This window comes from Camponotus vicinus, unplaced genomic scaffold (assembly GCF_025532165.1).
Source record: "Camponotus vicinus isolate PSW18456_S1 unplaced genomic scaffold, iyCamVici1.0 SCAF_1, whole genome shotgun sequence".
Taxonomy (NCBI): domain Eukaryota; kingdom Metazoa; phylum Arthropoda; class Insecta; order Hymenoptera; family Formicidae; genus Camponotus; species Camponotus vicinus.
The window spans coordinates 1-214,119 of record NW_028141945.1 but is presented as its reverse complement, the minus strand read 5'-3'; the positions used below and the strand labels follow the sequence as shown (position 1 = coordinate 214,119).

Sequence of the window (214,119 nt, the reverse complement as noted above, 5' to 3'; positions counted from 1 at the left end):
TGAGTTTGTCTTTATCCAAAAACGATGCCAATTTGTCGAGACTCGATGCGAGAAATTTGAATGAATCGATGAAACGTAATTTTACATGATTTTTTGATTCTTCATCCATACAAACATCTTTTGTGAATGAAATATATTTCTCTTTTGTTATCGGAAGTAACTCGATTTTCCCTTCGAACGATGTGGCTATTTCCTCGATAATAAAGTGTGAATCATAACCTGATAAATTATGAAAAACTATGGGAATACAAAAAGATTCTTTATAATTTAAATTGCAATTTGAGTGTGCTGGACCTCTGTACCGCCCGGTCAGATGGCAATGATCGCGAACGCGTGTATCGTCTTCCACGAACGGTTTTTCGCATATATGACATTGAGTGGCGCTATGGAATTTTTCCCACTCTTCGGACGTCAAATTTACCATGGGGACATTTGTTTTTAAAATATTTTTTACACGTAACGCTAAATTTTTGAGGTCTTCGGCGAACCAAGCTATACAATCGGCGCTACGACGCGAATGATATGTCGATAAAGATTCGTCATACGAACAATGTACATAGTGAGCTATACTAACTACTTGGTGATGTTGATATGCGTTTTTCTCTTCATCCATCTTGGCCAAAACGCATTCCAGGTCGGCGTAGACCACAAATGGAAGCCGCTCCTTCCGATTAAAGTTATTGAACTCGAGCCACTTGTCCTTATCGCTCGGCAATCGGACAGCGCAATCGTTCATCTTTCCACAGTCGACCGTATGCGACTGCAACTTGGCGTCCGAATCAAAGTAATGTAAGCATCTGTAAAAGAAAAATTTTTTAAAGATTTATATACAATTTGCTACATAACTTATAATTATTCAAATAATATAAATTAAACTTACCGGTCGCAGATATATTTCTTGTGCTCCTTTTTGCTCAATTGTGAGCTCACGAGCCGGGATAAATTCTTAATCCAAGTGAAATGTCCAACGCTGTTGTCGTCTTCAATGTACAGCAAGTTGATATGCTTATCCCGCTTCTGCTCCGTAAGACGCATCGGGACAATGCTGTTCTTGTCTTCGATGCTGTACACATTTATAGAAATGTCATTGGCAAGTTCAAAATTTTTTATTTGGTTCACAGTCATTGGAAACTCAATGTTCTGGAGATTCAGCACTGTCGTGTAATGCGGGTACGATGATTCCCGTTCCGCCTTTCTTTCGGCGGGGTATAGTGCGGCGACCACTGCCCACGCGAAACATGCATTGTCCTTTGATTGTACATTAATCACCGCTCTTTTCAACATAATCTCCCGCGGTAACTTAATGTGACATCCCGCACGCATAGGATTATACTTATTTATATTTACAGTTAAATTTAATATTCACGACAAAGCCCACCCGCTGTCGCGTTCCTGAAACTCTTCCAGAGACGCTAGGGTGGGTTCGATAACGCGCCGTTCGTACCACTCGCGTAAATCGGATGTGCGAAAGAGTTCATAGTTTTTCGTGTTTATACTTTTATTGGCGCGTTTATTCCCAGCCACAAATTCACCGTTAAATATTGTGTTCACTTTCACATTATAATGTTTTTTCATAACATCCTTCACATGTTCCAACACAATGTCTTTGGCATCATCGAGAAACTGGCGCGGTTCGATGTGATTATAATTTATCACTGCACCAGTCAATATACGACTCTCGAACGCCGCATCAATCTCGCGCCACGCAAGTCCATTTTGACGCGTGCTACATCCGGCACCCGTGTGTACGAAACGTCCACGTACCGAATTTTTCAACCCTTCGAGGCGCGCGATCCGAGCAATCAGCGATTGTCGATATCCGATCGATAATCGCGGTCGCTTGATGCGACTTTGCTCTTCCAACGACTCGATATACGTATCACATCGTTGCTCCCACACAATGTAATCTTCCAATGAATTCACCAAAGTGGATTGCTCTCGCAAACTTTGTTCCTCCATATTGTATCAGACTTGCGAAATGTGCTTCCCAATGATAGTTCCGGATGTACTTTAGCTACTGACGGGGTGTACCTCTTTATCATGATTTATATACTGTCTCGTGCATATCATTGAACATTCTAGAATGATTTCATCTTAAAAATTCCCTGGAGTAGCGTCTGCAATTTAACCTTGATAATTTCGCGTTTTGTCACATACATTTGAAAAATCTAACGTGGTTGCATCGGGAGCAGTCGTACATCGGTGCTTGATTTTAGCACATTCAGCTAAATCTTTGTCTAGGGGTGATGTGCGTTTTAACCTTGACGATTAATCTTTGTTCCGATGCGCATCTTAACCTTGAAAATTTCACGTTTTGTCACGTACATTTGAAAAATCTGACGTGATTGCATCAGGAGCAGCCGTACATCGGCGCTCCATTTTAGCGAATTCAGCTAAATCTTTGTTCTGGGGATGATGATGTCATCGCAGCCGTACATCGGCGCGACAAAATTTTAGAGGAAATTAAAATGTCGTGTCAGCAATAATCCCCTCTACATCGCAATTTGCGATACTATTTGAATTGATATTAATTCTAATACGATCAGTATTGCATCAATCGCGCGTGTGAAAGGTTCGCTGAAGAAATCGATATGAATTTTTACGTTCCGATTCGAAACGGTGAAACTCCACCGTGTAAGAAGCAAAAATGTGACACATAAGTTTCGATCGTTTAAAAATTTTATTTATTAATTTTTTAAATATTGATCTAATTTATATATTTTTATAGCATTCAGCCTCGTCGTGCGACTCGCATACTTGGAAGAAGATACGCTCTAACCCCAACGTCGTACAAGTATTTGGACATTGGAATAAGCGTTGGAGCTGTGTCGTACGTGGAACTGATTCTCGGTGATAATCGAGGTAATCAAATAGTGTTGCCTTTTTCAACATGGAATTTGTTGATGCAGAAGCAAGCAGACATTGAACAATTTCTACAATCGACTGCTCTCCCATTAAGGATTGGAGATTTATCGATTGAAATGTATCAATCGAAAATTGTAAAACTCACATTATGTGACAATTCTTTGTACATGAAACCACTGACATTATTACATTTATTTAATTTTGAAAATTGTATCGATCATATGCACAATTGGTTATGTGAGAATACGTATCTCGTAAATGAAAAATTTAAACAATTTGAAACTGTTTTACGACGTAACAATATTACTACTGTATGCGATGCTGTAAAAACGATACGTGATAGTGACGTCTTTAACAGTGAATCAATAATCGATTGCGAATTATTAACATGTGCTGTAAATGATATTCTTTACGATGCGTGCAATAAATAATTATTTTTATTCCATCTATGATTTTAATTCTTTCCTTCCATATGAATAAGAATAGTTATACTTTTCTCAACACGCTCCGCTAAAGATGTAGAGAAATGCTGAGGTAGATGAGACGTGATGCTCTAGTTGGAATGAGACAAAAGATATTAAAAGATATATAATGAAGAGGAGTCTGCGACATTAGAATATTATTTCTTTCGTTGTTCTGTGTTTCGTTAGTCTTGTGTTACGTTAGTGCAATGGCTGAAGACGATGTTATTATCATCGATGACGATACGGATGATGATGATTATTGGATGGAAAGAGAGAGAGAAATGGATGAGATGGAGAGAGAGAGAGAGAGGAGAGAGAAATGGAGGAGGGATCATCCGATGGGAAACCTGATTTCCGTTTTCGGACTAGTGATGATGAAGAATTACTTCAATACGAGCGGGAACAACTTTCAAAGAAGAATCTAGAAACTTCAATCGTTCAGTTTATAAGACATCAAGAGCTCGGCTTGGAAAAACTTCGCACAAATTCGTTGAGGACATTTCTTCTAGCTCGAGAAATATGTGCGCGAGATTTTGCAAAATATCATGGATGTAAATGTTTCAATATAGAACCTAATCATTCTAAAGTAAATTGTATTGGAAACAAACTGCGTGAAAATCTCGAATTAATAGAAGATTTTGAAAAATTGAAAGAAGATGATCATGAGAATATACTACGGCGGAAATTGGAAACGTTGAAGGTAAAATATTTTTGTCGATGTGTAATAAATTTAAAACATAAAATTAATATGTTTAATTTTAGAGTTTACGCGATGATATGAATGGTCGACGAGAGGATAAACAGATATGTGAATCCAAACCTGCATCAAAATATAAATTGTGTGTATTGTATAACGGTGAATGGAAAATGCCATGGAAAGTATTGTAAGTAACTTTCAATTTATAATATATCAAAAGTTCTAAAATAAATTATTGAAAACTATTCAAATGTCTTTTTCTGTTCCAGGAGCGGCTCCACTCAGCCCGGCACATCGACCCCTAGCATTCTAGGAGCGGCCTCCCCCTTAGCCCGGCGCATCGCCCCCTCCCCCTTATATATATTTTTTTATTTTATATTATATATTTTTATTATATTTTTTAAATTTTATATTTTATACTTTATATTATTATATATTAAGCGCACACATACACACACACACACACACACACACACACACAAAATTGTATAGTACACGCACACATTTAAATAAATTTTATATTTTAATTTAAAAAAAAAGAAATGTATTTATTTACGCGCCTCTCCTTGCGTTCCCATCCTTTGCGTCTCTCTTGCGCTAGTTGTAAGTATAGCGATATCGTTCTCTCTCGCGATATCTTCGTTCTCGCTCGCACGCGTTATCTTAGCTATTATCGTTCTCTTTCGTATGCGTTCTCTTCGCGATATTATCGTTCTCTCTCATTCATATGCTCATCGCTATCACTCACTTACCTTTGCGTCGTCCTTCTCCCACCTATGCAGCATCTTACAATGCGTCGTCCTTGTTCCACGTTGACGTCATCCTTGTCGTATGTTGATGTCGTCCTTGTCACACTTGATGCCATCCTTGTCGCACTATCCTCTTCACACACTTTACGCTATCCTTTTCAAACCAGTGCACCGTCCTTCTCACACGTGGACACATCGCGGGCCCGCCGCGGATGCCCCCTTCCCGCGCGGACCCCCTCGTCCATCGGTCGCGCCGCGGATCCCCCCTACCCGCGCGGACCCCCTCGTCCATCGCTCACGCCGCGGATCCCCCCTTCCCGCGCGGATCCCCTCGTCCATCGCTCGCGCCGCGGATCCCCCCCTTCCCCGCGCGGACCCCCTCGTCCACCGGTCGCGCCGTGGACCTCCCCCCTACCCGCACGTGACGTCATCACCCCCCGCATGACGTCATCATCCCCGCATGACGTCACCCCCCCGCGTGACGTCACCCCCCGCGTGACGTCACCCGCCCGCGTGACGTCACCCGCCCGCCGGTTCCCCCTCGCCCCTCACCCCCCCTCGGAGCCCCTGGGTTAGAACTGGCCTAGACTCACTACTATAGTAAATTTTATATATACACAAACACATGCATATATAAATTGTCAGTTCTCTTGTAATTAAAGATCTCTGTAAAAGTGTAAGATAGTTATAGAAGTGAAATTTTGAAAGTTATAAAAGTGTAATTTTATAAGTATAGAGTCTGCCTCTTTTTTTTCTTGTAATTTAGTAAATATATATTGCATCTCGGAAAATACAACATACACATAGTTCAGTTAAAGAGAACGGATTACACATAAGTGAACACAAAGTGTAAAAATATTTTTATATATTTATACATATCGCTAGTAAGTGTAATTAAAATAGATTTGTAATTGAGATATATTTTACATCTAATTTTATTCTCTGCTGTAAAGAGAGTCCTATAAATTTCTCCTTATTCATTATTAATTAATTTTATAATAGTAATTACCTATAATTAAGGATGATAGAGACAGATATTGTATGAAATGTGCGCATGAGAATTGACTAATTAGAATTTTCCCATTTTGAACGTTCAAACGTTCATTCGAAAATGGCCATGATAACACTATCGCAAATGGGAACACGATCGAATGCCAATCGATTGAAATGTGCGAGAAAAAAGCCGGCAAAGTGTCTTCAAGGCTGATTGCATTTGTCTCACCGCGAAACGGCCTCGATTCTTTAGATTTATCTTGTACTTTTCGTAGTTTCTCCCAAGAAAGATCTAATCCGCGACTCCAGATAACAAAGTATCTCGATTTGCGGCTGATGAAAGGAAAAATTAGAAATAAATCTGCCCTGCCAGACAACAACGATGACGATGATGACGAGGATGATGGCGAGGAGAGGGAGAAGAAACGGGACGGAAGAGGAAGGGGGGCGTAATATAAGTATCGTTACATGTGAGATTAAGATTTTAATGGAGTACGAAGAGAAGACGCGACGCGCGAAATGACGGCTGTCAAAAAAGACGACGCCGTTGACGTCATGGAAAAAACGTCACCGAAGATGTCCGCCGCCGTGTCTCCGATTCTACAACAGAACTGTAAGAGAATTGTCAATGTGATCGTGCGATAACTTCGAATTTCATATTTGAACGAGGATTTAATCGACGGAAGGATTTGTAATCAAGGAGTTTATTTTAAGAATTGTCGGATATTTTGAGAATTTTCGAATTTTACGCATTTTTCCTGCGATAAATTTGGGAAAAGTGGGAAAAATATGCACGTGTTTAGCTATAAGAGAGAATTTTCTTTAGGATATATATGAAAAACTAGAGTTTTTATAAAATATATAATTTATGACGTGGGAAAGAAATATATTTTCTTTTATTAAAACGTAAATGTCGAAAGAAATTTCAACGAAAGTTTGAATAAGAGCGATGCAGATTCATGATTTATTATTAAATAAGAATTCAAATTAAGTTATTAAGAGATTTACGGATTTAGACTATCTTCGATTTTTGAGTGGATTGGAAACTTCGATCAAAATTTTCGATTAAATATCAAACATTAATTTTCCATTAAGAATAATATTTTCAGCTTTGTGTCATTGATATTAATTCGGCGATTTTTAACGTTTCAGTTTTTTAACTTAATAACTGTATGGGACAAGCTTGCAAATTGTGATTTAACACAACAATATCAATAGTAATTGGAATTGATGAGAGTGCATCATTAAAAATGTTAGCGAATCGGTCGGTGAACATCGAAGATCGCGACTAGTGATCCATAGATCGAACGATTATAATTGCTAATGTCAAGTTAGTGAAGAGGTGAAGAATTGAAGTAAAAGAATATACGAAAATTATCTCTGTTTTTTTACGTAACATGTTCAAAGTGCATTAATAAAGGAATTTAGAAAGATTTAACCGGAGATATATCGCGTGTCGAGTTGTTTATAACGGAATTATTAAAGATACATTTATATGTGAAATAAACTTTACTGTAATTGTCGGAGAGAAAAAATTGAAAATTTATTCTTTTTGTAATTTTGTCTAGAATAGCTGTCACAGCTGTCACAGCTATGTGTTTTGCAAGGCACGGAAACATTTCGTCTATGACGCGGAATATATTATCGATAATCACCTTGGAGATAATGCGATCATGACATTTATGCTTGCTTTTGAAAAGTATAAAAGAATCGTACAAAAATACGTTTGGACAGGAAAAGATAGTTGAAATAAATCTATCATTTATCATGTAGTGTTTACAGTAAATAGTGCATTATAAAAAGCGATAAGGAAAAATAAATTAGTGATAATAAAATCATAACAATATTGCCTTATTAATAATAATCTCAAGAATAACGATTAAGATGTATAATTTAATGTATTATTTTTTTTAAATTAATTTTTTTAAATTAGACGAGAATTAAACGAGAAATGACATTTGATAAAATAAAGAAGAGCTAGGTTTGATTTTTTTCTCAACGTACAGTTTTCGAAGTTCTCTATAATTGATTCGATTGTTTCGAATAATCTGATCTGTAAGTTTTATAATCGTCGCATGATATTGACAAGCTATTCGATAACTTCTGTTTATCGTCAGTCATTTTATCTGAGATTTTATCGCGCGCGTAAATTGCAACTTCACTTCGTCTATTGTAATAAAAAACGACCGAATCACGATGCGCGGAGTGAGCTACCTCTCGCGATCGATGATTTAGAAGCGCGCGCGATCGCTATATATATATTATTTTATAAATATGCAAAAAAAATCTCATAATGTAATCATTAATAAATGATGGATGACATTGTATGAGATTTTCCTTGTATATATCTCATATCTTGTATAAATCTTTATTAATCGCATTGATCTCATCGCAGTTATCTCCATTCAATTATCTTTATATCTTATCGAATCACAATTTTTGAATACCTGAGCGTCAATGTATCAACATTATTTTTTTATCTAATTTCGTTGAAAATTCAACATCTATCGATCGAGTCTGAGATGCTTCACATATTTTATACGACATTATTTATGTAATAAATATAAAGCGATTATTTATATTGATAACGTCTTCTTTGCAATTGTTGGATACAGTTGTGCAACGTTTCTCTTAAGATTTTTTAATAAAATTCTTCGTATATTTATTTCTCAATATCCTTGTATTTGCGGCGTATGTCATTTGTTTCTAACAAATCTAAAGCAATTATTCATGTCGATAATATTTTCTTTGCAATTATTAGATACAGTTGTGAAACGTTTCTCTTAAGATTTTTTTATAAAACTTCGTATATTTATTTCTTTGTATTCTTCATACACTTGCTTAATATTTTATTTGAAATTTATAATGAGAGGTGAATAAACGCGAATTATATAATTAAATCAAATCTTTACAGTTGATAAAAATTACATAAGATTTATAATAAATCTTAAGACAATCTTTTTTCAAGAAAAATATTAATATATTTTTTCTTTCGCATTTTTTTCGCATTTTTTTTCGCTTTGCTATTTTATTATCACATGCCATCGGCATTCGCGTAATTATACGTATCCGGTGCAATTACACAACGATTAACAACTTGGTTACGATAAATTAGCATGTGAGAATTTTAATTTTAATCGAAGTGGTGACACTCATAAGAGAAGTCTGAAGATGATACAAAATAAAAATACTTATATTCTCCTTCTTTGATTAAAAAAAAATAAATTATACAGGTTGATACTTTTTTTATGATGTATTAAACAATTAATGTTGATAACACATTAATCTCTCGATATATATCTCTTCGATCGAGGAGATCAAGTGATATGCAACATTGTTAATTGTTTTTGTTTTATCAGAGAAAGTCTCTTCTAAATATATGTTAGCGATTTACGTCGAAAACATGATTCCCCTTCAACCTTAAAATTAATAATATAAACCCTCCCATCAATTTTAGAATTAATAATATAAACAGAGTCTTGTGTGTACAAAGAGTTATTACTTCTATCCATTCGATTTGACTCGGTATCATTTAGCTTAGAGTTATTTGTTTTTCTGTATATATAGTGTATCATAATATTGATAGTTATATGCACATATAGGAAAAAATAAATAGCTGCGAGCCGAGTGATACCATGTTAAACCGATCTATAATCCTTTTTTCGGTAATATCAGCATTCCTCTTGTCCTGACTTCCAATATACATATATCCTTTCCTATGTCTATATCTTCTTTTGTCAGCGAGACTTCCATGATTTAGAGTGAAACTCGCCTTTGAGATTCCATGATTTTTTAAATTACGCTAATCAAATTTCGTCAGTCTTACATAATCTCGCGCGAGATATAGATAACTGGACATGTAAAATGTGACTTATGTACCATAATTTAACGAGTGTTCTTCCTTTGAATATAAAAGCGTCTCTGGAAAAGTTCTAATCGATCCCTCGAAACGTTGAAAATTGGGAATTGTTTAACTCGAGAGAAATATGGGTAAATAGCTCTTAATTATTATTGTCATATTATTATCTCTTAACAATATATAAACAAAATATATTATGTTCACAAATTATTATCTTCACTCATTATTACAATTAACATTTATTGTGTTGCTTACAAATTTCCAAGGTCATAATTTTACATTCACTCATACTTCTTGTCGCTTATGCTTAACTCAGTTTCTCAACTATCTCTTGGTATTATTTAGGATCCCGATACACATATAAACACTATAGTTATCTTTATCTTGGTATAATATTATTGAACATGTTAACTTATATGAAACATTCGTTTTTTATTAGATTAATTCTCGTTCGATATTTTTTCATCGATATTTCATTTATACTCAAGCAATCAATAAAATTTATAAATAATAATTTTCGTGTATGTTTTTAAATTTAAGAAGTTAAACTTTAGAAATTTTATATAAATTTGTGAAATATAAATAGTTATATAAAAATATTTGTAAATTGTGGTACTCTATAATAATGTAATATATATGTCCTACGAATAATTTAAATGTCTTACGAATAATTAATATATTCTACTTTTTTTTATTTCTTAAATTAAAGTAGAAAGTTAAGTAAAGAGCTTAAACTTAATTGAGCTCTGTCGTAAGAATTATCTTTAAAGAAAATATGCATAACTTAATATAAAAAATATTAAAAATTGTAACGTTTTTGGATGACTAGTATACTATTTTATTTAATAAGATTTAGTTAGAAATCGTATGCAAATTGCATAGATTAGCGCGCAAAACTTTTTTATATGATTGAATAAACTTTATTGATTTCTTTACTTAAAATTTAAGAAATAAAAAAGAGAGTGATATTCTTAAGTCAGGGGACAGCCTACATGTATAATAAAAAGATTCTTCAATGTATTCTTACAACTTGTAATAATAATAATAATTTTAGCAAAAATGGATAATTAAAAAATACGATATTCTCAAGACGAATAATCGATGCGATTCATTTGCTACTGAGATAAAAGGACTATTTTTCCGCAGGTATCCTCGGGGACAGACACGTACAGGTGCTGTTAATGTTCCTGGGCATGTCTATTGGATACAGTCTCAGGATCGCGATGTCGGTGGCCATAGTGCCAATGGCAGACGCGAAAAAAGCAAACCCAGATATCGAGGTAAATTATATAATTCTTTTATTATGAGCATAGCTTAAATAATTATACGCTCAAACACCATTCTAAACACTCGAGACTATTTCTTGCTTAATTAAGCGTCAGATAAGCGTATCGAGTGTTCGTTATATAATAACAATATGTTGCATTCATCATTATTGGCCTTCCGTAAAAATAAAAATCTGCGCATGCAATATCATAATTTCTTTTGCATTTACGAAATATGGTTTATATGATATGGTATATATGATAAGAATTGCGATATTCTTGCCTTTGATATTCGGTCTTACATTATTGATTTATATTTTTGTGTATAGAAATTGTTCAGTTTTATTCAATCTCTATTAATTAATATTATTGTTTTGGTGTTATTCGAATTTTATGTGAATAAACGCACTTGTAACAATTGGTATAACACTTTCACATTTTTAACGATTAAATTATGTGAGATATTAAGTTATATTAAATTTAATATATGTCAAATTTAATATATGTCGAATTTCTTATATTTAACTTTATATATATTATTAATATTGTTGTAAAATTTTATATATTGTACATGATACAATATTGTATTGTACATTTGAGGATATTTAAAACCACTGAATTATCGATTAATTCGAGTAAAACTGCTTGCGAAACTCGTGTTGTCAAAAAATCTGGAATTTATGTCAGAAGAAAGGAATTTTCCTCGTGTTTGCGGAAGGAATCGGGGGAGTTATAGTGCGTAAGGTCGTGTTTCGACACTCGACGAGATTTCCTCATCGTGTGCCAGATAAATCAGCCAGCTGACGATTTGCGAGAGCATTTTTTCCATTGTCTTGCCTGAATCTAGCATAAAGCTAAAATATGTTAATTTAATCTGCGATTTTCTAAGCATAAATGTATAATGATCTTGAGTGTAGATAACTCTTATCGTTGTCTTTACAAGGTCATTAATGAAAATAAGTTAAACGATAAATAATGATTTATCAGATCGTCAAACATCAGATTGCGACGTCACAATAATCTCTTTATCAGTTCATGTTACAATATTATTACATAATTATAATTATATGTCATTATTTTAATTATATAGCTAGAAACATTTAAAGTAATTTTATAGCTAGAAACATTTAAAGTAATTTTATGCCTATTAAATTTTCATATTAAGGGATTTTGTGATTGTTAGAAAATCATATTGATTGCTGCCATCAGGATTTCGGTTGGAACCAAGCGCAGAAGAACTTGGTGCTCAGCTCGTTCTTCTGGGGCTACGTGGTAACGCAGGTGCCGAGCGGTTACATCGCCAACATCTGGAGCGGCCAAAAACTCCTCGCCATCGGGATGCTGCTGTGTGGCGTCTTAAATGTTGTGCTGCCAATTGTCGCTAGCCAGTGGGCTTTGCCGGCCGTGCTGGTTTGCAGGGTGGGCATGGGTCTTACACAAGCTTGCCTGTTACCTTGCATTCACACCCTTCTCTCCAAATGGGCGCCACCCTCTGAAAGAGCACGATTAGGTGAGAATATATATCCAAAACTTGCGTCTGAGATATTTCGAGCTAAAACAATTGCAGGTTTATATATAAGTTGTTTCTTGTAAAAAATGGTAAATATATATATATATATATATATATATATATATATATAAATTATTAAATGTCCTTTCTTTTAAATTTTAAAAACAATAAATACAATGATAAACGCAATATACGGTCCGGATGATAACAAATCAAGTAATAAGAAAGAAAGGCTGAAAGACCGTGGCACAAGATGTTAAAGTGTAAAAAATAATAACGACTCTAAGTAAGAGACATAATATATTAATAATCAGTTAAAATTAAAATTACATACGTACGTTTCGATCTTTTCAAGATCCTTTTCAATGTTCAAGAAGTCGTAGAAAATAAACAAAACATTAAAAATTTCAAAATCATAATAACAATAACGGAACGCGATTAAAACAAAGACAGGAGCGATGGGACACCAAATAGACATTGTGTACAGTAATAACGGACGCAGCTTAAAAAACGCTAATAATTGATGTAACGAATGAAAGCGCAAGACAGTTAATGAATTAAACGGCTAATAATGACTAGCTACTAGCCACATTTTCCAAAACAGGTAACGCACCCATCTTCGAGACGGTATAATAAATTTGCACACGTGAAATAATTCTTCGTAAAATATATTGTGTGACGATCCCCCGATGAAAAAGGCTCAAAATTTTCCAAATAGGTCATGGAGTCGTGACCAAGCTCATTTTTATCCTCACGACTCCATGACCTATTTGGAAAATTTTGAGCCTTTTTCAACGGGGGATCGTCACACAATATATTTTACGAAGAATTATTTCACGTATGCGAATTTATTATACCGTCTCGAAAATGGGTGCGTTACCTTTTTTGGAAAATGTGGCTAGTAGCTAGTCATTATTAGCCGTTTAATTCATTAACTGTCTTGCGCTTTCATTCGTTACATCAATTATTAGCGTTTTTTAAAAAAAGCTGCGTCCGTTATTACTGTACATAATGTCTATTTGGTGTCCCATCGCTCCTGTCTTTGTTTTAATCGCGTTCCGTTATTGTTATTATGATTTTGAAATTTTTAATGTTTTGTTTATTTTCTACGACTTCTTGAACATTGAAAAGGATCTTGAAAAGATCGAAACTTACGTATGTAATTTTAATTTTAACTGATTATTAATATATTATGTCTCTTACTTAGAGTCGTTATTATTTTTTACACTTTAACATCTTGTGCCACGGTCTTTCAGCCTTTCTTTCTTATTACTTGATTTAAAAACAATGATTGAGTAAAACAATACATAAAGAATTTTTTAAAAATTTAGAAAAGTTAGCCATTGTTCAGTGTAAGAAATGTTTTGAGGTGTTACAAATATATATAATATTTTTTTGAAAAATATAAAATTTATGTTATATAGTTCTATTTAGTTTATTAAAATTTATATTGAATTTTGTGTCTTTCTTTTTATATTATTAGAATTTTTAGAAAACCAATCAAAAAATGATTGACAAATTTGATAGAAAGTACACAATAATTAATTGTTTTGCTTACAGTAGATCGTAATTATATATTTTTACAATATACAATTATTATTTATTTTTTGATCGTTAGGAACTTTTGCTTATGCGGGCGCCCAGTTTGGTACATTGATCGCTATGCCAGTTTCTGGATTTCTCGCTGCATCGAGCCTAGGTTGGCCCAGCATCTTCTATATATTCGGTACATTAGCGATCGTGTGGAGTATGGTTTTCTTCTGTTTTGGAGCGAACTCACCAGCCGAACATCGTAGCATTTCTCCTAAAGAAAGGAAGTATATAGAGGACAGTTTGAAAACCATAGGAACGAATGATGAAAATAAATCCAAGGTAAAAAAGTAGTCTATTCTTATAATATAAATTTCAGTAACATAAGTAATTGAAATGCATCTTAATTGTTTTCCTTCTCAATTATTCTAAATATCGTGAAATAAAAAGAAATTTATTATTTAAAAATGTATTATTATTATTATATTATTATTATTATTATTATTATTATTATTATCATCATTGCATAGTAATAATTATTTTTGCGATAAATTTTTTAGATTTCGTAATGATTCATTAATAAGTCGCACATACAGGAAGCATAATATATAACATGTTTATGATGTGATTTCATGTCTTTTACTAGAAACTGCGTACACCATGGAAAGAGATGTTCACCTCATCACCCGTCCTGGCTCTTATAGTAACCCATTGCAGTCAAAATTGGGGGTATTGGACTCTACTGACCGAAATGCCTAGCTATATGGCGAGCGTAATGAAAAACATCGAGATGGTTAATAATAACATTTTATAAAACAAAGAAATTAAAAAAGAAGGAAAACACCTACCTTCTATTTTAAAAATCATGTATTGTATCATATATTTTAATTTTGTTAATTTTCGGAATTTATTTATCACGATTACATCATATATTTTAATATTAAATTAAATTTAATCGAATAAGCTGTATTTTGTCGAAGGCATAGTATTCCAATGCTAATTTTCGTATATATTAATTCAGCTAAATTTGATAAAAAGAATACTTGTGTCACTCTGTGAAACAATCACATGTAAAATAAAAATTTCTGTTAAAATTGCCGTCGTTTTACGTTAATTTCAAGTTTCGATGCGAGTTTTCTCACAAAAATTTTCGAGACGAGTTTTCTTTCAAAATCAGCTGATTTATATTTTAAGACATTTCGTTCTTAAAAATAATATTTATCTCATTTATTTACACATAAATAGAACAAGTTCTTCAATAATCATACGGAATACTGATTCTTTTAATTTCTTTTATTTAAAAAAGTTAATTAGTTTATTTATTTATTAATGCATACCTTTTCTTTCCCATAGAGCGGTGTATACTCCGCGCTGCCATACTTGGTCATGTGGCTCCTCAGCTTTCCCATGAGTTGGTTGTCCGACTACGCATTAAAGAAGGGTATGTCCAAGGGTACGGTCAGAAAGACCAGCAACACAGTGGCTTTTTGGGGTCCGGCTGTTGCCCTGGCGTTTATGAGCCTCGTACCCACTGATGATTACATTTGGGCTGTCGTCATTTTTACTATAGCGGTGGGTCTGAATGCCGGATCTCTTTGCGGCTATCAGATCAATCATATCGATCTCAGTCCGAACTTTGCTGGTACAATGATGTCCATCACCAATTGCGTCGCGACCATTACAGCCATTATCGCGCCATTGATTGTCGGTACTATCGTCACCGATGAGGTAATTTTTCATTTCTACATTCAAGATATGCAATAGCAAGTTTCGTACATAAATGTGAGCTTTCAGTCTTAAAACTTAGTTTGAGATACGTGCGCATCTCTGACAAAATCTTTCAATTCTTTTAATCAATATAAAATTAGATATAAAGAAATTAAATAATAAATTTTTTAAATTTATTTAGTTTAGTGTGTCTAATGTGAAAAGATTATATTTCGAAACATTCTACACACGTGTATAGAGAACAGATTCTACTTTTTTATTTATTTTTCGATATTTTCTTTTATTTTACAGTTTATAAGTTCAATCTTTTACCCTTTGTAATTTTGAATTTTTCTTAAAATGAAAATGAAAAACGACATTTAAGTTCTAAAATGAAATGCATTATTTACTTATTCCGGAAACGATGAGAATGTCGTTATCGAGAGATTTTTCGTTTTTCAGAGCAACGTGTATCAGTGGAATATCGTGTTTTATATCGCAGCGGCAGTCTTTTTTTTCGGCAATCTGATATTTGTGATATTCGGCAAGGGTGAAATACAATGGTGGAACAATTTTGAGGAAGTCCAAGCTCTACGGAAAAAAATAAATGAAGATGTAGAAGACTATATATAAGAGACTAACTTGAAATTTATGTTGATTGTGATACGCTTTTAGGATTTTTCAAACTTACCACCAAGATTAATTTATAACGTAAATCAGACTGTAAGTTTGAAGTTACATAGAACCAACGGAACTCAGTTATGTTCAATTTGACTTTAAATATGAATCTTCTGAGATAGATAGAGAGAGAGAAAGAGAAAAAGAGTGATCTCGAAATTGCGATTGATTACGCATCGAAATCGCAGTTTGTTGTTGTAAGAGAGTGTTGTTGTATACATCATTACTCAATCACATACATAAAATGTGATCATGACCTTTCGACTTTCTGTTGCTGGCGCACTCGTTATCTACTTTTTTTTATTTACAACGCTATAATCGTTAATCGCTCTAATCTGTAAGATTAAAATGCATTTTTAATTACATTATTATACAACAATGAATTTTTATTTTCTATTTAAGTCGGTTTTTTTAAATACCGTTGCATGCATGCTACATGTGCAACATGCATGTAATTTTGAACATTGTACATATATTTCTCCCATGTATAAATAAGATAAATTTGTCTTCAAATGAATCGAATAGAATTTTTTGAATCATTGTGTGTGTAAATATATTGCAAAAAGAAAAATGTCTACCAATTTATCGCGAAATAAATATCTATATTGAATATAATATTTATATTATTGAATATAATATTTATATTATTGAATATAATATTTATTATAAAATACAAATTTTTGACCTACATTTAATAGTAATTTAATGTACATTTAATATACATGATCAAAAAGTAATATGCATGTAAAATAGATATAAAGAATAACTAATCATTTACATCTTCATTTCGCAATTATTTAAATTTTATTGTCCACATTGACTCTTTTTCTTATCTCGTGTTGTTCATGATTAATAGATATATAACGATACTAGTACACGATAGTAGATAATAGATAATAGATAACAATAATAGATATAATTATTTTGACAAAGCTATTCGCTTCAAATATTTATATATATTATAAACGCGAATCCTTATCTAACAAAATGCGTACTCACGAATCGCAAATGTTCGCATTAAACGCGTTATCTTTGTAGCGCAAGAAATGATTATTTATCGAGGTACCATCTATTCCGATACTCATCAATTCTCATATAAACAAAAAAGTGTAATTAGGATACACAGTTGTAAATATTACTAAATCTTAAATCATCTTTCTTTTAACGAATCTTGAATTATTTTTAAAGAAATGTATTCACACTTTAAGATAATTTATATTGAGTGAATTCTTCAATGATATAATATTGTAGTATATCAATATACATATAGATAGTAATATATAATGTGCAGCCAAGTTATATCTTCTGAATAAAGAGAATTTTTTTTACCCTTTAAAATATTTTTTTTCTCTTTTTTGTTTTATATAATTAATATTATTTTTAATATTATATATATATATATATATATATATATATATATATATATATATATATATTGTATACAGGAATATGAAAGAGAGAGATCTCCATGTTCGGAAACGAACAAAAGGACTATGAAGAAGATATTTATATTGTATAAAGATAAATTAATTTGTAACTTGAAGTAATCAGTATATTGATTTCCTTCAATTATACAATAATTATGCCGTAATTAAATGTTAATTTCGTTCTATATGAGTCGAAGAAATATAGACTGAAGAAGAGAACATAGAGCAGACATATAATTAATAATGCAAATTGATTACATCCTGCTATATCGTAGTGATTCCAATGCTCGAGAATAATGCAACAGCGTGTTCAGTGCCGTTTAAGCGTGCGTTTGAACGCGCAAAAGAGTGGGAGAATCTGTTTTCGGTGGTACAGTATAAAACTAGGTGGGTACGATCGATGGATCGTAGTTCGTTTCTGTAATTTGTTCCCGTGTCTGCTTCACGACGAGAGATTCATCGCTATGGCGTCGTCTGTGCGAAAGAAGAGAGTCTCCATCGTCTCTCTCTCGGAAAAGATGAAGATTCCATCAAATAAACCTAAAGGTAATTTGTTGCATACATATAATTAATAATATATTCAGATTATTAATTATATTTATATTATAAAAATATATTTTTGGAAAAGACAAATAAATATTTCGCAAATAAATCTGTCAAAAAAATGGCTTTAATTGAACTCAGAGTTATAAAAGGAAATTCATTGATATTCGTATAATTAAAGATATTTTTCATGAGAGAATTTTTTATATAAAACATTATATAAAAAGTAAAAGTTATTGTTGTAAAATATAGATAGTAAATAAACTTGCTCCTTCAAATTTAACCAAATTTATAAACTTGGAAGATTTTTCTTGAAGAAGAATATAGAAGCATCAATAATTCTTGAGTTATAAAGCGAATATAGAAAAAAGAACCACTCAGTTTCACAAAAATGCACACAGATATCAAAATCATGTTTTTAGTTATAATTTCAAATATATTTTAGTGCAATTCTAATTTGAGTGTTAGTTACAAAAATTTGTAATATTAAATATTACAATAAGAAGATTGCAATAAATGCTGCCCTTTTCTCTCGATATTTTTTTTCGACTTTTAAATCTGTCACAATTAAAATTGTGTAGTAGATTTAAAATAAATCTTTTTTTTTCTTTCGATATGGAAAATGTAATCAACTATATCCGATCGATATGATTTATTTTGATTATCATAATCGATTTGTACAAATATGTAGCTGAGTATTGGATAATGATCGAATGAAATAGATTCGATAACGTTAGATAGGATTATCGAGAGAAGAAGTTCACAATCATCATTCGACACTCAAATTGCAAATAATATTCGATTACACATCATCGTTGAGTATGTTAAAGTACAATGCGTATCTCGTATTAACATTGAAGCACATGTTTTATCAGGGTATCACATTCATACAAATTACATCTCTATACAAAAAGTTTCAATATTTATTTAATATATTGATTTTCTTGGCACGAATATTTTGTATCAATATTTCAGATTTTTATAACATAATAATAAAGAATAATATATAAAAAATATTATCAATACATCATTAACGATTAGAAAAGAGCATAACAAATGATAAGAAGAGCAAACTTGATAATGACAATTGATTTACGATTATTAAATAAAATTAATCGAACTTAATGATAATAATGATAGTAATGATAATAGTAGTAGCACGTTGCATTCCATTGTTAAGCATTTGTATGATTTTACAAAATTTAATTCTAAAAAATCTTACTCTTTCTTGCATTATTAGAACAATTAGAATTTTCCGTGTATCATTTTCATTTCTTTCTTTTAATCCACCCTTCATCAGCTTTTTCCTAATCCATATTTCAAGATGACGGAGAAAAGACACATTTCACAAATGAAAGAAGTATATTATGCAATTAGAATTAATTCACATTCGATTAGAATTAATTCACATTCTGCGCGTTCTTATAAGCGATTAAACGCGAAATAAAATAGTAAAAAAATCGTCGGATAAATACGGTTTACTAAGATTTTATCGATCGCATTATATCTGACGTAATAGGTAATTGTTGCTGGATTCCATTATGTGAATCGTTACAAACACCGAGCGTGCGATCACTGACGCAACGCGATCTTAATGACAATGACATAATTTGTATTCAATTTTGCATTTATACGTGATGTTCATGTAAACATAATTATTGGCATTACAACAAACTGGTCATTAAACATTAAATTAAAAATCAAGAAAGAAATTACAATCACGTATAATTGACAAGTATAAATCTTATTTATACGTGTATTAAGTTAATTAGAAATTTTTAAAAATTCAAAAATTTTTACGTGTGCTATTACTATTATTATTAATTTTTAAATTTATTATTATTTTAAAAATGTAATATATTAAAATAAAATGCAACAAGAGTTTTAAAAAAACATTTTTTAAGTAAAATATATAGTGATTTTTAAGCGTTATAATATCAAGAGTATCATTAGATATATGGTATGTTATATTTTTCAAAAATATGATTTTTAGACAACAAATTAATAATTTATAAATACTTTTTAAAATAAATTAATGTTTTTCGGGTGCTCTGGTTCAAATAATTAGAATGTATAATTATTATCTATTATATACTATAATGTTAATGTTAATCCTCGCAGCGCAATTCGGATGCAGACACACGCAAGTGATGCTCATGGGCTTGAGCTTCTTTTGCTGTTACGCTGTCCGAGTGACGACCTCGGTGACCCTGGAGGCGATGACCAATGCAAACAGCGCTAATCCCGATTTCGAAGTACGTATAATAATTAAGATTGCCTTTTGCTCGGATTCTAAACGAAGCGAATCCCTCTTTTGCCGAAGGAATTTGACTGGAGCGAATCGGTCAAACACATGATCCTCAGTTCCTTCTTCTGGGGCTACACCTGCACGCAAATACCCGCGAGCATCGTCACCCAGCGATGGAGCGCCCAGGGACTGTTCTCGGTGACCCTTATCATCGCCGGTCTGCTGACCCTCGGCAGTCCGTTCGCCGCTCATTACGGTGGCTGGCAGGCGATGATCGCCGCCAGAATAATCTGCGGCCTCGCTCAAGGTGCCGCTCTACCGTGTCTTCATACCTTATTATCCAAGTGGTCGCCACCCGAGGAGCGTGGTAGACTATGTACGTGATCTTTTTACTTGATAATGCGTGACGAATGCGTATGTGTATTTTCATTCTAATTCAAGTTCAAGTATACAAGTATCCAATGTCAAATATTCTCAATATTTTTGGAGATCCACTAGAGCGTACTTGATTAATTTTATATATTTACATTTCTCAAAAAAATTCCATATTTTTAAAAATAAAATCCTTTAATAAAATATAATAGAAATTAGAAATTTCTTGGAATATTGCTGCACATTAAAGCAAGGATTCGGTGAATGGCATTCTAGCAAATTACTCGAATCCTACGATTTTGTTATATTTTTCTAATAATTTTTTGGTATTCTAAATTGCTTTATGCTAAGATTCATGAAAGTTGAAGGCTCTTAATTTTTTATTTTATTTTACTTCGTTGTGACACATTATGTTTTTTTTTTCATTCTTAATTTGTGATTCATTTCTTCTGAATTAATTTTTTTTAATCAGTTGTATGATGTAAAGAGTTAGTAATTTTGGTTTAACATTTTCGATTAACAATGCATTGTTTTTAATTGGCAGGCACGTTTGACGCAGATAAATAGAGAAACAATTCTTATCTGTCGAATCGATTAAGCACGTCAAGATTGCACGTTCAGTACAAAAGTTTTGCAAAAAAGAACTTTTTTTATAATTAATATATTCGCGTGGTAAAGATATTTTTCTAACTCAAGTAAATTTTATACGTTATTTTATAAGGTTTTCGATATATATTTTCTCTTTCTTAATTTTTTTCTATCAAAAAATTTTCACGACAAAGATAATTTTTGAAAATTTCAAAAGAAATGTACGCAAAATTTAAACGAGACTCGAAGAAAAAATTTAAAATCTGTTTTGAGAGATCATATTTGCAATATATTTTCTATACTTTTCTAGCAACATTCGTTTATTCCGGTGGCTGGATTGGAAACGTAATATGTTTGTTGAGTACTGGTTTCCTCTCAGCATCATCAATTGGCTGGCCCAGCTGTTTTTACGTTTGGGGAAGCTGCAGCATCTTGTGCGGTATCAGTTTTTTCATATTTGGCAAGGACTCACCCTCTGAACATCCCAGTATACCTTCCGATGAAAAGGAGTATATCGAGATGAGCCTGGGAGCAACAGAGGTCGATGAGGTAACATGTTCCTTCAATGTATTAATAAGAAATAAATTCACATCGGTTAAATTCATCACACTTTGAAAACCAATACAAACTTATTAATTTTTAATTTAGTTCAATTTTAAGAATTCTTATAATTAAAAGAAAAGTTTTAAATATATAAATTATATATAAATCATTGTTGCATATATTTATGAGTAACTTTACTTAAATTAATAAAAAAATACTAAGAATCTTTGATTTGATTTAAGGAGAAGCAAAAAATCTTAATTCTAAGTTTTTATTAAAATTTTCAAGCTCAGGAAAATTTTGCGGGATAAATATCGTCCTCTACAACTTTTTTCATTTTTAGAAACCTTCCACTCCATGGATATCCATATTGAAGAGTCTTCCAGTTTGGGCACTATTAGCGGCGCAAAGCGCTCAATCCTGGGGATTCTGGATGCTGCTGACGGAAATCCCGTCCTATATGGCTTCGATCATGCATTTCGACATCAAGAAAGTGAGTTACTTGTAATCTCAGATAGAATTTAAGTCTGTGTCTTCTGTTGTGCTTTTGCAAAATTTCGGAATAAACCTTGGACCTTGAAATTCAGTCGAGTCGCGCGCGTGTGTTTCGACTGCGAAAATCGCGAACGATGCATTTGGAATATTAATTAATAGTTCAATGTTTACGTCGACGATACAAGAATTATTAATGTACCTGACTCGAGGTTCTTTGTCAATGGATTGTCACGGACGTCATGGACATTAGCTTAGTGTTGTTGTCAATGAGCAAGTCAATGATGACTGCAAGAATGAGAAATAAAATTTAAAAAATTAAAGAATTAATCTACCTTTCGAATTCAGTGATATTAATTGCGCGTTCTTTGAGTATATAATTATATTTTTATGTATAAATTATCGTGAATATATATCTTTATACATAAATTTTCGTAAAGTAATATTTTTCAATTTCTCTTCAATTTTGATGTTGCAAAAAATCCTCTTTCGCTGTTAAAAAAAATAATATTAATATTTATCAATACAATTTAAATTAAATTAAAAAATAGAAACATTAAATAATACGATATTAAAAAATCAAAGCTAATGAAACTAGAGTTAATTGCTGTATTAATTCAATTTGTATAATATTAATTTTGATCAATATTCCTCTTTTTTCTTATGTGATAATTGCTTAGAACGGTTTGATGACTGCACTGCCATACTTGACAGCGTGGATCATCAGTTTCCCCATCAGTTACGTGTCCGATATATGCATCCGGAGGAACATCGTGTCGACGCAAAGGTCACGGAAGATCTGCAACACGCTCGGCCAGTGGACGCCGGCGATCGCGTTGATCGGACTGGGTTACACGAGACAAGATCAGCCGGAATTAGCCGTGGGCATCCTCGTCATCGCCGTGGCCAGCAATATCGCCACTTACTGCGGCCACAATGTCAACCATATGGATCTCAGTCCGAATTTTGCCGGTCCGCTTATGGGATTCACGAATGCCATAGCGGCCGCTTGCGGAATCCTCGCGCCGCTGATCGCCGGCGTGATTGTCACGGATCCGGTTCGTAAAATCTCTCATTCGTATTTTTATTTTTATGATTATATATTTAAAAAATTAAATAATATTAAACGGATGAACTCTCTCTTGGGAATTTAAAGTTGTTATAAATTTATCCTTTTTCTTAGAATTCATTATAGCTTATTATTATTATAAAAATATAAAAATTAATTTAATTATTTGCGATTACATTTTCAATCGATATTTTATATATTTCTGCATTTTATTACATTACTTCTGAAATGATTGACTCAAATGCAAATATGAAAATTATTTTGGCAATATATTCCGAATAATTTCTTTTATATTTTACATAATCTTTATTTATATATCAAAAATAAGTTTTATTTTATGTCGATTTCGTTGTTCGTTGCATTTTTCTGCTTCATGAAATCATAATGAATTTAATCATGTTTCCTCCTATTTAGACTAACATTTTGCAATGGCGAAGCGTGTTCTTCCTGTCGGCTGGAATATACATAGTGGGCAATTTAATCTTCATCCTTTTCGGCGCCAGCAAGGTGCAAAAGTGGAATGACAATATTAAAGGCAGACGAGATAGTATCGTGCATAAAGTATCGACGACACCAGTGACTGTCGCGACGATACAGGAGGAGAGAAATATCGAAAAAATTCCATGACAATCAAAATAGAAAAGCGTGAAATTACGCGACATACACGGCACTTGTTTTCCTTTTTATTTTTATTTTTTAAAAACTGTGTTCATGTTAAATGTGTGGATATGTGTGATTTGCGCGCTAACTTCTAAATGACTTAGAATATAATATCATCATGCATGGGATAGTCGATTATATCTTCTATCTTATTCATTATATCATTATGTCAAAGTTTGACTAGAGGCTGCGTATAAATGCTTTCATATTATGCTTCATATTAAGCTCAATATATAAATATATAAATATATAAAAATGTAGATATAAAGAGAATGTTGATCGAGACAAATGTATATAGGAAATCTTGCAGTAGACTTTGCAACAAAACTTTGCTGCAATTCAAATAGATTCAATTTAAATTGAATTTAGAATTTAATTTAGTTTAATTTAAATAAATTCAATCGATAATGACGAATTTAATCTCGAAATTATTTAATATCACGATTGAAAAATTTGTAAGACTATACAATATAAAAAGTCTTCTTAAATTTTCATACAAAAACGATGGATATTTAATTTATCTCGAACAAGCACTAGTAAAAAATTTCTAGAATTACAAAACTATTTATATATTAAATCTTAAATTATCTCACTCTTGTTTCTTTGAATGATTCTTTGATGCATTGGTCCGGATGGCACGTACGATAAATATCGCGCCGATAATCGTTGCGAATAATGTGACATAAGTGACGAACGTCGAGAGAGATGAATCTCCGACTGGTATCGGCCACACGTATGTACGATCGTTTAACATACGATACGGAATTTCACGCCATTTGATTGCCAGATTGACGCATGGCTCGCATAAATCCGTCTTAGACACTCTATGATCTCTGATCCTCTTCCGGCATCCCAGAAGCAGCTTTGGCTCGGGTACAATCGCGTCGACATAGCCACTGGACTCACGGGCGTATCGATAACGCTGATGAAGTGGAATCATTAAACTGGACGATGACGAACTTACGGATGAACAAGTCGTCACGTTTTGCTGACCAGCCTTCTCGGCGAATAATTCGACATCAGTCTCACCTATGGAACAGATTCTACTCTGGAATATTATCAATTAGTATCATTAATTAATTAGGCCATTAAATAGTATTCTCTAGTTTGTTAAATGTAAATAAAAGAAATATGTACAAAGGTAATTTTTAATATACATTGTAAAAAACTGTATAAAAAATTATAAATTGTAAAAAAAAATTGTCGAATTAATGTAACTAATATATAGTTTCCATAAGATTTACAATAATCAGAAACAATATTGTACATACTCTTTAATTTTATTAATAATCAGTGCAATCTCAAAGTATATTACTTAGCATTTAATGTGCAGCAATTTTAAATTTATGTAAATGAAATCAATATATTAAGATGTAAAATTATAATTTTTTTAAAATTATATCAATTATTTAGTATGATTAAGGTACATACCATGCCCCTTCTTCTCAATTCTGCTACTTCATCGACATTGACATACAATGCTGATGGTAATTCCATGTAAATGGCAGTGTGACAGTCGTCATTGATAAGATCCTTGAAATATACGTGATAAATTAATGTTCTGCAAAAAATCGAAAAATACTAGAATTCAACAATATTCTCAAGTATTGTTCACTTATACACCATCCAATCTTCCTAACCTATGAAATCCGCTTCCTTCCACATCGAGATCAATTTCGGCCTCGATTCCTCTGCAAATCTGCATACATCGCGTCCATAGGATCAATATCGCAATAATTTGCGAGAAATTTAATTTAGGAACGTGTATTGTCATTATTTACCGCCGATTGATCCTAACGTTACACATCCACGTGAAGTGTACGTATGATCAGTATGATCAGAAAGAAGTCTGAAAGGGACCTGCTCAAAGTTAGTCCCCCCACTTTGACTATTGAGAATTTTGTTTTCACCAATCGTTTGGTGATTGATTAGTAATATTTGGTATAATATTCAAAATTTTGGGTAATCTTCCGTTTTTTCAGAAAATCGTAAACAATTTTTAATCTTCACCAAACGATTGGTGAAAAAAGAATTCCTAATAGTCAAAGTGGGGGGGCTAACTTTGAGGAAGTCTGTGAGACAACTGGAGGAGCATTAGCTTCCCGCAGAAGAGACGATGATGCTATAGAAATGGATTTATTAGCAATTTGTAATGTGAAAGGTTAGTGTTCTAAAGCCGGCTTAAAAAAAAAATGTACCTGTTCAATACGAGATATAGTTAAGTTTATCTTATTTCTTTCTTTCTTTCTTTTTTTTTTTTTAGAAAAAGATCAGAAACTCAAATTTTTCAATTTGGATTTTCTATGCGTTTTCAAATGAGCTTACCTTTGCAAAATGAAAGTAACGGTGTCGCACACCACACATAATGAATTATGTGTTCATTTGCTCGAAAATTGATACCTTCCTCAAAGATTTTGCCGGTAATTTGTCGATGATTTGCGTTTTTTGATTTACTTTAATACGAAAATAACACGCACGACAATTAACGCAACACAAAGACGTGACGACACCTCGATGATGAATTCAAGAAAAGGTACCGATATATTGGCGCTAAATTCAAAACGATGCCAGCGCGCCAATTTTTGTATGATAGCGCCATCTCTATTGAGAAAACGTTTTCACATATTAAGAAATTGTCCAAGGGTACAGGAAGAAAGAGAGAGGTAGTAAACTGTTGATAACTGGGCGAAATATTACCGATAGTGATGATAAAAGTGCTTGTCAATAAGGTTAAGACGTACACTGCGCGTCAATGATCCTGTCCTATGCGGGGCAAGGAGAGCGTAGAACTGGCCAATCAGCCGCTGCTATGCTGCCAGTTGATTGGCCAGTTCTACGCTCCCCTTGTCCTGCGTAGGACAGGATCATTGTCGCGCAGTGTACAATGACTGATTAATTAACTGCTGTAATGTGAAAGTTTATTATAGCTAATTGTGAGACAATTGGAGGAGCATTAGCTTCCCGCAGAAGTGACGACGATGCTATGATCACTAGAAATGGATTTTTTAGCAATTAATAATGTGAAAAGTTAGTTTCTAGAAGCCGGCTTTTAAAAAAAAATGTACGTATTCAATACGAGATATAGTTAAGTTTATCTTATTTCTCTCTCTTTTTCTTTTAGAAAAAGCTCAGAGACTCAAACTTTTTAATTTGGATCATGTAACGTTTATGAAAGGAAAAAATATATCTCTTAGAAGATTGGATATACATTATCTTCAGCATGAAATATTCTACATGAAATCATCCTAGAAGTAACAGAAATTGATCTATATTCAAGAGTATTATTAGGATTTACATTTAAGATATGATGAATTTATACATACAAAAGATTATGAGTACTCTAGATATTAAATATAAATGTAAATATTTAAACAACTGAAAAAATCTTGATTTATAATTCTTATTTTAGAATCTTTATTTATTCCTAATCTTGATTTATAAACTTATTTTAGATTATAATATAGAATTATAGAAATATATATCTCGTAGAATATAACATATATAAAATTATAGAATTATATATTATCAGAGATATACATATATATTTCTATAATTTATTGCAAAAATAAACTAAATATTATTTGTATAATAATATAGTATTGAAAAATTTGTTGAAAATTATACATTCAAGACTAAAGAGACACTTGACCAAGTACTCTGGAAATTTTCTAATATAATTCCTATTTTATAATCACTATGGCATTGCTTGTTCTTTCTGCATTTGTTTAAATACTTTAGGGAAATCAATCTCAACAGCAACATTATCGACATTATCGACATTTCCAGTACTTGATGAAACACCAGGTGTGTTATTTGGCGTATATCGTGCTGGAGAATTTTCTCTCGACTCTTCTAGATCTGAAAACATAATTGAAAGATAACTATGTATAAGAAAATGTATCCTTCCTTTTCAGGTATATTGATATTTATAAAAAAATTTACCAAAGAATCTTTGACTTTTCTTTCTCTTAACAATAATAATTAAAAGTATGACAGCTATAGCAACCACCAATACCATAACAGCAGTCATTCCTCGTAACAGATTTGTCTAGACAAAATAAATTTAAATAAAATTTAAGTATAGAATTAGATAAAATTACTTGGCACTTTTACACATTTCATATTTTAAGGTACCTCAAAATCGTTTTCCCAAAGTTTCTCCCAATCATTTTTGACTATTAATTCAATAGAACCAACTTTGAATTTAGACTCATTAAGTAAACCTTTTGAAATACATTTATAAAAGCCAGATTCTGCTGTTGAAACACCCTATAAACATAATATAAAAATATTTTCGAAAAAAAGAAAATCTGAAATAACTGTGATAAAATATCTGAAAACTTACCCTTATCTGGAGTGTGCCAGTCAACACTTCATAATTATATTTCTTTTCATTGAAAGGATTTCCTGGACCAATGAACTGGTCATTATTTCCAAATTGCCACATCATAAAACGATGATATTCGTCAATACTTAAGCATGGAAGCTCAGCCAAGTGTCCAGCTGACACTTCTTTCACTTCTATCACATCACTTGCAGTTTCAGACTTTCGTAATATGAATGATAAATAAAAAAGTATAAAAAACCACATTGTTGTCTAGAAATTAATCAAAAAATAGTAGTTTATTCTATCAATTGCACACAAAATGATGCTGAGATTTTATAGATTAAAGATATATTTCTCCTTATAATAATGGCTATTTAATATACATATATCTTTATTTTATTTCGAGATTGATAGTTACAAAGCAGAATCATACAAAAAAAATATATTTTTATATAAATTATATATGCAAAAAAAAACAAAAAATGTCAAACTTATAGAAGTATATAAAATTGCTGTATTTTGCCACGACTAATATTAGCAGACTGTCAGATGTTGCTATTCTGTCTTTTTCTCATTCATTCCATAATTATAGTCTAATTACATTGAACATTTTTTTCTCCTACAGCTGTTAATACCGTGAAACCAGCTTATTCTTCACAGATGTTTGTCACAATGATCATTCAATACACAATTCAAGGGGCTTTTCTTAACGAAGTTAAGAAGTTAACGATGTTGCATAATCATAACAGCAACTCTTATGCGTACTTGTTTATTGCTCTTAATTTTTTTCTACGTAAATGGACTCAATAGCTACAGCACCAGCATAAATTTGTGATTTTGTAAATTTGTGTGTGTTAAAGATGCTTTTTCAGTTACTGATGAGAGGATTGCTACGGCAAGCACTGCCATAGAGTTGCTTATTTATAACTCTGTCCTATTTGGCCTTGTAATACTAAAGTATTTATAGTAGACTAGATTTCTACCCTGTGACTATTATATCTTGTTCATTGTGACTATTACATCTTGTTCTCAGATCTTGCTATAAAGGCTCTACTGATTCTTTGCAGAAAAAACTAGAATTAAATATTTTATAAATTAAATAGTTTATATATTTTGATATAATCAATATAAATTAATATTTGTGATAACACATAATGCTTTATTATCCAGTAAAGTGTTGGAATAAAAATTAAATCATTTATAAAAGCAATAAGCATATATATAATTATATATTTGATTTTATACAGCAAGTAATAATAATATTGATAAGATAATACTTTGTTAGTATAATCATATGTACAAGCCCTTGGATAACTTGAAGCAAGCTGGGATTTGTCCATTTTCAATATCTAGATTGATGTATCAAATGGATAAAAACATCGGTTGCTAGTGCTGGAAGGAGTAGCCAGAAGGGCGCCAATACTACTTTGGCTGGTAGAGACCAGTGAGGTGCCTCCAATTTCAAACAAATCAGAATCTGAGCACATAGTTTCAGAAGCACAGCTGTCATATACCATGCCTGAAACAATAATGTTACTGAGACATATTTTCTTTTTTTAAGTAAAACTAAATTTATTAAATTTCCGTTCTTTATAACATTATCATGTTTTATCACATCTTTATATTTCTGTAAAACAATCTAATGTTTTTGTAAACTGTATGTTAAAAACAAATTATAGTTTTGACAAGGAAAATGTACGTCTTGCTAAATTGCGACTTGAAAATTAGTATGAAAATACTTGCCTCTCTATGCAAACTATTGACACGTCTGTTCTTGCAGTGTGAGATCATGTTGAAAACGATGTAAATAAGAAGAATGTTGTCGTACAGCCACATTGGAATGAAAACAATAAACCAATTCCATTGTATTCTCTGATCAAGCCTCAGAACCAGCAGGATCAAAAATATCAGCAAATTGAACCACGTGAACAAGGCGCGATGCAAAACCGCCATGGAAGACAATTAATAATGCAAAATCCCGAAAAGATTATGCATTTGTGCATAATCGATATTTGACAGTTTTAATCTTTTACAGCCAACAAAGTGACAATAACATATTTACATGTATGGTAGACTATGTTATTTTCGATCACTCTCTATTTTATCGATATAGTTTTAGATTTTGTCTTTACGATGTTTTAGAAAACCGTAAGATGACGCTGCAGGTTCGATAATTTTGCGAGACTAAAATCATGTGTCCGTCTACAAAAAAAAAGAAAAATTAAATTTTTTATTTATATTGTTTACGTTTTGAATAAAAAATATGTATTGAAACTTTGAAGAGAAAAAGAAGGAATAGAGAACATCAGCATGAAAATGAAAAGTACAACGAGAAAAGACGAAAATATGGTTTAATATGTTATTAATCTTTGGAGAAGATTATTAAAGAATTTTCAAAAAGAAAACTAGTTTTTCTTTAATAGTGATGCTATATCTGATGTCCACTTTTTACAAGGTACGTGTTAAATAATACTGTAGCAATTAAAATAATTCTCCAATAAGGTATTTGATACTAAAAAAAGAACGTAAAAATTTTGTAATATTGCATTATTCAGCGATTTACAGTGACCTGTTACGTATTTCTCGTGTCATTGTGATAAAGATCGCGATATACGCCTCTTCCCGGGACATAATTATAAGTGATCCTTGACAGTGTGTTGGAAAAGAAGGCATCGAGCAGCGAAGGCGCCGATTATCAACGACCAATGAAATCTCGTGTATGACGAACGTCTGATGTTATCGGATGACAGTCTCGTATCTCGCAAACACCGCGCACGTGACATTGATTCTCTGGAAAAAAGAAATGGAATAACGAAAAAAGGAAAACATCAATATAAGGACAAAGGGCGTTTTTCAGCAAACGACACAGAGGACACAGTGTAACACAGTGAGTCATTTCATCCTTTACGTTCGGCAACCAACAAGGATGAAGTGATACACTGTGTCCCCTCTGTGTCACACTTGCTGAAAAAGGCCCAAAATAAGGGAAGAATAAAAAAAAAGGAAAGGAAGCATAGAATAAAGAAAATAGAATTTTTTTATTCGCATTATTATATCGTTCCTGCAATTTTTTTTTACATTTTTAGCGTATTGTCTTTTAATACAATTAATTTGATATTATTAAGATCACACGTACATATAACTATTTGTTCAATATAAGAGATAAAATAATTTGAGATGGAGATTGCATCTAAAAGAATTACTTTATTATTATTTCTTTTTTTTTTCAGAAAAAAGGCGGGCAAATTTAACGTGTTTACGCTACTGTCATGCAAAAATCAATCTATATATACGATGCCTCGTTCATCTCTCAACTTATTTGAGGATACATCGATTCTTTGTTTCTTCTCGATTACTTCTCATTTGTAAATCTGTAAGCGGTTTACTAATTAATTGAAACGAAACAACACATGAAGCAGCTGATCCACGTTTGTGGATTCAAAAGTTGTGCGCGTATTTTCGCATGTGTGAAGAAGAATTGTGATTGAGAATATAAACATGACAACAGATTCTGAAGTATGTATATATATTTTATATCTAATAGATAAGAATCACTCAAATGTGACTTTCAGTGATTTTCATTTTCAATGTCATAGAAACATGACAAAATAAATTTTAAATAAATAATCGCGTGTTGGATGTATGCAGTATATTTGAATGATACTTGAACAGAGAGAGTAACATCATTTGTTTAAATCTCGAAATTACTTGTCTTAGAAATTAAAATAGAGATTATCTTTTTTTACTTTAAAATTTTAATTCTTAATCTTCCTTTTATCTGGCAAGTAAGTTTTATATCAAAATTCTGTTAATCTCTTGAGATTAAGAAATAATTGAAGGATATAAAAAATATCGCGATATATTTGCATCTCTCTGAAACTTAATTCAAATTCTATAATAATCGCTTACTGCTCCAATTTTTGGATAATTATTAAAAATTAAGCAACAATTGTGTTTAAAGATGAAATCGATATTGGATATTCTATATATATTTTGCGTTCGCATATCGATAAATCTTAACGCACTGAAAAACATTTGAGATAAGTATATTGGTATGCATGACATAAAAAAATTAATGATGAATTAATTATGTTGGAGTAAAAATAAAAATTCTTGCTTCTATATATCCGTAGACAATATGCAAAAACACTTAAACGTATAATTGATATGCTAATCGAGATATCGTTCTTTACTAATACGAAATCAAAAGTCGTACTTTCTACATGATAATTATACGTTAATTATACCAAACTGTTATTTGTTTCGTGCCATTGAATTTGTTGTTTATTCATATGAAGAAATACATGTCGAAATAAGCATACAATCGGATTGGGAAAACAGAAAGAGAGGCGAAACGAGGCACGACTGTAAACGAGCAAAGGCCAAATTCCTTACGTTACTTCGCTGACTGCGCAAAAGTGCGAAAGATATGTCTGATATGCGACACGATCTGCCGGACTACGACGGATCGGTCGATGACAGAAAGACACGTCCCTTAACGTAATACATAATGCCTCTTGTGACGCGACTATAAATACACGTGCCTAATGATTCTATTCCGAAAACGCGAGAAGCCGAGTCTATTTTAACGGATTGGAGTGGGTCCGCGTGTCCCATTGACCCTATGGCCGCCTAAACCAGTCTTAGACGGCGAGACTAGCGTCGAGCATCGACTATCTATTCGCAAATAGCCGTAGGTTCTCCGATCTCGCGAGATCACCTCATCGCCGAAATTTTGTAATTCACGTCCTTGCGTCCCTTGCCCGCGTCCCTTGCTCTTTAACCTCTCTTTCTCTCGCGCGCTTCGGATCCACGTGGTTCACCGGGTCCATCACGATGCAAAACATACGAGCGTTGGTAAGTGGTCGATTTCGATCAAAACCGAGGAGTCGCTTGTGATCTCGCAAACATCCTAAAGATAACATCGAACGATTTTATTTATTTTATACTTTAGCGTGATATTCTTTTTTATGACGATAAGTTCGGATTTATAGCAATTTATTTGATATGTAAAAAGAGGCGATCTTTTTTATCTAGTTTATAGGTATTATATATCTGTGAAAATTTTATTTATATTGTTATTAATTCTAGAAAATATGTAAAGCGTTTATTCATTCACATTCTTGAAACTATTAATCTAAAAACTTTCAATAGAATCTGCATCTAAAATTTAAAGAAATATTTAAAGTAGACAAATTTATATTGTAAAAGTCACACACAAGTTCTATGAGTCAAAATTGTAAAGATATTGTATGTATATCAAATGAAAATTTATATTTCTAGGTGCTCCCAGTCTTGGCTACGGTAGGAACAATAATTGTTATAGGAGTCGCATTTAAAATATATAAATCTTGGAGTGAAAAAAGGAAAAAATCTCCAATACTGCTGGTTGATCCAGTAGTCAAATATAGTTTACCTTTAATCCAAAAAGATATAGTAAGTCATGATACAAGAAGGTTTAGATTCGAATTACCAACACCGGATCATGTTCTGGGTCTACCTATTGGTCAGCATGTACATTTAACAGCAAGAATCGGAGAAGAGGTTGTGATACGATCATACACACCTGTTTCAAGTGATGATGATCATGGCTATGTGGATCTTGTCATCAAAGTAAATAATTGAATTATTAAATTAGTTATAATCTAAAAAAATAATGGTAATATATTTTTATTCATACATTTAATCATATTTTTCAGGTATATTTTAAGAATGTGCATCCAAAATTCCCAGAAGGAGGAAAATTGTCTCAATATTTGGAAAACATGGAAATAGGAGACACCATTGATTTTAGAGGTCCATCTGGTAGACTGATTTACAAAGGAAATGGAAAGGTCTCTATAAAACTTCTTAGGAAAGAACCACCTGTGGAATATAATGTTAAGAAGGCAAATATATCTCTCATATATTAAACACGATTATTGCTACATAAATTTTTTCTTATCATTAAAAGCAATTTTATATATTTTTTAAAGGAATGTGTATAATAAATCTACATTTCTTTTTCTGTGTAGATTGTGATGATCGCTGGTGGTACAGGCATTACACCGATGTTACAGTTAATCCGTGCAATAATAAAGGACCTTACAGACGAAACTCAAACTTCCTTGTTGTTTGCCAATCAAACTGAGAAAGATATCTTGTTACGAGACGAATTAGACGATATCGCCAAAAAATACCCAAATAAATTGAAACTTTGGTACACATTAGACACAAGTAGCGAGGGATGGCCTTATAGCACAGGATATATCAGCGCTGATATGATAGAGAAACATATGTTTCCACCATCATCAGATACCATTGTACTGATGTGTGGCCCACCTCCGATGATCAATTTTGCTTGCACTCCGAATCTCGATAAACTTGGTTATGATAGTAAATTACGATTCGCATATTGATTGATTTGTCATGCAGATCATTGTAGAAAGCTTACATCTGGCAAAGATTTGCTTTGTTTTTAGTACCTCAATAAAGTCAGGGGTAAGTACATTTGGCTAAATGTATATAATCCGCTTTACATTAATTATGATAGATATTGAATGATTTGATGCCAATCAAAGATTTATCTGCTAACTTTCCATTAAAATTTATCTGTAAAGACAACTCAAACAGTATTGCATAACTAGTGTATAAGTGTTAAAAATATATCAAAATGTAACTGTGCTATATAAGGAGGAGATGTCTCTCCTTATAATTTTAGAAAAAAAAAACACCAAAAACTTTTTATTTTTTCTTTTTTATTCATAAAAGTGTTTGGCAAACCAAAATCCATACGATTTTAAAACAGTGAAAAATTAAATTTACATAGAATAAATAATTTTTTTATGACTAAAAAATAATTCATTTAATCCTATATTTTTTATTATAAAAAGATGTATAAAAATATGTGACTAAAGTATATCATTATAGTATATATTGATACAAAATATTATATAAATATTTTTTAATGTAAAGCATTTATTCATGTTGAATCTATTGTATTGTTATAAAAAGTCTTAATATAGAAAAGTTTTACTTATTGTATATCTTGTTTGAGAAATCGGGAGAAATAAAATATCATTGTTATAGAAATATAACACATATTTAAAGCAATGTGGATGATATATTCTGCTTACTGTGATAATTAGTACATTAGTATCAAATATCATATAGCATCATGGAAAGAGAAACTAATGTGCAATGAAATAATACTTTAATAATAGTAATTTAATAATATTAAAGATCTTTATTTAAACATGTTAATTTTAGAGGTTGCATGAAAAAGTAATGACAATGGTAATAGCATGTGAAAGTATCGCAAACCGAAGCAAAAAATAAAAATTCTTTATTTATATAACGATTAACAACGTCCTCTATCTTGAGTGCGTTTCCTAGGAGCAGCGCGCAAAATATTATCTACACGCAATATCATTTCCGCTGCTTCGGCTGCGCTCACGAGAACTTGTCTTTTTACTACCCAAGATTCGGTGATTCCTAGACGCTTCATGCAACCAATTTTACCCAATTCCATATCTGCAAGATGCAATAAATTCAATTTAGTCATGAAAATTATTCACACATACACACACATACGATATATTATATATCATAATTGATAAACATAGTAATGGAAATAGTTAAAAACTTGCCTAATCCCATGGTGTTGTTGCCGGAATTATGCGCAGCTCTCAATTCACTAATCAGTTGTGCAGAGTCATAGCCAGCATTGTCAGCGATAATGGTTGGCAATTGCTGCAACGCCCGTGCGAATGCTTCCATCGCAACCGCTTCCTTGCCTGGCGTGGAAGCGGCCGCGCGCATAACGGCACAAGCCATGATCATCTCGCTGCATCCGCCGCCGTAAACTATCCTCGACTCACGCACTGTAGCGGCCAAGACGCAGAGCGCGTCGTGTAACGACCTCTCAGCCTCATCGATGATCTGCTGGGTCGCGCCGCGAATAACAACGGTACATGCTTCACCTAATGAAACTCCAGAGAATCTCAGAAGTGTATCTTCTCCTATCATGACCTATGTAACATAAAGAATATATGTATCGATTAAATATATAATATATATAATTTGTATGTGTGTGTTTTGTGTTAATTTGTTAGTTATATAATGCTTATTAATGTAAATACATATCAGATATTGAATTGCAAGAAAAAAAGAAAAATAAGTGGACAGCTTACCTGCTCGATAAGATCGCACTTTCCAAGCTTGACTAAATCTGGATTGTCAAAAGTACTGACTATTTCGCCGCCGGTAACGAGTGCTAGTCTCTCGATACCGTCGAAATCTGCATGCTCGATAGCCATAATTCCAGCATCAGCAAACAATTGTTCTGGATAATTGTAAATCAATTGTCTATTGATGAAAACGTTGCATCCATGCTTCAAGATCTTGTCGACCTTATCCTAAAATCAAATATAGAGATTATTGATTATAAGTTTAGGAATGTGTATGAAAAAAATTTGGTGCAAATTTTACCTTCATCTTTTCTTTCTCCGCAGCTTCTAATTCTGCAATTTTTGCCATCGAATCCACGCGAACTCTGGAACCAAATACCTGCACAAACAAAAATGCATACAATGTTAGTCATTTAGGTAATTAAGTAAAAAAATATAGGAAAAAAATTTAATTTTAATTTAAATTTAATAATTTTAATTTAAATTAAATTTAAATGTTTAAATTTTTTTCCTTATTTTTTGAGTCCCGAATCACTTCCCGAAGTACCACGAGCGATTTTTCGAACACCTTGTATAATAGAAGTGTATACCTTAATTTTGTCCGTGTCCATAGGTGTATTAGCAATAAGTATTTTTGCGTCGCTAACTTTTTCTGGTTGGTGAACGCCAGGCTTCTTATCCAACAGGAAGCCTTCATCCAAGAACGAATCAGCGAGTGTCGCACCACGTTTCTTTATAATTTGAATAGCAGACAAATTACCGGAACCCTTAAGTCGTAATACCGCGTCAACTGACAGCTTGCTAAAATGTTCCTTATGTTGCGATAAGATCTTGGAGCTCAATGTTGTACGTGCGATGCTCAGTAAATCCTCACGGAAACGTTCAGGGTCCGCCGAATTGTTTGCTGATGCATTAGTTAGAGCTTCCATCGCTACATTGGTAGCGTTTCTCCACCCACTGATAATAGTCTGCGGGTGAATTTTTTGATTTTCAATCAATTTTTCTGCTTCTCGTAAGAGTTCAGCAGCTGCAAAAAGGTACAAAATCAAGCAATGTTTAAGATTAATACTAATAAATTCAAATAAATGATATTGTATATACCAAGAACAGTGACCGAAGTAGTGCCATCTCCTACTTCATCATCTTGGACACGAGATATGTCTACCAAAATCTTGGCAGCAGGATTATCAACACCGATACTCTTAAGGATGGTAGCACCATCGTTAGTAACTTGTACTTGCCCTGCGGATCTTCCATGAGATACAAGTATTTTATCCATACCCTTAGGACCGAGGGTGGATTTCACTAGATCTCCAATAGCTATGGCTCCAACAAACGAGCTCAATCTAGCAATCTCTGCCTTTTCTTCTCCAGCTTCATGTTTAAAGATCCGCACTGGATTCAAGGAGACCTTGGAACAAACAATTTGGTAAATAATTTATTTGTTGACAATTGATTAAAAAAAAAATTGAAAATCTTAATTCTTGAATATCACATCGTGAAGTGTTATAATGTAATTGAAATTATCGCACAAGTTTTCCTCCTACTATTTCGACGAAATACATGCGCCATTTGTCATGCTTTCAGGAGACCGGGTTCCTCCCCCATCGAGGCTATCGTTTACTCCAATTTTAAAGAGAGAAAGATTACAAGACCGCGCATGTTACTTACCATTGTAAATTAATATGAGGAACGTTTTATATTTTTCTGCAAGAGAATCACGCAAATTTCGTGGAGAAACGAAAACGATCGTCGTACGTTCCTCGAATGAACAGATGCAATGGCGACAAGACAAATGTAATCATTCACAATTCAGACAGCTACCGCCACGCGACCTGCACCTTCGACCCATTTCTATGAAACGTTCGATTTATTCTCCTTGCCGATGATTCGCTGGCACGTGGACGTCAAGACGTAAGAACGAATTAGAAACACGAATAAAATGACGGAGGGAGAAATAGACCAATCGGAAAGGATCTTGAGAGCTCTTGTGTATTCGATCGTATAAAGGCGTGATTTGCTTTTTAGCGCGTCACACACGATCAAATTCTGAATTTAATTCCTTTTATGGCCCGATTTGAACGCGGATAAATCAGGTGAATTGAAACGATATGCGTCTAACAGAAAGAGATAGTTAAGTGCAGGTAAGAAGGCAAATAAGAAACAGAAACTTGTATCTGTTAATAATAAAAATCATGTAGATAGAAATTTCGTATCTAAAAATTACTATAATTGATCAAGATATATTACTTGTAAAAGATCAGAAGAAAGGGAAAAATTTTATGTAATTACTACATCAAACTATATCAAAATTGTTTGCCATATATGAATACTAAATTTTAGTAACAATAATAAAAATTACAACTCAATTATAAATATATATTTATTAAGGGGGGGACATATATATAGAAAATAAAAAAAAATTAGAATATTTATGCAGCAGTACTCATTTTTTGTATCTTTTGAGTTGCATCACGAAGCCAAATGAATATAGAAATTTAAGGAATAGTTGTGTCCCGAACATTTTATAGAATTATACAAAGTTATTTATTATAGAGTATTCTCATATAATGCAGCTGTTTGTGTTTTCATTGCATTATTTTTTTAATATCTCTACAGGACATTATATAACACCCATTATTTCCAGCACTGACATATTGAATGATCTAAAAAAAAAACAAGTATATATTATATATCTCATCTTATTTATAACATATATATGATAGACTGAAAAATGCAAGTATACTTACTTAGAAGTTATTTGATCACCTGGAATGTAAAATGGGTTGCAAACAGCATTGGAATATGCAGCATGTAACTTCTTGAAAATCTGTTTATCAGAGGTTGTTAAGTAGATTACACAAATATGATTTATAAATTATCTTATTATATCTAAACTCATACATGGAATATGAAAGAAAGAAATGGAGCATTACCATTTTCACTTCATTATCCCTTAACGATACATTGGATGATTGTAATACTATGACAAATTTAATTTTTGTATTAGTCGCATAACCATATCTAAAAACAAATGTTAATACGCAATTATTAATATATAATTTGCATCTCTCATAAAGAATGATACTGTTTGTATGTGCGATATTACATACATTTTATATTCCTCAGTTGCAAACAACAAGCCCAAGTATAAGTCACGTATATCAACTGTCGTTTTATTTCCTACATTCAGTTTCTCTTCTATAATATCAATTGACGTGTGCACTTTATAATGAAATTGCAGGGCAGAGGCTTCATCCGCACACTTGATGTATTTTGGAGAGTTCTGCAAAATATTTATAAATAAATCGCAAATAATTTGTAAAGCTAGAAGAGGAACACACGATTATAAAGATATATTTGAATATGTACACATTTTACTAAATTGAAAAAGAAATTTTGCTCATCTTAATTAATCGTAACCTGTAAATTCGAGAAAAACGTATACTTGCATCTTTGCCAATTACAGCTACGCAAGCGGCCATTTTAGGAGATTCTAGGAAATTGCAATAAAAAAAATTTATTATAATATGTCACACATTTTTTGCCGAGTATATTTTTAGATGAAATTAATCGCGGGCATAAACATTCCGTAGATTGTAACGATACTAGGTTAGAGTGACTGCATTAATATATGCATGCAATCTTTTAAATAAATAAATGCTATTTTTTATGGAGAAATTATAGTAAAAAATATAAAAGGCAAATATTAAAGTTTATTTATATACATTACTGTAACATGGTATGCAAATATGTATATATAAAAAATTTGTATATGTATATACATATATTACAAATCAATAATTCTAATTTATAAAAATGATAACGCATTGATTAAGCATGTTTATACAATACAATATTTATACAATATTATCTAAGTTTCTTCTTTCTCTGTTATTAGTCATAATATCTTCTCTTCAAAGTTCTGTATTTGCGCAACATGTATAAAGCTTCTAATTCTTTTATCACAAAATTACCATGTCCTATCATTTTATCTATTTTTTCAGGATCAGTTTCTGTTTTGTTCTTATCAAAGGCTCTCCTCAATTTAGTCCTGAAATATTCATATCCCTTTGGATAATCTCGGCCCATATATAATAGCTGAAAAAAAAGAAAAAAATGCAATAAGAGAGGAAATTATGAACAAAACTAATAAAAAAATTAAGTTCTAAAATTTATTTGTTACAAAATTAATATTAAAATATATTGATAATTAAACTGAGGTATTATGTGTTGAACATATGTATTATTAAAATATATAATATACACAGTTATACAATTTAATAATACATATATGGTCAATATATCTCATTTAATACAGTATTAATTTTATAACAGAATATTATTTTATTACCGTTTTGTATAATTGAATAACTTTAATACGCTGTGACATGGCACATGATAAATCTCCAAGTTGAACTTAGATAAACACTCTAGGCAAAAATCAATTGTGACAACCGATTATTATAATTATTAATTTTGATTATTTCCATTGGAAACGTATGGCAAAAATTAGTTGATAGTGTATGAACTATGCTTTATACAAAATACAACATGCAATGCTAGTGGATACATATGGATGTCATTCATTCACGAATCACTAGTCTAGTAACAAATAGTCTCTCATGTTTATATACAAAGCGAGAGTTTTTTTTTAGATTTCTTCGAAGTCATTCGAAGTTCTGCGAACGCGAGCAGATGATAAGGCATCATATTCTATCGTATTTTTCCATTGTTCTTGTCTTCTCGACGAAAGACGAATCTTATTGCGTGGCAATTGAGGTAAATTTTATGACACATATGTTTATAATTCAAGTGACATTATTTTTTAATTGTATTATCATTTTTATCATTATGCTATGCATTTTTGAATGAGAAATATAATAAGTGTAATCTTTTCACTGATTTTTTTTTCTTTATTATTAACTGATCGCTAAACGTATTTCCAATTTTGCATATACATATTTAACGAAATGTATTCTAGTTTGAAATTTGGTTGAATATTTCTCAAGTGAAACAAATATTTATGAAAATCGAATTTGAAATTGCCTTTGGATATAAAGCTATTAAAATCTGATGAATAGAATATTAAAAAAATATAACTCGAGTAATACTATTATATTTAACAGTTATATCTCTTTAACAGTAATGATAATTTTAAAAAGAAAAAATAATTCCAACCTATGTAATTCTTTGATATTTTCATTTTTTTCTACTTTTACATTCACAATATAAATTTATTCCCAGATAGCCAATTGTCTAGAAGGCATAGCAATTGTCTAGAAAGTTGCTGTCATTACCAACAATTATTGACAATAATACAATTGTTGGCAATATGGCAACAATGGTCCATATTCTGAATTCTCTTTTATCTATAAAGATAAAAGTGCCTCTAAAAGAGGCTTATAAGCCTTCTGATTAGCTGTAAGCCACTTTTAGAGGTACTTTTATCGATAAAAGAGGATTTAGAACATGGACCAATGTAGTTAATTATATTAGTCACATGACAACAATATGATTAAACGCTTATCTGGATTCCACAAACTAACACATAATACATGTATACATATATATTTCAATTTTATATATTTATCTATGTACAATATAAACTTGTGGATTACAATTTTTTTTCCTGATAAATATTATCTGCTTTTGCGATAATATCCATTGTTGCAATAATGTGCCTTTTTTCTATTATCTCTTTTTATTACATAAGAAAAATGCAATAATATACATATTAATTTTATTAGCGTATACTATATATGTATCCATTCATCAATCAATGTCTTATTAATCTCAACTGTGTTATCAGAATGATAAATCCATAAATATATCTATAAATATATAAATGGATAAGAAAATATATTCATTGTGAATTTCAGAAATACAAGGAAAATGTCTAACTTTAGGAGTAGCATATTTTTAATATTTTGTGGTAGGTAATATATATCTAATATTCTTAATTTATTTTTTCAATTAATATATATTTTTTTTAAATATATTTTTAAATTTTATATAGGGATATGTTGTGCAGCAGCATTTTCCACAAAAACACCAATTTTAGCACCAACATTCAGTAGAACATACACGGTAAAAGGAACTTTGTATATACCATATGCAGAAATTCGAGAGCCTTTCTATGCATGGTATGATGGCAACAGTGGATCTAGTCGGATTGATTACTATGGAGGTATTTTGGAAAACAACTTACATATTTTTATTCATTATTTATCTATTTTTGATTTAGATATAGACTATATTTTATATGTATGTATGTATGTATATATATACACAAACATACAACATATATAATGTATGATGCATATAAACCTATTGTTCCTTATTTGACAGGAATGGTTAAGACTTTTCAATTGTCACATAAAGGGGAATATGGTGCCAGCATAAAAGTAGCACCTATTACCACTGAAACTGTTAGTAATAAAGAAACATGTCTTCAAGTAAATGGCACTGTCAATCTCAAGATACAGCCTCAATCTATTGTTCCAGATGCTTCTGAAATGGAGGTAAAAAACATACTTGTAAATTCAATTTTATAAATATATATATGAAAAATATATGTATTTAACATGTTTTTAATATAATTAATATAATGATAGTAGAACTTAATAAAATAAAATTTATATATAGTGCATTGGTGAAGAGATGATCAATGGATTGTCGTGCGAGAAATGGCGGCTTGTACAAGAAATTGAAGGGAAAACGAACAAATATACACTCTGGATTCGTTATAAGGTAGGAATTGAATTATTTGCATATCTATAAAATAATATCTGCAGTATATAAAAAGAAAAATGGCCTTTACAGAAATCACCATCTTTACCGCAAGTTAAAGAACCTATTCCTGTTAGATATGAAATGAGAGGATTTAATAGTCTCTTAGGCTCGCATTATGATCATTATTATTTGGAGTATGATTGGTATTCTTTTGATAAACCTTCTGATGACGTTTTTCAAATCACAGAAAGTATGTAAAATAATTTTTATATTAATTTTTACAGTTGTTTGCCTTGATATAAAAATATTTTTTCTAATATCAGTAATATTTTTTATATCAAATTTAATTATAATATATATGGATATTACTTATTATTTGCAGATGCAACATGCATTAGCTTCCCAGGACCAGGTGAAAAACACATATATACTTTTAATCCAATGCGTGAATTTGTTCATAACTATGAGGATCATTTGCATGAAGCTTTTGATACATTCAAAAAAACTCACAAGAAATATTACAAGAATGACTTGGATCACATGTATCGCAAAGAATTATTTAGACAAAATATAAGGTATAGTTCTGCCACATAGAGAATATACATATACATTGTATACAATTGTAAAAACTGTTATTTTAAATGCAAAAATTTTTAGATATATCTATTCTATAAATCGCGCCAATTTAGGCTATCAGTTAGAAGTAAATTATTTGGCAGATCGCAATGATCTTGAATTAAAAGCTTTACGAGGCAAGCAATACACTCCGGGTTACAATGGTGGTGCACCATTCCCACATGATATTGAAAAAGAAATCGCAGATGTTCCCGACAGTATAGATTGGCGATTGTATGGTGCTGTGACACCAGTCAAAGGTTTGTTCATGAACAATATTGCGCTTTGACATTATATGTACATGTCTAATGTATTTTATTTAAACAGATCAATCAGTTTGTGGTTCTTGTTGGAGTTTTGGTACCACTGGAACAATAGAAGGTGCATACTATATGAAGTATAATAAGTTAGTACGTCTGTCCCAACAGGTAAACAATTCATAATCATTATCAGAATTGAAAAATTTTTATTATTTTGTTGTGTGCGCGATTTTTATTTTATTTAGTAAACTTTTAATGCTAATATATGCTATATAGATAATAATATTGAAGTATAAATGTTAGGCTCTTATTGATTGTTCGTGGGGCTTTGGTAATAACGGATGCGACGGTGGAGAAGATTTCCGTTCATATCAATGGATCATGAAACATGGTGGTTTACCTACCGAAGACGATTATGGTGGTTACTTGGGACAGGTAAATTATTCGATTATATTTATTGTGTGCAGATTGAAATTTATCTGATTATAATTTGGACATACAAAACAGAAAATATTGTGAAAATGATTCTTTTTAGGATGGATTCTGTCATGCAAATAATGTAACATTGACTGCTAAGATCACGGGATTCGTCAATGTTACTCCACGTAACGTAGATGCTTTGAAGATCGCCATTGCTAAGCACGGTCCCATTTCCGTTGCTATTGATGCCTCTCACAAGACATTCTCTTTCTACTCTCACGGAGTGTATTACGACCCAACTTGTGGTATGAGATTTTTAACATTTGTATTACTTCTAAAAAATTTTTTACAACTTTACTAAATTATTATGTTTTTGGGTTCTCAAAAGGCAATACAGAAGATACATTAGATCACGCTGTTTTGGCCGTTGGATACGGCACTATGAACGGAAAGGGTTATTGGCTGATAAAGAACTCCTGGTCGAATTATTGGGGCAATGATGGATATATTCTAATGGCTCAGCAAGACGACAATTGCGGCGTTCTTCTTGCTCCTACATATGTTACTATGTAAAAATATCTATTTCTTTATAAAAAAAAAACGTCTCTATTTTTATTTTTAAGAATTGAAACATTATATAGAATGCTCTCTAGGGTCTTTAATGAGTAAAAACTTATACAAGTATAAGTAAGAGAAAAATTATGAGAGGCTACATAAAATATATTTAGTTGGTTAGCTACATGTTTCATAATGAACATAAGCTATAATAAATTGTTGAAAATTTCACTTATATATATTAGATGATATAAAAATTATATATAATATAGGGGGAATAAAATATTTTTGAAGAAAGAGCATCCACGGATTTTTTAAATCATATATATGCTTCAAGCAGAGAATCCTATATTCATCTCCAGAATAGAGAGTTGATATTATATTAATACCATGTAATTTAATATGGATTTACAAGATATATATAATTTTTCAAATTTACAAATAAGTAATTTTTTAATAAACTTTAATTTTTTGCATTTTTTGAAACACAAACGCTATATTTTTCAATTATATTTTTATTAATAGCTTTATTAACGAATAATACGATATATGTTCAGAAATTTTTATAAACTGTTTTTACACATAACGATGTCAACCATAATTAGCAACTATATTAATTCGTTTCTTCTTTTATTATATTAATTAATTTTTCTGTTTGTCAAATAGGCTTGTACAAGTTCAAAATACGCGATAATATAACTATATATTTTTACAAATATATAAATACTTTTCCTAGAGCATGTGTGCATTGTCCAGTAAGAGCATGTTGCATATGTCCAGTAAGAGCATGTAGTAATGTTTAATTGATATGGATACTTTCAAACTATACATAAATAATGTTGCCTATAGTTATATTTGTATACAGACTATATAAAGGAATGTAGAAATTATGAGCGTGATACAAAGAACACATTTATAAAGGTAAAAATGGAAATGTATCGAATGTTAAATTAACTCTTTGTAATAAGTTTATGTGTAAAAGTATCATAAGCAAATTACTAAAAAGTAATATAAGCAAATAACTAAAATATTAATCACATGAAAAATATCGGTGGCGAAATCCTAATGAAAATTCGTTGCTCTTTGATAAAACCTATCATTACATTAATAAAAACTGTTTGATTTCATCGTTACCGCAGAAGTGAAAGAATACAAATTAGTGTAATTAAGTACATGAAAGAAGGGTATATGTATACTTTTCGCAGATTTTGTTTTAGTTTATACAGTACATGTGCGACTACAGAATGGACGCTAAAGCTAAAAGTTCGAAAGAATCTTGTACATAAATTTTTATATATCCGAACTTTTCGCTCCGAAATTTTTCATTATCACTAAAAATCGTACTTTCATTCTATATCACTTGCGAACATGTCGACGTCCTATCGAGCTCATGAAATATTTCAATATCGGCGAATATAGCCATGACATGGAGGCGTAAAGCCTCCTTTTACGTATATATTACACACGATAAGTTATAGAAATGATAAGATCTGTTTCAGAGAAAATGGAGAAGGAGAAATACAATAAGCATGATTTTTTTCTGGTTTAGATGCAATCTTGATTGCACTCTTCCGTATAATCGAAATGCTTCCTGGTCTTATACTCTCTCTTTTCGTATATATGTATTTTTGTTTTGATTAAAGGAACCCCATTTTTAAGGCATTGTACAGGGCTTGAGTATCCGAATGGCTATTTATTCTCCAGAAAGGAAAGTTATGCGCGCGCGCTGCTGTCTCCTCATCTGAGTCGTCACCTATCACTACGTACGTACATCTACGTCCAAATCGGGCAACCACTCTACCGAAACAGCTCTCCTTTCCTAAAACGGTAAAAAATAACTTTGATATTATTCTACAAAAACATATAACGATGAAATTATAATAAAAAAACAAAATTACAATGAAAAAAATATATACATATAGTGAGTATTTAATTATTTCTTTGTTTGATATATATATATATATATATATATATATATATATATATAATTACCGATTTTAGAAGCTGAATATATATTTTCAACGGGGAATATCCCACCGATACCGAAGAGCAAGACCTTGGACAGCGCGGGCACTAGTTGCGTAGTCGTTACCAGGATGTTGATGCAGTGATCTCTCTTATTGATGATATTGAGACACTCGACTGCCGACGTCAACCATTTATCGGTCAGCACCTCGATCTCGGAACGCAGCTGCAGCCACTGTTCGCGCTTGGCTGTGCCCAATAAACCACCCACATTATTGCGATATTTGGAATAGATCTCTTTAATTACGCGATAACGAAATGCAAGCTTCCTCATCCAGTCAACGCCACCTCGTACACCGGACGCCAGGCATATCCCGTTGTTTGCGGTCGCGCACTGGAAGCCATCGGTCGCGAAGTTGTAAGACGACAAGTCCTGCCCGTTATCATCCGAGGAAACATCGTCTATGTGCACTTGATCGCAGTCCTATGACAAGAAAATATAAATGCTAGAGAGCTTTTATACTACATATCTCGAGAAAACATTTTTTAGGAAATGCATACACACACATTATATACAATTACAGTTATAAATACTCGTATTAATTAAATATTCATATGGAAGAATTTTTTATATATCTTCTTACATATATATCTAAAATTTCTCTAGTATTTTTTATTTTTCATAGATTATATATTATGTATATGTATATATAAAACTTATATTTGTTACAGAAAGATTTAATCACCTCGACATCATTGAAGAAAAAGTGCGTATCTGCCAAATTGAATATCATCTCCTCCATTCTGTATGCCACTTGGGCCAGAAGGGCCGGATCTTTACGATGCTTCGTGGCGAATTGCCCGGTTAGCAGAGAATGAAACACAACTATGGTTTCGTCCAAGTCCCAAATGAATATACGCTCGGGGCCGGCTTCCGTCGTGTCCGCGGAACCGATACTGTTCCCGCTTCCGCTCTGTCTCCTTCCGCGTCTGCACGGCTTCGTCGTCGCCACTGAAAAAGCGAGAATATTCGTCGAAAATGTCGTTCGTTCATCGATAAATATCCTTTAATCTGATTATACGAGAATAAAATATTATTTTCTTTCTCTAAATATAAACGCGAATGTCAAGCAAATGTCATCTCATACAGACATACACAATATTCTTTCAAAAATATTGTAGCAATTTTTTTTTTGTTTAGACAAAAATTCAAGCTCAGTTGAAATGGCTAAATCCGTGACTAAAATGTTTTGAAAACCTATACAAAATGCGTGTTACAACAAAGCAAGAGACACAAATCGGTGATGTTACCTTCGATGTTTGCTGTTTCCCGTGCGGTCAGATCACTCGCATCGTGCGTCGTCGGGTCTACCGTGAGCGCGGATTTTGTTGAATCTTCTTGCAAAATGATTATAGTTAATTGCAACTGTTCAACATAAGAAGTCGAACATACGCGGATAATTTTGCTTGTTTTAAAAATGTAATATACAGATTCGAAATATTACAGATCAGGCACGTTAACATGGATCTTCAAAAGCGTGAATTTATCTCTTGAGAATAAACAACTTAATTTTATTTTTACCGATTTATACAATTTTTCAATAATAATTTGTAAATATATCTCATTTATTCCTTACAGGAAATTCCATTTACGAGAGATAAAAAAAGAAAGTGCGTGAAGAAAAATTTAGTAAAAGAACTTACCAGCAAAGTTGATATTGCCGATGTTGAAGGAGGCCGGCGGCGCGTGATAACCGGGCACGGGATAATATCCGGAATACTGAAGCGGTACCCTGTCGTTTCCATATAAGCTACTACTGTAAGCGCTATAGTCTAATTTCTGAAAGAAAGAACATCTAATTTAGGAAAAAGAATGGAAGAAGAAAATGTTACATTTGCGTCGGAGAAAATAAAACGTCACCTGAGTAGCCGATGATATATTTTGTGCGACGTTCGGGAATGTCGTTGTTCCGCTATTATAACCAGCGTAAGGTGTATACTGCGACATTGAGCTCGACGATGTATAAGAGTTTAGGTACGTGCTCTGCAAGCTCGCATTTTTCGAAACTGTCGTCGATCCGTAAGGCGGCGGATTGTATAGACTACAAAATAAAAAAAAACAATAAAATGAGTAGAAAGATAAGTTTTCGGTTCGATGAAAAGTTATCTATGTGCGAATCAAATTAATTGCATAATAAATTGTAATTGCAGCCCAATGATTGAATAATGATACTAATTTTATTTGAAAAATTTCATGTTTTATCTAACGGTAAATTCCTTCAGCAAGTAAAATATCTTTTATCGTAATCATTTTTTTTTTAAATAAAATGATTAATTAGTAGATTATATATTTATCGCTCGAATTAAATACCTGTTGTAATATTGATTGGCATCATATAGGGATCCGTAATCCGCCTTTTCCATCGAATCCGGGTATTCCTGCTCCTTCTCCTCGGCATTCTCATCGATGTAGAGTTCACCACCAGGGACGCTGTCGTTTTCGGGACAGTCCTGCACCTCGTTTTTAACTTCGGTCTCTTATATGAAAATGAAGAAGTAAGTGTCATTTGATAATATTAATATTTCCTAAAATATCTATGCACTTAACGATGAAATTAATTATAACGTTAATTGCAATCTTTCCGAATTTTTGAAATTGTTTTCGAGAAGTAGAAATTTATAGTAAATGTCATGCAGAAAAATAACAAAGTACAAGTGCACCAATAAATGAACGATTATTTAGCATGAGCGATTATTAATTTCAATTCAATTTTTATTTCTAGATAAAACATATCTTCTCCTGCTTGTATAAAGATAAGCGTTCGATAATATTTAATTTCTCGGATCTGTCTGCTGAATGTATGCGGTCATTTGATCGATGCACGTTTATTTTACGTCAACGCAGTTAGAAATCTTCCTGTTTACCATTGTTTGCAGCACGAGGATGCTGTACCGAGGCTTCTGTCGAGGAAGACACGTTGCCAGCATTGTCTAAAACCCCTGCTGGTTTTGTCGGATCATTGTCCTCGGTTAACATATCACTCTATCTGTTTGACATAAATCACCTTTTCACTTTTACGCCTGAGAAAAAAAAAAGAAAAGATAATTTACGAAAATTTAGTGGAACAATAAGTTAAATCATGTTTCAAAAATTATTGACATCTTAGCACCTCAATATATCTTTGTTGCGGAAAGATTGAATTTGAAGTAATCAAAGTAATCCGTGAATAAAAAGAATCGTAGAAAAGTCACACAAAAATCCTATATAATAATAAATAATAATTTATATAAATATATATGGTATACATATATTTATTAATATTATTATATACATTATTATTTATTAATATTATTTATTATTTATTAATATTATTATATACATTATTATTTAATATTATTATATTAAATAATAATGTATAATATAATGCTTTTTATATAATTTATAATTAATAGTATATCTAAAACAATTGCACTTTAAAGCGATTCTACAGGTGAAAAACGTTTGCACCTGCGAGGTCGCAGGGGAACTTCGCTCGCGTGTGAACTTCATTATTGTCTGCCAATTGCGTGTCGAAGAGGAGTGACTGGTCGGGTAGGCGTACACCATGAGGCACCGAAAGCAACCAATGGAACCTCTCACAACGCTTTACATTATGTATTCTTTATGTTGCCAAGTCACTATCTATCTGCACTCCGCCCTGTTATGCGTGTGTATATGTTATATATCTTGTGCCATATATATGGAAAGCACCTTCTACACGAGAGCTCCTTTATGCCAAGGTGTAACCACGCAGATGTAATTTAAGAAGTTTTTTTAAAATAAGAATATAAGTGCATCTCATATATCTTGTCATAATTTTTTCGATATTTAGAATTGGATAAAAATCTCGATAAGAAATTTCTTCTAAATGATAGTTTATATATAAGTTTAACATTCTAGACGAGAGACAGAACGTAAATAGATATTGACTTGATCGTTTTTTTATTATTATTCTATTTTCAAGACTTTTAATTTTATTTCAAATGAAGAATCTTAATTATATCATTATATAACATTATCATTATGAACAATTTTTCTAGATTTTTCATTAGTACATATACACAATGCGCAAACTTTTGCAATCTCGTGAGTATCTCTTACTTGCGGAATCGTATTAAAGTGCAATCATTGAAATATTATTAAAATTGAAAAGAAATACTTTAATATAATATGTAATTTACTTATATTTGTTTTGAATCAAGGTGACAGTTTATATTGCTGAATAATACGCATAGAAATGTTAAAGCAAGATTTTTTTTTCATTAGATTGAATTTGAATATTCATTCTAAATCACAATTTTTCAGGTCGATATTTTCCATACGAAATTGCCTGCATATTAATCGAAGGATACATCATTATTATGTGCTACGATACGAATTTGTCGCTACTCTATATCGTCATTGCTCATCTTGCCGCTCATATAATGTACAATGAAGCGAGATGAAAGGCACTCTGCTTATCTAAACAAAAAGCTTGTGCCGAAGTGTTTATCGCGGACGAGTTGCTTAGCTTGCTGTCTAGCTGGCTGTCTGTCCGTCAACCGTCAGGGAAACGAAATGCAACGAAACGAGAGGAATGCCGGTTCGCTCTTTTTCTTTCTCGGCCGCAGGACTTTTCAGTCTCGGGTCGGTTTACGTCGACTATAGGAAAGAAAAGGAAAATAAAGCGTTACTATAAGGATGGCTACAGTTCGTAAGACAAAAGCTTTTTGTCTGGAGCCCACCTAGCCGCGTAGAAGAAACCAAAGTCTTTCGAAGAGTACACCTCTCAAAAATATATTGTTTTTCCCGCTGGGTTCCCATAATAGCTTGGGTTCATTATTAGTCGAACAAAGTTACGTTAACTATTAAACGCTTTCATAGTTTGAGATTTTCTCACGAGACACTTTAGACCATTGTTATAACTGAAAAAAATACTGCTTTTTCCACAATCGCATTTTTGTTTGCATGATAGGTTCGTGTCACTCAAATTATTCTAATGTTAAATTTTTAATTTACTAATACTAATTTTTTCATAATTTTAATTTCTAGTTACTAATAATTTTTTAATTGATATAATTAATTTATTATGAAGTAATTTTTTTAAACAATATATTTTATTCATATATTTATGTTATTGTATATACTTTAATTAAATTTGATTTTCTTTTAGATAATTTTCGAAGCGTAATCTTGATATTTTTCTACAATATCTGGATTGAATCTTTTTAATCATTTCTTTTGATTTCCAGTTTTTGCATTCTCTCTGTTATTACATAATACATGCAAGAATTAATATTGGAATGACAATTTATTACGTCAATGTTGCGAACGTATTTTAAAGAGAAACTGTCGTTAACCAGGCTTTTTGGAGAGAATGTATTGTCTGATATACTACGTAACGGCCAATTAAAATACATTATTGCCATAACGAGCCGAATGAGATGCATAAGTTACGCATGCTCAATTGATAATGACGTTTCACGCGTGTGTGCGAACAGCGGCTCTTGCTTCTAATACAGGAAAAACGTGCAAAACTTTATCACGCTAAGACAGACTGGCATTCAGTTTCTAATACTTATTTCTTATCGCTGTTATGTTATAAAATATCAAAGAAGAAAAAGGTATAAATCTTAAAAAGCTTTAATAAACAAAGTATATGTGTGTGTATATATATATATATATATATATATATATATATATATATATATATATATATATATATATAGGGTGTCCCATTTTAATCGATCACCCCGAATAACTTTTTTAATTTTGATTGTAGAAAAAAATGTTTCAGACAAAAGTTATATGGCTTGAAGGGGGCCATCAGATGGTGGCAATGATTTGACCTTGGAGAGTCATTTGAAGGTCACGTGAAGGTCACCGTCAATTTCTTAAATGGAACTCTCTATTTTTTATTGCATATTCTTGTAGCTTATCTCGAGGGCTTTCCAAAACACTATAATAAAATATTTTTCCCTCAAGTACTTTTCGAGTTATAAGGCTTGAAATCATTTCTTAATTTTACATAAACCGTAAAATATCTTGTAAAATATTCATTTTTCGATTATCTTACCTTAATACTTTTATGTACAAAATAATGAGAGGAATCAATTGGTGTAAAGAAAACACATAATTGTTTCGAAGAAAAAATATGTAATTTGCAATTAACAATTACATATTTTTTCTTAAAAATAACTATGTGTTTTCTTTACACCAATTGATTCCTCTCATTATTTTGTACATAAAAGTATTGAGGTAAGATAATCGAAAAATGAATATTTTACAAGATATTTTACGGTTTATGTAAAATTAAGAAATGATTTCAAGCCTTATAACTCAAAAAGTACTTGAGGGAAAAATATTTTATTATAGTGTTTTGGAAAGCTCTCGAGATAAACTGCAAGAATGTGTAATGAAAAATAAGGGGTTCCGTTTGAGAAATTAAAGGTAACTTTCGCGTGACCTTCAAAAGATCATCCAAGGTCAAATAATTGTCACCATCTTATATCCCCCTTGAAACTATATAACTTTTGTCTGAAACGTTTTTTTCTACAATCAAAATTAAAAAAGTTATTCGGGGTGATCGATTCAAATGGGACATCCTGTGTATATATATATATATATATATATATATATATATATATATATATATATATATATATATTTCTAGTTATATAAAATTATATAAATTATAAAATTTAAAATTTATTAATATAAAAGATAAATATTTTTGTTTTTTTTCCAGTTACATACGAATTACAATTCTGGAAATGTAAATATCGACGATGCTTATTATTGAGAATTTATCTAAACAAATCGATTCTTTGCTTTTTTATGCAGGAATAGATATCGCATCTTTCGGATTCAAAGTTAATAATTGACGGTTAATAACTGAGACTTATGTCTAGCTGAAAATATAGGTGAGATTATTATGTTATTTGAAAAAACGATTTATCTTGTACTTTTATTTCCTTTTTTTTTTACTAAATTCTATTTTCTTTTATCAGTAAATATGCAACATAATTCGCAAGGCACTACAAGAAATCCTGATTCAACTCTCGTCAAAACTCTTCTACAAGGAAAGAGAAAAGAAAAGAGAGAGAGAGAGAGAGAGAGAGAGAGAGAGAGAAAGCAAAACCACCTCTTCATGATAAGTCTAATTGAATAAAGTTGAGCGAACCTTGCGTGTCGTCGCAGATTCGAGATAGGATATCCTCCGATGCACGTTCAAGGAAGCCTTCGGCGATTCCCTCCCGAAAGCAGCATCGTTATCCCGGGGCTGCGTAATGCGTGCGTGTATGCATGCGTGTCTAGGTGCGCGTAAACGCGTTGTACGGGGATTTGTAATTTCGCCGACTCACTTTTCTCGCACTTTTCGCGACCACGGGAACATTGTGTTGTCGCTCGCCTACGATTCACCCTGTCTGTGCGTTACGTTTCGCGCACCGCCCGGCACATACGTGCGTACACGCACGCAGGAAACACAGAGGAACACCGTCGTCGAATCGCGATGATATCAGTCACCGTTTGCGTTCAAGATTGCGGGCGGATGTTGCGTGCCCGTGAAACGGCAGATCTCTCCTGCCGCAGGATCACCGTTCCGCCCGCTCGCGTCGAGGGTTGCACCCCCGGAGAATCCGCCACTTGTCACGATTGTGAAGATTGAAAGGATCTGTCCGCACTTACGATACTTTCTCGGATACGCTCTTTCGCGTTCGGTGGATTCTTCACGACGAACTCGCTACCATTGTTTCACCGGCGCCGTAGAATGCGTAGAGGTGTGCGTATATCGCGGGCACTGCCGTGTGCGATATGCCGCGGCCTGTGGAGTTCTGAGCATGCGAAATGTCGTCTGCCACCCCCGCCCGGATGATCACGTGGTTCGTTCGGCTCTTCTTCGTCGCACCTTTCCTTTCCCCCCTTCTCTCTCGCTCGCTCATTCGCTCGCTCGTTTGTTCATCTCGCTTCTTTCGTCTCTCCTTGTTCCGCGCTCTCGCGGTATTCCTTTTGTCCTTCAACCTCTACTTTTTAGACTCTTTTTTTCTCTTGCTATTTTTTTTCTTTATCTTTGTATTCTCCAAATTGCTGCAAGTGCTTGCCATGTGTATCTTGACGAAATATCTAAAATAATACACTGTATTGTATTTCTTTCTTGATCTCTTTCACACTCTCTTTCTCCTTCTTCCTCTTCTTCATTGTTCTTTCCTCTTATCATTTCTCCTCTATCCCCTTTCTCTTTCTTCTATATTTCTTATCTTTTATGTTCTAAACATATTTGTATGCAATGTGATTACTAGATAATGAATCTATTTTTTTTTGTTTCAGGATAGATGATAAAATCGTCCATCTGTTACTCAACCGTTCCTATTTCTTTCTTTATCTCTGTTTTTCTCGACATGCTCTCGCTAACGAACACACACAGATCGCTCATTAACCAGAATGAGAGGAGCTAACGAATCGCGCATGGTAGGTGATGGTGCGACAGATAAGGAAGGAGAAAGAGACGAAGAGGAGACAAAGATGAGAAAAGAAAGAGAGAAAGAAAAATCCTGAATTAACGAAGGAGAAGGATGGTCCTACTACATTCCCTCTACATAATTGTCACCTCTTGTCACCATTTATTTGTACGAATCGCTCGGCAATGACGCTTCTTTCTGGCGCGGGGCCGGTTTTCCAGAAAGAACAGCGATTAAAAGGATCTATATGGGCGATCTTAGATAAGAGTCGTAGAATACGTGTTTTAAAACCTCACGAATTAGCGTGTAAGATAAGAAAAAGAAGAAAGAAAGAGAAGCGTCACTCACATTTCCACATCGAATGTATACCATAGTTTTACATGTAAAATATGTATATACTTCTTTGATTTAATCTCGTACCTTTTTATTTTTTCTTGTGCTAGATATCAGAACCACTATCGGGCGTTCTTCAGTAAGAGACACAGGATACAGTGTAACACAGTGAATTATTTTATTCTTGTTTACATTCAGCAATCGACAAGGACGAAGTGATGCATTGTGTCCTCTGCTTGCTGAAAAATGCCCATCAATGGATTTTGGGCAATAAATTAGCACACAAACAATAATACCCTAACAACACACATGTCCAAAAGACAAAATATCCTTTGGCTGTCCTCTAGATATTCTATAGACGTCTTTTGGACATGTGTGTTGTTAGAGTATAATATAATGCTTATTATAAATTGGAAAAATAATTGTTCCAACATTGGTAAATATAGATTTTCGAAAATAAAATTTATTAATTAAAATTTATCAGTTTCTTTTTTTATATTCGCGAATCGTGACGCAATCTTTCTTCAGTCTTTTCTTCTTTTTCTCGACAGGCAAGAGCGGGAAAGATAAAAATTCTTGACGGGAGGTCCACGCCATCAAGGCAATACGTCATACTCGGTGGGTTCCTGGAAGAGGCGAGAATGTTCCTGTGTCCTTTTTTCTCACTTTATCGATTACGGCGCGATAAAAGCGCTGCGATATCTGCTTCCTCTGTCACTGTGTGACAAAACAAATTAAGGCTCGCATCGTGAGTGAAATAACGAAGGGCGAGTAACGGCCTGCGAGATATTAAAAGTATAGTTTCATTCTCAACCCATAAAATTAAAGAAAAGTCACGTTTGGCGGAAAAATAAATAAACTGATGAGAACTTGTATCAATCTTCAATCACAGATTATTTTTAGAATATTTTCGCATTTATTTTTTTCCTTTTTATTTTTTTTTATTTTATATTTATTCGCTTGTAAAATGCTTGTAAAACAAATTTTTTGTAACACATTTTGACTTTTTTTTATTAGAATCCTCATTAAAGGTACATTATCTAATTTTGTTATAAAATTTATGAATGAGAAAAATTTAAAGAACTGGAATTTTTAAAGTCAATTTTAGTTAAAAATGTGCAGAATATATTTTTATTACTTTTTTTAAAATTAGTTTTTAAAAAATTCATTATTTTTTCGAGATAAACTTCATTTCATTAATGTTTTAGACTAGAAACCTCTTTGTGGCTAATGTAACTGTAACGGCGAGGGTGAGTCTGCATTTTTCAAGGACGATATGATGAAGATGAGGAATAACACGGGCGGCAATATAATTTTCTACATCCTATATCAACATCCATTGTACGTTTTCCACCAGCTTGATGGACTCTCAAATTTCGTTAAAAGTCTCTTGCTAATGTTACCATAAAAGCATCTCAAGAAACTTTTAAGCTCCGTTCTGCTTTCGCACGCTTCGTTTGCAATTGTTCGAAGCTTTCTTATACCTACGATCGACAATATTTGATTGTTATAGTGCTGTTTGATATAGTGCAGATATCTCATGAGATTTCCTGGATACAATTCTTGACTGATATAATAATTTTCAGAAAAATCATCTTAACTAAAACCAGATGTGGAGCGGTAAAAATGTTTTCTGGAAATGTATGGCAATCGACATCTTGATCAGAGCTTTGTGATGAATAACAAAGGAGAATAATGCTTTTACATAACGGTGAGTAACCGTACGAGGGTCGGATGAGTACGGTTAATCCATCCTTCCAGTTTTGTATTTTCACAGTACATCAAACACAGGGATCTCCGCATTTCTGGGGGATTGACCATCTCTTTATTGAAATTGGCCGATCAATCCGCCTGCTGCAATACTATCGATTTGCTTCAAATAGATACAAATGCGATAATTGCATAAATAAAATCGTTCAAAGATATATCATTTTATATTGAACTATCTTAAAAAAGTTGTATACATAATTTTTATGTGTATAATATATTTATCTATATATAAGTTTCATATAAGAATTTGAATATCTTTTAGCAGCAATTCTCTAGCTCTATATTTTTGTTAGTGAAACTGTCAAGGAAATAATAATTTTTTTGGAAATGTATGTGTTTGTGTGAATGCATTTTTTTATCATATATTTTTATATCTAAAACTTAAGTTTCATTAAATTCTATTAATTAAAAAATATAGTTTTGTTACTCTTTTAATTTTACAAGTTTTGCAAAAATGTTTTCAGTTGCTTATAATTTATAAATTATTAATGTAATCGACATATTCATTAAAAAAGAAAAATCGCTCTTAAGAATATAATGATTTTAGGATGTTGTATAAGAAATAACGTTCCGTCGAAAAATTAATGCAAAAAATTAGCACAAAATACTTTTTCGATTATTCGATGCTTACAAGTTTTCTCGTGTGTATAAGAATATTTGTTTAAACTCGTTTTCTCTATTTTAGGAATAGTGATGGGATTAAATGCACGCTGGTTAAATAAATTTTCGTGACAAAGAGTCTCTTCATTTCATCATCTCTAGAATTCAACGCTTTTCACGTACGAATCAAATTTTCAATCTTTGTCCCGAGGGAACGCGCAACTCTCGCATCTCTGCTGTGCTCCTCGAGATAAGTGCGATACACCAGCTTCGTGAAAGAAATATCGATTCTAACATACGACGGACATTATCGCGTTTCCCAGGAGTCACCTAACGTAGAGACAGCGGGTAATAAAGGAAGACGCGTCAGAAAGATAGACATGGCGTCGACATCATCCTGCAGTGGGTTGGTCGCACGGCTGGTGGAGAAATGGCGGAATAATGGTTTTGGCGATATTTTTAATAAGGAATTTTTTTGCAAACTGTTAAAAAAAGAGAACATGTATATACATTTCTTTTGAAAAGTATCTCTATAAGGGGCTTATGGTCTTTATCTCCAAGATATATTAATGTAGTAAGTAAGTAAGTGTATGTATGTGACGACCACCCAGGTGTATGTATATACCTTATTGTGCGCTCCAAGAAAAATGCAGGGACATAGAGACGTATTCGGTGTCGTCGTGGGATCTGCGAGATAGATGCTGAGGTATTGTTAATACTAGTAAAGTGTTATTAGTTTAATTTTTAGAATATAATGTCGATCTCTCTCTTCAAGATCGTTATTCAAGTTCTATATATATTACTTTTTTATTCTTCGTATTTTAAAAACAATTTTCTTGTGGAAAAAATATATCTTTTCTTTTCTTTTTAATTTCCCTTTATTTATGTTCTTCCAAGAAAAAAAAGTTGTAATAATATGAAAAAATTAATAACTTGGACGATATGTGAAAATAAAGATTAATTCATAAATCAATTTGGAGATTTTAATAAATCAGGCATTTTATCTTCGTGTTAATGTATTGTCAGTATTATGTAATATATCAACGTTTGTTATTTGATGAGAATTTTATGGAAATTCCTAGAATGTGGCTTATCGATCATAATCATTCATTGCTTCGAGTGTTTGTTGTAGGCCCACGCGGAGGATTGTCATGAATCATGTCAAGTTCATCTTTAGATGGAGGATTACAAAGAGTTAATAGATATACATATATCGGTGCACTCATCATCAGAGAATCTGAAAAAGATTAACGAGCTGTTGCATATTCATATTAAACATATTGATTAAAGCCAGTAATCACGTCCCATCGGTGATTCCAGTTAGAAGCAGGTTTGCAAAGCGAACAGTTCCTTTTTTGAAAAATAATATCGTATTAACGCGCAAGGGAATCACGCAACACGTACTTAAAGTACGGTCCTGCAAAAGTGGACGCACACACATGTGGTCCTGCACAGAGATCCTGCGTGAGTTTCGGGCAAGAGCTAAGTAAGCGCGAGAGATATCTCTCTCCCCGTTTTACACGCGGGTGTGTGTAGGAGACGGATATACATCTACAACGAGGAAATATCTCTGTGTGTGTGAGTAGGTAGATAGGTATGTACCAACGAGCGTTCTCCCTTTGTTATACAGGGTGTTTCGCTGCGAAGAGCAAAGGCACATTCGTTACATATAATGGTCAGGAAAAGAGAATGCATGAGAAAATTAATTCTAGCAAAATTGTTGAAAAAGAACTTTGTTCAAGATGAACGAAGTCAATTATTTTCTTCTTATCTTATATGTCAAATATAGTTTAAAGAAATTGCACATATACGCTTATTCAATGTCATGAAACACCTTATGAAATTTGCTAGATAAAAAATATATAAGAATTCTCTTTTCGAGATCTAATTCACTATTATAATTTTGATACTAATATTATAATTTTCAGGGCACGCAAATTGAGCCTCATTCTCGTCGCGAAATCAACTTTGAATTCCGCAGAAGATAACGAACGAATGGTTTTCGGCAAGGACACCCTGTGTGTACATGCAACGCAGGCGCAGGCAGCTGTCACCTTACACCTATAGAGAAGGAGGAGGTGGTGGCGGCGGCGGCATGGGGCTGCGGCGGCCATTCTCAACTTATCTCTAGGATCTTTGTAAACATGTCGTGAAATCCGAGTATTCCGACAGTGGCGTAGATCACGGGGTGGAAAGGATCTATCGCGAGAGGCAAAGAATTAAAATTGAAAATCCGCCGTGTAATTTCGACCCCCAATTAAATGCCCCAAGATCTCATCTCTGTGCTTATTCGCACAGAGATCCAATTTTTTTTTCTAGAGCGGCGCGAAAAATTCGTTTTCACTACCGACATTTACGCGTAATTATCGCAATCGCGTAATCTTTGATGCCCGAAGATGAGGGTCCTCGTAGCGTCGCGACGACGCATGTGGTTCCCCTGACAACCGGGATCGCCAGTGGCAGCGTCACTAAATGGAGAGCGCATCTTTGTTCCGTGCTAATAAAAAGGACGCGTCTGTGGACATCTAATGTCCTAGCGGTCCTAGTTTAGAATATGCGCTCAACGATGTTAAAAACTAGACATAGTTAGAAATTGGAATATTACATATACTTGAAATTTTCTATTAAAAAATGAGATTAAAAAATTCCCTTAAATGTTACGCGCGCGGGATTATTAAGAGCGTCCGGTTTTTCACGTATTAATCCTTGTAAATGCAAATGAGGAACAAATTTGTACATTTATTTTCTTTGAAAACAAATTTTAATGTAACGTTTAATTATCAGTCATGAAAAACCTGAAAAATTAAGACATAAGAAAAAGAATGATATTTAATAAAATCTTTACTAGAAAAAATATTGTGATTTAAAGTCGATAAAATAAATTCATAGATAAAATTCATTTATGTATTTTTGACACACACACACACATCCCGTTTATTCATAGTGAAATTGATATTCCGAATCAATCAAATTTTAATATATCGGAAAATATAATCAATCGCCGATATCGTCTTTTTTAATCAGTTCATTTTTTTGTATTCTATTTATACTAGAGTTAATTCTTCGTAAATAATAAACGAATTAAAATCAAATATGTAGTAAGAGAAGACCTGCTAAGACATTGAAAATTAATGCTTAAATCTTCAAAATCGGAAAATGTTTTAAAATTTTGAAATTCTTTTTTACATCTCATCCTATTTTAAATAAATTTTAACTTCGGCAAAAAATGTACAGATTGAGACAAAAGCCTTCATAATTAAAAAGATCAAAAGACAATGCGTATATATGTGTGCGTGTATAAATAGATTATAAATTTATAATTTATAACCTATGTATAATTTATAAATATATAATTTATAACTATGTGTATATATCGCGTATAATCTCTTTATAATTTTATTACGTGACTATTTTTTTTATAAAATTCTTTATTTCATAAAATAGATGTTATATACAAATTGGTTTAATGTAAAGCACAATGCTTGTATAATTAAGTAATGCCCTTATTGTTATAAACAATTATAAATACTATATAGCTATGAGCATATGATATAATTGAGTTTTATTATACAAAGAGAAAAAGAGATTATTGTTAGCAAATAGTGGCAACATAAATTTTTATATGTCTAGTAAGTTTATATATAAAGTAAGCATTATGCGATATCGATTGATTAATAAGTGCACAGTTATTTTTTTAACATAACATACTCTTAAGATAAATAATATTTAATTTAACGCATGCATATTGAATTAATGAGAATACATATAAACGCATTATTACATGACATTTCGAGGCTATTGTAGATTCTGAGTTGCACTCAGAACTCGCTGGACAACAACCGCAGTAACGTGAAATATAATACAAGCTACACCAGCCAGTCCTAAGCTCAGCCATGCGAAGCGGGCAGCCAGCAGCTAAGGAACGCAACGTACGAATCAGATTACATCTTGCGTTGACTGCTTATCTTTATTCTTCACCTTACATCGCCTCGATTCACCTCATTTCGCTTCAGTGACCAACCTTTCGATTAGCGTCTTATAACATGACGTCCGAACATGATTATATGAATAAAAATTCTTGAAATTTTCGTATATATTGGCAAAATTTTTCAGAATTAAAATAATTTTAGGATAATTAGATTAATCACGAAAGATGGAAAGAAATTAATACATATAGTATATAATTTTCTATAAAATTTATATTAGGAATACACAATATATTCAGAATATATATAATATATATTCAAAATACACAAAACATGTGCAAGATTGAAGATTACTGACATACATAAAAAGTAAAAAAAACCTTAGCAAATAAAAATTTAATATTCTTTCAAATGCCTCTTGCATATTTCACTAAAATAAAATTATTATGGATTAATTACATCAATTATTCTAGATTAATTACAAACAATTTCTGTAATATTATTTTGCTTAAAAAGAAAAACAGATATATGTATATTCTAAGTATACATATATATGCATGTACCTAAAACTAAATATTAATCATCCAATCATTACAAATACAGAACAATATATATACACATACACACACATATATATATAATTTAAAATTTTTCTTATTTCTATTATTTATATCTTAATATCTTATTAATGTCAATATATTAATGCATTATTCAGTATCTGCACCAGAAGTTTGTAAGAAAACTGGAGTTTGGGCGCTCTGTGCAACTTGTATCAATTGCGGTTGAGTTTGTATAGGAGCCGTTTGTATTATAATTGGTTGGTTGCTCCCACCTTGTACTTGCATACGAATCATTTGTAATTGCTGGGGAGTCAACTGAATCTAAAAAGAAAGTGATGAAAAATATGTAGAACATGCAAAACATGAAATTAGGTAGATATTTTATAAAAAATTTATATTTACAGGTATTTGTTGAATTTCACCACTAGGAGTGACAATTTGCTGTACGATTTGTATCCCACCAGTCTGGGTAGTGGGTGTTTGCTGCGCTTGCTGCAATTGTATAATTTGTTGACCAGACGACTGCTGCGGACTTTGAACCGTAACTGTTTGAGCTGTACTTGTATTAGTAGTCTCCTAAAATTGATAAAATTATAAATACACATATCAATATAATATATATGAAATTTATATGAATTAATAAAAATAAGAAACAATATACCTGTTCTACTGGACTACCAATATTAATAGTCTGAATTTGTCCACTAGAAGGTTGTACAATCTGTATAGGTTGCGTAGTACCACTACTGCTCTGTACACCCTGATTTGCTGAAGCTTGTTGTTGCGCCAATTGAAAATAGTAATGAACCTGATCAGAGTTCATAGATGTACGTACAGTGGCCTCATTCTGTGCTTTGCTTTGTTTTATTTCATCTCTAGGCACTATATCTATGAGAAAATCAAACTGATCATATTTTGTAACTGCCATTGCAATGTCATTCCTCTGTAAAGTTCTTCTTTTGTTGTCCTCTGTATGCACCCAAGCTCTGAGAGTCAATTCGTGTATAAAAATCTCTGCTGCTTTAGCAAAAAGCATGGGAGCTTCTGCACTTATCATTTTAACATCTCCATCCAATTTCATAATCTTTTTTATCCTCGCCAGTGGTAAAGATTGTGTTTTAAGGTCCATCTAAAAATATTTATATGTTAAGTATTGAAAAGGATTGAACTTATTGGATTATTATAGTTTTGTTGTAGTTTACTATAGATTTACTTACAGTTGTAATATTTTTTATTTCTTCCATAACTTTTGGCCAGAAATGAGTCAATGCTTGTTGGGCTTCAGAATTGCCCGGCGAAGCAATTTGTAGATCTCCATTTGAATCACCTTCTATTTCACTATCTTGATTTCTGAAAACAACAATATATAAGATTTGCAAGTTTGTTTTGGCTCTATCATTTCAGAAACAAATAAGGAAAAATAGAGAAATATATGTAATTAAGTCAGAATTAGATTTATTAATCTATCAGATGTATTATCTTTTTTTTTGTACACATGGTATACATAACTGTTAATTTTAAGATATATCAAATGCAAAAACGTCTGACTTAAAAATGATAGAAGTTTACTTACGAATTGAGGAAAAACACAGACATTTTTGCAGCTGTTGCTTGTTTTTATACAAAAGTATTATTTGATTATATTGTTGCAAAAATTACAAAATATATCTCGTAGTCCATAACGTCGCCTTCTTCATCTTTCTTTGGTACAAGTATAATATAGAGTGGAAAATGAGTGAATGGTTTTCCGCGCATGCGCGATAGTGTGAAAGTGTGTTCAAAAATCCTATCCGTAAAGCCCGTATTACACTATAGGTTGAAGGTTATCGTTTGCGGTTGGGATTGACCAATCAGGGAAAAGCAATTTGCCGACCGGCTAATCTGATTGGACAAAATTCCAACCACAACCGAACCCGCAACATTAACCAATCACAGACATTTCTTCTGACAAATACAACAAAAACATCAGGGTGCCTATTACGGTTCTTGAAGCGAGGTGAAAATTACAAAAGTGAACAGATTTACTAGATTTCGACAAATGAAATTGTAGATACTCTAGTAAATTTCCTCACTTTTGTTATTTTCACTTCGTTTCAAAAACCGTAATAGGCCCCCAGAAATAGGCTGCGTTCAGCAGAAAAAGCTGCTTTACAACTGTTGTAAAATTTGTGAGCCTGATTGGTGTATGCTCTTAATTTTGGCTGAATCTAAGGCCCATATTCTGAATCCTCTTTTATCGATAAAAGTGCTTCTAAAAGTGGCCTGTAGCTAATGGTCCATATTCTGAATCCTCTTTTATCGATAAAAGTGCCTCTAAAAGTGGCTTATAGCCAATCAGAAGGCTTATAAGCCACTTTTAGAGGCACTTTTATCGATAAAAGAGGATTCAGAATATGGACCTAAGAGTATACACCAATCAGATTCACGAATTTTACAACAGTTGCAAAGCAGATTGTCCTGCTGAACGCAGCCATTGGGTCTGTTCTTTTCAGCTGCACTGCTGCACTAGTGCAATTAGTTAGAGTGAAAGAAAGTATGTTTGTCTCAGAGAGAAGAATGAGAGGTGTCATGGCCCGCTTTTAGGTGATCCCTGAAAGCGATACGCCCTCTGTGGACCTTAAAAACGTGCACCTAAACTACGAAGCCAAGGTGCACGAATGTTCTCAGAGGGTAACATATAAGGTGCACAATTTTTGGTTCTATTCCGTGCTATGTGCACAAAATGTCGGTAGCACCAGTGCTGTATAGCAAGGTGCTTACAATATCAAATAAATTTTAATATAAATGAGAAATGACGAATTTGCGATCCTCTCACACTCTCTCTCTCTCTCTCTCTCTCTCTATATATATATATATATATATATATATATATATATATATATATATATATAATTTTTTTTTTGATATATGAATTTGCAATGAGCAGCGACATATTTTTTCTTAAGAACAATTATATGTTTTTTTTACATTAACTGATTCCTCTTATTATTCTATGCATAAAATTATTAAAGTAAAATAATCGAAAAATGAACATTTTATCAGATATTTTATAATTTATATAAAATTATGTCAACTTAAAGAATCAAATATCTCGTTAACTGTTCAATTTTTGACTATACTATCTTTATAACTTTTTACACGGAATATTGCGAAGAATCGATTTATATAAAAAAATTAGGATGGTTCCATTAAAAAATATGAAGATAATCTTGAAATTTCTAAAACGCTTCCACTTACGAAAACAATATTACTAGCATATCATGGTCCTTTTAATCGTACAATTTTCGTAATTACAATTTTTTCATATCTGTAAAAATAGCGTAGATATTTCAAGTGAGCAAAGTTTTATATACATATGTGTGTGTGTGTGTGTGTGTGCGTGTATAGCGTATACGAGTTATGTGAGCAAGCGAGAAGGTAATAAGAGAGAGCGAAATGGCAATAAGAGCGAACGAGATAGCACGAGCAACGAAGACTTGGAAATAGAGTCTTTCTTGCAGCCTGGCATACTATTTCTCTCTCGCTCGCTCCTATTACTATCTCGCTCGCTTCTGTTATTGTTTCACTCGCTCTTACGTACTCATATACTGTCATGCTCATCTCGTTATCAAATCTGCCGCTGGCAAGCGGCCGATGACAAATTATGACAAATAAATAAGTTAATTATTTTAAGATATATTTATAAGGGTATAGAAATAATTTTAATGGAATAATGAAAATTTTGCGATTAAAATAACAAACACGGTATCAATCAGATAAACGTAGTTAAATATATAATCAAAATTTTTATTATCAGACCAATTAAAAATTATCCGATTTACGTCGTGTTTGATATCATTTTAATCGCAAAAATCTCAATAATTCATTAAAATTACTTTCAAATGGATAAAATAAAAATTAGGAGTTTCAGTTTTTATTTTATAAGATGTTTACATTCGCGAGGAAGCCGAGTCCGCTTATCTTTACGACCTGTCAAGTGCGAGAGCGACAGCGAAACCGCGAGTCGAGAGCGAGCGAGATGACCTATCATCAAAGAATTCCGAAGTCTCTTACAATCGGCTTCTTCACTTCCTCTATCCATTCGCAATTTACGAGATTATAAAGTAAAAACTGAAACTTTTATTTTTTATTTTATCGATATGAAAGTAATTTTAATGAATTATTGAGATTTTTGCGATTAAAATGATATCAAACACGACGTAAATCGGATAATTTTTAATTAGTCTGATAATAAACATTTTGATTATATATATTTAAATACATTTATCCGATTGATACCGTGTTTGATGTTATTTTAATCGCAAAATTTTCATTATTCCATTAAAATTACTTGCATACCCTTATAAATATATCTTAAAATGATTAACTTATTTATTTGTCACAATTTGCCATCGGCCGCTTGCCAGCGGCAGGCTTGATAACGAGATGAACATGACAGTATATGAGTACGTAAGAGCGAGTGAGACAATAACAGAAGCGAGCGAGATAGTAATAGGAGCGAGCGAGATAGTAATAGGAGCGAGCAAGATAGAAATAGTACGAGCAACGAGGACTCGAGCTCGAGAATCGGATTTTTCTTGCGCGCTATTATTTTCCTCTCGCTCGCTCCTATTACTGTCTCGCTCGTTCCTATTATTGTCTCGCTCGTTCTTGTTGCTGTTTCGCTCGCTCTCGATTCTTGGGTCCGCTTATCATTCCGGGCTATCTATCACGACTGCCAAGTGTGACAGAGAAAGCAAGACCATGAGTAGAGAGCGAGCGAGATGACCTATCATCAAAGAGTTCCGAAGTCTCTTACAATCGGTTTCTTCGCTTCCTCTATCCATTCGCAATTCACGAAAATGTAAACATCTTATAAAATAAAAATTGAAATTTTTATTTTTAATTTCATCGGTTTGAAAGTAATTTTAATGAATTAAAGAGATTTTTGCGATTAAAATGATATCAAACACGACGTAAATCGGGTAATTTTTAATTAGTCTGATAATAAAAATTTTATAATTATATTTAACTAAATTTATGCGATTTATATCGTGTTTGATATTATTTTAATCTCAAAATTCTCATTATTCCATTAAAATTACTTTCAAATGAATAAAAAATGCATTTAATTTTTTGACATATATTCGTGAATATTATAAATGAAGTCTCGTGTAAGAAACTTCGGAATCTGCGACATTGGGAATTTTTTCATTATTTATAATAATTTACGACTTTAAATTGCCATAAAATAAAAACTAAAGCTTTGATATTTTATTTGATCTTTTTGATTAAAAGGGATTAATGAAATTTTTGAAATTGAAAATTATTCTAATAAAATATTGAGTTTAATGTGATTTCAATCGTAAAAATCAAATTAATTCTAAAGTTATGTTCAGTAAGATAAATTAAGTAAAGTACAATGCAACATTTTATACAATGTAGTCTTATTTTCAAAATTATAGTTTAAATTAGACACTATTAATTTATTAAAATAAAACTATAATTATGAGAAATTAAGAGTTTTATTATATACATGTACACATTGATTTTTACGATTGAAATCACATTAAACCCAATATTTTATTAGAATAATTTTCAATTTTAAAAATTTCATTAATCCCTTTTAATCAAAAAGATCAAATAAAATATCAAAGCTTTAGTTTTTATTTTATGGCAATTTAAAGTCGTGTATTATTATAAATAATGAAAAAATTCCCGATGTCGCAGATTCCGAAGTTTCTTACATGAGACTTCATTTATAATATTCACGAATATATGTCAAAAAATTAAATGCATTTTTTATTCATTTGAAAGTAATTTTAATTGAATAATGAGAATTTTAAGATTAAAATAATATCAAACACGATATAAATCGCATAAATTTAGTTAAATATAATTATAAAATATAATTATAAAATTTTTATTATCAGACTAATTAAAAATTACCCGATTTACGTCGTGTTTGATATCATTTTAATCGCAAAAATCTCTTTAATTCATTAAAATTACTTTCAAACCGATGAAATTAAAAATAAAAGTTTCAATGTTTATTTTATAAGATGTTTACATTTTCGTGAATTGCGAATGGAGAGGAAGCGAAGAAACCGATTGTAAGAGACTTCGGAACTCTTTGATGATAGGTCATCTCGCTCGCTCTCTACTCATGGTCTTACTTTCTCTGTCACACTTGACAATCGTGATAGACAGCTCGGAAAGATAAGCGGACCCAAGAATCGAGAGCGAGCGAAACAGTAACAAGAACGAGCGAGACAATAATAGGAGTGAGCGAGACAGTAATAGGAGTGAGCGAGACAGTAATAGGAGCGAACGAGACAGTAATAGATGCGAGCGAGAGGAAAATAATAGCGCGCAAGAAAAATCTGATTCTCGAACTCGAGTCCTCGTTGCTCGTGCTATTTCTATCTCGTTCGCTCTTATTTCACTCGTCCTTCTCGCTTCCTCACGTAACTCTCGCATCGCTTTTATGCATATATACGTACATACATATGTACATACCACACATACCCCCACCCACATATATATATATATATATATATATATATATATATATATATACACACACATACATCTTTATTATTTAGAACTTTTATTCTTAAGAAATGTGTACGCGTTTTACATTAAAAATAATATCAAACTTTCTCTCTGTAAATATATAAATTATTTATTAATAGCCTAATAAAATATCTTATTTTCAAGTGTTGTAATCATATAATGAATAAATTTCTATATATATATATATATATATATATATATATATGAGAGAGAGAGAGAGAGTCATACAAAATTCATTAAAATTTATTTAATATACGTAAGCGCAGGCGGGCCATGACACCTCTCATTCTTCTCTCTGTTTGTCTCTTTCTAACTTATTGCACTAGTGCAGCAGTGCAGCTAAAAAGAACAGACCCATTGACTTGTAATGTAAGCAAAGTGAATACTTCTATCATACACGTGCTACATGTGTTTTAAATTCATTTATTAAAAGGAAACAGTTCTTTCGAGTCTCTTCTCTCCGCTAAAAATGAAGACCAAACCGACTCGTCATAAGAAAACGAACACTTTTCAGGTATTAAAATTGAAAAAAAGGAAACTAACCTAAATATTTATTGTACAAATATTTATTAAAATGGTTGAAGGCACATTAAATAAAAAAAAAAAAAATATTCATACAAATATTCATCTATTAAACATGATTTTTTTCTTTTGCACAGTTCAAACCGTTTTCCGAAAGAGTGGCGGAAATCAACATCGATATCTATGACTTCGTGCGGAATAAAAATAAAAATCGCGAGGAAACCATAACTTATTTTCATCAAACACTAGAGAAATGGAATTCTCTTAACTTAACTGATGGTTATAGCGCTTTTAGGAAGCAAGTGCGAGACATCATTACACTACCTCAATTAGTTTACAAAGAGCAATATGTAGTCGACACGCTCATGGAATATCTGAAGAAACGGGATCCCTTGTTTCTGCAACCTATTCTAGAGTAAGTATTAGTATAGAAGATTGCATAGATATATGTATCTATATATTTCATTGTTTTTACATTTGTACGATTTGTTGTTTCTCATAGATTAGTAGTAGCCATAGCAAGAGATCTTCAAGGAGATTTTTACGAACGGTATTTTTTGGCATTCTTCTCTGAAATAATCCATTTATTACAAACGAAAAATGCAGAACAGATAGAGTATGCATTTAATACTATGGTATATCTGTTTAGACAGTTGCGGCGATTTATAGTAAGAGACATAAAATCTGTGATCCCTCTATTATTGCCATTATTATCTGACACACAACCAGACTACATAAACAAACTTGCTGCAGAAAGTTTTGCATTTGTAGTTCGTAAAATCGCAGATAAAGATAAAGATGAATTTTTTAAAAAAATACTAGATATTTTGAAAGATAATCCAGATGATATATCGGGTTATGGAAAGTTATTTTTTGAGGTAGTGTTTGGTGTTGCAGGGCAATTCCACTCTTGTGCCGAGCAAGTGTTATTGATTTACTTTAATACTTTGCAAGACCAATCTGTTAATCAAAGGATCGCTTATGAAGTATTGAAAGAGATTGTAGTATGCATACTGCAAAATGTACTTCCTCAAAAATGTGATATTATGTTGGATGTTATTTTAAAAATGATAGATAATTTTATTGAAAGTTCAAAGCAACCGTTGGAGTCATCTGATAGAGAACACACATTAATTCTAGTCTTGCGTCTTATACATATCATTATCAGTTATAAAAATGGAAAGTTTATAACTGATTCTGTATCTCTGATAAAGAGATTCATTATTATAATGAATACATTAGACGAGGATAAGATCCTGCGAGAGGTTTTTAATGCATCTATTGCTATTCTCTTAGCACCCAGTGTAATATTAACGCACGAAAATTCGAGTCAACTGTTATTGAACATTATGGCAGTGGACAATACAGAATTACTGTACTCTGCTGTTGAAAAGTTAATGTATAATTTTTCATTTGAGATCTTAGTCTTACCTCGCGCATTGCGACGCAGTATCTCTATTGGATTTGACAGCGAGACGTTGCTTCTCTTTGCTAAAATAATTATTAAGAAAGCATCACCTTGTCTTAATGGCATAAATTTGCCCAAGTGGGAAAAATACGTTCTAGATGTGCGAAATATCAGAGCTGAGAATATCGATTATTTCTTATTGGAATTGAAAACATTGTCTACTAATAATGTTTCGCTCGATGCAATGAGGCTATTGATAATTTTACCACATTTAAAACCCTTGCATGAAGAATTTAAAACTGTATTAAAAAATGGATGGTTATTTACCTATCAAAAGATGTTGGAATACGATAGTACAGAAGATATTGCAAGTATCAATAGAACTAGTTTTATATTTTTATTAATACTAGAATCGATAATACATATATTAGAGCCAAGTGAGCTTCACGAGTTTTTTGTAAGCTCTAATATAACAATAATTGATCTCGTTAACAAATACGATAACAAATACATTTTGAATGCGATAGATCTCTGCTTAACATATTTCAGCACTTCAGAATATCATGCGAATTATATCAATTCCGCATTTTTCGACACATTAAATAACGCTGTAGTAAAGAAGCTGAATTCACCGTACAGCAGTGTTCGCTTGATTGTAGCACATCTGTATTCTTTATTTTCAAACGTTGAAGATTTGAGAAGATCTTCGATACAAGATAATAACAAAACTGCCATGGAACTTGTCTACTTGGCGGAATGTGAACCCACGACGGTAGACAACTATCGCACTAAATTGTTTCATTTACAAGCCTTAGAATTCCAGAATTACGCGATAGTTAATTTAAATCCAAAATATTACGAATTTCCATTACGTTGCTTGATTGGTAATCTGTACGTCAATTTCTCTCTACTCTGGGAACCTATAAGTATAGTTATAGCTAGTTACGGCAATAGAGAGTGTTCACAGTTTTGGCCAACGTTTCTGGCCGAATTAACGTCTAACAATGTGCCAAAAATTGAATGGAAATCATCGTTCGATTGCCACGTTATCTCCTCGTTGGAGAGCCGGATAGAGAAGCACGCCGACAAACCTGATTTTGAAAATTACAAGAAACTCCTCTGGAAATGTATAGCGCATTTCTCGCATTATGCCGAGATGAAGAATAGAGATTTAACCGGACTGTTTATCGATTTTGTAAATACAAATTTCTCTAAATCCAACTCCGAGGATGGCAAGTATTGTAATATCGAGAAGCGTAAGGATGTAATAAACGCGAATAACGACTCGAATGACGAGAACGAAGAAGAAGAAGAACGGATTGAAATGATAAAGACTGCTCATGCAGATATAAAGAGTAGAAGTGACAAGGTGAAATATTTGCTTGCTCAGCTAGAGGTATTTGAAAAAGTGCTAAATCCAAGAATGTTACATAGAGAAGCGGAGATGTACCAGATTTACTTGGACCTACTTTCTTCGAAAAATACCGACGTACAGAAAGCCGCCTTGAATTGTCTCTTTGCGTATAAGCACGAATATCTTTTGCCATACAAGGAATCGCTATACAGTCTGATAAGCGAGAAGAATCTGAAGAACGAGCTCGCGCGTTTTAAACTGGATCGAGAGAGCAACGTAATCAAAGAGACTCATCGCGAGAATCTCATGCCAATAATATTGAGAATTATTTATGCGAAAATGATTATGAAGACCGGCATGAGAACTGGTGGGAAGGCCAGTGGATTAGAACGGCGAAAGATGATATTGCGTTTCTTAAGCGGAACGCAGGAGGACGAAATGATCATATTCGTCCAAATGGCCTTTCGACCCTTCAAATCGTACATATCGCTAGAGATGGAGGACGAGGCGTTCGACTTGAAGCGGTACATCGAAAAAATCATGGACACAACCGACCTGAGTAACGTTATTCCACCTAAACGCATGCAAAGCACCGTGAAATTGTTAGCGATAATGATGGAAGAATTCGGCGGCAAGATGTCAACGAGATTATTGCCGTGTTTGCTCAGGATGTTAATCTGCATTTTGGCAGAGGTGACCGGAATTCTACATAAAACGGACGAGGTTTACCCGGGATACCTGCCAGCGGTTAAGAATGTGCGCACGAGTTGCATAGATATATTGACCAGATTTTTCAAGCATTTCGAGGATTACAATTGGAAGCGACACGAGATTGATGCAGTCTATCATGTCGCGATATTTCCTTGGCTACAAAAATTACCGGTCGAGGGTATACACAGTCCCACGGCTTTGTTGAAGCTGTTTATGGCATGGGGTGAAAATCCGCGATATCATCCGTTGTTTGCGAAGCATCGAGAAGACGACGAGTCGATCACTCCTCTCCCTTACATCGTGCAACTCCTCTTGAATCCCAAGTCGCATCAATCTGTCGTTAACGCTATTTTATTAATTATTGAAAATTTGCTGACGCTACAGGATTATGAACAATCCAACAAGGATAGCATGCAAGTGGACGTACCGCTTTTACCAATACTGACGAATCTTCTTGATGTGGAGAAAAAGGGTGTACTTCCGAATGGAATCAATTATGGTTCCGCTGTCCTTCTACCACACATTCCTCGCATTTTGGAATTTCTTAAAAATAAGCTTCAGAGATCCAATAGAGGTCTAAACAAGACCGAATTGCTCATATTATCGCGAATATCTGAATATGTCATGGATGCTGAGACTTGCGATACAGTGTTGAAACTGATACTGCCTATCCTAGTCAAGAAAGCATCTAACAACAACAAAGAAATCGTTATAGAGCTTTTGACGACGGTGATGAATCTTATAAAAATGGCAAACAAGCCAGAGATTTACCTGCGTGACCTCGCACCGCTAATGAGCGTTGTATCAGACGTGCCTACTCGCAAGCTTCTTCTGCAACTATACGGTGCTATCACCGAAAGATCCTCGGAAGAATATCGCGAGACGATGATGCATGATCGCGATGTTCTGATAGCGCTCAATGCGTGGGATAGAAAATGGATTGATCAACCGGACTTTGAGAGAAGATTGGATGCTTTTGACGAGATCAGCAAAATGACCGAGAGGAACGCCATCACCCTGGAATTCGGGGTGACTGTGATACACAATTGCTTCTTCTTCTTGAAGACTGCTTCGGATTTGGCGATAAGGGATTGCGCCGGTCAGTGCTTGAAGCTCGTGGGATGCAGATTAGCGAAGGAACACTGCAATAATTCCTCGAACAGACGTTATCTGATGGACGACACTATTCTGGCGCTTACGAGGAAAGGAATTATGAGCAAAAACGAGAATATTCGCCTTCAATCAATAGCGCTTTTAGGATGCATGGCTTTGGAATGCGCGGATGTGCATCCTATCTTGCGGGACATGTCACTGCTCGTCAATCCTACCGATCGCGAGGTCGATTTCTTCGAGAATATGCAGCATTTGCAGTTGTATAGAAGGGCTCGTGCCTTATTAAAGTTTTGTACACTAGCCAAGACACTACGGAAACCATTCAATTCTCGAACCTTGACGCAATTCATTCTTCCCCTCTGCTCGACGTATTTATGTAACGAGGCTTTCATTAATAAAAATAGCCTTATCGATGCCGCCATTGATACTGTAGGAATTGTGTGTAGATTTTTACCATGGCATCATTACGAGATTATCTTGAGGCATTATTTAAATAAACTAAAGAGATCCGTGGAGTTTCAAAAACAACTCATTAGGATAGTGGTAGCGATATTAGACTCGTTCCATTACGATCTTTCAAAGTATAAAGAAGTCCAACAAATTACACAGGTCGAAGTTACTTTGGAGAATAATGCCACTTTGATCGGTGAAGAGAAAGTTCATGAAGCGATCAGTGAAGATGTCGAGAATAAAGAAACTGAAGAAATACTGGAGGAAGCATTAAATGATGAGAACGTCGAGAATGTCGAAGAAGTAGAACAGGACAATGAAGCAGTTAAAGAAGATTTACCGATAATCGAAAAACAGACGTTACTTTCGCACAGCGGAGCGAAGAAAGTGATGTTCAGTATATCGAACAGTTTCTTGTCCCAGCTGAATCAAGTCATTATAGCCAGGACGCAGCAGGACAGCAGCCATAAGATTAACAAGAAGACAATCGCGTTCGAAACGGAGGAAGATGATTTACTGAGAGTTCCCATCGCTATCGCGCTTGTTAAATTATTACAGAAGATGCCCGGGAATCTTTTGGATGCCAACCTACCGGGGTAAGTGTTTACGATAATATGACTTTTGTCTAATTTAGAAACAGACAATACTTGTGTTCCATCTGTTCTCAGTTGTATAGAGATTCTTATATTCTTTTTTTTATTGTATTTCAAAATTACTTCTTTGAAATAGAATTTATTTGAGTATAAATCAATGTTTCTATAAATAGGACTAAAGTTTCATTGTTTAACTTTGATAATTATACATATACATACACTTTTTCTTTTTCAGAATTTTTATGAAACTGTGTACATTTCTTAAATCGCGCATGGAATCTATTCGACGTACGACTCGTAAGACACTTCAAGAAATTATGATAACATTAGGACCAAAATATCTTCATTACCTATTGAAAGAAATGAATACATTATTAACAAAAGGTTTCCAAGTGCATGTTCTCGCGTATACAGTACAGTCTGTATTAAATGCATTAAAGCCTTATTTCCAGAAGTTTGACATTGATCGCAATCTACAAAGTATTTTATCTGTAAGTACAATTATAATTACAAGTTGTAAATATTATGTGTTTTACATCTAAAATCTTGCATATGTATAATATTTCTAAAATATTTAATTATATAACATAAATTGTCAATATATTCTATTAATCATAAATTATATGACAAGATATATCGATGTAATATCGTTATTCAATATTCAACTCTTGATTCTTTTCATTCTCTATTATTATTATTCAAGCACGAAAAAATTTCGAATATTTTAATATTTTAATATTTATATTCTTAACAAAATTTATTTAATTATCAGAATTTTTGAAATATAAAACTATTTTTTGTCAATATAAAATTTTCAATTTTGAAGAAACATTTATAATCCTATATTTGTAATATATTTTTATCGATGCAATTAGTAGAATACACTTAAAATTTGATCGGATTTTTGTATCTTAAAATAATTATTTTTACATAGGTATGTAAAATCGATTTATTTGGATTAACTGCAGAAGAAAAGGAGATAGCTGGTATTGTTAAAAATGTATCAGAAGCAAAAAGTACCAAAAGCTTTGACATTTTGCATATATTAGCAGAATATATAACGGAAACTTGTTTACTGGATTTAATCATGCCATTGAATGAAATGTTGATGAAAACGCACTCCTACAAAACGATAAATAAAATTACGGAATGTCTCCAAAACGTAAGTTTAGGATTGGTGGATAACACTTACATACCACTGGAACAGATGCTCGTATTTCTCTATGGCATTACCTCACAAAGCTTACCAGACTCAACACTAGAAAAAGATAACAAAAATCTTGAGGAAGAAAAAAGTCCGAGATATCTCGAACAGCAGCAATCAGATTGTTTCATTATACCACCGGAACCCAAAAATAGGATGGGTATTAAAGCTACAGCGAAAATCACTAAACATGCCAATATTCATGTAATAAAAGAATTCGGTTTGACACTGTATCACATATTACTGAAACGAAACAAAATCTCCTGTATGGAATACAAATCTCACTTGGAAGATTTCGTGCCAGTTTTGAGCAATTGTCTAAATTTTGATCATGTTAAGCTATGTACTGTGGCTTTAAAGTGCTTAAGTTGGATGTTAAAGATGGACTTAACTTTGAAATCCGAGTTAATATCGGGAATTTGTACTTCCATGTTCAAAATCTTGCATACATATGCTACTGCGGAATTAAGCAAGGGAGACAACTTCGATCTCGTGAAGGCCACATTCAAATGCATGTCTGTGATTGTTGAGAAATACAGGCTCGATAAAGAACAATTGAATCGTCTTTTCTATTACGTGGAAAAAGATCTGAACAACAACGATAAACCTGCTACTGCGTTTGCATTACTCAAGATCATAATTAACCGGAAAATATTTTCGCCTATACTGCACACTATTATGAAAAAAGTCGTTGAACTGAGCATCCTTGCGCAATTGGAGGATGTTAGATCGCAATCACGTGCTTTATTCTTGTCGTACTTGATGAAATATCCGCATACAGAGAAGCATTTACACGCTCACATTGATTTGTATCTAGCACAATTCGAACATGAGGGTCAATCAGGCCGATTGAGCGCATTAAAAATGATTCACACTATCATCAGGAATTTTCCATCAAAACCTTTAAGTAAATTATGCGAAACGATATTTATGGACGCAAGCTTCTTAGTAGTAAATGACGATGATCCGAGCTGTCGAGAACTTTCTGCGAAATGTATAGAAGAATTGCTTATCCGGATACCCACCAAAAAAGATAAACTATTCAGGTGGACTATTGACTGGCTAAATGATTCTGACATAGAATATCGAGAAATGGGGGCAAGAATATGCGGTATATTTGTGACTACTGAAAAAAAAGAGTTTGATTCACGATTTGATCAATTTTTGCCGTTTTTATTGAAGCAGTTTCATGAAAATTTCCCCGTTTCCGATAATGAAGAACCTGGCAAATTGGTCAAGCTAAACAATGATAATTTAGAAGAAAATTCCAATATAGAGCCACATGTTATGGAAAGATTACGAGATTTACACATTATCCAAGTCACATTCTTGTTAGTAAGGATAGCAGAACACACGTCATTTTTGACGAATGAAAGATACAAAAATTCGGTCGATATTCTTACTGGTAAGAAACCTTTATTGAAATGAATAGATATTTTTTTTCAGCAAGTATACATATATATTTTATTTTATTTTACAGAACATTGTCAGTCTTTGTTGGGTCATCTACATTATTGGGTTCGATTAAATGCCACAAAATTTATTGGATATGTCTTGGAATCGACTTCTGATAATATTGTGGAAATTTTAAATAGTTCGAAGAATACATTACAAGGATATATGTATTCAAGTCCTCTATCTTTAAAGCGTTTAGTTTTAGATCTAATAGATCAACTTTATCCAGATATGACATTTGAACCTTTAGCGGATCAAGTTGTGAAATGTTTAATTATCATTGCAAAAATATTTACGTCGATTAAAACATCTGATGTGCAAGACAATGGTTTATCTCTATCTTGGCTTATCAGAAATGTGAGAAAAGCTATTAATGTAGAAATAACACAAGCTCCTAAATCAACATCAGTAGTAAGAATATATTTTTTTAATAGATATTACCTAAAAAAAATTTTTATACACAGTGTAAAAAAATTATGTGAATTATACTTTTCAGAGAAAGGCAGTGTTTAAATTTATTGCTGGTATAGTAATTAAAATTCCTATGGAATATTTACACGCGATACTTTTTAGTATCATGTCTCCATTGGTACGAGAGATAACTATAACAGGAGGAACTAATGTTGAATTATGTCAAGTTGCTAAAGAAGTAGTTTCTCTGATTAAAAAAGCTTTAGGAAATGAACAGTATATTAAATTATTAAATCGAGTGCAACAAAAACTCGATATTAAGAAAACAGAGAGGAAAAAAGCTCGTACACAACAGGTAAATTAACTTATTTATATTTTTATATTTGTGATTATTTTTGAAATATAGAGGATATTTATAAACATACTTTTTTTTTATAAAAATGTAATATACGTAATATTCATTACAGTGTATAGTGGCTCCTGATATAGCCGCCAAGCGCAAATTGGCCAAACAACAAAAAAAGAAGAAATCAAAGAAAAGGAAAATTGACAATATAAAAGAAAACAAAATAATTAGAAAACGCAGAAAAGTGGATGAACTAATATGAGTTGAAATGTCAATTAAAAATTTTTATTTACCAAATTTTCGGTTTGGGCAGCGTCGAGCCTCCTTCTAACATCCTCTAAATCTTTGCGTACTTGCGTCACTTTTTGTGCTTCCTGTTCTGCCGATTCTCGTCCCTCAAGTAATTCCTGCAATCGTTCTTCAGCCTTCAATGTCCGGTGTTCAGATTGTCCTCGTAATATCTTCAGTCCTCCCAATTCTTTGTCAAATTCAGCTTTCTTTATGTATAATAAATTATGTTATCAATAAGATAGATAATTTTTATTGTCATCATTGTGTTAGATACATATCTTCCGAATCAAACTAATACGTTCTTCTCTCAATTTTGAATAAACATCCTTTAGCTTTTTAAATTTTTCCTCTATTACTTCATTTTTTCCTTGAAAAGTTTGATATATGTAAATAGAAATATAGTATATAATTTTTTTAATAAACAAAAACAAATAATAATAATCATAAAGAATTAAATTAAAATTTTACCAACTTTCTATTTCTTGAAATTTTTCTAATATAATCGCTTTTTCCTTCATTAGCTTTTGACAAGCTTTTGAAAAAACCGCTTAATAACAATCGAACGTAATTGGTTCCTACTTTCAGATCCGACAAATCAGCGTCGAATGTTACAAGAATTTGACGCAACAGTTTTCTCTGCTAAATTAGTGTCTCCGCACATGCTATAACCTAAAAAAATTCAGTGTTGAATTAGGATGAGTAATATTTATATATGTATTACTCATGAAAAGTATTATAACAGCTACAGTTTTTAATTACAATATTTTACTCATTTATTTATCTCGTTAAAACTGACGAACATTTAGTTACAAATTTTAGATGATATGGTAATGAATCTGATAAATCTTTATATACACATATTTGTATTGTTATATGCAATTTAGTATTGATAATTTTATCTTTATGTGTGATTACAGATTTAGATATATTATTTAAATCTTTAAGATATTTGTACACAAATTTTTCCTTTACCTGTATTGGTGATTTTAACATTCAATATTTAATATACATCTGCTGAAAATGGTACAAGCGAGTGAGAGCGATATCTTAACTATAGGCGGAGTCTTGAATGATTCTGCCAGACCTTTAAAAGAAAGATTCCGAGCTCTATTCACCCTGAAAAACATTGGTAATGCAATGGCAATAAATCAGATCAGTACATGTTTTAAGGATCAGTCGGCGTTATTAAAGCACGAGCTTGCATATTGCCTGGGTCAGATGAGAAATCCTATAGCGATTAATATCTTGACAAGTGTTTTGGAGGATCTATCGCAAGAACCGATGGTACGTCATGAAGCAGGTATGTGTTTAGCTTACATGAATCTTTCATTTGATTTTTAGTGATTTGTTTTGGAACAAATAAAGAAAATATATATATGTGTACATCTCTATGTCTATAATTTGAACAGGAGAAGCACTGGGTGCTATTGGTGAGCCAAGTGTAATTCCATTATTGGAGAAGTATCGTAAGGATCCTGTATTGGAAGTAGCAGAAACCTGTGAGTTGGCCTTAGATCGGCTGAAATGGTTGGAATTTAACAATAATACAGAGAATTTGCAAAAAAATCCATATTCGACCATCGACCCTGCACCTCCAATGGAAATAACAAATGTGGATATTTTAAAGGAAATTTTACTGAATGAAAGCAAGTCACTATTTGATAGATATAGAGCAATGTTTTCACTGAGAGATTTAGGCACCAAGGAAAGCATCCTTGCACTTACTGAAGGTAACATTATTTTACATAGGCTTACATTATTTTAATAGGGAAGAAAATGGTAATATGGAGTAGTAATTAATTTATACGATGCAGGTTTGAAAGCTGGTAGTGCCCTGTTCAGGCACGAGATAGCGTTTGTACTGGGACAACTTCAAGAAGAGGTGTCTGTGCCAGGATTGCGAGCATCGTTAGAAAATACAGAGGAAAATGAGATGGTGAGGCACGAGTGCGCGGAAGCCTTGGGTTCCATCGCTACACCTGAGTGTTATGAGATATTGAACAAATACCTCAATGATAGTAAAAGAGTCGTTCGCGAAAGCTGTATTATCGCTTTGGACATGTGCGATTATGAGAACAGTTCGGAATTTCAATATGCAGATGCATTAATCAAGCTTCCCGCGTGAAAATATTCTTTCTCTCGTCTTTAAAATGTGTATAGTATTGCATATTTATTACATTTCGAATAAGAAATGAAATGTAAGTTATTCTTTTCAACAGCCGTATGTATATTTTCATTCAATCCGACTTTTTAAAGACATGGAAAGCTAACTAAAAAGATTTTCTATTATAAATGTACATATTCTTCTTATTTCCTCAGTCTTAATTTCCTAATATTAAGCTGTTTTTGTGCTTTTAATTTTTATAATCTGTTTTTATTTAACTCAAATTATGCGAAAACTCTAATTATAATCGTGAAAGAAATTTGCTGTTACATAAGATGATTTTTTCTCCAAGGAAACGGTAAAAATTGGCAGATTGAAATGCAGCGATGTATGCGGGTGTACCGCTAATAGTAAATGTCTGATAAGACGCGCACGATACGAACCGGGCATTTCAAGCGGAATCGATCAATCACGTCACGGTCCAATGTTTTTACATTCGCCGTAAACCTCATTTATGCGAATCATTTCTCTATAATCGCGTTTGTAAGAATGTGTGTATGCCTAACGTTAGCTATATTCCTCTAGCGGAATTTCGATATTGTCGGCGCTCAATTTCATGAATATCGCGTGCCGCCTCGGGTATTCATTGGCATACAGTCGTAGCTTTTATTACTGTAAACACATAGAAACCTTTACGACTCATATAGTCCGCCAAGATAAATATTTCTCAGTTCTGTTACGGCGTCAAGATGTCGTTTAAATTGCGTTATGTAGGGAGAAATTGTAGAAATAAAAGACATTTCTCCCTGATTCGCCGAAGGAAAGAAGCTTGACTTAAACTGAATAATGAAACGATTAATCAGAGTCTGTAAAGCAAGATTGACGCGTTGTAAATATTGGACAAGAAGGATATAGCTCGTCAAATCTTCACCATCGCGAGTATACTTGATTATGTACTTTATTTTCATTTACAGACGAAAGGATTTATAAAATAGACGCGATACACACATTCAAGCGTCATTTTATCAAATAACATCACAATAAAATATTATCGCTTCAATGTCGCGTGTACCTTTTTTTTCTTATCGATTTTAATATACTATTAATATATCCATTAACACGTATTAAAGTATAAAAATAATTAATCAATCGCGAAAGCACGCGCCAAATTTTCTCCCGCTACGAGACTTGTCCTGTCATTAAGAAGACAGTTTAGGATAATGATTTATTTTTGCGATATATATTTTGTGTCTCTCAAGGTGCTTGTTATATGCGACGCTATCGCTCGTTGTAAAGTATAAGACGATTCTCGCCAAAGTGGGGGATAGGGGGATGGACGGGGGTGGTCGATATTAACCGCGAAGCACCTTCCTTCGCGGAGAACGCGATGGCAATAGTCACATGCCGGCCGCGATCGAGTACACTCGCTGTGTATTGGCGTGTCCCTCCGCTGCTTCACCTAAAGTAAGCGCTTCCTTTCTTCCCACACATTAAAAATATTAATTACAATAATTCGCCAAAGATTCGACGATATCAAGAAAAAAAAAGTAATATTTCGGCAACATTTATAGATATTTTATCAGCTTGTTTTATCAGATATTTTTGTAAATATTTTTTACTTGTTATACAATTGCAAGTGATGTACGAAATATTGAAATATACTCGGTCCTATAATTTTTTACAGAGGTACATGTAATTTTCTTTAAATTAAAGTTACAATATTTTTCGTTGATGTCGTCGAATTAATGAAGAGCAAACATTTTAAAAATTCCATACAAAGTTTTTAAATGCATATTAGAAATTGTTATATTTTTGATTAATATCCTTCCCCTTCCCTCTTGATGTGTAATTATAAGAATTATAGATATAAGAATTATTTTGATTTTTTTTATTGTCCTGTTTCCTCATCATATAAAAAATTTTTTAAAACATAATTTAAAATATCATGAATATTGTATAATAAAGAAATATTTTGTTTCTGCAATGTTAAATATTTTGCGAAGATTATCTTTTTATATGTATGATATAAAAAGAGAAAATTAAAAAAAAAATCGTTTTTTAATTGAATACAAATTTTTGAAATTGAAGAATATTTAAGGCTTTAGACTTTTTCTCCCTTGTTTCTCTGAAATTATAATTCCTTAATTTAAATGATTAGGAATAGCGATAAAAAGAATAAAAAGAAAATGATTAATTATATAGTCGATCTGTAATCAAATGCACAAAGAGATAAAATTCAAAAAATTCGTAAAAATTTTTGCAAAATGAAGTTTTGTCGATTCTTGCGAATTTAAAATAGCAAGTTATATATCTCGATTAATATTAATAAGTCAAGAAATATTTCGTTATTTTTAAAATTATCGATTAAAGCTCGCATTACATTGAAATTTATAATTATCTTAATTATCAAGTGGGTCTCTTCTCATGGGTCTCAATTCTACAATTTCGATGACCGCATGTATAATACTTTAAGAAATACAAAATACGCACGTTCTTTCCCTGGATTATGCAATCGCTTTTCGTGTGTACTACTTTTTTACATGGAGTTCGTGTCGTGAGAGATTTAATGATAAACTTGGCGGTTTTCCTCTTGCGAGACCGCTGTTCGAAATACGTATACTTTCGTGGATATGAGTATACAATGAGTGCATAAGAAACGAATGACATCTCATGTGTTTGATATGTTTTGATCGGTCTTCCTTATTTATGAGATATTCATTCGTGAAATATGCATCTCGACTTTCGGATATACGAGATTGGCTGTCTTTGTAATGTCAATCGTGAGCATCGTACACCTCTCGATATGCCGGAAGCAAAACAAACGTCAATCATTCACCGATTCCGGAAGGAAATTGTCGCGAATAAGGAATCGTGCAACGTGCTTCGACGGACGTTTAGGAGGAAGGAGATTTGACATCTTACAGCCGAATAATATCGAGAGGGTATTGTAATATAAATTAAACGTAACGCGATTTGCGCGGCACAAGTTGCATGTTTCTCCGCCGACATGTGGTTTCCCGCTCTTTTGACGTCATAAGCTGATATATCTGCAAACACGAAGCCTTTAATTTCATTCGTTTAGCAAACATGGGTCATTTTTATATTTAGCAATTTTAAATTTTTTGCGGAATATATGTTCGAATCGTGAAAGCAAATCTCGTACAACGTTGGACAAAATTACATTTGCCGTAATTTTTTGAATCACGGTAGATTATAAGAACCAAACACGAAGCCTTTAATTTCATTCTTGTTTAGCAAACATGGGTCATTTTTATATTTAACAATTTTAAATTTTTTGCGGAATATATGTTTAAATCGTGAAAGCAAATCTCGTACAACGTTGAGCAAAATTACATTTGCCGTAATTTTTTGAATCACGATAGATTATAAGAAACAAACACGAAGCTTTTAATTTTATTCTTGTTTAGCAAACATGGATCATTTTTATATTTAGCAATTTTAAATTTTTTGCGGAATATATGTTTGAATCGTGAAAGCAAATCTCGTACAACGTTGAACAAAATTACATTTGCCGTAATTTTTTGAATCACGATAGATTATAAGAACCAAACACGAAGCTTTTAATTTCATTCTTGTTTAGCAAACATGGGTCATTTTTATATTTAGCAATTTTAAATTTTTTGCGGAACATATGTTTGAATCGTGAAAGCAAATCTCGTATAACGTTGAATGAAATTACATTTGCCGTAATTTTTTGAATCACGGTAGATTATAAGAACCAAACACGAAGCCTTTAATTTCATTCTTGTTTAGCAAACATGGGTCATTTTTATATTTAGCAATTTTAAATTTTTTGCGGAATATATGTTTGAATCGTGAAAGCAAATCTCGTACAACGTTGAGCAAAATTACATTTGCCGTAATTTTTTGAATCACGGTAGAGTATAAGAGTCATCGCTTCGATATTACGTGTCGATCGTTAAATTGCATACTCCTATGTTAGCATATCCGGTCTTTACAATCTTAGTTAATTAACTTTGTAGAGAAAATCGATCTATCCTTTCCTTCCTTGCATTACTGTTATCATCATTACTGCTATTCAGTTTTAAACCTTGGACTTTTTTTCGCAATATATTAATATTACACAAGTGTAAAAATTACCCATACATTTTAAGTCGAAAGTTCAAAGGTAAAAATTTATACAAATATATCAATAGAGTTTTATGCAACTTTATGCAATTTCCGGGAGTTTGTTTTTCATTTACATGTCGTTAGAACCATCGATGAGCGATCAGGCGTTGTCGGATTCGCGATCGCGGGAGATGATGAAGGATAATCGGTGGTTCCTGAGGGACGAGACGTAGGGGGATATGTCCGGTTGCTTGTCATCATCTATGACAGGATCGACAGATGCGGGGCCCCTGCAGCCCCAGGAAGACCCCGTGCCGCCGTCGACCTACGACCTCAGGCCGTTGTCAGAGGGCAATGGCTCGTCGGCTCGACGAGGCAGTCGTCATCGTCATCAACCGCGACGTAGGATGACGTCCGCCCCGCCGTCCGGACAGACGATACAGCTGACTCCACTTTGGGAACACGTAGTACGCGTTGACAGCGTAAAATCTAACGTTATACTTTATTTTGTCTGATACTTGTATCTCTATTTTTAAAAATTATAGCATTTTTTTCTCAATTTTACACTATTTTTTCTCGATTTTAATTCTACAAATCACGTCTATGACACGTGTTTCCTCCGGCCAGGTGCGTACGCGTAGGTTTCCATCCGAGGTTGACACGCAGGCCACCTTCGTTGAGATCTCCGAGAGACTTCGAGACCCGGAATGGGAGGTGCGCCAGCACGCTCTGCGGGTACTAATGGACGTTCTACCGACGTTGAATACCGATGCCGTTGACAAGGTCATGCAACCGGTGGTGCCGGAGCTGATCAATAATTTGGGGCATCCAGCGCCGGCGGTACGCAAGGGTGCCTTGGACGCGCTGCGGGTCTACCTCGTTCACACCCCCAACAGGGACAGCGTGGTCAAAAATGTAAACATCCGCAATGCGCTAAAACAGAAGTTTTTCTCACATTTTTCCAATATCCAATTAAATTAATATGTGCAATTATTATACATCTAAATTTCTCATCTTTTTTTATTTTATTTAAAATTTTATTCTATAAATCTTTTTTGTTAATCGAGGGAAAATGCTCGCCCAGATAATTTCTAGGAATATTATCACTGTAATTTTCTTTTCACTATAAATATGTAGATAGATTTTTAGAATAATCTATTTATGAATAAAAATTAAATTTGAAATTTTATTCTATAAATTTTATTTTGTTAATCGAGGGAAAATGCTCGCCCAGATAATTTTTACGAATATTATCACTGTAATTTTCTTTTTACTATAAATATGTAGATTTTTAGAATAATCTATTTCATGAATAAAAATTAAATTTGAAACACGCGAGTTTCTAGATCTCTTTCGCGATTTTTCACGAATTTTTTTTATAAATAATATGTTACATACCGAGAAGTATTTGTTACAGATCCTTCACGATGGCTTGAACCGACCAGATGCTCACAATCCATTTCAGACGAACGTGACGACGGGCGTAATTCTGAGCGCACCGTTGCTACTCTTTCCATCGTCTAATAGTCCTCCACCGACTACGCAGATCCTCAAAGACGCCACGATCGCCTTCGCCGCACGGTTGGTCCAGGTACCGCACCAGGAGGCCGTTCTCAAATCCCTCATGAAGATTCGCGATGAGGTCGGCGATGAAGAATTCGAGAGCTACCTGGCGGATTACGACGACAAGCTGAAGAAGAATATCGATGTTCTTTCCAAGATTTATAATATCAAGCCGAGCAAGAGGAAGCGAGAGAAAAATCGCGCGCAGGATATCGTAAAAGCTGACACGAAGGAACGTACCTTGAACAAGTCTTGGGATAGCGACAGCGACACTTCCGGTATCGCCGAAGAGGAGGACGAGACGTCGAATATACCACCAGCTAGAGTCGTTTTGGAAACCGAGATCAAGTTCAATGAAGAGACAGCCATCACGATGACGATTCTGGAGGAGAAGGATGAGGACGAGAGCGAGGCCGACGGAGCCGGCAAGGGCGAGAATCCGTCGTCTCCGGATAAACGGAAGACGCCCAGACGCGTCCGCTTTGGCGGTGAGATCGTCAAGCTGAGGACACCTGACAGCGACGAGACAGAATCGATCGACATAACGCCTAAGACGAGGATCCCGCTTCCCGTGTCGCCGGCCACCAAGATGCCGGAAACGACCCGGAGACGACCTTCGTCGCAACCGTGCAGTCCCCATGCGGGTGAAAAGCGGAGATCGAGGAGGGTTTCCAGATCGGCCTCCAGCAGTCCTAAGAGGGAATACACGCACAACGCGCAACTGAGTCCTAAGAAGAGTATCCTTACGCGGACGGATAGTCCCCTCATCATTATCGACCCTGTAACGGAAGAAGCTAAGAGAATAAAAAAAGATAGGAGAAGCGACGAAGTCTCAGAGGATAAAGATTCTTTTAAGGTAAACGGTAGTTCAAAAGAAATTAATGAGACACCGAAGAAGGAAGATATCACAGCTCAAACAACTTTGTGTTCGACAAATAAAGAAGAGAAACTGACAAAGAACAACGAAAATAATCGAATAAAGGATGAAAATAACTTATCCAAGGTAGCTCAAGTTGCAGCAGCATCCAAGAATGTGTCCTCGAAAGGAGAACAAGAAGATAATAATGCGGGCGCGATTGACGAGAACGTTTCCGAAACTACTTCGCGACGAGAAAAAAATTCATCTCCGACCAAGCTATCGGATCCAAGTGGTCAAAAGACGATTAAAGAGAGTAAGGACGAAGTGGAAAAAGGACGCTCGAACGAAGACGTGCGGAAAACATCGGAAATCAATTCTGATTGCGATTTTTCCAACAATCTCCCATTCGGATCGCCGATTAACAGTGAATGCGAGTCGCGAATAGATCGCCTGGTCGGCGGTGATTTTGTCGACGATGACGAACGGGAGGAGGGGGTGCGTATTTTCGGCTCGATTACGGACGATCGGACAAAGTACGACGACGGCGAGGTCTCCGTCAGAAATGACGACGAAGGACGAAGGAGACGCGGTCAATGCTTCGACAGGAAGAGCGCGTCGGAGGGAAACGGAAGTGTCACCTGCAGCAGCAGCGAAGGCGAGGGTAAACCGCGAGAACCCAGCTGGGAGGAATTGGGCTTGGTTGATCAAGAGGTGTTGGACGATCTGCACAATAAGGTGAGTGGATTCGAAAATATTATTTAATAAATTAATAAATACATCAAATATTTTATATATATGTATTGCAAATTTATTCTATATAATATATATTAGTTTCTCTTTTGTAAAAAATTCTTGATACATTTTTTATCGCTTGTGAAAGTTCAATCTTTTTAATATCGAGATGAACCTTTTATAATTATTGAGATCTTTTTATAACTGCCAAAAAAACTATATTTTTGAATCTTTAAAAAATTTTCCAAATAACATAAATATATATCCAACTAATTTAATTAGAGGAAGAAGGCGAAATATTTCATATTCGTGTGATTTATTTATGTAAATTAATTTTTAATCAAGTTATAAATTAATCGCACTAATTTCAAATGCGAATATAATTCAATATAACATAAAGTCGAAATAAAATATTTGCATATTCATTTATATCTCGTTAGAGATATTATATCTTTCTTATGCGAAAATATTTGACATTTCCGTCGAGGCAGAGTGACGCTTCGCTTGGACTCGCGGCGGGGATTAACATGCTCATTTGAGGACCCTTGACTTTAGGACAGGTCGCCGGTCCGATACATTAGTACACGGTGAGAAGTAGGTCGATCGATTCTCGTCGACAAAAGTTCGTCGCGTGACGTAACGTGATTTAAGCTCCATCAATTATCGGGGTTACGTGTGCGCGCGTACACAGGCGCTTAATGTATGTCTTTTTCTGCCCTTTTTTTCTTCAATCTCATGTACACGAAGTACTTATATTTTCTGTTCGATGTTTCCTATCGAACGTCATCACGATAGTGTCATTATTATAAAATCGCGTCTTGCAGATAAGCCGTTAGACGTAGAGCTTCACGCAGAGACCTCGATTACATTCGATCGACTTCAATTAATCCGCGGATGTGGCGTACTCGTAATAAATATCGGGCGAGTAATCAAATAGCTCAAAGTCCAGCCTCAGCTTCTCGTACAGCCTTTGCACCGTCGCTCTATTTAATTGACGGAAGTATATCCTGGAAGCGTTGATGTGACCGTTGCTATGCCTCCATCTAGGCTTGATCTTGTCCCGTAATCCTAACTTATTGATGGCGTACACTTGATCTCGCCACAGTGATTCCACCTGCGGAATTAATGATATATTCGCGGAAAGTTTAATACGAAGGGAGAAATTTTTTTATGAAAAAATTTATCACGAATTTAATCTTCTAAAAGATGCGTAAGACATTCGAGGATTGCGCGACAGATGACAAATGGCGATTCCGAGTGCAGGTCACGACATTACTTACATTCGCAATGATGTTGTACTTGACGAGGCACGGCGTGCAATAGAGATAATACGGCATCCAGTGATCATCGCTATAACTTCCGAGATCGGTGTCGATCACGTAATCGACAAACTCTCGAAAGGTCGGTTCCACACCAGCTGGAGAGGGTGTGTTATCGCGTCGGATCACCTGATCCGGTCGTGGTTCCGTGAAATTTTTCCCTGAAGATTTAAGTAAAAAAAAGAAATCATTGAATTTATACATCGCTCTCTGTATTCTTTATAAAGTTAAAGGAATCGGATATTTTTTTGTTTCTTAAAGTTACGAAAAAAAAAGAAATTGATTATGAGATATTAACCAGTTCACTGGTAATGGCCCATATATGGCCAAAAAAAAGTGCCACAACTGGTAATGGCCCATATATGTCCACTATGAATAACTTTGCCAATTTTCAACGGATTTGCATGAAACTTGATACACATTTTTCGGGTCGCTGATGACAAATTTGGGATCGAAATTTTAAAATTCAAAATGGCGGATTTAGTATGGTGAATTAATTTTGTTATTCTATTATTATATTTGTTATTCCATTAGAGAAGATTCAAATTCGATATGTTCAAGTTTGAATGTCTTGAACTAATCCGTTATCTGCGACCAAAAAACGTACCGAGTGTGATATATTTCCATAATGGAATATCAAAGTTAATCACTAGAAACCGCCATATTGGATCTGCCAGTTTAAATCTTGCAATTTTGTCTATAGATTCATCATAAGAGACTCGAAAAACGCGAACACATCGAATTTGATCTTCTCCATAATGAAATAAAATTAGTCCGCCATATTGGATTCGCCATTTTGAATTTTGAAATTTCGACCCTTGATTCGTCACCAGCGACGCAAAAAACCCCTTATAGATAAACTTTCATGTAAAATACGAATTTATTTGCTCTCACCAGTTTTGGCACAAAACGTTGATTTCGGGTGTACCAGTGAACTGGTTAAATATAAATCATTGAATTTTATTCTTATATGCGCGAAGAAAACATATAATGATCGATACTTTTTCCCTCTTTTACTTTCTCGTGACTTACTGCGATACTTCCTCACGATCTTGGCTCCGTACTTGCGATAAAAATGCAGTGTCCCGTGTTCCCGGCCAGCAACACAGTTCTCGAGTTTATCGCGATAGGCGCTCAACAGCCTCTCGAACGGATGTCGAACGACTAAAAGTCGTCTACTCGCGTTTAAGACTCGTTCTGCCTCGGGATACTCGAGTTCCGGTATCGCCCTCCTGGCGATGGTCGACAATTGTTGCTTGCCGTTACTCAACGTCTCCATAGACACATTCATCAATAGGCAGAGATTGTAGAGCCAGGTCGTAGTTCCAGCTTTGTACACCGGGCAATATGATATATTGTGTTCTCTGCGTGGCAAATTGATGTTATCAATAAATTGATATTAATTTAATCGATTTTTCATCATGTCAAAGTGTTCTCTTTTCTTAATGAACCTGTCCATGTAGAAGATGCTGTACTGCGGCGTGGGTGGATGTTTGAACAATGAATCTTCAGCGAGCTTTCGATAGATGCCTAAATTATACTTTTTACATACTCTCTCGACGTTCAACAATCGTCGTGTGTTATCCACTTCAGCTTCGACCTAAAATAAATCGCCAGATTTTTCTCTTAAAATTGGAGAGAATAGTAGATAAAAAGGATCAATTTCTATCTAAAAAAATGTAATATAAATTATACATATAATTTTATGTCTTTAAGATTTATTTTTGATATTTTCAAGATGAACACTAATATTTCCATTTAACTTTAAATTTAATTTAAATTTGAAAAATATTATTACAAGATTACATGTATAACTTGCGTTAACGCTTCTTAAGCAGAAATCGGTTTTGTTTATCTATTACTTTTTTTATTTCTTCATCATCGATATCATTAATAGAATGCACGTGACTCACCAATAGCTTTCTCAGTTCATCGGCGACGGGAAGAGGTTTATCCTCGTTTCCGACAATGATAATAGACAATTTTAACGTCAACAAGATAACACCGAGACAGACGACGATTCGAAGTAACCGAGAGAGCATACGCTTCTGTTGCCTCGACATGATCGAGACACGGTTTGCACTTATTCCGAATTCACAAATATATGATCATCTCGCTTATCCATCACTTAGAACTGTTAGAACACAACGGTAGATTCTCTCTAGAGTTTACAAGACAAATACATTCTCTGCATCTTTTACCAACGCGTCGACTGACCGGTTTCGTATTCACCAATTGTGATGGATCTAGAGTATCACCGGCCCCGAGCTGATCGTTGATACCATCGCGATTATAATTAAGTATCGCTTATAGAATATTTTGAAACTATCGGAACCTTTTAAATAACCGAGTTAATTTTGAGACGATGATTCTTGACGTGAAATGATTTAACAAGGTACAAAGAATGAATAAATTGGCCCGATGTCGATGAATGAAAGTCCACTCCTGAGATTTGAGTGGGGAACGTCATGGCCGAAGACGCCCAGATCGTTCTCCGCATATTAATTCCGTTAGTTCAGCTATTCGAACAAAATCAAATAAATCATATAATTCAAATAAAATCGACACCTATCGCTCTTTCGAGCGGTAACGAGCGATTTTAACGCCAGCGTAGACCAGTTTCGATTAAATCTCTATTATGCTCGCGATACTAATCTATATGTACGAGTATCGTACATCCCGACGACGGTCACGATTGTCACAGGTGCGCCTTATGTTCATTCGGCGAGTAACTTCAAGGTCACTGCACTAGACCTTTTTATGAATGCACGCGCGGCCTCGGCCTCGTCTGCGAGAGGTCTATGAAAATAAATACTGTTATCCCCCGCCCACGCGATCGATTTCTGTAAATCGTTTGTGTATCTGGGAAAACGAATTATGTATGTATCTCCCAACTTTGACTTTTTGCAACACACATCGCTCTGCATAATTGATCTACGATGTCACCTGTAGGTTCTTGGAAACGCGCTACTTTAGACTCAGTTCTCTGTACTAGATAAAAGTTTAATGGAAATCGCGCTATTTATCGTTCGATGTGAATCTTTTAATTTTCCGCATCGAGTATCTTATTTGAATGCTTATAGTCAATTTTTTATATCAAAGTAATATTTTTTTTTAAATTAAATCGGATAAATATCGCTTTATGATTATTGATACGTTATAATTGTGTTTTTTTAATTTCAAGTGAATGAAACCTCGATAATTCCCAAACATATACAAGAACTTTGTTTATTTTCTGAGACTGATTCATAAAAAAATGTATAAATTATTGCCCTTTTTATGCGCAGAATAAAGTCGAGTTTATGCGCGCCAAAGCAAAGTATGCACAGAAAAAGAATAAGTGTCAAATCAAAACTTATATGCTTAAACTAACGCGTTCATGTTTCGTATATACGCAACAATTTATAATCTTCTTAGAAGAATTTGATAATTTTAAATTTCAACAATATTATAATCTTATTTTAATATTGTACTTGTCACCTCAAGAATATATAATTATTTAATTCTACTTTAAGAAAATTATAATCTTTGATTTAAAAATGTTATTTTCTATCTAACATTGTTTCTTTTCCATTCAAGAAAATTAAATCTTAAATCATAAGAATATATTTTTCTCGATTGAACTATATAAAATGGCTTCATTCAAGTAAGCAATTATTCAAGCAATTATATTTTTCTTTAATTAACGCGATATAATCTCATTTCAAGATTTCCATGTTAAAACTAAATATATTTTCAAAACAAGAATGTCCTATTTTTCTGAATATTCCGCGACGAGCGAGGGAGAGGGAGGGTGAGAAACGACGAAAGAGATTTCCTCCCGAGAATTATATCGTGGCCGAGCGCATATAAGAGGGAGAAAAAGTGCAAGAAAATAATTAGACACGTATTGCGTGCCACGTCGCTCGGTCCAGGAAAGCGCCGTTCCCGTGTATATGCAAATCAGCGGCAATTGTACAGCCGCGTTTGCCACATCGCGGTCGAATGCAATTTTCAAGCCGTTCTCTGATTCATCATTAGCGAATTCCGCCAGTCGTTAATTCACCTTCCGCGTCTCGTGTCTCCGAGTGTCGAGAACGCGCGTCGGAGACGCGTTTGAGGCTATTAAAAATAAAAAGGGCGTCGGTTAAGGCTATTAAAAAAAATCTAGACGAAGGAATATTAAAGGAGGAAAAAAGATGCCAAGTCCGGTATCGATTCCGCGGTTATAGAGCTCGATAGAAACACGCGGTGAGAATGCAGATGCACCAACCGGTGCATTGCATTCGGTCTCGCTTTGACGATCAATAATGTCGACTCGTGAATTTCTAGCGACACCGCTCATTCGCTCTCGCGTAATTGAATTTCTTGAATAAAGAGTCTCCTTATATATACTGTAGTTTCATTTTTATTCTTTAACGTAATCAAATTGCGGGCAGGATAGAAATTATGCAAGCAAGATCAAGAGAAATCAATATGTTCGTGATTAAAGATGAATCACGCGAATACAATTCACCTAACTTTTTAATGATTCGAGTATTTGACTAGTTAATTCCAAGAATAACAAGCAAGGCAAATGTGATTTACATTCTTATTAGGAGTAATTAGGGGATTTGCGTGCGAGACGAGTGCAGATAGAAAATATAACGTTGATTATGTATGTAAAATAATCGGTTTTTTTTCGATAAGCCTCAAATATTTCTAAACTAAGAGCTTTTCTCTCTCACGATATCCTCTCATTATCCCTTGTCATTCTTCCAGGACGATTGGCGAGCGAGAGTGAGAGGCCTGGAGAGAGTCGCGTCTGCTTTGCGGACGTCCTCAGCGCTAATCGCGATAGAGTCGCGATTAGGATCGCTCTTGCATGCGGTGCTCGGCAGCGAAAGGAGCTGCCGGGTAGCCGCCGCCGGCTTCGCGGTGGCGAAGGTAAGCTCTCGTAACTTTCGTCAAGATCAACCCTTAATGCGCCGAGATCTCGGCTAATTTATTGCCGCAATTGTCAGCGGATAAGCGAGCCTTGTTATTATGTAATATATATATCGTGTAATAGAGGAGAAATATATCTCCGATAAAGAAGAATCTCGCAAGGATTTCGATATTTTTCAATATCGCTTTCTTCGAATATTTAAGATATTTTGAAAATTATTTTAGATATTTAAGATATTTTTAAAATTATTTTAAATATTTAGGATACTTTTAAAATTATTTTAAATATTTTTAGAATTATTTTAGATATTTAAGATATTTTTAAAATTATTTTTTAATTCAAAAATGTTTAAATTATTTAAATTAATTTTTTTAAATTAGTTAAACGTTTAAATTATTTAAATTAATTTTTTAAAATTAGTTAAAGGTTTTTTTAGTACCGCATATCTCTTTTACTTCCTAATTGGAGCTTATATTATCGATATCCGTATTCAATTGTAGAAACATTTACAATTCCTAAGCAAAGTTACAAGGATACCTATGTGACATGTACATTCTTCTATCTATAAGTTGTACAGGAAACACTTTTAATGCGTAGAAGTAGAATCTATTTTATAATTCTTTCGTAATGTCATAGGTTTATGACGCAGTATAGCGTCAAACATTAACTATATTTCATATTTATGGCACCAACATTCTTAGAGACCATTTTGTATTTCAGATTGTAGTTGCCGGTGTCTCGGAAGACGCGCTAAAAAAGAGATTGCCCCAGCTAGCTTGGGGCCTCGCCAGACAAGGCGGTCCAGCTGCGGCCCAACTTTCTAGGATTGCGATGCTTAGACTGAAACCCAGCCTCCTTCTGGAACAATTACTGCAGCCCCACTGTCTAAGTGCCAGAAACGCCAAAGTAAATCTATTTAACGTAATTTGCGTAATTTATATTTTATTTTTTTTTATTTATATTTATATTTACATTTATATTTATGTTTTTAATTTATATTTATATTTTAATTTATATTTATATTTTAATCTATATTTATATTTTAATTTATATTTATATTTTAATTTATATTTATATTTTAATTTATATTTATATTTTAATTTGTATTTATATTTTAATTTATATTTATATTTTAATTTATATTTATATTTTAATTTATATTTATATTTTAATTTATATTTATATTTTTCGCAATTTTATCTTGAAAACAAAAAATGTAAACTAATCGTTTCCTTCCTACCCGAGTTAAAATCATTTATATTTTTCGCAGACGAGAGAGAACGCGCTGCAGTTGCTGATCTTTTCATTAGTGACATTTCCGAGCACCGAATTCAAACTGGAGACCGTGATTAGTCGAGTGGCCATGATGGTCGCGGATCGTCGACGCAGAGTACGTCAAGCTGCTCTCGATGCACTAGCCGTTTTGGGGCAGATCTACGATTCTGAGGTATTATTTGAAAAACCAAAAAGCTTGCGAAATAAATTAAAATGTTGTAACTTAGCGTTGCACAAAAATATTTTTGGAACCAGCTTATATTTAAGAAAATAATATTTCTGTATCCTATAATATTAATATTTACTTGTCTTTATTTTTTTATATATTAGACAGTTCCGAATGATCTTATCATGTGCTGCATTTATTTCAATAGTTTCAGCTTTAAATTTAAATTTTACTTTTAAATTGTGGTTTTTGAAGTTTTGGTTTCAAGCACGCGAAATTAAATTTGGAGTGATTTCATTTGACAGCGGTCTATTGATGTTATAGGAGGTTCTTGAGGCAGGAAGACGAGCGGCTGAAGGACACGCCGATGCCGAGGCAATGCTGGCCGCCATCAGAGCACGACTAGCCAGGAAGTCGCTACCCCTGGTGTCGGCCGATGGTCTTGTGGTGTACGGTTTGCAAATTTCACCGAGTGTTCAGACCGCTACTGGTAATAATAACCGAGAACAAACGAGAAAAGCGTAATACGTGTAAAATAAAGTTATAGCGAATTACATAATAATGTATTTTAATTAGTATTTTATGTTGATTTTAACATTACAATCATGGAAAAACCATGTAGTACTTGAATTTTTAATGAACGTTTTGAAATTAAATTTGTAGTCTCATATTTAGTCGCGTGACGTTTCGATATAAAACGCAAAGTTTAATATCACTTGATTATCTGCACACTATCGTAGAGCTTATTTTTTAATTACATGTGTTGTATCAATTATCTTCTCCCTCTCTTTCTCTCTCTTTCTCTCTGTGAGGTGAGAATATAATTTATTAATTTTATTTGAAATGCAAAAATGTGTAAACGTTTGGGCGAGAGAACAGAATTATTAATTGACAATTTAAATGTGCATTTATCCTCGATTTTTTTACGATCAGGTCCTGATGTCGATTGGATCGTGGCGGGAAGCGGCTCGGTCTCACCTGGCACCGGTCGCACTAGAGGTCAGATCATCGCCACATCTAGATCAGCGCAAGGAAGAGCATCTCGGTAATTCGGAGAATTATTCATAAAGATCAATTAATGCAAAAGTATATATTTGTGTAAAATCATTAAAATATCGCATTGTTTCTTTTAGGAACGAAAGTATGAACAAACGCGAAGGTTCGTGGATAGAAAGGCCCAATCTCGTCGCTCTTGGTGTGGGTCTACAATCTAAGACCGAACAATCGACCGCCTGGCAGATGTTGCCTTCGCAAACTAACGTAAGATGACCTACATTTTCTATTCTATCTCTCTTTACATCTTCCATACATTATTTTATGGGTCTCATAAAATAACATATGCGTTTAAAGATGGATAAATACTGATAAAACAGAAAAAAAAAATGATATATGTTGCAACTACATTTTTAAAATATTTGTAATTTTATTAACTCTTCAAATAAAAACGATTAATGTGAGTTTAGAGATTTATGTGATATCAGAGAGTTGTACAATGCGCAGATATTTTTATGTATTTCCTAAACAATATGTATAATAGATTGATAGTAATAAATTATAATAGATTGCTGAAAATAGATTATTAATAACTTTTGCCATTAACGGTATTACTTTCATAAAGTGCTATCGATTTCTCGATGCATACAGTGTTTACATAAATATGCCAATTTTTTTCGTCATTATCATTATTCGTCGGGATATTAAGCTTTGCAATGCAAATGCTGAAATATCAAGTACTTAATAAAGCAAGAACGGGGAAAAATGAGATACGTCTTTTCCATAGAGTTTCATTTTGCATATCTTCGTCCGACTCTTTATAATTATTCCTCGTCGAGTGTGAATTGAGTAAAGAGCTTTAAACACGGAAGAGAAACATTGTACTCTTTGCGTGTGATTCAATAATATAATCTTTTCGCAATTTATATTTGCATATCAGTTGATGTTGTCGACGAACGTTTAATATAAATTATCAGGACTAAGATCGCTGATAAAAAATATTCTATGATAAAAATATAAAATGTTCAGCATTTTTAATATTTTACGGTGGTGCGTTCGTTTGTTTCTTGAATCAATTCCGATGGTATGTATGTATACGTCACGGCAGGAGATGGAAAATATTGTCATATATAATAATAGGTTATTGTATAAATTTTTTATTAATTTTTTTTATACGTAAGACTCCATATTTCAAGATATAAAATTTATAATAACGCAATTATGTTATTAAATTTGCGTTTAAATATCGGATCGTGGGAATGTGTCTGTTGCAATGTCGTTGAGGGTTAGAGTATCACCGCAATTTATCGCAAGCTGTATCGATGCCGTATTTAAGTATTTTCGGTTTTATTACAGGACGACAATGAAAATGAGATAAAAGGCTCGAACGGACGGAACATAAATGCAGGTAATGCGATCTTTCCCGAGAGAATCTGATTTAATTAATTAATTTGATTACTTTTAGATGAGTTTTGAAATTGAAGGATAACTTAATTTTCCAGCAACGTTTTCAAACATCACTTTAAGATTAGAAGAGCAATTGCGTTCATCTTACACGCCATTGAATCAGTACGATTTTGTCGAGACAGATGCTAAAAATCACTGGGAGATCTCTGACAATAATTTTGAACAAAAAGCGCGAAATCGTAAAAACGTTAATGAAGTTGCTAAAGAAAAGGTAGGATTCTTATAATAGTATAAAAAATACAAGAAATTTTAAAAAATTCGTTCATTTTAATTAATTTTTTTCATGTAAAATCACTACCTTCCTGTTTACATCACCGTTAGAAAGTATTTTGTTTATAATAAATTATATACAGCATAATATAAAAAAAATAAAAAATTACTTTTTATTATATTGTATTCGTGAAAATATAATATATGCAATATGTGCATATTGTTAATAATAATATACATTTATTAATCGTAAAATATGCAAAATGTGTGTTTATAGGAAAGTACTGCTCTCCGAGGAGAATCTAAGATTCCGATATTATTGTTGACTCGGTCTAAAATAACTTCGCAAAATCGTGAAAAATCCATCAATCTGGAACACATCAATTCTAATTCGCGAAAGCAAGCGAAGGATGCGTTGGATAGCAATAGCAATCGGATAAATTCGCGGCAGGAAAATATTAGGTGAGTATCATTATTGGCATCATTGCGGGAGAATTTATATTTTAAATTAAATTAACACTAGTACGTTAATTACACGCAGATCGTATGCAGCTGCATATCAACGACGGAAACGTCTCCAACAAGAAGGCAGTCAGATTTCGAATCAAACATTCGATTCGCATTGCGGCGGTTATCGTTCTTATGCGAAAGCTTCGGGAATAACAAATAAAGAATATAACGTAAGTTACTTAAAATTTTTTTTCCGTGTAAAAAAGATTACAATTCTAGTGAAAAATTTACAAAACGAGATACTTTTTTTATTAAATATACAATTTTAACTAAATTAAAAAGTGTCACGAATTAAATATTAAATTTTAATATAAAATTTAATGAAAAGATCTGAATGTTAAAAATAAAAAAACGCGTGTATTTTGTAAAAATATATTCAAACTACAATTACACTTATCTCTCTATGGCTTTGCAGAGCGTTTCGGGAAGCAGGGAAGAGATATTCTCAAATGATAGTCATAATTACGGCAGATTTGTGGCCGACGATTTTACGGATAAGAACGAAAACTTGGATCGCACAGGAAGATCTAAACGATTATCTAGAAATATGCAGCAACAGACGCTCGTCGAAATGTGAGTTTTTGACTCAACAATCTTTTCCGATCCGCGAGAATTTTTTCCAGTATAATTGATTTTCGTTTATACAGGTACAGCTCGATTCACGAGCAACAAAGAAAACTTATGGACAGAAACGTGTATCGACAATTACGAACTGCTCCGAATCCATTGACTTGCGTGTATCAGGAATCCGAGCACCTAGAATCACAAGTCCCCGCGGATAACGATAGAAACATGATATATCGGGTAAAATAAATTATTTTATCTTTACTAATTAAAGACAATCTAATTTTCTAATAATAATCTCTCGCTAAGAATTATCGAGGTTTAGACAATTTAATTTTAAATTAGTCTCTTTCGATTTTATAGATTTAAAAATTTTTAATATTTATAAATATTAAAAATTTTAAAACTAAAAATTTTTCATATTTACAAATATTAATTTTTATATGAATCGTGTTGCAGTTAAAAGATTGCAGGACGAAGGATGCGTCGGAGACGGCGGAGCAAAAGACCGAGATGGATCTAGTCTCGTCGGATTCGCAGGAAAACGAGCATTCTCCTGTGGAGAACGCCAGTCCTCATCGCCGGAGACTAAGATCGTTGTCACCTTCGCAGCTCCATCGATCGCGACAGTTTGTCAAGCTGGCCTCCAGCAGATTTCACGCCGCGTCGATGTACGACATGTGAGTCTCAAAATTAAAGTTTACGTTCTCTTGAAATAAAGTCGCGTCGATCGAAATAAACACGCCATCGGACGGGCCGGCTTGAATTTTTTTTTATTTTAAGCTCTCGAGAGCACACAATTCCAGACAGGATCGATTCTGTCCTAAAATAACTGCGAGCGAGATGCCCGGTTTATCGGTCACCGGCTGAAATGATATGCGTAATAATAAACGTTTCTCTCCGGACCTTCGTGTTTCAAATTCCATGTAGAAAAACGGACTAACATGCGATACAACTTTGCAACTTGCGATAATTTTTTTGCATCCGAATAAAAGAAATTGTCCTGATAGGAACAAGAGAATATTGTATTAATTACAGAGATATTACATACATGCTCGAGATAATAGGGAAGGCTGTAAGGGCTCTGCACAAGGTGCGCGACCTCGTATTTCGCTTAATCTCGATCTCGTCACGTGATATACATTATTTCTTAACACACTTAATGCGACACCTGGTAAGATCCAAATCGCCGATAGACGGTGAATTATTTCAGGTCGGCGAAAATCGCATGTCGACGATCTTTCAAATTGATAAACACTCCCGATCAAATTTTTAAATTTATAAATCCATCCTTCCGTCGAGATCGTGAACTAATATTTGATGAGCGAACAATTTTAACCATTCGAATTGGCCTTCGATTTTATATTGGCATTCGGTGGATAAAATTAAAGGAAAAAAAATGTCTGGCTCGCGCGCGAAGGAACGTGCGTGCGATATGACAGAAAAAAAAATTCGAGAGAGAGAGAAAGAAAGAGAGAAATTTTTCTTCGCACAGAAATGATATGACTGGAAATTTATAGTACCTGAATATACATAGCTTAACGACGAGTTATATGCGCAATGTGTACACATCATGCGGGACTGTTGTAGATTGTCAAAACGCCTTACAGCGCTATCGTCCGTTCTCCTTCTCGTTGAATATTTTATGTTTAGGCGAGCACGCAGCGATCGCTATTCAATATTGCCTATCCCGAGATATTTACATAAATGCGAATACGACAGAATAACAGAGAAGCTCATATTTTGTACGTATTGTGTGAAAAAGCAAAATTTTTTAAAATAGATTATCTTTAATTTTGCACACATATACAGGGTAGAGCAACAGTTTTGGAATAGCTAAATATCTCAGAAAATATTAATTTTTTGAAAAAATAGTTTAGACAGAAAAAAATGGATTAATAAAATCTATTAGCTGATGGTATTTATTTGACTTTGGGATGACCTTGAAAAGCGCGGTCAAGGTCACCATAAAAATCTTAAATGGCAATCCCTATTTTTTTATTACATATTCTTGTAGCTCATCTCGAGAGCTTTCCAAAACACTATAATTAAGTTAGTTTTTATTAAGTACTTTTCGAGTTATGAGGCTTGAAATCATTTCTTAATTTTACATAAATCATAAAATATCTTGTAAAATATTCATTTTTCGATTATCTTACCTTAATACTTTTATGTACAAAATAATGAGAGAAATCAATTGGTATAAAGAAAAAACATAGTTGTTTTTAAGAAAAAATATGGAATTGTTAATTGCAAATTACATATTTTTTCTTAAAAACAACTATATTTTTTCTTTACACCAATTGATTTCTCTCATTATTTTGTACATAAAAGTATTAAGGTAAGATAATCGAAAAATGAATATTTTACTAGATATTTTATGGTTTATGTAAAATTAAGAAATGATTTCAAGCCTCATAACTCGGAAAGTACTTAATGAAAACTAACTTAATTATAGTGTTTTGGAAAGCTCTCGACCTCAGCTATAAGAATATGTAAGAAAAAATAGGAGTTACCATTTAAGATTTTTATGATGACCTTGACCGCGCTTTTCGAGGTCATGCCAAGGTCAAATAAGTACCATCAGCTAATCGTCTTTTTTAAGCCATTTTTTTCTGTCTAAACCACTTTTTCAAAAAATTAATATTTTCTGAGATATTTAGCCGTTCCGGAACTTTTGCCCTTCTCTGTATATAAAGTTTATAAAATTTTCCAATATTAATTTCGTTAAACTTTTATCACATCTACAATATATTTATATAATTTCAATAAATATTTTTCTCTTAAATATTTTAATTAAAAAATACGAAAATTTCTTGGAATATGATTCTACACGTGAATCATTGTTTCTTCTAAAATAAGGCAAGAGGAATTGCACGATGACGTATGAGACAATCGAAAATTTCGTGTGCTAGCAATTAAAATTATTTTCACCGAAGAAAGGATGAATAATAATCTCGCTATCAGATTCGGATAAAATTTAAATTTAAATTAAAAGATAGGGATGTATGTGGGAGGAGGTCAGACGTGTCTATATATATAATATGGCAAAACGTACACTATGGAAGGTGAAACGACAGAACTGACCAAAGGCGTGATACCAAAAATATACATATTTTTATATACTTATATTATTTAAAATTATTAGACCATACTTTTTAATATATGTTTTTGTATTCTATTCATAATTATGTAATTTATATTTTTCATAAATAATTTGTGTGCAACTATGAGAATCAAACTCTTATTTGTATATATTTTAGGTACGTCATACATTTGAACAAAAAAAGGACTTGAAGTGGTTTGGCTGATAATATGCAATGAAAACGAACATATTAGTTATTATCTAATAAATGTTCATTGTCAAATTTCTAACATGTTCGTTTTCACTTTATACTTCCAATCAAACAGCTCCAGTCCTTTTTTTGTTCAAATGTATGACGTAAAGTACATAGTAAAGATAGAGATGTATGTGGGAGGAGGTCAGACGTGTCTATACGCCCATTTGGTCAACAAGCGACAGAATCCATCCGCGGTAACGGCATGGACGTATATCCTGTGAAGAGAGCATTCACACTTTTCAGCCCAACGAATAATTGCTGGAAGACAATATTCGGGGACTAGAAATATATGAGGTGCAAATGGCTGGAATCATCGGGAATCGAACAGAGAATCTTTCGCTTTCCGGGCAACTGCTCTAAACCACTGAGCTATCCAGACCTCACACCTAATGAGCTCTTTAACTTTTGCCCATATAACATAAGCCCTTTTACTCCTGTAGGGACATATATGTCCCGGTGATATCTCATAAGTAATTTTGTTCGTCTTGTACTTGTTGAACCTTTTTTCTCAATACCTAACCCATAGAATTATAAATTTCCAAAAATCAGGAGTGAAAGGGTTAACACAATGATATGCGACTCTAGAACGATGTTGGCATCTCGCTCAATGGATGCAATGCTGATTGTTGGAGGACCCCTGAAAGGTCGCTCGCTGACCAAATAAGTGCTGGTAGAAGTATTCGTTACTGGCTTTCCGTAAGAAACGACACCGACGAGCACAATGTCATAAAGTGACCACATTCCTCAAGATCCCTAGTAAATAACAATATCCCTACTGTGCCAATAACAACCCTAAATAAGGCCATGGCAAGCCTCCTTGCGAAATTATAAAAAATTTAATCTAAATTCCAAGACTTATAAAGAAAAGCGTCAAAATGCGGTTAACACCTGCCTCAATCTCCTTTAACCGCGTTTCACCCGGATCGCATGACTCAGTCTGACAGCTCTTTCTTCTCGTGACCGCGAGGGGAAAAGGGTAAGTTATGGTCAGCCTAGCTCGTAGTCTCGTAAAGGGGAAGGAAAAGGGCAATTTGTAAGAATGGTATTCGAGCATACACGTAAAACAAAAGAGAGAGAAAAATAATGTCACTATATTTATTGTCATTATATTTTATATTTTTTTTAATTCCCATAAAACTGGACGTTTAATTTCGAGTTACGTTGCATTTACATACGAGTCCGTCACATTTACATTTCACCGCTCTTGTTCTCTTATTCTCTATATTTAAGTATTTTTTTACACGGTTTGCTTTGATAAGAAAAGAAAACACATTTCAAATTCATAGCCCATACATTGTTATCTCTTCCTCCGCGGTTAAATAAACAGGACTGTATAGAGGGGGGAGGAATCGCCGGGGGGGGAGGCAAGAGGGGGCGAGCGGACACGGCGCCGGGGGCGACGTGGGGGTGGCGGTCAGCGTCGGGACGCTCGCCGTCTCTACTACGTGCCACAGTCGTGCGTACGTCGTCGATTGTCGAGCGTGTCGTGACCCTCGTACGCGATGCTACGCCTCCTCGGACACCACCTTCTCGTCGCTCGTCGGTTTCGATATTTTTTTTTCACCTTTCGCGAAATATTCGTACGCGCCACGCGAAATTGTTAGACCCGAAGATCATGTGCGCGCGCGTGTGTCGTCAACCTCTGTCATCTAAGTCGAGTTGCAACCGCATCCCCGAGTGCACCCGAGTGTGTGTATATTCGCGACGTACACGTGGATTCGTGGGGCGTATTATGCAAGCGGCTCGCCCTTGAAAAGTCGCCTCTTCTAGAGATGGTAGCGCGATGAGCATCGCAATCTCGATCGAATCGTCGCTAGTTCGTAGGATAATTGCGAATTTCGATCGTGCGAAAATACATGTCGCGATTTAATCGGATCGAACGACTCGGCAAAGTTAAGGCTGTGAAAAAATAAGTAGATGCAAAAACGCGAATAATAGGAGAGGGAAATTAAAATACGAGTAGTAACAATGAACATTAGAGAAATTAAAATACGATGAATAAAAATAATAATAATAATGAGGGACAAATAATGAAATGGACAGAGGCGAGAAGTGATAAGAGCATGTCAGTCGTTTGAACCTCGGAATGCGAGTTTCTTGGACATCTAATCGATAATTAATCGCTGTCACGATCTAACACGAGTTTCTGCGTCCTGTGGCTCGAATTATTTTGCACATTTCACGACACAGAGCTAGTGTTTGTCATTAGTATCGATTGATTCCTCGGAGCTCGCGCGCCCATTTCTCCTTTAAAAAGCGTCGAGGCGTCGTGATATTTAATGTTTTGCCATCGCATGTGCAACGCGCTACCATCTCATCATTATATTACACGATATTATAAAATTACAAAGTAAAAAAATGGCTCGGAGATTAAAAAATCGAATTAGAAAATTGGTAGAGCGAATAGAAATCATTAGAAGTCATTTAATTAATAACAGAAGCGACCTCTCTTCACGTACGAGGGTTCACACGACATGATCGACGAACGATGGATTGTCCTAAGTGAATGAATACAAATTAGTACGATGAAGATAGGACGACAAGTTGCCGAACCATGAAGCCGCGCTCGCTGAAAATCAGCTGATCGACTGCGATAAGAACCTTCGAACGGGACCGGTGACGGAGGAAGGATGATCCTCAAGTTTTGCGCGTGGCCGAGCGAGATGAAGGAGGAACGCAAGATCGCGGATGCTGTTCTCCGTTGTTGCCCGTGCGTTTTCCGATGCCGGAAATCGGTCGGCGTCGACAACAACGACGAGGATGATGGTGTCGCATCTGTCTCGACTGTCATCACCACGGTGACCACGCCGGTCATTGCCATGAGGCTGAACCGAAACAGCGACACGGTGTACGTTGTTTGTCTCGTCGACGAATTGAGATGACGTTTTTTTCAATAGTTTATGGGGGAGGGGGAATAAAAACATATATGTAGCGTAATTCGTAGAAAAATATAAAATAAATATAAAATAAAATAAATATATAATAAATATATAATAAAATAAAAGTAAATATAAAATAATAATTATTATTATTAAAAAACGATAAAAAAGACGCTCTTGGAAGAGATGACGCTTTTCGAATCTTTATTAAGAGAGAAATAAACTTGAGATGACATTTCTTCGATAAATTTATGGGGGAGGGGAAATAAAAACATACATGTAATTCGTAGAAAATATAAAATAATAATAATTAATATTAAAAAACGATAAAAAAGACGCTGTTGGAAGAGATGACGCTTTTCGAATCTTTATTAAGAGAGAAATAAACTTGAGATGATATTTCTTCGATAAATTTATGGGGGAGGGGGAATAAAGACATACATGTAATTCGTAGAAAATATAAAATAATAATAATTAATATTAAAAAACGATAAAAAAGACGCTGTTGGAAGAGATGACGCTTTTCGAATCTTTATTAAGAGAGAAATAAACTTGAGATGATATTTCTTCGATAAATTTATGGGGGAGGGGGAATAAAGACATACATGTAATTCGTAGAAAATATAAAATAATAATAATTAATATTTAAAAACGATAAAAAAGACGCTGTTGGAAGAGACGCTTTTCGAATCTTTGTTGAGAAAGGAATAAACTTGAGATCGATTAAAAGAAGAAAGGGAGAGGAAGAGAAATAACGTGATTCGCGAAAATAATTTTTAATATTGAGAAACCTTAAAAGCGCCTTAAATAATATCTCGTAATAATTTTTAAAAAATATCGATTCGATTAAAAAAGTCGCCATAGGTCAATAGGTGTGGAGAGAACGTCCGATAGAATTAATATATTCAAGTATAAAAGAACACACGTTGGCCTTTCTCGTCAATCGCGATACGTGTGCTATTTTATTTACCGCACCGCTGATTCGTAATTCCACGATACCGACGCGATTCAACTTGCAAGCATACATGTATATGCGGCTCGTGTAAAAATACTACTTTGCGCGAACGCGCGCGAGGCACCGCTACTAAAATATTAATATGTTCGTAGGACAAGCCATTGCGTAGAAACTTTCGAGTCGATTTCTATTTATGCATTTTTTTTGCAGCGATAAAGCGGTAAACGAGGAGGAGTACAATGCACGGAACAAACGTCACTTATCGTCCGAAGCGAATAACTACCACGTGCAAAGTTCGAACAAGGAGGAATCCCGGTACCAAGGTATATATTAGTAATTCTATTCTTCCCAAAAGCATCCACTGCGACCACGAAACACTCTGTTATTTTAACTTAATTTTTATTTCCATTTTTTAATTAAACAAATTAGACTTTCTTCTTCTTATTATGTTTGATTGCGATAAAAAAAATAATCACTGCTCTTTGGAGACTTTTAACTTCTGGATGTTGATTTTTTTTCGATATTTAATAAAAAATATGATACAATGGCGGATCGATTAAAAATTAGACTCTCTTCTTTTTATTATGTTTGATTGCGATAAAAAAAATAATCACTGCTCTTTGGAAACTTTTAACTCCTGGATGTTGATTTTTTTCAATATTTAATAAAAAATATGATATACTGGCGGATCGGTTAAAAGTTGCACTTGCGATTGTCCATCTTACTCGAGGGTGGATTAGGGGACTTCGACTTGACAGAGATGTTAAACGATAACGCGATGCCGAATAAACTGCTGAATGAAGCTTTTGGCACGCGCGCAGCTGAAATTACGATGGAAATGGAGCGAGAGGTTCTTCACCTCGTCGTGCATACATATAGAGAGCTTTCGTTAGACTTAGCCGGTAATCAATATTCCACTGGTCAAGTCTAACGTAGGGTCGAATCGCGCGCGTTGCATCCTACGAAAAGTCAGATCGATAGTTCATTTATCCAAATCATTTGGAAGATATTATCATATTTGGAAGTTAACTTTTGTTATCATTTATACGAATTTGTAAAGAGTATCTCACGGAAGAGAGAATCAAGTTTTTTTTTATAAAGAATAAGAATATAATTCAATTTTTTCTACTTAACAAAGTGTAACATAAATTATATGCATAGGAATTTTGATCATTTCTCCATGATTTTAGGAGGGCAAAAATGTTGCTACCATATCCAGCGACTCAGAAAACATGTATAATATTACGTGTATAATTTGCATCACATTTTTCAAGCAGAAATTAGCCCATTTTTTTCTCTCTTCAACTTTATGAACGAACCAAACGTTCGATCAATCTCTTCGACAAGTGAAAAAATTCGTAATGCCTCTGAATTGTCAGAGTTTCTGCGTTCCTTCTCAGTCGGCGAGCGTGTACACGATCGCCCCAAAAGCGCGAGCAGCTCGTCGTCGGACGTTTCCAGGAGTGATGGACGAGAAATCGACGAGAATCAGGATGCTGCGGCGCTACGGGATTACAACGATAACAGCGATAACAGCAGATCGTCGACTCCACGAAGCCAGGACGACGATCCAGCGTTCGACGTTATCACGACGAATCGTCAGAGCGTTCGCGACGACGTCGACTCCTTTTTCGTAAGAAATGTCTTTTCAGATTATTTACCTTTGTCAGTATTTTTTTGACTGACAGCGTGTCTCAATAAATCCCTAATAACGAATTTGCTACCAGCAAATACATAATTTTCACACATACAGGGTAACTCACCGTCGATGAAGATTAATAATTCGATGATAGATTTTTTCGCATATTTGGAGTCGTTACTTCCTCAGCGAAAATTTAACGATCGGCGTTTGTCACTTGACGCCACATTTTATTTTCCAACATTAAATATCATGGTAATTAAACGTTAAATTAGAAATTCGCTGAAAGTCTACTTGAGAAATTGACTGAAAGTTAACTGATTCTTATATATGTAATTAATATATCTAATTAATAGGCATTTCTTTTTTAAAATTGTTTTTTTATTTTTTTCTAATTTCTCTCTCTTTATTATACAGGGTGTCCCATTTTTAAAAAATTGTTAATTGCGAATTACATATTTTTTCTTAAAAACAACTATGCGTTTTTTTTTACACCAATCGATTTCTCACATTATTTTATGCGTAAAAGTATTAAGGTAAGATAATCGAAAAATGAATATTTTACAAGATATTTTACGGTTTATATAAAATTAAGAAATCATTTCAAGCCTCATAACTCGAAAAGTACTCAATGAAAAAATACTTTATTATAGTGTTTTGGAAAGCTCTCGAGATAAGCTACAAGAATATGTAATAAATAATATGAGGTTCCATTTAAAAAATTGAAGGTAACCTTCACGTGACCTTCAAGTAACTATTTAAGGTCAAATTAATGACACCATCTTATGTTCCCCTTGAAACCATACAACTTTTGTCTGAAATATTTTTGCTGAAAATGCTTCGTTGAAGAATTATCGAGGTGCGTTTTTTAAAATGGGACACCCTGTATAAGATTTTAAAGGCATCTAAAGAAAAAAATACTATCATTAAATATTAACATATATAAAATTTAATATGAGAAGATTTTTTTAGACTTTTTGCTTGTTGAATCAAATGATATTATTTACTGAATATTTTTTTCTTAAAATATTCCTATACAACGCAAATAATCCGGATAATCTCCTTGAATAATTTCAGACGCCGTTGGATACTAACAAAGTGGAATACCCGATTGACATGACAAACATACCGGACGAGACGTCGAAGGAATGGAACAACGAAGATGAGGCGAAGCCGATGAATCGAATCGGATCAATTTCGAGACATTCGACTCACGGGGAGCTAATCACCGTAAACGAGAATCGCAGCGGAAGCACGGAGAGCAGTTGCGACGCGCAGTCGGAAGATGTTAGATCGAGCGCGAGAAGAAGATCCATTGTATCCGTGATTCCGAACGAACGCCTCCTACCCTACGAGGATTCAAAGATAGTCAAGGAATCGCTGCAATCGAAAGTTGCGAGTCCTAAAAAGTCGGAATCGCTGTACCGGTCGCCTGAGAATCGCAGCATCAATAACTCACCGATCTCCAACTCGCCGACCAAACGGAATTCTCGTTGCAATTCGCGCAATTTGGTTAGTAGACTGTAGGTCAGTTTCACCATCTCCGGTTAACTTAATCGGCCGATTAAATTTGTTATCAGAATTGCCAACCACAAGATGTCAATTAATCTACTCTTGTATTTAATAATGCTTTTAATTAATTTTACATACTTATTTAATATTATATGCTCGTGGCAATAACAATATTACACACTCACTTCACAGCTGCTAATATGTATAATAAGATGTCTATGAGTAAAAATTAGTTTAAGTTTTGTAGTTGGCAATTCTTAAATTTAATCGGCCAATTAAGTTAACCGGAGATGGTGAAACTGACCCAGTGAATCATAGAAAAATTGATTATCATTATCGATCCATTTTCATCACGAATTTGAATAATAATTGTAAGTACAATTAAAAAATTAGTGCGTTTACAAATTATTAAATTTACTTTACTTTTATAAATTATTAAATATATTTTACACCAATTATTAAATTTACTTTAATTATTAATTTATCAAACTTTATTTTATAAATTACTAAATTTATTATATTTTATAAATTAATTTATTTGTGGTAAAAAATATATATCTGTACATATATGTTAATTTAATATTTAATCGTTTGGATATTAGGTCGAGAATTCCAGGGATTCCAGCGAGGAAAGAATAGTCGCTTCCACAGTACCTGACGAGGATGCTTCCATTCAATCGTTGGATACCATCGCTCGCCCACCCATAGACATCAGTATGACCGGTGATTCACCAGCGATTATCATCGCATCGAGGCCTCATTCTCATGAGACTGTCGAGGATCCCGAGAACTCGCGTAATAAGATTCACACACAGGAGGTAAGAAATCACACACATAGTTTCTTGTAAGAAGATATTAATCGACTAATTTACGTAATTATGATTTCAGTCTACGGAAGAAGAATCCAGCGTAAACGATACCTTGGAAGATAGGCAAAGTAAAGACAGCACGAGTGAAACGAACACCGAACCGGGAATATTGAAGATCGAGGTACAGCTTATAAAAAAAAATATACTTTCATACATATAATAAAATATTCTTATTTTTCGTAAATTTGTTATAATTCATACATGTTTCTCATTAACAAGTAAATCTTTGTTAATGACAGACGTGTATGAATTATAACAAATTTGCGAAAAAGCGATACAAGTCATCACAATATAACATTTGTTACATTTTTTGGACACAGTCTGAATCTGTGGAAGCTGTCGAGTCGCGTAGAAGAATCGCCTCGAAAGTACCGATACGCGGCATCGGTAGATATCGAGCTCCTTCCAATAAAAGAGCTTCTCCAATCGAGAAGCCCTCGGAAAAATCCAAGCGGATGGTACAACAGTGTTTCACGCAAATCGATAATAAAGACTGGTAAGCATCTTATAAAATCTAAATATCGGCTATTAAAATGCGCGATAAATATTCTCGCATTCTATATAAACATATATATGAGATTTTGAGTTTTTAAGTTTTTAGGTTTTTATGTTTTAGTTTTATGTTCTCAAATTTTAAAAGTTAAAGTTAAAGAAAATATATATTATAATATATATTATAAATATATATTTTAAAATATATATTATAATATAATATAGTATAATATATATTATAAAATATATATTATAAATATATATTATATTCTCAAATTTTAAAAGTTAAAGTTAAAGGAAAGTTAAAGTTTAAGTTTCAAGATTTCAAGATTTTAAAGATTTAAAGATTTAAAGATCCAAAGGAATAAAAACTGAATTTATAGTTTAATCACATGATAAAATGTGTATAAATATAAGTATAAATATTGTAAAGATTGATGTATTAAACAGGAAGTCTATCCTAAGCCGAAAGGCAAGGATTAGTGGATAATAATAATATAAACATATATATTTCAGGGAAATAACTATGAAGGGTTTGAAAAGCCTATCTCAGATCTCGAAGCAGCATCCGGAGTGTCTGGACGCGTGCGCGGCCGGAACAATAGGTAGACTTTTAGGGCGACATATAAAGAATCTTCGTTCGCAAGTGGCACGTGCCGCGTGTCTCGCTGCCAGCGATGTCTTCAGCTCGCAGATTCGGGGCATCGATCAGGTAGATATATCGTGATCGTCCACGAGAATAAATAATAGTGTCTTAATTAGTGATAAAGAATTCCATTACATTCCTAAACACATGTCGATCTATCAATCATTGACCATCGATCGACGAATCCGTTGCATGGATTAAATGTATATATAATTCTGATATCGCTTTTGTCTCTTATTTAACATTTATCATTTTTGTTGAACTTTCGATCCATCTTTTTCGCAGGATCTGGAAGATATAGCTGGACCGTTGCTTCAAAGGACGGCCGATACGAACCGATTTCTTCGAGCTGATAGCAACGCAGCCCTAGATCAGATGGTGCAACATCTTCCTCCTCATAAAACCATCAGTATCATATTTCGTGGGGCAAGGTAAATTTAAAATTTTATATTGTTAGAAAATATTTCTATTCTTTATAATTCTCCAATTATTTTCTAATTATTTTTCGCTTCTTAATTGTTCTGTTGCAGCCACCAAAACGCTATTGTACGCGCAGCAACCGCTCGACTGCTATCCAACATCACCGATCGCATCGGACCAGATCATGTTATGATCTTACCACGTGACATAAGAGATAAGCTGTTAAATACAGGCGCGAAATTGTTAATGGACGGAAATCTAGACGCCAGGTAAATCACTTTTATCATTCTTTTATTCTCACATCTAAAATTATTATTCCTAGCAATTAAAATTTTTATCAAAATAATAAATATTTAATAATGTTAAAATAATAAATAAATTTTTAGAAATCATGCAAAAAGGATGTTTCGATGCCTGACTCGCTGCGAGGGATTTCGAAAAGCGCTGACGGACGCGGTGCCCGAAACGACATTGAGACATATCGACAAAACCATGAAGACTCTGTAACTCCAATTGTTCCGTTCGACTAAATCTACATAATATTATTCAGCTTTTTTTGCCCAGTTGCCTCATCATTGAACAAACTATTCCAGAAGACTGCTTTATTATGCAGAAACATTTTAATGGTCCGTTTTGAAAACCGATTTAAGGCATAAACGAGAATTTTTTACAGCGTATACCGAGACAAGCAAGCAGCCGTTTCTCCCCTGCTCCCCTTTGTATATTTTCCTTTTGAAAATTAAATAGAACAAAGTGATGTGATTTTTAGTGATTGTAATGTCAGGAAAAACGAGAGAGAACTCGAGAGGAGAGAGCTCATCTCGTATCACAACTTTTGTCTCCTTTCTCTCATCAATGAACTCGGCGAAGTTTTGATACTTGTAATTTTAATATATACGCATATATATTAGTTTTTATATGATTGTATAAAGAATGTGCACTTTGGCATAAGTGCGTTTGAAGAACTGTAGTGCCTTCGTATTGGTGATTATTGAAATTTTGTGATCGCAATTTTAGCTCAATTCTAGCGCTCGTGACGTAAATTGTGTCGAAGAAAAGAAAGAAACATTTTTGTCTCACTGTTGTCTTCACCAACTCTACATTAACGAGTTGCAGGAAGAAAAAATATAAGATATATTTGAAGAAGAGAGATCATTGCCGACAGAGCAATAAATTTGTTTCGGAATCGACGATGCTTTCGACGTGAATCGAAAGTTTAAATTCGTTAGTTCGATACCATAATTGTTTGTAAATCCAATTGTAACTTTCTAATATATAATATACTCTAAACGCTACAAAGAAAAATATCGACGAATGTTGACTAATTCAATTTTTAATTCATGTGATGGATATCTTTAACAAGAAAAATAAATATATGATCATATCTATATATAATATTACGTAATTACTGTTTATACAATAAATCAATAACAATATATCGTTACTTACAAATTATTATTGTTAAGTTTCATTAAACCCGCGCAACAAATTCTTATAAGTTCTTGTCTAGTGGGCTGAACAATACCTAAATCTAAAATATTGATAAACAATGGATTTCTTTTAGACTCTTTTTCGTTTTCTTTAATCCAGGATCTAATCAAAACTTGAATTTCGATATATCTATAAACAACAATTATATTTTTATTTTTTAATTATGAGTAAGCAACGAGAAAGGGAAAATGAAATGGTCGAAACATTAGTGGTGTCACACACAATGAAAAGTAATATTTGGAAATTTTTCGGTTTTCCCACAACAACAAACGAGGCCGGCTATGTAAAAAATAAAATAATCTGTGTACTCTGCAATGGGCAATTTGCCTAGTCAAATATGTCTATATAATATATAATAGTCTACTTATTCGCAATAAACTTTTGAAGATATTCAATATCATGATTCAGAAAATTTACTTCTCTTTCAACTTGAAATCTCTTTCGAAACATAACAAATGATTAAAAGTATACTCGCAATTATATATCGTTTCTATCATTATCGAAGAGTAGGCTAAGGCTACGTAAAAGTTATTTTATTACATTTTTGTGAAAAAAATAAAAGTCAATTTTTTATCTTATTAGTTTTTTTTAAATATTTATTTAATATTTAATTGAAAGTTGGCAAATTAGCAATATATTTTCCAATGGAGCAATCTTCAGTTCAAGACGAGTCAATTGAAATATCAAAGGAAAGAACTATTAAAATTATTATAAAATCAATCGAAAATATTGTAAGTTGTTTCTAATTATTTTATAGTTATAAAAAAGTGTCTTATTTTTTATGGAAAATATATAGATCATGAAAGAAGAAGTTGGCGTATCTTTTGTCGTGATACATAAAGACATAATGCTGGGAGAAAGTATTCCCCTTTTTATCGATCTGGGTTTCAAGGAACCGCCGCAAGTTTACGATGTCAATTTCGCCGTTGAACTTTCATTTATAGTTGATGATCGCAATAGCATGAATTCAGTCGTATCGACGCCGATCTTAAGTAAAACATGCATTTTTATATGTATTTATTTATATGAATTGCGTAATCTATATATAATATATAGATAAAGTTTATAATATTCTTTCAGTATAAATATAATAATTTTTAAAATTATGATTAATACGTAACATTGTTATATTTTTTTATTCTTTCAAAAGTAAAGGTAATGTGCGAGACTCCAAATCAGCGCTCAACCAATTCCGTCAAGTCACATGCGGATTCAAGAGGAAAGACAACAATAACTACTCCGAAAGAAACGTCAACATCGTCAAATGTAATTGGTTTCTGCAATCTCGATATGATGCCGATATTATTAGGTAATGATTTCTATTGAAATTAGAAGAAATTAAAATAAAATATATTATTAAATATATTAATATATTATTAAAATATATTAATATATTAAAATAAAATTAAAATATATTAATATTATAACTTTATAACTTTATATGCCATCACAGGTGAAAAATCGCTCACTGAAAGATTAATAGTGCAAACAGCACATTTCTCCCTCGATGGTAATGCGATCTCGTGGCAAAATCTCCCTATAATTAATGCGATAATGATGTATGATGGTGAAGAGATATTTCCTTCGGAAGCAAAAATTAATTTCCTGAGTATAACAATAGAAAGTGTTTACAATCCACCAGTCTTCTTCACTGAAGATACAGAATACAAAGCGAGCACAATAGTATATATTGACGATGAGGTAATTAAAAAATAATTATACATCACTGGCAAAAATATTAAATACGCGAAAATATTAAAAACATATATAATAGGAAAAAAAGAAATCAAAATGTGTTAAAAATTAATCGATTTAAAAAATATATATATGTATTAAAAATATGTCAATTTTTTTCATTTTTATATCGATTATGTTAAATTGAGAAAAACACAATATTTTAGTAAAATGTTGTTCTTGCATTTCTCGTTTTTTTTAACTATAAATGATTTTACGAGTGTATGTATGTGCAAAAAAGTTTCATAAGAATTGCAATCAAGGACGAAAGAACAAACGCAATGAGGCGTATCAAAATGTAAACAGAAAAGATACGAGAGTATACGAGCGGATGATAGGCATGAATTATCGATTCTACGAATAAAATCAAGGAAACCAAAGTTTAATCTTAGATCGCATTCCAAACAAACAATGTTATCACATTCTCGCTTCCGCTCACTTCCATTTTAGATTCTAAATGTTCTAAATTCTATATGTTAATGTGCAGAAAAATAATATATAAATATCTCAATGCACAAAATTTTTTTACTGCACTTGATTGCATATAGATTAATATTATATTTCTCAACAGAAATATTCCTTTTCTTTGGCAAAATTTCAAAAATTACTTTTTATCATAGATCCCAGAAAATATAATATTCGAAGGCGGTAAATGGACAAAGTATCGCGATGTGGAAAGAACCAAACAATGGCAGAGCTTGTCGAAATTACAGAGTCGTGCCAGATTGTCGAAGTGGAAACTTAGTCGCGATTATGCAAATATAAAAAATACGCTCGACACAAAACTGGACTTACAGGTAGATTTGGAATATTTGGTATAATTTAGCAATTTAATCCAAATTAATGATAAAGTGTAGATTAATACGCAATTTACAGAAGAAAGTATGCCAAGACGAGCCTAGAATCGAGTGGAATTTTATGAGTCGTAGCATAATGTATGATGTAGGAATTGAAACAATGCAGAAACGTATTGTCAAGTATATAGTTCTTATAATCTTTTACATAAAAAACTTTAAAACACTTCACTGTTGAATATCAGAATAAATTTTATATTTGAAGATATAAGTATTGGCCATTTCAATTTATGATGACCGAGAAAAGTACGGAGAAGAATAATATTGGATCAAAGGAAGAGAGATCGATTAAATGTCAACTTTATCAGTGCTACGTTGACTTATCAGAACTTCTTTTTCCAGGAAGTAAGTGCAATATAAAAATTCATCCTCTAAATATTGATATAAAATATCTTTCGCAGCAAAAAGTACTCGTGTAATGACGCAGTTGTACACATACAATACGTCCGATATGATTGAAAAGACTGGTTTAGAAACAAATATTTTAGAGTCTTGGAATAAAGGCTTAGAACGAGAGTCAAAACAAGTTAGCTGATATACAGGGTGTCCCAGACCACCCCTTTTAAAATTAAAATAAATGGCTTTTATCAAAAATCACGAACAATTTTTAAGTAAATCGGGTACGCTCTATCAAATGGTGATATTTTCAACTTTTGATTCCGACCGGAAATACGCCATCCGGATCGGAAGTTGAATTTTTTTAGGGGAACATGGTACTTTTTATTACAGATTCAAATTGTACGTGAAAAAATAAGAAACTTTTGTATCAAACGTTTTTTCTAAAAGTGCCTCTGTCAATTTTAAAATTGACCTTGAATGTTCATCACAGTTACTTTCAAGGTCAATTTTAAGATTGACAGAGGCACTTTCAGAAAAAACGTTTGATACAAAAGTTTCTTATTTTTTCACGTACAATTCGAATCTGTAATAAAAAGTACCATGTTCCCCTAAAAAAATTCAATTTCCGATCCGGATGACGTATTTCCGGTCGGAATCAAAAGTTGAAAATATCACCATTTGATAGAGCGTACTCGATTTACTTAAAAATTGTTCGCGATTTTTGATAAAAGCCATTTATTTTCATTTTAAAGGGGGTGTACGGGTTTGGGACACCCTGTATATATATGATGCCTAAAAAATTAAAGAGAAGGAATGGAAAAAAATATATATATAACTAAAATTTTCTTTAATTTATTTTAAAGTCGATTCAGTCGGATGTGGAAATTTCGCAAAATACTCCGTTAATTTTGGAAACCGGTGAACCGGTTTTCGTTATAATCGAAGTCGAACTTTATTATCCACTTATTCCTTGCAGAGTCGAAACTGATTTCTCAAACATGTAAGTTGTCAATTATGGAATGTTTTGCAGAAATATATCATAACGAGAAATATATATCATAATATCTAATCAAAATATAATAAATTCTTATCGAATGTTTGAATTTCAATTTGACTAATTTCGATAGAATCGAGGAAATGATGACGCCGAAGGTAACAAAACCGTATTATGTTTATTCCGGCGATTTGGCGGAAGAACAATATGCAACTTGCATTCGAAAATTAGTGGAGATCATTACAGAGAGTTATAGAGTATCAAGTTTTCCGTATCATGAGGATATATTTAAAAATAATCATTTATATCAGACACATATCACTGTAAAATGTATTTTTCACGTTAGGATTTTTGCGAAGAGAAAAAGCAAGAGAAGTTGTCTGATTCGAAAAGACGAGAAAATGATTCGAATAATTTTGAAACGACAGATAAAAAGAAATATTGCTTCGTTCCTGAAGAGGTGAGATCATTGTTGATGAAAATATAAATAAAAATGATTATGTTGTACATTCGATGCAATTTTCAGGATGAGTTAACTTGCTTCACGCAATATCTATTTAAAACTGGCACTTACTTGAGTGTACGTAGCACTTTGAAAGCGAAAGTGATTTCCATGCTAGATCAGAAATTCAAAACGAGAATGAACACAGTACATTCGACTGACAGTCAGGTCCAGAAATTTATTATTTAAATATTTTATAAATAATTATATAATTATTTCATAAATAATATTTATAAATAATATTTATAAATAATATTTAAATAATATTTCATAAATAATAATTATATTTTCTATGTAAAATAATTTTATTTATTATTTTAAATTTATAATTTTGTTTATAATAAGACATTGATGCTGAAATTTATTGTGTACAATTATCGGAAACAGTTTTGCAGCTATAAAAATATTTTTTCAGTCGTAAATTCATTCATGAATTTATTTAGCAGAGGAAGATAAATTTTCTCGCAAATTATATGTAGAATTTTGTGGCATCCGTATACACGTATCTTGTTGAACGAATGCACTTGGCCATTAACAAGATCATCGAAAGTCGTCTCGTGGACGAAGAATCGCCAAAAATTGCGATATCTGAAAAATTATACTTTTATGCCGAAGAAGCTTACGAGCTGGGTCACGTTGATGATGCAAGACGACATCATCAGACTGTACGCTATTCAATCTTTTAATATCATAATATTATTATTATTATTATTATTATTATTATTATTATTATTATTATTATTATTATTATTATTATTATTATTATTATTATTATATTATTATTATTATATTATTATAAATATTATTATTTATGATCTTTCTCGTAGGCGATTGCGGCGAATAGAAACGAGCCCAGAGCATGGACAAAATACGCGACATTTCTCTTAAAAATTGGCGACACGGAACGCGCAAAGGAATGCTGTCGTGAAGCAATTCTCTTGAATAGACGCGATAAAATTGCGTATGTAAAAATACGAAAATATATACTTTAGGTTCTCAAATAAAAAGAAAAACAAGTAGACAGATTTGTATAATTTTATATAAACGAAATATAACAAATATTTCTCCTCAGCAGTTTATTGATGTACGGATTAATTCTCGCCAAAGATCAAAACTATCGAGAAGCCGAAATCTTTCTGAAAGTCGTTACCGACATTTATCCGCGATTCGTCGAAGGCTGGGTTATCCTACATTTGCTTTACATTCGCATGAATTATCACCCAGGTATAACAAATACCTATAATAATATAAAAAAGTATTTATGTTATATGAAAGATATAAAATATTTCTCTATTTTTTACAGGAATAGATCTCTCTTTACGAATAGCGGAAAAATGCATGAAAGATGATGACTCAGAAACAGAAATCTCGGCTGAAGATCCTCTTACTTGGACAACGATCCACTGTCCGCGAGATAACGTGTATATGATAACGACCATGCTTCTGTTGAAGTTACATTCTTGCGATGTAATGAATTTTTTACTTGAAAATTTATATAAAATATACAAATTGCTGTCACACTTTGTGTCTGTGCAGTTTGCTAGCATAGCCCTTATGGAAGAAATATCTCGCTCAGATAAATCCATCCATGGACTATATTATCTAGCTGTGCAACATTATTTGTTAAACCAATACGAGGATGCTTTGTCGCGTTTAAGAGAAGCCGAATCTATCTATGGACTGGTCTGTTTCATCACTTTCTTTCTTTCTCACTCTTTCATCTACTTTGTTTTCTTTAAAATATCTTTTAACCTGATTGATTTCATTTAAATTTTGCTTTTATTTAATTATGAAAAATATAAATCACTTCATAAATTTAGATCAAAGATAGAAGCACAGATAATTTTGAATAAATATACAGATTAATTAATTTAGCTATTATGTAAATATTATATAATATTTATATAACATAAATTATATATTTAAATTTCAAAAATATTTTTTTCCAGAATTACTCGATAAGCGCTTTAATGGGGCACTGTTACTTTCAAAAGGGCGATTTTGTAGAAGCCATTCGTTGCTACGAATTTTCTAACATGATGTATAATCAGCCGTACAATTTGCATCTCATACAGACAAGGTAGACTTGTTTGTCTCGATATTACGTAAGAAAGAGGAAAAGATAGAGAGAGTTATTTATAAGAACATTGTATAATATTGTTAGAATGGGATTGTATTACGAAGATACTGCTGATTACGTGCGCGCGTTAAAAAGTTTCCTTAACGCATGCGGAATTTTGCCAACGGCAGAAACATGGCTTGGTGTAGGAATTGCTTATTATGAGGTAAATTAAATAAAGACAAAATTAAAAAGAAAATTATATGCGCAAATTGTACATAAAAAAATTTAAGATTATTTTTATGTATGTATGAAACAAATCGCTTATAAAAATCATTATTAGTTGCAGCAATTTACGGAAGCCGAGGCAGCTTTATCGGAGGCGAATCAGATTGATAATCGTAACGAGACTATTTGGAGGTACTTGTGCCTATTAAACATGTCCCTGCAAGGTCACGACGAATTTGCTCAGTGTCGAAGACAGATCGCTCAGGTGAAAAGTTATTAACAATAAGAATTATTGATGTTTTCATCGCTGTTTTACGTGTGACACGTTATTGTTTCCTCGCAGGACGATACGACTTTCTCTTTAGAAAAACGGTCCCTCAAACCGCGAAATGGAAAACCGGTCATGCTCTAAATACAGCCTCGTAAAGACATATAAGCTTCCTCTCTTTAATTCGAAGATTCAGTCAGCTGTTCTATGATGACCGTGATGAGATTATTGGTGAGTCAGAGTGCAAAATATAACATCTCTCGCAACTAATGATAATAACTAAAAACAACCGGAAGATAATAATTGCATGAAAAGTTTGTAGAAATATCAAAAATAAATCGATAATGTAAGATAAAATTTTTTATATGTATAAGGCTTTATTTGTGAGAAAATTAATTTCAAAATTTGGAAAATTAATAACATATTGACATTTTCGAATTTATTAAAGCCTTTTATAAAAAAATTTTTATTTTATATTTTCAGTTTATTTTTATTTCATATAACATTTCATTATCTTCTCGACTATATTAAAGACATTTTTAATCTTCTATTCTTTTAACTGCACTTTAATTAATACTCAATAAGCGCGATGAAATATTAAGTCATATTAAACAATTAGTCAACTAATATTTTCTGTGTGCAGTGTACTCTTGTTATACTCAGTCTGCTTCAAATAGCGATGTTTACTGAGATGGTTGGTTGCGATGAATCAAGAGGAGTTATGCGACATGAGATTGGAAAAGAAGGTAATATATAATATATAATATCACAGACAGCGCGATATTATGTGTTCAAACACAAAAGTGCTTAGAATAATGCGTAGAATAATGCGAAATAATTTTTCAATGTAAGAGACTGTTATTACAGATAGAATATGTAATTGGTATTCGCTCACCGATAACGTTCAACGAATATATATAACTGCTATTCGCTTACAGATAACGACCAACGAGTAAAAATAAAAGTTTTCCGTGGTCCTATGCAAGAAAAAAATGGTGATTCCTTCGCTCCATGGGGATACTGGATTCAACAGCCCGGCGGATAATTTAATCGTTTATTTCTGTTGTTAATTGTTTTTATTTTTCCATATTGATTTAGCGACAAAGTTTCTATCTTCGATGTCTATTTTTTGAGCGATATATATACGTCAAAAAATGAATTAATACAAGACACTTTAATTTTCTTTTCTCCATATACGAGCAATTGTTAAAAACATTTATAAAAAAAAAGATTATTACGTTACATCGCAATAATTAGTTTTTACGATTAATTACTCTTCGAGTTATTTTTTGAGTCAAGCTTCGGAGACAGGAATACTGAATAGGAACGTGTAAAAAATATAGAGATAATAAAGGATATGAGAAAAAAAGAAATATTTCTGATTACATATTCATTTATATCATCATTTTAGCATGTACATTACTTGTAAAATACAATGCTGTCGGTATTCTCTGAAATATATATGCTTTTACTTTTTATATTGTGGATGATTCGGATTCAGCTGATTGCCATGATTATCAAGATCAGCTTTTGTTCCTGTCCCTTTGTAGCCTGCCTGATGTCCAGGCCCAGTTGGGGTGTGAGTAGGGTTGCATTGGTTAGTGCGATTTCCCTGGTTTGAATCCATCTAGAAAAGACAAAACAAATTAAATTTTATTGAATCACATATGTAAATCTTTAATTTATAGATAAAAAAATATCAAAGATTACAGAAAAGAGGACAAGTAAAAATAGATTAAGTATGATTAATTAAAATATCACAGAAAAAATATGTAAAAACTTTATACATTGTTTTATTTTAAACAGTGTGGACTCATTTTTTATTTAATATTTATTATTTAAGAGATATATTATAGTTATCACAGATTTTTCCATGGCAAATATTGGATAAGATATTAATATTGAATAAAATATACTGCACTACACAAAATTAAAATGAATAAAATTGTAAGCTATAACTAACAGAAAAAGAGCGAAATTAAGTATATTTTAATATAAAAAAATATTTTGTATTTTTCTCCATATTAACACTTCTTATTAAATTCCTAGCTATTGCATTATAATATTTCAAATTGTTAATATTCGAAATGACGCACTTTTTAAATCACGGATTTTCTAATAAATTTTTAATAAATAATAAATTATTCTTTTAGCAAACATTTCACAATAAAATATTATTTTATATACTATCATAATTTTATATATTGCTCTGTTACTATTACTTTTTTATATTAATTACTTTTAAACTTGTAAGTATAAAATTATTAATTTTTTGAAATGTAGAAACAATTTATTATGTAGAAGCTAAAAATATATTAATAAAGCAAATGACTTACTTTATAAGCAAATAACTTGCTTGCTGGATAAAGTCACAAGGTTACACAAAGACTTTAGTAAATTCTGGTTGACAGTCAAGACCACGTTCTATATGCAGCAGAATTGCAGTGGGATTATAACGCAATATGTGTCCGTCGCGATATTTATACTCTCTGCTATAGATTGTGGGGGAGGTTGTAGGGGATTTCCTGGAAACAGATTGTAGTTAATACTAAAAGGGGCTTCCCCTCAAAACGAAGCAAGTGACGGAGTTGAGCGTATCTTCAAATAGGCTGACGTCGTCAATTGTGCACGTCGCCAATTTACCAGGGAATCTTTTTATTGGTTGGTCTAGTGTGAGTTGTCCAATTCATTGCAAGTGCATCGTAACGTAGTCAAAGGAGCTGGACGTCTTCAAACGAAGTAATGATAATGTTGGCCGACCTGTAATACCAAACTGCATATGCAACGTACACATGTACTTATATAATTCATACTGTCGTTGTCCGATATACGACATCCAATAGAAAAGTTCATTTTATAGGGACAAAAATATTATATTGATTATGATCTTTTTCTAGATTGAATATCAAACTATTTCAATATGAATTTTCTATTATGCTCAACATAGAATTGATTTACTCAAATCTAACGTGATTAAACTTGGATTAACCGAATTAATTATTTAATTAATTAATTAACTTACAGGGCGACCAACATAAAAATTTTCAATGACACAATTTTCATATCTAACATAAGAAAAATTTTGAGATTCTGTTGTTGGTCATTCTGCAGGTTAATCAACGATTAAATTAATCGGAGCTCAATCGAAGTGGCCGTCTTTGACTACAAAAGGTAAATTGCTGTATTTTTTTCAAAAAAAAAAATTACTGATTAATAGCTAAAAGTATAATTTACATATACATGATAGATATAGCATTCTAATCAAATTATCATTTTTATAAGGCTACAAATATAATGTGTCGTTGCTGCATACATGCCACGAGCATATCGTTTGCGAAGAGGATTGCATATCTACAGGCGTTTGTAATTTCTCAACATTTGTCTTGTAAGTTAAATATTAGCAGAATTTCAAAAAATATATATTAAAAAAAAATTTAATTACTCTATAAATAATTTTATATAGAATTTAATTTTATATAAAACATTAAAAAAAAAAGATAGTTAAATTTTAAAAGTATATTCTTCTACTTATCTTAAGGATGGAAAAACGGAAACATTATTGGAAATATCATATAAACACTTCTTTTGATTTTATAAATTCGTACAATAGATAATACAATAGATTATAGCTAATATAGATTTAAAATAACTTTTTTTTTCCATTTTTGTGAATTAATAAATATAACTGCAAATCTTAATTAATCTTAATTAAAAAAGACTACACATTAATAAATATATACACTTTTTTATAATGCATTATAATATTTCCAATAATAAAATATATATTCTCAGACATTCTATTTCAATTACTCTACAATTTTTTATATTATATAATTTAATTTTCGAATAATTATATTGTCCCTGAATAATTATATCTTCTGACGTTTCAGGAATCAATCATCGATGAATTCCTCCTAAATTCAAAATGTCGAAATTCAAACATCACAGATGTACACAGACGTATACGCGCGCTTAAATAACGGTTCGTACGCATCTGTCCCCCATCCATACTCGGGGTACAATAGGGGTCGTACAAGGACCCCTTTGCGCTTCTACAAGACGCGCGGCTGGGATCATCGTCGTCGAATGCGTACGTGTATTGCTCGTAGACAATGAGGAGAAATACCGGCCGTGACCAACGCTCTCGTTGCTGGAATAACGATAAAGCGACGAGCCATTACACTACTACTACCTCTTCATTAGCGACTTCAGTATTTCCTACTATCGATAGCCTCGATCTTGGTCAATTAACGAAGAACGCGAAGCTCGTAAACGAGGCTTTTCCTTGGCAGGTCGTTCACCGTTGCAATGTATTGTGCGTCTATCACGCACAACAATTCGCGATTTATGTATGTACGTCTTTTTCCAGTAGCGTAAATATCACTGTTTGTCTTCGGTAAAGTCGCAGTGAAATCAAAGTAAAGGGCATTTAAACTTTCCCTTATGAAAGTTTAAATGCCCTCTTCTTTCAGAGCCTTTTAAATCTCAGCATCAATGTCCTCAACTAAAGGATCGATTTAAATTTCAGCATCAATATTTTTTACTAAATAAAAATCATAAAAAATGTTAATTACTCTACTCTCCATGAAAATTTCTTTACATTCTTTAAATTCCTTTAAAGTTTAATGCGCGGATACGTCCAATCAACAATGATTCATCAACTTTCACGCATGACGCATTACCACAGGCGTATTTTTTACTAAATAAAAATTATAAAAAATGTTAATTACTCTACTCTCCATGAAAATTTCTTTACATTCTTTAAATTCCTTTAAAGTTTAATGCGCGGATACGTCCAATTCATTAACAATGATTCATCAACTCTCACGCATGACGCATTACCACAGGCGTTTTATGCGCAGATGTCCCGAGCGGCGCGTGCCTTCGCACTGCACCCGGAAAGAATGGTAGCATAGTCGTTTTCGAGGGGGTCGGACCCCCGTTCGATCGCGCACGCATCAGGGTAACGATAGAGTCACGCACCTGGCCCTTAAAAACACCATTGGCGTGATTTCGTGACATCTTCTTCCACCTACAAACTAGTTGAAGAAGGACCGATCCTTTTTTTGGACCTTTTTTCGATCGCTACGCCATTGTCGGACCGTCTTCGAGGAGACAAGACTTGTCGCCTTTAACAAGTAAAATAAAAAGTGTCTTCCTGCGTTTCTTATTGTGCCTAGGCTTGATTGTCAGAAGCTATTGTCATCATGGAAGTGCGGCAAATGGGTTATTGAAAGTGAATTTTAAGCAACTTGTCTTGTTATCTTTAAACTCACTTTGTAGAGAGTATCACAAATTTTTTCTTTGAAAATTGTCGAGAGATTAAATCTTTTGTTAAATTCTTATATTTATCATAAACTTCTATTTCTCTTTTTTCTATTTTCTATTTTTATATATTGATATTTATTATTAATTTCAATGTTTTAAGTTAATAATCAAAATGTATGATCGAGAAATGTTCCTGCATTTCATGTATGCACACTTGCTGGCTTATATATATATATATATATTTATTATTATTAATTGATTTTGTTAATTAATTGACATTCCGCTCGAATTGATTCGACCATTTTCTTTTTTCTTTTATAATTTCTAATTATCGAATTTTTCGTTACTGAACTTTAATCAACCACGTAAAATTAAGTTATAACACAGTCATTATAAAGAGAAATAAAAGACACTAGTTTTATTATAATCAGAAAATATTAAAATTATATAAATATTTCAATCATTCTGTGATATCATTTATAAAAAAAATTGCCTTCAGATGTAAGATCCTTTTGTATATCGGAGCACGGATTAAGCTATCGAACACAGAAAAAAAAATAAGTGTCAAATCAAAACTTATATACTTAAACTAATGCGTTCATTGTTTCGTATATACGCAACAATTTATAATCTTCTTAGGAGAATTTAATAATTTTAAATTTCAACAATATTATAGTCTTATGTCAATATTGTAATTGTCATCTCAAGAATATATAATTATTTAATTCTACTTTAAGAAAATTATAATCTTTTATTTAAAAATGTTATTTTCTATCTAACATTGTTTCTTTTCCATTCAAGAAAATTAAATCTTAAATCATAAGAATATATTTTTCTCGATTGAACTATATAAAATGGCTTCATTCAAGTAAGCAATTATTCAAGCAATTATATTTTTCTTTAATTAACGCGATATAATCTCATTTCAAGATTTCTATGTTAAAATTAAAGATATTTGCAAAACAAGAATGTCCTTTTTTCTATGAAGCTAAATTAAAGGTCTTCCGACGTACGTCGCATCCCATGAAAGAGGACGCGCGCCTCGTTACGATTTGACGGTTACGCATGGACATGCACATGGTGTGTGTGTGTGTGCGTGAGATGAGGGGAAAGGCAGCCCCCGTGCAAGCTGCCCCCATGGAGTCGACAAAAAGGGAGGAGGAGCGCCGCTGCGTTTTCACACGACTTGGCTTTTGGGGCGGGGAGAGGTACGCGAGGAGAGACCGAGTCGCGCGCGCGACAAGGAAGTCGGAGTCGGAAGTCGAGCCCGAGAGTCAGTCAATTGTGGAGCATTAACGCGCTTAGGTCAATCGCGCCGCTAATCGTACTCGTGCATTTGTACTCGTGAAAATCTCAATCGCAGCTAATTCTAACTGAAAAAACTCCAAACAATTTCGGAGTCTTCATGATTTTCGTCTATTTAATTAAACTGAAATACACTTATCTTGATCTATTAAAACCTGAATAGAGGATTAGCCGTTCTTAATAGAACTTTTGCCAAGTTTGTGGTCAAAGATCAGGATCTACCGAAAAAGAAGAGTACGTATCGCGTGTGAGGTTCACCACTAAGCAGCAGACCTATGGGGGTTGCGACGGACACCATACGGTTCTCCAAGCAGCCACGCGACCACCAGCCGTGGGAGGGTCGTTTCGCTCCGCTGAGTCGTGAAAACACCCCGTTGGAGTAACATAGCGTTGCATCCTGGGTCGCATTACTTTGAGGTCCCGCAGACGTTTATCGGACTTCCTCGTTCGTCCACGACGCGCCCTGCGGGTATAATAAAATAAAGTGAAGAAATTTATGACAAGAGATTAAATATTTTGCAAAATAAAAAATTGTACTCTTTTCCTTCGTTTCGGTTTATTGCGCGAGTGTTTTGCAATCCATTGAATGAAGTAAATAGTGAAAACATGAGTGCGTTTAAGAGATATCAGAGTAAAGTGTTCTGGGAGCAAATGGCTTCGCATGACCTGGAGAACGATCGTTTTATAGAACGAAACGAACCTTTACATTGCTCTTTTAACGAACGTCTTCGTGAAAAAGAGAACGAAGAAGAAGAGGAAGAGGATTCTACCAATAAATCGGAAAATGACACGATCGATGGTGCGAATATTACCGCGATACGTGTCTGCAATGATAGTGAAGAGAATTCAAAACAAGACGTGCGTCAAATTTCGTTGACAGGCGAAGAAAGTATTGTACATTGCAGGTACGTAGAATAATAAATCTATCATAATAATTGTCATAAAAATTAACAATTTAAAAAATACCACTCTTTAAAAATAAAAAAATATACATCTTGTTATTTTAAAAATATTAACTGTTTAAGAATACGTAAAAATAAATAATCTAAAATGAAAAAAAGATTAATAAAAATTAGTTAAAAGGCTACAAGGACCAACGCAATGGTGGAAATATGCAAAAAATAATAAAACGGTTATTACAATAAAATAACCATATGAAAATGTTTATTTAATTTGAACATGACAAACGCCGCGTTTCAATCCAATTCGGATCCTTTTCAATGTCGACTAACAAAGTGAATAATAAACATTAAGATAAGATTAAAATTAACGGTCATAGGAGAAATGTAAATAAGTTTCGGAACAACGCAAAGTCAAAAAATCGGAAGCAAATATATGTACAATAACGGAAAATTTAAACCGTCAATCACAAAAAAGGAAAGAACGCATCGCATTAACGTATCGCCACAGAAAACCCGAAAGCTCGTACCGCATACCACCAGTATACCGTTAAAAACGAGATGATCCTCTCCAAAAAAACCGGAAGGAAAACCCACATACAGGTCCATGACCATTTCCAAAAGAAAAAACAGTCAACGATGCATAAATCGATGACCAGTTGGAAACTTGATGGTCCAAATATGTGCGAGTAAAAGCTTAAAAAACTGACACTCTAAAAAAGAAAAACAAGACAGAGCAATAATTTAACAAACAATCCGGAAACTACTTAAGAGAATCCTTCATATAAAGCAACAGTAAAGTTGATGCTTCATATGTGGGGCAAACTAAAAGGAAGTTACTGACCAGAATTAAAGAACATCGTTCTGATATTAATAAATCTTCTGGTTCTCTCTCAGTTGTGTCTCTTCATAGATTGAACGGACATGAGTTTGATTGGGAGAATGTTTCCATTTTGGAGGAGGAACCTAGATATAAAAAGAGGCTAATTGCTGAGATGTTACATATCTCTGGTCAGAACCATGGCCTTAACATTCAGAGCGATACCGAATTCTTGGATAAGATGTATTTGCCCATTATAAAAAAATGTTCGCAGTGATTATTTGAAATTTTTCCTTCTGTGACGTTTTGTTCCTCTCCTTCCTTTCCCTTCTCTCTCTCTTCCCCCCCCCCTTTTTTGATGTTTCGCGTTCTGTGCTATATGTGATCCCCATGTGCCTCAGTTCGGCTCTGTTGATTGGAACGTTAAGTTGTGCTTAACTTGCTCTCCCTTTGTGTTCGATTTTTTGATTTGAGATCACTTTCAAATTTAGAGACCGGTATGTAATTTTATTATATTAACTTTACTGTTGCTTTATATGAAGGATTCTCTTAAGTAGTTTCCGGATTGTTTGTTAAATTATTGCTCTGTCTTGTTTTTCTTTTTTAGAGTGTCAGTTTTTTAAGCTTTTACTCGCACATATTTGGACCATCAAGTTTCCAACTGGTCATCGATTTATGCATCGTTGACTGTTTTTTCTTTTGGAAATGGTCATGGACCTGTATGTGGGTTTTCCTTCCGGTTTTTTTGGAGAGGATCATCTCGTTTTTAACGGTATACTGGTGGTATGCGGTACGAGCTTTCGGGTTTTCTGTGGCGATACGTTAATGCGATGCGTTCTTTCCTTTTTTGTGATTGACGGTTTAAATTTTCCGTTATTGTACATATATTTGCTTCCGATTTTTTGACTTTGCGTTGTTCCGAAACTTATTTACATTTCTCCTATGACCGTTAATTTTAATCTTATCTTAATGTTTATTATTCACTTTGTTAGTCGACATTGAAAAGGATCCGAATTGGATTGAAACGCGGCGTTTGTCATGTTCAAATTAAATAAACATTTTCATATGGTTATTTTATTGTAATAACCGTTTTATTATTTTTTGCATATTTCCACCATTGCGTTGGTCCTTGTAGCCTTTTAACTAATTTTTATTGATTTTATCTAACGGACCTTTATTTCATTATAATAAAAAAAGATTATATTGGTAAAATAGAGAAATATATTAAATTGTGTCTCTTTATATTATATTTATATTAAATGAAGAATAAATATTTTAAATTTTCAATATTGCAGGATGGCGGAAATGGATGGACAAGAGGAGCGCAAAATTGCCACTGGAAACAGATCATGTAGTCCTTTGAGCCAAGATCTCAGAAGTCAAGATTCTGGATTCTCCGATTCCGAAAGATCAGACTGCTCGGAAGCATCTGAAAATATAACTCCACGACGAAAGTCGAGAAGAAGAATGAGGCAACGTAGGATGCAATCAATGGGGATTGCTTCGCCATGGCTAGAAGATGGATCTCCGTCGATGCCGAAGCACACGTCCACGCCAAAGCATTCCAGGACATTCGTGAAGAATCGTTTCAAGCAATCGCGGAGACAAAGGTAAGGAATATGAACCATTTATCTAATTGTGAATGAAGAAGAAATATATTAATGTCTCATTGATGGAAAATTTAAAGTAACAGACGAGAGTCCATCGCGTAAGTCACAGATATTTAATTGTTCCGTTTCATAATTTTACACGTTGCCGAATCGGAAATATAAGAACAATCGATCCTGATTCAGCGCGTGTTTGAAATTCCACGGAAAAAGCTGCGCCATCGATATGACCACGTTAATGTTTACCTTCGAAATTGTGTCACACCTTGCAATCGAAGAATTTTTGTGAGAAACATGGTGATAAGATTGGAGAAGTGAACCAATCGATAGGAATGCGACACATCAATTATTATTTTCTTGTCTGCGTTTCTAAAATAATAAAATATATAAATGTATAACACACGTAGATCGTTTCGTAAGCGATGACACACGCTTGAGAATCGTTTCCTCTTCTTCTCACCAATCATAATATCTGAGAGATGCGTCAGAGGTTTGAGATAATCATTCGAGAGCATCAGGTGATTATCAGTCCTTGAATTATAAAGACACTTCGGCTTATCGTTGGGCCATTGTATGCACATCGCGCCCTTTCGTACGCAGAAATATCCGATCTTTTATGGTATAACGAGAGATGCTTTCAAACCTCGCTGTACGACTCTCGATATGGATAAATGAATGAAATACACGCGCAATCTCGGCTTCCCTCTTTCCTGCAGACAGAGTGATTATTTATCAGATCGCATATCGCTGTCGCGATTTGATTAGAGCACTGGCGACCGGCTATGCTAATAACGCAATCATGTAAATCGTGCCGGAAACGCACACACAAGGTTGAACTTGCAATATCTCGAGTATAACGATATACAAGTGGGGATAATTATAAAGAAAAAAAAGTACTTGACTTTCTAATTGAATTCATGAAATACATTTTTTATACCTTTGCGCTTATCTTATAATTCTCTGAGATAAAAATTAATTTATAATTTCATATTCTGTATCCTGCATCTCTGTCTCCCATAAAAGATGAAGTCAAGTTCTATCGCGAATTACATGTAGCGCGAAAAGCACATGACGTTTTGATTTCTAATGTTTCCCCGGGTGTTGAGCTCGCGTTACGAAATCAGGATCTGAACCTAACGACTCGATACCCTCGTGCAGACGCATTTTTCCGTTAGTCACCGTGTTCCATTCGTGCCGTACGTGACTCAACGCAACAACGTGCCGCGCGAGAAGAATACGTAAATGAATGAGCGCGCCAGAGGCTGACTCGGGTAACCGGCGAGGTCGAAGTCAACCGTGCAGCTCCTTCAACGGCGCGCGACAGCAAATCTACGAAGAATTCAGCTTTATAATACGGTGCAGGTGGACGCATTACAATACAACAACGCGAGATTAGTCATCGCGTGCAGTCGTGCTCTCGAGGAGAGCTCGGTGCGATTAGTCAGCTGTCGCATTCCACTAAATCGCCTCCGGCTGTCGTTTCCGGAAAAAAAGCGATTGGTGACAGATTCCGAGTATATTGCATTCTGATGCGAGAGTCTTGCGAGAGTAGCAGAATGATAGCAGCCGTGACATGATGATCGAGGCGAAGCCTATGTCGAATCATTATGGCTCGTTTAAGGTAACGTAATTCTGGGACGACGAAACAGATATTTGAAAAAGAGATATCTTTTAAATAATGTTTTGAGAATAAAATGTCTATATATTTCTTTTTACAAAAACTTACCAACAATATTCTTTTTTTCCAGAGTCAACGAGGAGCAGAGCGATGCGTCAAAGGTATCCGTTTCATTGGAGGACGAATGTCTGGGCGATTTTCTGTACGCGTCCGAACCGCCGGAAGATAGTATTCAGTTGTCTTTAGTAGCGAGATCGCGGACGATTGGTACAGATACTGCGGCGGATGTGATCGCTGCTGGCAGGGAGGTGTTGAATTCCAGGAATTATCGTCAATCGTCGTCCTTGAGAGTGTGGTTGACCGATCTTGCTATGGAAACCGAAAATGAATGCGGCAGTACACTGCAGAGCAAGAATTTGCCGCGAAGCCGGATGGCGTTTTCCGGCGGGATTCACGCGCGAGATCTCAAGATGTTGTCTTCCGCAGCTACTGCCGCTGCGAGCAAACTTCTAGTCACCGCGGAACGTTTCGAGCAACATTATCGAAGCATCGTCGAGTGAGTGCGGTTTCTTTAATTCTTCGTATTATATCGGAAGACGCACTGATATAAAATCAAACGCACTATAAAGAGATAAGAAATAAAATCGTTCATATCATATTATATAAGAATAATAGAATTCTTTGTATAAGTATAATTAATAATCAATTTTATATTACGTTAATTATTACCAGGAAGATAATACAGCTGGAAGGCGGCAAATTCGAAATGGAGCTGCTTCGTAGCATAGAGGAGGCCGCTTTCTCGGTCCTCTCCCAGTTAGGGGCTCCTCCCCCTCGCAGGATTCAGCAGGGTAGTCTGAAGAGCATACTAGCGCAGTTGCAAAGTATGAAGACGTGCGTCGATGATACAATTGATACGCGTTTGGATTTCTACATCGAGGTTGGTTGTATTATATTTTTGTGGCTTACATTTATCGAAATGGTAACCGTAAATTAATTGTATATAAATAATTTTTATAGAAAATAGTTCGTGGTCTTGAGGAGACTCCGCGGCAAGATGACAGCGTGGCTAGAGGAGCTTTAGCGGCTCTGACAGCTTTAGGATTATCGGATCCTCGCGCGGGAAGCAGCATAGCCCGATGTTCCGGTATAAAGGCTCTCCTGACGTGTCTTATAAGCACCGGTCGAGCACCTTCAAACGATTTTGTTGCTATCACATTACGCGCTCTGGCCAGCATATGCAATTCTACGACGGCGATCGAGCACTTTGCTCGAGACGGCGGTCCCGAGATTCTGACTGATCTCCTGAACCTAGAATCCTCTTCCGAGAGGGAAAAGACTGAAGCTACCGCCTTAGTGGTGCAGATCACGGCACCGTGGACCGATGCGCAGGGTTTGCCATGTCTCGAGCCTTTCGCGAATTTCTTAATTCCGGCTCTAAATCGACTAATTGAGAGCACCGATTGCGCTCAAACATTGCTGCTGGCCGCCGCGGCATTAAATCACTTGTCAAAGTCGAAACTGTGTGCGGGGATCATATTGCAACAGGATAGTGTGAGGAAGCTCTTGCGAAGCGTGAAGAAATCCGTTGGCGATAACGTTTGGTTGATGGAGCAAGTCGCCGCGCTAATCGGCGAGTTGGCGCGCGTTCCCGAGGGTCTGTCGCATTTGGTTGGGGTACGAGCCTCCGTGGCGCTGGTCTCCTTTCTCCGTATGAGACCACCGGGTTTGGAGGACACATACCGAAGGCTGGAGATCACCGCGGCGGCCGCGCTGACCAGGCTTTGTGTGGAACCGGAGATTGCGAGGCAAGTTGTTGCAGTTGGTGGCGGAGATTGTCTGACAGGACAATGTAGGGTCAATAATTTCCAAGCAGAAGAGGAGGAGATGCAACAGATCGGAACAGGTTTCTTAAAATACACTAGGTCGTTGAGACGAGCGTGTAAGAAGGCCGCAAAGCAAATCGGGATCGCGAAGGCTAAGGATCACAGCACACTGAACTGAGGAAAAGGTCTGGAAAAAGGAACACTTATTATAACAAAAGGATTCATACAATTTAAAATAATTGCGAGATATAACATAAGATAATAAAGAAGTCTGTACATATATTTTACACATTTTGTAATCGCGATCTCTATGTAGTTATATTTTATATTATAGGAATAATATGTAGGAAGCAAGTATTTTTGTTAAATATGTACAAATATATTTTATTCTATGCAATTCGTATATCGCAAGGATAAGTATAATGTAAAAATATAGAGCTTTATCATTATCACATGATAAATGTGCCATAATATACGTATATACATGTACGAAATACATTAATGAAAACTGTATGAAAAAATATTAACCATATTTTATTGTCATTGATGTTATATTCTATCATTTTGAAGCTGATTCTTATGAAAAATGTCTACAGTAGTCTCCAAGCATGGTCTTAATTCTAAATCACACGAACCAAGAACAAATTTGCCCTCTGGCGCTTTAAAATAGTCTAATCCACGTCCGATTTTTATTACCCATCCATTACTCAATCTGTGAAATAAAATAAAGGATTATTGATAAAAAAACAGGAGCAAAATTTTTTCAATATAATAATTATATTGTCAGGCTTACGTAATTTGTCTGTCGTGCAATGTTTCAGAAAAAGAGAAATCAAAAGAGATCTTGCGAGAAGCTAAATTTTCCTTCAACTCGGCCAATCTAGCAATTTGATTAGATTCCTCTGCCTCATAAGTAGTAAGCAAGGATATCCTTGACAGTGCACAGCACTTTTGAACAGCCAGTTCACATAATCTAACCAGGTTCTGACACTGTAGATGAAAGACTGCAATTAGTGTAATAATTTCTTAAATTAATCTATAGGATGTTAAGAAAAGATGATACAAAATTTTGCAGGCTTACTAAATTGAATAAAATGTTTAGTCAAAAATGAATAAAAAAATTCAGCCATGTAAAAAAAGTTGTATTTTTATTTTATTAAAGATGCATTTTTGATACTCTATACAATTTTTGTTTTTTTATTGGATCCTGAATAATTTCTTTTAAAGAAACTTGTAATTAAAATTGTAATTAAAGTTTAAATGACAGCTGTAAATAGATAACTTACATTATCAAATTTGCTATTTATTTTGACAGAATTGATTTGCAAAAATATATTGATTAAACATATATTTTTAAATTCAATTCAGCAAAAGCTATAAACTTGCAAACTGTCTTAAACTACTTAAAATACACTATCTTAAGATATTTTATAATACAAATAGGATGCAAGAAATACAGAATATAAACATACCTGATGAAAGGCTCGTATATACGGATCCTCGATGTTGATATAAGTGACAGTACCATCCAAGAATCTGCCAAAAACACTCGCATAGCCATGCCCTGTTGATCCATTTTCGATCTTAGTCAATTCCCTGTATATGCCAGCTGATTTCCTCACAGTAATTAGTTTTTTCACCTTCTCGGCTCTGTCCAGATATTCCTTGGCTTTGGATGTGAGGTACTCAATCTTGTAGGCTTCCTTTGACTCTGCATCGTTTTATTATTGATTCTTGAAATTCTTAATGAAGGATAGTAATATTAACGCTAATAGCATTTTTAACGTAAGAGATTTTGCGCGAGAGAGAGAGAAAGAAAGAGAGAACAGATAACTGTTTGTGGGATTGTCAATAATTTGTATTACTGCCAACAATTGTTGATAATAATACGATTGTTGGCAACAACAATATGATCAATCATATTAATTATCATCATACTAACATGATTAATCAATATGATTGTATAATCACTTGATTATCTGAGCAAAAATATCGTTTAAATCATACCTTTTACAGCATTGAGAAGTATTTGTACACCTTCCTGATACAAAACCAACGCCATTGTGAACTGTTCCTTCGTATCCATCTCCACCGCTCGCTTCAGGACCGAGACCGCCGCCGATTCCATCATTCTTCTGTCAGGTAATCTTCTTCTAAAAGACAATTAAACCTTCTCCCACGACGCGTAATTTGTTGTTTCCCTAATCTCTACTGATTACTATCTTTATACGCACAGTAACACGAATGAACATATATGTAGCGTGGAGCGATACCTTCTTTGTTACGATTCTCGAGACGAGCGAATAAAGACACCTGACGTTTAATGACAGCTCCACGCGATTAGACGCGCATTGTTTAGCAGACGCCTTTGGCACTTTTATCTCGCTTCGTGCGTGTCTCTCCTCCTCTTCCTCGCGTTCAAATTTCAAATGTATCGAGAAATCGCCCGCGATTGCTCGGGGAATCGTACTGTCCGAACATGGCGTTGCACCATGAATATATATGGAATGCGAGGGATTTTAACCTAGCTAGATAATCGGGAATCGTCACGAGAGATTTTCTCTTAGAAAATTGTTTCGAGTGATCAACAACACACATTTTTATCATACACTATCATACGAATAACACAACTATTTATTAAATATCACAAAACTTTTAATAAACTGTGTCTCACTCAACTATGTCTGTATGCGACGTAATTCTCCTCGAGTCCGCCAAATCTTCCACATGTAGTACATCCCTGGTTAAGGCCATCACACATAAAATTCCATAAGCACGTAGACGTAAGCGTAAGGAAATCGACCAATCGCGGTCGAGTTTTGACCACGGTCTTACATACAGGTCTGGAAACTCCGGTGGTGGGGGAGGTCTCACTTAGGTCCATATTCTGAATCCTCTTTTATTGATAAAAGTGCCTTTAAAAGTGGCTTATAAGCCTTCTGATTGGCTGTAAGCCACTTTTAGAGGCACTTTTATTGATAAAAGAGGATTCAGAATATGGACCTTAGTGTGTCCGTTTTTCGGGAGTTCACGGCTTGCCTGCTAGGTTCGCTGCGATCTAGAAGTTGCATTTTAGACGTATGTTAGAGAGAGAACGACTACTGCCGTCTATCTCTGTCTCTCTCGCTCGCATTGCGACTTCTAGATCGAAAAACGGACACACTTAAGGTGAAAGCACATAAAATTGCATAGGCGCATAACCATAAGCATAAAGAAATTGGTTGGTCCACAAATATATGCATAAGAAAATGAACCAATCAATTTTCTTATGCTTATGGTTATGTGCTCCTGCAATTTTATGTGCTTTCACCTTAAGTGAGACCTCCCCCACCACTAAAAAAGGCCTGAGTTTCCAGACCTGTATGTAAAGCCGACCGCACACGGTACGATTTTTCGTACTGGATTTGATAAGATTTAGTAAAATACTAAAAATGCACCAATCAGCATTTCTAATATTTTACTAAATCTTATCAAATCCAGTACGAAAAATTGTACCGTGTGCCGTAGGCTTAAGACCGTGGTTTTGACCCCTTGGAGTGGCTAATACTTGACCGTGATTGGTCGATTTCCTTAGGGCCTGAGCAGAATGGCTGCCTTATAATTTTAAGACTATGTTTTATGCCTTAGGTCTTTGTCTTAGGTAACGCACAATACTGTGTGTTATGTCTCGAGTCTTATGTATACGCGAACGTTTATTTTTTACAAACGTTCGCGTATACATAAGACTCGGGACATAACACACAGTACTGTGCGTTACCTAAGACAAAGACCTAAGGCATAAAACATAGTCTTAAAATCTTAAGGCAGCCATTCTGCTCAGGCCCTTACGCTTACGTCTTAGGGCCTGAGCAGAATGGCTGCCTTATAATTTTAAGACTATGTTTTATGCCTTAAGTCTTTGTCTTAGGTAACGCACAATACTGTGTGTTATGTCTCGAGTCTTATGTATACGCGAACGTTTATTTCTTACAAACGTTCGCGTATACATAAGACTCGAGACATAACACACAGTATTGTGCGTTACCTAAGACAAAGACCTAAGGCATAAAACATAGTCTTAAAATTATAAGGCAGCCATTCTGCTCAGGCCCTTACGTGCTTATGGAATTTTATGTGTGATGGCCATTAGCCGCCACTACTGTCGCGCATGCACGAAAAACCGGCCCCGCATGCCAACACTGTGGGGGAACTGCTGACTACGGACTTGGAAAAATCCCAGCATTCGCTGTGTATCGTGTGTTTTTAACTGACACGAAAGGCTAAGGCTAATATTACATTTATCGTACGACAAATTTTTTAAGCACATTGATTGGCTGCGGGATAGAAAATTTCTAAAGATTCAAAACATTATTATCCCGCAGCCAATCAATGTGCTTAAAAAATTTGTCGTACGACAAATATAATATCGGCCTTTGGCTGACAAATATAATATTAGCCAAAGGCCGATATTATATTTGTCGTACGACAAATTTTTTAAGCACAATGATTGGCTACGAGATAGAAAACTTCTAAAGATTCAAAAATTATTATCCCGCAGGCAATCAATGTGCTTAAAAAATTTGTCGTACGACAAATGTAATATTAGCCAAAGATTGCGTTTCGCTGCCGCGATAGCACGTGACTGACCGTTATCAATAGGCGGGAATTTCCAAAGGATGTCTTTGGGTTGCGTTCGGAAACATCACCCGAGTACCCCCGGGTATCATTTTATCCTTGTTGTTCACCGAATGTTAAACAAGGATAAAATGATACCCGAGTACACTCGGGTGATGTTTCGGACGCAGCCTTGGTGGATTGTCATTGGCTGCGTTCAGCAGAAAAAGCTGCTTTGCAACTGTTGTAAAATTCGTGAGCCTGATTGGTGTATGATCTTAATTCTGACTGAATCTAAGAGCATACACCAATCAGATTCACGAATTTTACAACAGTTGCAAAGCAGCTTTTTCTGCTGAACGCAGCCATTAAATGCGTTTCGAATAAAGTACTCCGCCAGAGAGAAGAATGAGAGGTGTTAAGGTGGAAGCACATAAAATTGCAGGAGCACATAACCATAAGCATAAGAAAATTGATTGGTTCATTTTCTTATGCATATATTTGTGGACCAATCAATTTCCTTATGCTTATGGTTATGCGCCTATGCAGTTTTATGTGCTTTTACCTTTAAGGTGAAAGCACATAAAATTGCAGGAGCACATAACCATAAGCATAAGAAAATTGATTGGTTCATTTTCTTATGCATATATTTGTGGACCAATCAATTTCTTTATGCTTATGGTTATGCGCCTATGCAATTTTATGTGCTTTCACCTTTACGGCCCGCTTTTAGGTGATCCCATTGACTATATACCTCTGGACCACGATCGTGTATACAGGTCTTGCAACTCTAGTGGTGGGGGGTGACTCACATCTTGAAGCCGTTTTCAGTTCATCGCTTAACCGTAAAGCCCCTTGCACAATGCAAGGCAACAGGCGATAAGAACAGAAATAGTATCTATTCTCTGCTCCTATTGGCGAATATTTTCTGTTTCGCGTATTTATTGGTGAATAGTTTCTATTCCTTATTTCTATTGCCTGTTGCCTAGCATTGTGCAAGGGGCTTAAGAGTCGCCGTGATCGGGTGTCCACCCACGGGGATGCGAGAGAGATAGAAAGTGATTTTTCTCTGTTACAGCGCACTGTAATCTAATCTCAGTTTATTATATAACTGTATTAATGAAGTTATATGAACTGTAAAATTAAGTAGACTAATGATAAAAATGCAATGGAGTTAAAAATACACCAATGACTAATAAATCATTAAACATTAAGGTCCATATTCTGAATCCTCTTTTATCGATAAAAGAGGATTCAGAATATGGACCTAAGCATATTTTATACTCAAATGGGGGCGATAAACATGAATGAAATCCTTGCACAATATATTAAAACAAATATTTAGCCGAGTGGCATAAGGCATGGTTTACGGACATATTCTTTTGAACCCCTAGGTTGCGGTTCGATTCCATCTGCGATTTTTTTTTTCTAATTATTTTCACAACGCTCAAATTGTAAATTATATACCTCATATTTTATATATAAAAATAAAGTAAATTATATACCTCATTTTATTTTATAATATTTAAGCAAAAAACGGGTTATCCATTACTTACCTCACTAGAATATCCAGAAGTGCGACTTCCATAAAAAATGCCAATATTTTCATTTTCGTGATTAAATGCTGTACTGTTCCCAGCAAACACCAAGTAACAATTATATAATTGTTAGTTATAATTTCCTACTCAACAATATAATTCCCAATAAGCACAAGTACGTCCTATGTACGTACGACGAACGTACATGCTGGACATTATAGTGTACATCCACTGGATGTCCATATCGAATACAGTAGATGTCTATAGGACGTCCATTGTATGTCCGTTTGCAACTCCAATGGACATCCATAAGACGTCTTTACTGGACAAACTATGGACCTGAAATGGACGAACTATGGATCTAATGAACAAATTTTGGATCTGAAATGAACGAATTATGGACCAAATAGATGAATTTTGGATCTTTTATGGACGAAATTCGAATCTTAATTGGACATACTTCGGACAATTATTACGCATGTATAATTCATAAATAATTAAATAATTGGTAATAATTAATAATAATTGTATAGAAAACTGGAAGAATATTTATTTTTGATTTATATTGTTATTCTGTATGTACACTGGCAAACACTGATCTCTGTTTCCTGAGATAAAAAGGTGAAAATTATTATTACATTTTATTATATGCAATAATTTATTCTCCCCTTTTACCTCAAAAAACGAATCAATATCCGCCAATAAACATTATTACACTTTATATGTTTTACACTATCACATGTATTAATTCATATATATTTTGCATATCAACATTTTATCACAATGGTACTCATATATACTTTCAACTTTACAAGTATCATATATCACATTGTTTTACATATTGCATATCACAATATTTTATTATCAAAATATCTATAAACTAAAACTCATAAACTAAACAAATTTATAAACTAAATGCATAAACTAATATATATACGTGTATGTGTGTGTGTAAACTATAAAGTATATAAACTAAAAGAAAAAAATATTAAATTGGAAAGAACAGCAATATATAAAAATTGAAAAGAATAATAATATTACAATAATAATTAAATTAAAAAATTAATTGTTGTTATTTTCTCCTTGGTTTTTATTCTTATTATTGCTGCGTTCCTTTGCTCTTCTTAACCATTTTTGAATCGCTTCTTCGCAATCTTTATTGGTGGAGTTTGGAATACTCTTTTTAGTAGAACCTGTAATATGTTAAAAACAAATTAACAATTAGAAAATTGTACATAGATAATATATTTATCTAAATTATTTGTTTTATTTGTTATATATTTTTATTTATATTTATTTATTATATGTTTTTTAATATTTATTTTTTTATTTTATTTGATAATTATCTTGACGTTTTGATCAGTCTAGTCTCTCATAGTATGATTTTTATTCCTTGATATTATTATAATTAATGCAAATTTAATTTTTAAATAAGTTATTAGTAAGAAACGTGATATTTCTAACAGTGTTTAAAGATTAAACAAAATCTTTTTCTTTTAATGATACATAGAAACTCTTTAATTTCTTACCAACTGATGAAATTTCGTTTTGGTTATTTGACATTGATGAGCAGCAAGTCAAAAAAAGGAAGTGAGTCGATGAAATTGTTCAGTAATGAATCATCGAAATCACGCGGTTCACTACGGACTTATATAATAATTTAAAAATATTTAATAATTATAAAAGCGCAGAAAATTCTGCACTAAGTTCAAAATATATCTAAATATACAAAGTATAATTTGATATGCAAGATGTTCCATTTTAACTTACACAGCAAATATCTCTTGAACAATGTATAAAAATATTTCAGACAAAAGTTGTAAAATTTCGAAGAAGAAAGTTAGTGCTATTAATTTTTTCTAAAGGGTGAGTTTCTAAGTTATTTGAAAGTCTTTTTTTTAATAAAATTATCTTGTTTTTTTATGTAAATAGATTATTAACGCCTTCTTAACAACTTCTTTCTCCTTCGAAATCCTACAACTTTTGTCTGAAATATTTTTCTCTAAAATATATTGTTTAAGAGATATTTTGCTGTGTATATTAAAAAAATGATATACTCTGTATATATTATTAACTCTCTAATGGAATTTAATAGTGTTATAACTACATATATAATTATAAATATTATAACTAAATATAATTAAATATACAAAGTATAATTTGATATATATATATATATATATATATATATATATATATATATATATATATATTATAGTACAGCGGTTCTTAACCTTTTTTACGATGCGGACCCCTTCTTATCACATTATTTTCATGCAGCCTCCCAAGTATTAAGTAATGTAAAATTAAGTTTCTTGAAAATAAATTTTCAGAAATTTTCATTTTAGAAAAAAAAATCTGGAAGAATCCGCATTTACCTTAATTTAAAGTTGAAAAACAGCATAAACCAATTATTTGTCTAAACGCAATAATTAAAATTATTAGGACATTTAAAAATGTTATCTATTTTCTATTTTGTAATTGTCCGAATTAAAATATTTTTATTACATGTATTTCTTTTAGTCTTTACTGCTAAAATTTACTCATATACAGAAAGAGTAATGCAAGAAAAAAATGACACGCGACTCACAAACTCACACAATCAAGGACGGCTTATGTCATGCGTCCCTGTGCGCGCAACCAAGTGCCGCTCGACCAAACGCACATATACGCCTGAGATAAACGGTTCATATACTTCATGTAATTGTTTTTGCATTACTTTTCCAACGAGGATTACACATAAGTTCGTAAACTTTGTGTTTTTTCCGCTATTTCTTCGAGCTTTTGCGGATCCCCTGTGAGGACATCGCGGACCGCCAGAGGTTCGCGAACCCCAGGTTAAGAACCGCTGCTATAGTGTATATATCAAATAATACACAATATATTTAGTTATAATACCAACAATGAAAATAACTAACAAAAAAGTCAGTTACAATTGATTCAACAATAATCTTCAATCTAAAACAGTGATTTTAAATAAGTTAAGTTAAAGATAATCTAATAAACTATTTACCAATTATTAAATCGGCTATTTTTAGTTTATTAAATGTTTTCTTCGCCCGCCTTCCTAACCAGCTGTAAGTAGCTGCAAGATCATTTGTTATTACCAACTGTAAAGCTCTTTGTATAAAATTATATATGGAATATCCACCAATCTTTGGAAGTTCATTCATCTGCAAAATTCAAAATAAGAATAATATATTAATTAAAACTTTTAACTAATAATATTGTAATATAATGTAAAAAAATATAGCATGTATTTGAAAATAATAGATATTATAAAAAATTACCGCAACGTTAAAATTTTTTTCTAAATTTAGATATTCCTCAACACGAGCTAAATCTTCTTCAGTTCGTGCAGGAAAATCAAACATTTGCAAAAAGGAGATTTCTTCTTGTACTTGATTCACATTATTATTTGCAGCGAGATTATTAATAGATGTAGTTAATTCCTGGAGTGCATCTGTGTATTGCCACATATTTGCTTTTAGTATATTTTGTTGACGAATAATCTCTTTGAAATATTTCTCTAGAAAAATGGAATTTATTAATAAATTATTGAACATATGCGCGCGCGTAGTACGTAAATTCGATAATAAGTTTAACAAAAAATATATATAAACTGTAGATTAATATACAGGCGGGTGTCACTTAATTCGCGCCCACTATTTACATAGTAATATTCCTCATGGAAAACCTTGTCAAAAAGTTCTGAACCTTTTTTTCTATAAAACAATAAAGAAATAATTATTGAGTAAAGTATAGTTAAATAGCGCCGAGCTTTAGCCTGGCGTGTGTTAGTGAGCCGCACACTATTAGACCCGCGGTTCATTGACGCGCATTAAACTAAACCTCAGCGCTGTTTGGTTATATTTTACTCAATAATTATTCCTTTATTATGTTATAGAAAAAAATGGTTCAGAACTTTTTGACAAGATTTTCCATGAGGAATATCACTGTGTAAATAGTGGGTACAAATTAAGTGATATCCTCTATACATACCGCAATTGTATTGTAAATGTAATGGACAACATTTGCATTCATTCATAAATGGCCGGTCATTGCTATTCAAATCTTCGTTATTATCAAAATCTACACATTATAATTTTATATTTTAGACACAGTTAATTATTATGAAAATATATTATAAAAATAATTTGAAAACCATTTGATTTTGAAGTGCCCTTTCGAAATTTCTCAGTATTTGACAATGTGCTAATATTAGTAGCTTCATCATTGCTCTTTTTTTTCGGCTTGGTTTTTATAAAAGTATTGTCTTCTGAAGAAAAAAACAATTGAGGATCAAACTTTAAATGTAAATTTTTGAATTCATAAATTGATTGCTACTGTTTTATTTTATTTATAAAATTTCTTTAATATATCAGATAGATAAATGTATACAAACCGTTTGTTGGTTTCATACGTGGAGGAGTCGGTAATTTAGTGGCGAATTGGTTGTCATTGTTATTATCGTCTGACGACGATAAATTACTCTCTTCAAATGAGGAGCCATACGTTTTTATTGTGATTTTCCTTTTAGACACGGCTAATCTACCGCTGACATCAGAATTTATATCAGAAGAATATTCTGCTTTACGACATTTCTCTTTTGCTATTGAATAATTGTCTGAAACAAAATAACAAGTGACATATAACGTAACAAGATACAATAAATAATTTTTTTATTAAATATAATAAGTAGTATATATTTACCGAAAGTTCCATGTCTTAGAATCCGAACAGGATATGAGGGCCAACAAGTTTTTGGTTCTTCGTGATTTCTAATTGCTGCAGTTATTTTATCAAATGGAAGCGATGGCCAATAACACTTATTGTTAATTAACCAACTAGATGGAACCGCTTCTACGGTATCTTCGTCCGTGAAAATGACGATTGTCCACGTTTTTGCCATATTTTTCTACACATTCTCAACAATTTGTACATAACTGGATGCATCCAGAAGTACGACCTTGAAGTGAGCGGTCGTACTTCTGGATGGACCCAATAATTCCAGATCACAATAATTCCGAATATTATAAATGTAGAATCATACCATCAATAAAATTTATTTCACAAAAGAATAATTAATATATTTTTATTATTTTATATTCATAATTTAATATTAATATTTTTATTAATAATTTGTCAATTTTAATTACAAAATATTATAAATAGAATTAACATTACTTAAATATAAAATATAAAATTCAATCGACATTACTTAAATAATATTAAATTAAAATTTTTTAATATGTAAAAATAAAATCATAATCCGATCATAAAGAGTGAAGTAAAAGAAAAACAACAAATTTATCTTTAAATTGTAATCTGACACATTTATGCAATATTTCATTAATATTCCACCTTTGGAGATTCTTACTAATATTTTCCACTAAATGTATACCTAAATCAGAAGATTTACATAGTTCATTATAAAAATCTGTTATTGATTCATATTTATTTCCTATTATTACTGCATTTTCACTGTTTATACTAGCAATATTTTTAATTAAAATGATGTCACCATTGCTTAATCTACAACAATTATCTGGTTCTTTTATTTTCAAAGTAAAATTAGGAAACACTATTTTTTCCCACTGACTTCTATATAAATTTCGATCTAAAGGGCCATTATTATGTTTATTTAATAATTCGGGTTCGATATTCAATTTATTTTCTTTGTTTAATTCCACGAAGTTTTCTTCATGTATACGATTTATTATTTGTTGTAACGGTTTATCTTTTTTACGAATATATCCTTTTATTTTTTGCATATGATTTTCGAAAGGGTAGGCACTGTAATTTTGTAAAACACCAAATTTTTTTACATCCTCATATACATGTAACAAATTATGTATATTAATTGTACAATTGTCTTTACCATACAAAATGATAAAAGATTTTACAAAATAATTAAAAAGAGAATTAGCATAATCTAAATGTTTAATATGAGGAGATGATAAAATAGTTACAGCAACATTCAAACACATGAAATTGAGATAAATGTCATGACTGAGAACAGATTTTAAAACTACAGGCCCTGTGTATAGTAAAAATTGCCTGAATTCTGTTGCCTTCCACCTTCTACTTTCTTGTAACGATCTCGGTTTACGATTGAATTCCAATGGAATATTTTTAACTTGATTTATTAATAAATCAGAAATTTGTGAAATTTGTGTATGAGAAAATTTTGTTGGTGGTTTACCAAAACACCACAAATGTACTAAAGTTCTTGTAACGCCCAGATCAATTAAATGCATTGGCTCTACAGGAAAATTATTAATCATATTTAAATCTTTAATTAATTCAAGATCTGAAATTTTTAAATTTACATGATGTTCTTCTTGAGTTTTTGATCTAAATTCAAAATCGGTTCTATCACGAAATTTTCTTAAACTCGAAAAACAAACTCTACCATTAATATAATCCCCCTCAATATGACATTTTGTACACGAATAATAACTAGTATGATCTTTAGTAAATTTAATAAACGCCTTAGCAGGCGTATCACATATGAAACCTTTAATTTTAAAAGGATAGTTAGATTCATTTATTGTTATACCATGCGTTGATAAATCGATAGCTTCATTGATCAAATCTTTTAGAAATACATTTGCATCATTTGGTTTTGTTTCTCCGTGATATATGCCTACAATACCTACTTTACAACGATTTTCAACTAAACTGCATAATATTGGCCACAACTGTTCATTTGAACTTTTAAAAAGAGGTAAGCCATCAATATTTATATAAACTTCTACTTGTTGTAAATTTTTTAAAGTTATAAATGAAAAAAGTTTCTGAACGCAATTATTTAAACCGAAATAAAAATAATGTCCTGGTTCAACAATTTTTAAAGCTATTTTTCTAGGAGTTTTCATTAATACGCGAGCATCCGAAGGCAAATCATTATGTTTTGACTTTAAAATACCTAATAATTCATTCAGAGCAATATGAGTAATTTTATTTTTCAGAGCCCAAGTAGCTAATTGAGATGCTAACGAAGATTCATTAGCTGTATTATTGAAATTTTTATTACTAATTAATTCATCGTTATTCAAAGTATTTTCATTATTCGAATCATTGTTGTTATCAGATTCATCATTATCTGAGTCAAAATTTTCTATATCATATATATTGTTATCTATATTGTTATCTATATTATCTGCTATATTGTTATCTATATTACCTATATTGTTATCTATATTATTATCTATGTTATCAATCTCAATAGTGAAATCATTATCCAATTCAATGTGACCATCAATGCATGGTGTTGTAATAAATTCTTTATTAATATCATTATTTTTATTTAAAAATTGAGCAAAATCATCAGATTTAATTAAATTTATTGAAATATCTGTACAGGCTTTTGCGCGCCTGTAATATTTAGTAGAAATTTTAGGCATACTTACTTTTTATTTTCTGTATAACAGTCTCTAGTGCAATCTCCCAAAACCTGGTGGTCTTGCGCTCCAGAATTAAAACTCTATAAAATAAAAAATGTCTTAATTTATATTTAAAAGTACTTATTCTAAAGAATATAGAAAATAAGAATGTGTTCATGATGCATTTGTATTTTAAACTTTCATATTTTAAGTCTATGTGCTAACAATAAATTAAATTAATATTTTATTTATATGACAATACATATTTTTTATCAAGCAAGAATAGAGTTTAAGGAGCCTATTCTGTAACTTTTAACAATGTTGTTATGCATTACTGCACAGATTTTGTGTATCATATAATAGCTGCGCAATGATACACAACAACATATCATTAAAATATAGAATAGATTCCTAAGTGTACAGTATTTATTTATTTGCTTATCGTAATTATAATCTCTTTTAAAAATATTATAAATATATTATGAAATAGTTCTGCTTTGATATTGAATCTATTCAAAAATCATCGTTGGCTGAGATGTATTCACATAAGCTAAACACTGCCACATTTTTGAAATTAATTTATATTTTTAAACATTTTTATTGACATTTTTGTTAATAGTAATAATTATAAGCTAACAAAATCAATAATATACTAGATATATATCAAGCATTTTTCAGATTTTTACATATATTGTATCAAAATTACATATTCTCAATAAAAATACAATATAACAGTAACATATAACATTATAATGTTATAATTTCGTATTCAATAATATGTAACTGCAATGTAATGTGTCTTGTTTATAACAGTTACATTTGTTGAGTAGGAAATTATAACATTAATATATTATATATGTTGTTAGAGTATGATATTTTACTGATGAGAATATGTATATGATTTTGATTCAGCACAGAAATCTAAAATATGCATACATATATAAGATATATAATTCATTTTGTTAGCTTGTCATAATTACTATAACAAAAAATGTCAATAAAATTATCTACCCTAACAGCACATTGTGAATATTTCTCCATCAATGATGACTTATTTCAAACAGAATCAATATTATCGAAGCAGAATTACATCTTTGTTTTAAAATAAATTATAATCACGATAAGCAAATGAATAAATAGTACTGTACACTTAATTGTATTCTATTCTTGTTTGATAACAAGAAATACATGTATCAATAAAATACCAAATTTTTAGGTTATAAAATTGCCCAAATAATTTTTACAAATACGTGTAAAACACATGTACTACACAATTATACATATACTTACAGTTTTAATTCTTGTATCCGTACAGTCGTATCCTCTCTATTTTGTAGCCGTTAAAACGGCTGATTGATTATAATACTTCACTGAATCTCACGATTGGAATCCAAACGTTCACTTTCAGGAAATAGCGGTAATCGAGCATCGATCAACGTGTTGCGCGTGTCGCGCGCTGTGACGACGATCGATATTATTGGCTCTGCCATTTGTAATATTATTTTCTTTTTTACCATTGGCTATGCAACTCGTGAACTAAATATGAATCGTGCATTACACACAATAATTGTTAGTGTTAATTTTTTGATCACAAATGCAAACAATGAATTTTATGTAATACTTATTATCATGTAATACTTATTATTTATTATAATATTACAGATGAATTACGATAAAGAATTTGTAAATTTTCATCCTTTTTGGAACAAAAATGAATAATCCAAAACAAGTCCATGTACGAACATCCATTGGACGTATAGTATATATCCATAAATTAATTATATAAAGTGGATTTCAAATGGATGTCCACTGGATGTACATTTATTATTAGACAATGTACGTACTTATATGGACGTACAATAGACAACTGTTTTATGTCCATGGATATATGATCGTAAAATGGACGTAAAATGAATGTCCATAAGATGTACTGTGCTATTTGGGATTGTTATCTAACACATAACAGTTATATAACATGTAACAGTTATATTGTTGAGTAGGAAATTATAACTAATAGTTATATATTATACTGTTACTTGGTGTTTACTGGTAGGGATGCCACAAGACGAGACAAGACGAGATTCTGGACAATCTCGTCCTTGTCTCGAAAAAATCTTGAAATGTATACCCAGATAACACAGGACATCCTATGGACGTTCATTTTATGTCCATTTTACGTCCGCACGTCCATGGACATGAAATGGACGTCCATAGTACATCTGATTCCAGACATCCGTTAACGGCCAATATTTGGACGTCCATAAGATGTCCGGTCTTGGACGTCAAAGTTTCGCGCGAGCAAACAAGAATGTGTTAGTTCGTTCGTTGACCGCTATGCGACGGGCAATGCGCTATCTTTCTCGTATATACTTAAGTTTTAGTTATAAGAATTATATAAAGTTTGCAAAAAGGGTAACAAATAAGAATAGAAATATACTGTTCAATTTAATTTCTGATCTCATTGCAGGAGCTTCAGATATTAAATTGACTTTATAAATCGGACAAGTCCGGCGAATAAATGAAAATAATCCATTACCTATTTAAACTTGTTTATTGCACTTTATATTTTAAATTACCTATTTAAAATGTAAAGTGCAATAAGCAAATTTAAATATAAATAAAATTTTTATATGAAATTTTTATGTAAAATTTTATATGAAATAGATAAATTATATTATTTAATTATATTATTTAAATTTGTTGGGTCAAACGTTTTATATGTTATAAAGGCTGCATAATGCGATCTATTTATATATAATAAAAAATAATTTTATATATATATGATTAAATTAGGTCAAAAGTCATACGTAATTATATCTACACAATTATATATAATTAAATATAAACTTTTTTCTGGGTTTTGATGTTTATTTTAACAATAATTTTGAAGAATAAAGCAGTGAAAATGACGTCCATTTTAGATCCTTTTTTGGGTATTATTTTGGACGTCCAAAGTTGTGAAAAACCGATCTCCTATGGACGTCCAATGGATCTCCGTCGAACTTAATTCAGACATCTTTTGGACGTCCCAATGTCCGAATTTGGACATCCATTGGACGTCCATGGGACGTCCATGTGCTATCTGGGTATTCCCAGCAAACACCAAGTAACAGTTTTATAACTGTTAGTTATAATTTCCTACTCAACAATATAACTGTTACATGTTATATAACTGTTATGTGTTAAATAACAATTATATTGTTGAGTGGGAAATTATAACTAACAATTACATAACTGTTACTTGGTGTTTGCTGGGTTCTTGCTTGATCTTGAACTCGAGAATCTCGTCTCGTCTTGAAATTCTCGAAATTTCTCGAAAACCAAAATGCCATTTGCAAAAGAAATTGTTTTATGTAGGATCTGAAAGATCTGACTCCTTTTGTTTAAACGGACTCTCTAAGATAGCGATACTTTTTAAGATAGCGGCGTAATTTTACCAATTGGCGTATAGCGATAGCGGCATAATTTCACTGATCGGCGTTCATTTAGATCCGATGATAGAAGCCGCATCGCAAGCCGATTAGCCGGCGGAAACGGCGGCGAAGCTTTTGAAAATAAGCGTATATAAGCATGTGGCATGTACACGCCATGAGTCGTAGAAGATTTGCCCGGACGATATATTATAGATTCTAGCATTCGTTAAATTCAGAATTGAACTACAGCATCACATAAAATCGGCGTTGTGTTTCGTAAGGCCAAACGTCAGCAGACTACGGAGCTTTACTGAATTTTTAAAATGTCTACAAAAAGAGAAAGGAGCGTAGAAAATGAACCAGATATCAGTGATAATGACAGTGACATAGACGTAAACGAAGTGACAAGTAATTGTAGTGAAAAACAAGAAATTAACGAAATCAATAAAAAAAATACAACTTTAAAAGTTAAAAGTTATTTTGACATCAAGATTATAAAAGATGCAAAAGTTGGAGTCTGCAAGTTGTGTAAAACTCAAAAGAAGACAATAAAAATGACAAACTCTAATACAACTGGTCTTAAAGAGACATCTGCAAAGGAATCATGCAAAGATTTATGAAACCATATTCGGAAATTCCAACTCTCCAGGAGTATCTTCGAAACAATTATCTATTCATGATACGTTTAAGAGGATGCCGGATTACCGACAAAACGATTATTTTTTTCCATACCGAAATTTTTTTATTGATTGCACAGAATTATAATTCCTTCTCCACGATTAAAGTATATATAAAAACAAAGCAGGAACCTACTAGTTTTATGTCAAAAACAAAAAAAATTGAAAAATTACAGTTTTTTTATCAGCTTCTGACGTCAACCCATAACAAAACTTGCTTAATATAAAAATGTTGCAGTTTATATGTACAAAATAACATAGCTTCCTGTTAGAGATTGCATGAAGGAATATAAATAAACTTTTAGAAATGAGTTTAGAATTGTAGTAAAAATAATTTCGGTACGCAAAATTTTCATGCATATTGTTGAGTGTGAGACTGCGATACAAGAGTAAAACAGAGCAGTAAATTAGTTGCTCGCTATCGCGACAGACGGCGCTATAGTCGGTTTGTGTGACAAGGAGAGTCAATCTCGTACCATCATTCTCTTTCATCTTGCGTGTAATAGTATACTTCAGTATACATGTACGCGCACATTAAAGCATTACATTCTTGTTTTCTTTCTCGAATTCCGCGTCATAGATACTCGCTGTCACACAGCGGTGTAACAATCGTACGCGTAACAAGCTGCGGGAAAACAGCGTTACAATGAGTTACATAGAAAATATTCTGAGTAAGTTATACATATACACAATATATATATATATATATATATATGTGTCACAATTGATAACATTGAAAATGTATTAGAAACTAAAATTTTTACATTACTTAATTTATCTTACTGAACATATTTTAGAATTAATATGGTTTTTACGACTAAAATCACATTAAACAACCCAACATTTTATTCGAATAATTTTCAATTAGATACATTCTTTTACTTATATAACAATAAGTAAAAGTTATCCGAATTATATTGTATTCGATGTCATTTTAAACGGAAAAATTTCATTAATCCCTTTTTATCAAAAAAGATCAAATAAAATATAAAAGTTTTAGTTTTTACTTTATGGCAATTTAAAGTCGTAAATTATTATAAATAACGAAAAAGTTTCCGATGTTGAACATTGCGAAGTCTCTTACATGAGACTTTATTTATAATATTCACGAATACATGTCAGAAAATAAAATGCATTTTTTATTCATTTGAAAGTAATTTTAAAAGAATAATGAGAATGTTGCGATTAAAATAATATCAAACACGATATAAATCGCATAAATTTAGTTAAATATATAATTATAAAACTTGTATTATCAGACTAATTAAAAATTATCCGATTTACGTCGTGTTTAATATCATTTCGCAAAAATCGCAAAAATCTCATTAATTCATTAAAATTATTTTCAAACCGATGAAATTAAAAATAAAAGTTTCAATTTTTATTTTATAAGATGTTTACATTTTCATGAATTCGGAATGGATAGAGGAAGCGAAGAAACCGATTGTAAGAGACTTCGGAACTCTTTGATGATAGGTCATCTCGCTCGCTCTCTACTCATGGTCTTGTTTCCTCCGTCACACTTGACAATCGTGATAGACAGTTCGAAAAGATAAGCGGACCCAAGAATCGAGAGCGAGTGAGACAGTAATAGATGCGAGCGAGACAATAATAGGAGCAAGCGAGACAGTAATAGATGCGAGCGAGAGGAAAATAATAGTGTGAAAGAAAGATCCGATTCTCGAGCTCGAATCCTTGTTGCTATTTCTATCTCGTTCGCTTTTATTGTTATTTCGCTCGTTCTTATTACCTCGCTTCCTCATGTAACTCTCGCGTCACTTTTATACATACATACGTCCATACATACACACATCCACACTCACATCCACCCACCCACACACGCACGCACACACACGCACGCACACACAAACATATATATATATATATACGTGTATATATATATATATATATATATATATATATATATATATATATATATATATATATATATATATATATACGTGTGTGTGTGTATATATATATATATATATATATATATATATATATATATATATATATATATATACAGGGTGATTCTGAACAAACGTTTGTCTTTAAAATATCAAATTCTTGAATGAATTCTAAGACGATTTTTCCTCTTGCAAAATTTTGCCCGGAGCTTAGTTTTTAAACTATAAAGGAAAATAGTTAACTACTTACGGAACGAGTACAAGAGGTAGGCAGGGACGGCGCGATATAGGCGATTACGTGTGGCGCTCGCCGTGATCAGCTGATTGCTATACGCGATGACTGTAACTATCAGTGTGTGTGTGTGTGTGTGTGTGTGTGCGCGTACACATTCTCACACACACACTGATTGTTACAGTCATCGCGTATAGCAATCAGTTGATCGCGGCGAATGCCCCACGTAATCGTCTATATCGCGCCGTCCCTGCCTACCTCTTGTACTCGTTCCGTAAGTAGTTAACTATTTTCCTTTATAGTATAAAAACTAAGCTCCGGGCAAAATTTTGGGAGAGGAAAAATCGTCTTATAATTAATTCAAGAATTTGATACTTTAAAGACAAACGTTTGTTCAGAATCACCCTGTATACATATATACAGGATGTTTCATTTTAATCCGACCAGTCGAATATCTCGAAAACCAAGCCCGGGAGAGAAAAATATTTCAAACAAAAGTTGTTTGGTTTCGAGGGGGCCATAAGATGGTATCATTGGTTTGACCTTGAAGAGTCATTTGAAGGTCACGTGAAGGTCACTTCAATTTTTTTAAATGGAACATCCTATATATTTTTGTACATTCATGTAGCTCATCTCGAGAGCTTTCCAAAACACTATAATTAAGTACATTTTCGTTAAGTACTTTTTGAGTTATGAGGCTTGAAATAATTTCTTAATTTTACATAAACCGTAAAATATCTTGTAAAATATTCATTTTTCGATTACCTTACCTTAATAGTTTTATGTACAAAATAATGAGAGGAATCAATTGGTGTAAAGAAAACACAGTTGTTTCGAAGAAAAAATATGTAATTTGCAATTAACAATTCCATATTTTTTCTTAAAAACAACTATGTGTTTTCTTTATACCAATTGATTCCTCTCATTATTTTGTACATAAAAGTATTAAGGTAAGATAATCGAAAAATGAATATTTTACAAGATATTTTACGGTTTATGTAAAATTAAGAAATTATTTCAAGCATCATAACTCAAAAAGTACTTAACGGAAAGGTACTTAATTATAGTGTTTTGGAAAGCTCTCGAAATAAGCTACAAGAATGTACAAAAATATATAGGGTATTCCATTTAAAAAAATTGAAGTGACCTTCACGTGACCTTCAAATGACTCTTCAAGGTCAAACCAATGATACCATCTTATGGCCCCCTCGAAACCATACAACTTTTGTCTAAAACATTTTTCTCTATCTTGCTTATTTTTCGAGTTATTTGGCTGCCTAAGTTAAAATGGGTCACCCTGTATATGTATAGTACTCTGCGACACTCTGTATATACAATAAGAAGGATATTTGCCTATAACTTTATACAAATTACAATTTATGCATGACATTTGTTAAATCGATATAATCAAAAGCTAACAATATAAAATGTTTTATGCAAATTGTTTGATGTAATATCGTATTCGTAAAATTTATAAGTATATAATATTTATAAATATTTTTACAATATATTTTTATTATATACAGGGTTTGCCAAAAGTGTGGAAACCCCTTAATATTTCGAAAAATACGCATTTAAAAAAAAAATGTTTCATACAAAAGTTATAGGGTTTTATATGGCGCATTACACAGCAACATTATTATGACCTCGAATAGCGTTGTCAAGGTTATGTGAAGGTCACCTCCAACTTTTTAAATGGGACACCCTATATGCTTTTGCATATTCTTGTAGCTTATCTCGAGAGCTTTCCAAAACACTATAATTAAGTTAGTTTTCATTAAGTACTTTCCGAGTTATGAGGCTTGAAATCATTTCTTAATTTTACATAAACCGTAAAATATCTAGTAAAATATTCATTTTTCGATTATCTTACCTTAATACTTTTATGTACAAAATAATGAGAGGAATCAATTGGTGTAAAGAAAAAACATAGTTGTTTTTAAAAAAAAATATGTAATTGTTAATTGCAAATTACATATTTTTTCTTAGAAACAACTATGTTTTTTCTTTACACCAATTGATTCCTCTCATTATTTTGTACATAAACAAATTGATTAGTGATAGAGTCATTAGTAAATTTCTCGTCTCATCGAGTGAGTAAATAAATGTGATTACGTTAAAGTTTATAAAAGAATACAGTTCATGAAAGAAGAAAAACTTTCAGTTAATAATTTAGTGTGGATATCTTGTCTTTTGCAACGTGATATCTACGTTAAATTTGAGAACGTACGATCTATCGGAAAATTCATTTCTCCTTCAAGCAATTACAGCAATACATCAAAAGTCATCGAACAAGGTAATAATAACTATTTTTTGACGTTATGTGAAAACAGATCTCGGGAAGTCAGAGGGACAGTGTGTCAAAGGAAATTCGTGAAAAGAGAGGGGTTTTTAGTGGGTAGGGAGTACCGAGTTGGTAATTCGACTTGGTACTCGAGTCCATAACTCACCGGACCGACCGGTGAGTATGCATAAAATGCATTTTCCCCTCGTAAAAAAAAAAAAAACCACGGGTAAGTGAGCGAATGAGAGAGAGAGAGAGAGAGAGAGAGAGAGAGAGAGAGAGAGTGAGAGAGAATGTATGTATTCGCATGTATGTCCGTGCATAGTATAGCGACCAGCTGATCGCCGAAGGCGCCCCGCGTGAGCTCCCGCGTCTGACGGTGAATCACGTCACTCTTGCCTGCCTCTTGTATTCGACCCGTCATACGTTAACTACTTCCTTTAATAATTCAAAAACTATGCTTTGCACGAAATTTTGCCAAGAGAAAAATCGTCTTAGAATTCGGTCAAGATTATGTTTTTGCAAAAACATAAAGTTATTCAGAATCACCCTGTATAATTGATATATACAGGGTGACCCATTTTAACTTAGGCAGCCAAATAACTCGAAAAATAAGCAAGATAGAGAAAAATGTTTTAGACAAAAGTTGTATGGTTTCGAGGGGGCCATAAGATGGTATCATTGGTTTGACCTTGAAGAGTCATTTGAAGGTCACGTGAAGGTCACTTCAATTTTTTTAAATGGAATACCCTATATATTTTTGTACATTCTTGTAGCTTATTTCGAGAGCTTTCCAAAACACTATAATTAAGTACCTTTCCGTTAAGTACTTTTTGAGTTATGATGCTTGAAATAATTTCTTAATTTTACATAAACCGTAAAATATCTTGTAAAATATTCATTTTTCGATTATCTTACCTTAATACTTTTATGTACAAAATAATGAGAGGAATCAATTGGTGTAAAGAAAACACATAGTTGTTTTTAAGAAAAAATATGGAATTGTTAATTGCAAATTACATATTTTTTCTTCGAAACAACTATGTGTTTTCTTTACACCAATTGATTCCTCTCATTATTTTGTACATAAAACTATTAAGGTAAGGTAATCGAAAAATGAATATTTTACAAGATATTTTACGGTTTATGTAAAATTAAGAAATTATTTCAAGCCTCATAACTCAAAAAGTACTTAACGAAAATGTACTTAATTATAGTGTTTTGGAAAGCTCTCGAGATGAGCTACAAGAATGTACAAAAATATATAGGATGTTCCATTTAAAAAAATTGAAGTGACCTTCACGTGACCTTCAAATGACTCTTCAAGGTCAAACCAATGATACCATCTTATGGCCCCCTCGAAACCATACAACTTTTGTCTAAAACATTTTTCTCTATCTTGCTTATTTTTCGAGTTATTTGGCTGCCTAAGTTAAAATGGGTCACCCTGTATATATGTATATATATATATATATATATATATATATATATATATATAATAGGAATAAATATCGATTTGAATCAACATTTTCTATAAGCTGGGAAATATTTTACGAAAATATAGACAAATTTCAACAATTTTCAAGACTCGAGATTTTCGAGAATCTCGAATGTAAACTCTTGTCTTGTCTTGAAATCTCAACAAAAAAATCTCGTCTCGATCTTGTCTCGAATTCGAGACGAGACAAGACGAGATTCTCGAAATCTCGAATCTTGACGGCATCCCTATTTACTGGGTTGTTTTCAAAAGTAATTCCTAAAAAAATATATTATAGTGAAGATAATGCGAATGGACATTATTTTATACTCTATTGTTTAAATATTGCTGTAAAAATGAGCAAGACATTACAATTATTTTATTGTAAAAACTTGTCATTATTCTTGTCGATAATTTTCATATCGATAAAGATAATTTCTAAAAGTTTCAATTTTACAATGCAGACATTGAAATGTACTGTATTAAATTTATGGTATAAAGTATTTATATATTACTACCAAAGGAAGGTTTGCTTTTAATGGATGTATTTAAGAAAATGAGCCGATTGATCGTTTCGAGTATTTTTACATAACGATTAAAAGTTCCGCACATTAATTAGGCATTCCACTAGATGATATGAAAATGTACTATTTGTCAAGAGCATTTGTTCTTCTTAAAATTATGTATCACACACCAGTAGCACCTCAAAAGCGCTGATTATGCATAATTAAAAAATACAAGACCGTTCGTGTCAACATTTCCGTAAATACTGCATAATTATGCAAAAAGTGGCTAAATATTATCTTTTTTTACAAAATATTGATAATTTCAGAGAAAAGTGCGTTTGTAATATGCAACGATATCTCTTGCGCTCGTGCGAAGCACCAGGGTGTGATAGAAGTGTTATAGAAAAAGATATAGGAAAAAAATAATAACGCAATATCGTAAAATATATTATTTTAATAGTTTGTTAATTTTGACTGTTTCTTTTTTTTAACAAACTGTACTGGCAACAGTAAGTTTTGTTGATGAGCACGTTGCCTCATTGAGATTCCCACCCGATCGCTGCGACATATGGTGGCAAAATCAAACATTAAAAACTCCTTCAAATTGCGAGTCACTCACTGTACCTAAAAAGAGCCTGAGTTGCAAGACCTGTATACACGACCGTGCTCTGGACTGCTAATGGGCAGCCATTTTGCGATCCTAGAGATACTCTAGTAAGGGATCGGACAACACGCCGGATACACCGCCATTTAAGGGTCAGGAGGAGATGACGCGCAGTATTTTAAACTGTGTTCAAATGTAAAAGTAAATGTTACTTTCGAATGTTTATTATAAATGTTTAATCTTAAATAATATATATTAAGCGGCGTCTACAATAAGAATTTAAGATGTAAGATGTAAGAAATGAACCAATCACAGTTGAATTTGACAAGAATAATGGAATATAATTGGTTAATTTCTTACGCCTTACGTCTTTTTTTATTGTAGACGCCGCTTTATATATTGTATATTCGGAAATAATGTAAATGATTTTAATAATTGATATTTATATAAAATTTATATCATTACGAAATCACATTAATATTATTATACAATACTCATTTATTTAACACATATTTATGTATAGTAAAAATAATAGGGTTTTTTTATATTTTAAACTCAATAAAATAAATTTTTTACAAATAATAATATATAAAAATAATAATTTTATTCAGGATAAATAAAAAGTGAAAATACTTTGAGTGACTTAATTTATTACGATTTTATCGACGAAAGATTTATATAATTTGTTATATAAACAATTATAAAATATATGTCAGATCAGTATTTATTATTATTAATAATTCAGATTAATATCATTTAAAATACATTAATATATACAATACCATATATTTGCATCAATTTTTAGGGCGATTAGTTTTTATCAAATTTCATATGTAATGCAAAGTGACGAGATGATGTTACCTGAAATGAGAATTGATAAGTAATCTGTGTCATACATATAATAATATGTTTTATGCATTATATAGGGTGCGTTCGGGGAGACATTATTAGCGCTACCCAGATAGCACAGTGAATTCTAACAGTATTCTTTAAATTTTCTCTTTTTTAAATTGTAATTCTTTAGGAATTCATAGATGAATACAATAAGAATTGTGGAAGTTACATGCACCATGATTGGAATTCTTGAGAACTTCTTAAAGTATTCATATAGTATTCATATAGTATTCATATAGTATTTATATAATATTCATATAGTATTCATATAGTATTTTTCTATTTCCATAAATGTAAACTTTATGAATTCAATGGGAATAGTTGGAACACTAAAAGAATATACTAAATCTAAAAAAATAATTGATTTCAATATTTGGAAGAAAATATTTATTTATATTAAGCCAAAATATATTTGAATCATTAAAATATACATGTATATTTTGCTGATTCAAATATATTTTTGCTTAATATAAATAAATATTTTCTTGCAAATATTGAAATCAATTATTTAAATAAATATTTTCTTAATTTAAATAAATATTTTCTTATAAATATTGAATCAATTATTTTTTTAGATTTAGTATATTTTTTCAGTAAACATAAGGAATTTTGTAGGAAAAATTAATACACAATATTATTAATATTTTAACTTAATTCTTTTTAATATAACTTCTTATTTAAAATTAAATGTATGTGCGTACAATATATATTATATTTTTATATGCATATATAATTAAAAAAAGTAAATATATATGTAATATAATAAACAACTTAAATGCTGTAATTTAATCAGTTTATATTACCACAAAATATCACATATTTAAAAAGAAAGTACCACAGTTTTTGTTGCAATATTTCTTATATTAAATCATGCATCTGGAAAAATTTCATACAAAATGTCATACATACATATATTTACATACACGTACGATTACAGAATTAAATAAAATATTTTCTTTATTCTACATAGTATTTATTTTAATTTCTTCAAATATACGACAATTATGACGTAAAACTCAACTTTTGCAGCGATGTTCGATATTTATAGTAATTGAAATATTATATTCATTACCACCTTAACAGCACGTGTAGATACTGAGAATGTTCGAAGAATATCGCAAAAGTACAATGCATATATTCTCAGAACATTCGAGATACATACTATGATATACTAAGTAAGCAAGAAACATTAAATCAATCTTTTGAAACATTAATTTTATGTAAATTTTTGTAACGTTTTGACATGATGTTTTATAAATATTTTAAACATATTATTTTATAATATAGTATTTTTTAATATTAAAGAAACATCCCAAAAACATTATTTTAAATATTTATCAGTATTATTGTAATATATTTATTAATATTAAATTCAATATAGTTGCAATAATTTTAATTTATTACAAATTTTATATTAAGAATAACGTAATTGCAATAAAGAATTTTGTGTTGTTATAAATGTTTCTTTTTTAATATTATTCTAATGTATTTATAACTTACAAAAAAGAAATATATATATAAATATACATCTTATAACGTGAGTTTTATTATACATAAAGTGAGAGTAAAATAATGTTTTTATTAGTGTGATAAAAAATCCAACAAATGCATAAACAATGCCAAATTCTTCAACAATAAAATTATTTAAATAATATATGTTTTATAATACATGTTTGATAAAAATTTTTTGTGAATCGGCCGCTAGCCGATGTACAACATTTGTAGTTGCGCGCGCAGCGGCTACTACGTCGATAATTGGTTAGCGAGTGATACTTGCGCTTACGTAAGCGAATACACTGCAATATCATGTCCTGATTGGCTCAGGGCATGCTGGGAAGTGGGACTGCCGGCACCGGTACACATCGACATTAGTCGAGCTTTATCTTCCGTACATCTCTCTCGTTTGAGGCCGTCCAGTGTCAACAAAGAAAAAGTTTTATCTTCCGGATTACACGGACAAAGGACTGCTAAGTCGTAAGGTACGATCTTTTCTAATAATTCTAGAGTATTAATTAGATCGCAGTCCAAAAATAAAATTAGTTAACGTTAGTTCAAAGAAACGTGTAATTGTAGTCCATTGTTCCGTCCATTTTTTATAACGCATAGTCGTGTTCCGTCCATTTTTCGTAACGCAATCCACGTGATGTAAACTATAGATTTTTAGTACTGACAGTAAATTCGAAACACGGCCAATGTATGAAGCAAATTACAATTACAGATTGTGCTCTACTAATCTCTGTGACAAAATGTTTCAGATATAACGCAAGAAAGGAACAAGGGAGAAAAGCTTCCATCATCTTTATCATTGTGTGTGAAAAAGGTAATTATTAGATCATGTCAATATTTGGGATATGTTCCGATATACACTACCAGTGTAGATGAATAATTATATATTATGCGTTAAATGAATTATAGATTTTTAGTACACTGGTAGTATTTATCGGAACATGCCTTTAGTTATGTAAGTGAGTAAAAAATATTATGCATACAGAGAAAATAGTATGCATACATATTTACATATATACATACATACCAACTATTTTGTAATATTCTTTTAGATTTTGCTTCGCTCATATCAACTTGTGTTAAAATGTTTCAGGTGGTATATACTACTGTCGAGGGAAGTTGAGACAAAAAAATACATACAATACATAATAATTAAATTTTTTAATCATGGATCAAGAAGACCAAGAAGAACAGAGTCAATCATATAAGGTAAAATTTCTTTTCATTTTAAATAAAAAAAACTTAAAAATTTGTAAATGTTTTTTTTATTTGCTCTTATTTATATTTTAATTTTAAATATAAATTATATAAATTTTTAACAATTAGAATATACAGGGTGACCCATTTTAACTTAGGCAGCCAAATAACTCGAAAAATAAGCAAGATAGAGAAAAATGTTTTAGACAAAAGTTGTATGGTTTCGAGGGGGCCATAAGATGGTATCATTGGTTTGACCTTGAAGAGTCATTTGAAGGTCACGTGAAGGTCACTTCAATTTTTTTAAATGGAACATCCTATACATTTTTGTACATTCTTGTAGCTCATCTCGAGAGCTTTCCAAAACACTATAATTAAGTACATTTTCGTTAAGTACTTTTTGAGTTATGAGGCTTGAAATAATTTCTTAAATTTACATAAACCGTAAAATATCTTGTAAAATATTCATTTTTCGATTACCTTACCTTAATAGTTTTATGTACAAAATAATGAGAGGAATCAATTAGTGTAAAGAAAACACATAGTTGTTTCGAAGAAAAAATATGTAATTTGCAATTAACAATTCCATATTTTTTCTTAAAAACAACTATGTGTTTTCTTTACACCAATTGATTCCTCTCATTATTTTGTACATAAAAGTATTAAGGTAAGATAATCGAAAAATGAATATTTTACAAGATATTTTACGGTTTATGTAAAATTAAGAAATTATTTCAAGCATCATAACTCAAAAAGTACTTAACGGAAAGGTACTTAATTATAGTGTTTTGGAAAGCTCTCGAAATAAGCTACAAGAATGTACAAAAATATATAGGGTATTCCATTTAAAAAAATTGAAGTGACCTTCACGTGACCTTCAAATGACTCTTCAAGGTCAAACCAATGATACCATCTTATGGCCCCCTCGAAACCATACAACTTTTGTCTGAAACATTTTTCTCTATCTTGCTTATTTTTCGAGTTATTTGGCTGCCTAAGTTAAAATGGGTCACCCTGTATAAATAAATAAAATATTTATAAAACAAAGGTAAAAATGGCAATGAGCATATTAGTAATAGATCGCGTATAACCTTTTCTTTAAATATAATATATATAAATTTTATGTAGACTTTACTTACTTAATTATATAGCAAACATTTTGGTTTCTCTTTTTGGATCATTTTTAGTAAATTACAAGTAAATTAGAACACGATAACAATAACAAAATAAAAATAAGTAAATAAACGAGGAGCGCAGTCAATCGTCATAATAAAATTATTGAAATATAATTGGAAATAGTCATTGGAGCAGGTTCCAAACCATACCTCACTTCAATAAACATTGTTACAAAAAAGAAAAAAAAACAAAGAAGATAATTTGAAATTTGTTTATGATATCTTCAAAATGCATTATTCTTTACTTGATTAGAAACAATTAATCAAAACATCATTGAAATAAAATATAATACAATGCATGTTAAGAAAACCATTGACAAATTTCGAATTGCTTTCTATGTTTCCTTTTTTCTTTTTTGTGATAATAATTATTGGAGATATAGATTATTTGAGATATAGATCTGTTTATATTAATATTTTATAAATATAATATTTAATATAATAGCATATAATTATTAATATTTTATTAATAATTATGTTATTATATTAAATATTATATTTATATAATATTAATATAAACAGATCTATATCTCAAATAATCTATATCTCCAATTAATATTTTATTAATAATTATATGTTATTATATGCGCTTTATATTTACTCGCTCTATACTACGTTTGGCTCCCCAACAGCATCATGTCCAAAATCGGAACATAAGACATTTTTAAGATGTCTTTAAAACATCTTTAATTCGTCTTATAATATGATAAAGACATCTTAAAGACGTCTTATATCCTAATTTTAGACGTGATGCTGTTTGAGCTTTTATTGCCATTTTTACGTTTGACGTTACAAACTCAAAAGCCATTATTATAACTTTTAAATAGTCTATGGTTTTATTATTTCAAATAAAGTACTAGAAAGACCAAACTCAATAAAGTACTAGAAAGATCAAATAAATAAATTAAATTAAACCATTATATTAAATAAAATCATTATATAATAGAGTGAAAAGACAAACTTTTTACATATGCATAATTGTAATTTTTAGTTCTACAAAAAACATCATAATGAAGAATATTTAAAAAGAATTATTAACAGAAATGTTGCAAAACGTGTTGGCAAAAATATGCAAAAAAAAATACTTCTTCAAAAGAAAAAAATATTTGCTGCTCCTTCGTCTGTCACATTGGAGCGATCAAATATCAATAATTTTCCAACTGTAGAAAATTATATAGAAACCAATAATATTTCACGCAATATGTCATTTCATTGTAATAATTCTTGTGCTTTTGATGAAAATACTAAATTATTACATAATTTGGAATCGTCAACCGAGATATTTTTAAACCATCTGAGATATTGGGCAATTGAACATCATATCGCTTTAACTGCTGTTAGCGATTTATTAAAAATTTTAAAATTATATCTAAAATTGAACTCATTGCCTTCAGATGCACGCACTATTTTAAAAACTGAAGATATAAGTAAACATATAAATAATCTACCTCCTGGAAAATACTATCACTTTGGATTAAAATCAACAATATTAATGAAATTAATACAGAATAATTTTGAAGGAGTTGAAATAAACATATCAATTAACATTGATGGACTTCCTCTAACGAAAAGTAGTGGTAGTCAATTTTGGCCTATTTTGGTAAAAATCGACGAATTAAAACAACTTAGACCATTTCCAATTGCTGTATATAATGGAGAAAATAAACCTGGTAATAGTAATATTTTTTTGCAAAAATTTACCGAAGAAATGAAAATATTGCAAGAAGGTTTACATTTAAATAATGGTCGAATATTAAAAGTAAATCTTAGTAAAATTCTTTGCGATGCTCCTGCAAAAGCCTTTATATTATGTGTAAAAAATTTCAACTCTTATCAAAGTTGTACCAAATGTTGGGCCGAAGGATTATTTGTAAAGAATAGAATGACTTTCCTAGAACTAAATTCAAAACTAAGAACAGATGTAGAATTCCGTTCTCAAATTGATCAAGATTATCACAAAGAGAAATCTGTTTTATGTGATTTAAAAATTGGCCTTGTTACGAACATTCCTCTGGATTATATGCATTTGATATTACTGGGAGTTATGAAACGCTTGTTAGGTTTCTGGATTAAAGGCAACTAAGAAACTCGTCTGATAAAAGAGGATATTGATGCTATTAATGAAAAGCTGAAATTGATATACAAATCAACTCCGCATGAATTTGCAAGAAAACCTAGACCAATAACAGAGTTTGAAAGATGGAAAGCTGTTGAATTTAGAACTTTCTTGTTATATTATGGCCCATGGCTCATGAAACCTTTTTTGAAAAAGGAATATTTTCTTCATTTTCTCTCTTTGCATTGCGCAATTCGAATACTAATATGTGACGATTTGATAGACAAATATATCGAAGTAGTAAGACTAAGCCGGTTCTAACGCAGGGGCTCCGAGGGGGGGGGGGCGAGGGGGAACCGCGGGCGGGGGGATGACGTCACGCGGGGGGGTGATGACGTCATGCGGGGATGATGACGTCACGCGGGGATGATGACGTCACGTGCGGGGGATGATGACGTCATGCGCGGGGGATGATGACGTCACATGGGGGGATGATGACGTCACGTGCGGGGATGATGACGTCACGCGGGGGATGATGACGTCACGCGGGGGATGATGACGTCACATGCGGGGAAGGGGGGATCGCGGCGCGACCGGTGGACGAGGGGGTCCGCGCGGGTAGGGGGATCCGCGGCGCGAGCGATGGACGAGGGGGTCCGCGCGGGTAGGGGGGATCCGCGGCGCGAGCGATGGACGAGGGGGTCCGCGCGGGTAGGGGGGATCCGCGGAAAGAAGACGGTGGTGTGAGAAGAATAGCGCTACGTGTGGGAAAAGGATAGCGTAAAGTGTTTGTGAAGAGGACAGTGCGACAAGGATGGCATCAACGTGCGACAAGGATGGCGTCAACGTGGGACAAGGATGATGCATTGTAAGATGCCACATAGGTGGGAGCAGAACGACGCAAAGGTAAGTGAGTGAGTGATAGCGGCGAGCTTGTGAATGAGAGAGAACGATAATAGCGCGAAGAGAACGCATACGAAAGAGAACTATAATATCGCGAGAACAACGTGTGCGAGAGAGAACGATAATAGCTAAGATAACGCGTGCGAGCGAGAACGAAGATATCGCGAGACTTACAACTAACGCGAGACTTATTGTTGGAACGATAGCGCGTACGAAAGAGAGAGAACGATATCGCTATACTTACAACTAGCGCAAGAGAGACGCAAGGGATGGGAACGCAAGGAGAGGCGCGTAAATAAATACATTTCTTTTCAATACTAAATATAACATTTATTTTAAAATGTGTGCGTGTATTATACAATTTGTGTGTGTGTGTGTGTGTGTGTGTGTGTCTAATAAAATAATAATATAATAATATAAAATTTAAAATTTAAAAAATATAATAATAATAAGAATAGTAATATAATAATAAAATAAAAATATAAAAATATAAAATATATATATATATATATATATATATATATATGGGGAGGGGGCGATGCACCGGACTAAAGGGAGGCCGCTCCTAGAAGGCTAAGGGGTCGATGTGTCGGGCTGAGTGGAGCCGCTCCTGGAACAGAAAAAGACATTTGAATAGTTTTTTAATAATTTATTTTAGAACTTTTGATGTATTATAAATTGAAAGTTACTTACAATACTTTCCATGGCATTCTCCATTCACCGTTATACAATACACACAATTTATATTTTGATGCAGGTTTGGATTCACATTTCTGTTTATCCTCTCGTCGACCATTCATATCATCGCGTAAACTCTAAAATCAAACATATTAATTTTATGTTTTAAATTTATTACACATCGACAAAAATATTTTACCTTCAACGTTTCCAATTTCCGCCGTAATATATTCTCATGATCATCTTCTTCCAATTTTTCAAAATCTTCTATTAATTCGAGATTTTCACGCAGTTTGTTTCCAATACAATTTACTTTAGAATGATTAGGTTCTATATTGAAACATTTACATCCATGATATTTTGCAAAATCTCGCGCACATATTTCTCGAGCTAGAAGAAATGTCCTCAACGAATTTGTGCGAGGTTTTTCCAAGCCGAGCTCTTGATGTCTTATAAACTGAACGATTGAAGTTTCTAGATTCTTCTTTGAAAGTTGTTCCCGCTCGTATTGAAGTAATTCTTCATCATCACTAGTCCGAAAACGGAAATCAGGTTTCCCATCGGATGATCCCTCCTCCATTTCTCTCTCCTCTCTCTCTCTCTCTCTCTCCATCTTATCCATTTCTCTCTCTCTTTCCATCTAATAATCATCATCATCCGTATCGTCATCGATGATAATAACATCGTCTTCAGCCATTGCACTAACGTAACACAAGACTAACGAAACACAGAACAACGAAAGAAATAATATTCTAATGTCGCAGACTCCTCTTCATTATATATCTTTTAATATCTTTTGTCTCATTCCAACTAGAGCATCACGTCTCATCTACCTCAGCATTTCTCTACATCTTTAGCGGAGCGTGTTGAGAAAAATATAACTATTCTTATTCGTATGGAAGGAAAGAATTAAAATCATAGATGGAATAAAAATAATTATTTATTGCAAGCATCGTAAAGAATATCATTTACAGCGCATGTTAATAATTCACAATCGATTAATGATTCACTGTTAAAGACATCACTATCGCGTATCGTTTTTACAGCATCGCATACAGTAGTAATATTGTTACGTCGTAAAACAGTTTCAAATTGTTTAAACTTTTCATTCACGAGATACGTATTCTCGCATAACCAATTATGCATATGATCGATACAATTTTCAAAATTAAATAAATGTAATAATGTCGGTGGTTTCATGTACAAAGAATTGTCACATAATGTGAGTTTTACAATTTTCAATTGATACATTTCGATCGATAAATCTCCAATCCTTAATGGGAGAGCAGTCGATTGTAGAAATTGTTCAATGTCTGCTTGCTTCTGCATCAACAAATTCCACGTTGAAAAAGGCAACACTATTTGATTGCCTCGATTATCACCGAGAATCAGTTCCACGTACGACACAGCTCCAACGCTTATTCCAATGTCCAAATACTTGTACGACGTTGGGGTTAGAGCGTATCTTCTTCCAAGTATGCGAGTCGCACGACGAGGCTGAATGCTATAAAAATATATAAATTAGATCAATATTTTAAAAAATTAATAAATAAAATATTTAAAGATCGAAACTTACGTGTCACATTTTTGCTTCTTACACGGTGGAGTTTCACCGTTTCGAATCGGAACGTAAAAATTCATGTTGATTTCTTCAGTGAACCTTTCACACGCGCGATTGATGCAATACTGATCGTATTAGAATTAATATCAATTCAAATAGTATCGCAAATTGCAATGTAGAGGGGATTATTGCTGACACGACATTTTAATTTCCTCTAAAATTTTGTCGCGCCGATGTACGGCTGCGATGACATCATCATCCCTAGAACAAAGATTTAGCTGAATTCGCTAAAATCGAGCGCCGATGTACGGCTGCTCCCGACGCAACCACGTTAGATTTTTCAAATGTACGTGACAAAACGCGAAATTATCAAGGTTAAATTGCAGACGCTACTCCGGGAATTTTTTAAGATGAAATCATTCTAGAATGTTCGATGATATGCATGAGACAGTATATAAATCATGCCGTCAAGGTTAAAACACACATCACCCCTAGACAAAGATTTAGCTGAATGTGCTAAAATCGTGCGTCGATGTACGGCTGCTCCCGACGCAACCACGTCAGATTTTTTCAAATGTACGTGACAAAACGTAAAATTTTCAAGGTTAAATTGCGCATTAGAACAAAGATTTAGCTGAATGCGCTAAAATCGAGCGTCGATGTACAGCTGCTCCTGATGCAATCACGTCAGATTTTTCAAATGTACGTGACAAAACGCGAAATTTTCAAGGTTAAGATGTGCATCGGAACAAAGATTAACCGCCAAGGTTAAAACGCACATCACCCCTAGACAAAGATTTAGCTGAATGTGCTAAAATCAAGCCGTTTTACGGCTGCTCCCGGTGCAACCACATCAGATTTTTCAAATGTACGTGACAAAACGCGAAATTATCAAGGTTAAATTGCAGACGCTACTCCGGGGAATTTTTTAAGATGAAATCATTCTAGAATGTTCGATGATATGCACGAGACAGTATATAAATCATGATCAAGAGGCACACCCCGCCAGTATTTTTGCTAAAGTACATCCGGAACTATTATTAGGAAGCGCATTTCGCAAGTGTGTTACAATATGGAGGAACAAAATTTGCGAGAGCAATCCACATTGATTGATTCGCTGGAAGATTACATTGTGTGGAAACAACGATGCGACCAATACATCGAGTCGTTGGAAGAGCAAAGTCGCATCAAGCGACCGCGATTATCGATCGGAAATCGACAATCGCTGATTGCTCGGATCGCGCGCCTCGAAGGGTTGAAAAATTCGGTACGTGGACGTTTCACGTACCGAATTTCACGTACACGCGGGTGCCGGATGTAGCGCGCGTCAAAATAGACTTGTGTGGCGCGAGATTGATACGGCGTTCGAGAGTCGCGTATCGACTGGTGCGGTGATAAACTATAATCACATTGAACCTCGCCAATTTCTCGATGACGCCAAAGACATAGTGATAGAACATGTGCAGGACGTTATGAAAAAACACTGTAATGTGAAAGTGAACACTATATTTAACGGTGAATTCGTGGCTGGGGATAAACACGCCAACAAAAGTATCAATACGCGAAACTATGAACTCTTTCGCACATCCGATTTACGCGAGTGGTACGAACGGCGTGTTATCGAACCCACTCTAGCGTCTCTGGAAGAGTTTCAGGAACGCGATAGCGGGTGGGCTTTGTCGCGAATACTAAATTTAACTGTAAATATAAATAAGTATAATCCTATGCGTGCGGGGTGTCACATCAAATTACCGCGGGAGATTATGTTGAAAAGAGCGGTGATTAATGTACAATCTAAAGACAATGCGTGTTTCGCGTGGGCAGTGGTCGCCGCCCTATACCCCGCCGAAAGAGACACGAATCGGGAATCATCGTACCCGCATTACACGACAGTGCTGAATCTCCAGAACATTGAGTTTCCAGTGACTGTGAACCAAATAAAAAATTTTGAACTTGCCAATAACATTTCGATCAACGTCTACAACATCGAAGACAAGAACAGCATTGTCCCGATGCGTCTTTCGCAGCAGAAGCAGGACAAGCATATCAACTTGCTTTACATTGAAGACGACAACAGCGTCGGACATTTCGCTTGGATTAAGAATTTATCCCGGCTCGTGAGCTCACAACTGAGCAAACAGGATCACAAGAAATATATATGCGACCGGTAAGTTTAATTTATATTGAATAATTATAGGTTATATACACTTTGTTATATAAATCTTTAAAAATTTTTTTTTTACAGATGCCTGCACTATCTTAATTCGGACGCCAAGTTGCAGTCGCATACGGTCGACTGCGGAAAGATGAACGATTGTGCTGTCCGATTGCCGAGCGATAAGGACAAGTGGTTATCGTTCAACAACTTTAATCGGAAGGAGCGGCTCCCATTCGTCGTGTACGCCGACCTGGAATGCGTTCTGGCCAAGATGGATGAAGAACAGCGAAATTTGCGTCAACATCACCAAGTATTTAGTATAGCTTATTATGTACATTGTTCATACGACGAATCTTTATCGGCGTACCATTCGCGTCGTAGCGCCGATTGTATAGCATGGTTCGCCGCAGACCTCAAAAATTTAGCGTTACGTGTAAAAAATATTTTAAAAACAAATGTCCCCATGGTAAATTTGACGTCCGAGGAGTGGGAGAAATTCCATAGCGCCACTCAATGTCATATATGCGAAAAACCGTTCGTGCAAGACGATACACGCGTTCGCGATCATTGCCATCTGACCGGGCGGTACAGAGGTCCAGCACACTCAAATTGCAATTTAAATTATAAAGAATCTTTTTGTATTCCCATAGTTTTTCACAATTTATCCGGTTATGATTCACATTTCATTATCGAGGAAATAGCCACATCGTTCGAAGGGAAAATCGAGTTACTTCCGATAACAAAAGAGAAATATATTTCGTTTACAAAAGATGTTTGTATGGATGAAGAATCAAAAAATCATGTAAAATTACGTTTCATCGATTCATTCAAATTTCTCGCATCGAGTCTCGACAAATTGGCATCGTTTTTGGACAAAGATAAACTCAAAATTTTAAAATCAGAATTTCAAAATTTATCAACAGAAAATTTCAATTTGTTAACGCGAAAAGGTGTATTTCCGTACGAATACATCGACTCTGTAGAGAGGTTGCAAGATACGTGTTTACCACCGCGCGAATCGTTTTACAGTTCCTTGACCGGTGACACTGTATCCGAGAGCGATTACGCGCACGCCGAGAACATCTGGACGCGATTCTCCATTCGAACGCTAGGCGAATATAGCGATTTATATCTTAAAATTGATGTCTTGTTATTAGCCGACATTTTCGAAAACTTTCGAGATAAATGTATCGAAAGTTACGGACTCGACCCCGCGTATTATAGATACGCTCGCGCTAATAACAAGTACATGGAATCGTACGATCCATCGAAACCATCATCGTACTTGATGTACTTTGATGTAAATAATTTGTACGGATGGGCAATGTGTCAACCGTTGCCTTACGCCAATTTTCAATGGGTCGACGATGTGACCAATTTTGATGTATCATCCATCACGCTAGATTCGCCTACAGGCTATGTCCTCGAAGTGGACCTCGAGTACCCGCAACATCTTCACGATGCGCACACTGACCTACCGTTTTGCCTGACACGCGACAAACCACCTGGCAAGCGGGAATTCAAACTGCTTGCAACGCTATACGATAAGAAGCGTTACGTGATACACTATCGCAACCTGCAGCAGTGTACGCGTCACGGTCTTCGCGTAACAAAAATACATCGAATTTTACAGTTTTCACAATCTCCGTGGCTTCGAAATTACATAGAATTAAATACACATTTTAGAACATTGGCTAAAAATGATTTCGAAAAAAATTTATATAAATTAATGAACAATGCAGTGTTTGGTAAAACGATGGAAAATGTGCGCAATCGTGTCGATGTTAAATTATTAACAAAGTAGGATGGTCGGTATGGCGCAGAGGCAATGATCGCGAAACCAAATTTCCACAGCAGAAGCGTTTTTTCAGAAAACTTAATCGCTGTGGAATTGCGCAAACTCGAGGTGAAATTCTACAAACCGATTTACGTGGGTATGTGCATATTCGACATATCCAAGACATGTTTGTACGAGTTTCATCACGAGTATATGACGCCAATGTATCGCGACAAATGCCAGGTAATGTACACCGATACGGATAGTCTCATATATCACATTGAGTGCGCGGATGTGTATGAGAATATGAAGCGCGATATCATCAGATTCGACACGAGCGATTATGCGGTGGATAATGCGTACGGTATACCGCTTGTAAATAAAAAGGTACCGGGCCTGATGAAGGACGAAAACAACGGTACCATAATGACCGAATTCGTCGGGCTCAGAGCAAAGATGTACGCGTTACGAGTGAATGGAAAAAAGGACACGAAGAAAGTTAAAGGTGTCAAGAGTAACGTTGTTGCGAGAACGATAACGTTTGACGACTACACGCGGTGTTTGAAAGAAGAAATTGAAATGACGCGTCAGCAGTCGTGTATACGATCTAAACTGCACCAAGTATACACGATCTGCGAGACGAAAATTGCTCTGAGTCCGTACGACGATAAGCGGTATATCGTACCCGAAACCACCGATACGTTACCATCCCTGGCAAAAATGTGACGTTTGTTTGGCGTTTACATGAACGTTTGTGGAAGTTCGTCGAGAGTTTAAAAACGATTAGTAAAGAGTTTGTAGAACAAAAATTGCAACACTGCAGCGTTTAAAAGACGTTTGTACGTTATAGCGTAATCGTAAACGTTTGAAAAGTCTGAGTAAACTCTGTACACGAAGATGTATCAACGTTTACTGAACGTACTCTGAAAAATGTTACCTCAGCATTGCAAAACTTTCATGTAACATTATATAAAGAGTTTGTAGAATAAAAATTGCAACACTGCAGCGTTTGATAAGCATTCAAAACCCAACAGCGTTATGTAAGTGCTCTTACAAAGTTTGAAAAGCATATAAACTCTCAGAAAACCCTCACTCAACGGTTGTTAACACTTTATAAAGTTTCTTATTTTCGCCAGGGATGGGGACATTATAGAATACCATTGTAAATAAATGTATATTTTATTTATTATTAATTGTATATTTTGTACATAACCATGTATATATTTTTATATTTAATACATTTTATATATTTTTATATTATTAAATATTTATATATTAAATTATTTATATAGTTTATATGTATATTATTTTAATAAATATTTATAATACACTATTTTTATGAATCCAAGAGTTGTATGATTTATCCATTCCCAACCATTTCACGTATACGTCATCACCCTTTTCCCGCAAAATTTTTTCCACGAGATATACGTCGGGATTAGCGACGCATTGTAATTCGTATTCGTAGAATCCTCCAGCGACGGGATCTCCACGCGAATCTTCGAGTATGAATGTCGCGGGATTAGTTTTCTGCACCTCGACAATCTTAAAAACTTCGGTCGTCCAATTAGGTGTGAAACACCTTTTTCAAAGATGGTCTTGTATTTGCTTACGCGTACCGAATCGCCTACTTTAAATTTTGTCGGAGCCGCAATTTTTACGTTGCTATACACCGTATTTAAAAGTTTTTCGGCGATCGCTGGAGTGACGTCGGCAGGTCTCATACCGATGGTGCGATGTTTTCGCGTATTGTACTCTGCAACGAGTCGAGATAGCTCGTCGATCCATTTGTAATTTCCGTTGAGCGTAAACATTTTCCAAATATTGTTTTTCAAAGTACGGTTGAATCGTTCCACGACCGAGGCTTTCATAATGGAATACGTCGAGTAATGATTAATGTTGTGTTTCTTCATGAGTTTCTGCACACTCGCGTTGTAAAATTCTTTTCCTCTGTCGGTTTGAAAATTTTTCGGACACCTTTTATCGTTTCCAATAATCTTTGCAATCGTTTCGGACATTTCGTTTCCGCTCTTACTCTTGAGCGGTACGGCCCACGCATACTTGCTCGACACATCGATAACTGTGAGTATGTATTTATGACCCTTGTTGAGTCGAGAATACGAACGCATGTCGACCACGTCCGCCTGCCACAGATCGTCGTATCCGCGTACAATGACGCGTCTTCGTGGAAAATTTCTTCTCGCCGGAGCATGTAGTTCCTCGACAAGTTGTCGCTTTTCGGAGGTGTTTATCTTCTTTCGCACGTTTGATCGAGGCATAATTAATATTGCGATATTAGTATCTCTCGTTTACTGTGTCGAGTCAGATGTTGCATATCTCAACACATTCTTTATCTCGTCCATCATTATTCGTAGCGCCTGCACGTGTGTTTCAAGCGTGATAATTTTTTGCTCAATTTCTCCCTGTCGATCTCTCAAAAGTTTATCCACGTATCGTTTGTTGACGGCGTCAGTATCAGTTTCCGGTTGCGCTACACGTTGAATCTTGCGCGACCTTGCGTCAAAGCCGGTAGTAGTCTGGCAGAGAGCGTTATCGCGAACGTAATTTCTCAATAATCCATTCCATTGATAGTACAAATTATTCGACGTTCCGAGCGATAATCCAAATTTATTAATCGACATTTCGGTACCGAGAACTTTGATCGAATGACATGTATCGTTGACGCATAGTTTAATTTATAATAATGCCAGCCTCGCGAAGTTCTTCGATAATTGACAAGATTTCATTGTCGTGAGCATTGTTGCCGGCTCGACGCGAGGCGTCCAGCAATCGCAAACGATCTACCAATTCGTTGGGATCGTTCCAATGCACGTAATCGATCATGTTGTCGCTTAGCGTCATGGTGTGCGGCGCGTCTATACCTCTTCCCACCTTTCTATCGGGGAATAATGGTGCAATTATATATTTGTACTTGTATCCTTTGTTACTTTTAATAGGATTATTAACTTTGTTGTCACGTTTATGCGCATTTGTTGCTTTTAATATACTTTGATATTTATACAAATCGTCTTGAGTGTATTTTTTATGATTGGGAAATTTTCTAAAAATCAAATCGTAGATACCTTCGGATCCCGTATATTTTATTCCATCGATAATTATATTATCTTCCATGTCCACATCGAAACGTTTATCACCGAGCATCATTCCTTCGCTGGTAAATTTAACACCGTAGACGTAATCCATACTCTTATTTTTATCAACACTCATGATAGCTCCTATATATTTTTGCGCTAGTGGACCAAAATGATCTCGGAACGTTTTCTGACCTTCGGACGTTTCTAATTCATGTCGGACCGATGTTACAAATGAATCGGGCGTAGTCTCATAAATTTCTTCGACGGACGGGGATGGTATTGTTTGACGCGGTTGTACTTTTATCGGAGTAGAAACAGTAGCCATATTAGAAAATTGTTTCCTTCGTTTCGATCGATTCGGTGTCGAATATATCGGCGAATCGTTTATCGGCATATTTATCCGTGCTCGCTTTATTCCTTGCTTCGACTCTTTTATTTTTTCCTCGTGCTTCTCTCCAAACGTTAAACTCAATGGTTCAATTTTCGGCGCATCAGATTCCACAGTATTTTCGATAAGCTGTTTTAAAGGTTCGGTAATTGGCTTAAATTGTCTTTCCAATGCAACGTCTTCCTCCATTTTACCAGTTTTCAAAGCGCGATATTTTTTGCGAATTGATTCGCTCATTTTTGCAATCTCTATCGCAATCTTTTCACGATCGCTGTTCATGATGTTTGATCGATGTGTCGATGACGACTGATCGCTTTACGGTATCGCGAAATCATTAAATCCTCTTCTATATCGTCGATTGATCAACGTGCTGTCTTTATCAATGACTACGAAGCCATATTTGCGTTGCCAACATTTCTGACACAATGCGCGGAAATCGTCGTAAGACATGTCGGTATTTACATGATCGTTGTACACATGTTTCAAGTTTGTGCCGTCTTGTTTAAATAAAATCAAAAGATTCGCATTGTCGCGTATAAGATGCCTAGGTATCTTGGCATACGTTTGACAAAGATAGAAACAGTCGACGCTCGAGTGTCGACCCATTGCAAAGTATTCTCTTATCGTATCTTGCTTGTCACATGCCACGTCATCAAAGATAAAGATGGAATTCGGAAGCGCCTCGCTCGGTGGAATGACATCGCTGTTATTAGAGAATGTGAAATAACCAATTTCGTCTATAGGTGCTAATAAATTTTCCAAGTATCTATATTTCGGTTGTTGACGCGATTTCGAGTATACGTACGCGTTCTCGAAACGTACACCGTACGGACTTTCTATCAAACTAATCAACACGTTTGTCTTACCGCAGTTTGAAGGGCCGCAAACGATACCGCGTATAGTAGTCGGTAGCATGTTTCCATGCTTGCGTACTTTTTTCTCCGATATTAGTCTATCGTCGAAATTTGATACTTTGATTATCCGCGCTTGTCGCACGAACCGCATGTTTTCTCTTTCGAATCAATTTTGCGAATGATCACGAGGGGGGGAGACCTATTTATAGAGGTGTCTCAACTCGAAACCGTTCAGTATCAAAATGTTTCTCCTTCTGTCGGATGAAAGAGACATTTTCCGGCTTACCGCCGAACAACTGCAGTATATCCCAAAGATTGTTTTACTACAAAATTTTGGTGATTACGTGGAACGATTGTGGGACAAGCTTCCAGAATATATAAAGGCTGATTCGGAGGTTCGACAATATCGTTCGTGCATGCGACATTACAATCAGCCGTGGCAGCGAACGCACATCGACGGTTTGCCACCGTTAATAAAAGATTGCTACGAATGTCAGCGAGAATCGTAAGAGGTAGCGGTCTCTTAAATCGTGCGATAAACGCGCTTCCCATCGAATTACATATTCCCGGTTATCAGTTTTGCGGCCCGGGAACTCGATTAGAGAAACGATTGGCTAGAGGCGATCGAGGCATCAATCCATTGGACGCGAGCATGACATTGCTTACTCGCGAAGCAACGACCTCGGTCAACGACACGTCGCGGATCGCATACTAGCTGCAAGAGCGCGAGAACGCATTACCGCGAGGGATTCGACTCTTGGCGAAAGAGCAGCCGCTACGACTGTTTGGGCGGCAATGAAGGCAAAGACAAAACTCGGCATGGGGATGAAAAAGCCATCGACGACAAAGAGGAGGAAAAAACGAATACTTCCAGTAGCGAAACTCGGTGGTATTTTACCACTTTTACCGTTGTTGGGAGTTGTCGGTTCTTTGGCCGGCGGTGCGGCGGGAATCGCAAAGGCGGTAAACGATAGCAAGGCGGCGCAACGTCAGCTGGAAGAGTTGCAGCGTCACAATCGCGCTATGGAAGGTCGCGGACTTTATCTCGCTCCGTACAAGCGTGGACAGGGATTCTCAACAAAGTCTAAGAGAAAAAAAAAACGTCGAAAAAACATTAAAAATGCCTACGGGTGCGACAACTAACGTGCAATTGGAACAATTGGTGAAACGTATGCACATACCGTTCTTTAGAGGTGTTTTCATGCTCAATAATTTACCAATAAGCGGTGTACGACGAAACGAGAGCGGTATCGTCAATTTGGATGACGTTGATGGTCCCGGTACTCATTGGGTAGCGTACGCAAAGAGGGGAGATCGTGTCGTATATTTCGACAGTTTTGGAAACCTTCGACCACCCAAGGAACTTGTGCGATATTTCGGACGAGTGAAAATTGAATACAATTATGCATCTTATCAAAGTTACAATCAGAGCATCTGTGGACAGTTGTGTTTAAAATTTCTTCAAACAGTCGACGATCAATTTAAAGCCTGACAATCCATCGTCACGACTCAGTATTCGTTCGACATGTCACTGACACTTACGTTGACTGGCAGAAGCAGCGTTCTCGCTATAAGCTATTTTCCCGCTATAGATTTGACTGATGCCGATTACGAGCTTGGATTAACGGATTTTGAAACTTATCATACGATTCCAAACGTAAATTTTTCGAATAATAAATTTTACTTTGGCAACGACGACAAAGAAATTACGATTCCTGAAGGATCGTACGAATTGCACGCTATAAATGACTATCTCAAACGCGCAATTTTGCAAGATGAACACCTTTCCAGAGATGTTGAAAACGATTATGATGAGGAATATCCAATAGCGCTCCGCGCCAATCATAGCACGCTAAAGAGCGAAATCAAATGTGCCTACAGAATAAACTTTACCAAACCCGACAATGTAGGATCCTTGCTTGGATTCTCATCGAATCGTATATTGCAACCTCGCGAGTGGTACGAATCGGACGAACCGGTTAATATTATAAACGTAAATATTATTCGTATAGAATGTAACGTGACTACTGGTGCGTACAGCAATGGCATGCGCGTACACACAATACATGAATTTTCACCGAGCGTACCACCAGGATATAAGATATCGGAAACGCCGGCACAGATCATTTACCTGCCGATCATCGTACGGAGCATTACGGATTTAACGATACGTATTGTGGATCAAAGAGGTCGATTACTCGATTTTCGAGGAGAGGAAATTACCGTAAGATTGCATATACGGCGGCGACAAACATAGTATGCTCGTGCTGAACGAAACGAAGCACGCGAGAGACAATACTTTTACGAGGGACAATACTATTGCGGTATCGGGTGACATTAATAAGATAGCCGTTGAGAAGAAGCTGAGCGCATTGAATCGTGAATTTTTAAAATCATTGGGATTCATCGTACGAAAAGAATGATTGATATTTTGAATATCGGAGGTGAGCCAATCTTTGACGATCGCATCGTCAAGATTGAGACTCATACGTACAATCCGTATGCCAATACGACGCTTGGATACAGCGATGAGATACGAATACCTATACAACATCAGGATTTGTACACGTTACCGTGCGAAAGCTTTCTTTACATCGAGGGAAGGTTTAATGTGCGTAAAGCGAATGACGAAATGAAGGTTGTATTGGGAAACAATTGCGCCGCATTCATGTTTGATGAGCTTCGATACGAACTCGATGGAGTAGAGATTGATCGCAACAGAAATGTTGGAATAACTTCGACGCTCAAAAATTATGTCTCTCTAACGCACCAGAAAAGTATAAACTTGAAGAACGCTGCGTGGGATTTGACGTACAACGGTGACAAAAATTATTTCAACTATTGCGTACCGCTCAACATGTTGCTGGGATTTTGCGAAGATTATAAACGCGTTGTGATTAACGCTCGTCACGAATTGATTTTGATACGTTCGCGCAACGATAATAATTGTCTATTCGGACATCCATCGTCGGAAGCAGAGATTGAATTACTCAAGATACAGTGGCGTATGCCTCATGTAATATTAAACGAGATTAATAAATTGTCGATGTTGCGAATGTTGGAAAGCGGACGATACTTGAACATGAGTTTCCGATCTTGGGATCTATACGAATTTCCTCTGCTGCATAGCACGACTAAGTATTCATGGACCGTGAAAGCCGCCTCCCAGCTAGAGAAACCACGATACGTGATCTTTGCATTGCAAACTGGTAAAAAGAATTCAGTGCCACAAGATGTTACATTGTTCGATGACTGCAAATTGACCAACGTTAAACTCTATTTAAACTCGGAATTTTATCCCTACGATGATTTAAATTTAGATTTTGAAAAAAATAGATTCGCCGTTCTATTCGACATGTACTCTCGTTTTCGCAAATCTTATTACGGATGCGATAACAGCACCACGCTATTAACCATTTCAAAGTTTCTACATTGCGGTCCTCTCGCGGTCATTGATTGCTCGCGACAAAACGAGTCTGTCAAAACTGCTATCGTGGACGTGAGAATAGAGTTTGAATGCAGGGAAAATATACCGGCGAATACTACCGCCTATTGTCTCATCTTGCACGATCGGGTTGTTGAATATAATCCATTGACCAATGTAGTCCGCAAAATTACATAAGTCAGCAAATATCCCCTCCATTGCATATGAAAAAATATAAAAGATTGAGATGTTTGACGATCGACATCAGTCTGCGATCAAATCTTGTCATCATGGCTGTGCCAACGTTTGTGGATCTACAAGGATTTATCGTTGACAAAAATTTTGTCGTGAAGGAAGCTGCTGTTCTGAGAAAGGGATCCATACTTTCTCATTACATTTTTACATGTCCCGAACCATGGCACATTCTCACAAAATCTGAGAGATGTCAGGTTTTATGGTTGATGAAAAATCACCATGGATTATCGTGGAATGATGGACACGTTTCGTATTGGAAATCGAAACGTTTAATTACGACGGCGGTGATGGGTGCAACGGGGGAGGATGATGATGCGTCATCTCTCGTGTACGTTAAAGGGTATGAAAAACGACAATGGTTAGCTGATATACTGGACAATGATGCGAGAAACGATGTGATTATCGAAACTTTGGATGCAGACTATGAGGATGTAGCTTCTTTAAATAAGTTAGATATTAAGAATACTGTACGTTGTGAAAATCATGTAAAAAATTGCGCTTTAGAAAATGTATTTAAGATTTATAATTGGTGGTTGAAACATCATGATAATGATTCGTCGAATCCATATTTATAATAAATTGATGATGCAATATATTTTTATCGTCTTTCTTATTCTCTCCTTTCTTTCCTCATCTCTATCTATGTACGTGTGCAGTATCGTGTTTCCGTACGTGACACAGCTGCCGCAGATATTGTATTTCGATACTATATTGTGGTATATGATAAAATATTTAAATATTTGATAATTGAATATAGTTTTCGTTCGATAGCTGTTGATTTCCGTTCGACAACCGTTCATTTCCGTTCGATAGTCGTTCGTTTCCGTTCGATGGGCGTTCATTTCCGTTCGACGGGCGTTCGACGGGCGTTCATTTCCGTTCGACGATCGTTCGTTTCCGTTCGACGGGCGTTCGTTTCCGTTCGACGGGTGTTCATTTCCGTTCGACGATCGTTCGTTTCCGTTCGACGAGCGTTCGTTTCCGTTCGACGGGCGTTCATTTCCGTTCGACAAGCGTTCGTTTCCGTTCGATGACCGTTCGACGGTCGTTCATTTCCGTTCGATGACCGTTCGACGAGCGTTCGTTTGCGTTCGACAGTCGTTCGTTTCCGTTCGATGACCGTTCGATAGCCGTTCAATTGCTGTTCGATGACCGTTCGACGAGCGTTCGTTTGCGTTCGACAGTCGTTCGTTTGCGTTCGATGACCGTTCGATAGCCGTTCGACGGTCGTTCATTTCCGTTCGATGACCGTTCGACGAGCGTTCGTTTGCGTTCGACAGTCGCTCATTTCCGTTCGATGATCGTTCGACGAGCGTTCGTTTGCGTTCGATGACCGTTCGACGGGCGTTTGTTTCCGTTCGACGATCGTTCGTTTCCGTTCGATGACCGTTCGATAGCCGTTCGACGGGCGTTCGTTTGCGTTCGTTTCCGTTCGATAACCGTTCGAGCAGGGTTGACACATTATATTATAATGTTATATCATGCATACTTTTGTCTTACGATGCGTTTTTGATAAAGCGATAATGATACGTCCTTATTCTAAAGTTTCGTACCGAGACCTCGTTGTCTCCTCACAAAGTCGCGATATGATAATATTAATATTATATTATATACCACGCTGAGTTGCATGGAACCATACTTTTGTCTTACGATGCGTTTTTAACATGGTGATAATGCTACATCTCTACTATAAAACCCCGTACCGAGACCTCGTTGCCTCGTCATAAGTTCTGAACCGTGTACGAGAAGAGCCGAAAAAAAATAAATAAAAATGGATATGGATCAAACGAACATCTATCCGGATTGGAAGAAAAAATTATTTGACATTCTGTGCATCGTGTTCCTGAAGCTGACGTTCCTGTGGAATGTAAGTATTGAATGTATTATGATTATTTTATAAAAATTGTAAAAATTGTGTATTTTTAAATAAATATTTTTGATATAGTTTCAGGATGAAGTCCGGATACCGGGCTTCATAAACATTGAATGGAGGCAATGGGTGCGGACGGTGGGTCGGGCTAGGAGAAGCCACTTTTCATATATGTGGGGCGACACCCCGGAGAGTCACCAGGTCGAAGATATTTTCGACCTGCGGCGGCTCTTCGGGGAAGAGCCCCACGAAGAAATAGAGGAACAATGGGTCATAGAAGAAGAGGAGCAGGAGGAGGAAGAGGAAAGAGAAGAGGATGAGGAAGAGGAAAGAGAAGAGGAGGAAGAGGAGGATGGGGAAAGAGAAGAGGAGGAAGAGGAGGATGGGGAAAGAGAAGAGGAGAATGAGGAGCAGGAGGAGGAGGAAAGAGGAATGGAGGAACAGGAATGGATCGATAGATGTAAGTGTTTTTTTATAAATCTTATTGTAATATATTTCTATTAACACATCATTTTTTTTCTGTTTCAAGAGCGGCCTGCCTTTAGCCCGGCGCATCGCCCCCTCCCCCTTATATATCTTTTTTTATATTTTATATTTTTTATATATATATTATATATTTTTTATTATATTTTTTAAATTTTATATTTTTATTATATTTTTTAAATTTTAAATTTTATATTATTATATTATTATTTTATTAGACACACACACACAAATTGTATAATACACGCACACATTTTAAAATAAATGTTATATTTAGTATTGAAAAGAAATGTATTTATTTACGCGCCTCTCCTTGCGTTCCCATCCTTTGCGTCTCTCTTGCGCTAGTTGTAAGTATAGCGATATCGTTCTCTCTCTTTCGTACGCGCTATCGTTCCAACAATAAGTCTCGCGTTAGTTGTAAGTCTCGCGATATCTTCGTTCTCACTCGCACGCGTTATCTTAGTTATTATCGTTCTCTCTCGCACACGTTGTTCTCGCGCTATTATCGTTCTCTTTCGTATGCGTTCTCTTCGCGCTATTATCGTTCTCTCTCATTCATATGCTCGTCGCTATCACTCACTTACCTTTGCGTCGTCCTGCTCCCACCTATGTGGCATCTTACAATGCATCATCCTTGTCCTACGTTGACGCCATCCTTGTCGCACGTTGATGTCATCCTTGTCGCACTGTCCTCTTCACACACACACACACTTAGCGCTATCCTTTTCCCACACGTAGCGCAGTATTCTTCTCACACCACCGTCTTCTTTCCGCGGATCCCCCCTACCCGCGCGGACCCCCTCGTCCATCGCTTACGCCGCGGATTCCCCTTCCCCGCGCGGACCCCCTCGTCCATCGCTCACGCCGCGGATCCCCCCTTCCCGCGCGGACCCCCTCGTCCATCGCTCACGCCGCGGATCCCCCTTCCCCGCGCGGACCCCCTCGTCCACCGGTCGTGCCGCGGATCCCCCCTACCCGCGCGTGACGTCATCATCCCCGCATGTGACGTCATCATCCCCGCGTGACGTCATCATCCCCCGCACGTGACGTCATCCCCCGCACGTGACGTCACTCCCCGCACGTGACGTCATCATCCCCCGCATGTGACGTCATCAGCCCCGCGTGACGTCACCCCCCCGCGTGACCCCCCCCGCGTGACGCCATCCCCGCGTGACGCCCCCCACCGCGTGACGTCACCCCCCGCCCGCGGTTCCCCCTCGCCCCTCACCCCCCCTCGGAGCCCCTGGGTTAGAACCGGCCTAGACACACTACTGATGGAACTTTCAATTTGAGTACATTTGACTGATCTTTAACATACTCAATTTTTAGTTTACCATCTTTGTCAACCATTTCTGCCAAATATGATATGGCTTGACTGAGTTGGTATGAACCGGTGAATAAGATTTTCAAATCTCTTTCTGTCATTTCTACTAACTTTGTAGTAAAATAATTCAAGAATCCAGCATACTAACCAGACTAGAACATTCGATATACGCGCCTGGAGCAAGAGTGTGCTGTGAAAGCGTGGTACCGCGCCGCATGCATGATTTTCATCATTTTTCGCCATGAAGTACCTCTACGAAAAATTTGGAAAAAATAGATGTTAAAGCAGACATTTTAAGATTTAAAAAAAAAAAAATTGGAGGTGTATCTCTAAAACATAACCTCAAAAAAAATTTTGAAAAATTCAAAAATTTTTTTTACTCGTATTTTTGGTCAGAATTTTTTTTTTAATTTATTCTTAAAATAGTCTTGTTGATGTTCATAACATATATTTTTTTCATCAAAATCGGTTCAGTCGTTTTCGAAAAAAATCACTTTTTTGATTTTGCTTTCCCTCTCCATAACTCCTACAAAAATGCAATTTTAAGGTTGATATTTACAGGATTTTTTAGACACATAGATGCTAATCTATGATGCCAATCTCGACTTGATACGGGCGGGGGCAACTTTTACATGCTTATCCCCCTAGGCCCTTTAATCAATATCTGTTATGAAGTGTTTCCAAAAGTAATTATTGTAATTACTTAAATAATATAGACAGTTATTGTGTCACATTCTGGTAATTTCGATCAACTGGTCCCGTAAGACAGGATCTTCCAACAATTTTTATGAGTTCTGCAGAACGTCTTAGTTGTGCGTTTTTCTTGCGGTTAAGGGGGTAAAACCTTAAGATAATTAACTAGTTTGAATTGGATTTTTCTTCACTGATGATGATTAAAGAAGTACACTGTTATATGAATTTTGAATTCTTTATTCTGAATTGATGTGATCTAGTGTTTTACAGCGCGAGTCTGGACTTGAACTTCGAAAGATAGTGAGCCGGACACGAGGTAATAACGTGAGTGAGAATCTGAACGAGTCTAAGTAAGTCTAAGTCTAAAGTCTAGAGAAGTTCTAGAGAATCTATGAGTACGTTAACTCTCCGTTGTTGGAAGTTTTTTTATATACTTTTGAAATTGAGTAGTAGAGGTAATTTATGACTGAGTTTTAAGAACGAATTCTTTGTCTTACTCTATGAAAGGGATTTTCGCGAACCAGGGTGGTCTTCATTAGAAAGTTTTCTAGGAATACGTATTAATTTGATTCTCTGAATGCATCGTTTGCAAGGTCGCGTCCTATATACATTACAGTAGTTATAATAAATTACGATAAATAACTTTTCCAAAGATTTAAAATAATTGATTAGTAGGTATACAGAACCGGTTCTAACGCAGGGATCTCAGGGGGGGGTGAGGTGCGAGGGGATCTCAGCGGCGCGGGGGAATGACGTCACGCAGGATGGAGGGGGTTTTCGGTGGCGCGGGGGAATGACGTCACGCGGGACGGAGGGGATTTCGTAGGCGCGGGGGCTGCGGGGGACGCTTGTGTTGGATGTTTTATGACAAGTATAAACAATCATAAACCGATGTCCGGTTGATAAACAGCGGTATTTGATGAGGATTGGATATTAGGGCCAGAATTATTTTCCATATTTTTTCTAGGAAGAATTGCAACGTATCAGCACCGATGTTCGGCTGCTTTGTACTCTTGCCGCGCGTGTGAGAGAGAACGATAATATCGCGTGCGAAAAGAACGCGTACGAGAGAGAACGATAGCGAGACTTATAATTAATGCGAGAGCACGCAAAGGATTGGAGCGCAAGGGAAAGGCGTGCAAATAATTGCAATTCTTTTGTTACAATTAAAAATATATATAATTTGTTTAAATGTGTGAGTTTAATAAAATAAAGTATACAATATAAAAGAAAAATAATAATATATAAAATAGGCCGTCGGGCTATGTTGGGGAAGCTGTTTCTGAAAACAGAAGAAAACATATGCATTTCATTAGTTTAAATTATTTAATAATTTATTTTAAGATACTTTTGATATATAATAAATTAAAAGATACTTACAATGTTATCCATGACTCATCTATTTTAATTTATGCAAATAGGGCACATGTTGCAGGGCAATATTTGATTCAAACATTTTCTGCACCCTTTGCATGACATATTTTCCAAATGAACATAAGCTATGGTTCTATGTTCTCGAACAGAACTAGTTTTTTCAAACTGACGGATCTTCTAGAAAGCATTCGGTACAATATTTTGATCCATTTTCCATATAGTAATAGGAAATGCAACATATCTTTGTTGCTTCATTGTATGTCATTATTTCAGGTATGCTTAAATCTCGCTGTTTCTTTTGTAACCGTTCATCAAGAATATCGTCACTATTGTCACTATCGTAATCACTGTCCTTCGCCAAGGGTTCTATATCAGATCCATCATCTTCCATCTCTCTCCTCTCTCTCTCCTCTCTCTCTCTTCTCTCTCTATCTCCATCCTCTCCGCCACAACTGGATCCATCCAATAATCATCATCATCCGTCGTCGATGATAATTACGTTTTCTTCAGCCATTGCACAAGACCACCGAAACACAGAAGAGCAACGAAAGAAATGACACTCTAGTGCAGCAGACTCCTCTTCATTATATATATTTTTAACATAAACAATATAAACACCAGTATTCCTTTGAAGAGGATTGGATCTTGGATCCCTCCCTTTTTTTTTCTTTTTGATGTTCGACTGCTTTGTACCTTCGCTTCTCACATTCAAAAGATGAGAAAGGATTGGACGAAATATATAAGGAGGAGGATTGAAACATATCAAATCATAATACGGAGGCGCGGGGCGGGGGACGCTTGGGGACGTGTTGGATGTTTTATGACAAGTATAAACAATCATAAACCGATGTCCGATTGATAAACAGCGGTATTTGAAGAGGATTGGATATTAGAGCCGACCCAGAATTATTTTCCATATTTTTTCTAGGAAGAATTGCAACGTATCAGCGCCGATATTCGGCTGCTTTGTGCCCTTGCCGCGCTTGTGAGAGAGAATGAATTCTTTCTGAGATGTAAATAAATGATTATTATGATACACCATACTTATTTATTTTACACAAAGATAAAAACAGGTTTAGACGAAATACAGGGAAGATTGAAGCGCATCAAGTCACAGTACGTGATTTGAACGCGCATCGACACATCGGTTGTCAGAGTATAGCGATATTCTGTTAGAAAGATTTTTGCGCGATTATGCAATGTATGTGTGCATAGAAAACTGTGACATAGTGTGTTAAAAGTGTGAAAAAGACAGGAAAAAAAAGAAAAAAGAAAAAAAATGGAAAACATCGAACAGACTGAATGCGACCTGGTGAAGCGATCCAACCAAATTGCCACCTTGGGTGAATATTTTGCATGGCTACAACGATGCAACGAGTACATCGAGTCGCTGGAAGAGCAAAGTCGGATCAAACGACTACGATTATCGATCGGGAATCGACAATCGTTGATTGCTCGGATCGCGCGACTCAAAGGTGCAAAGACTCGATTGCAGAGACAGTTTATGCCCAGTGGTGGTAATTACAGTGGCGACAATAACGCGGGTGCCAGATGTAGCGCGCATCAAAACTTGTGTGGCGCGAGATTGATACCGCGTTCGATAACCGTATTCTGACCGGTGCTGTGATTAACGCAAACCATATCGAACCTCGTCAATTTCTCGATGACGCCAAAGACATTGTGATAGAACATGTGCAGGACATTATAAGAAGACACAACAGTGTAAAAGTGAACACTATATTAAATGGTTAATTTGTGTCGGGTGATAAGCGCGCAAATAAAAGTACCAATACAAGAAACTGTGAACTCTTTCGCACATCCGATTTACACGAGTGGTACGAGCGTCGCGTTATCAAACCCACTCTAGCATCGCTGGAAGAATTTCAGAAACGCAATAGTGGCTGGGCATTGTCGCGAATATAAAATTTAACTGTAAATATAAATAAGTATAATCCTATGCGCGCGGGATGTTATATTAAATTGCCGCGAGAAATTATGATGAAGAGAGCTGTAATTAATGTACAATCCAAAGACAATGCGTGTTTCGCGTGGGCAGTGGTGGCCGCTCTATATCCCGCTGAAAGAGACACGAATCGGGAATCTTCATATCCCCACTATACGACGGTGTTAAATGTACAAAATATTGAGTTTCCGATGACGTTGAACCAACTAAAAAAATTTGAACTTGTCAACGATATTTCGATCAACGTCTACAGCATCGAGAAAGAAAACAGCATTGTCCCGGTACGTCTTTCGGAGCAGAAACGGGATAAACACGTCAACCTGTTGTATGTGGAAGACGGCAACAGCGTCGGGCATTTCGCTTGGATCAAGAACTTATCCCGGCTCGTGAGCTCAACTAAGCAAAAAGGACCATAAGAAATATATCTGTGACCGGTGTGTATAATTTAAATAATTATAAGTTATGTCGTAACCCGACGAAATAATAATTTAATTAAACTAAAAGAAAGAGATTAGGAAATAAGATATTAAGATATTAAGAAATAAAAATAAAACGTGACGAAAAGAAAAGCAAGTCACGGCCAAAGCTGAATAAGCATAACAAAACGGAGCACGAACCGCGCTCCGGCCCAGGGACACCTCATCCTTCCTGTACCCAACGATATATAAACCAATCACCACGACGGGGTGGCAGAAAGAAATCTGAAGTCATCCACAATATAAGCCGCCGCGTTGATTAAAGTAGGCTCGTTACGCTTAACCCTAGCGTATAAGACAAACACAAGAGTAGTGTAAGGCCAGTGTAAGAAGAACGACCGAAATATATTCCTTTACTATCAAGTACGGAGTGTTTACATTTGTTGCCTGGGTCCTAATCCTTTGGGCGAATAACCCTGAAGTCCCGCCCCCACGGCGCGGGCACAACAGTTATGTAGCAAATTGTATATAAATCTTTAATTTTTTAAAAAATTTTCTTTTCTTTTATAGATGCTTGCATTACTTTGGTTCGGACGACAAGTTGCAGTTACATACCTGCAGATAGCCTGCGGAAAGATGAACGACTGCGCTATCCGGTTACCGAGCGATAAGGACAAGTGGTTATCGTTCAAAGTAAAATTATGTTTTATTGATTCATACAAATTTCTTACGGCAAGTCTCGACAAATTAGCATCTTATCTAGACAAAGACAAACTCAAAATTTTAAAATCAGAATTTCAAAATTTATCTGCAGAAAACTTCAATTTATTAACACGAAAAGGTGTGTTTCCATACGAATACATCCATTCCGTTGACAAGTTGCAAGATACATGTTTACCACCGCGCGAATCATTTTACAGTTCCTTAACCGGTGAAACTATATCCGAGAGCGATTACGCGCACGCCGAGAACATCTGGACGCGATTCTCCATTCGAACGCTAGGCGAATATAGCGATTTATATCTTAAAATCGATGTCTTGTTATTAGCCGATATTTTTGAAAACTTTCGCGATAGTTGCATCAAAAGTTACGGACTCGACCCCGCGTATTATTATACTCTTCCCGGATACACGTGGGATACTATGTTAAAGCACACAAAGATTACGTTCGAATTGCTTACCGACATCGACATGGTCATGTTTATCGAACGCGGTATACGCGGTGGTCTGAGTCAGTGTTCTGACAGATACGCGCGCGCTAATAACAAGTACATGTAACAATCGTACGATCCATTGAAACCATCGTCGTACTTGATGTATTTCGATGTAAATAATTTGTACGGATGGGCAATGTGTCAACCGTTGCCCTATGCCGATTTTCGATGGGTCGACGACGTGTCGAATTTTGACGTAGCATCGATCGCGTTAGATTCGCCTACAGGCTATATCCTCGAAGTCGATCTCGAGTACCCGCAACATCTTCACGATACGCACACTGACCTTCCGTTTTGTCCGACACGCGACAAGCCGCCCGGCAAGCGGCAAGACAAACTCCTCGCAATATTATACGATAAGAAGCGTTACGTGATACACTACCGTAATCTACAGCAATGTACGCGACACGGCCTTCGCGTATTACAATTTACACAATCTCCGTGGCTTCGCAGTTATATCGAATTAAATACACAGTTTAGAACACTCGTGAAAAATGATTTTGAAAAAAACTTATATAAACTGATGAATAACGCGGTATTTGGCAAGACGATGGAAAATGTGCGTAATCGTGTTGACGTAAAATTATTAACAAAGTGGGACGGACGATACGGCGCAGAAGCAATGATAGCGAAACCAAATTTCCATAGTCGAAATATTTTTTCGGAGAATCTGGTTGCCATAGAGTTACGCAAACTAGAAGTAAAATTTTATAAACCAATCTATGTCGGCATGTGCATACTAGACATTTCTAAAACGTGCTTGTACGAATTTCACCATGAGTACATGTTTCCTCTGTATCACGACAACTGCCGGGTAATGTACACCGACACAGATAGTCTAATATATCACATCGAATGCGTCGATGTATATGAAAACATGAAGCGCGATATCAACCGATTTGATACGAGCGATTATCCAATTGATAAAGCGTACGGTATACCGCTCGTGAATAAAAAAGTACTGAGTTTAATGAAGGATGAAAATAACGGTGCGATAATGACCGAATTCGTCGGGCTTAGAGCAAAGATGTATGCGGTGAGAGTGGACGGGAAAAAGGATACGAAGAAGGTTAAAGGCGTCAAAAGTAATGTCGTAGCGCGTAATATAACCTTCGACGATTACACGCGGTGTTTGAAAGAAGAAATTGAAATGACGCGCCAGCAGTCATGTATAAGATCAAAATTGCACAAAGTGTATACCGTCCGCGAGACGATAATTGCTCTGAGTCCGTACGACGACAAGCGATATATCGTACCCGAAACCACCGATACGCTACCGTGGGGGCATTATAAGATACCATTGTAAAATGTGTGTGTGTGTGAAAGAAATATTAATAAAGATTTTTGTATTTTTATATTTCATATATTTTTATGTAATGCATATCTCATACATCTTATATTAAAAATACATGTACTATCGCAAGGAATATTGATAAGGATTTTTATGTATATTTTCATTTTTCAAATATTATATATGTTATACACATATATTTTTCCAGAAAATTAAAAATAAACACTGTATGAATTAAATCACATTGTCTTTATGTATCCAAGAATTGTGCGAATTGTCAAATCCCAACCATTTCACGTAAACCTCGTCACCCCTCCTACGCAGTACTTTCTCCACGAGATACACGTCCGGATAATTCGCGCGATGCAACTCATGCTCGTAGAACGCTCCAGCGATAGGTTTTTTGCGATAATCCTCAAGTAGATAGCTTACGGGATTAGTATGCTGCACTTTTACAATTTTAAACACTTCGGTTGTCCAATTTGGTGTGTAACCTTTCTCAAAAATTGTCTTGTACTTGCTAACGCGTACCGAGTCACCTACTTTGAATTTTGCCGGACCCGCGATATTTACACGGTTATACACAGTAGCCAAGAGTCTTTCAGCGACCGCGGGGGTAACGTCGACGGGTCGCATACCGATCGTTCGATGCTTGCGCGCGTTGTAATCCGATACGAGTCGCGGCAACGCGCTGATCCACTTGTAAGATCCGTTTAGCGTAAACATCTTCCACATGTCGTTTTTCAGCGTGCGATTGAATCGCTCAACGATCGATGCCTTCAATACTAAATATGTAGAATAGTGATTGATGTCATGTTTCCGCATGAGCCGTTGCACGTCAACGTTATAAAATTCCTTCCCCATATCAGTCTGTAAGTTTTTCGGACATCTTTTGCTATTTCGAATTATCTCAGCGATAGCGTCAGCTGTCTCGCTTCCGCCTTTACTCTTGAGTGGTGCGGCCCACGCGAGCTTGCTCAACGCATCGATGACTGTGAGTATGTAGTGGTAACCTCTGTTGAAACGAGAGTACGGACGCATCTCGACAATGTCAGCTTGCCACAGGTCATCGTATCCCCGCACTATGACGTGTCTTCGGGGAAAATTTTTTCTCGCCGGCGCGTGCAATTCGTTCACCAACTGCCGTTTCTCTAAACTATGTTGTTTCTTCGCTTCCTCGGTTATTCCCGATTGCCGATCCATCGTTGTTTCGATTCGTCGATCAAACGATGTGTGCCCCGAGTATCACCGTGCGTTTTATCATTCGTTACTGTTCGATAGCCGTTCGATAACCGTTCCTGCCCCGTTCGATAGCCGTTTCTGACTCGTTCGATAGCCGTTCATTACCGTTCCTACCCCGTTAGTTGCCGTTCCTGCCCCGTTCGATAGCCGTTTCTGACCCGTTCGATAGCCGTTCGTTAGCTGTTCCTGTCCCGTTCGTTGCCGTTCGATAGCTGTTCGCAGCCGTTTGTTGCTGTAATTGACCCTGTTGGTAGTCGCTTCTAAGTAGTCCGTAGCCTCGTTCACAGTCGTTTCTGACCCGTTCGCAGCCTCATTGGCAATCGTTTCTGACCCGTTCGTAGCCGTTCCAGAGTTGTATGCCGCCTCGTATGTAGCCGTTCCTGACGTGTTCATAGCCTTGTTCGCAGCCGTTCCTGAGGTGTTCATAACCTCGTTCGCAGCAGTTCTTGAATTGTTCGTAGCCTCGTTCACAGCCGTTTCCTCTTCGATCACTGCCACTCATTGTAGTTCGATAACCCTTTCGATAAGCCTTTGTAGATGTTCAATAATTGTACAATAGCCGCTCCTTAGCCGCTCGTAGCTGTTTCTGAATTAATGTTAATCGCAAGCTGAAGCTCGTTTATCGCAGTCTGCAAAGCTCGCATGTCCTTCTCGAACGCAGTCAGCTTCTCGTCTGATTCTTTCTGCTGATTCTTCAACGTTTTAACGCATTGTTCCACGTACAGTTTGTTGACTGCATCGGTATCAGCCTCAGGTTGCGCTACACGGGGAATCTTGCGCGACCTCGCGTCATAGTACGTAGCGACGCGACACAGAGCGTTTTGACACAAGTAACTTGTCACCGATTTATCCCAATAATCGCTTGTTCTAATTGCTTCATTTCTCTGTTCGAATAATCCAAATTTGTTGATAGGCATTTTTTTTTCTCGATGCGAGTGACGTCGATCGACTGATCAGTTTCGTTGAGACACCGTTTAATTTATAATAAGGCCGACTTCGCGAAGTTCCTCTATAATCGACAGGATCTCGTTGTCGTGAGCGTTGTGGCCAGCTCGGCGCGAAGCGTCGAGCAATCGTAGACGATCCACTAGCTCGTTGGGATCGTCCCAGTGCACGTAATCGATCTTATTGTCGGTTAGCGTCATCGCGCGAGGCATGGATACTCCCGTACCGCATTTTTTCTTTTTCGATTCGATCGACATCAACGGTGCAATTATGTGTTTATACTTGTATCCCCTGTTGCTCTTTAATTGACCTTGCGCATCATATTGACGTTTATGCGCACTCGTCGCCATTAATATGCTCTTATATTTTTGCATATCGTCCTCAGTGTATATGTCATAATCGGGAATTCTCTTGAAGATCGACTCGTATAATCCAGGTGTACCAATGTACCTCACTTTGTCTATGATTATAGAGTCATCTGCGCCGATGTCGAATCGTTTGTTACCGAGCCACATTTCATTCTTGTCGAAATAGACACCGTACACGTAATCGATCTGGGTTTTTTTGTCGCCACTAAGGTGAGCGCTCATGTACTTTTGTGCCAGTGGCCCGAAGTGCTTTCGTAACATTTTTTGACCTTCCAACGTTTGTAACATGTTTCAAACAGATGGTGATTCGAATTTCGAACGGGTTGCCCGTGGTTTCGAAAACATTTTCGATTGCGAGTGATTCGGGTATCGTGGGTTGTACGATTCTCGTTGTCGCGGACGGTGTGGAGGTTATCAGCGGTTCATCCGATGTATGCGATGTCGATAAACGATTCGCCTTCAATCGTTGTCTCTTTTTCGGTGTCGTATCCTCCTCCTCCTCCTCCTCCTCTTCCTCCTTGTACCGCTTGATGGGTAACGTTTTAATTATAGTGTCAGCGTTACTCTCCGGCTCGTTTTTCACCGCGATTAAGCTAGAGTTGTCAACGATTTTTTGTAGTGGCTCGATAATAGGCCTAAAATGGGTCTTGACCGCGATATCGGAGTCGATCTTACCGGTCTTCAAAGCGCGATGTTTCTTGCGGATTGATTCGCTCGTTTTCTCAATCTCCCTCGCAATCTTTTCACGCTCGCGAACATTATCGCTTTCAGCCATGTCATCGACAGAGTGTCGGCAGCGACTAATCGTTTTGCGGTATCGCGAACACGTTAAATCCTTTTCTGTATCGCCCGTTCGTAAATCAGCTGTCTTTATCTATCACTAGGAATCCATACTTTTGTTGCCAACAAGTACGACATAATTCACTGAAATCCTCGTACGACATGTCGGTATTCACGTGATCGTTGTACACATGTTTTAAGTTGGTACCGTCCTGTTTAAACAAGATCAGCAGGTTCGCGTTGTCGCGTATAAGATGTTTTGGTATTCTCGCGTACGTCTGACAGAGATAGAAGCAGTCGACGTTCGAGTGACGACCCATTGAGAAGTACTCTCTTATCGTATTTTGCTTGTCGCACGCCACGTCATCGAAGACGAAAATCGAGTTTGGACGTGCCTCGCTCGGTGGAATGACGTCACTGTTATTAGAGAACGTAAAATAGCCGATTTCATCGATCGATGTCAACAAATTCTCCAGATATCGATATTTCGGCTGTTGCAGCGACTTCGAGTACACGTACACGTTCTTGAAACGTACACCGTGCGGACTTTCCAGTAGACTTATCAGAACGTTGGTTTTACCACAATTCGAGGGACCGCAAACGATCGCGCGTATAGTAGTCGGTAGCATCGTACCGTGCCTGCGCATCTCCGCGTTGTCCTCCATTGATCGTAATCTGTCGTCGCAATTCGTCACGCGTATCGTCAAAGGTTGTCGCACGAATTTCATTTTTTTCAACACTACCGATTGGATCGAACGCCTGCCTATTTATAGGTGCGCGAAATCACGAGTCGCTCAGTAGAGAAAAAATGTTCGTTCTGCTATCAAGTCCTTCCGACATTCGCGATTTGAGCGTCGAACAACTACAATTTGTGTCAAAAGCTGTTCTGTTGCGAATGTGCGGTGATCACGTCCACTACGTGTGGAACAAACTTCCGGAATACATAAAGGCGGAGGTTCAGACGTATCGTCGCTGTTACGAACACTACAATCAGCTGTGGCAGGAAACGCACATCGACGGTTCGGCGCCATTGCTAAAGAATTGCAGCGAATGTCAACGAAAATAGGAAGAGGCCTATTAAATCACGCGATAAACACACTTCCGATCGAATTCCATATTCCCGGCTATCAGTTTTGCGGGCCAGGCACACGGTTGGAGAAGCGATTAGTCAGAGGCGATCGAGGTATAAATCCATTGGACGCGGCGTGTCGCGAACACGATATAGCATACTCTTGGAGCAACGATCTCACCGACAAACACGCGGCGGATAAGATACTCGCCGAGAAAGCGCGGAATCGCATCGTTGCGAGAGATTCGACTCTCGGTGAGAGAGCCGCCGCCACAGCTGTCTGGACAGCGATGAAAGCCAAGACGAAGCTCGGTATGGGTTTGAAGACGAAGAAAAGAACGGCGAAGAAACGAATACTTCCGGTAGCGAAATGCGGCGGTGTATTGCCGATTCTACCAATGTTGGGTGCGCTCGGATCCCTGATCGGTGGAGCGGCTGGTGTAGCGAAGGCGGTGAACGACGGAAAAGCCGCGCAACGTCAGTTGCAAGAGATGCTACGTCACAATCGCGCCATGGAAGGTCGCGGGTTATATCTCGCTCCTTACAAATACGGACGACGAGCTTCAACAAGAAAAAAAAAACGTTAAAGAGACGCTAAAAATGCCGCAGGGCACAACTACCAACGTACAATTGCTGCAACTGACAAAACGTATGCGCATTCCATATTTTAGAGATGTTTTCATGCGCAACTCGTTACCGATCGGTGGTATACAGGGTGATTCTAAATAACTTTATGCTTTTGCAAAAACATAATCTTGACCGAATTCTAAGACGATTTTTCCTTTGGCAAAATTTCATCCGAAGCTTAGTTTTTGAATTATTAAAGGAAGTAGTTAACGTATGACGGGTCGAATACAAGAGGCAGGTAAGGGTGGCGCGATTCACCGTCAGACGCGGGTGCTTACGCGGGGCGCCTGCTGCGATCAGCTGGTCGCTATACACATACAGACACACATGCGAACACATACATTCTCTCTCTGTCTGTCTGTCTGTCTGTCTCTCTCTCTCTCTCTCTCTCTCTCTCTCTCTCATTCGCTCACTCACCTGTAATTTTTTTTTTTTTTTTACGAGAGAGGGGAAAATGCATTTTATGCATACCCACCGGTCGATCCAGTGAGTTATGTGGGACTCGAGTACCAAGTCGAATTACCAACTCGGTACTCCCTACCCCCTCTCTTTTCACGAATTTCCTTTGACACACTGTCTCTCTGACTTCCCGAGGTCTGTTTTCACATAACGTCAAAAAATAGTTATTATTACCTTGTTCGATGACTTTTGATGTATTGCTGTAATTGCTTGAAGGAGAAATGAATTTTCGGATAGATCGTACGTTCTCAAATTTAACGTAGATATCACGTTGGAAAAGACAAGAAATCCACACTAAATTATTAACTGAAAGTTTTTCTCCTTTCATGAACGGTATTCTTTTATAAACTTTAACGTAATCACATTTATTTACTCACTCGATGAGACGAGAAATTTACTAATGACTCTCACTAATCACTATTAATCACTGTCGAATAATAACTGTTGGCGATTAAAAATCACTCGATGAAAGAAACACTCGCGGACACGTTACTACACGACGCGACGACGCGACAATGCGACGATAATTACTCGGCGACTGCAAGCAGTTTTTTGTCATGGTAGGTTGCGGTAGGTTAAGGTACTACTGGCGCAATCGAACGCGATCATGTGTTCGATTGAAGAATGCGGTAAACATAATAAACATTTAACATATTAATATTATTATTATCATGAATGTGTGTGATATCCATACATCGTATGATATCTATTTAAAAATTAATTAGATTAAATAAGTGTTTTTAAAATATTTATTACTTTTACTATTATCATACAAAATATTAATATTAAATATTTATTTAAAATAATAGTAAAAGTAATAAATATTTTAAAAACACTTATTTAATCTAATTAATTTTTAAATAGATATCATACGATGTATGGATATCACACACATTCATGATAATAATAATATTAATATATTAAATGTTTGTGTTTACCGCATTCTTCAATCGAACACATGATCGCGTTCGATAGCGCCAGTAGTACTTTAACCTACCGCAACCTACCATGACAAAAAACTGCTTGCAGTCGCCGAGTAATTATCGTCGCATTGTCGCGTCGTCGCGTCGTGTAGTAACGTGTCCGCGCGTGTTTCTTTCATCGAGTGATTTTTAATCGCCAACAGTTATTATTCGACAGTGATTAATAGTGATTAGTGATAGAGTCATTAGTAAATTTCTCGTCTCATCGAGTAAATGAATGTGATTACGTTAAAGTTTATAAAAGTATACATTTCATGAAAGAAGAAAAACTTTCAGTTAATAATTTAGTGTGGATTTCTTATCTTTTGCAACGTGATATCTACGTTAAATTTGAGAACGTACGATCTATCGGAAAATTCATTTCTCCTTCAAGCAATTACAGCAATACATCAAAAGTCATCGAACAAGGTAATAATAACTATTTTTTGACGTTATGTGAAAACAGATCTCGGGAAGTCAGAGGGACAGTGTGTCAAAGGAAATTCGTGAAAAGAGAGGGGGTAGGGAGTACCGAGTTGGTAATTCGACTTGGTACTCGAGTCCCACATAACTCACTGGATCGACTGGTGGGTATGCATAAAATGCATTTTCCCCTCTCTCGTAAAAAAAAAAAAAAAATTACAGGTGAGTGAGCGAATGAGAGAGAGAGAGAGAGAGAGAGAGAGAGAGAGAGAGAGAGAGAGAGAGAGAGAGAGAGAGAGAGAGAGAGAGACAGACAGAGAGAGAATGTATGTGTTCGCATGTGTGTCTGTATGTGTATAGCGACCAGCTGATCGCAGCAGGCGCCCCGCGTAAGCACCCGCGTCTGACGGTGAATCGCGCCACCCTTACCTGCCTCTTGTATTCGACCCGTCATACGTTAACTACTTCCTTTAATAATTCAAAAACTAAGCTTCGGATGAAATTTTGCCAAAGGAAAAATCGTCTTAGAATTCGGTCAAGATTATGTTTTTGCAAAAGCATAAAGTTATTTAGAATCACCCTGTATATCAAAACGAGAGCGGCATTGTAAATTTGGATAGCGTCGAAGGACCAGGTACTCATTGGGTAGCGTATGCAAAGAGGGGGAATCGCGCTATATATTTCGACAGTTTCGGTAATCTTCGACCGCCGAATGAATTGGTGCGATATCTCGGACGAAACGTAACGAAGATACAGTACAATTACACATCTGTTCAAACTTACGATCAGAGCTTCTGCGGACAATTGTGCTTGCAGTTTCTTCGAACGGTCGATGCATGTGAATTTAAAGACAGATATTGCGCTATTTAACTCAGTATTCGTTAAACAGTTTCGTCGACATGTCTATGATGTTCACATTGACTGGGAAGAGTAGCGTTCTCACGGCAAACTTCTTTCCCACCATAGATTTGAGCGACAGCGAATACGAGCTCGGTCTAACGGATTTTGAGACTTATCACACAATACCGAATGTGAATTCCTCGAATAATAAATTTTATTTTGGCAAAGACGACGAGGAAATTACGATTCCCGAGGGATCGTATGAGTTGCAAAATATACATGAATTTTTGAAACAAGCAATTTCACGGAAACATCTCGATAAGAAACATATTGACGGTGGTGACTATGAAGATGATGAATATCCGATAGTGCTCCGCGCTAATTACAATACAATGAGGAGCGAGATCAAATGTGCCTACAGAATAAACTTTACCAAACCCGGCAACATTGGATTGCTGCTAGGATTCTCGAATCGTATTCTCGAGCCGCGAAAATGGTACGAATCAAACATGCCGATTAACATTCTCAACGTGAATATTATCCATATAGAGTGTAACGTGACCGCGGGTGCGTACAACAACGGCATACTCGTACATACGATACATGAATTTTTATCGAGGGTACCACTGGGATACAAGATATCGGAAACGCCTGCCCAGATCATTTACCTACCGGTCATCGCGCGGAGCATTACGGATTTAACGTTACGCGTTGTCGACCAGAACGGACGATTGCTCGATTTTCGAGGAAAAGAGATCACCGTAAGATTGCACGTACGTATGCGACGTATGAGATGCTCGTATTGAACGGATCGAAAGACGTGAGAGATAACGCAATCTTTACGAGACCAGCAACAACAACAACAACAACAACAACAACAACAACAACAACAACAACAACGTCAACGTTCGCTAATATCAAATCCAATCATCCAAGAAAAAGAAACTCAGCGCATCGAACGTTGCGTTTTTACAATCTTTGGGATTTGCAGTGCGAAACAGCTGAACGATGACCGACATTCTCAACATCGGTGATGAACCGATCTTTGATAATCGTATCGTCAAGATCGAAACTCACACGTATAACCTGTTCGCCAATACAACGTTCGGACACAGTGACGAGATAAGAATACCCATACAACAACAGGATCTGTATACGCTGCCGTACGAGAGTTTCCTATACATCGAGGGACAACTAACGGGGAAAAAAACAGCAACAGTTGAAGGAGAAAGTGATGTGGTACTGGGAAATAATTGCGTCGCATTCATGTTCGATGAGATTCGATACGAACTCGATGGCGTTGAGATTGATCGCAATAGAAACGTAGGAATAACTACTATGCTCAAAAACTATGTAACGGTATCATCCGATAGAAACGTGATTATGAAAAACGCCGGCTGGGATCCGTTGACCTATGCAAATGGACATTTCAATTTTTGCGTACCGCTCCACATGTTATTGGGATTTTGCGAGGATTATAAACGAGTGGTGATTAACGCTCGTCACGAATTGATCTTAATACGATCGCGCAACGATAATAATTGTCTGTTTGCAAATTCTAAAACGCTGGAGCCTGTGATCAACATATTTAAGATACAATGGCGAATGCCTCACGTGCTGTTGAGCGAGATCGAAAAACTGTCGATGTTGCGTGCTCTGGAAAGCGGACGATATCTCAGCATGGGTTTTCGCTCGTGGGATCTATACGAGTATCCGCTATTGCAGCTTACAACCAAGCATTCGTGGGCCATTAAGACCGCGACTCAACTGGAGAAACCACGATACGTTATCTTCGCTCTGCAAACAGACCGGAAGAATGCCTTGTCTAAGAATGCGACTCAATTCGACAACTGCAAATTAATCAACGTGAAACTCTATCTGAATTCGGAATGTTATCCGTACGACGATATGAATCTGGATTTCGAAAAGGCAGATGTGCCATTCTGTACGACACGTACGCGCGCTTCTGCAAGAACTATTACGGATACGAGTATCTCGAGCCGAGTCTCTCCGTCTATACGTTTCAACAAGACGGTCCGTTCGTGATTATCAATTGTTCTCGACAAAACGAATCGGTCAAGAGCGCAACCGTGGATGTGAGATTGGAATTCGAATGTAAGGAGAACGTGCCGACGAATACTACTGCGTACTGTCTCATCATACACGATCGTGTGATCCAGTACAATCCGTTGACCAACGTTGTACGTAAAATCACCTAAGCGATAACATCGACACAAGAGAGGGGAGGAGGAGCAGGATATAAGTCAAAGTGCTGCGAGATGATTTTAGAGTTTCCCATTCCTCTCGACTGATGCATCGGGGGGAGAAAGAGGGAGGGAGAGAGAGAGAGAGAGAGAGAGAGAGAGAGAGAGAGAGAGAGAGAGAGAGAGAGAGAGAGAGAGAGAGATCTCATCATGTCTATACCAACGTTTGTGGATCTGCAAGGATTTATTGTCGGGAGAAATTTTGTCGTGAAGGAAGCTGCGGTTCTGAGAAAGGGATATGTTCTCTCGCATTACTTTTTCGCAAGTCCCGTACCGTGGAGCGTGCTTACAAAATCTGAGCGATGTCAAGTCTCATGGGTGATTAAAAATCATCATGGATTACAATGGGAAGACGGAAACGTTTCGTATGGCTTGGCTCAGCGTGTAATTACAACAGCTGTCGTTGGTACGATACACGAAGAAGAAGAATCGTCTGTCGTGTACGTTAAAGGACTTGAAAAGCGAAAATGGCTGACCGATATACTAGACGATGCGGGAAACGGCTATATTATTGAAACCTTGGATGCAGACTATGAAGATATTGATTCTCTAAATAAATTAGATATTACCAATAGTATGCGATGTGGAAAACATGTTAAGAATTGCGCATTACAAAATGTATTCAAAATATTTAACTGGTGGTCGCAACGCCAGAAAGAATTGCAAGAAAATAAAATATGTAAACATTAATATGTTTTATCTCTTATTTCCCCTTCCTAGACCTTTCCATGCGTTTCTAAGAATTTTTTGTCTGAGCGTTATCTCCCCTTCTCCTAAAATTCAATGCGTTAGAAGCATTGATCCCCCCACCACATTATACTTTTGGAAGATGAGCGTCATGTATACTCGGTTATTTCTTATACGATCAGTGTCGCGTTAACACCGCTCTCGTGGTTCACTTTTCATAACTCTCAGAGAAATGTATTACGTCGAAAGAAACGGAAACAGCGGCAGCGGCATCGGAAGACGCGTGAATAATTACGTACCGATTCGTGATGAAACTCCATCGTTTGAGAACAAATGTGACGAGTAAGTTTTATTTAACTTCTTTCTATCTTTTATATATATATTTTTTTTACAAATTGTATTATTACTATTATTTTAATTTTAATTTTTCTGTAGCATTTCGTTGGAACGTCGTGCGGTTCGTATACTAGGTAGACGATACGCATTGACAGCTACGGAATTCAAATTCCTCGAAATTGGTATCAACGTGGGTCCACCGAGTTACGTGGAGATTGCCATAGGAGATCATCGAGGAAAGGAACTGATATTATCTCTCGAAACGTGGAAGAGACGAGCAACGTCGCAATATTCAAAATTTACTTTGGAACAACTCTAAAGATGACTACAATTTCATAAGCGTTGGACCGCTAACAGTGAGAGTTCGTACGATTAACGACGTCAAACTCATAAGTCTCAAATCTTCAAATGTATGCTTGATGATGGTCGAATCGACATTACATCGTATGTTCGATCTCGATCAATGCATAGATGTAACTTTTGATCGATTGGGTAAAATTATCGAAACAGTTGATGCATCAAGTTTACGCAATTCTCCAATATCGCGTCCACTGTAATAAATCCAAAAGAAATATCGAATGTAATACGCGCGAGTGACGCTTTCAACAAGCATCAGCTCGTCGATTGTGAGCTGGCAGCTTTAGTTTTTAGTCCATAGTACGTAAGAAAAATATATACTATATACATAAAACATAAATAAAGAGTTTTAAGTCTAAATCATGACGTAATTCTTCGTACGCATTTCCATCCACCCAATCCTCTTCAAAGGAATACCGCTTATATTGTTTAATTCGAAAAAAAAATCCAGAATTACTTATATTGTGGGAGAGGGGGTGTACCGCAAGAGCACAAAAACTATTTTGTTTGCGAAAACATGTCCCAACGCGTTAGTCAGCCTTAAAATCCAATCCTCTTCAAATACCGTTGTTTATCAACCGGACATCGGTTTATGATTGTTTATACTTGTCATAAAACATCCAACACAAGCGTCCCCCGCCCCGCCCCGCAGCCCCCGCGCCTACGAAATCCCCTCCGTCCCGCGTGACGTCATTCCCCCGCGCCACCGAAAACCCCCTCCATCCTGCGTGACGTCACTCCCCCGCGCCGCTGAGATCCCCTCGCACCTCACCCCCCCTGAGATCCCTGCGTTAGAACCGGCCTATAACACTTACTTATTATTATATTATTGTCTTATATATTTTTTTCAGTTACAACAAAAATATTTTCCTTCCTTATTCATATTAAGGAACAAAATATTAGCATTATTTAATGATAAACAAATCGCTCCAAATACTTCAGCTCAATTTACATTAGAAGATTTGCCAGTAAATTTACCTGTATCGACTCTCAAGCGGAGTTGGATAGTTTTGAAAATTATTTAAAAAATAATCAAAATAATTTATCTTCCATGGTAAATATTTGTTATTAAATCAATAACTTTTTCTGTTACTATGTGATTTCTGTTAATACAAGTTTTAATATTACAGTGTTCATATTTAGCCACATTGGGTGGAAGAGATTTTACAGCCAAAACTAACAGGATTTTAAAGTATCTTTTAAGAGATGAGGTAGCTTCTAATTACAGTTTTTATGGTAAACGAATGAACAAAAGTCCCTTTTCTTCTTTAACTTGCTGCAGTGCTGTAGTTAGTAAGTATTTCTTTTTATCAAATTTAAAAAAGTTTATTATACAATTGTTATTATACGTTCACTATCCATATAAATTTTATTATGGGCAATGTTAGCTAAAACATATCCAATAAGGTTGTTCTAATGTTATTAAAACTTTATGAATATGCAGTTGCATTAGTCGCTTATCATTTACATTTATATTACAATTCTGAGCTGTTAAATATATAGATAACTAAATAAAACAACATGTTTATTAATAACATTAATAACAATTAAAAACATTGACACAGTAATAGATCTTTAGCTAATATCAATTATGACAGTATATTATGAAATTTTCTTTGAATTTTGGTCTCAAAAAATACTCTCTGTATTGCTCATTTCATGTATTAAACTTTTGTTTTTATAGAATCGGTAAAATCAACATCATCTCAGACAGAAAAAGATATTGAAGATGTGATTAAGGTATGGCTTAAACACGCACTTCAGCGTATAAAAAATCGTAATAAAAATAAAGCTCCTGAACATAATAATTAAAAAGAATAAATTGGTTTTCATAAAGATTAGGTTGTGATCCGTTTTGAGATAGAGTTTTTTGTTTCAAGTTTCTTAGAATTTATTTGTTTTATTCGGTACTTATATTTTAAGTTTTTGTCTACAGAAACATTTATTTTACTGTTCTATTTTAATTTTTATATTTGCGTTAAATTTATTACTATTCCTTGAAATATATTCATTAAAATATATTTAGCTTTGCTTTTTTAGATATCAGATAAGTATTAATTTATTTTTATACAAGAATGTTTTTAAATAAAAAAATCAAACATAAAAAAACAAAATTAAAACATAATGTAGGCGTTCGACAGTTATATAGGAGAGTCTCAAAAGTTGTAAGTACTATTTTAGATGAAGTAGTGCAGATTGAAGCTAATAATATTAGTGTTAATAATGGTAATATTTCAAATATTAATAATGATGAATGTTCCAATTATAATATTAATAATGATGAACGTTCCAATTATATTAATAATGAATGTTCTAATTGTAATAATTTCTCTGAAGAAGAAAGCTTTACATACACACAAAATGTTACTTCATGTAACTTAGATGTTATTGAAAATATTATTTCCGATACAGATTTATATGATTCCGATAGTAATAGTATAGTTACAAATCCAGTTTTATTATCACGAGATAATCATTCACTTTTGCAAAATGATGTATCTACAAAGCTACAAGACTGGGCAACAAATTATAAAATTTCCCATTCTGCACTTACTAGTCTTTTACATATTCTTTCACTTCATTTCGCAGAATTGCCTCTTCATTCTAGAACACCCTTCGAACACCTATACATATGCAAAATAAACAATTGGAAAATGGAGAATATTGTCACATTGGCTTAGCAAATGAATTAAAGAATTTTTTGGCACAAAATATTATGTTCTCAGCTGAGGTGCTTAAAATTGGATTTAATGTTGATGGTTTACCTTTATTTCGTAGTTCAAACATTCAGTTTTGGCCAATTTTAGGAATAGTTAAAAATACCACACAAAATAAACCATTTCCTATTGGAATTTTCTGTGGCACGTCAAAACCAATACCGTTAGAGAAATTTTTAGATGATTTTATAAATGAATTAGTTTATCTATTAAAAGAAGGTATTGAATTTTGTAATAAAAAATATCGTTTGGAAATTCACAGCTTTGTATGCGATGCTCCGGCCAAAACATATTCGAAAATGATTAAGTCACATTGTGGCTATTCCTCATGTGATAAATGTACTGAATCAGGTAATTATGTTCAACGAAAAGTTATTATGAGAAATATTTCGGCCTCAAAACGGACAGACGATTCTTTTAAATTACAGTTGGATAAAGAACATCATATTGGTAAATCACCTTTGTTAAAACTTGAAATAGGTTTAGTCACATCTTTTCCAATTGACTATATGCATTGTGTATGCCTAGGTGTTGTGAGGAAACTTATACATTCTTGGATCGATGGACAACCATTACAAGTAAAACTTTGTAGTAGATCTACAAATATAATATCAGAACGATTAATATCACTAAAGCATTGTATTCCTGCAGAAATTAATAAAAAGCCTAGATCACTGTCAGAGTTGCAAAGATGGAAGGCAACTGAGTTTAGAACATTGTTATTATATACAGGTCCTTTAGTTCTCAAAAATGTGGTTGATAAAGCCATTTACCAGCATTTTTTATTATTGCATTCTGCAATTACAATATTAATTTCTAAAAAGCATATTTCTGAATTTACTTGTGATTTTGCTGGTGAGCTATTAAAAATCTTTGTTAATCATTGCGAAAAAATATACGGATTACAATTTTACGTATATAATATTCATATGCTATCTCATTTGAGTGATGCACAAATATTTGGCCCTTTAGATGAATTCTCTGCTTTTGCATTTGAAAATTATTTAGGGCAGCCAAGCCACTTAAACAAATATACCATCGGTTAAAAGAACTTTCTATTTCCTCTGCTAATAAATATCTTACAACTAAAAGTTTAATAATGTATGAACTAGAACATACTTCTGGACCTTTACCAACAGCTGGTTGTCATTATAAACAATTTAAAAAATTGCGTTTAGAATCTTTTACTTTAACTATTAACCGTCATTCCTCTTCTGATTGTTATTGCCTCACAAATGACAATTTGGTACTGCAAATCCTTAATATTATAGTTGGAACAGAAGATGAAATTTTAATAATTGGTAAATATTTTCTTTCTTATAAGTCTTTTTATTCATACCCTATTGAATCGAAAGATTTATATATTTTTGAAGCAAAAATTTATCAATACAGAATCATACGAGGTCCTACAAGGATATTATTGCGAAATGTATACTTTTACCAATGGATAAAGTTTTGTTATCTATGCCTTGCGACGTCTTTTTATTTTTAATTTTTCGATCCTCCTCGGGTGTTGGAGAGGAGGATGTTAATGGGGAGCGAAAACGCCGTCAAAAACACAAGGCGGATAGAGATACTCGCGCTCGGAGGAACTAAGATGGAGGGTGTTCTCGCGCGCGCCGCGGCGAAGCGAAGGCCGTCTCGAAATCTCGAAGATGGGCGCCAGATACGGTCTTCCACGTATCAGTTCGCAAAATCGTCAGAATAACGCGAAGAACGTTAGCCTGTTTCGCCACGGGCCGACCAGCTCACCTAACGGTAGAGGGGCAGGGTCCGTTGAAAAGGATCTAGAATTATTTTATGCGAAGCTGTCGGTGATTACGAAAATTGACGAACACAACGGAATTTAACACATACGAGAAACGAACACTCAAATAAATTACGCGAATTTAATATAAAAGAGAAGGTAACAAATTTATTTAAATAAAAGAAATATAATAGAAAAGAATATAAAGGGAAAGAAATAACAAGTTCTAGAAAGAAATAGTAATAATGACATAAATTAGCGAGACTGAATTAACGAAATATAACTGAGTTTAACATAAATGCGAAAATTTGAAATAACGTACAACAGATCGACAGCGGTGATAACAATAGCAATACGAAATCGAGATCATAAGACAGCGGAGATATTTATCGTCCTCCAGGCCCGTTTTTATGGCCGGACTTTGCGAAACCGAACGGCGTTTCGAGAGCGTAACGGAAATTTCGACAATCTCCTCGAGGACGCATTTAACAGATCTATTCCCTTTGTTACTCGCTCTTTTAATCGACAGCACTATGTTTGAAATGAGGTTAATAATTGAGCGATAGTAATCAAGCGATTTGCGAAGACGAAAAATCTCGCTTGCTACGAGCAAGATCGATTCACTCGGAATTCGATAGCCGTCGGACGCCGCTTCGCCTCTTTTCGGCGTAACGCTTTCTATCTACGCGAAACCCTCGAATTTCGACACTTTCTTAATCTATTATGCACCGCGACACACTCCAATGTACGACAAATACCACGCAAATATCACGCAATAAACGCAATTCGTACCAGTATCAAGAGCGACAAGGACAGCACGACATTTGCCACGTCGTCACACGCACACGGTCACACGCTCACATACACGCTAATTACAGACGAAAATTGCCCGGAGATCGATTGCGGGGATGTCTTACGCGGTTTCGACAACTCTTTTCGACAGCACGGATAGCGGACGCATTCCCCGCGATTTACCGCGCACGTGGTCGATATACGAGAGCCGGTCACTACGCGTTTTACGACACCCCGAATCCCGGAGAGAAACGAACGGTTCCTTATCAGCTACGGCCTACGTTACGATCGTCCTTGATGCCTCGGTCGCTTGTCTCCGGTCGCCCGAAATACACGAAAATCGCGAGCTCGGTACAATGCCCGAGCGACAACGAGACACGAAAATGGCGACGGCGACAGAACGGCCGGTCCGCGGACGGAATCGCGTACGTGGCGTACAAAATAGCGATGGGCAACCTCACCGATACTCGCTCCCGTTGACAGGGGATGATCCTCGGTCTCGTCCTCTCGACAACCTCGGCTGTGACACACAAAACGACAACGACAAAATACGTTTCGCAGAACGACTACAAGCTGAGAGCGCCCGCACCAGAGTGATTCCCTGGATCTCGCGATCCAGGGTCGATAGCGGCGTCAATTCTGCGCGCAGGGGTGCGCGGGTTAGCGGCCAATAGCGCCGCGACACGCGAGGTATTACTGCGCCCCGCGACAACGCCGTATCGGGGGTCGTAACGGCCCCGATACTTTAAAAATGCTGACTTTCGGCGATCCTGTTATCCACGATCGTCCGGAGGTAGATTTTCCGTCCTCCCTCCTCTGAGGGTGGCGCCGATCCGGCCCGGTTATTTCGGCCCACAAGACAGATGATTTCCTTCCTTTATTTGAAGGGGGCGAAATCCACCCGCGACTCTGTTCCTCCGGCGTTGTCGTATCGGCTGTCGTAATGATTCCTCTTGGGCCTCTTCTGGTTTCCCTCCGGCGGGTTGCCCGACGTACAAAAATGATACAAAAAAAATAATTAATACTAGCGCGAAAAAGGATGATGGCTCGTCTCTCCGGAGATTTCGATACGGCTCTCGCAATCTTTTTCTGGCGCGGCCGCTCGGCTCGCGTCCCGTGAAGATTTCCGGGGCGGATGGACGCGCCTCGGGACGGCAACGTCACAGCCTTTAATACATTCATTATCAGTTTAATAATTATTATGTTTTTTACTTGAAAACATTCTTGTATAATTAATTTTTTAATAACTTTACATTATAATTCATAATTTTAATTGTTTATTTTATAATAAGATATAAATGTATATATGTTTGTTATAATATATATAACATTATATATACAGGGTGGACCATTTTAACCTTTAATGGAGAATAACTCGAAAACCAAGCCCGGGAGAGAAAAATGTTTCAGACAAAAGTTGTTTGGTTTCGAGGGGGCCATAAGATGGTATCATTGGTTTGACCTTGAAGAATTATTTGAAGGTCACATGAAGGTCAGCTTCAATTTCTTAAATGGAACCTACTATTTGTCATTGCACATTCTTGTAGCTTATCTTGAGAGCTTTCCAAAACACTATAATTAAGTACCTTTTCGTTAAGTACTTTTTGAGTTATGAGGCTTGAAATAATTTCTTAATTTTACATAAACCGTAAAATATCTTGTAAAATATTCATTTTTCGATTATCTTACCTTAATACATTTACGTACAAAATAATGAGAGGAATTAACTGGTGTAAAGAAAACACATAGTTGTTTTTAAGAAAAAATATGTAATTGTTAATTGCAAATTACATATTTTTTCTTAAAAACAACTATGTGTTTTCTTTACACCAATTGATTCCTCTCATTATTTTGTACATAAAAGTATTAAGGTAAGATAATCGAAAAATGAATATTTTACAAGATATTTTACGGTTTATGTAAAATTAAGAAATTATTTCAAGCCTCATAACTCAAAAAGTACTTAACGAAAAGGTACTTAATTATAGTGTTTTGGAAAGCTCTCGAGATAAGCTACAAGAATATGCAATGACAAATAGTAGGTTCCATTTAAGAAATTGAAGGTGACCTTCATGTGACCTTCAAATAACTCTTCAAGGTCAAACCAATGATACCATCTTATGGCCCCCTCGAAACCAAACAACTTTTGTCTGAAACATTTTTCTCTCCCGGGCTTGGTTTTCGAGTTATTCTCCATTAAAGGTTAAAATGGTCCACCCTGTATATAAAATATATAAAATAAAATATATAGAAAATAAAATGTTATATAGATATAAATAATATGATAGTAAGAGATTTCTTTCTAAATATAAGACATTTTTATATATAAAAGATACGGGCACTTACCGCTCGATTGATATCACCGATGCAAGTCCAAGTTTGATTAGCTTTATTTTCAGTTGCCACCGCCCACTTTGAATGATCGTGGCTGCTCTTAAAATCAATATTAAACTCTTGCATGGGAATTAATATAGACTTAATATTGTATACTCTACAAAAGAATCAACACTTAATTAAATCAGATGCAAATAAAATTTTTTAAACACTGAAGAAACAATAAAAGCATTATTACTTTATGCGCTCACAATCTGATGGTAATTTACCCCGTCCATTCAACCACGTTTCCGTTAATAAATTAGATTGCAAAGTTAGTGCGACAAATTTGTCGTATAAATCTATAAATTAACATTTATAAAAGTATGTTAATCATTGTAATCTATATATAAAATTATAGCAAATTATTAATTTTAAGTATATATGAGAATATTTTGCTTGCTCGTCTACCAATCATAGCTAATCATAGTTACCAGTCAGAAATTAAAAGTTTTTAAAATTTGACAAATATACAGCCCAGACAGCAAATAGGCCAAAAGATGTCTTAAAGACATCTAGAGGACTTTAAGGCGTCCTTTAAGTTGTCTTTTGGACATGTGTGCTATCTGGGAGGATGTTTCACATATTAATATTAATAAATGTTTTATATATATGTTAATATTAATATATGTTACAAGTTTTCTCTGAAACTTGACGTCGTACAAAAAAATGTCTGACATAATTTATAGACTTTTGAGAGAGAGAGAGAGAGAGAGAGAGAAGTCAATAAATATTAAATTTTAATTAAGATCATTTTTCAAGATTGTACAAAAATAAATCTAATTCTTTAAATGGAATCAACCTAATTTTTTTATTCAAAACGTATTTCTTGCAATATTCGTTAAAAGTTATAATATAAGGTAGAATAAAAATTGGCTCAATTTTTGTCTTACTCCTACAACTTTTTACGAATATTGCGAGAAATCAACTTATATAAACAAAATTAGAATGATTTCATTTAAAAAAATTTGGATCGATCCTTACATGATCTTGAAAAATGGCCTTAATTAAAATTCCAGATTATCAATGTCTCTTTACTCTCAAAACTCAATAAATTTTGTCTAAAACATTTTCTTACAGTGTAAAATTTCGGAGAAAACATTTTGTAATAATACTTCGTGTAAAAACACTTTGTAATAATACTTTGAGTAACACTTTATGTAATAATACTATATATTGTAATAATACTTTGTAATAACACTTTATGTGAAGTATTCTTGTATAAGTCAACATACTTCTTACTTCAAAAAAACATTGCTCATTAAAGTAATCCAGTAAAAAAACAAATATAGAGATGCGTGTACCATGCTGCCACTTGTTGCTCTTAGCGAATGATGTAAATGTAATGTTATTAAGTGATTTTAGTATCAATTTGCTGCTGAAGGGTGCTTTTCTGATTCGCTTTTGGTTGGCTGCGTCTGTGAGCACCGAATATGACTGAGCGAACGGGCTAGGTGTGTTTTTCCTATATACTAGTATCTCTCTGTACATCAGCTGTTGACCGATTGAGTTGAATTGATCACTGTTCATAGAGATGCACAGGAAGCTCTGTCCGTAATTCTTCCCGGATGATGGGTAATCATACTCAGATCGATTTCCCGGAGCCGGATTCTTCTGCACATCTTGTTCCTAAGGGATTTAATTTAAGCAGTATTTCTTTCATTCAAGGTACCTTAGGATTTCGTCTATACCACTCATACGGTATCAAATAAGATTAAATGAGAAAATCGAACCACTCGAGTAACTAAGAGGTTCTTAATAATTATTATAAAAGGATTAGAAAAAGAATAAATGATAATTTTTACAAACTTTAAAAAAATATCTTAAATCATATTAATTAAAATGAACAATTGTCATCTGATCTATTTATAATCGATCTTTCTTATTAGTAAATATGATGTAAATAAATTATTAATCTTATGACATAAATAAATAATTATAATAATTAGTATTATAATATATAATATATAAATATAATATATAATATATAATATTAAAAATTATTGTTTATAAGAAATATTGAATATCGGAAAAATCAGTTAATCTCGATACTCTGATATATTCAAAATAATACTGCATACCTGTCTTGTGCCATTACCGCTGTTGGGTACAGGTGGATAATTCGGGACGCTATGTATTAACCAGAAACCTTGTTGCATGTTCGCTATTACAGCGCCCTTCGTATGGCCATATTTTCCATTAGGAGATTTATTAGGCGGATCATCATTATACAAAATCCAGAAAGCCTTCGTAGCCTCTGTCTGAAAGTTCGTAATCATGTAAACACAAAATATTACATACTCATTAAGGGGATCCTAAAGTGACTTTTTTACCGATATAACATTATATTTCTTTTGTACCGAAATCTTTTTATTAATTGCACAGAATAGTAAATGCTTCTCCACGATTAAAGTACACACAGAAACAAACCGGGAACCTCCCGATTTTATGTTAAAAACCAAAAAAAAAAAGTCGTAACAATATTTGCTTAATATAAAAGTTTTGCAGTTTGTATGTACAAAATAAGATAGGTTCCCGCTAGATATTGCACGAAGGAATATAAATAAACTTTTAGAAATGAGTTTAGAAGCATTCTAAACTCATTTCTAAAAGTTTATTTATATTTCTTCGTGCAATATCTAGCGGGAACCTATCTTATTTTGTACATACAAAGCAAATATTGTTACAGAAGCCGATAAAAAAATTGTAATTTTTCAATTTTTTTGTTTTTTAACATAAAATCGGGAGGTTCCTGGTTTGTTTCTGTGTGTACTTTAATCGTGGAGAAGCATTTACTATTCTGTGCAATTAATAAAAAGATTTCGGTACAAAAGAAATATAATGTTATATCGGTAAAAAAGTCACTTTAGGATCCCCTTAAATAATAATTTAAATTTTTTTTAAAATCCATCTTTTATTTCAAAACTTAAAAAAACCACAGTATTATGATTTTTGAAAAGAAAAATTCTTTAATAAAGTATATAAAAAAATTAATAAATATATTTAAAATTTACTAAATTAAAATTACAGTTAATTTCTATATTTATAATTAAAATTAATAGAAAAGAAATAAATTTTATATGCAAAACAGTAAATATAAAAAAATTGCAATACAGTGCAATTAATTTATTTAATAAATAAATCTAAATAAAAAATCTGTCAAACGCATGACAAGACGTATATGATGTATTTTCTCTTACACTCGTACATCATTGTATAAAAGTGTCAACGTATTTCCTGGTATAGAG

The 214,119-nt window shown here is 34.3% G+C and overlaps 23 protein-coding genes, 5 long non-coding RNA genes and 1 pseudogene across 70 annotated transcripts; 15 read left to right on the top strand and 14 right to left on the bottom strand.

The window, feature by feature from the left end:
- Positions 1 to 601: 601 nt before the first annotated feature.
- Positions 602 to 1,720, bottom strand: LOC145967572 (uncharacterized; annotated as a pseudogene).
- A 4,021-nt stretch (positions 1,721 to 5,741) lies between these two features.
- Positions 5,742 to 17,604, top strand: LOC145970046 (putative inorganic phosphate cotransporter). 2 transcript variants are annotated; one of them, XM_083096462.1, is made up of 7 exons: positions 5,742 to 6,381; positions 10,774 to 10,907; positions 12,102 to 12,402; positions 14,021 to 14,274; positions 14,579 to 14,725; positions 15,286 to 15,660; positions 16,102 to 17,604. In XM_083096462.1, the coding sequence occupies exons 1-7, from the start codon at positions 6,288 to 6,290 to the stop codon at positions 16,270 to 16,272; spliced, it is 1,476 nt and encodes a 491-aa protein (XP_082952588.1). In that variant the 5' UTR covers positions 5,742 to 6,287; the 3' UTR covers positions 16,273 to 17,604. The 2 variants fall into 2 exon arrangements, with proteins under 2 accessions (XP_082952588.1, XP_082952596.1); XM_083096470.1 differs by lacking the exon at positions 5,742 to 6,381 and adding an exon at positions 9,493 to 9,758.
- Positions 17,605 to 18,148: 544 nt separating this feature from the next.
- Positions 18,149 to 24,480, top strand: LOC145975803 (putative inorganic phosphate cotransporter). The gene is made up of 7 exons (XM_083106532.1): positions 18,149 to 18,290; positions 20,409 to 20,542; positions 20,611 to 20,911; positions 21,806 to 22,044; positions 22,382 to 22,531; positions 23,211 to 23,588; positions 24,014 to 24,480. The coding sequence occupies exons 1-7, from the start codon at positions 18,209 to 18,211 to the stop codon at positions 24,224 to 24,226; spliced, it is 1,497 nt and encodes a 498-aa protein (XP_082962658.1). The 5' UTR covers positions 18,149 to 18,208; the 3' UTR covers positions 24,227 to 24,480.
- On the bottom strand, positions 23,894 to 26,803 carry LOC145975819 (GPI alpha-1,4-mannosyltransferase I, stabilizing subunit). Of its 6 annotated transcripts, none has more exons than XM_083106572.1 (5): positions 26,585 to 26,797; positions 26,321 to 26,381; positions 25,900 to 26,119; positions 25,691 to 25,820; positions 23,897 to 25,307 (listed from the first exon to the last, which is right to left on the bottom strand). In XM_083106572.1, exons 3-5 carry the CDS (start codon positions 26,031 to 26,033, stop codon positions 24,849 to 24,851), a joined length of 723 nt encoding a protein of 240 aa, XP_082962698.1. In that variant the 5' UTR covers positions 26,034 to 26,119; positions 26,321 to 26,381; positions 26,585 to 26,797; the 3' UTR covers positions 23,897 to 24,848. The 6 variants fall into 6 exon arrangements, with proteins under 6 accessions (XP_082962715.1, XP_082962698.1, XP_082962708.1 ...); XM_083106582.1 differs by having other exon boundaries at positions 25,900 to 26,108; XM_083106589.1 differs by lacking the exon at positions 26,321 to 26,381 and having other exon boundaries at positions 23,894 to 25,307; positions 25,900 to 25,958; positions 26,585 to 26,803.
- Positions 26,804 to 26,911: 108 nt separating this feature from the next.
- LOC145975883 (uncharacterized) lies at positions 26,912 to 28,118 on the top strand. The gene is made up of 2 exons (XR_014440122.1): positions 26,912 to 27,286; positions 27,381 to 28,118. It is a non-coding gene; the product is annotated as an uncharacterized LOC145975883 (long non-coding RNA).
- On the bottom strand, positions 27,650 to 29,495 carry LOC145975855 (uncharacterized). 3 transcript variants are annotated; one of them, XM_083106598.1, is made up of 5 exons: positions 29,188 to 29,495; positions 28,605 to 28,856; positions 28,394 to 28,528; positions 28,202 to 28,307; positions 27,650 to 28,117 (listed from the first exon to the last, which is right to left on the bottom strand). In XM_083106598.1, the coding sequence occupies exons 1-5, from the start codon at positions 29,194 to 29,196 to the stop codon at positions 27,954 to 27,956; spliced, it is 666 nt and encodes a 221-aa protein (XP_082962724.1). In that variant the 5' UTR covers positions 29,197 to 29,495; the 3' UTR covers positions 27,650 to 27,953. The 3 variants fall into 3 exon arrangements, with proteins under 3 accessions (XP_082962724.1, XP_082962734.1, XP_082962731.1); XM_083106608.1 differs by having other exon boundaries at positions 28,605 to 28,805; XM_083106605.1 differs by having other exon boundaries at positions 29,222 to 29,495.
- Positions 28,960 to 33,086, bottom strand: LOC145975876 (transmembrane protein 60). 2 transcript variants are annotated; one of them, XR_014440120.1, is made up of 5 exons: positions 32,982 to 33,086; positions 31,156 to 31,376; positions 30,330 to 30,788; positions 29,864 to 30,105; positions 28,960 to 29,659 (listed from the first exon to the last, which is right to left on the bottom strand). XR_014440120.1 is itself a non-coding variant. In XM_083106631.1 (3 exons), exons 2-3 carry the CDS (start codon positions 30,537 to 30,539, stop codon positions 29,929 to 29,931), a joined length of 387 nt encoding a protein of 128 aa, XP_082962757.1. In that variant the 5' UTR covers positions 30,540 to 30,788; positions 31,156 to 31,377; the 3' UTR covers positions 29,797 to 29,928. The 2 variants fall into 2 exon arrangements, 1 of the variants encoding a protein (XP_082962757.1); XM_083106631.1 differs by lacking the exons at positions 28,960 to 29,659; positions 32,982 to 33,086 and having other exon boundaries at positions 29,797 to 30,105; positions 31,156 to 31,377.
- On the top strand, positions 30,362 to 35,609 carry LOC145975805 (NADH-cytochrome b5 reductase 3). 3 transcript variants are annotated; one of them, XM_083106564.1, is made up of 7 exons: positions 30,362 to 30,650; positions 30,729 to 31,041; positions 31,142 to 31,465; positions 31,817 to 32,102; positions 33,870 to 34,199; positions 34,286 to 34,474; positions 34,601 to 35,609. In XM_083106564.1, exons 4-7 carry the CDS (start codon positions 32,085 to 32,087, stop codon positions 34,982 to 34,984), a joined length of 921 nt encoding a protein of 306 aa, XP_082962690.1. In that variant the 5' UTR covers positions 30,362 to 30,650; positions 30,729 to 31,041; positions 31,142 to 31,465; positions 31,817 to 32,084; the 3' UTR covers positions 34,985 to 35,609. The 3 variants fall into 3 exon arrangements, with proteins under 3 accessions (XP_082962690.1, XP_082962683.1, XP_082962673.1); XM_083106557.1 differs by having other exon boundaries at positions 31,142 to 31,473; XM_083106547.1 differs by lacking the exons at positions 30,362 to 30,650; positions 30,729 to 31,041; positions 31,142 to 31,465; positions 31,817 to 32,102 and adding an exon at positions 32,739 to 33,443.
- A 59-nt stretch (positions 35,610 to 35,668) lies between these two features.
- On the bottom strand, positions 35,669 to 38,584 carry Cct2 (chaperonin containing TCP1 subunit 2). Its single transcript, XM_083106458.1, has 7 exons — positions 38,426 to 38,584; positions 37,856 to 38,165; positions 37,345 to 37,781; positions 37,056 to 37,133; positions 36,758 to 36,982; positions 36,215 to 36,596; positions 35,669 to 36,098 (listed from the first exon to the last, which is right to left on the bottom strand). Exons 1-7 carry the CDS (start codon positions 38,426 to 38,428, stop codon positions 35,926 to 35,928), a joined length of 1,608 nt encoding a protein of 535 aa, XP_082962584.1. The 5' UTR covers positions 38,429 to 38,584; the 3' UTR covers positions 35,669 to 35,925.
- A 180-nt stretch (positions 38,585 to 38,764) lies between these two features.
- 26-29-p (C1 family peptidase 26-29-p) lies at positions 38,765 to 45,641 on the top strand. Of its 2 annotated transcripts, XM_083106436.1 has the most exons (13): positions 38,765 to 38,898; positions 41,413 to 41,536; positions 42,637 to 42,689; positions 42,774 to 42,944; positions 43,106 to 43,278; positions 43,403 to 43,507; positions 43,580 to 43,739; positions 43,872 to 44,064; positions 44,147 to 44,364; positions 44,432 to 44,532; positions 44,668 to 44,799; positions 44,900 to 45,089; positions 45,173 to 45,641. In XM_083106436.1, the coding sequence occupies exons 3-13, from the start codon at positions 42,650 to 42,652 to the stop codon at positions 45,355 to 45,357; spliced, it is 1,668 nt and encodes a 555-aa protein (XP_082962562.1). In that variant the 5' UTR covers positions 38,765 to 38,898; positions 41,413 to 41,536; positions 42,637 to 42,649; the 3' UTR covers positions 45,358 to 45,641. The 2 variants fall into 2 exon arrangements, with proteins under 2 accessions (XP_082962562.1, XP_082962571.1); XM_083106445.1 differs by lacking the exon at positions 38,765 to 38,898 and having other exon boundaries at positions 41,379 to 41,536.
- LOC145975872 (trafficking protein particle complex subunit 2-like protein) lies at positions 39,120 to 41,351 on the bottom strand. Its single transcript, XM_083106621.1, has 7 exons — positions 41,109 to 41,351; positions 40,732 to 40,855; positions 40,207 to 40,250; positions 39,868 to 40,040; positions 39,691 to 39,778; positions 39,505 to 39,584; positions 39,120 to 39,420 (listed from the first exon to the last, which is right to left on the bottom strand). The coding sequence occupies exons 1-7, from the start codon at positions 41,145 to 41,147 to the stop codon at positions 39,378 to 39,380; spliced, it is 591 nt and encodes a 196-aa protein (XP_082962747.1). The 5' UTR covers positions 41,148 to 41,351; the 3' UTR covers positions 39,120 to 39,377.
- Eya (eya transcriptional coactivator and phosphatase 2) lies at positions 45,347 to 56,286 on the bottom strand. 7 transcript variants are annotated; one of them, XM_083106493.1, is made up of 11 exons: positions 56,203 to 56,282; positions 55,013 to 55,447; positions 50,475 to 50,565; positions 50,230 to 50,385; positions 49,676 to 49,841; positions 49,226 to 49,406; positions 49,009 to 49,144; positions 48,616 to 48,702; positions 48,051 to 48,316; positions 47,332 to 47,788; positions 45,347 to 47,158 (listed from the first exon to the last, which is right to left on the bottom strand). In XM_083106493.1, the coding sequence occupies exons 4-11, from the start codon at positions 50,339 to 50,341 to the stop codon at positions 46,977 to 46,979; spliced, it is 1,587 nt and encodes a 528-aa protein (XP_082962619.1). In that variant the 5' UTR covers positions 50,342 to 50,385; positions 50,475 to 50,565; positions 55,013 to 55,447; positions 56,203 to 56,282; the 3' UTR covers positions 45,347 to 46,976. The 7 variants fall into 7 exon arrangements, with proteins under 7 accessions (XP_082962619.1, XP_082962595.1, XP_082962604.1 ...); XM_083106469.1 differs by lacking the exon at positions 50,475 to 50,565 and having other exon boundaries at positions 54,507 to 55,447; positions 56,203 to 56,286; XM_083106478.1 differs by lacking the exon at positions 50,475 to 50,565 and having other exon boundaries at positions 50,230 to 50,351; positions 54,507 to 55,447.
- LOC145975892 (uncharacterized) lies at positions 48,616 to 49,520 on the top strand. The gene is made up of 3 exons (XR_014440125.1): positions 48,616 to 48,816; positions 48,944 to 49,092; positions 49,170 to 49,520. It is a non-coding gene; the product is annotated as an uncharacterized LOC145975892 (long non-coding RNA).
- LOC145975886 (uncharacterized) lies at positions 52,546 to 61,505 on the top strand. Of its 2 annotated transcripts, none has more exons than XR_014440124.1 (10): positions 52,546 to 52,947; positions 54,072 to 54,246; positions 54,334 to 55,206; positions 55,652 to 56,145; positions 56,667 to 56,910; positions 57,324 to 57,456; positions 57,702 to 57,826; positions 58,571 to 59,191; positions 59,618 to 60,079; positions 60,414 to 61,505. It is a non-coding gene; the product is annotated as an uncharacterized LOC145975886 (long non-coding RNA). The 2 variants fall into 2 exon arrangements; XR_014440123.1 differs by having other exon boundaries at positions 55,652 to 56,164.
- Positions 61,506 to 62,664: 1,159 nt separating this feature from the next.
- Positions 62,665 to 64,684, bottom strand: Nf-yc (nuclear factor Y-box C). Its single transcript, XM_083100132.1, has 5 exons — positions 64,545 to 64,684; positions 64,189 to 64,321; positions 63,633 to 64,100; positions 63,374 to 63,547; positions 62,665 to 63,292 (listed from the first exon to the last, which is right to left on the bottom strand). The coding sequence occupies exons 1-5, from the start codon at positions 64,565 to 64,567 to the stop codon at positions 63,119 to 63,121; spliced, it is 972 nt and encodes a 323-aa protein (XP_082956258.1). The 5' UTR covers positions 64,568 to 64,684; the 3' UTR covers positions 62,665 to 63,118.
- Positions 64,685 to 69,851: 5,167 nt separating this feature from the next.
- On the top strand, positions 69,852 to 79,642 carry LOC145967249 (small subunit processome component 20 homolog). The gene is made up of 8 exons (XM_083091957.1): positions 69,852 to 70,040; positions 70,186 to 70,463; positions 70,551 to 75,680; positions 75,913 to 76,168; positions 76,612 to 78,286; positions 78,362 to 78,747; positions 78,833 to 79,102; positions 79,215 to 79,642. The coding sequence occupies exons 1-8, from the start codon at positions 69,996 to 69,998 to the stop codon at positions 79,353 to 79,355; spliced, it is 8,181 nt and encodes a 2,726-aa protein (XP_082948083.1). The 5' UTR covers positions 69,852 to 69,995; the 3' UTR covers positions 79,356 to 79,642.
- Positions 79,643 to 79,864: 222 nt separating this feature from the next.
- Positions 79,865 to 81,681, top strand: Nero (deoxyhypusine hydroxylase nero). Its single transcript, XM_083092086.1, has 4 exons — positions 79,865 to 80,211; positions 80,302 to 80,684; positions 80,794 to 81,114; positions 81,199 to 81,681. The coding sequence occupies exons 2-4, from the start codon at positions 80,405 to 80,407 to the stop codon at positions 81,507 to 81,509; spliced, it is 912 nt and encodes a 303-aa protein (XP_082948212.1). The 5' UTR covers positions 79,865 to 80,211; positions 80,302 to 80,404; the 3' UTR covers positions 81,510 to 81,681.
- A 65-nt stretch (positions 81,682 to 81,746) lies between these two features.
- LOC145967257 (uncharacterized) lies at positions 81,747 to 114,341 on the top strand. Of its 2 annotated transcripts, XM_083091968.1 has the most exons (28): positions 81,747 to 82,952; positions 85,725 to 86,047; positions 86,208 to 86,495; positions 86,998 to 88,737; positions 94,794 to 94,958; positions 95,680 to 95,865; positions 96,230 to 96,406; positions 96,725 to 96,890; positions 97,334 to 97,445; positions 97,534 to 97,660; positions 98,750 to 98,801; positions 98,896 to 99,071; positions 99,348 to 99,532; positions 99,612 to 99,750; positions 99,996 to 100,153; positions 100,228 to 100,384; positions 100,604 to 100,824; positions 107,530 to 107,642; positions 108,699 to 108,952; positions 109,073 to 109,213; positions 110,036 to 110,470; positions 111,073 to 111,288; positions 111,359 to 111,460; positions 111,660 to 111,835; positions 112,348 to 112,543; positions 112,763 to 112,908; positions 113,008 to 113,166; positions 113,284 to 114,341. In XM_083091968.1, the coding sequence occupies exons 2-28, from the start codon at positions 85,820 to 85,822 to the stop codon at positions 113,402 to 113,404; spliced, it is 6,336 nt and encodes a 2,111-aa protein (XP_082948094.1). In that variant the 5' UTR covers positions 81,747 to 82,952; positions 85,725 to 85,819; the 3' UTR covers positions 113,405 to 114,341. The 2 variants fall into 2 exon arrangements, with proteins under 2 accessions (XP_082948094.1, XP_082948103.1); XM_083091977.1 differs by lacking the exon at positions 109,073 to 109,213 and having other exon boundaries at positions 81,749 to 82,952.
- Positions 88,821 to 92,514, bottom strand: LOC145967304 (carbohydrate sulfotransferase 11). Its single transcript, XM_083092075.1, has 5 exons — positions 91,967 to 92,514; positions 91,505 to 91,653; positions 91,086 to 91,417; positions 90,015 to 90,214; positions 88,821 to 89,848 (listed from the first exon to the last, which is right to left on the bottom strand). Exons 1-5 carry the CDS (start codon positions 92,114 to 92,116, stop codon positions 89,618 to 89,620), a joined length of 1,062 nt encoding a protein of 353 aa, XP_082948201.1. The 5' UTR covers positions 92,117 to 92,514; the 3' UTR covers positions 88,821 to 89,617.
- Positions 114,342 to 114,894: 553 nt separating the features above from the next.
- On the top strand, positions 114,895 to 122,739 carry LOC145967267 (cilia- and flagella-associated protein 70). 2 transcript variants are annotated; one of them, XM_083091988.1, is made up of 23 exons: positions 114,897 to 115,119; positions 115,185 to 115,380; positions 115,539 to 115,697; positions 115,842 to 116,089; positions 116,743 to 116,919; positions 116,999 to 117,099; positions 117,182 to 117,321; positions 117,378 to 117,502; positions 118,179 to 118,315; positions 118,443 to 118,566; positions 118,656 to 118,769; positions 118,836 to 118,979; positions 119,291 to 119,476; positions 119,639 to 119,772; positions 119,887 to 120,035; positions 120,115 to 120,278; positions 120,348 to 120,494; positions 120,761 to 120,891; positions 120,976 to 121,096; positions 121,214 to 121,363; positions 121,442 to 121,597; positions 122,010 to 122,112; positions 122,305 to 122,739. In XM_083091988.1, the coding sequence occupies exons 1-21, from the start codon at positions 115,033 to 115,035 to the stop codon at positions 121,508 to 121,510; spliced, it is 3,003 nt and encodes a 1,000-aa protein (XP_082948114.1). In that variant the 5' UTR covers positions 114,897 to 115,032; the 3' UTR covers positions 121,511 to 121,597; positions 122,010 to 122,112; positions 122,305 to 122,739. The 2 variants fall into 2 exon arrangements, with proteins under 2 accessions (XP_082948125.1, XP_082948114.1); XM_083091999.1 differs by lacking the exon at positions 120,348 to 120,494 and having other exon boundaries at positions 114,895 to 115,119.
- Positions 122,740 to 125,091: 2,352 nt separating this feature from the next.
- On the bottom strand, positions 125,092 to 133,451 carry LOC145967321 (uncharacterized). Its single transcript, XR_014437340.1, has 2 exons — positions 132,992 to 133,451; positions 125,092 to 128,402 (listed from the first exon to the last, which is right to left on the bottom strand). It is a non-coding gene; the product is annotated as an uncharacterized LOC145967321 (long non-coding RNA).
- Positions 126,161 to 135,456, top strand: Insc (INSC spindle orientation adaptor protein). Of its 7 annotated transcripts, none has more exons than XM_083092019.1 (6): positions 126,161 to 126,504; positions 127,634 to 128,844; positions 130,954 to 131,268; positions 133,014 to 133,439; positions 133,616 to 133,823; positions 133,904 to 135,456. In XM_083092019.1, the coding sequence occupies exons 2-6, from the start codon at positions 128,546 to 128,548 to the stop codon at positions 134,885 to 134,887; spliced, it is 2,232 nt and encodes a 743-aa protein (XP_082948145.1). In that variant the 5' UTR covers positions 126,161 to 126,504; positions 127,634 to 128,545; the 3' UTR covers positions 134,888 to 135,456. The 7 variants fall into 7 exon arrangements, with proteins under 7 accessions (XP_082948145.1, XP_082948139.1, XP_082948154.1 ...); XM_083092013.1 differs by having other exon boundaries at positions 127,623 to 128,844; XM_083092037.1 differs by lacking the exons at positions 126,161 to 126,504; positions 127,634 to 128,844 and adding exons at positions 129,662 to 130,155; positions 130,266 to 130,441.
- LOC145967326 (uncharacterized) lies at positions 130,832 to 132,784 on the bottom strand. Its single transcript, XR_014437344.1, has 3 exons — positions 132,203 to 132,784; positions 131,726 to 131,975; positions 130,832 to 131,634 (listed from the first exon to the last, which is right to left on the bottom strand). It is a non-coding gene; the product is annotated as an uncharacterized LOC145967326 (long non-coding RNA).
- On the bottom strand, positions 135,223 to 137,450 carry LOC145967316 (MIT domain-containing protein 1-like). Its single transcript, XM_083092102.1, has 4 exons — positions 136,717 to 137,450; positions 136,182 to 136,420; positions 135,503 to 135,699; positions 135,223 to 135,421 (listed from the first exon to the last, which is right to left on the bottom strand). The coding sequence occupies exons 1-4, from the start codon at positions 136,838 to 136,840 to the stop codon at positions 135,259 to 135,261; spliced, it is 723 nt and encodes a 240-aa protein (XP_082948228.1). The 5' UTR covers positions 136,841 to 137,450; the 3' UTR covers positions 135,223 to 135,258.
- Positions 137,451 to 141,365: 3,915 nt separating this feature from the next.
- LOC145967220 (uncharacterized) lies at positions 141,366 to 149,677 on the bottom strand. 7 transcript variants are annotated; one of them, XM_083091920.1, is made up of 10 exons: positions 149,519 to 149,677; positions 148,256 to 148,329; positions 145,554 to 145,758; positions 145,246 to 145,467; positions 145,006 to 145,119; positions 144,843 to 144,932; positions 144,131 to 144,369; positions 143,854 to 144,013; positions 142,370 to 142,487; positions 141,893 to 142,033 (listed from the first exon to the last, which is right to left on the bottom strand). In XM_083091920.1, the coding sequence occupies exons 3-9, from the start codon at positions 145,750 to 145,752 to the stop codon at positions 142,393 to 142,395; spliced, it is 1,119 nt and encodes a 372-aa protein (XP_082948046.1). In that variant the 5' UTR covers positions 145,753 to 145,758; positions 148,256 to 148,329; positions 149,519 to 149,677; the 3' UTR covers positions 141,893 to 142,033; positions 142,370 to 142,392. The 7 variants fall into 7 exon arrangements, with proteins under 7 accessions (XP_082948019.1, XP_082948064.1, XP_082948036.1 ...); XM_083091893.1 differs by lacking the exon at positions 142,370 to 142,487 and having other exon boundaries at positions 141,366 to 142,033; XM_083091938.1 differs by lacking the exon at positions 142,370 to 142,487 and having other exon boundaries at positions 141,366 to 142,033; positions 144,131 to 144,303.
- A 3,094-nt stretch (positions 149,678 to 152,771) lies between these two features.
- On the top strand, positions 152,772 to 192,122 carry LOC145967171 (uncharacterized). Of its 9 annotated transcripts, none has more exons than XM_083091834.1 (4): positions 161,764 to 162,199; positions 162,481 to 162,545; positions 162,825 to 162,940; positions 189,949 to 192,122. In XM_083091834.1, the coding sequence occupies exon 4, from the start codon at positions 190,693 to 190,695 to the stop codon at positions 191,896 to 191,898; it is 1,206 nt and encodes a 401-aa protein (XP_082947960.1). In that variant the 5' UTR covers positions 161,764 to 162,199; positions 162,481 to 162,545; positions 162,825 to 162,940; positions 189,949 to 190,692; the 3' UTR covers positions 191,899 to 192,122. The 9 variants fall into 9 exon arrangements, 7 of the variants coding, with proteins under 7 accessions (XP_082947969.1, XP_082947965.1, XP_082947960.1 ...); XM_083091828.1 differs by having other exon boundaries at positions 161,768 to 162,204; XM_083091858.1 differs by having other exon boundaries at positions 161,774 to 162,204.
- On the top strand, positions 166,865 to 173,371 carry LOC145967166 (uncharacterized). The gene is made up of 2 exons (XM_083091823.1): positions 166,865 to 171,468; positions 171,547 to 173,371. Exons 1-2 carry the CDS (start codon positions 170,774 to 170,776, stop codon positions 173,261 to 173,263), a joined length of 2,412 nt encoding a protein of 803 aa, XP_082947949.1. The 5' UTR covers positions 166,865 to 170,773; the 3' UTR covers positions 173,264 to 173,371.
- On the top strand, positions 180,507 to 183,879 carry LOC145967213 (uncharacterized). Of its 2 annotated transcripts, XM_083091880.1 has the most exons (3): positions 180,507 to 183,119; positions 183,198 to 183,582; positions 183,652 to 183,879. In XM_083091880.1, coding segments are annotated over exons 1-3 (483 nt in total). In that variant the 5' UTR covers positions 180,507 to 183,023; the 3' UTR covers positions 183,654 to 183,879. The 2 variants fall into 2 exon arrangements, with proteins under 2 accessions (XP_082948006.1, XP_082947997.1); XM_083091871.1 differs by having other exon boundaries at positions 180,511 to 183,119; positions 183,198 to 183,870.
- Positions 192,123 to 207,943: 15,821 nt separating the features above from the next.
- On the bottom strand, positions 207,944 to 214,115 carry LOC145975395 (deoxyribonuclease-2-beta-like; the record flags this gene model as incomplete). Its single annotated transcript, XM_083105870.1, has 6 exons — positions 207,944 to 209,665; positions 210,845 to 210,989; positions 211,071 to 211,173; positions 212,176 to 212,500; positions 212,953 to 213,132; positions 214,080 to 214,115. Coding segments are annotated over 6 exons (1,263 nt in total), but the record flags the coding sequence as incomplete, so codon positions are not given.
- Between the last annotated feature and the right edge of the window lie 4 nt (positions 214,116 to 214,119).

Bases quoted from the DNA above. Each gene is read 5' to 3' on its own strand.
- LOC145967249 (XM_083091957.1), top strand. From the start codon at position 69,996: ATGAAGACCAAACCGACTCGTCATAAGAAAACGAACACTTTTCAG. The intron at 70,464-70,550 runs GTAAGTATTAGT...TGTTTCTCATAG, and splicing joins TTTCTGCAACCTATTCTAGA to ATTAGTAGTAGCCATAGCAA. The intron at 75,681-75,912 runs GTAAGTGTTTAC...TTTCTTTTTCAG, and splicing joins TTGGATGCCAACCTACCGGG to AATTTTTATGAAACTGTGTA.
- Cct2 (XM_083106458.1), bottom strand. The intron at 36,983-37,055 runs GTAAAATTTGCA...ATTTGATTTTAG, and splicing joins CGGAGAAAGAAAAGATGAAG to GATAAGGTCGACAAGATCTT. The intron at 36,099-36,214 runs GCAAGTTTTTAA...TGCATCTTGCAG, and splicing joins CAACAACACCATGGGATTAG to ATATGGAATTGGGTAAAATT.
- LOC145975876 (XM_083106631.1), bottom strand. From the start codon at position 30,539: ATGGCGGTTTTGCATCGCGCCTTGTTCACGTGGTTCAATTTGCTGATA. The intron at 30,106-30,329 runs GCAAGTATTTTC...TTATTGTTTCAG, and splicing joins TCAATAGTTTGCATAGAGAG to GCATGGTATATGACAGCTGT.
- LOC145975872 (XM_083106621.1), bottom strand. From the start codon at position 41,147: ATGTCACAGCGTATTAAAGTTATTCAATTATACAAAACG. The intron at 40,041-40,206 runs GCAAGTATACGT...AATATTTTGCAG, and splicing joins TAGCTGTAATTGGCAAAGAT to AACTCTCCAAAATACATCAA. The intron at 39,779-39,867 runs GTATGTAATATC...ATTTGTTTTTAG, and splicing joins GCAACTGAGGAATATAAAAT to ATATGGTTATGCGACTAATA.
- LOC145967304 (XM_083092075.1), bottom strand. From the start codon at position 92,116: ATGTCGAGGCAACAGAAGCGTATGCTCTCTCGGTTACTTCGAATCGTC. The intron at 91,654-91,966 runs GTGAGTCACGTG...GATTTATTTTAG, and splicing joins ATGAACTGAGAAAGCTATTG to GTCGAAGCTGAAGTGGATAA. The intron at 89,849-90,014 runs GTAAGTAATGTC...TTAATTCCGCAG, and splicing joins AGTACAACATCATTGCGAAT to GTGGAATCACTGTGGCGAGA.
- Nf-yc (XM_083100132.1), bottom strand. From the start codon at position 64,567: ATGTCTGTGTTTTTCCTCAATTC. The intron at 64,101-64,188 runs GTAAGTAAATCT...AAATATTTTTAG, and splicing joins AAATAAAAAATATTACAACT to ATGGACCTTAAAACACAATC. The intron at 63,293-63,373 runs GTAAATATAAAT...CTTTCTTTTTAG, and splicing joins GTGAAATTCAACAAATACCT to ATTCAGTTGACTCCCCAGCA.
- LOC145967267 (XM_083091988.1), top strand. From the start codon at position 115,033: ATGGAGCAATCTTCAGTTCAAGACGAGTCAATTGAAATATCAAAGGAA. The intron at 115,120-115,184 runs GTAAGTTGTTTC...GAAAATATATAG, and splicing joins TAAAATCAATCGAAAATATT to ATCATGAAAGAAGAAGTTGG. The intron at 120,279-120,347 runs GTAATGAATTTT...GTGTCTGTGCAG, and splicing joins TGAAGTTACATTCTTGCGAT to TTTGCTAGCATAGCCCTTAT.
- LOC145967220 (XM_083091893.1), bottom strand. From the start codon at position 145,752: ATGGCAAAAACGTGGACAATCGTCATTTTCACGGACGAAGATACCGTA. The intron at 144,370-144,842 runs GTATGTATAGAG...CCATTTTTCTAG, and splicing joins ACATTTACAATACAATTGCG to AGAAATATTTCAAAGAGATT. The intron at 142,034-143,853 runs GTAAATAGTTTA...AACATATTACAG, and splicing joins AATAGCCGATTTAATAATTG to GTTCTACTAAAAAGAGTATT.
- LOC145967171 (XM_083091843.1), top strand. From the start codon at position 190,693: ATGTATTTCGATGTAAATAATTTGTACGGATGGGCAATGTGTCAACCG.
- LOC145967257 (XM_083091968.1), top strand. From the start codon at position 85,820: ATGTCCGGTTGCTTGTCATCATCTATGACAGGATCGACAGATGCGGGG. The intron at 86,496-86,997 runs GTAAACATCCGC...TATTTGTTACAG, and splicing joins GGGACAGCGTGGTCAAAAAT to ATCCTTCACGATGGCTTGAA. The intron at 100,385-100,603 runs GTAAAATAAATT...ATCGTGTTGCAG, and splicing joins ATAGAAACATGATATATCGG to TTAAAAGATTGCAGGACGAA.
- LOC145975803 (XM_083106532.1), top strand. From the start codon at position 18,209: ATGGCGTCGTCTGTGCGAAAGAAGAGAGTCTCCATCGTCTCTCTCTCG. The intron at 20,543-20,610 runs GTACGTATAATA...CTTTTGCCGAAG, and splicing joins GCGCTAATCCCGATTTCGAA to GAATTTGACTGGAGCGAATC. The intron at 22,532-23,210 runs GTGAGTTACTTG...ATAATTGCTTAG, and splicing joins TGCATTTCGACATCAAGAAA to AACGGTTTGATGACTGCACT.
- Nero (XM_083092086.1), top strand. From the start codon at position 80,405: ATGGTACAAGCGAGTGAGAGCGATATCTTAACTATAGGCGGAGTCTTG. The intron at 80,685-80,793 runs GTATGTGTTTAG...TAATTTGAACAG, and splicing joins GATGGTACGTCATGAAGCAG to GAGAAGCACTGGGTGCTATT. The intron at 81,115-81,198 runs GTAACATTATTT...TATACGATGCAG, and splicing joins CATCCTTGCACTTACTGAAG to GTTTGAAAGCTGGTAGTGCC.
- 26-29-p (XM_083106436.1), top strand. From the start codon at position 42,650: ATGTCTAACTTTAGGAGTAGCATATTTTTAATATTTTGTG. The intron at 43,279-43,402 runs GTAAAAAACATA...ATTTATATATAG, and splicing joins CAGATGCTTCTGAAATGGAG to TGCATTGGTGAAGAGATGAT. The intron at 44,533-44,667 runs GTAAACAATTCA...TATAAATGTTAG, and splicing joins TAGTACGTCTGTCCCAACAG to GCTCTTATTGATTGTTCGTG.
- Eya (XM_083106469.1), bottom strand. From the start codon at position 50,341: ATGTTAACCGAGGACAATGATCCGACAAAACCAGCAGGGGTTTTAGAC. The intron at 49,145-49,225 runs GTGACGTTTTAT...TCTTTCTTTCAG, and splicing joins ATATATCATCGGCTACTCAG to AAATTAGACTATAGCGCTTA. The intron at 47,159-47,331 runs GTAATTATATAT...TTACCGTTTTAG, and splicing joins ATATTCAGCTTCTAAAATCG to GAAAGGAGAGCTGTTTCGGT.
- LOC145967316 (XM_083092102.1), bottom strand. From the start codon at position 136,840: ATGATGGAATCGGCGGCGGTCTCGGTCCTGAAGCGAGCGGTGGAGATG. The intron at 136,421-136,716 runs GTATGATTTAAA...AAAACGATGCAG, and splicing joins ACTTCTCAATGCTGTAAAAG to AGTCAAAGGAAGCCTACAAG. The intron at 135,700-136,181 runs GTATGTTTATAT...TTTCATCTACAG, and splicing joins ATATACGAGCCTTTCATCAG to TGTCAGAACCTGGTTAGATT.
- LOC145967213 (XM_083091871.1), top strand. From the start codon at position 183,024: ATGGATATGGATCAAACGAACATCTATCCGGATTGGAAGAAAAAATTA. The intron at 183,120-183,197 runs GTAAGTATTGAA...TTTTTGATATAG, and splicing joins AGCTGACGTTCCTGTGGAAT to TTTCAGGATGAAGTCCGGAT.
- LOC145975805 (XM_083106547.1), top strand. From the start codon at position 33,423: ATGCAAAACATACGAGCGTTG. The intron at 33,444-33,869 runs GTAAGTGGTCGA...TTATATTTCTAG, and splicing joins TGCAAAACATACGAGCGTTG to GTGCTCCCAGTCTTGGCTAC. The intron at 34,200-34,285 runs GTAAATAATTGA...CATATTTTTCAG, and splicing joins ATGTGGATCTTGTCATCAAA to GTATATTTTAAGAATGTGCA.
- LOC145970046 (XM_083096462.1), top strand. From the start codon at position 6,288: ATGACGGCTGTCAAAAAAGACGACGCCGTTGACGTCATGGAAAAAACG. The intron at 10,908-12,101 runs GTAAATTATATA...TGCTGCCATCAG, and splicing joins AAGCAAACCCAGATATCGAG to GATTTCGGTTGGAACCAAGC. The intron at 12,403-14,020 runs GTGAGAATATAT...TTTGATCGTTAG, and splicing joins CTCTGAAAGAGCACGATTAG to GAACTTTTGCTTATGCGGGC.
- LOC145967166 (XM_083091823.1), top strand. From the start codon at position 170,774: ATGAAAAAACACTGTAATGTGAAAGTGAACACTATATTTAACGGTGAA. The intron at 171,469-171,546 runs GTAAGTTTAATT...TTTTTTTTACAG, and splicing joins AAGAAATATATATGCGACCG to ATGCCTGCACTATCTTAATT.
- LOC145975855 (XM_083106598.1), bottom strand. The intron at 28,308-28,393 runs GTACCTTAAAAT...TATTTTGTCTAG, and splicing joins TTTGGGAAAACGATTTTGAG to ACAAATCTGTTACGAGGAAT. The intron at 28,118-28,201 runs GTAAATTTTTTT...TTATGTTTTCAG, and splicing joins GAAAAGTCAAAGATTCTTTG to ATCTAGAAGAGTCGAGAGAA.
- LOC145975819 (XM_083106568.1), bottom strand. From the start codon at position 26,033: ATGACAATACACGTTCCTAAATTAAATTTCTCGCAAATTATTGCGATA. The intron at 25,821-25,899 runs GTTAGGAAGATT...GATTTTTTGCAG, and splicing joins GAAGGAAGCGGATTTCATAG to AACATTAATTTATCACGTAT. The intron at 25,308-25,690 runs GTATGTACCTTA...ATAATATTCCAG, and splicing joins AATTGAGAAGAAGGGGCATG to AGTAGAATCTGTTCCATAGG.
- Insc (XM_083092019.1), top strand. From the start codon at position 128,546: ATGAGTGCGTTTAAGAGATATCAGAGTAAAGTGTTCTGGGAGCAAATG. The intron at 131,269-133,013 runs GTAAGGAATATG...CTTTTTTTCCAG, and splicing joins AAGCAATCGCGGAGACAAAG to AGTCAACGAGGAGCAGAGCG. The intron at 133,440-133,615 runs GTGAGTGCGGTT...AATTATTACCAG, and splicing joins CATTATCGAAGCATCGTCGA to GAAGATAATACAGCTGGAAG.